Here is a 288,358-nt window from a genome sequence, read left to right on the forward strand (position 1 = left end):
CCATGGCCCACAGGTCTGGGGCTGGGTTCACTGCCAAGCGCGGCGGCGGAGCGGGTAAAGATGATCGATTGGCCCGCTAGTCGACTCCTCCACTACCGGCTCACGCCCCGGAGTCAGGCACAGCCCACCTCCAACCAGGCTACGGGTTAGGGACGGAGAAGCTCGCGTAAGGGGCGCAACCCTCGCGTCCTAGGCTCTGGGAAAGCTCGCCGAGGGCGTGGGGGTCCTGTGGCCCGGAAATCTCAAGGACGCCCTTGTTGGGAGCGTCATTTTTGTCGGTTTAGGATGGGCTTGGGAAGATCACTCGTACAAATCTAGTTGCGAATCATAAGTCACTCTTCCCTTGGAGCCGCGGTGTCGTCAGCATTTACCTTGATATAGCCAAATGACGGGCAAGGCCTGTCCGGTTAAGTCTCGATGCCTGCCCCTCACCTTGCCCCCGCGGGCTTATGGGAAATGTAGTCCCCCTGCGCTTCCGGACACCTTCCTCTGTGGGCGGGCGTCATTCCCTCCTGTTCCGGTTCGGTTTCCCAGAGTAGCCCACCCTCCCTGCGTCTGGCGGAAGTTCCTTTCTTCCGGGGTGCGTTTCGGGCATCCTAATCTTCGAACAAGAAGGACTCTCCAGAGCTTTTCTGACAGGCATATTCCCTGTTAATACGTTCACCTCGATGATGCGGACAGTGTCGCCTCAAAAAAAAAAAAAAAAAATTCAGGACTCACTGATTAATCAAAAAGACAAAACGCGCCTGAGAGTGCCCGCAGGCTTCAGGAGAGGAACGCTGGCAAGCGCCTCACCACCTACATATGTGTGATATTTGGCAAGCATATGATCTATTCCGAAAGCAGTGTAGGGTGTTTATAAATGAGGAAATGTTAGTTGATTTGCCCAAGGTCCTAAAATTTAGTGTGTTAGCAAACGAGGTGTCAGTCAAATCACAAAACTGCTATAAAGTAGACTTTCCCTAATCGTGGAAAAGGAAGACACAAGTCCTTTAATTTCCTCTACATGGGAAGGCTTTGTATGTTTAAGTCATATTGCCTTACCGGCTCTTTCCTTGAACTTAGGTGTTTCTCAGTTCTACTCAGTTATGTATATTCATAATACAAGTTTCGGGTGTTTACTTTTAATACTTCATTTTGACAACGTTTAAATAGACTTACGTAAAAAGCTACCCCGCTGGTTCTGTTGATCTTTCGGTGATAATGACAGCACGTTTTGCCAGCGATTGCACTGAATTTTATTGTATGATTGTATGACTTTTCAGTCGTGGGATAACATAAGTATAAAGGATATTGAGGTTACTCTGGTGAAGGTTTTTGTTGGTGGTGGTGGTGGTTGGTTGGTTGATTTAGGGAGGGGTTGGAGACAGGGTTTCTCTGTGTAGCCCTGGCCGTCCTGGATTTGCTTTGTAGACCAGGCTGGCCTCGAACTCACATCGATCCACCTGCCTCTGCCTCCCAAATACTGGGATTCCAAGTATGTACCACAATGCTTGGCCGGGTAAAATATTTTTAATGTAGCCTTTTTGCCATGAAGTGGGAGAAAACTAAGTGTACACCAATAAATTGGGGCTTTGGAAATGTGGTATGTATACATAGAAAAATAGTGAGCCTTAAGAAAAGTGAAATCCTGCCACTCCTTATTTTTATGACATTTGTTTGTATGTATGGAGGGTGTGGACGGTGTATGGCACAAGTGGGCAGGGCAGAGGACAACTTGCAGAGTCAGTTCTCTCTTCCCACCGTGGGAGGTACGGGGATTGAATCCAAGTAGCTGGTCAAGCTTGGCAGCAAATACTCACAGCCACTAAGCACTTCAGTGGTCACAGATCCTGTCACGATGGTAGGCCTGGAACTGGCCATTGTGCTAAACGAAATAAGTCAAGCACATGAAGACAAGTGTTGCATGATCCCATGTATAAAACAATATTTTTAAAAAGTTAAGCTCAGAGGTTGAAAGTAGTTTATCGGCATACCACCCCAAAGGGACCATATCAGGTCCGGTCTCAGAAGCTAAACGAGGTTGACGTAATTTTATTTCTGCTTGACACAGGCTAGAGTCACGTGAGAGGAGGGAACCCCAACTGGGAAAATATCTCCATGACATCAGATGCTTGGCAAACCTGTAGAGCGTCTTCTGAATAAGTGACTGATGTGGGAGGACCCAGCCCATTTTGAGTGGTGCCATCCCTGAGCTGGTGATCCTGTATTCTCTAAGAAAGCAGGTTGTGCAAGCTACCGGAACAAGGTAGTAAGCAGCACCCATCCACGGCCTTTGCATCAGCTCCTGCCTCCAAGTTCCTGCCCTGTTTCAGTGCCTGTCCTGACTTTCTTTGATGATGAATAGTGTTGTGGAAGTGTAAGCCGACCTCCCCAAGTTGCTTTGATCATGGTGTTTCATCATAGCAATAGGAGCCCAAACTACAGAGCTGCCTAACACTTACTTGAGAGAAGTTGCAAGAAGAATAATTATCAGGGTGTGGGGGCAGGAAACAGAAGAAAAACCTGAAAGTTTTGATTCATGGTACTAATTTATAGGTAAATAAGAGTAAGAAGCTCAGCTGGGCAGTGGTGGCACGTGCCTTTAATTTCAGCACTCGGGACCCAGAGGCAGGCAGATCACTGTGAGTTCAAAGCCAGCCTGGTCTACAAAGCGAGTCAAGAACTGACTCCTGAAAGTTGTACTCTGGCTTACACACACACACACAAGGAAAACTGAGGTAAGAGTCACACTCAACTGAAGAGTTCAAGCCAGCCTTGACAATATAGAGATTCTTAGCTAAAAAGAGAAACAGAGATAACCCAGGTATGGTGGTGCATGACTTTAATCCCTGCACTCAAAGAGGCTGTCAGGTCTCTGTGAGTTCAAGGACAGCCTGATCTATATAGTGAATTCCAATCCACCTATACAGACAGACCCTGTCTCAAAATAATAATAAAATAATAATAATAATAAGTCTCAAGATATGTCTCAGTAGTTAAAGAGTACTTTTTGCTCTTGCAAAGGACCCAGGTCTGGTTTCTAGCACCCACATGGTGGCTAACAACCTTTAGTGACACTCACATTCATAAAGAAGGATAAATAAATCTGATTTTTAAGAAAAGAGTTGGTTGGTTTGTAGGTGGTTAAAGAGCTCAGTCAGCTGTCAAGAACGTGTATTGCTCTTCTATAGGACAAAAGTTTGATTCCTGGAGCCCACATTGTGTGGCCCATCACCACCTGTAACCCCAGATCCAGGAGGTATGACTCTTTTGTCCTCTATGCGTGCCTGCACACATATGCATATACTCACATAACAGACACACACATACACACAAACACACATACATATTAAAAATAAACCTTTATAGAGTAATTTATGTTGCTATCTTGGTTTAAAGTGTTACATTCTCCTATAATATATTGGTGGATGTGACAGATTGAATCAGTTTCCAAACTGCCTTCTACTCCTATAAATCTGTAATTCTAACTGAAAATTTGATCTCAGCGTTTCCCAATTAAACAGTGTTTAATGTCTTTGAGTGTTTTCAGTCTATGACCTGTGGTGGTTTGAATAGGTACAGACCCCATAGTGTTGGGTCCAAGTGATCTGCTGAAGAAAGAGCCCAAGGCAGCATGCAAAAGCAAAGAGCGTTTTATTCGGCAGAAGTTCCAGTGTGTAGGGATCACCTCAAAATGAGCACGCTGGCTCAATTTAAAGACAGTGGGATTTGTGACAAAGGTTAATCGATTGATCAGAAGTGAGGCAGAGTATATGAGGGGATTCAGGATTGGCTGCTTGTTTGGTTAGTAGGGACTTTTTAAATTATTGAGGTTTTGACTCTTACTCAGGAGTTGGCCTTTAATTTGATTAGATAGGGCCAGCTGTGTTCTTTACCAAGGCATAATAAAACCAGAGTATCTGGGGGGCTGGAGAGATGGCTCAGAGGTTAAGAGTACTGGCTCCTCTCCCAAAGGTCCTAAGTTCAATTCCTAGCAACACATGGTGCCTCACAACCATTTATATTGAGATCCGGTGCCCTCTTCTGGCATGCAGGTATACATGCAGGTGAAACACTATATACATAAGAAGTAAATCTTTGTTTAAAAGAAAGAAAGAAAGAAAAAAAGAAAGAAAGAAAGAAGGAAATAGTAAGTGGTCATTTTGACCTGTAAGTTGATGGGTTGCCCATGAGCTATCCAGGAATTGGTTTTCTGGACCAGAAACTTGGCCTAGTCAAGCAAACTAGAGTCTTTGAGGCATCTGTGGTTCCTGGGGGAGCGTGCCCTCATTAGACTCATGTGTTTGAATGCTTGGCTCATATGAAGTGGCACTATTAGTGTGACCTTGGAGTACTCGTGGCCTTGTTGGAGGAAGAGTGTCACTGTGGAGGTGGGCGTTGGGGTCTCCTATGCTCAAGCTGCCCCCAATGTGACACACAGTCTTGTTTTGATGCCTACGCATCAAGAAGTAAAACCCTCAGCTTCTTCTCCAGGCCCCAGGCCTGCCTGGACTCTGCCGTGTCTCCCATGATAAGAGCTTCCGTGTTCATGTGCTCTTCACAGCAATGGTAACCCTAACTAAGACATTACCTAATGTGACATAGTCTTGCTCGTGTGTTGCTATAGATATTTTACTTTTAAAATAACTGCTTTTGCATATGGCCATAAGGAATATAAAATGACACATTTGTGTGCCGAGATGCATAAATAAATAAAAATCAAGTTGTAAAGGAGTTTTGATGTTCCTTCCTTTACAAACACTTCCCAAACTTTACTATGTTTGAATGTAGCTGGGAGGGGATCTCAGTGACAGACTACTTCCCCAACATGCCTGGGACCCTAGAAGTGGCTTCCTGTTCTGCCAAAAAAGAAACAAAATTATTTAATATCAAGGAACTCACAGTCTAGAGTGAAAAACAAGACATGTAAGAATATTAAAATAATGTAGTAGTCTTAAAAATAGGAAGATATATAAAAAATAATGAGGGATATAAAAACAGCTGTATTGGACTGGAGAGATGGCTCAGTGGTTAAGAGCACCGCCTGCTCTTCCAAAGGTCCTGAGTTCAATTCCCAGCAACCACATGGTGGCTCATAACTATCTGTAATGTGATGTGGCGCCCTCTTCTGGCTTGCAGGAGTACATGCAAACAGAGCACTGTATACATAATAATAAATAAATAAATCTTAAAAAAAAAAAAAAAAAGCTGTATTATAGTCACTAAAACCTGTGTGTAAAGATGTTCAGAATGCCCAGTGGTCGGTGCATACCAGTAATAACAGCACATGGGAAAGAAGCTGAGGCAGGAGGATTGCTACAGGTTCTAGACCAGCCTGTGCTAAGTAGTTCCAGGCCAACCTGAGCTATAGTATGAGACACTGTCTTAAAAAAACAAAAGGAAAACTGTTCATAATACCACTATTTGCTAATATCCTATGATGTTTAATGTTGATCATCAACCCGAGAGTATCTGAAATCACTTAAAGGAAAGCCTCTCGGCCTGTCTGTGAGCAGTTATCTAGATTAGGCATAGCCCAGATTTCATAAAAAGGAGAACTAGGACTGGAGAGATGCCTCAGCAGTTGAGAGTATCCACTGCTCTTCCAGAGGACCTGAGTTCAATTCCCAATACCCATATCAGGTGGCTCACAGCTGCCTATAATTCCAACTCCAGGAAATCCAACACCTCTGGTGTAGAAGAATGTTAATCTAGTGACATGGCTGCTCTGGCAAGGGATCGCATCCAAAGATCTTCTAGGTCTATGTGATCCTCCTGGAATGCAGATACACTCTGGATTACAGTATTATTAGGCTGGGATACCGACTGAAAGTGGCTTCTGGATTCAGCCAGCCTCTGAGCTCCAGGAGTTGCTGCCTCAGCGCAGTCTGAAACTGCAATGTGTCCGTCGCAGAAACAGAGAGGCTCATGAAGGACTTTGGGAGTGAAAAAAAAAACAAAAACAAAAACACAATACCCTGGAGGAATTGGTACAGGTGACTTGTTGTTTTTTTTTTTTTAATTATTTTAAATTTTATTAATTTATTCTGATTACAACTCAGTTGCCATCCCATCACTTGTATCCTCCCATTTCTCCCTCCTGCTTTCACCCTATTCCCCTCCCCTACATCTATGACTGAGGGGGACCTCCTCCCCCACTATATGGTCATAGGCTATCAAGTGGTACAGGTAACTCTTAATAAGTGAAGAATCCATGAACTGACCAAAAGGGGGGGGGGGGCGCAGCTAGAATCCAAATACTTCTTGAGATCCATGGATAGGAACTCAGAAATTAGATACAACCTGGAATCCTTCAGGAGCGCATCCTGAAGACTGACTATATTTGGATGGAGAAATTCTTTTAATAGAGAGTTTTCCCGAATTGCAGTACTGGGCACTCCTTCTTCCTCACTTTCAAGGCTGATTTTTCATGGCCACTATCTGGCTGGTAGCTCTGTGTCTGCCTCTCTGTTCCTGCGGCAACACATTGCAGTTTCGGGCTTCAAGGAGGCAGCAACTCTGGAAGTTCAGAGGCTGAGTCGGGAAGCCACTTTCGATCATGGCTGTACTTGCATAAACTAACCTTACCTTCATTGTTTGGATTTGAAGCTGTATTCCAGCCAGATCGTACTGTAATCCAGAGTGTGTCAGGTGAGATAAGAGATAAACTAAGAGAAACAAACACTGTTTTAGAAAAATGACTTAGAGCCGGGTGGTGGTGGTGCACACATTTAATTCCAGCACTTGGGAGGCAGAGGCAGGCAGATTGTTGTGAGTTCGAGGCCAGCCTGCTCTACAAAGCTAGTCCAGGACAGTCAAGGCTACATAGAGAAACGCTGTCTCAAAAAAACCAAAAAACCAAAAACAAAACAAAACTTGGACAGACAGGGAGTATATACGCCTTGGGAAGTGGGGAGGGATTTCAGGGTGGGCACAATCATTGGCTGGGGCTGGGACACTGGCGATGCTCTATTTGCATCCAGGTGACTATCCGAGAGTTGGGGTCATCAGGTTATGTGCCAGGGGCGTGCAGGCATGGAAGCAGGATGAGATTTTCAGCCTCGGGTTTGAGGTTTCCGGCCTTTGGACACGTCACTGACCTCACTCTAGCTGCATGCCTGTCTTCTCCAGTCACCCAGACTATGTGCCCCACAGGTGAGTGTGCCCAAGCTCACACAAATGTACAAACACACACAATTTAAAAATGTTTATGGCCTGGGCATGGTGGCGCACGCCTTTAATCCCAGCACTCGGGAGGCAGAGGCAGGCAGATCTCTGTGAGTTCCAGGCCAGCCTGGTCTACAAAGCAAGTCCAGGACCCCATCTTGAAAAACATAAATAAATAAACAAGTTTATGTTGAATGTGTTTTGGTAAAAGTGTTGTGGAAATAAGAAAGGCTGGTTAAAGCTATGAATTAGGAAAGTGCTCTGCTGAAGCCACATTTGAGTGGGCTTTTCAAAAATAAGAAGGTATTTACATGCAGGAAATATGGGAAGAAGAACCATTCTACGAAGAGGGGGCAACTACAAACATACCAGACTCTGAGAACAGAAAGGCTGCTCATGTGACAAGACCGTAGATATGAAAGGTAAGCAAAGCATGGGATAAAAAGCTCTGTGAGGCAAGTTAAAAAATTACATACATCATACATTTTCAAATGCTAATTTCAGGGCCTGGAGAGACAGCTCAGTGCTTAAGAGCACCTGCTGGCCTTGCAGCGGGATCTAGGATTTGTTCCCAGCATCCATTTTGGACAACACACAACTACATGTACCTTCCAGTTCCTTCTGCTTCCATAGGCACTGAGTGCACATGGTACATACACAGACAAGCAGACACCCCCCCACACACACACCCCACTCCACCCCCACCCCACACATACATCTATATGAAAGAGTGAATATTTTAAAAGCTAGGTAGGTGTAATAGTACAGCCAACTACAGTCCTAGTTAGCTTGCAGCTGGAAGGCTATGGCAAGAGAACCACTTGAAAGCAGGAGTTTGAGGTCACCAGGGCAATTTAACTATGTCACAGTTCAAAACAAACCAGCAATTTCCAAAAATTCAACAATGGAAAAACAAGTTTCCGAAATGGAAAAAAGACTTCAGTAGGCATTTTTTGCAAAGATTATATCCAAAGGGCCGACAACCCTGAAAAGTGCTCAGCAGTATTGATTATTGGGGAAGTGCAAGTCAGCATCAGTGTGTTAAGTCCAAAATCTTCTACACCATGACATCTGGTCTCCCAGTGCTGACACTAAAAGGCATGTGCCACCACACCTGGCCACCAGCAACTTTTAGGCACACCTTCTATTTTTACTTGGGGAAAAAAAAAAAACATTAATTGTGAATATTACCCATGTTTCTAGGCTTCAAAATAATTTGCTCTAGAACTTTCTTTTTGTGTTGTGTATCTGAAACTAGATTCACAGCAAAACCCTGTTTTTCTTCACTTTTCACCCTCATTTCACTTCAGCATCAGCATCAGCATCAGCATCATCATTATTGTAAGGTTTTGCTGTTTCATTTTGTTTCTGGTTTTTTAATCATTCTCTTGCTGTGTAACCCAGGCTGGCCTTGAACTTAAGATCCTCCTGCCTCAGACTCCTGGGTGCTGACATTGAGTTGCCTATACATTTCAGCTAAGGAAATACTACATGGATTGGCTTCCACCACCCCCCCCCCCTTAGGAAAATAATTTGTTAAATTCTTGGCATTGAGCCCAGGACCTTTTGTCTTCCATCTCTATACATCCAGTGAATAACCTTCCAACGTCTTAGTGTGATTTGTTCAATTTTATCAGAATTCACTCAAGAAAAGCAAAATTATACTAGGAACTTCACATGATAAGGGATTTATAAAAACACAAAACAAGCCATTGAAAAGGTTGGAGGGACAAAGTTCAGGACTTTTTTGGGACTAGCTCCCAGTTTGGTGAATGAGGCACTTGTTAGTGCTATCCAGGTCAGCTGCCGCTGCCACGGAAACGGCTTCGATTCTTAGGGATGGCAATGGTGTCTTGCGAAGATGAGAAAGAGAGGTGAGAGATGGTGCTGAGCATCTCCGAAAATTAACAAGATCAATTCATCCACACCACACTGCAAAAGTTTCAGCCTCTGGAGAAGATGTGAAACCAGCAGACAGCATCACCTTTCCCTCACAGACTATATTTTTCTGTGTAGACATAATGTACAATAAACTTTTTAGCCCATTGCTAATTTTTTTCTAACACAACAGTTTTATTGATTCTCTTGAAATTTCACATCATGCACCCCAATCGCATTCAATTCCCAGTCCTTTCGTGTCCACCTCCCAGCCTTGTGACCCTGCTCCTCCAAAAGTAGAAGTTTAAAAAAAAAAAAAAAGGAAAAGAAAAATAAGTCCAATTTGTATTATCTATATACTCGCTGGGGCATGGTCGAACTCTCAGTGGCCTGCCTCTTAAATAGAACTGAGCCCAAAGCCATCAATTGTGAAGAGCTACACTTCAGCATCTCTGTCACACTTTTTGTTTGTTTGTTCGTTTGGTTGGTTGGTTTTCGAGACAGAGTTTCTCTGTGTAGCCTTGGCTTTCCTAGACTCATTTTGTAGACCAGGCTGGCCTCAAACTCACAGCAATCCACCTGCCTCTGCCTCCGGAGTGTTGGGATTAAAGGCGTGCGCCACCATGCCTGGCCCTCTGTCACACTTTTTTAAGACTTCTCTTCTGCTGCTTCCTGCCTAGGCTGTTACTTTTGCGGGGGCGGGGGGGTGGGTGGGCGAGGGGCCGGGGGCGGGAGAGGCTAGCGGAGCTGGAGGAGTAGGGGTTGTCCATCTCTCTCTCAACTTTGTATCTGCCCACTGGTAATTTTTGTTTGTTTGTTTTTGTTTTTCAAGACAGGGTTTCTCTTGTAGTCCTGACTCTCCTGGACTTGCTTTGTAGCCCAGGCTTACCTCAAACTCAAAGTGACTGCCTGCCTGCCTCTACCTCCCAAGTGCTAGGATTACAGGCATGAGCCACCACGCCCGGCCTCCACTGCTAATTTTTAATTGCTTCACTAAACTATCTTTATCTGTAGCTTGGTATAACATATTCTGAGATTCCCAAGAAAGATACACTGGAGATTGATTTATGACAGCCATACTTTTGGTTTTAAATGGATGACTTTATTATGTATACAGCAAGCTAACATAAAAGAATGAATAACAAGAGGCAGGAGAACAACAACAACAAAAAAAAATCCAGTCACACACTAAAAAGGCTGAAGTTCACTGAGGAAGCCCTGTTAGGGTAGGCAGTTGGACTTCTTCTCCTCCTCCTCCTCCTCCTCCTCCTTTTTCTTTTTCCGAGACAGGGTTTCTCTGTGTAGCCTTGCTGTCCTGGACTCACTTTGTAGACCAGGCTGGCCTTGAACTCACAGAGATCTGCCTACCTCTGCCTCCTGGAATGCTGGGACTAAAGGCATGCTCCACCATCACCTGGCAGTTGGAGTTCTTGAGAGAGAGAGACAGAGAGAAGATCTGGGCACAGTCAGTGTCCTCTCAAAAATAACTAACAGAGAGATGACATCATCAGGGCAGGAGTTTACAAACACCCAGCAGGAGGACCTGAGTGGGAAAGATGAGGTAGTGGGAAGAGATCCCACTGAGCTTTCTCGGTGGATGAGCTTCTGAAAACTGAACACAGTAGCTGATATTCCAGCTTCCCTTTGGGGACCACAGGCACTTTTGTGTCATAGATAAAGGACAACCTGGAAAGTAGTATACATTCTTCTTCTTTCATTTTTTTTTAAAGATTTATTTATTTATCTACTTAGTGTACAGTGTTTGCCTGCATGTGTGCCCTAGAAGAAGGCACCAGATCTCATTATAGATGATTGTGAGCCACCATGTGGTCAATTGAACATTGAACTCAGGACTTTTGGAAAGAGCAGCCAATGCTCTTAACCTCGGAGCCATCTCTCCAGCCTCACAGTTCACCTTCTAACTGTCTTCAAGAACACAGGATTTTTGTTCTCGGGCTGTTCTATTGTTCTCCCCTCCCTGCCAGCCACAGCTCAAAGGGCCTCAGAGAACACTTGACAGAAACGTACTTGGAGCTGAGGGCTGTGGGAGAGGCAGCCCTGCTCTAGAGGCAGCTCCTCCATGAGGATTTGCCAACATAGTCACATTGCCTATCTTCTCTCCTAGGTCTGCCTGAAAGCTGACCTGTGGGTCTTTTATGTTACAAATATTATTACCCTATAAGGTGATTTTTTTCCCCCTATTAACTGTCATAAAAGCTGAAGGGAGGAGGTCATACCTCATCTGACTTCTGAACTCTACTTGTGAGCTTTGCTAAACTGGAAGAAATGTTCTATTAATCTTTCTTTCCTTTCTGGAGATTCCCTGAAGAGTTTTTTCCCCCTTCCAATGCTGGGGACAAAATCCAGGGTGTTGTGCCTCTCAGATGCACATTTCATCACGAAGCTCAATCTCAAAGCTAGGTGATAACCAATTTTACTAGAAGCAAGTGGAGGCAGCTGGATGTGGTGCCTCATACCCTTAATCCCAGCACTCAGGAGATGGAACCAGGCAGATGTCTGTGAGTTGAAGGCTAGCCTAGTCTACATAGTCAGTTCCAGGCAAGCCTGGGCTACATAGTGAGGCCCTGTCTCAAAAAACAAACAACAAAATAAAACAAAATAAATAAACAAACAAAAAAACAAGGAGGGAGAAAAAAAAAAAGGAAATGTAGCTCAGTAGCCTGCTTGAATGGTATATGTTGTTGATCCTACCAATGAGAGAAAAGACCATTACCCAAATTCTTTTAGTCAAACTAAGCAAGCTTTGTTTTTGGTCAGACAGGGCTATCTCCCTAAAGCAGCTTTGAGAAAATAGCATTGGCTCAAATAAATCTTTCTTTAAAAATACCATTGAACACAGGAGAAGCTGGGGTTCATATTTGTTCCAAAACTTCAAGGGTAAGCTGATGTGGTGGCACACGCCTTTAATCCCAGTACTCAGGAGGCAGAGGCAGGCAGATCGCTGCAGGCTTGAGGCCAGCCTGGTCTACAAAGCGAGTCCTCGACACTCAAGGCTACACAGGAAAACCCTGTCTTGAAAAACCAAAAACCTTCGAGGCTAGGGGATTCTCCAGGGTTATTGGTTATGTAGAAACTTGCAGAACATCTCAATATTATTTGGCAGAACATGTGTGAAATATGTCAAATTCCAGAAAAATGGGTCAAGACATGGCTGTACCCACGTCTTTACAGAAATCACGAATGAGCTTGTTTGACCTTGTAACAAGATGACTTTTAATCTTGAGATGGAGTCAGGCTGGTCCATCAGTGCCAGGCCCTGGGGTCAATCTCAGCACCACAGGGGTGGAGATAAATAGCAGTGTGAGGGGCAGCAGCAAAGAGACTATAACTGAAGGTTTTGAAATTTCAGGATGTTACTGAATTCCCCATTATGAACTAAATCTTGTCGTTTGTTCTTATGGTTTGGATGTGAAATGTCCTTAAAAAAAAAAAAAAAAGGCTTATTATTTGTTGAAAGCTTTGTCCCCAGATATTGATACTATGAAGAGAGGGTTGGATCTTCAAGCTTTTGATTTCGTCATTGATTTAGCCCACTGATGAGTGGGGTATTAGGAAGTAGGACCTGGCTGGGGGGAATAGGTGACTATGATCCACCCCCTCCTTTTTCCCTCCCCCTCCCTCTCTCTGGCTGCCTCTCTGCTGTCTCTGTCTCCCTGTCTCTGTCTCCTCATGAGATGAGTAGATGTTCACACAAAGTGCCCCCCGCCATGGACTCCCCCGTGCTGTTCTGCCTCAAACGCAAGATCACGTCAATGTGGCTTTTCAAGCCACAGATTAAAACCTCTGACTCGAAGAGCCAAAGTAAATCTCCCCTCCTTAAGTTGTTTTTCTCAGGTGTCTTGCCACAGTTATGAAAAATTGACTAGCGCCCTTCCTAAACTCATGTTTGGTCTCCTAGCCTCCTACTTTGCATTTGGCTGTACTTGGAGTTAGATTTTAAACTAAGTAATTAAGGTAAAAATGAAGTAATTAGACTAGGGTCCTAATTAAATACAGCTGAGGTTTTGTGGTCTCGTTTAATCCCAGTAGTCAGGAGGGAGAGGCAGGAGGATCTCTGTGAGTTCAAAGCCAGCCTGATCTACAAAGTAGGTCCAGGACAACCAGGGCTCTGTGTAACAGAGAAACCCTGTCTCAAAAAACCATTAAAAAAAAACACAACAAAAAAAAAAAAAAACCAAAGACACAAGGGTTGTACGTGTACAGAGAAAATGTCATGTGAGGACGCATAGATTATCATACAGAGAGAGAGTCCCGGAAGAAGCCGTGACCGAGACTTGTGTTATCCACAACTACCTCTCATCTGCACAGAACCAATGCGCTTTTCTCTGCTTTACATGCGTTAGAACAGAAATGTGACGGCGTGTTTTGTCAGCTTGTTGGGATTTGGGATCACTGAGGAAACAAACCTCTGGGCTTGCCTGTGTGTTTCCAGAGAGGGTGAACTTTCAGGAGTCGGGGTATGGCCCACCTTTCCAATGGATGGGTCAGATATAAAGACGTCTGAGAAAAGGGCCGCATCACCTGCCTCTCTCCTCTTCTTCCTGACTGGATGCAGGCATCACTCTGCCATCATCGGACTCCGGATTCTTTGGCCTTCCAACATGAACTGAATCCTTGTGATTCTCCAGGGAGCTTCCAGGCCTGCCTGTGGCTGAGGCCTCCAGCTGTGGACCGAGCAGCGCGATGGAAGTTTTGGTTTCTTTGTAAACTCAGTTGTGATATATAAATATGTTTTTGTTCTAATCCCAAGTGTGGGATTTTAGTTTGGGCTTTAGCTTGTCCACACCTGTTGTCTCCTGGGGGCGTGGCTTTTGACCGCTGGGAAGGCCTTCCTCCTGCGGCGTACAGAGGGGCGTGGTCTAGGGCTCTAGGGATATAATAAATAAGAGCACAGAGAGGGCATGGCGTGGCTTGAGCAGTGTTGGTGTGTGGCATGTAGTAGTTTCAAGAGTCTAGTGAGGGATGGTGTCGCGGTTTGGAGCAGATGCGGAACAGAAGTGCTTCGGGGAGCAGAGGCTCGGAGGAGACTGCTGGCTGTGTCTGCTCTTGGTAGAGACAGGTATAACCCAAAAGAACCCAATTGACCCTAAACAGCCGGGAGTAGTAAAGGGGACCCCTCTCCCCATTAACCTTTTCTCTCCTATGTAGGGTTGGGAGGTTGGAAGGGAGATTGAGGCCTAAACACCCCAAATAAAGTAGAGTTTAAAAGAAAGAGCGCTACAAAGCAGTTACTGAGTTTTCTGCCTCTCTTTTTGTGCAGACAGCCGATGCTAGACTGCCCCCCACTTCTACCCTTAGCCAGTCAAATAACTTTTGTTGTTATTGTTTTGGTTTTTGGTTTTTCGAGACAGGGTTTCTCTGTGTAGCCTTGGCTGTCCTGGACTCACTTGGTAGACCAGGCTGGCCTCGAACTCACTGAGATCCTCCTGCCTCTGAGTCCCTGAGTGCTGGGATTACAGGAGTGCGCCACCATGTCCAGCTTCAAATAACTTTCTTTCTCACTGTTCTATTGCAAGAGACACCATGATCATGGCAACTCTTAGAAAACCATTTAACGGAGAACTTGCTTGTAGCTTCAGACCTTTTGAAACGTCAATGTCCACCCCCCAGTGACACACTTCCTCCAACAAGGCCTCACCTCTTAGTAGTTCTAATCCTTTCAAACTGTTTACTCCTTGGTGAGTATGCATTCAAACATATGAGCCTTTGGGAGCATTCTTTTTGTTTTGTTTTTTCTTTTGTTTGTTTTGGTTTTTTTTCCCCCCTGGGCATTCTTATTCAAACCACCTCAACACCCATTATCTATCTACCTTTGAGTCTATGTCTCTACATAGCCCTACCTAACATGAGGAATTATGTCTGTGGGCAGGACAACAGCAGAAGTGGTGGGAGTGTTTTGTGAAGGTGGAGGACAGATGGGGGAGGAGTCCTGGCTTCCTGAGTGTTAGCTTCCTTCCAGCGTATCACATTCCCGTGCTGACTACCTACTTAGTGTCCTGGTACACAGTGTTGTGAATTATCTATACGAAAAAAAACCCCAAAAAACCAAGAGTACTGAAGTTCTTTCAGTATACATTGTGTGCCAGATAATACCAGCAATTATGTACCAAAATAATCCAGATAATAACTTTTGCCAACCACGTCTCACATCTCTTTTTGTATACACGATTCTTGATCAGGTCCCTTGTTTTGTAGCCCAGGATGACCTCCAACAGGCAGTCCCTACTTGTGCAACCTCCCAAGTGCTGGGTTTCCAAGCGTGTATTACCTGGCTCGGCTACATAGCATGTCTCTTAGTTTCTCTGAAGCAAAATCCATGATTTTCAGCAATCTAATATCTTAGAAATCAATTTGTAAAATAAAGTCTCCCATATGTCCAGAATGTGCTGTTCACAAACTTTTTCCATTACTAAATCAATTCCCTTATGTCCATTAAGTGACAGGTACAGGTGCTGGGGACTTCAGCTCGGTTGGTGTAGTGCTTGCCTCAAGTGCACAAAGCCCCAGGTTTAGCCCCTAGGGCTCCACAAAACAAGATGTGCTGGCACCAACCTGTGATCCCAGTACTGAGAAGATGGAGACAGGAGGATCAGTTCAAGGCTATCCTGGGGTACATAATACTAAGTTTGAGGCTAGCCTACAACAGAACTTGCCTCATTGAATAAGTAAGTAAATAAATTTCTGATTTATAGGTTGAACACCAGCAATAGTCATTAAAATTTAATACAAAGCCTGCTATCCTGTATTTTACTGTAATTTTTTCTCTTTTATCCTGGTGTGTCTGTGTCTGTGTGGTCACACTCAGTACATGTGTGGGTACATCTGCAGGTATGCTTCCCTGTAGAGGCCTGAAGTTGCTGTAGAGCATCTTCCTCAATCACTCACCACTTTACTTATTAAGAAACAGTCTCAGGCTGGAGAGATGGCTCAGTGGTTAAGGGCACGGTCTGTTCTCCCAAAGGTCCTGAGTTCGATTCCTAGCAACCACATGGTGGCTCACAACCATCTATAATGAGATCTGGTGCCCTCTTCTGGCATGTAGGCACACATGGCAGCAGAATCCTGTATAAATAATAAATGAATAAATCTTAAAAAAAAAAAAAAAAGAAAGAAACAATCTCTTTCTCTCTTTTTAAAAATTAGTTACTTGTTATTTATTTGTTTATTTACTGAGGACTGGCATCACACATGTGGATGTCAGAGACACTTTGGTTCTCTCTTTCTACAGTACAGTTATGGGAATCAAATGTACCTCATCAGGCTTGGCAGCGAACACTTCTACCTGCTGAGCTGTCTTGCTGGCCCCAGCTTGGCTGGTCTAGCTAGCCAGTTTGGCCCCAGGGAGCCTCTGTCTTTGTCTTGCAAGTGCTGTGATGACAAGAGGCCCAGCTTTCTGCAGGTTCTGATGACCCAGACTTCAGTCCACACCCCTTCATGGTCAACTCTATCCGCTGAGACACCCGACCCTACCTCCAGCCCCGCCACCTTCTTTTCATTTGCTGTATGTGTACGTGTATACACCTGTGTGAAGGCCAGAGGTCAGCTTCAGGCATCTTTCTTCAGGAGCCTTTTGCCATGAATTTTTGGTTGGTTGTTTTTGTTGTTTATTCGTTTGGCCACTAAGAATGAACCAGAGAACTTTCTGGTTCCAGTGCCCCACCCACACTGACATTACCATCAAGCACCTCTGCCTCAAGCACTGTTGTGGTTGTTAAATATTTCTTTATCTGGAGAGAAGGTCTTCATGCTTGTATGGATGTCTCTACCCACTGAGCTTTCTCTGCAGCTCTCTATCGCAATTCTGTTTTTCATTCTCCTCTCCTCGCTGCCTCCTTCTCATTTGCCTCTGTGTGGTGGTTGAACAGGAGTGTATTGGAGTTCATGTGCCTTTATGTACACATTCCAAGGCCAGAGCAGGACATCAGGCGATGTTCTCTGTGGTTCTTAGCCTTCTTTCATTTAGATAAGGTCTCTGATTAAAACTGACACAACCCATTCAGGCTAGGTTGGTTGGCCAGTGAACTCAAGGGATCTGCCTATCTCTGACTCTTTTTGCATTGTTTTGTTTTGTTTGTTTTTTTGAGACAGAGTTTCTCTGTGTAGCCTTGGCTGTCCTGGCCCTGCTTTATAGACCACGCTGGCCTCACAGCTCTCTCTGACTCTTCATGCTGGGGTTACAGGAACACACACCCACGCTGGCTTTTAGCATGGTCTCTAGGGACTTGGACTTGTTCCTTATGCTTGCACAGCAAGCGCTCTTCCCTACTGAGCCATCCTACCATCCCTTGTTTGTTTGTTTTTTGACACAGGTTTTTGCCATGTAGCCCAGATTAGCCCGGAATTCACAATCCTCCTGAATGTTGGGGTTACAATCATGTGCTACAATACTTAGATTCTGTTGGATTTTTTTTTTTTCAGATTTTACTTTATGTGACTGTATGTTTTGCCTGAATGTAGGCCTGTGCACCATGTATATGTCTGGTGCCCATAGAGGGCAGAGAACAGTGTCAGTTCCACCTGGAACTGGAGTTACAGATGGTTGTGAACTGTGATGTGAGCGCTGGGAACTGAGATTGGATCCTCTGCAAGAGCAGACTGTGCTCTTAACCACTGAGCCATCTCTTCAGTTCCTTGGAATTTCTTTGAAAGGCATTTCATAGGCTAGGGATGTAACTTAGTGGTAGAATACTTGACTATATGTACAAGGTCCTGGGTTCTATTACAGTCCTGAAAAAAAAAAAGATCCTGGTTTTTGTTTGTTTGTTTAAAAAAATTTTTTTGGTAATAAAATTCATAGAGAAATACTAAATTAATGAAGGGTATAAATGTACATATTTTAGAGGTTGCTGCACATTATGGGTTAGAAGCTTAACTTTGAAAAGCTAGCACAATGCTATTAATGACATTAAGTCTATAATGCTTAAATGAATCTTGAAGGACCCAACCTGTAATCCTAGCACCTGAGGGAGGTCCAATAGGGAGGCCACTATGTTAAGTGAAATAGGAATAAGTGAAATCAGGAACAGAGAGCCTTTAATCTCAGAGGCAGGTAGATCGATGTGAGAGTTCAAGGCCAGCCTGGTCTACAAAGCAAGTCCAGGACAGCCAAGACTACACAGTGAAACTCTGTCAGGAACAAAAGAAAAAAAAGTTCAGTGTTGTACTTGACTGTACAGGGAGTTCAAGTCCAGCCTGGGATATAAGAGATCCTCTCTCGAGAACAAGCTGAGTTATGGGATGTCGTTATTGTTGTTGTTGTTTTAAACATGTCCAGAAAAAAAAAAAAAAGAAAGCCATTGGTTACAGTGTGTGTGTATTGCCTTATATTTTGTATTCCTGCATAATTCTTTGAGACTGGCTGGCTGTGAACTCAAAATCTGCTTTGTCTCCACCTTTCAAGTGCTGGGATTATTTGTTTAGTTAGTAAGTTAGTTACTTAGGTAGGTAAGTTTTCTTTTGCTTTCCTTTTTTTTTTAAGATATATTTTTATGAGTGTTTTGCCTGCATGTATGTCTCTGTGTCTCAGTACTACACTCATGCCTTTGTGTCTGCAGAGGTCAGAAGAGGGCGTCGGATGCCCTGGAACTCGGAGTTAGGGATAGTTGTGAGCCACTGTGTGGATGCTGGCAACCAAGCCAAGTTACCTGCAACAAATGCTCTTAACCCCTAATCGTACTGGTCATGGAAATTAGGTTTCCTCTTTCTTTTGTTTTTGGTTTTATTTTGTTTTGTAAGAGTTCTGAAATGCTTACGAAAACAGACTATGAGTCTTATCAGTCGCACCTCATTCTCCTGCACGTTTTGTTTATTATTTATACACACTCAAGCAAAATAGCCATATGTGTAAAAAGTAAATAAAATACCTTAAAAAGAAAAAAAACTGCACAATATTTGTTTGTTTGTTTTTTGTTTTTCAAGACAAGGTTTGTCTGTGGTGCGCTGACTGTCTTGGAACTGGCTCTGTAGACCAGGCTGGCCTTCAACTCAGAGATCTGCCAACCTTTGCCTCCTGAGTGCTGAGGAGGGATGGGAGGAAACTGGACTAGCTTAGAGGTTTAGGATGGAGTAATTATTGTGCAGCATTGTGCTATAGGCTAATTAAGTAGATCCTGGTCTCCCTGTGTGGTTATTTGGGAATAAAACTGGTTAAGGAGTAACCGCTGATTTCACTAAGATATGATTCAATATTAAATTTGTTTTGTTTTGTTTTCGTTTTTTGAGTCAGAGTCTGTGTAGCCTTGGCTGTTGTGGACTTGCTTTGTAGACCAGGCTGGCCTCAACCTCACAGCTTTCCGCCTGCCTCTGTCTCCCGAGTGCTGGGATTAAAGGTGTGCGCCACCATGCCAGGCACAATATTAAATATTATTAATCCTTCAACATATAGTATAATATATGTGTGTATGTGTGTGTTATAGTTTTTATTACTGTGACAAAACAAGATGACCAAATAGCAAGTTGGGGAGGAAAGGGTTTATTTGGCTTACATTTCCACATTGCTGTTTCTCACTAAAGGAAGTCAGGACAGGAACTCAAGCGGGGCAGGAACCTGGGAGCAGGAGCTGATGCAGAGGCCGTGGAGGGTGGGTGCTTCTTGATGGTTTGCTTAACGCAGTTTGCTCAGCCTGCTTTCTTATGGAACCAAGGACCACTACTGCAATTGACACCACCCGCAATGGCTGGGCCCTCTCCTATCAATCACTAATGGACAAACTGCCTTACAGCTGGATCTCATGGAGGCATTTCATCAACTGAGGCTCCTCCCTCTCTGATGACTCTAGTTTGTGTCAAGTTGACATGCAAACTGGCCAGTACCGTGTATAAATACACGAAGGCAGATAGCAAAGATGGCTCAGTGGTTAAGAGCATGTGTTGCTTTTGCAGAGGACTGGAGTATGGGTCTGAGCACTCATGCTGGGCAACTCACAGGTGCCTGTAGTTCCAGGTTCAGGGACATGTGATGTGTCTAATCTTAGCTGGCTCCTTCACTCAGGTGCACACACCCACAAACAGACACACACTCATGCACATAATGTTCTTAAAATCTGGGGAAACAAAAGGAAACAAAGAAAAGTAATGAGTACAATCCTCGATGAACACTTGTGAGAGGTCCACCATATCTTGGCTACTGAGACTAGAAGAGCAGTAAACACAGATGTGCATAGATCTCTGTGGTATGCAAACATTCAGCACTTTGGGGCATATACCAGGAAGTGAAGCAGCTGAATCATATGTTAGTTGTATTTTTAGCATTTTCAGGGACTTCTACAGTGTTTTCCATTGTGGCCATACCAGTTTACATTTCTTGTTTTCTTTTTTTTTTTTTTTTCTTTTTTTTTTTTTTTTGGTTTTTTGGTTTTTCGAGACAGGGTTTCTCTGTGTAGCCTTGGCTGTCCTGGACTCACTTTGTAGACCAGGCTGGCCTCGAAGTCACAGCAACCCACCTGCCTCTGCCTCCTGAGTGTTGGGACTAAAGGCGTGCGCCACCACGCCCGGTCCCACTTTACATTTCTTATAACAGTGTATAACAGTTCATCATTCCCCATGTTTTTTGCAACCATTTGTTGTCATTGTCTTCTTGCTTTTTTTTTTTTTTTTTTTTTTTGGCTTGTTTATTTTGTGTTTTGAGACAGGGTTTCTCTGTGCAATAGCCCAGGCTATCCTGGAACGCACAGAGCTCTGCCTATCTCTGCCTCCAGAGTGCTGGGATTAAAGGTGTGCTGGCCACCACATCTGGTGATTGTTTTCTTGATATAGGCATTCTTAGTGAGATGAGACAGAATCTCATAGTAGTTTTAATTAATTTGAATTTCCAAGATTACTAAGGTCATTGGATGTTTTTCAAGTATCTACTGGCTAAATTGTGCTTCTATTGCGGACTGTCTGTTTTTTACAGTTTTTTTTTTGTGCATCCTAGGTATTCATCCCACAGGCATCCTTCAGTTAGGGCACAGGAGTTGGTGGCTGGGTTAGAATAGGCCATGCTCACATTCTGCCTGCCTCTGCTTCTTGCAAGTTCACCCAAGGAGTTCGGGTGCTTTATGAGGAGGCTAGGACCACAGGGAAGGGCCATATCTAGGTCTCCAAGCAACCAGCTACCTGACGCCAACCACCAGAGCCCTGAATGAAGAAGGCATCACTGGGAGGTGTAGGTGTATATGCTGCGGGCCGTTACGTTTGGAGGCTTTTACCACACAGCACTGCATAACCACAACACTTGTAAGGTTTGATAGCCGTATAAGGAAACCTGACTGGAGGAAAGGTAGCCGTGAACAGCTTTTCAATAAAGAAACTTTTCAAGAAGCGAATATTTTCAAGGCTGGGAGGAAGCTAGGAGTCTGTGAAATACAAGTAAGAACCATCGGAGGGATGGGTGAAGCCTCGGGAGCAAAGAGCCTTCTGAGATTAGAACAAGAGACAAGGATAAATAGCGAAATCTTCTCAAGCTGATTTATAGGATTGCCTCAGTGGAATTATGGATGTGGTAGGTAATCTTGGCTATCAACCTAACACCCCTGGGAGGGAGAGATCGGAAGTGAAGAACTGCCTTGTCAGATCCGCCTCTGGCCATGTCTATGGAATAACTTCTTCTTCTTCTTCTTCTTCTTCTTCTTCTTCTTCTTCTTCTTCTTCTTCTTCTTCTTCTTCTTCTTCTTCTTCTTCTTCTTTTTTTTTTTTGTAATTTGGCCATCTTGGTTTGGTATCTTTCCCATTTGTTTGTTTTTTAATTAATTAATTTATTTACAGAATCTCACCAGGTTGCCCTGGCTGTCCTAGAACTCTCCATATAGACCAGGCTGACCTTGAACTCTCAAAAAATCTTCTTGCCCCTACCACCTGAGTGCTTGGATTAAAAGCACACGCCACCACCATTCCCTGTCCTAATTTTTAAATATTTAAAAATATTTATTTTATGTTTATGAGTGTTTGCCTTCATGTGTGCATGTACTCTGGTGACTGAGGAGGCCAGAAGAGAATACAGGATGCTCTGAGGTGATAGTTATAGATGGCTGTGAACCACCATGTTGGTTCTGGGAACAGAACACAGGTCTTCTGTAAGAGCTGCAAGAACTTCTAACTGACAGACCTCCAGCCTCCTAGCTTCTAATTTCTGTATACATGTTTATGTGGGAGTGAGTGTGTATAGAAGCCAAGAAATTGGAAAGGACTCGTGAGAGAGGGAACAAAAGAGGTGCTAAGAATTGGGGGGTAGGTAGAGCACATGTGACGAGACACTGAGGGGAGCGACACTGGAGGTGGAAAGGGTAAGGGCTGAGGTCAGGAAGAAGGGGGCATGGGGATGGAGGGTTGGCCCAAACTAGGGATACAGGAAAAGCTAATATCCTATATCCTATATCCCTAGTTTGGGCCAACCCTCCATCCCCACGCCCCCTTCTTCCTGACCTCAGCCCTCACCTGTTTTACTTTGTAAAATAAAATGAGGGTTTGGGGGGGATGGTTAGTGGGAAAAGCACGTGCCATATGAGAATGAGGACCTGGATTTGGATTCCCATGTGTGATGTCATGTATCAGTAATCTCGGCAGTTGGCGTGTTTATATGTGTGAGAATCCCCAGAGCTCCTTGGCCAGACAGCTAGGTTCAGTGATAAACTCAGTCTCAAAAAGCAGCCAGAGATTGAATGATGAAGACACTTTTTGGCTTCCACCCACACGTGTATGTGTAACCATATTCACATAAGACATGTACTCACTCAAATGTGCGAAGGCTGTGGGCTTGCCTCACACGCATGGCTCCTCATCCTTCCGGTACCAGCCACCCATTTTGCTTAGGGTGTTGATAGCAGTTTCTAAAATTACCTGAGTACAGTTGTTTCTTCAATAACTGTGATTTTCAAGATTGTGGGGGAGCGCTGAAGATATGTGTTTGTAAATAATATTTAAATTAGGGCAAATCTTTTTTTTTTTTTTTTTAAGATTTGTTTTATTATGTATACAATGTTCTGCCTGCATGTATGCCTACCCGCCAGAAGAGGGCACCAGATCTCATTATCGATAGTTATGAGCCACTATGTGGTTGCTGGGAATTGAACTCAGGACTTTTGGAAGAATAGACAGTCCTCTTAACCTCTGAGCCATCTCTCCGGCTGCTCCCCCCCACCCCCTCTTTTTTGAGACAGGGTTTCTCTGTCACCCTGGGTGTCCTGGACTCACTTTGCACCCCATGCTGGCCTCAAACTCTCAGAGATCTGCCTGCCTCTGCTTCTTGAGTGCTGGGATTAAAAGCAGCCTCTGAAATATTTCAATTAAAAATTTTCCCCCAAAGATTTATGTATTTAGTTTTGAGTTCTCTATCTGCATGTATACCTGCAGGCCAGAGGAGGGCATCAGGTCCCAGTACAGACAGCTGTGAGCCATCATGTGGTTGCTGGGAATTGAATTCATGGCCTCTGGAAGTGCAGACAGCACTCTTATCCCCTGAGCTATCATCTCTCCAGTCCATGGAAAACTCTTTTCATAGCTTATTCTATCAGAATAACTTAATAGCTGTGGTAATGTGACAGCTTAACCAAATAAGAGAAGTAAAACACCTTTTGAGACACAAAACGTGACAAGAAATCGGGAAAGCAAAACAAACTTAGGCAAAAAATATGCCTATTACTTAAGAAAGAACAATATGTAAAATGAAGTCAGTGAGAAAAGAAATTAGAAGAGTGAAGTACTAAAATTATTTAAAAATTTACACGGGGTTGGAGGGGGGGGGGGGCGCTGGGCTCCTGCCACGGAATAGTGTGTCAGTCAGAGGACAAACTGTAGTGGTCTGCTCTGGCCTCCTACCAAATGCATTTTGGGCTTTGAAGCGAGAAAGGTCCTTTATCTGTTGAGTAACATTGCCAGCCTTAAATTGTTTATTTTAAAACGTAACCTCCCCTCATTTCTCCCTCTGCTAAGAGGCAGTTCTCTGGGTCCAGCCATCTCAGGAACAAGTTCCATCTTGCAGGGTTCAGATTCCCAGGCCCCAGAGCCCAACTCCTATGCTGCTTCTTCAGGTGTTTCGTGCTTGTATGTTTGGCCTCTGCTTCCCAAGCGCTGGGACTAAAGACTTTTGTCACCACGCCCAGCTTTCTTCAGATTCTTAAGTGTACAAACTATCCTTGCTCCATTTGTTTCTGCAATATGAAGCAAACTTCTGACGCACATCTGAGAATTGATGGTTTCCTACGTTTTAAATGATTTGGAGCGTAAGTTAAGTAGGCAAAGCCTTCCTCTGAAAATCGAAGTCACGAATCAGGGCTTCTGTTTTTAATCGTTATCTGATTGGATGCCTTTGTTTTCCTGACATTTCCTAATTAAGTTCTGTCAGTTTTTAAAGTCTTCTCACAATTGCGTTGTCTAGATCACCCTGTGGCGCCATCTTCTGGGGTCTTGGGTAGACTTTAAATTTAAAACAGTATGGTGGCGCAAGCCTTTACTCTCAGCACTCGGGAGGCAGGTGGATCGCTGTGTAGTCGAGGCCAGCCTGGTGTACTAAGTGAGTCTAGGACAGCCAAGGCTACACAGAGAAACCCTGTTTCGATAAAAACAAAAAAACTAAACAGCACTGTTGGTCTTGGTTCTCTAAAGTTCCTTCCAGTTTTTTGGAGGCTCCTTAGACGCATGCGCGCTTTAGCCTGGAAGAAACTACAATTCCCAGAAATCATTGCCACGGGGCGGGGTGAATTACCCTTGTCATGGGGGGGGGGGAGAGGATTCTCGCGAGAAAGTGAGGCTGAGGCGGCTGTGCGTCCTGGGTGGAGGGGGGGCGGGGAGAGTAAGGAGGAAGAGGAGGAGGTGCAGTCCCACAATACCCGGCGGAGGGCGGGTGGGTGGTTAGTGTCTGGTCTGTGCAGCGCCCCGGTTCCCGGCGGACCCAGCTGCCTCTGTCTCTTTAACGCGAGAGGAAGCGATGCGGAGGGGTGGAAAATGGCAGAGCTGCAGATGTTACTAGAGGAGGAGATCCCTTCAGGCAAGAGGGCGCTGATAGAGAGTTACCAGAACCTGACCCGGGTGGCGGACTACTGTGAAAACAACTACATACAGGTGAGGAGCTCGGGCGGCCGGCGGGGGGCGGCCGGGGCGACGGCGGGCAGGCTGGGCGCGGTGGGAGCTGCCCTTCTTCGCCACCCTCCGCCGCGGCCGGAGCAGCCGCCGCCGCGATACAGGAAGTGGCCGCTGCGAGAAAATGGGCGAGGAGCAGGGCCGCCGCGGGCGCCGCCAGCCGGGACGCCGCTCCCCGCGTGCCCAGCCGGGTGTGCTCTCGGCAGCCTGTCCTGGGCCGGCTGTGCTCCCCAAAGCCTGCCCGGGCCGCGGCTCCCGGACGCCTTACCCCGGCCGAGCTCTGCTGCTCGCAGTCTGCCCGGCCCAGCTCTGCTCCCCACCAGCTGCCCTGGCTGTGGTCTGCGCCTGGACCCCGCAGCTTCTCCTGCCCTTCTGGCCCGGGCAGCGTTCCTCTCCTGGGTTGTTTTCCCGCAGCGTCCCTTGCCTGGATCGTGCTCCCCGCAGCCTCTCCTAGCCGAGTCGTGGCTCCCCTCAGCCTTCCCAGGCCGGGTGGTCCTCTCCGCAGCGTCTCTTAGCGGGATCATGCTCCCCCGCAGTCTTCTCTTGTGGCCGGGCTGTACTCTGTGCTGCCTCTTTTGGCCGAGCGTGATCCCAAGACCCCCACAAGCCTTCCTAGCCGGGGTCGGCCCCGAGACCCCTCAGCTACTCGTCCCCTGGCTAAAGTCTCCCCAAAGATCGCGCAGCCTCCCTTGGTCGCCTTGGTCCCCCACACCTCGCTGTCGCCCCTCTGCCCAGTGTGATGAGTCTAGGACCTGGACAGCTGTGAGAGGAATGGGCAGGGAAGAGGCGCTGTTCCAAAGCGCGATGTGTGTCGTTAGAGGGTGTGGGGCAGGGGTGATTATGTCAGTTCGTCCTAAAGGGTGTGCCTTTTATTTATTTAAAAAAAAAATTGTTGTCGCGAGTCATTTGTACAGACCTCCCAATAGGGTGCGGGGAGGGAGGACTGAGAGTTTGAGAAAATTCATCTTAAAATTCTTTTAATTGAAGGTTTGTAAATCTGCGTGTTTGGTGGTTTTCAAGTCGGGTTTTTCCTCATCATATTTACTTCCGCTTTAGGATAGTGTATACTTGTTATTATAAAGCACGAATGATTCATAGGGAAATTCACTGGGAAAGTGCCTTAAATACTTTAATTCTTCCAAATGTTCTTGTGCCCTTGCCTTTGAACTAACTCAGTGTCACTGTGATTGATTATTTTCTGGGATTTCTTTCTTTCTGGAGTTAATGTGTAGAAGAACCTGAATAAAATAGAGTAACAAACATTATTTAGTCTTTAGGTCTTTACGTTACATTGCTTCTTGATTTATTAGGAAATTCTTGCTACTTTACATGCTTGCTTGTGTCTGTTAGTGATGGTAAGGGAATTGTATGCAGTATTTTGATTGTGTAAAAGCTAATAGTTTCTACTAGAAGCAAATAAAGTAGTAGAGTTCTTTGTATCAGATAATAAGACTAGAAATGCATTTTTTGTTGATAAGGTAAGACCAGAACCGTCTTTGAAAAGATAGAGTCATTGTACCTCAGACCTGCAGTGTTTCTAAAAGTACCTTCCTGTGGTTATCATTTCCCAGAGCCAATAGTTTGTGTGCTCGCAGAAGCTTGTAGATTTTGTTTTTAGAGGGAGATGCTGTTCTGAGACTTGTTTGAATGTTTGTCAGTTCCCATATTAGTAACATTCTCTCTGGAGTAGTACTTAAGGAATGTGTCTTCATTCTTTCTTTTCCAGCCTTTGACTTCGCTAATCATAGAACTTTTTAATTTTTCTGTCTGAAATTCTATCAACTTAATTTGGTTTGGCAGATAGGTTTTTTAAAAGTATTTTTATTTTTTAAATGTGTGCATATCCCCCCCCCCCCCCGTGTGTTCATGTGCGCACATTGCCAGAAGCTTGTGAAATTATGTTTTAATTATTAGTCTCACATGTTAATATGAACTAGTTTGCTTAACTTCAGCCTCCATTACATTTGCTTACTTATGCACATTAATCACGCTTGCTTATAAGCGCCATTAATTGTTAAAAGTGCTTCTCATGCCTTTAAACTTTTTATTTTGAAATGGGGTAGGTGGTATATCATACTTGTAACCCAACACTGAGGAGGCTGAGGCAGGAGGATCACAATTTTCACAGCAGAAGTTTGAGACTAGCCTGGCCTTCATTTCAAAAAGCTAAAGAACTTAAGAAAAAGAAAAAAAAAAAAGTAGTATTTTGAAAGACATAATCTCCTTATGTTGACTAGGAAGACTGGCCCCAAACTTCTGAACCCAAGCAACTTCCTGTAGCCATAGGCTTGTGCATATGCACTGTGTGCTATAGTGTGTGCTTAGCCCCCACCCTATTCTCTTTTCCTCTCTGCTTCCCCTTTTCCTCTTCTTCCTGGCCACAGACCAACCATCTGGGCTCAGAGACATTAAATATCTAATGTAAATAAGGCTCAGTAGCTACTAATGATGTCTGGGGCAAACACTAGTTCTTCAGATTGCAATACTAAATTTCTTTTAATTTTGAGTTGGTTACTTTCTTCAAAACGTTTCTATAAAAAAGAATGGGTAAAGAAGATAATTGGAGCCCAGTATAGTGGTGCACGCCTTTAATCCCAGCACTTGGGAGGCAGAGGCAGGCCAGCCTGGTCTACAAAGAGAGTCCAGACCAACCAAGGCTACACAGAGAAACCCTGTATCAAAAAACAAACAAAAAAGATAATTGGAGATATTAATAATAAAGGATAATAAATATGTGTTATTCTTTGACCTTGGATGTTCAGGTCTCTTACATCCTTTGACATAGAATTTGCATCAAACCCACATATATATTCCCGTATGTATTAAGTCCTCTAATCTCTAGATTACTTTCAATAGTGAGTACAATCTTAAATTCTATGAAAACATTTTTTAAAAAATTAAATTTATTATGTATGTGTCTGTACACATGTGCTGCTGTACAAGAGGACAGCTTGTAGTAGTTGACTCCCTTTCCACCATATAGACCCTGGGAACTGAGTTTACAGTTGTCAGGCTTGCAGGCCAGCACTTTTACCTCTTAGTTACCAAGCTGACCCCTAAATTTGTATGTTTCCAATTTAGGGCGTAGTGGCAAGAAAGTGTGTACAGCATATTGGATCAGCAGTAGGCTTAATGCATGAGGGTTGAACCCCCACAGATAAGGAGAACCAAACCAATACATCCTGTTTAATGAGCGCCTATTCTGTTATAATCTCTTCTAGTTTGTATTTAATCCTTATAAACTGTGCATCATAGGGAGTGACCTCATATAAATGAGGAAATTGAGACTCAGAAGTGTTAAATAAAATTTGTTTGGCCAGTTAGTGACTGGCAGATTCCTTAGTTGTGACAGACTACGTGGTAGGTGGAGTAGTTTGCATATCACCCAGTTTTCATAAGAATCTAGGCTTCAGGCAGCTAGTTCAGCATTGTTGTTGGAGTAAGTAGACCTGTTGGACGAGCATGGGAGCCTATCAGCTCCAGCACCATCATTTGGAGAATACTTTCTCAGTTCTAAGCTGCAATCAGAAGAACAGGTAGGTTTGTACTTTGGAGATTTGCCATTAAATCTCAGCTGGCTTTTCTCTGAGCTGAGCAGTTAGTCCAGACTGCTCATCCAAGTTTGATTCCCACCACCCATACCAGGAAGCTCACTATCACCTGTAACTCTAGCTCCAGGGAGACCTAATGCCTCTGGCTTGTGTAGACCCCTGTACTCAGGTGCATATGCTCAGCACACAGGCACACATGTATACACATGATTTAACAATAAAAATAAACCTTAGTTGGATATGGTGGTGCAGGCTTTCAATCCTAGCACTAGGGAGTCAGAGGCAGGTAGATCTTGATGAGTTTCAGGCCAGCCTGGTTAGCATAGCAAGTTCGTGCGCCCCCTCCCTCCCTCCCCCCTTTCCCCCCCACGTATGCATTAGGTATATAATATATGTATGTATATATGTATATTCTACTCAAGACTCCTTAGATGTTGTCAAATTTACATTGAACTGAAAGTTTTGTCTTTTTCATATGAACACTGTTCTTGTTGAATTTATGCAATCATTTGCATAATGTTAGATTCAACCTCTTATCCCAATTCCTTTTTAATTTACTTTCTGTTGACTCACAGATACTTAGGATTTAACTTCACTAACAGTACATACTGTCAACCATCCCTCACAGAGCTAAACGCCTTTGAGAATACGAAGGAGTATTAGTATTTTTGTCCATCAGAATAAAACAGAGACAGCAAGGCATGAAAGAGCAATTAAAAGCCTGCTGTGGTATTACTAGTATTTAGTCCTGGCATGAGGGAGGCAGACGACACAGATTTCCTGCCTGCTCAACATAGTCTCTCTGTAAGCCCTGTCTCAAAAGAGAAAGAAAGACAGATCACAGACCACAACTAATCAAAGTATCAAATAAAAATCTCTCAATGTAAGTTACAAACAGAAAAAGAGACAAGACAGTTTTAGTACAAGCTTGCAAATGCATGTAGTCCTAAAATATAGTCTGTAATTCTCTTTGGGACTATTACTAGCGAGAACTGGTGGCATTTTTTTTTTTTTTTTAATGTGGAGGGAATGCTTATTTTTGCTTGAAGTTTTGATTTACAGTTGCTTGGCACTCTTACTTTCTTGCCTATGCTGAGGCAGCACATTGCAGTGGAGTTTGTGTAGGAGAAGATAACCCTCAACTCAAGATGCCCAGGTGTATCAGCGTTTTCTAGAGAAAGAGAGCCAGGAGCATGAACACAAATACAAAGGGGATGTATGAGAATGGTGTCCACGGTATGAGTTGAGTGCTCAGCAGTGTCGCCTATGTTTTGGAGAGGCTTCACACTCAGCAGCTACTCAGTCCACAGGGCTGGCTGCCGCAGCAGGCTCAGAGCTGAAAGCCTGGGGGATTCCTGGAGAGCAGTGCTTTTCAGCTTGCCCTGGAAGGTTGAAGAAGCTGTGGTTTCCATGGTCCAGGATGCAGCAGCAGTGAGCAGTAGCAGCAGGGCAGATGGACTCAGCAGTGGAGCTGAGATGGGCTCCTGTCTCAGACTTGTGTGTATCTGGGTCAGTGTTGGAAGGTCAGTCAATAGGATTTTCTTTTCAGTGTACATCATTGAAAGGATAATAGGAAAAGTAACACTTGATGACTTTTGATATAAAAGAAATAGTTGACTTGATAATTTTAACTCTTCAGAAAGCAGTCTTTAAGATTGTGTTTTAGTGGTACCACTGTGTTGACTCAAATAAATACATTTACTCTTGACTCTACTAATTTTCTCCACTTACAAAATTTTCATAATTAAGATGCAAATAGAACATCTTAAGAAAGGTAATGCATTTTTGTTGCTAAGTGTACCTTGTCTATTTGGTGGAGTGTCCAGGTCAGCCCAGACTAGAGTGAGACCTTGACTCAAACAAATACCAGAAAAATTAAAGAACTGCCAAACAAGTAACATACCCCCCACCGTCCCTCCCTTCCTTTTTTTGCTTATTGTGTAGCCTAGGCTGGCCTCTAACTTGTTCTGTGGCTGAGGATGAGCTTCCTGCCTCTCTCTTCTGTACTCTGGAATTAAAACCCACTATGCCATGCAGCTGTGCATGATTCTTTATAACTGTGTTATTTCAACTTGTTCCTAAGCTACCACTAGTTCATCTGACAGATCCTATTACTTTTTTTTTTTTTTTTTTTTTTACTTTTTGTTTGTTTGTGTTTCTGAGACAGGGTTTCTCTGAGTAGCCCTGGCTGTCCTAGAACTTACTCTGTAGACCAGCCTGGCCTCAAACTCATGATTTTACTTTCCATAAGGTAGGTATTTTATTTTATTTTTGCTTTTTCATCGTGTGTGTGTGTGTGTGTGTGTGTGTGTGTGTGTGTGTGTGTAGGGAAGGAGGGAGAGAGAGATAGATGCAGGTGCCACAGTGCCCATTTGGAGGTTAGACAGCCTTTGAGGGTTGGTGTGCTCCTTGGACTGTAGGTCCTGAGGGCTGACCTGGGTTTCAGGTTACTAGGCTTTCACTGGTAGCAGTGTTTTTTGCTGAACTACATTTCAGCTCCCTTACCCCCCCCCCCATTGACTCTTCCTAAATGATTTACATAATTTTTTGTTTTATTTAGTATATTTTTAAAGACAGTCTCACCCTGTAGCCCAGGCTGGCCTGAAATTCATGGCAGCCTCTTCCTTTATGTCTTGAGGCTGGGACTATGCTGTGAACCACCACACCTGTTTGGATTTTTTGGTTTCAATGGAATTTAATGCTCCAACATAGGAAGAGGCGGCACTAAGAATGTCTCCCAGCTGACTCACTATGTGAGTCACTTAAAAAAAAAAAAAAAAGAAAGAAAGAAAAGAAAAAAGCAATCTGTTGGAATTCTGTCCTGCTCAACAAGAGGGAAAGCACTCCAAGTACTGGAAAGCAAGCCAATTGCCCAGAGCTAGTGATGTCTTGGATCTTGGAGGAGAACCTACAACCCACCATCACTTCTAATCCAGCATAAGCCCTACTACGTTCTACACATTTTCTTCATTCAATATATTTATCATATTATTTTCCCTCTCCCAACTCCTTCCATATCTTTCTTAACTCTTGACCAGTGTGTGCATGTGAGCACAAGCAAACCCCAACAGCACAAAACAAAAATTAAAAAAAGAGAGAAAATCAAAACAACAAATAAGACACACACACACACACACACACACACCAAAACAAAACAAGAAAACAAAAAGTGCACATAAAAAATGCAGTCTAGGGGCTGGAAAGATGGCTCAGAGGTTAAGAGCACTAGCTGCTTTTCCAAAGGTCTTTAATTCAATTCCCAGCAACCACATGGCGTCTCACAGCCATCTTTAATGATATCTAACGTTCTCTTCTGGCCTGCAGGTACACATGCAGGCAGAATACTGTATACATAATAAATAATTTTTTTTTTTTTTTTTTTTTTTAGTTTTTCGAGATAGAGTCTCTCTGTGTAGCCTTGACTGTCCTGGACTTGCTTTGTAGACTAGGTTGGCCTCGAATTTACAGTGATCCACCTGCCTCTGCCTCTGCCTCCCAAGTGCTGGGATTAAAGGCATGCACCACCATGCCTGGCTAAATAAATAAATAAATGGAGTCTGGGCCAGGCATGGTGGCATATGCCTTTAACACCAGAACTCAGGAGGCAGAGGCAGGTGGATCTGTGTGATTTTTGAGGCCAGCCTGCTCTATAAAGCAAGTCCAGGACTGCCAGGACTGTTACACAAGAAACCCTGCCTTGAAAAACAAAACAAAACAAAACAAAAAAGCAAAAACAAAACAAACAACAACAAAGACACACACACACACACACACACACACACACACACACACCCCGGAGTCCTTTTTGTTTTTTGTGCTGGTCAATTACTCCTAGGCATGGGGCTTACCCTGAGTGTGGTTAATATACCCACCAGTAACACTTCATCGTAGGAACTGAACCTTTCCCAACAGATACCAATTGTGAATGACTTTTTGGTTAGAGTGGGCCTTTGTGTTCATTTTACCTTCTTTGTGCTGGGATTTTTGTCTGGTTTGAATTTGTGCAGGTTTTGTGCATGCTGTCACAGTTGCTATGAATTTGTACACACATCTGCCTTGTTGTATTTGACTTGAAGTCATCCACCATCTCTGGCTTTTAGGATCTTCCTACCTCCTCTTTTGAATTGCTGCATTTTTGCATAGGTACATTCTAAATACTGATCCTTATGCCTGCCGATAATTGTCATCTCTCCTCTCTTCAAGGAAACTTCTCTTTGCAATAGAGGGGGGATATTACAGAAAATGACACCCCCAAAATGCAGAGTTATGGAGCCCAGACATAACCATTACATCTACAACACAACTCCTGCACCTAAGGCTCAAGAATCATTGTAGAAGAGGAAGTAGAAAGATTGTAGGAGCCAGAGGAACAGGAAGATTTGATATGGAATTGTCTCCTAGAAATGGCAGAAGCTATACTCATGAGGTCTCACCAACATGACTGCCTGAAAAAGGATGATACCGGTAAACATACCAATGTGGAAGGGGGAAAGCCCACAAGGTCTCAACCCTAGACAGACAACTAAGGACCAGTCACACAGCCTTGTCCCCTAGCATTAGTTACAGTCATTGAAGCTTGTGTCCTAGGCTTCCTTGGCTCTAGTCACAGTAGCACCTGCACTGGGGGCAGCACTCTCTCTCTCTGGCTAAGGTGGAAGTGGTTGCAAGGCCACTTAGAATTCATTCCTCAAGGCATGTCATAAAAGCCTAGTACCAGATATTTCAAACAGCCCTAGCTGGGCTGTTCCTTGAAGAGCTGCAGTCCTAGCATGATTATCTCAAGGTTTTGGTGGGATAAGGGTGGAGGGGGATCTAGACAGCTAGTGCCAGCATATGGGTGCATACCTGACTCTTAGTAATTGTTTTAGGTAATTTTTGTTTTGGCTTGTTTTTTGTCCTTTGCAGACAAAGGCTGATTTTGAGCTTGCTGGGTAGCTGAGGATGATCTTAAAAACCATTTCCTTCTGTTACCTTTCAAGTGCTGGGATTACAGGAGAGTGTTTATTAAATCCTGGCTTTTATTAAATATTTTATGTTTTATTTATGTCTATAAGTGTTTTGCCTGCATCTGTGTCTGCACACCACATCCCTGCCCGATGCCCACCTGTGCCAGAAAAGGTGCCAGATCTCCTGGAACTGGATTATGAATAATTGGGGGCTATCATGTGGGTGTTGTGTACTGAATCTGGGTCCTCTGCAAGAGTAGCAGTTGTACTTAATTGCTGGGCCGTCTCTCTCTAGGCTCCCACCCACACCTGGCTTTTAAGTCGTCAACTTGCCTATTCCATATCCATTGCGTTAGCTGATCAGACATTTGCTATAGCTACTCAGTTGTCCTCTTCTCATCTCTACCTGTCTTGTCTGACCAGCTATCCACACTGAGCTTCTGTTGCAACACTGTGGGACTCTTAAAGGAGAAATCTGGACTGATAAGATGGTTCCCTGAGTCAGAATGTTTGTGCTAAGCCTGACGACCTGCGGTGACCTTTGGGATCCCTGTGGTGTAAAGATAGAATTTATTCCCACCAACTGTCCTCTGACTCCCACATTTGCACTATGGAAATGCATGCAAACAATTATTTTTTTTTTTTTTAAATATGGAGTTGTACATGGTGGTGTGCACCTTTTATCCCAGTACTTAGGAGGTGGAGGCAGGTGGATCTCTTGAATTCAAGGCCAGCTTGGTCTACATAGTGCATTCCAGGACAGCCAGGGATATGTAGAGAACTCTTGTCTCAAAAACAAAAACAAAAACAAAAACAAACAAACAAAAAAAAACCCCAAATCACTGCCTGCTTAAAATCCTCTAGTGATTTACCAGGTGTGTGTTTTTCAGACACAGTGGAAATTGTATGTTGGATTGCATGTGGTGTATAAGAAAGGAACCTAAGGATGATGCCTGCCTTAAGCACCCCCATGTTCCTTAAGCATGTGGTTAGATGCTAGCAGATGTTTGGTCCCTGGGGGTGGCTTGCAGGGAGAAGAATATGAAGGTATCTGTTTTGGTTATATAAAGTATGGGATACCTATTAAACACATGGGCCGTTGACTGTGCTAGAGCTCACAGAAAAACTATATGGAATATGAAAAAAATATATTCACTAATATTACCAAGGTCTCATTGGAAAAGTTTTGAGTATTGAAAAGCTTTCAAGCTCAAGTAGATGAATATGTTTTCCCAAATTTTTTTCTTTTGCTTCAAAATTAAAATTTTATTTGGTAGCAGTGGCAGTGTGTGTGTGTGTGTGTGTGTGTGTGTGTGTGTGTTTGTTAGGTCTTGCTGGTTATTTTCCTTAGTCTTACCAGGAGACTTGCAGTACTCAAGCCTGAAAGCAATAATTTGTCAGTTTTTAAAAAAGTAATACTGATATATAAAAATGCTCTCCTTTTACAAATTAGTTGTATATTGCTTTTTCCTAAATGCAAGCATCATACTTAGTACATAATAAAAGCAACTTTTGATGTATTTAGCATCTTCTGTGGGGAGGAGCTGAGCTAGGGCTTTGCCATGCGTCTCCAGCTGGCCTGGAATTTGATATGTGCATATAGGAGCATCATATGCGTATACTCACACACATACAATTAAAAAAAAAAGAAGAAGCTGGAGAGATGGCTCAGTGGTTAAGAGTACTTGAAGCTCTTCCAAAGGACCTGAATTCAGATCCTAGCACCCATGTCACATGGCCTACTATTCTAGTTCCAAGAAGATTTGAAACTCTCTTCTGTCCTTGGTGGACGTACGTACCCCTCACTTGTGGCAGACATTCACACTAATACACATAAATAAAAATAATACGTCTTAAAAAAATCTTTGAATTGATATTTAGATCCAAAGTCTTTATGTTCAGTATATGTAATAATTGTTGATGAAGCCAATAACTTTAAAGACTTTACTGTATCTGCCTTCTAAGTCTGTTTACCAGAATTTCGTTCGTTATGTGATTTTAGGCTGTTAAAAATTATTTTTAGGAAAGAGTGAAATAGGTTTTTGCTCTAAAATGATGAAGTAGTCATTTCTAATTTGAAAATGATTCCAATTGGATGAAAAGAAGCCTGTTGTTGGGCTGAAGAGACGGCTCAGCAGTTATGAGCACTGTGTATTCTTGTAGAGGATCTGAATTAAATCCCTGTGATGCGCCCCTGTCGTGGCTCCTACCCACCTTCACTCCAGCTCTAGAGGATCTGATGACCTCTTCTGGCCTCCACTGGCACCAGGCACGCACATGGTGTGCACATGCAGGCAAAACACTTAGATACAGAATTTAAATCATCCCCCCAAAGAAATCTTGTTGGGGGCCAGTGAGGTAAAAGCACTTTCTTTGAAGCCCTAACTCTATCCCCAGAGCCCATATAGTAAAAAAGACAGGCAACTCTCACAGCTTACCTTCTGACTGCCATACATCCACACACCCACTAATAAATGTAACACAGGAACTCCATTGGTCATATCCATGATACTTAGGGTTAGGGTGATGGTGAGGTGGTGACATTCTTGATGATGTCACTAGGCTTGATCTCAGGACCTGCATCTTGTCTGTTGCTGGGCTACCCTGTTGAAGAGAACTGGGCTCACTTCTTGATCCTCTTGTCTTAACCTCCCATGTGCTAGGTCTTTACCACTATGCCTGGTTGTTTGTCTTATTATGTACATTTATTATTTTTGCAGTAGGCTTTGGGTGACTTCATTTTTCTGTCAGATCATGTCATTTTTAAAAGGTTTGATAAATCTATTTTGTTTTTCCAACTCCAAGTTCCATTAAAGTTTATAATATTCAAATTAACTGAGTTGTGGGATTTTTGTCTTCCTAGTTTGTCCTGTCATGTTTTAATTATTTTTTGAGTACTCATGAGTGCCATTAAGATCCCAGAGGAAACTGGCAAAATTTTGTATGATCTCAAGTTATGAAATATATCTGTAACAAAATGTAATGTACTTCATGACGGGACTATATTAGTCACTTGTTTAGTTATTTAGCAACTTATAAACTTCATTCATATCTCTCTCTCTGTCTCTCTGTGTGTGTGTGTGTGTGTGTACAAGAGAGAATGAATGAATGGATGAGTTTGTATGTGTGAGTCTGTGAGCACATATGTGCCACGGTGTGCATGTGAAGATCAAAGGACGGCTTTTGTGAGTCATTTCTTTCCTTCTTCCATGTGGGTCTGGGGATCAAACTCAGGTCATTAGGCTTGATAGCAAAGCAAAGCCCATTTACCTATGGAACCATTTTACTGACCTTTTAAGTTTTTTTGTTTTTCAAGACAGGATTTCTCTGTATAGCCTTGGCTGTCATGGACTCCCTTTGTAGACCAGACTGACCTCAAACTCACAAAGATCCTCCTGCGTCTGCCTCACAGAGTTCTGGGATTACAGGTGTGTGCCACCGCGCCCACTGATGACCTTTTTAGTTTTAAAAGCTTTTTGTGTTTTGTTTTTTAAATTTTTTATTCTGGTCTTATGTTGTCCAGTCTGGCCTTGAACTCCTGATCCTTCTGCTTCCACCTTGCAAGTGCTGGATCACAGGTGTGTGTTGGGTGCTAGCATGCCTGGTTGCTTAATTTTTTTTTTAATTTTAATTTCTAATTATTATTATTATTATTTTTTGAGACAAGGAAGGTCTCAGTTGTAAAGGCTAGCCTTGAAGTCCTAGTCTCAAATAATCCTTCTATTTTAGGCTTACCTGTGGGTGGAATTAAAGTTGTGGGCCACTGTGTTTAGCTTAGCCACTTTCTACTTCCTATTATGCATTCCAGTGGTTTTGTCATTAAGATGTAATCACTCTCCTCAAATGATTTTTATCTGACTTTCTCACTAATCAAATAAATCATGAAACGTAATAATAGTATAGGGAAAACACATTGACATGACAGAGTTCCTCTACCCAGCTTGCTGTGTCACGAAGAAACATTAGGATTGAGATCTGAGGATTGTTAATCAGGAAAGCTGGGGGCGAGGGAGTTAGTGGAATGTGTATAGACCAAAGATATGTGAAAGCAGAATGATTGCTAACAGTTTGTAAGCCTGGGTACTGAGAATAGACAAAGTAGGGGAGCAATTGGTAAAGAGTAGTACAGGCTGGGCATGGTGGCGCACTCTTTTAATCCCAGTACACAGGAGGCAGAGGCAGGCGGATCCCTGTGAGTTGGAGGCCAGCCTGGTCTACAAAGTGAGTCCGGGACAGCCAGGGCTGCCCAGAGAAACCCTTTCTTGAAAAAACAAAACAAACAAACAAAGAAAAAACAAAAAAGAGTAGTACAAACCAGATCAAGCCATATTAATGATAATAGATTTTGAGAAGGCTGATGAGAAGGCACTGAAAGTTTTAAACAGTGGGATGACATCAGTCCCAACACTTGGGAAGCTGAAGGATTAGGAGTTCAAGGCCATCCTTGACCACAAGAGACTCTCTCTCTCAAAATGGCAGGGGGCTGGAGAACTGGTTCAGGTGTTTAGAGTACTGCTCTGCTCTTATAGAGGCCCTAAGTTTGTTCCTAGCACCTCTGTTGCTTGCCTCACAACTACCTGTAACTCCAGCTAATTTAGTGGTTCCAGCAACCTCTCTGGCGACTGTGGGAACCAGCACTTGCAAACACATACACATACATAATTAAAAATAAGTTGAAATAACAATTGCAAATAAAAAATAAAGGATACTTTTGCTTTGTATGATGGCATGAAGGCTCATGCCAGTAATTTCAGTGCTTAGGAGCTTAGCCAGCAGTATTGCCCCACATTCAAGGTTAATAGTAGTGCAGTTCTGGTATCAGCACAGTGGGCTGAGATTGCCAGGTTTTCTGTTCTAGAAAGAAGAGTGCTTGACACTGTTGGGTTGTGTTGAACTGTGGTGGCTAGAAGAAGAGTCATTAAACAATAGCTACTAGTGTCCTACTTTATAGAATGATCTCTTTTCTAGTTGTCATGATGGGCCATTGTGGTGCCTGTGTTCTATAGATCATAGCTTGATGGAAATATCTAAGCAAATGGAAATTGGCCTATAGTGAGTGTGAGCATACATGCATGTGCCCAGCCACACCCATACCTTTCTGACTTCTGTTTTGAGACAGGGTCTCATGTAGTCTTGGTCTCATTTTGAACTCTTGGTCTTTCTGTTCTAGCCATTGACCAAAGACATGGGTCCTCTGAAGAGAAAGCTCAGATGCCTAGGCGTGGTGGTACATACCTGTATCCCGGTACTGAGGATTCTGAGGCAGGATTGAGAATTTCAGGCCAGGTAGGGCTATGTAGCAGAGCCTGTTCAAAAGCACCCTCTCCCTACAAACAAACAGCTAAACACACACAACAGAAAAAGCTCGAAGATGACTTATTTTACCTGTGTCCATTCCCTACCATCATAAAGCGATTTTGCTTGCAAAAGGCAATTTGCACTCAGAGTGAATCTGTAAGATGCCCTCTTTCTCAACCATTAGTACACAGTTGGTTTCTGACACTTTCCAGCTTTCACTCCTCCACAGTGGGATTGATTGGCAGAACAGTGGGTTGAAGAGTAGGAATAAGGCTTGAGTATTAGCTGGCTGTGTGGGCCGAAGTGGGGAGAGGGAGGGAAGAGAGAAAAAGACTCGGGCCTCTGGCTGTGTGCTATTGTGCATGAGGCTAAGCTGTGCAGACTTTTGTCTTTCAATGTTAATTTTCATGTTCTGCAGTAGGTTTCTCTATTATAGATCCCTGGCATTTTTATATCTTTAGTAGCTTTTTACAAATAATTTCAAAACATGCGTCTTCTACACAGATCGGAATCTATCCCCTTTGAAAGGAACTGCCGGAACTTCCAGGAACGATGGTTCTAGCACAGTGTCTGGAGAGGGAGGTGTCTCAGCAAGCTTGGCTAAATCTTGAATTTAAAAGTTGGGGGAAAAGGATGCTCGAGAGGCAGCAGGTGCAGGCTGTAGACCAGCAGGAGACAGGAATGTTGTGAAGCCAAGGAGTGGCAGGTGCAAGGGAGGCACTGGGGTCGATGAGGTCCGAAACAAAAGTAATCTGTAGCTGCTGAGATTAAGCTGGAGAAAACCAGTGCTGCGTTCCCCACATTTAGTAATAGAAGCTATATTTTATTTTTTAAAAAAAATTTGTTTTTTAAAAGTGTATGTTGTGTCTGTCTGTCTGACTATGCTCATGTGTACGGGTGGATGAGAAGGCCGGAGGATGGCGTTGCATCCCTTAGAGCTGGAGAGGGAGGTCGTTGTGAGCTACTCACTACCTGACGTGAGTGCTCTGGTCCAAACTGCTTCTTACACTTGAGCAGCAAACACTCTGTCGTGAGACAGGGAGCGTTTCTGGCTGTGCTGGAACTTGCTTTGTAGACCAGGCTGGTCTTGAACTGAGAGATTTTCCTGCCTCTGCCTCTTGAGTGTTGGACTTAAAGACATGTGCCACTACCACTTGGTGAGCAGCAAGCACTTTTAAACAGCCTCTTTTATTTTTGTTTTTTGGGGACAGAGTCTCATGGAGCTCACTTGCTATGGGCCTGAAGAGCTTGGGATTTTACTGCTGTCTCCCAAGTGAGAGAATTACAGGACATGCACCCACCCTACCTCCATGCTTTAAATGTAACAACTGCAAGAGCAAAGTTGCCTTTGTTATAACCTGATATATATTGGTCCTTCATACGGAATTACCTTTGTATAATAAACATCGAGTTAACGGGGTAAATATGAGAGTTTTAGATCCAAATAAACCACGTTTGATTGTTAACGTGGGGACTTTGATTAGTGGATTAGTAGTGATTACAATGTTTCATGGTATACCTGGGCACTTATCCCCTAATTCAGTTGTATATTTCTTCTATCCTTATTTTCCTGCTTCCTCATTCCCTCCTCTGCCCCTTTACCTTCCAAAGACAGGAAGGCAGCATGGTGCTCTCTCACAGGTTATTTTGAATGTAGAGGCATAGTGTGCTGTGGAACAAATGTGTAATATTTTACATCAGAAGTTTTAGGAAAAGGGGTATTCCCTCAAAATGTTTTCTTATTTTTATTTTTAAAAACATTTTCTTTTTCTTATTATTTTCAAGACAGTTTCATGTAGCCCAGGCTACCTTTGAACTTTAATGTAGTCAGGATCTTGAATTCTTTTATCATCCTGTCTTCACTTCTCAAATGCTAGGGGTACAGTATTTTACCCCATAGTGTTTTTTTCTTCTTCTTTTTTTTAATATTTTGACCTCATTGATAGTACAAATCAGTGTAATTATTACTTTTTAAATTTTTAAATTTTTAAAATTTTTTTAATGAAACAGTGTCTCGCTATGTAGTCCTGACTGGTTTGGAACTATGTAGGTCAGGTAGGCTTCAAATTCACAGAGATCTGCCTGCGTCTACCCCCCAAGCAAGCGTCGGTTTCAAATGCATGTGCTGACAAATGATAAATGATAAATCTTGCAATGGTCTTGTTACTTAGTCTCTGTTAAGTCATGGAAGAAAGAGTCCAGTGTAAGAATAATTTATTATGAGGAACTTTTTAGTCACTTTTCTACCCAACTAGAAAAAACATTGAAAACTTATCAGGTCCACCTAATTAAGTTTTTTTAAATTAAAAAAATTAGGGATGGGCATGGTGGTGCATGCCTTTAATTCCAGCACTTGAGAGGCAGAAGCAGGCGAATCGCAGTGAGTTCGAGGCCAGCCTGGTCTACAAAGGGAGCCCAGGACAGCCAAGACTACACAGAGAAACCCTGTCTCAAAAAAAAAAAACAAAAAATAAAAAAGTTTAAGTGTGTGTGTGTGTGTGTGTGTGTATGTGTGTGTATGTGTGTGTGTGCGCGCGCGCGTGCCCATGCATGGGTGTGCGTGTGTGTGCCTTCTTGCCTGCCTGTAGAGGTCAGAATTCAGAATTCTCTTTCACTGTTCAGTGGGTCCAGAGATGAGACTCAGGTTGTCAGACTTGCATAGCAATCAACTTTACTCTGTGAGCCATCTCACAGGCCCAGTGTTCGTTTTTACTTAAAAAATAAAAATAAAAAATCCACACCAAAATCCCAAGTCACAAAAACAGTGACTAAGGGAATTCATGTGAAGGTGGAGTGAAAACAGGTGACAGTAGGTGCAACAGACAGAATCATGGCTGCCAAAGTTTCTGAGTCCACCACAAGGTTTGGCCTAACTCCAGCAGCTGCAGGAGGTGGTGGTGAACATTTGGGAATCCATAGAATGTTTGCATGAGTTTTCTTTAAATGAGTTTCCTTTCAAGCTTGATAAAGAGGCTGAGCCAGTTCAGCATATCCAGGAATCCAAGTTCTGCAATATCTAGAATTCCCAGGAAGGGTTTCAAGGTCTGAGGGAGGGTGAAGTTTAAAATAGGTTGGATACGTTCAGATCTCCAGGCCCTGGCACTCTGTTAGAATTAGACCAAATAGGTGACCTTGCATTGGTAAAGTGGGCCTTATCTATTTTCTTTCAGCCAAGAAATGTAAGGGCCCAGTGGCCTGGGAGATGATTTTTTCAGGGCCTACCCGAAAGAAGGCCATATGCATACTTCAGCAGTGTAATGTGGTATCCGTCTGACATGTCAGGGCCTGGCGAGGGCGGCCCGAAAGATGTGGGGTGTTAAGTCCAGGTGACTTGTCCTGCTGTGTGAGTGCTTACTCAGATGCAAGCAGGGGCTGACTATCGTGCTGTGGTGGAATGGGGGAGGCATCCTCGAGGTCTTGTCACTGAAATAGAGTCTCCCTGAAGGAATCTTAAGTCATTAATGCATGGAGATTGGGGACCACAAGATGTAGAGGGACAACAGCCTCATAAATGAGAATGAAGTCGAGCCAAGCAGAGGGGGAAAAGGGAAAACAAAGGCACAGAAAACAGCATAGGGAGCTGCTGGCTGCTTCTAATCTCCATTATAGAGAGTACCACAGTAGCTGCTGAGCCAAATCATTTAGTGACTTGCTTGGTTCAACTTCTGAAGTCAACTTCTGAAGCCTGGTTTGAGTATCAGGGGCCGATTGAGTGAAAATTTTATCCCGTAAGAGGAACTCTTCCTGTGATTTCACCTTTATGTTAGTATCTTTTTTCATGTCTCAGCCTCTGCAGGAAGGTCACAGGGGTCTCCTTTTCCTCCTGGCAGATAGTAGTCATCTGTGAATAATTTAAAGGCTTACCTTTGGTCTCTTTGAGATTCTCTAAAACAGACTAGAGATAGTACTTCTATTCTAGACCCCCATCTGTCATTAGGGTTCCGTTTACGGCCCTGTATAGATAGGTACCACCTGCTGGCCGGTTGGGAGGCTAATATTTCTCTCTTTTCCCCTGGATATTTAGTAATTGTTTCCCCTCCAAATAGCACATTTTTTACCTTTTGTTTCTCAGATGGGATCAGAGTTTCTCTCAAGTAACATCACCTCTTTTCAGGCCAAATCATAGAGCTGGGTAATTTGTTTAGAAGTTTGTACAGATTGGTTTTAGTTCTCTGTGTACCCAAGTCCTGCCTCATCTTTGTTAGCCTTGACAAGACAAGACTCATACTTATTCAACAGTGGTTTGTTTACCTGGGTCATATGCTAGTTAGGATTTTAAAATCTATTACTTGTGTGTGTGTGCACATGTGGACCCCATAGCATGCCTGTGGAGGCCAGAGGACAACTCAGGGAGTCTATTCTCTCCTCCATAGTAGGTGCTAGGGAGCCAAACAGGTTGGCAGGTGTGCCAGCACATGCCCATCAGCAGTGAGTAAGGGTGCCTTTTTCTTCACGGCCTTGCTGGTATTTGTTGTTAGTTTTCTTGATTAGCCATTTTCATTGGGATATGATTCAATCTCAGAGCAGTTTAAATTGCATTTCATTGGTTACTGAGTATTTTGTACACTTAAAATATTTATTGGCCATTTCTCCTTGTTTCTGTCTTTTTAGGGGGGGAGAGTCAAGACAGGGTTTCTCTGTGTAGCCTTGGCTGTCCTGGACTCAGTTTGTAGATCAGGCTGGCCTGGAACTCACAGTGATCCACCTGCCTCTGCCTCTGCCTCTGCCTCTGCCTCCCGAGTGCTGGTATTATAGGTGTACACCACTGAACCTGGTTATGTCTGCCTTTAATTAACATATGTTAATTTTTATGATATAGTCTTCACTGGGACATTTTCATGCATGTACACATGTTTTCAACATTCACTCTCCGCATTATTCTTTGTTGTTCCCGACCCGCTCCTGTTGGTTCACTTCTTTCCGACTTGGCAGACGCATCTTGTACAAATGATCAGTGCTGCTGTGAGCCCAGTCTTACGGCCCTGCCGTGCTTGGAAGGCGGCTCTCCCCGACATCCCTGTCCTTCAGTTCTTACTGCGGCAGCAGTGCCAGTCAGGTCCACAGCTGAGGGCGAGTTGATGACAGTACTTTCCTGTTCTGGCTAACTTTTTTTCAACTTGACATACTTTAGAGTTATCTGAAACAGCAACCTCAGTCATAATACTGCCTGGTAGGGATGCTTGGATTTCATCCTTTCCTATTTGTAGCCTGATTTTCTGTACTAATGCTCTAGCTAAGGCTTTGAATACTGCATTGGAATAGTGGAAAGAATGGTCATATTTGGCTTGTCTGTGATTTTAGTTTTTCCCATTTAGTATGTTTGTTATAACCTCGTCATATAATCCTTATGTTGAGGCATATTCTTAATTATTTTAAAATTAAAAAAATTATAGTCATGAAGATGTTGAACCTTTTCACAGGCCTTTTCTGCATCTGTTGAGAGATGACCATGAGACAATTTAGGAAGTCGTGCTTTGTTTTCATTTGATTCTAGAATTTTAAAAAAGACTGTTTTATTTAGTTAATGTGTATGAGTGTTCACCAGACTGTTTTCACAGTGTGTGCCTTGTGCTCATGGATGCCAGAGGAGGGAGTTGAATTCTCTTTAACTGAGTTGTGGAGGCTACGGGCCACTTTATGGTTGCAGGAAAATGAACTTAGGTCTTCAAATGCTCTCCTGACTGTTGAATCATTTCTCCAGTCCCTGATTCTAGAAGTTTTAAAATTTTGTTCCTGATTTCTTCATTGGCCCACTGATCATTCATGAGTATATTTTTCAGTCTTAATGTATGTGTAGTTTCTGGATGTTCTTGGTATTGATTTTTAGTTTTATTGTACTGTGATCTGGTAAGATACAAGGAATTTTGATTATTTTGTACTCTTTGAGATTTGCTTTGTGAACTGCAGTGTTGTTTATTTAACTTTAGCTAGTTAATTAACTTATTTTACATTTATTTATTTGTGGCCATGTGTGTGCCGCACTGAGTGTATGGACCAGAGTACAACTTGCAGGAATCACTTCTCTCTTCCACAATGTGGCTACTGTGATGGGATTTGGGTCACCAGGTGGCAAGTGCCTTTACCCACTGAGTTGTTTTGCCGATTTAATGATGTCTCCGGATGTCTAACTGTACGGGCTTCTCTGGGCTGTGGAGAGGAATTTGTATTCTGATTCTGTTGGATGGAGTATTATGTGCGTACCTGTTAGATTCATTAGATCTATGGTGTAGCTTAATTCAGATTTTGTTGTGGTTGTTGATTTTAGATTGGGTGTCTTATATAATGATAAGAGTGGGTAGGATATCCAAGTTTACCAATTGCTGTTAAATCGGGGCTTATGTGACCTTTTATGTTCACTAATCTTTGTTTTGTGAAATTGTGAGCCCCAATGTTTGGTGCATATAGACTTACAGTTTGTATATGTTGTTAATGAATTGTTTCACTTATTCATATGTAATACAGTCTCTTAAAACCTTGTATAATTTTGGTTTATTAGCTCTTAGAGTTGAATGAAAAAATACCCAGAAATAAAAGAATAACTATGCTAGTTTTGGTTTCCCTTTGCTTGATAAGTATTCTGATGCCCTCTGTGGGTATTTTTCCTAGTCAGGTGCATTTCTTGGTCATAAATTGATAAAAGGTTTTATAGGAAGCCTTTTTCCTATGAAAGACTTGGGTCACTTTTGAAGTGTAGTCTGCTAGTTTGTATCTTTTTGTTGGTGAGTTCAGTCTATTTACATTTAAGGTTCTTGCTGAAAGAGGTTAATTCTTTTAATCATGTTGATTTTCTAGTTGGTCGAGTTACTTCTTATTTTCTTTCTACCCTATTAGTATTAGGGGTTTTCTCATACAATGATTTTTTTTTTTTTTTTAGTTATCCCACAGTGCTGGGTTGATGGATATAAACTGCATTAGTTTGTTCTTGCCCTGAGATACTCTTATTTCTCAAGTCTCTTTTATGAGACAGATTTAATTGATCCAGCAATTATGGTTGCCATGTATTTACTTTTAGGCCTTGAAATAATTTTCTCCTTCCTTCCTTGTATCACAAAAGTTTATTTTATAAAAAAGTTTCATAGGAAAATGACCAGACTAATTTCTAAATCATAGTCAAACAGGCCCTTTAGTGAGGGATGTGAACTCCTGCTTAAGAGCCGTTGCTTCCAGCTTTCCAAGAGAGGTTTGTAGTATGACTCTGTTTTCCTCTAGTTGCCATCTCCACATACTTAGCATGAGATTTATAAAGATATGTGTTGGTTTTGAATTATCTGTATGGCCTAATAATTGTTTATTATCAGGCCTATAATTATAATTCAGTAAAACCCGCTAGCAATCAATTATGATACCACCGACACCTGTTATATTTTAAAATAGTCTTAGTTAACCTGGGGCAGGGCAGACATTAATCCTCTAAACTGCTTTCCATAGTGGGACAGGTGTGGGATCCCTGCCTCAGTCCCATGCCATCTGTTTCTAATAACTTCTATCAAGCTACCTCCCATCCATTATCCCAAATACTTGCTAATGTTCTTCATCTGGGCCGAATCTTCCGTCCATGCCAGCCACGTGCTTTTCTTCCATCTAACCCATAGTGACCTTCCTCTTCTCTCCTTGGGTCTTTCTTCCTCCTCTTCCTCCTCCTCCTCCTTCTTCTCTTCTTCCTCCTCTTCCTCCTCCTCTTCCTCCTTCCTCCCAGGGTTCCTCTCTCTCTCCAAGCCAGGGAACCTTAGCCACACTTAGCCCATCTGCCCTGCCCAGGTGGGATGGCTTTTTATTAATTAGCATCAAAATACATCAGACCATCCCCCAACAGATCTGCCTGCAGTGTTTCTTGGGTATATCTGCCACTATTTAACCTTAGCAATAGCTTCTTGTCTATAACGCTTTATGCTTGGGAGGGTCTGGATAGGCCTTGCTCAGGGGCCTCCTCAGCAGCTTTGGTGTGACCTCACACTCAACTCAGCTGGGCTTCCATGCTGGAGCTGATAGCTCATTTCAAGCTTTTTCGTTAGGTTTGCTGATGAGAGTGCTGAATTTTTTCTGATGTGCTTGCCTTTGTAGGTGAATTAGTAGTTTTTCCTTATAGCTTTTTAATATTATTTGTCTTTTTCTTTCTTTTTTCTTTTCTTTTTTTGAAACAAAGTCTATGTAACCCTAGTTGGTTTGGAACTCACAGAGAGGCATCAGTCTCCCTCCCAAGCAATAAAAGGCAGGCACCCCCATGCCTGGCCCTTGCTTTGTACTTCTGATACCTTGGCTGAACCTGTCACCTACAGGTTCTTCTTGCTCATCCTTTTTGGAGTTTTAGACACAAGTGTTTCACTATCCTTTTCTTTAAAATTTGGACATATTCTGTCTCAGCTCCCTTTTTCTTCTTTCTCTCTCTCTCTCTCTTTCTCTCTTTCTTCCCTCCCTTCCTCCTCCTCCTCTTCCTCTTTTTCTTCTTTTGATTATAGCTTTGGTCTCTTCATTATATCTTGGATGTTTTGCTCATCTTTTTTGAGTGTTTGTTTTTCCTTTATTACTGCTTAAATATAGTATTTCCTGAATCTTTTCGTTGATCTCTGATTTTGTTCAATTTTTTTTCCTGATTGTTTGAGTCTCCTGCTGAGACTCCACCATGCTTTAATTTGATTTAATTAGTTTTTCATTTTCACAATTTTTCTTTACCCTAAAAAACAAACAGCCTCCCCCCAAGAAAACCCAAACACTATTTTCTTGCTGAAATAAAAAAGACAAAAATACGAAAACCAAGGGTACTGACTTTCTCATCCATATTGATGATGGTTTCATTCATTTGGGTGGCTTTCTTCTCTCTTTGTTGCTGTTTTCCTGTCTAGGTTCTGGGTTAATTTCTTCACTTCACTCGTCTGCTTATTTGTATAATGTGAGGTCTTCATCCAGCATTTAACCCATTTCAGTACTTTTGAATTTACTAGTTGTTATGTTTTAAAAGTGACATATAATGCCTTGCTTTTTTCCCCCGTTTTTTGTGGTTTTGTTTTTTCCGAGACAAGGTTTCTCGTTGTAGCCTTGCTTGTCCTGAACTCTCTTTGTAGACCAGGCTAGCCTCAAAGTCACAGCCATCCTCCTGCCTCTGCCTCCCTGAGTGCTAGGAATAAAGACATGTGATACTATTCCTGGCTTTTGCCTTGCTCTTATTTATTTATTTATTTATTTTTTATTAATTTATTCATATTATATCTCAATAGTTATCCCATCTCTTGTATCCTCCCATTCCTCCCTCCCTCCTGCTTTCACCCTACTCCCTTCCCCTATGGTTGTGACTGAGGGGGACCTCCTCCCCCTGTATATGCTCATAGGGTATCAAGTCTCTTCTTGGTAGCCTGCTATCCTTCCTCTGAGTGCCACCAGGCTTCTCCATCAAGGGGATGTGGTCAAATATCGGACACCAGAGTTCGTGTGAAAGTCAGTCCCCACTCTCCACTTAGCTGTGGAGAATGTCCTGTCCATTGGCTAGATCTGGGTAGGGGTTCGATGTTTACTGCATGTATAGTCCTTGGCTGGTGCCATAGTTTGAGCAGAACCCATGGGCCCAGATCCTCCTATCATAATGTTCTTCTTGTAGGTTTCTAGGACCCTCTGGATCCTTCGATTTCCCCATTCTCCTATACTTCTCTCACCTACAGTCCCAATAGGATGTCCTCCCATCCATCCCACTTTTCTGATAAGTAAAGATTTTCATGGGACATGCCCCTTGGGCTAGTGAGTATATACCATTAGAGTCTTTCTGCTTCTGGGTTAACTCACTCATTATAATCATTTCTAGTTCAATCCATTTATCCACAAATTTTGGGAATTCCTTGTTTTTAATAGCTGAGTAGTATTCCATAGTGTAAATGTGCCACAGTTTCTTTATCCATTCTTCTACTGAGGGACAGTTAGGCTGTTTCTATGTTCTGGCTATTGACTTGCTCTTTTATGTTCTTTGTTTTTTAAGTTATGATCTGTATTTCTTGCTTTGTAGATTCCTTTGGCTTTTATTTGGAAATCTTTTTATTGAGCATCCTGGCCTGGAAATTACTTTGTTGATTAGGCTGGCCTCTGACTCACAGAAATCTAGCCACAGAGCTTATCTCTAGAGTTCTGGAATTAAAGGGCCACCTAGTTTTTGAAGGCTCAATGTTGATTACCACTCAGAGAAGAGGAAAGGTTTATCAGCAGTCACAACAAATGCTACAAGATACTTAAATACATTTAAAATCAGTTAAAGTCCACCAGTGTATCACTAATGATCATCAAACAGAGAATGGCAAAACAGAGTGCATCAATGCGTTAAAAACAATTTAGTGTAAGACTATACTATCTGGTCTTCAACCCCATCAGAGACTTGAGAAGGGATAAAACTTAAATACCTGAGTGAACTGGAAGTGTAGGTTAGCACCTTCCAAAATGAAAAAATGACTGAGACAGTTTACTGCCTGAACAGTCACCCAACACTCTATAATGTTGGAGCATCATCTTTGGCCTTTTAGCCCAATATCTCTGACAGACATATTTGCAAGGCAGGAACTATTGAGGACTTGCTTACCCTATCTTGGCAGAGTTCAGTCGTCAACTGTGCCTGCATCCAAGCTTGCCCGTTTTTAGTCAGAATTCTGTCGGTGGTAGAAACAAGCATGTTTTGCCTAGTGGCTGCTTTGCCACATTTAAGACAACTTCATAAGGAAGTTCTTTGATGCTCATCATCATCTTTGAGGTAGGCTAGGTGTTGCCAGGAGTTAACCTGTCTTGTCAAAGAAACTTTAGAATAAAAACATCTTTAAATTGCATATTCTGTAGGTCTCTGAGGCTTTTCAAGCTTAGTTGGTTAGGTATTAAGATGTTTTTAGATCAAGATAGATGTTTTAAGTTAATAGAGATGAGATACAATAAATACTGATTTTCATTCAGAAATTTAGACCCGACAAATAGGAAAGGTACACTATTCAAGTTTGACAAATACAAATAGCCAAATCACTATGAATGTAACATTTATATAACTCCTGATAGTCTCATGGTTCTTCTTGTTTTATGTAGTTTATTTTATTCATGTGTAATAATATAAATATATATGTTAAAATTAATAAAAATAATAATACAGAAGAATAGCAGGCTACCAAGAAGAGACTTGATACCCTATGAGCATATACAGGGGGAGGAGGTCCCCCTCAGTCACAGTCATAGGGGAGGGGAGTAAGGGGAAAATGGGAGGGAGGGAGGAATGGGAGGGTACAAGGGATGGAATAACAATTGAGATGTAATATGAATAAATTAATAAAACATATTAAAAATAATAATACATTAAAAACAACAACAAACCATTTAGTGTAAATGTTGGTGTAGTAAATGGATGAGATAGAGGTGACAGGGAGAGGGGAGATCAGGAGCAGATGATACTTAATCAAAGAAAAAGGAGGGGTGGGGTGTTTGTTACAAAGAAGAGAAAATAGCAAACTAGAAAAACAAACACCAAAGCTAGAGTTAAAATCCTGTGGTCAGTATATGCTTGCTGAGCATACAAGGCCCTAGATGTAGTGCCCAGAAGAGCCTGGATGGATGGATGGATGGATGGATGGAGGGATGGATGGATGGATGAAAGCTAGTAATAAGTTTAAATATAAGAAGGGGAATAGAATATAACCACAGAATATGAGTAAGATTCCATCTTCATGCTGTAGAAAAATAGACAGCAAAAAGGGAAACAGGCTAGATCAGAAGGGAAACAAAGGAAAAGCAAAAGTGTCCCCTGCAGTGGAGTTCTATATTGAATAATAGGAGAAAGTGAGCTGAGCAGCCAGTTTATTCCCTGCTGCTCCTGACTGGCCGCTTGACCAGCTGCCCCCATCCGTGCCTTTGCAGTCACATGAGAGAGATAGTTGTGGCATGGTAGACCAAAGCAGGCGTCGGCTGTTGTTGCTCATGAGTTCTGTATGTCTAAAAGAAAAGGATGCACTGTATTAGCAGACTGTCTGTGCTGGTTTTTATTGTTCATGTTTACTCAAGCTCAGACTGTGTGCTGCACAGTCCTCTCCCATATATGGTCGCCAAACACACTGGGTTAGAATTAGTCAAAAGAGGGATTTGTGTAAGCAAAACTGTCTACCACCTGAAGGTTTTTCTGGTTAGATGCAGTAAGAGATACCCGTGGTCTCCAGCATGACCTTCCACTCTTGCTCTGTGTCCAGTTCCTTCTCCTGATTGCTGCCAGTAGCCCCACTTACCTGACAGATCTCTAGATTTAGTGACAAATCTGTAATGGCACAACTCTGACACTTGCATTAACTCCTGAATTGAATGTTAGCATTACAGGTATGCACCACCACTCCTAGCTGATGTACGGGTTTTATTTTGGGGGGAATTGTGCTAGAGATGGAATCCAGGGCTTTGTGTATGCGAGGAAGACAGTCTACTAACTGGGCTAAATCCCCACCCTGCAAGAAAATGAAATTTAAAATTTAGCTATTTTAATGGGCCTGAATACATGTCTCAGCAGTTAAGAGTACTTGTTGCTCTTGCAGAATAACTGAATTCAGTGTCCATCATCTTCAAGGTGGCTCACAATTGTCTGGGCACCAGACACACGTGCATACATACACATGCAGATAAAATATTTGTACACATAAAATAAAAATAAATCTCAAAATTAATCTCCTTTTTTTGAGATGCAACATTTTTTATTACCAGCGATCTACAAAGTTTATGTTTTATGTACATCATTGCTAGCACTTTTAATTTTTAAAAAATTTTGATATTATATTTTAATTGTACTTATCCTTTCCCTTTCTTCCCGCTGAACTTTTCTCCCATATGCCTCTCCCTGTTCTACTTCAAAATTGTGGCTTCTTGCTTTTAAAAAAAAAAATCAGTTGTTGCATACTTATATATATGCATATGTACATAAGTCTTCCTAAAAATAACCCATTGAGTTCATATAATGTTAATTGTATGTGTGTCTTCAGGGCTGACCATTTTAAACTGGTCAGCCAGTTGTCCTCTTCCTTTACTTGAAAATTAAAAATGGAAGCTCTGCAAAATAATGTCTCTGAATAAATAAGACATTATTGGCTTTGTTTTGTTTTGTTTTTGAGACAGGGTTTCTCTGTGTAGCGTTTGTTGTTCTGGACTCAGTTTGTAGACCAGGCTGGCCTTGAACTCATGGTGATCCACCTGCCTCTGCCTCCTGAGTGCTGGGATCACAGGCAAACGCCACCACACCTGGCAGTAAGACATTATTGTTTGGGTAAGATTCCAGTTTGTTGTACTGCATCAAGATGAAAAGGTTCTTCTGTGTAGGTTTATAAGTATAATTGTTTCTACTCACATTTCATTGACTATGCCGTTATATGATTCTATGATAAAGAAAACTGGAAAATAAAATACAAGTTTTTGATTGGGAGGGGGAAGGAGAAATACATGTTAGCTCAGTGCTGACATTTCCTCCCATTCCTGTGGTGCGAAAATATGTGTGGTCTGTAAATTGAAAATTAAAAAACAAAACAAAAAACCAGGTAGATGAAATTCTAGAATATAATAGATGACTGAAGATAATTATCTTATTCAAGTTTAACTCTATATGGCTTTTTAAACAAATTGTTTTTTGTTTGCCTTTTTTTTTTATTTGAACCTAGGTCTTTGCATGTTCTAGATAAGTGCTCCACCACCGAACAAGATTCCTAGCCTAGATTCTGTATTTTAATGCAAAAACCCTTTGCTTTAAAAAGTGTCGATGGCTGCTTCTATTCAACATTGTATTTGTATTTCTAGCCACTAAAAAAGAGAGACAGAAGACAATTTCAAAGGAAAAAGTAAAACTTGTTTTACACAGCATAATTGCTTAAACATCTTTTTTTTTTTTTTAATTAAAAAAATTTTTAAATGGTTTTCCAAGACAGGGTTTCTCTGTATAGCCTTGGCTGTGCTGGACTCACTTGGTAAACCAGGCTGGCCTCGAACTCAGCAATCTACCTGCCTCTGTCTCCCAAGTGCTGGGATTAAAGGTGTTAGTTGCCACACCTGGCTCCTTGTTTAAACATCTTAAGTAATCTACAAATGGTGACTAAAGTTAATAAATGAATTTAGAAACATTGCAGGATTACAAGACCAGTATTATAAAAGGTTGGTTTTTGGGGCTGGAGAGATGGGTCACCTTTTAGGAACACTGACTGCTTTATTAGAGTACCTGGGTTCAATTCCTAGCACCCACATGGCACCTCACAACTGTATGTAACTCCTGCTCCAGGGGATCCGGTACCATCATACGGACATACATTCAGGCAAAATACCAATGTACATACAAACAAAATTATATAAAAAGTCATTTATCTATAAACTTATCCAGAATCCCAAGACTCCATCAGGTTACTTTCAAACTTTTTTAAAAAATTGCTCCTCCATCCAGTTTATTATTATTACTGTATGTGTGTACTTTGTGCATGAGTGTGAAGGTGCCAGTGCCACAGTGCGTATGAGAGGTCAGAAGACAACTTTGTGGAGATGTGTTCTCCTTTTACCTTTAAGGCTGTTCTGGAACATGAACTCAGGTTACCAGGTTTGTGCAGCAAGCACTTTTAACCATTGAGGCATCTTGTCAGTTCGACTTGTGCTTGCTTGCTTTCCTTCTTTCTTTCTTTCCTCATGTATCCATCCATTCATTCAATCACTTTACAGTCTGATTCCAGCCCCCACCCTCCTCTTCTCCCAGTCCACCCTCACGCCCTCTTCTTCCACTTCCCTTTCTTAGAGAAGGGGAGGACCCAAGGGGTACTAACCCACCCTGATACCTCAAGTCTCAGCAGGACTAAACACACCCTCTCCCATTGAGGCCTGACAAGGCAGCCGGCTAAGGGAGAAAAATCTAGTGGCAGGCAACAGAGTCAAAGACAGCTCTTACTCCCATTGTTGTTGACCAAGCTGTACATCCGCTCCATATGTTTAGGGGGGGGGGATCTAGGTCCAGCTCATGCATGCGTTAGTTTGGTAGTTCAGTTTCTGTGAGCCGGCGGGCCCGGATTGGTTGACTCTGTAGGTCTTCTTAAGGTGTCCTTGACCCCTCCGACTTCCTCTATTCTTCCTCCCACTCTTCCACAGAACTCCCCAAGCTCAGCCTATTGTTTGGCTGTGGGCCTCAGCAGCTGTTTTGATCAGCTGCTGGATGAAGCCCCTCAGAAGACAGTTATGCCAGGCTGCTGTCTACAAGCATAGTAGAGTATCATTAATAGTGACAGGGATTGGCTCTCTCCCATGAGGTGGGTCTCAAGTTAGGCCAATCATTGGTTTGCTGCTCTCAATATCTGCTTCATCTTTATTGCTACACTTCTTGTAGGCAAGAAAAATTTTGTGTCGAAAGTTTTATGAGTGGGTTGGTGTTCTCCTCTCGCCACTGGAAGTCCCATCTGGCTACAGGAGGTGATGAATTTAGGCTCCATAGCCCTTACTGCTAGGAGTCTCAGCTAGGGTCACCTCCATACCCCTGGGAGTCTGCCCTGTCAAAGAGATGCGCGCCCCCCCCCCCGAAATTTCTGTTCTGTCACCTGGTCCTCCCCTTTCTACACTCCACTCCCATCCCCAGGCCTGATTCACCCCTCCTGTTACATTCCTCAGCCCATCTTCCACCTAGTTCCCTCCCTCCTCTAATTCAGATGTCTATATTCCTCTTCTGAGTGAGAGTCAAGCATCCTCTCTTGGGTCTTCCTTGGCTTCTTTGGGTCTGTGGATTGTAGCATGTGCTTTATGGCTAATATCTACTTATAAATGAGTACATGCCATTTGTGTCTTTGTGAGACTGGGTTACCTCACTCAGCATGGTCTTTTCTAGTTCTATCCATTTACCTCCAAATTGCATGATGTCTTTGTTTTTAATAGCTGAGTAGTATTCCACTGTATAAATGCACCACATTTTCTTTATTCATTCTTCAGTTGACGGACATCCAGGTTGTTTCCAGTTTCTGGCTATTATGAATAAAGTTGCTATGAACGTAGATGAGCAAGTGTCCTTGTGGTACGATGGAGCATCTTTTGGGTATATGTCCAGGAGTGTTATGGCTGCATCCCAGTTTTCTGAGAAAGCACCAGATTGATTTCCAAAGTGGTTGTATAAGTTTGCATTCCCACCAGCAATGGAGGGCTGTTCTCTTTGCTCCACATCCTTGCCAGCATGAGCGGTTACTTGAGGTTTTTTTTGGTTTTGTTTTGTTTTAAATCTTAGCCATTCTGATAGATGTAAGATCGAATCTCAGAGTCATTTTGATTTGCATTTCCTGATGACTAAGGATGTTGAACATTTCTTTAAGTGTTTCTCTGCCAGTAGAAATGCCTCTGTTGAGAATTCTCAGTTTAGCTCTGTAACCCTGTTGAAGTTTGTGTGTGTGTGTGTGTGTGTGTGTGTGTGTAACTGTTCTTTCAGTTTCTCTCTTAATCTGGCTATCACACAAATAATCTTTTTTATATTTGTTTATAAGGTTTTACAACACAATCTTGAGCAGTTTACATCTGTTCTGAACCCTCTATGTTATCCTGACTCTGCCTTTGCCAGAATCCCCAAGTTACTTGCTTTTTAGGTTTTTGTTGTTGTTGTTGTTGCTCCAATTGACTCTTCTTCATCTCTCCGGCACCTCTGCCTGTGGCTGAGTCCCCTACTTCCTCTTCTAACTTCTCCTCCTCCTCCTCTGGCTGGCAGGAAGTCCAGCCCTATTCTCTGACCTGCTTATAGATTGGCTATAAGCTGCTTCATTGACATAACTGGGGGACAGTTGGGGAGCAGAGTTTATACAACATTTAGATAGGAAATCCTCAGAACAAGGCTTGCAACCAGATACGGCGCGGGGGGTGGTGGTGGTGGCATGGGGGGGGGGTTCAGAAATCAGCATTTGAATCACACAATAACCTTATGCCTACAGTACCCCATTTTAAAATTAGGTTATTTGGTTTGTTGGAGTATAATTTCTTGAGTTCTTTATATATTTTGCATGTTATGCCAATACCACGTTTTGTTTTTGTTTTTTAAACTATTGTTCTGTAGTACCGCTTGAAATCAGGGATGGTGATACCCCAGAATTTCTTTTATTGTTCAGAATTGTTTTAGCTACCTTGGGTTTTTTTATTTTTCCATGAAGTTGAGAATTGCTCTTTAAAAGTCTATGAAGAATTATATTGGAATTGCATTGAATCTGTAGATTGATTTTGATAAGAAGGCCATTTTTACTATGTTAATCTTCCCGATCCATAAGCATGGGCTATCTTTCTTTCTGATGTCTTCTTCAGTTTGTTTCTTTCAAGAGTTCTGTCATACAGATCTTTCACTTACTTGGTTAGAGTAACACCAAGCTATTTTATATTATTTGTGGGTATTGTGAATGGTGTAGTTTCCCTAATTTCTTTCTTGGCCTGTTTATTGTTTGTATAAAGGAGGGCTACTGATTTTTTTTTTTTATAGTTAATTTTTGCACCCAGCCAATTGGCTGAAAGTGTTTATTGGCTGTCGGAGTCCTCTGGTAGACTACTTGGGGCTGCTTACATATACTATCACATCTCCAACTAGCAATACTTTGATCTCTTCCTTTCCAATTTGTGTTCCCTTGATCTCCTTTAGTTGTCTTATTGCTCTGGCTAAAATTTCAAGTGCTATATTGAAGAGATAAGGAGAGAGTGGTAGTCTTGCCTTGTCGCTAATTTTGGTGGGATTGCTTTAAGTTTCTCTCCATTTGATGTTGGCTATTAATTTGCTGTATATTGTCTTTATTGTGTTTAGGTACGTGCCCAAGACTTTAACATAAAGGGGTGTTGGGTTTTGCCTACGGCTTTTTCAGCATCTAATGAGATGATCATGTGTTCTCTTTTTTTCCTTTGCTTGTTTATATATGGTGGATTGCACCTATGGATTGAACTATCCCTACATCCCTTGTATGAAGCCTTGATCTTGGTGGATATTGTTTTGTTTTGTTTTGATGTGTTCTTGGATTCATTTGGGGAGTATTTTTGCATCATTGTTTATAAGGGAGATTGGTGTGAATTTCTCTTTGTTGAGTCTTTGTGATTTAGATATCAGGTGACTGTGGCCTCATAGAATGAGTTTGGCAATGTTTCTGTTTCTATTTTGTGAAATAGTTTTAGGAGTATTAAAAGCATCTGGCTCTGGACTTTATTTTTTTGTAGGGGGGCAGGTGAAGATTTTTACTGACTGATTTTATTTCCTAAGGAGTTATAGGTGTCTATGTAGATTGTTTACCTGATCTTGATTTAACTTTGGTTCTGGTGGTCCATATTGCCCTGGCTCTTGTTGTTTGTGTTTTTATGTTGGCCTTTCGCCATCTGGTTGTCTCTGGTGTTGGTAGTCCTCAGGTAATGCAGGCCAGTTTGTGGGCCAGAAAATGGAGCGGCCAAGGTGCCTGTGAGGTTTACTTCTGGTGGTCCCTGCTGGCTGTAGGCCGCTGGGAATGCAGGTAGGGTTTCAGGAGTTGGAATGTACTGGGGGGCAGGGTGTAGCTCACTGCTGCTGGGCTGGCCTAGGGGTACCCAGCAGGCAAAGGCCTGGGGTGTAGAGGTCTCACCTGTCATCCTGGATGACCACAGGCCTCTGGGGATTCAGGCTGAGCTGTTGAGCTGGGGGTGGGGGTGGGGGTGAGGGTGGGGTACACAGTGCTGGGCAGAGTTCACTGATGGCATCTTTGTTGTCAGGACAGGGCAGGCTGGGAATTGGCAGAGAGGTCTCACTTGGTGGTCCCTGACAGCCGCTGGCCTCTGGGAATGCAGTTAGGGTTATGGTTCATGCAGGGGTCAGGGTATCTGCTGCTGGGCTTGCCCAGGGACACCCAGCAGGCAGGGGCCTAGGGTGTAGGGGTATGGTGGCCGCAGGCCTCCAGGGATTATTTGAGCTTTTTAAATGGGGGGAAAAATGACTCTGACTTTGTCGTAGAATGTATGTTTAACGAATGATAACTAAATATTGTTTATTTTTGTTCTTATTTCAGGCTACAGACAAGAGAAAAGCTCTAGAAGAGACCAAAGCATATACAACTCAATCTCTAGCAAGTGTTGCTTATCAAATCAATGCATTGGCCAATAATGTACTTCAGTTGCTGGATATCCAAGCATCTCAGCTTCGGAGGATGGAGTCTTCCATCAATCATATCTCACAGGTACCAGCTTATAAAGCCTTTTAGGTTCACGTTTAGTCAAATGACAGCATTTGCCTTAAGTATAGTCATACATTGTTTGATGATGAGGGCACATACCTGTTATGAAGTGTGTTGCTAGGAGATTTTACTGTGGTGTCGACATCGTAGAGAGCCACTACATCAGTCTGCATGGTATATAAGCCTATCCACTATTCCCTGCGGATGGTTGATATTGTTAAGAGTGGGGCATATAAGATGCATAAGGCTGTTGTTGCTGTAGAAAATCACAAGTTTTAAAAATGTAAAAAAAAATGTATTATTGGGCTGGAGATATGGCACAGCGATTAAGAGTACTAGCTGCTCTTCCAGAGGACCCCAATTCAATTCCAAGTACCCACACGGCAGCTCTCCAATTCCAGGGGATCCAGTATCCTTAAACAGACATACTTGCAGGCAGTACACATAAGATTAAAAGTTTTATTCCAGAAAAAAGTAGTAGCAATATACTCTAATACAGTGGTGACAAATATCATCATTATTGGGCATGGTACACTATAAGAGTGTTTCCTAAAGGACTGGCAGGGCAGCAGATGTGTTCTTCACACAGTCACTCCCATGGAACTTGAGTAATGCATTGTGCTGGGACCCGGGTGTGTCATCCTAATAGGCCTCAGCTCTCTCAGCAAGTGTAGCGTAATGACGGTGGAGATAACCTGGGAATAATGGAATCCTTACCTAGTGTTTCGCATTGATTGATTGTAGTCACGATCACTTTTAGCTTTGTTTTGAGTTGAATACGTCTGCTTTTTTGTTTGGTTATGTTTAAAATGATCTTACTGTAGCCCTGGGGGTTCCTGACTGAGATCTAGCTTCCTTAGCCTCTTTTTAAAAAGTCATTTTATTTTTTATGTATGTGAGTGTTTGCCTACAAACATGGCTATGCACCACATGATTATCTGGTGCCCTTGGAAGCTAAAAAGGCATTGGATTCCGTAGAACTGGAGTTACAGATGATTATGACCTTTGAGTTTTTTGTTTGTTTGTTTTTTAATATTTGTTTCTGCTTTTTTAAAATTTTATTTTATTTTTTTTTTTGAGACAGGGTTTCTCTGTGTAGCTTTGGCTATCCTGCATCTCACTCTGTAGACCAGGCTGGCTTAGGACTCAGATCTCCTTGCTTCTGCCTCCCGAGTGCTGGGACTAAAGGCATGTGCCACACCACCCAGCTGGAGCCAGCGCTCTTAATGGCCAAGCCATCTCTCCAGTTCTCTGCCTTAGCCTATTGAGTGCTGAGTTCATAAGCATGCACTACCAAGCTTGCTTTTACTGTGTGTCTGTGTGTGTGTGTGTGTGTGTGTGTGTGTGTGTGTGTGTGTGTCTGTGTGTTTAAAGTCTTCCTTTTACATTTGTAGACAAACAACACAAACCTGAACATTTAAGGTGTTTTGTTTTTGTTTCGATTGGGGATGGAACCTAGGACATTGTATATTCTAGTCATACCTTCTACTGCTGACCACACACCTAGCTTCTGGCTAAGCTTTATTTTGAGGTAGCCTATGGTAAGAGGCTTCTCTATCATCTTGCGTTAGCCTCCTGAGTACCTGGGATGACATTATGTCCCACCATACCAGCCTGTTGTCTTTTTTGAGGTAAAATTAAATATAATTCTATAATTAAAGCTTACAAAAGTATCTTATAAATTTTAACCTATTCCCTAGAGATCATCAACATAAAGAAAGGAACATGTGCTTTTGTAAACTATCAGTTCTTCCCATTCCCTGCCCTCAGGCTTTCTGTCATTACAGAATAGTCTACAGTTTGTAGAACTTGGTGTGAATGGAGTCATGTGCTTATCCTCTACCCCTTTCCTTCTGGTTCAGCTTTCTTCACACAGCATACTTAATCTTTGAGATTTACCCATATTGTTCCATATAAAAGAGGCACTGCTTTTTATTGCTGAGTATAATATTGGAAATACAGGTTGTTTTAAAAAAAATGCCAATTATATTTTAAACTTCTATGAACATTTATATATAGATGCTTCCACAGGCAAGTGCTATTTTAATTTTTTAAAATTATATTTTTATTTATTTGTGTATGGGCACTTTTGTGCCTCAGCACATTTTGTTTGGAGATCAGAGACAAATTAGAAGGAGTGGTTCTCTCCTGTCCACTGGGTGGGTCCTGGGGTGTATTCAGGTTGTCAGGCTTGGGAGCAAGTGCCTTTATGTGCTTTGCTATTCTCACTGGTCCTGCTTTTGTTTCTTTAGGACAGATATATGTGTGCAAAGAATAGTTTACATGGTACATGTCTATTTATAAGAAATTGTCATTGTTTTCTAAAGTAGTTTTACTGTTCAGTCTCACAGATTTTGTTACTTTTTATGCATCTATGGAAGGGATGTTATTGTTGTGCTTTTGGGTTTTTTGTTTTAAATCTTCTAATAAGGTGAATTATATTGATTTGGTTTTGGTTTTCATTATTTTAAACTTCCCTGGGCTACAGAATGAGTTTAGGGCTAATCTAATATAAGTTACCTAGATCCTTTCTCAGAGTCTGAAAATATAACAGCTGGGAACATTAGCTAGGGCTGTAGTTCAGGGAGAAAAGGCTTGCTAACATGTGTATCGAAAACAGAACACACCAAACCCATGGGTGCATGTGCTCTGAATGCTTACTTCTGCTTGTGGTGAATTATTTCCTTGTGTGTTCTCTAATTTATTTAAAAACCTATTATCTCCTCTTCATCTGAGTGAGATGTCATCTTTAAGGAGTTTATGCAACTGGTCAGTTGTCCACCCATGGCCAGAGCTGAGAGTGCAGTCTCCTGTCCACCAGTTCAGAGTATCTTATAGCTTCATGAAAACACTATACTTTCTTGGTGTAATTGCTCCATGATCTCTAAGCATTAGTTTTCAGTTGTTGCTATAACAAATTAATGAACTTAGTGGTTGAACACAACTTACTATACTCACAGTTCTGGAGCTCAGAGATCTGCCATGCGTTTTCCTGGGCTGGGTTGTGTCTCTTTTTTGTATGCTCTAGGGAAAAATCTCTTGCCTTGACCCTTTCAAGCTTCTAGTGGGCTTCTTTTTTCGTGTCTTTAGCTGCCCTGATACTAGCTAGGAGGCCCATCCTGGTCTTGAACTCACAGTAGTCTTCCGGTCTCAGCCTTCCAAGTGCTGAGATTACCCTTACTGTTCTCATCAGCAGGGGCCAGTTGAGTCTTTTTCACGCTGTGGCTGTGATCAATGATGAGCCCTTCGCTATGATAGTCACTTAGAAAGGGCCTCTGTGGTTTCATTTGGCCTACCCTGATACCACTCTACTCATCTTTCTGCCTCACAGCCTCTTCATTGTAGCTGTAAAACCATTTGCCTGCCGATGGTTAAAATGGGAATTTTAGTAAGGATCCTGGCTGGGCATGGCGTGTCACACCTTTGAGCCCAGCCCTTGAGAGTCACAGGCAAGAGGATCTCTGAATTTGAGGCCAACTTAGTGAGTTTCAGGAAGGTCTCAAAATGAAACAAAAAGGATTCTGCTTGATGCTTGATGTTTTAAAAATGTTTTTAAAGGGTCTCACTATGCTGGCCTTGAAGCTGTTGTGAGTGCAGTTTGGTCCTATACCTTTCTCTGACTTTTTATGTCTGTGCTTTTCCTCTCCCCATTCCTGCTCCCTTCCTCCTTTCTCCTCTCCCCTCTCCTCTCTTTTTCTCTGCCCTCCCCTCTCCTCCCCTCCTCTCTTTTTTAACACACTTTAAAAAATTAATATTACAGCTGGGTGTAAGTGCACACACTTCTAATTTTATCATATCAGGCACAGAAACAGGAGATCTCTCTTGAGTTGAAGACCAGCCTGCTCTACACAGGGAGTTCCAGGGCAGCCAGGACTACACAGTGAGACCTGTATTTAACAAACAAACAAAAAGGAATGAATGCTATATAGTGAAAATTAAAATGTAAATCTCATTAAAATGTTTAACAGACATGGTATAAGTTAGTACTGTGATATTATATACAATTGTTAAGGTTGGTTAGAAATAGAACAAAAGTAACACCTTTGCTGATTTTGACTTTCATTGTTGGCTGTGTTAAATTTTGGCAGTTGGGAAATAAAGGATGTTAGATCCCCAGGAATACTTGCTTTGGTTGTGCCCTGAATACATGTGGACTATAGGCAGTATTGCTGTCATATTTGAAGGCTTCAGTTCTGTTCCTGAAGCTTTGGAAGTTTGGTTTATAAGTTGCCCTAAGTAGCCTTAAGGTGTAAAAACACCAAGGACAGAAATGTTAAACCTGGCAACAGATCTAAGGAAGTTATCCATGGACCTAGTTTTGCTACTGGAAAAGGCTTATCTGTTGGAGATGAGATATATAGTGCAGTTACTTCTCGACCACTTTCAAACTGCGTCATAAATACCAGGCATAAGCACTTGTCTTCTAAAACAACACATTTGGTACCAGTTTTACTAATTGACATCAACTATAATTTGTAAGAGTGCATCATTACATACAACCAAGGAAGAAGAGAAGGAAAGCCAGCCTACAATGTATTCTCATTAAAAAGAAAGCATTTTCTTTACCTTTCAAATCCAATTGCTAATTTTGAGTGAAGCAAGATTGTAAGGTTAGGTCATCAGTTCTAAGTAAGATAATGGTGCCATTTGTGCTCATATATTTTTAAATTTAAATTATTTAAATGTACATACAAGTATTAGATATGTATGGGAAATATCTTCCTATTCTTATTTACAAACATGATGAATGATAAAGATGGAAATTCAAAAATGGGCAGGTAAATATAGCCATAGTTCAACCAAGATGAGATGAAATATATTTACATAAAACCCCTCAAATTTTTAGAAATCCCAAGATACATATTTGTATATATACATACATATATACCTATTTGTTGTTGAACCTAAGAAGCAAATAAATGCAATTACCACAATTACAGTGACATATTAGTGTGATTTAAGTACTTACAGTAGTACCTGCAAATATATATCTTCTGGTGGTTTGATGAAAATGCTGTTCCTCACTTTAAAAAAAAACTCAAATGGCACAATTACACTTGGTAACACAAGTAAAAGACAAATGTTGAGAACATTTAGGTCACACTTGTGAAAGTCTGACTGAATTTTCTGTTCTGAAACTGAAGTGTAGAGGTTAGATTTGTTTCTATCACGCCATCCCTTTCAGCCATTTTATTTAGTCTGCACATATGAGCATTCACCACCAGAATCCCGTCCTCCCTTTTGAGCTCAGCCCTGCTCAGGGGGTTTAGGTAATGCCGTTTGGACTCAGGGTCATCATTGCCTTCCTCATCATTGTGCAGTCCTCAAGACTACTAAGGGCTTACAGCACAGAAACTGTATTTGGACCTGAAACAAGTGGCTCTTGTTGTTGCTGTTGTTTGGGCTGAAAGATTTTCCTGTACTGAAGTTCACGATTTCATAGCTCTGAGGAAATGTCAGTATTGTACCTTTTCTCTTTAAGCATTATTATTATTATTATTATTATTATTTTTTTTTTTTTTTTATTTTTTTTTTTTTAATAGTTTTTTATCACTCTAGAGGCAAAGTGGCCTGGGAAAATGGAGCCAGTATATGTGGTGAATTAAAATCCCATGCAATAACCAACTTTATACGGAGCATCAGACAGTTTATGTCTGAGGGTTAAGAGGAGTCACAGGAGTAAAGTGTACAACAACCACAAGGGAAGCTGCACACGGCAAAACATGTTTTTCCACAGTCATATAAACAAATAACAATAGCCAGCTGTAATGAATAATCTGAAGTGAACTCACTCCTATCTGCTGTACCTGGGAGGGACACGGAAGCACAATCCAAGAGCAGTTGTTTTTGAAGAAACTGAGGCCACAAGGCTCTTTGTCTTGGGTTCTGGGAAGTTTTTCACAAGCACTTAGAAAGCTCACAGGACTCCATTCTTGGATCATGCTCTGACATCCTATGTGTGTTTTTTAAAGGCATGATGAGGATGGAATTGAGCCCATTCTTTTAGGCTTGATCAGCTGAGTGCTTTATCACGGAGCTGCAACCCAGCCTCTGGTTTTTCATATGTGGTCTTCCTGCTTGGCTGAAGCTGCCCTTAGGTCCTGCTGCTGCTGCTTCATTCTGCCTGCGCGCTGGGAGGCCCTGCATAGCCTCAGCAGGTGTCCCTTCCAGCCTCTTCTTCCTTCTCCTCTTCCTAGTACTCTTCATTAACCATTCCCCTTGCCCTGCTTCTCCATCCTCTCCTCCTCCTCCCTCTTCCTCCTGTCTTCTCTTCCATTTCCCAGCTCCCCTCTCCTTTTTCCTTCCTCCTTTTATCCTTCCCTCTGCCTACCTGTTCCTTTCTTCCCTTCTCTTTTACTCCTGCCTTCTTCCTTGCTTCCTTCTGTGCTGCTATTTTCTTTTTTGGGGATGACTCTCACTCTGTATTCAGGCTGGCTTGGAACTGGTCTGTAGCCCAGGCTGATCTCAAGCTCTCTGCAGTCATCCTGCTTTTGCTGCTGCAGTGCTAGGATTACATGTGTGTGTCTTCACCTCCTCTTTTACATTTTTTCTTTTTCTAACTGCTTAATTTGAGCTGAAGTCGTGTGTGTGTGTGTGTGTGTGTGTGTGTGTGTGTGTGTGTGTGCGCAGAGATAGCTACTATCTTTAGACTTCATTTCACAAATTTCTCCCCCAAAGGGGGTGCTACATGAAGGTTGCCAAATGCCAGTCTTTATTACGTAAGTAATTATAATAAACATCCAAATTTTGTTACATATCTTTCTATCCTTAGTTTTGCTTTCTAAAGTGCTTATATATATTATAATGTATACTATATGCCATGGTATTTTACACATGTGAGTAAATATGTATTAGTTTATCCTTACAACAGACTTACTACAAAGCTTGGTGTAGTGGTGCACACCTTTAATCTCAGCACTCAGGAAGCAGAGAGGCAGACAGATCTCTGAGTTCCAGGTTAGCTAAGGCTGCATAGTAAAACCCTGTCTCAAAACACAAACAGACAAGAAAGCAAACAACTCTGGCCTCATTGGAAGTGCAGAGGCTAGGTAACTTAGGATTATATACTTAAAATGGTGTCATGTTAACCAAACAAATTTGCCTTAGAATCTGTTATTGCTTGTACTATCTTTCTTTTTCTAGACTTTTCTTTGTTTTGCGGGGAGTGGGAGGTAGGGGGGAACAGTGTTAGAATTTAAACTTAAGGCCTTACACAATGACAAACAAGCACCCATCAGCCGAGCTCACCCACAGACAATGCTTTGCCTCATCAATTCCTACTACAGCCATGGAGATACTCGAAGTCTGAGTACATGGCCAATGTTGGTCTAGAACCCAAGATTTCCCTTGCTCCTGATAGATTACAGACATGCTCTTTCAGTTCTGGATGGTTCTAACTGTTTTGTATGTAACTTTTCTTTTTCTTAAAGACAACTTTTTAAATATTTAGTGGCCGTCACATGCTTGTGTGTGTGTGTGGGGGGGGGGGGTTGTGGGAATATCTTATAGGGCTTGCTTAACTGTGTTGGCCTTCTAAGAGGATAGTGTTCTGCTACTTGAGGTCAGTTTCTGTTTGGAGATGAGGCTGCTATATTTCTGGATATATATTAATTTCTGCTGTATTTTCTTTTATAAATATGCCATTCTTATTCAGCTCTTTAGGAAACTTTCTTCAGTTTTACTTTCTGGTTGTATCTATTGTATTTTTTCTCCTTTAAATTTCAATAGTCACTTTTAAAAGAGTTATGTTATTTTATTGATTTAGTTTTTATTCTTCATGAAAAGTCTTACTTTTTTATTCCTTATAAAGTTTTTTCAGATTCTTTTTTCTGAGTTACTTTTAAGTTTCTTCCTTCCTTATGGAATCTGGTAATCAGTGTTCTTAAGAATTTAAAGAATCAGAGACTAAAATGCCTAAGTAGAGTTTTGTTGTTGTTACAGTGTTAATATTCTTGTTTTCATACTTCTTTTCTAAATAAAATATTTAAACATTTGTGTGCGTGTTTGTCTGCATTTGTATCTGTCTGTTTCTCTGTGTGTATGTACATGCCTTAGCACTTGTGATCAGAGGAACCTACTGGAATTGGCTCTGACCTTTCACCCTTAGGTTGCAGGACTGAACTGAGGTTTTGAGGCTTGATGTCAGTCACTGAGCCATCTGCCATCTAGCCTTTCTTTATTTTGTTTGTTTAACTTTTGCACATGTACTTATTCCCTGACTACCTTCCTTTCCTCTTTCTCTCTACTATCCTCTCCTATTGGTCAGTTTCCCTAGACAGATTTATTTCTTTTTACTTGCATTTATTTATTTTTTAATTATTGGGGTGGCATGTCATGGCATACTGTGCATGTGGAGGTTACAGAACAACTTTGGAGTTGGTTTTCTCCCTCCATCTTTACACTGTTTCTTAGTTAGGGTTACTATTGTTGTGATGAAACACCACAACCAAAAGCAAGCTGGGGAGGAAAGGGGTTATTTGGCTTACACTTCTACACCATAGTCCATAATTGAAGGAAGTCAGGACAGGAACTCAAACATGACAGGAACCTGTAGGTAGGAGCTGATGCAGACATCATGGGCAGGGGGTGGGGGTGGGGCAGCTGGCTGCTGCTGCTTACTGGCCCTCTCTGTCAATCACTGATTAAGAAAATAAACTATAACTTGCCTATAGGCATTTTCTCAACTGAGGTACCCTCCTCTCAGATGACTATGGCTTATGGCAAGTTGGCATAAAACTAGCCAGCACACATGGGCTCCTAGCAAGCAAGCACCCTTCCCTACGGAGCTCGCTCTCTCCCCCTTACTTCTGCTTTCAAGTCTTGTGGTAACTCAGCCTGGCCTGGGACTTGGGATCCTCCTGCCCATTGCTCCTAAGTGGTGCTGTTACAGTCATGGGCTACTATGCCTAGTGATTTTACAATAATTCTGACTCAAGTGTTTCATATTATGTGTTTCCATGGAGTCTGATTTTTGTAGTTCATATTTTTATAAGAAATCTATTTCATAGTGTGTGTATATAGGTCATTCTGAATCAAGTTAGTTTCAGAGTTGATTGGGACCTTGTTTCAGGCGTATTGAACAGAGCTCTGTAACAGAATTTTGGGCATAGGGCCATTTCCAGAGTCTGGTCCAAATAAGCAGGAACAGACAAAGGTTGTCTTTTTCTTTGCTGAAGGCTTTCTCTGTGTAGCTTGTCTCAGGATTCTTACACTTTTCTAGCCATCTCCGTTTGCTGTTCAGGGCAAAAGGATTTAGATTTTGATTTCTTAGTTGTTTTCAGCAAATATATATTGTGGCTCTATTTATATGTGAGAGTCTTTGCTTAAAACCCATAATGGCCTCTCTGTAATTGCAGTTGTGAGGTTTCTAGGCTTCCTGATAAATAAATATGTTGTAGAAAATAAGGACATGTCAAATAGTCAAATTGCTGTGGCGTGACTCTTTCCTGCCTGCTTTTCTGTGTTTTGATCATTGGGACAGGGTTTTTTTTTTTTTTTTTTTTTTGGTGTTGTTTTTTGTTTTTTCCTTTCTTTTCTGGAAGATTTTAAAAAAGAAGCATATGTGTTCCTCCCCTTCCCACCATAGTGACAAGGACAGGAAAGAGAACACATTTAAAACAACATATTTCTTTGTGGTAATTTATATAACCAAATGTAATTCCTTTTTTTTTTTTTTTTTTTTTTTTTTTTAGGTTTTTTTTTTTTTTTTTAATTATGTATATTGGTGTGTGGGTATGTGCAGATGAGCGTGGGTGGCCTCGGGGTCAGAAGAGGTTGTCTGTAATCACCTGAATCTGGAGGTTGCCTCCTATCTGGTATTTGGAACTGAACTTGGTCTTTGGGAAGACCACTCCATCTCTATAGCCCAGGATCATCAAATCTTAGAGGATATTGTGAACAGAAGTTCCCAGAAAAACAACAAAGTCCTGTCCATGTTAAAGATTTACAAAGCCAATCTCCTGGTTAGAACTTGCTAGGAGAGCTGCAGTGTTGCTTGTCTGGAGCCAGATTATCTTGTGCTACCTAGTAATTACTCTTGTGACTATTAGGTAGATTATTTTGCAGTATACTAATAGACCAGCAGCTCTCACCAACCCAAAGGCTAAGAAAGGAAGTTAACATAATTCTATAATAGAGATTTCCCACCTTGCTGTAACCATCCTACTTGATATTTCCACCAATGTATTTGTGAAGTGCTTTCAGGTTTTTGTATTTGTTTTTTAATGCACACCAGAAGAGGGCATCAGATGCTATTACAGATGGTTGCAAGCGACCATGTGGTTGGTTGCTGGGGATTGAACTCAGGACCTCTGGAAGAGTAGCCAGTGCTCTTAACCCCTGAGCCATCTCTCCAGCCCCATACTTTCATTTCTTACATTATTTTGTTCTGTAACAATAAAACCTTCATGAGGACCATATGGGAATTATGTGTTCTCTCTCTCTCTCTCTCTCTCTCTCTCTCTCTCTCTCTCTCTCTCTCTCTCTCTCTCTCTTTCTCTCTCTCTCTCTCTCTCTCTCTCTCTCTCTCTCTTTCTCTCTCTCTCTCTCTCTCTCTCTCTCTCTCTCTCTCTCACACACACACACACAGAGTCTCTTAGCCTAGGCTAGATTCACATTTATAATCTAGCTAAGGATGACCTTGAACTCCCAGCCATCTTGCTTCTATTAAGTGTGTGTACCACCACACCCACCCTTCCATATTTGTGCTGGAGAATATTCTTTTCCTCCAAATAGAAATAGTTTGGGAATATTTTAGTCATTCTTTGAAAACATTTGCTTACTATACAATTTATTTTACCTAATTTCTAACACATTCATATTCATTAAAAACTGAGTTTATAAATTAGTATGGCTCAGAGAGGAAAAGCACTTGCATATGCAGCACACTTGTGCTCAGATCCCAGCACCTACATAAAAAGCCTGTGTGGCCTGTCTGTAACCCTAGTCCTGGGGACAGGAGACAGAGGTGTTCCTGGGCAGGCTGGCCGGCCGGCCAGCTTACCTATAAAAACATCAGACTCCAGATTCAGCAAGCAGTCCTGTCTGAAGGGAATGAGGAAAGTAATAGATCAGGCTGACTGAGCTCTCCTCTGGCTTTAGCATACTGGTGCACGTGTCTGCACACAGACATACATCGCACACACAAATAATAAGATAGAAATCAGCTAGGCATGGTGGCACATGGGGGACAAGTTTAGGGCCTGGGGTGCATAATGAGATGGTGTGTGTGTGTGTGTGTGTGTGTGTGTCTGTCTGTCTAGGTAGGTAGAGAGATGGAGAATATGAATTCTTTGAATAGTAAAGTGACTGTTTACTGTCTTATTTTGTAAGTATGTAAGAGAGAAAAAAAAGGTAGAAATGATTTTAATGTTTGTCACCATAGAGAAATAATAAATGTTTAAAGAAATAAACGTTTAGCTTGATTTAAATATTCAGTTGACAGATGTATCAAAAAATTAACACAGTACTGTTTATGGGTAGCCTTTGTGTATCAGTTAAATTAGAACCGTGAAATTGTGAAGTGTGCCCTCCTAACTTCCTAGTGTTGTTGTTAGCTTTTAGTAATAGAGCTCAGCTTACCCTGTCTGCTCTGCCACTCACCTCTGAGTAGGCTTTGGTTGTGGCCTGTGCTTTCTTCTCTTCAGTCTCCTAAGTGTGGCCACTGAAATGAGACTTTTGATGCTGCTCCAGAAAGTTTTTTGGCATGGTGCTGGGATCAACCTCCTGACTCTCACGCTAGGCTAATATTCTGCTGTCCCCACAGTGTTGCTTTAGAATGGTAACCATTCTAGTCCTTGTTCTGTGTGTACTGTGCCTGCAATTTAAGTACTTTAAAACATTTTTCCAAGCCTGGCGTGGTGGCGCACACCTTTAATCTCAGCGCTCAGGAGACAGAGGCAGGTGGATGTCTGTGAGTTCAAGGCCAGCCTGGTCTACAAAGCAAGTCCAGTACAGCCAGCCCTACACATAGAGAAACCCTGTTTTCAAAAACAAAAACAGAAATTTCCATGATTATCTTTAAAAAAACTAATGCTAGCTATAATTATAATAAAAATCTATGAACACATCAGCTAAACCACAGACAGAACATGCCCGTTTCTGTTTCTTCTACCTGATGCGCCTTCCCATACCTACACTTGATCTTAGCCACAAGGCCGAGAAGCGGTTCCTTTCCATACCTAAAGGGCTTGTTCACCATTCTGTAGGCTAGGGGCTCTTCACCTCCTAATGCTGCGGCCTTTATTACAGTTCCTAATGCTGTGGTTACCCGAACCATAACATTATTTTGTTGCTACTTATGACTGTAATTTGTCTTTTCTTTCTGAGATAAAGTTTCTCTCTGTAGCACTGGCTGTCCTGGACTCACTTTGTAGACCAGGCTGGCCTCAAACTAACAGTAATCCATCTGCCTCTGCCTCCCTGAGTGCTAGGATTAAAGGTGTGTGTCAGCACACCTGGCTCCTAACTGTAATTTTTCTGCTGTTATGAATCATAATGTAAATATCTGGTATTCAGGATTCTGATATGCAACCCCCATGAGGGTCATGACCCACAGGTTCAGAACCCATACCCTAGGCCTTAAGGTTTTGTCATCATATATGTCTATGTATCTGCATGGAAATCATAGTTGTAAACTGGTTACGCCCATTTTCCTAAGTCATTGTTACTTAATATTTTATTGTTTTGGGATGCTATATGTTCTGGCATGGCTTGCATTTTAAAACTCAACATTGGGCCCAGTGTGACGGATCAGCAGATAAAACTAGTAGGCTTTTGCCTAATGGCCTGAGTTTGATCCTGGAGACCCACATAGTGGAAGCATAGAACTATCCCTTTGTTTTTGTTTTGTTTTGGGTGGCAGGGTTTCACTATGTCCTGGAACTTACTATGTTAGCCAGGCTGTCGTGGAGATTCGTGTGCTTCTGCCTCCCCTATGCTGGGACTAATGGAATTTACCACCATGCCTGGGGAGAAGCAACTTTTGAAAGTCGTCCTCTGACCTCCACCCACATACTATGTGGGTTTGTGCATGCGTGTGTGCACACACAACATACATTTTAAAAATCTGTCCTTTTTAAGATTTATCTTTTGCATTTAGTTTTTTCTGAGCAGTTTGTTATTGTTAATGAATAATTATAGAAGTATAAACATGCTTTCTTTGTCTTTACGTTTATGGAGTTGGAATTTTCCTGGACTATAAGATACACACTTTTAGTTTCTCTTCTTTGTGGTAAACTAGTTGTTTCACTTGTGTAATACATTTCCCTGACTATACCATAATTCTAAGATAACAAGTTTACTTCTAAGCCTGAATTTGTTTCTGAGTTTCATGTTGGTCTACTTTACTTAATTTTACATAGCAACAGTACTGTCTTATTAAGACTTCATAGTGAATCTCAGTAAGTGAGTTTTTTCTTTTAAAGATTTATTTTTATAACTTTTATCATGTGTAGGTGTGTGTGTGTGTGTTTACATGTATGTCTGTGTACATGAGTGCAAGTGCCCATGAAAACGAGAGGCTTTGGATCCCTGGAACAGGAGCTATTTATATTTTTCTCTTGAACTCTATTTAGCTTCTTTTAAATTTCCCTCCTGATCAACATAAATAAGACATAGGGGAGATAAGTTTACGTTTGCTATGGCATTCTAACAAATTTAAAAAAATATTTTATGTATATGTACACCGGAAGAGGGAATCAGATCCATTTATAGATGGTTGTGAGCCATCATGTAATTACATGGGAATTACATTCTAACAATTTTCATGAATAGAAAAAAATATTTATTAATTTTTTTGTTTATTTAAAATTTTATGTGTATGAGTGTTTTGCCTGCATCTATGTCTGTGTGTCACATTTGTGCCTGTGGCTTTGAAGGCCAGAAAAGGGGGTCAAAGAGTTAAAGATAATTGTAAATCAGTAAGTGGGTGCTGGGAATCATACCTGGCTCCTAGAGTGCTCTTCTGCATAGCATCTGTCCAAATCCCACTCGATTGTCTTTTAAAAGTGAATTGTATCTTTTAGTACTAATTTACTTACTGCAATTTCAACCTGACAGCACTTAATGCTTACTAAACTAACTCTGAGAAGCTGTCCAAAGTCCTGGTGCTGATGGCAAAACTGTGGTCTGAGTATGATTGCCGTGACTTTAATGGTGTATAAATGTGATGTGTTTAATTCTTCTATCTTAGATATGCTCTACTTACTTACTTACTTTATGGGACAGGTTTTCACCATGTAGATCATGGCCAGCACAAAATGCCTTATCTTAGTTTGGGAATGTAGAAGTGCTTAGTTTGATAAATGAGATTTATATTTGATACATGTTTTTTTGGGAAGGTGGTGGAAACAGTCTCACTATGTAGTCCTAGTTGGTCTGGAACTCTCTTTGTAGACTGGCCTCAAACTCACAGAGGTCCATCTGCCTCTGTCTCCTGAGTACTGGAATTAAAGGTGTGCTTCACCATATCTGGCCAGATTTGGTAAAGTTTTTTAGTGTACTTTTTCATAAAGCAATGTTATAGATTCTCATAGACTAATCAGAATGGACAGGTGTGCACACATATAGGTCCCAGATACCAAATCAAAGGCCTCACACATGCTGCCACTCTACTGCTTGACTCCATTCCCTGCCCTATCAAAACTGTAATCTTAAATGGGCTAAAAACTGTATTAAATTTTGTAACAATGAAGTGAGGGAGCCAGTATACACACATAGATTTTCTGATTTCATGCTTTATGTATATATATGGATTTCATCATTCCAGGCCCTTTTCTATTAGGTAACTCTTCTTGGTGAGGTGGGCATTGTTGGTCACAATATGATTTAGATTCTTGTGATTCAGAATCAGGATGGTGGATAGGAGTAGAACCAGAGGAGAATTTTTCAAGTAATTTAAAATAATATCTTGAATACTTACACAGTGTATAAGAGGCAGAGAAATGAGCAAATGGTGACTTTCAGGAACAAACTGAAAACATAGGAAAAGCAGTTGAGCCCTTTTGAACTTAATTTTTCTCTTGAAGACTAGAACTATGTGAGATGTTCTATTAATAGGGGCCAAATTACTGAGACATTCAATGTCCAGCTTGTTTTCTTTCTTGTGCCTTCTTTTGGGGGAGGTAGATAAAATGATACTGCTTATGTCATAATAGGTTGGGGAAAGGCCAGATTGCATGCTCGGGCACCAGTTAGAAGACTAATGTAACAGCTGGTGTGAGAGACATGTAGTAACTTAGAATTGAAGTGTTGGAAATAGAAGGAAGCGACTTTCTGGTATTTAAAGGTAAATGTGACAAGATTTAGCAATAGAAAATATGAAGTTCAGGGTATATATAACTTAAGAGAACTGAAGTCGATTCATTAAAAAATATGTGTTTGGCTTGTGCCGTGTTTGTTTTGAGGCATCACAAGGGGACAGGAGAAGTATCTGTGAAATGCATGGCGGTTTACGTGTGAATGTGGATGAGTTTGCTAGGGGCAGTTTACAAAGTACACATCTAAGATTAGTGCTGTGTGTAAACTGACCTTGTAAAGGAGATGGAGTAAACATTCAGGAGAGGTGAGAGTAAGTGAAGGTAAGTAGTGTCCACTCTTTCATCTTTGAACAAAACAGCAATGTTTCCACAGATTCCTGAACTAATTCCATGCCAAGTAGAGTTTAACAAAAATTAGTTCTTAGCCAAGTAGCACGGGTGTCTTGAAAATGAAGGAGATGAGCTGTGGGTGTAACTCAGAGCACTTAAATCTAGCATGTGTGAGGGTATGGCTTCTACCTCTAGCACCACACATACACAAACACACACAAACACAAAAACAAACACAAAACAAAATAACAACAGTCAAAACAAAACCAAGTTTAGAGCCAGGCCAGAGTGGTTCACACTTTTAATCCCAGCACTTGGGATTAAAAAGTCTCTGACTTTGATGCTAGCCAGGGCTGTACAGAAAACCCTGTCTCTAAAAGAGGGGGAAAAAAGAGAAAACGTTTAGAGTAGGGTATTAGATTCTCTGGAGCTGGAGTTATATGCAATAATGAGCTATTTAATGTGTATTTTAGGAGCCAAACTTGGCCTTCCATAAGAGCAACGGGTATTCTTAACCACTGAAGCCATCTCTACAGCCCTCACCTTCCCCTGGAATAAAATAAAATAAAATAAAAACAAAAACCAACCTATTAAAACAAACTAAAAACCACACGCAACCGTGAAGCGTCCTAGGATTCTGCCCTCCATTCAGATTAACAAGGTAGTTCCCTACAGTTTCCTAGATGTTGGAAGAGGAAACAGGGCTTAAGAGTCAAACACAGGAGTTCACTCATGAGAACAGCACTATGTTAGCATTTGTGCCCTCAGCTCCATGGAAGTCTGTGAATAGGACTAGGCCATCCTGTAGTGACTCATCTTATTTTTCAATTACAAATCGTGTGACTGTGCACATGTGAGTAGTTCTTTCTTTTCACCAAATGTAGTTCTTTCCTTCCACCATGTGGGTTTCAGGAATTAAACTCAAGTCGTCTGGGGGCTTGGCGGCAGAATGCAGTTACCAGCCGAGCCGCATCACTGGTCTTGACATCTCATTCTCAGTGATTTAGTTCAAGGCGTTACAGGAGCGTCATCTCTGTGTTAGGAAACTCAGACTGTTAGAGTGTGAAGTTAGAGCTGCCTTTGCTGTGACTTTTGCCCTGGAGAGGGAGGACATCTTCATTATACTGGACAGTAAACAAACCTTCCCAGATCTCCAGAGGGACACATTATTTCTAGACCTCAAGACTATTTTTGATACAACTGTGATTAAACAATAATATGGGGCAGAGTCAGTGCCTGTCTTCACAAGATGGATAGAAGCACAGATGCAAGCAGATAGAAGGTTGCCTTTCATCAGGGTTCACCCCTGCTTGCTTTACCTTCCTGACTTCTAGTAAATGTTCCCATGTTTGCACAACTAGCCGGTCACAGGTAGCAGCTCTGACTGAGGCAGCACCAGATCTCTTCTTTTTAACATAGAAGAAAGACATTTAATTGGGTTTATTACCTACAAATTCTGAGCTACTTACACTGCCCAGGAGTTAGGAACCAGATAGCTAAACGAAATGCAGAGAGCTGTCTTAGAGAGGTAGCTGGTTTTCTCAGTTCATTATTGCCTTTCCGCTTGGTCTAAGGCGTGAATGTAGGCATTGCAGGATACAATTGTGCACATACGCCCTTGTCTTGCAGAGGAATTGCTGTTCTGTCATCCATAACAATCCAAGCCACTGAGTTGAACTGACACATGCCCCTAGGGCCAAGGTGGTTGTCATTGATTGCTTTAGCTAGTCAGGGACAAATTGCAAATTTAGTTAGATGATTTCCAGTGTAGGAATAATTGCCTCAGAACATATCTAATTAACTTTTTAGTTTTCCTGTGGGGTCCCTCCACTCCCTTAAGAATAGCCTTCCTTAAACACTTGAATGTCTCTTATGACCACCTCCAATTACAAGTCACAGCATTCCTTGTTCATACTTGACTTTTACACAAAATTCCTGAGGCTGCGCGTTGGTGGCACATGCCTTTAATCCCAGCACTTGGGAGGCAGAGGCAGGGGATCTCTGTGAGTTTGAGGCCAGGCTGGACTACAGAGCAAGTGCAGTACAGCCAAGGCTACACAGAGAAACTCTCTCTCTCGGAAAATCAAAACCAAAACCAAAACCAAACCAACCAAACAAAAAACTCTATGGTTGCACATTCCTTTAGGATTGGTGTTTCCTTAAACAACATGGCTGTCTAGATTTGTTCCCTTCCCAACTACTAAAGCTGTGGAGCACAGGATGGCAGTTTCTCTAGTATGCCATCCTGGTTAGCCTTAGGCTTCTCGCTAAGCTCATGTAATTAGTGCCTTTTCTGGAGTGTACCTGAAGGCAAGCAGTACAATCTGTTCTGTTTTATCTGTGTCACCAGCCGGGTGGCATTCATTTGTCCTTTGGAACAGCTGAATGATCGATGTAGGAATGGGGCTGGCATAGACACTTGTAAGTGATGACAGCTGTTTTTCATAGAGAATCAAGGTCTTTGAGCGCCCTGTTGTTCCCAAGAGGCTGCTGCATGAGGTTAAGGACAGTGGTACCCAGAATTGCCTAGCAGGGCTTATATAGGTCCTGCCAGGTCTGTTAGGGTTAGAATGTTTGCATGGATTGTGGTAATTGTACCAGAGGATTTTCTTTTGAGAAAGCTCTAGGTGTGATCTCAAAGACAGGTCAGTATCTCCTTTTTCTTTACTTTCTGAGGTGCATTTCTCTCCTGCGTGCTGGAGATCTTGACTTCCTTTCATTATCAGGAAATCAGTGCACCACATTTCAGCATGTAAGATCTGTTGTTGCAAGAGGAAAAAGGACATTTTAATTTAACTTACAGAGATCTTTTAATGCCTCCCACTTTGATGCACATGGTGCCATCACAGGAAGACTTGGTGCACAGTGTACTTAACCAAGTGTTCGTTATCTTCTCTATCTTCTTTGGAGAAATTGTCTATTCACATTTATTCTTACCCCTCTTCTCTCTTTTGGTGCTGGGCATCAGATTCAGAGCCCTGTGCATACTACACACATACTCTACTATTGAGTTATACCTCTAAGCCCTTTTTTTGCTTAATTATGGGTTAAGGGTTTAAGTTTTGTTTGTGTTTGTTTGTTGAGACTGGGTGTCATGTAGCCCAGGCTATTCTCATTCCTTATATAACCAAGGAGGATGGCCTTGAACTTTCCTCATGTTCCTGTCTCTACCACCTGTGTGTACATGGTGGGCAAGTACTCTGCCAACCGAACTATATCCCCAGCCCTTCAGTGTTTTAAGTTGCCTATGTGGATAGTAAGCTTGAAGAAAATTTTATTAGAGTTTAAAGGAAAAATCCTAGAACACGCACATTGTGAATCTTGGAAGGTGCCAAGAGGAGGTAAAGAGGAAAATGCAAGCAGCTTGGGTTGGCTTAGATTTCAGCCATATGGCAGCAGGCAGCCACACAGCATAGTGGGGTCTTAGAGAAACCAAAGTAGGGAAGCCCATGATCTTAGAGACAGTTCACTTAGAACAGAGTCAGAAAGAAGAAAAGGAAAAGTTACCTTTCACAGGAAGTCAGAAGAGCAGGCAGACTCATGAAGCAAAGTGGCTGAGCTCTGTGAGAGGCCATCGGTCCTCAGCTGCTTTTTGAGCAAACTGTTCCAGCATTGAGCAATGTAAGATGCTGTGAGTGGAGAATGTAAAAGTCTGTCAGTACCTCAATTAACACCTGTGGTTGGTTAGGTGGGTCTATTGGAATAGCCAGTACCAACCCTGCAAAAGAGTGAGACATTGAAGGTCCCATAGAGCTAGCCTGCTACTAGCATGTAAAGAAACCCTCTCTAAGACTCAAAGTTCTGAGAAGAGAACTGTGCTAGGAGTGTTAGGAATTTAACTAATTTTTATGAATATGGTGTCTTGCCTGAATGGATGCTTCTGTACTTGTGCCCTTGGAAGCCAGAAGATAGCATCCAGTCTGCTGGGACTAGAGTTACAGACAGCTGTAAGCTGCTTTGTGGGTGCTGTGAATTGAACCTGAGTCCTCTACAACAGTGCTCTTAACTGCTGAGCCATCTCTCCAGCCTCCCTCTCCCTTAAAATTATGTGTATGATTGTTTTGTCTTCATGGGTATATGCCTAGTATCCATGAAGGCCAGAAGGCGGCATCAGATCCCTTGGAACTGGAGTTATAGGTAGTTGTCAGCAGCCATGTGACTGCTGGGATGGAACCCAGGCCCTCTCAAGAGCTGTAGGTGGTGCTGACTGCCGAGCCAGCTCTCCCCGTCATTACCCTCAAAGCAAAGTAGCCAAAAATTTGCTTGGTTCTAACCATTGTAGGAGCAAAACTTGCTCCTTTTACATTAAGTGTACTTATGTCTCTAACTATTATCTGTAAGTACCTAGAACCTTACCTGCTCCCCTTCTACCTTCTTAATTCCAACTGTTCACAGAGCTGTGCTATTGAGGCTCTGAGCATGATGAGTAGTTTCTCCCATCTGGTAGGGAAAAGACAATAACTAGGGAATTATTGAGGCTTTTGTCTTTGAATCTACTCCCAGGTCTCATCCTAACACCACCTCTTAATTTTAATAAACAATAAAATAAAAGATTATTAGTAATTCTCATGGGTTCTTTTCAGTTCATGTTATTCAGCTTTTTCCATCCCCAGAACTTTTGCCTTTTCTCCTCCCATCATTCTTACTCAGACAACACATTTGAAGGGTCCATGACTTTTTCCCCTTGTAAGGCGGTAGTTTAGTTTAACAGTTTCATGGAAGAGAAGAGACCAGGTCAAAGGACATACCCTTCAGCAACTACAAGAAACCAGTACACTGGGCAGGGCGTGGTGGCGCATGCCTGTTATCTCAGCACTGCAAGGCAGAGGCAAGCGGATCTCTGTGAGCTCCAGGTCAGATTTGTTACAGAGAGTTTAAGAACAGCAGATCTCAAGGGGGAAAAAAAGAAGAAAAAAGAAAAACAAAACCCCAGTGTTAAGGTGCTGCAAACGAGATGTTTCCATCCGAACACATTATAGGAAGACTCATTGCTTTAGGGGAGCTAGATCTTTCAGGATGGGCGATGAAGCTTCCTTACCTTTGTTCCTTGATGTTTACCTTATCTTATACTCCTGATCATGCCATGTAGTCTAAATTTGCCACTGCTTCCTCATTCTAAGGAGAAAGTTTTAAACCTTATCTTTGTTTTGTGTGCATTGATGTTTTGCCTGCATGTATGTCTATGTGAGAGTGTCAGATCTTAGAGAGCTGCCATGTGGGTGCTGGAATCTGAACCCCGGTCCTTTCAAAGAGCAATCAGTACCTCTAACTGGTCAGCCATTTCTCCAACCGCCAAAAATTTTAAACTTTTGAGCAGTTGTATACTATATGAACATAATGAGTTACATGCTGGCATGTGCCTTTAAACCCGTGCTCACGAGACAGGGTAGAGGCAGGTTAATCTTTCTGAATTTGAGGCCAGCCTTGGCTGCATAACAAGCTCCAGGCTCAGCAGGGACACATAGTGAAACATTGTCTCAAATTAAAAAAAAACAAAACAAAGATTGAATGAAAAGAGAAAAGACATTGCCCATCAACTCATCGGTCCATCTTCAACCCTAGCAATCAAACATAGGATCTTGTGTATGCTAGTATCCACTGAGCCCTTCCCAGCCTCCTGTGTGATTTGTAAGTTTTGATGACTCAATTAAAGTTTAAATGTATTATTCTTTGCTGAGGTGTAACCCAGCACCTTGTACATCATAGCAAGTGAGTCCTATCCCCAGCTCCTCCTCAAATTTTAGAAACAATTTCATAGGCTCTTACTCGGCACACTGAACCAGACAGGCACATAAGAGGCTTGCTGGTAACTATAGCCTTTGACTTACAGTCCTCTTGTTCATGGTGTCTACCATGTACAGTTCTTTCTGCCTCCAGTAATTTCCATATTTGCCTCTTACACTCTTTTTTAAAAAATTTAAAAGCCTGCCAGTCTGTAAACCCTAAAATGTTTTCAACCTATTTGAACTGCACACATGTATAGTAATTCAAATAATCTGTGTGTGTCACCACAGTGCTTATCTCCTTGGGTTGTGATCATTGATCTTGTGTTGTAATCACTGATGTTGCTGCCATTGTTCAGTTTTGCACCTTTTTAAAAAAAGATTTATTTATTACTTATACAGTATTCTGCCCGCATATAGGCCTGTAGGCCAGATGTGGGAACCAGATCTCATTGAAAATGGTTGTAAGCTACCGTGTGGTTGCTAGGAATTGAACTCAGGACCTTTGGAAGAGCAGCCAGTGCTCTTAAGCACTGAGCTATCTCTCCAGCCCAGTTTTGTATCTTTTAATAAAGTAAGAGTGACCAAGCAGACCTCCTCCTCTCATACATTCCAGTTTTCTAGGAAACCTTTTCTTTCCTCTAACAGTTGCTTTAGAAAATCTATTAAGTAGTTTCTGATTTGAGCCTTAAGGAAATTAATTCACCTAATACATACTCATTAGAAAATAGGTACAAGCTGGGCATAGTGGCGCACGCCTGTAATCCTAGCACTCAGGGAAGCAGAGGCAGGTGGATCTCTGAGTTCAAGGCCAGCCTGGTCTACACAGTGAGTTCAGGACAGCCAAGGCTACACAGAGAAACCCTATCTTGAAAAACAAAACAAAAAAAGAAAAGAAAAAGAAAATAGGTATAAGATACAGCCCCATGGTCCCATTCTCTACTGTACCAAATAATATTTTCTTGCTCTATTTAAATTTAAAATATAGACTGTGGATATTCATAAAGAAAAAGTGGCTCGAAGAGAGATTGGTATTTTGACAACAAATAAGAATACATCAAGAACTCACAAAATAATAGCACCTGCAAATATGGAGCGCCCAGTCAGGTATATTCGGAAGCCTATTGACTACACAGTTCTGGATGACGTGGGCCACGGAGTTAAGGTAAGCAGTTTGCATTACTTACATGTCAATTACTTTGAATTTTGGATAGAAATTGTGATAGGATTTTCTTATTTGATAGATTCCCTTTGGCTAGCAACAAATATGCTTTTCATAGAGTATTTATTTTAAAGATGTGAGTGTGTGAATGTTTGCCTGTGTGTATATATGTACCACATACATCTCTGGTGCCCTCGGGTCAGAAGACGGCGTTGCATCCTCTGGGAATGAGTTATGGATAGTTGTGAGCTATCATGTAGGAGCTCGGGTGTGAACTGGGTTCTCTGTAAGAGCAACACGTTCTCTTAACTGCCGAGCCATCTCTTCAGCTCTTTAGAATATTAGTTGGGGGGGGGGGAGGAATGGGAGGATACAAGGGATGGGATAAACATTGAGATGTAACAAGAATAAATTAATAAAAAAAAAAAAAAAGAATGAGAAGACAAAAAAAAAAAAAAAAGAATATTAGTTTAATGAGTTACACGTTTGACTAAGCTTGAAGAAGAATTTTATTCACGGAATAGACACTATTCAGAAAAATCTAAAGACCTGAAAAGGCTGGCCTACTAAGATGGCTTAGCACGTATAGCACTAACCTTTTGACCACTTCTGCACAAGATAGAATTATGCTTTGAAATATGGTAATAATAATCCCTTTCCCAGAAGACTGATTTTCAATCCTTCAAAATATTTAATAATATTTGTTCTATTCTTAGAACCTACATGGGGGAAGGAGAAGATAGACTCCTGCAAGTTTTCCTTTGATCTCCTCCTCCACACAGAATGCTGTGTTACTTGTCCCATAAACAACAACAACAAAAGTACAAACAGACAAAAACACAACTTGAAAAAGCCATTCATTAAGTAAGCCATTTAGATCATAGATTATGATTGACTTAAAAAATAAGTTGTACATAATTCAGCCTTTTATTCCTAAAAAATTTGTGGACCTATGTAGTATAGGGATGAAATTAAGTGACTTAGATGGGGTGGGGAAGGAAAATTGTATAAAATTTTCTTTTGCATACTTCTGCTATAACCTCTAGGTTTGTAGAAGAATATTTGATGCGTGTTCCCAAGCTTGGCAGAGTTAGGCAATCTTGAACTTTTTTTTTGGTTTTTCGAGACAGGGTTTCTCTGTGTAGCCTTGGCCATCCTGGACTCACTTTGTAGACCAGGCTGGCCTCGAACTCACAGCGATCCGCCTGCCTCTGCCTCCCGAGTGCTGGGATTAAAGGTGTGCGCCACCACGCCCGGCTCAGAAGACTGATTTTCAATCCTTCAAACTATTTAATAATATTTTTAGGGCTTAATAATAATAATAACAATAATAACAATAACAACAACAACAACAATAATAATAATAATAATAATAATTATTAATTTTTTTGTTTTCCATGACAGGGTTTCTCTGTGTGGCCTTGATTATCTTGGACTCACTTTGTAGACCAGGTTGGCCTTGAACTCACAGAGATCCACATGCCTCTGTCTCCCAAGTCCTGGGATTAAAGGCCCGTGCCACCACCACCCAGCTTAGGAATTATTTTTAATTTTATGTAAATGAGTGTTTTGCCTGCATGCATGTCCCTGTACCACTAGAGTGCCTGGTGCCTGTGGGAGCCGGAAGAGGGTACTGAACCCCTGGAGTTGGAATTACAGATAGTTGTCAGCCTCCAAGTGGATGCTAGGAATTCAATCTGAATCCTCTGGAGAGCAGCCACTTCTCAGGCCCCTCAGCCTGTTTTAAAAAAGAGGTCAGCTAGGGTCTGGAACCGTTTTCCAGCTGGTGGATAGGAGTGACTGGTGCTATTGCTAGATGTATTGCATTATACGTACTCTGGGATTTTTTTGTCAATAGAAGAACATTAGCTTTTATTGTACTCTTCCCCATGGTTTCTGAGTGTATTTGCTTTCATGCTTGAGAGTTATATGTGAGGTTGAAACCCTTGCCAACTGTAGTGGAGACTACATGTTTCGTGTACTTTTATTGGAGGCATATCTAACATGTGTAGGAGCTTAAACTTAATTGTATCTTAAAATATTTTAGAATAGTAACATACAAGGTTATATTATTATGTATTTTGGGATTTAAACAGTACACATAATATGTACAGATATGTTAATCTGGTCTGTTATTTGGGGAAACTCACTAACTTCTCCCCTTTTGCTGCATCTTAATTTTTTTTCCTACCAAAACAATACATTAACACTTTAGTAAAGACAAATTTCTGAGCCAAATGTGGAGAAAAATGATAACACCATAGAGTTTGAGGCCAGTTTGGACTGCTTAGTGGAGCGCTGTCTTGTTTGTTTGTTTGTTTTTGTTTTTTGTTTTTTTGAGACAGGGTCTCTCTATAGCTTTGGCTGTCCCAGACTCATTCTGTAGACCATGCTGGCCTCAAACTCAAAGTGACCCGCCTGCCTCTGCCTCCCAAGTGCTCAGATTGAAGGTGTGCGCCACCACGCCAGCTTGTGGAGCTCTGTCTTAGCACAACTTCCTCAAAAACCTAACCATTATCTCAGAAACAAGAACCCAAATTATCTCATCCCTTTACTCATTTGGAAATGTATGAGATTGATTTTTTTTTTTTTTTTTTTTTTTTTAATATAGCTCTGCTCAGTTCTGGAATTAAAAGATTGGACCCAAATTTTAAAAGGAAGTTTATAAGAAAATGCAGCTCTGTATTAGGAAACATGAACAAAGCTTACTAGATGTTGAACCTACATGCATGAGGTCTAAGGTAGTTTTCCTTCTAGCTATTAAAAAGTGCAAACATTTAAAAAAGCCTCTTTTAGAAAGAGTGTGTATCATGGTAATTTTTGCTAATCAGTTTTACGTGTATACTTATGAAATGTAGTCACATTGCTTTGGTTGCTGTTTTTAAATATTTTGACAAAGATTTAGAAGAGTGGGTGGCCACCGAGAATAGTATACTTTAAAACTTGTATGCGTTGGTAGAGTGCTTGCCTAGAATGGATGCAACCCTGGATTTGATCCCACAGATCACAGTGCGGGGCAGCTTTGCGACCCAGCGCTTGCACCGTGAGGCAGCAGCGTTGGAAGCTCAAGGCCATCCTTGTCACAAAGTGAGTTTGAGGCTGGCCTGATATTACAGGAGGCCAGGATGAGGCTAATACATGTAATATTTACCTGTGTATGTACAAAATAGACACAGTTACTTTTTCCCTGGTTTTATTACTGTTTTATGACTTCCATAAGAATTTTCATACTCTAATCTTACGTTTTTCTATAGGATTGTAAAGATGTGTGAAATTAAGAACTAAAACCAGAGCTGGGTGTGGCAGGTACATCCCTGAGGCTCTAGTGGGTGAGTGAGTTTCAGGCCAGCCAGGGTTACGTAGTGCGACCCTGTCTCAGAAGAAATGCTCCTAGTACAAGGAGGCAGAAGGACTAGGAAGACCGCACTGAAAGGCTGGCACGTTCTGCACAGTGTGCTCCAGGCCACCTGGGCCACACAGTGAGACTGTCTCAGACAAACAAAACAGCTGACCATCCAGTCAGTCCCTTTGTCCCTTAGAAAACAAAACAAAAAATCTGGGCATTTATTAATGGTAAATTATGCAAGGTTGAAATTACAAGGCAGAAAGAATTAAATTTACCTTAAAATGAGTACTTTCAGTATTATTTATTTATATTATTTAAATATATAAACAAATAATTATTTACATTATTTATATAGTATTTCTAATCAGATTTTCGTCTTTGGTTCACATTCCTATTTAGAAATTTGATTTCTTTTTTAATGAAAAATTTTCTCCATAAAACATATTTTGATGACATTTTTTCCATAACTATAACTCTTCCCAGGTGAAGCTTGATTCCTTAACAGCTTCTTAAATTTGTGCTTTCTGTTTTGAATCGTGACAACTGATGTTTTCTCATGGTGTTTTTTTTTTTTTTTTTTTTGGTTTTTTCGAGACAGGGTTTCTCTGTGTAGCCTTGGCCATCCTGGACTCACTTTGTAGACCAGGCTGGGCTCGAACTCACAGCGATCCGCCTGCCTCTGCCTCCCGAGTGCTGGGATTAAAGGCGTGCGCCACCACGCTCATGGTGTTTTTTATCATTTATCTTCTGGATATTTTTCATAATACATACAAAACCTTGAATACCATATCTAAATAGGTTAATATGCTTCCTGTAGTTATGACATTTTATATCCAGTGTTAATATTCCATCTTATTTGTGATATAAATTTTAGTGTTTTGGTATTTATGTGTGATATACTTGGCCTTCCTTTAAATAGATTATGCATTTAATACATTTCATGCTGAAAAGTATATGTTATCTATAAATTTATTAGGAATTTAAAATAAATAATAACTTACAGTAAGTCTCGCTAGTTTTGGGGGCAGAGTAAAATACTGGTAGGAGAAACCCTATGCAGAATCTTTGAGAATTGCACACGAAGAACAAGAAGAAGTGATGATTTTCACGGCCAGGTACCATGCTTCAAAGTGAGCATAGGGAGGGAAGGCTTGAATACTTGGTGGAGAAACTTAGAATTAATTTTAGTGAGCATACCAATGCACAGATTCCTAAATTAGTTTATAGTTACAGAGGAATCTGTTGTATATATGCAGTATTTATGTAGAGGTCATGGGGATGATACAAAAAGCAAGGGAAAGACATTCTGTTGGTTAGAGCTAGTTGGGGTTTTCTAAGGTGAAGCTGCTAAGGTTGATTGATGGTTTCTGGTCATTTTAGTTTGCTTTGTAGGAACCCAGAACAACAGGACTGTCTTAGCTTCAATGGTCTTCCAGTTGTTGTTGTTCTTAATTTTCTTTCTTTCTTTCTTTTTTTTCTTAATTTTCTTTAGATGTGTTTATCTTTGTATCTGAGTGTTTGCCTGTATATGTGTATGTGTACCGTGTGTGCGCCAAGTGTATGTACCATGTATGCATGCTTGTGTGTACCAGTTGTGTGTATACCATTTGTACTTGTGTGTGTGTGTGCATACAGTTTACCACGTATGTTTTTCTCCTGTGGAGATCAAAAGAGGACAGAGATACAGTCGGTTGTGACATTTGTGCATGGGTGATGGGACCTGAACTGTGGGGCCTCCATAAGGACATCAAGAGCTCTTAACCACTGAACTCTCTATAGCAGTATAGATGCTAACTTTTCATAATATTTACATAGGGCTACACCTTTTAAGCATTTAAATTTTACTAAAATGAGAGCTAACTAGTTACTTCAAAGAAAGAATTGGCCTCATTGACGTTGGAAGCTTACTGCTAGAAAAATAAGAGAGGACTCAAAAGGACTTGTTTTTAAACATATTCCAGGTAAATGGTGAAATTATTCCTAAGTGTAAATATTTAGAGGAAGAAAGACTTTAAGGAAATACTAAAGCCTTGTTTATGTTTGGGAACATTTAAATAGATCCTTCTTCATACAAGTATTGTCAGTTGCTAGCTTTAAGAGGCAGGGATTAATTTTATAACACTCATCATTTGGAACACAGTCACATACAAATGATGAGATTTTTGTTTGTTTGTTTTTGTCTTTGTTCTTTAAGTGGAAAGAAGTGAAGATATGAGAGTGTACTTTGAATACTTTTTTGCACAATTAATGTGTTATATTATGAAACATACTATATGCACATATACAGGAATATATGTATCATATGCATAGATTATACAGTACATTAGTATATCTGATCAGGGGTATTAGTTAGATGGAGGATTTCACATGTAGGTGTGCGGCATGGTTGATTAGGTAGAGTTCCAGACCACAGTACCAAATGACAGCGAGGAATACCAGTGTCTTAGCACAGTTTATATAAACAAGATGTCTGAAATTCTTGCATAAGATTTTATTTAATGCTATTGGGGTCATGGGAAAAAGGTAGATAACTTGTGAGAACAGCAGATGTCATTGATAGAAATTGAAATCTGTGGACTTTATTATAGACAAACTGTAGAAATGGGGATGTTTTCTTAATCGCATGGTACAAGGATTGGCACTGTAGGGTCACACACATTGTTTCAGGTGTGTTAGCTGGTCCTCTTTAACAGAAGTAGCCTTTAAGAGCAAAGTCGTTTTTCTTTAATTTAGAATTTTTACTGAACTGGTCTTTAAAATCATAGGAACATATACTTTCCTAGTAGTGCAAAGGCTTGCTCAAGACTTCCATAGTTTAGAAATGAGAGTTTCCAGACTTTATTTATTCATTCTTCAGTTAGAATTTGGCCAAGCTGCTAGTAGATGCCTTCATTTTTATATTTTGTTTAAAAGCTATTTTTTTTTGTCAGTTTTATACACACACATACATATTACCTTATTCTTAACACACCAACCATATCTTGTTTTTGAGATAGGGTCCTACGGATCCCAAATTGGCCTTAAACTTGGTGTGTAGCTGATCATCCTGCCCCCCGCCTCCCAAATTCTGAGTTTTCAGTATATCCCTATACCCTGGTACCTGTTACGTGATGCCAAAAATGATACCCAGTGTTGCTTCATGCTCTACAGAACTCTGCCAACTGAGCTACATTCCCAGGGTTTAGTCAGGGCTTTATGATCTCATTTGTAAATACTGAGGTGCTAGGACAAATCTTTTTCTGAATTTGAAAGCAACTTGTGAGTTTTTATTTTTATTTTTTGAGACAGTCTAACTACATAGCTCTGACTGGCTTGAACTCCCTACATAGACCAGGCTGGCCTTGAACACAGAGGTCTACTTGTCTTTGCCTCCCAAGAGCAGGAATTAAAGATACCATACTCTACCCTACCTCCAGCTCTGTTCAAGAGTAGTGTGCGCTCTTAATCGCTGGCCATCTCTCCAGCTCATCTCGTGATGTTTAAATAGATGCTTATTATCTATCTACTTTATTCTTTGTGGTATTAAGGATTTAATTTAGGAACTTCCGTGTATTGTTACTTTTGAGCCAGGTACATCTAGTCTTAAACTGTGATTTCAAATTTTAGTTTTTAAGGTTTATCTTTTTATCATATTATACTACCACTCAAGTAATGAATGTTCCAGACTTGGGCATTCATTATCTAATAGAGTCTTAGATCTTGTTTACTGCTATATTAAAAATTTATTTACATCTTCTATATTATTGTAGTTTATTTAAATCAAATTAAAATTTTTATTTTTAAATATGTCTATATTTGTATGGAACGGGATGTGCATGTGAGTGCAGTGTCTATTGAGTCCAGAAGGGGGCATTTGACCCCTTGTATCTGGAATTACAGCTGGTTATGAGATCGATGCCTGATGTGCGTGCTAGATACTATCATCTTCCAAAGCCATTGTGTTCTTCTAACTCCTGAGGCCCCTGTCTAGCCCGTGTCATTGGTAATTCCGCTGGATTAGGTTCATGGGTTAAATGCTGACCTAAGAAATTTTGAGGTCTGCTTGAGATTAGCTTAATTTCTTGGTATGTTCCTTAGGAAGTTATTTCCTATTAAAAGTCCATGTAAGTTAGACCTTCAGACAAAAGCCATCAATCCCCACTACCTGGGAGGCTGAAGCCAGAGAATCATAAATTCAAGTCTTATCTGGGTCACAAAGTCAATTCTAGGCCAATTTGGGAAACATAGTGGCTGGATTTAGCTCATTGGTGGAGTGCTTGACTAGCATGTGTGCAGCTCTGAGTCTAATTCCTAGTATTGAGGAAAAAATAAGTCTAATACACAAATGTTTCCCTAGTTCCTCTAGATACTTTTAAGATGTATTTGAATATGGCTGGATAAAAGCTTGCTGAACATAAAATCAGTAATATAAATGTCAACCTGTCCTGTCAGATACAACTTACCTAGAATTAATTTCTACTTTTTCCCCCTCTTTTTTGTTTTTGCCAACATAAAGTGGCTAAAAGCCAAGGTAAGAGATATTACTTATCACTTGATCCACAGTACTTCCTGTATATTGACAGAGGCTGCAGAGCCACTAAAATGTGAAAACTCTTATGTCTGTCTGCTTTTTCCTGTAGGATTTACTTAGATTAAATATGCTCAAACTTAGATCAAATCAGCAGCATTTAGCTTGGCTGTGTTAATGTATCCAAAATATATTGATGTTTGCACTTTAGGAACATTAATCTTGCTAACAGTTACTGCTTTGCTCATGTTTTTACAGTTGCTTTGCTTCCATTGACTTGCAGTTAGGTTTCCCAGACGTCACATGAGATTTTGTTGCTGAATTATTAGGATAAAGATTATATTTGAGATGAGTATCTTAGCAGGTAGACAGATTTGTGGTTTACATTTATGCACACATAATTCACATATAGATGTTTATTCAAACATTTTAGTAACCCTGATTCTTGAGTAACTTTGATATGAGCAATAACATATAAATTTAGTAGTCTCACCTGTATTTTGCATAAATTGATATGAATAGCACAAAGTATGACAGGAAGAACTGAGCACAGGTGGCTTTTGAACTTTTAAAATGTAATAACAAACTATTAAAACTGTCTGGGAATCCTTACTTCACATTCTGATATTAAGAAAAAATGATCATGTTAAAACATCAAGAGAACAAGTTGATACAAAAATAAAATCTTTTTCTCCACAATTTAGCACGGAAATAACCAGCCTGCAAGAACTGGCACATTGTCGAGAACAAATCCTCCCACGCAGAAGCCGCCAAGCCCTCCTGTGTCAGGCCGAGGAACTTTGGGGTACGAATTAAACTGCGGTCTCCATGGAATGTCTGAGACTTAAGTGCATGCTTCCTTGTTTTGTGTTATCTCTTGTGGTACTACCCTTTAAAATCATTTATTTTGTGAGGGTGCATGTACATGCATGTGGGGAGGTCAGAACGGCTTGTGAGAGCTGATGGGTCCCTGTGATGAAGCTCAGAATGTCACTTTCTGAACTATTTTGCTGCCTCAGACTGATTTTGACTCTTAGTTCCCTAAACGGAATCCAGAATGGATCTGCCTGCTTTATAACCTGTGTGTTTAGTACATGTGTGCTGACATGTACATGTGCGCGCATGCATATACACACACAGAGACACACAGAGGCATGCGTGCCAGAGGACAGCCTTAGGTTTTACTCTTTGGAAAGCCGTCCACCTCCTTTAAGACAGGTTGTCTTCTTGGCTTGCAGCTCACCAATGAGGCTAGATTGGCTGGGTAGTAAACTCCGGAGAGTTTCCTGTCTCCCCAGCCCTACCTTTGGGATTATGGGTGCTGCCATGCCAAAAATTAATAATCTTTTGTATATGTGCAAATGAATATTGTTTTTTGTTTGTACATTTTAAAAATACAAATCTGCTTTACATTTTATTTTCAATGGCTTGACCAATGGCACCTCTTCTTGTATTTACGCTGTGTTGTGGCTCTTTGAATACAGGGTTGCTCTGTGTAGCTTGCTTAGTAGTTGCCATCTCCTGTGTCTTCTGTTCGTGACACCTTACACTTAGAACTCTGCTGAGTGGCTGCAACTGCACCAGCTACTCACAGGCCCCTTTATCCCAGAGTAGCGTTATGGAAAGCCCTGGAAAGCTGGAAAAGATAGTAGTGACTTCTTGTCCCTGGTTGTGGTACTGATTGTATCAATGTTTTTCAAGGTGTTTCTGAAGGATTAATTACTTGGAAATACCATATTAGATTTCTTGCTCTTAGGGAAGGGATCAGTCAGAAGCTAACTCCCCTGCCTCCAATAGAAAGGCTTATGAGTGGCTGAGCTGGGACTAATGTATATTTTAATATTATATATTATTGAGCCTTAAAAGGATTATAGCCATTATTTTTAGTATAATGTTAGAATTTTAAACGACCTTTCCCAATAACTTTCCTAAAAGAGAGCAACAAATTTGAATTTTTTAATGTTAAACAACAAAATTTATGTCACAATTGAAATTTTTGTTTATATACTATTAGAAATTAGCTTGTGCTGTTATATACTTTCTGGAGGTCAGAGGACAACTTTGTGGAGTCATTTAAGTGTGTAAGCATGCCTGTATGTGTGTGTGTTGTATTCCCATGTGCTTGCAGTTGCTATCCCTCCCTCTAGGATTGAACTAAGGTCCTTAGGCTTTGGTGGCAAGCATCTTGACCCACCTAGCCATCTTAACTCTTAACCATCTTAAATTAAAATTGGGAAAAAGTTCTGTTATACTTAATTTGGATGGAGATTGTTCCAAATTTGGGAGGGGATGCTGTTTTGTGTTTCTCATTGATTATCCTTCTTTCCACTTCTCCTTGTTAGACGGAATACTCCTTACAAAACCCTAGAGCCAGTTAAGCCTCCAACAGTTCCTAATGACTACATGACTAGTCCGGCGAGGCTTGGAAGCCAGCACAGTCCAGGCAGGACGGCTTCTTTAAATCAGAGACCAAGGACGCATAGGTAAGCCTTCTGTCTGAACACTGGAACTCTGAGAGCATATGTTTCTGATTGGTGAGTGATCATTTCTACAGGTGCAGAGTATAAGTGAGGTGGTACTTTAATGCTGATAGTGAGCGTGAGAGGGAGGGCATTACTCTTCATGTTTCTGATCTCATCACATTTCAGGTTTTTTTTTTTCCATTTGTGTATCCCATTAGCAGATTATATTTCCTGGTTTTGACAGAGATATAAGTACATATTGGAATTACAACTAAAGAGTGCTTTGTAGAGATGGAAGGTGTAGACATTGGCATGATGCTTGCCTACCATATAAGATGCTCTGGGGTTGCTCCCCAGCACCACAAAACCAGGCATGATGGTGCAAATGTGTAATCACAGCACTTAGGTGGTGGGGGCAGGAACATAAGTTGAAGGTCATCCTCAGCTACATAGTGAATTTGAGGCCAGCTTGGGATATATGAGGCCCTGTCTCAAAAACCAAAACAAAACCAAGACCACCGCTGTCACTACCACCACCACCAAAATCAACAAAAACAACAACAACAAAAAACCCAAACCAAAAGAAAGATTAAAATTGTTTTGCTCTCCTAGGTTTCCATATAAAGTGTTCTTAATTTTGGAACAAAGTGTGTTTCAGAAGTAACCTTGTTCCATCATTATCCCCTCCGTCCTGATCTAGAATGCTTTGGAACATATCTTTAAATGTTGTAAGGCAGGGCTAGGGTTTTATAGCTCAGTGGTAGGATATATCTTTAGTATGAATGAGGCTCCTGGGTTCATTTACCCATTAAAAGGGGCCCAGGGAAAATGTTCTTCAAGTGCTCTTAGACAAAGGGTTAAGTGCTATAGAAGTCACTGGTTATTAGACTGACTGAGTTAAAGCCCCACCCAGAAACAGTAAGATGTAGTATTATTGTTTTCCAGAAGCTCACTGTGCTGAAATACTAATACCTATTTTAAAACACATTTCTAGGATATCATTATGCCAGGATTTTTGCATTATTTAATCCTTGTTACAAATGTTGCTCCCTGATAGCCATAGACAATATGTAAATGAATGAGCATAGCTGTACTCTAGTAAAATTTTATTTATGGTATTAAATTTTGAATTTCATATAATTTGAATGTTTTGCAAAATATTCCTCTTTTGAGTTTTCTCCAGCTATTTTTTAAAAGAGATAGCTTATTGGCAAAAGACTGGACTGTTGTCTAGTTTTGACCCAGAGGGTGTAAGCTGCCACCGCTTATCCTTATGTTAGATAAAGCACTGAAGAAGAGCTTAAGTATCCAAACATCCCTATGTCTGACACAAGCTCAGAAGATTTCCTGGCTTGAATAATTTCATATTTAAGTCAATTTGTCCTACCAGTGGCTCTTTTTATTACAATGTTAAAATCATAAATTATACACATGGAGTACAAATCTTGCCCAGGTACTATAAACCTTTACCTTGTTGGGTTTGTGGGCATATTGAGCAAACTATATTGCTTTTAAAATATAGTGTAAGCCAGGCACTGTGGTATACACTTGAAAGGCTATAGCCGGAGAATCCTCTGAGATCAGAAGCTTGATACTAGCCTGGGCAACGTACTGACTAGCAGGTGTGCTAGTCAGCAGTTACACTCAGCCAGAAGGACAGAGCCTTGCCTCAGAGGGAATTGAATAGTTTCTCCCTAGCAGCTATACTAGGCAGCGAAACCTAACTACTTTTAAACTGTTTTCTGTTGTTATACTCATTGTCTCAGTCACTGTTCTGTTGCTGTGACGAGACACCATGGCCAAGCGTTTAATTGGTGAGCACTTAGTTTCAGAGGTTGGGTTCATATCAGGGCAGGAAGCATGGTGGCACACAGGTAGGCATGGTGCTTGAGAAGTAGCTGAGAATTCTACATCCAGTTCCACAGGCAGCAGGAAGAGGTTTCTGAAACCTCAGAGCCCACTCCCAGTGACACAGTTCCTCCAATAAGGCCACACCTACTAATCCCTCTCAAGTAGTGCCACTTCCTTATGACTAAGCATTCAAATATGTGTGCCTGTGGGGACCATTCTTTTTCAAACCCCCACGCACCTTTCTTCAATTTGATTTTATATATTATATTTTATATTTATTCATTTGTTTGTTTGCTTTTGAGGCAAGGTTTCACTATGTAGGCCTGGCTGGCCCGGAACTTGGTTATATAGACCATGGCTCAAATTCATAGCGATTTACCTGCCTCTGCCTTCCTAGTGCTGGGTTTAAAGGTGTGTGCCCTTGTACCCAGTTTATGTTCTGGAAACATGGCTTTGCTATATAGTCCAGACTGACCTAGAAGTTGTGATACACCTTCAGCTTTGTAAATGCAGGGATTACAGGAGTGTGTCACCACACCTGTTTTACTTTTCTTTGAGATGGGTAGAAATTTTAATGCTGGTTTTCAGACAAGGATTCCATATACACACACGCTTCATTTCCTATGTCTTATACATTGTGTATGTATTATATGTCGCACTAATATTCGAATCTGTCCCTTTGTGTTCATGTGATGGTATGGTTCACTGTTCTTTTCTGAGGAAGGAGGAGAGGGAAAGAAGAGCCTCATTATGTACCCCAGATGGTTTCAGACTCAAGAACCTTGGCCTTAGCCAATGCTGATAGTAGTGTGTGCAGCCACAACAGCTCTTCACTGTTAATCACAGCAGGCTTTAAATAGACACTTGTAACTCACTGTACCACGAGGTTTCACTGCTCATACATGTTTATAAATTATTATTTCCATTTTAAGACAAGATCTCATTATGCAGCCCTTATTCACCTATGTCTGCCTTCAAAGAGCTGGGTAGGGTTTTGAGTGCTGTGCTCGTTATTGGTGTCAGAGTTCTAGAAGAACAGTGAAACACAGGAGCCACTTAAGTATTAGGGTAAAAGCTTATAGCCATGTTAAGATAAGTGTTTGGTAGTCTCAGTTTGTGATTAAAATTTTGGAATCAGTCTTTAAAAATGATTTTTCAAATGCTTTTCTTCTTTGCAGTGGAAGTAGTGGAGGAAGTGGAAGCCGAGAAAACAGTGGGAGCAGTAGTATTGGCATTCCCATTGCTGTGCCTACGCCTTCACCTCCCACTGCCGGCCCAGGTGTGTGAGTCAGAGCTCTGAGATTTAGTATGTGATGTTTGTTAACTTTATCATGGAATCTAAAGTAATTTATTCATATTGGGTGAAATTATTTATTAGCTATAATAAAGTCTAATAAATATGATATTTTAAGATTAATTTTCACAGAGTTGGGGTTTTTACTAGCCGTATTTGTGGCACAGCGAAACAGCTTTGTTAAGTCAGTTTTTGGCCAATTTGCTTTACTTGCCTTTCTAATAGTTAAGAATGATGTTTATTATTTCAAAAGCAAATCATATTATGTGTTACTTCATTCCAGAGGTCAGTATTCCTAAATAAATGTATTTGTGACTTTCCTATTTATATATGAGATTCAGCACCTACTTTAGTGAAATGCAGTAAGTGTAAGATGGGATTTAAAAATAGGAAAACTTATTTTACCTTTTTAGAAAGTGTATAAATTTAAGATATTCTTGGTGAACATTCAGGTTCTCCTTTGGAATTTAGTCAGTGAAATGTAGACTTTTTGAGATAGGTTATTTTTATGTAGCCCAGGCTCCCCAGAAAGGAATATTCTTAGTGTATGAAAAAACACACACATTGAAAGGTAAGCATAATAAAAAGAAATAATAGAGGAAAATAGTGTTAGCTTCTCACATATATCATTGAAGGGAAATGATCTAGATATAAACACAGGCTCATTTTGTGGTTACTGCATTTATGAACTCAAGGGCCTTTTTACCTAGTAAAATTGTTATTCATTTGAAATGTTTTACATATTGATGGTTCCTTTTCTGTTTGTCCTTTTTCCAATATGTGGTATTTCCCTGCCATTTTGGAACTTTTAGTTCTGATTTCTTATACTCTCTCTGACCTGAATCATAAACTATTTTTTAAAAATAATTACTTTATTTTTAATACATTGGTGTTTTGCCTGTGTGTATGTCTGTGTAAGGGTGTCATATCTTGGAAGTTACAGACAGTTGTGAGCTGCCATGTGGATGCTGGGAATTGAACCCAGGTCCTCTGGAAGAGCAGTCAGTGCTTTTAGCTGCTGAGCCATCTCTCCAGCCCTCATAAACTATTTTGTTGGAAGTCATTTGTATCTCACCTCCTGGAGCCCTGCTTCTCCCAGGGAGCCTTGCTGATGGACTGTGTGGGCATTGGGGAGCCATTAGATACATTTTACATATCTGCAGTAAGCTCCTGGAGCTGGTAGATTGTAAATTGTTAGTTATTGGATTGTAGATGGTAATGCTAAAGTAAAAGGATTAAATCTAATTATTACTAAGTTCTTCTGGTGAAAGCCCTTTGAACTTAATAGTGTAAGAAAACACAGAATATTCTTTACTACAGTACAGCATGGTCCTAGCTATGGTTTATAAATTAGCAGTGTCACTGATGTTCTTTCAGTGCATGAGACATGCTTTGGAACTGCCTTGTATACAGCCAGTCAGAGGTCGGTGGTAAAGGTGGAGACAGGAAGTGGAACATGGAGTGGAAAATGGAGTGTGATGGAATGTTCTGGTGCTGTCCTTTGGATTATTCTTTGAAAAGTTTTGATGCATCCTAGGTTTTAAGATAGCTGAGATTGCTATGAAATAACTTTCTTTTGTTTTTAAAGATGTATTTATTTATTATTTATACTCTGCCTGCATGTGTGCCTGCACAACACAAGAGGGCACCAAATCTCATTATAGATGATTGTGAGCTACTATGTGGTTGCTGGGAATTGAACTCAGGACCACTGGAAGAGCAGCCAGTGCTCTTAACCTCTGAGCCATCTCTCCAGCCCTGAAATAACTTTCTTAATAGGATGCATTCAAATGGTTTTTAAGTTGAGAAGTACTAGACTGAATGCTTACATAAAGAATTCTACATTCAGGCCATTCAGTTTAGAAGCACACAGTAACTTGGATAAGAATATTGAGATGTCTGTTATGAGAACTGAATTCAATTTAGGTGAAATAAACTGACAACATTTTTACATTTTCCTTAAAACATTTACATATGCTGAGGAAAAGGTGGAGAGGTAGGACAGGGAAGGAGATAAATATAAAAAACTGTGGATGTAGAAATTATTGAAAGAAAGTCTGTGAAAATTGTGTTCAGCCTACTTAATAACCGGAAAATGATCATTGAAGCCACAGTGTGAGGCTACTTTTATGTTTACTGGATAAGCAAAAATTGAGACGTGTCTGTGTGCCAGTCTTGATGGGGGATGCATATGCAGCTGCTCCATTGCTGGTGGGGTTTGTTGATGTGCTCTCCTGACAAGAAACTCTGTGGTTGCCTAGTCCAGTTAAGCTAGTATCTCCTATCAGTTTTAGATATTAACCTCAGAGTACCAGTTCTCAAAAAAGATTTCTTCATAGATTTTTGAGGTCAAAACTATATTCATTGCTTATCTTTTTCATTCTCATTCTGTTAGAGGTTTTCTCTAGAGGTTCCATGAAGTTGTTGTGAACTTGTATATTAATGCATTTTAAAGCTGTGTCAGTTGGGATGCAAATGCGGTCATTATGTATAGTTAAAACCAGTCCAGGGACAACTTTTGGATCCTCTACTTTTTAAGAGTGGACTCAAAGACAAAAATATTTGTTAACCATTTATTTAGAGCACTGACTTTCAGAGCAAGCAGCCCAAATCAGTCATCAACATGGAGGAGGAACTAGGTAGAAAGTTCAGTTCTTAGACCCTATCCTAGACTTGCTTAGTTAAAAATCCCAATGGGACCCAGAAATCTGCATTTACAACTAGCTCTCACAGGGAGATTTTCATCAGTGCTGAAGCTTAAGAACAGTCAGTCCCAGGGAAATTCAGGAGCTATATTTAGCAGTGTTCATTCATAAGTAATAATATTTTTAGTAGTGTTAAGAATAGCAGCTAAGTATTTAGTAACACTAATTATTTTAACAATTGTTATTAAAAACAGAAAAATAGACTTAGCAGTTTAAATTTTTATTGTTTGTTTTATTACTTAACCAGATAGAATTTTGAATTGAATTCTGAAACTTGGCTGTGGAGAGGAAGTTGTTTATGAAGCAGTTATGAATAACTCACAGCTAACAGCTAGTGCTGGACCTCAAACTGTCTGTGGTACTGATTTTGTTGTAAACAGCTCAATACAGTTGTCCATCGTTTCCTCAGGTGATTGACTCTTAGCTATGTCCACCTCAGTAGATACAAAATTCTTAGATACTCAAGTTCCTTACAGAAAATGGTCTAGTTTGCAGACAACTTACACATATATTCATTTTATATATTTCAGATTATCTCTAGGTTTCTTGTCAAACCAGTACAATGTAAATGGTGTGAGTGGTTATTATTGTACATTGTCTAGGGAACATTCTCAGTTGTACATGTAGATTACATGTAGTGTTAATGAAATAGCATTTGGGAATGTGCTTATCGCAAAAGTTTAACAGTGCCCCATGTTCGAAGTGCTTCATACTCACTGTTCCTCTTGTTTATAAACATTGGAAGTAGAGCTAATTTGATTTTCATCCCTCTTTTTCTTTATTTTGTGCTCTGGACTTTACAAAGTAATGAGACCCCCCCTTCCCCCATCCTGCTACTTTTCGGGTGTATGTAATGCTATTGGTTGCCTTTGACTAATGCTTTTCAGCAGCCCCCGGCGCAGTTCCTGGTTCCCAGTATGGCACAATGACCAGGCAGATTTCCCGACACAACTCTACTACTTCTTCGACATCTTCTGGTGGATATAGACGAACTCCCTCTGTGACTGCCCAATTCTCTGCTCAGCCTCATGTTAATGGAGGGCCACTTTATTCTCAAAATTCAAGTAAGCTTGTGTTCTGCAGGCATACAGCAATGGTGGAGCTCCTTTTGAAGGACATTACTTGAAACTATTATTTTTCACTGTGATAGACAACAATTTAAGCCATGCTATTTTATGCTTATTAATATTCATCCTTGAATAACTGCCTTAAAGGTAACTGCTTATTACTTACTCTCCAAGGTTCACTTGAGTATATTTAATCTACCAAAGTTCAACAAATGCTTTATGTGCTATTAGTATACTACAGTATAATTTGAACTGGAGAACAGAACAATCTTAAATTTTACTGGCATGATTTTCATGCACACAAACTTAGTCAAAAGAATTTTTTAAAAAACTAATAAAAAGAAATTGCTGGCTATCGCTTCTAAGGTATTGACATCTTTTGAGATGCTCTCAATTGAAAACGCTTACAATGCCTGCTTACTTTCTCTGTCTGAATAATTCCAACAGGTGGGAAGGATTTTCTTTTGATTTCTTTCTGTGCACTTGAAATTGCACATCTCAATACTAATTACAGCCAATGTTTAAAAGCTTTTACAGGGTTAGAAAATAGATTTAGAATTAGAAGGAAAAGGTTTAAATATCCAAGGATAGTCATTGAGTTCACTTTGCACATTAAGATTCTAAATCCAAAAAGGAAACAATTTGAAACAAGCCTGTTGTCCAGCAGTTGTTTTTCTCATGAAGTTACTGGGTGCAGATTGATAGGTTTTTCTATAGCAGCTTTTTTTTTTTTCTTTTTTAAGTGTTAAAGAACTGAATGTTCTATAAAAATAATGATGACTACTCTGTATTTACATGGGGCTTTGCTTGGTTCTTTTATTTATATTCATATTACATGCGTGCTTTTTTTTTTTTTTTTTTTAAGACAAGGCCTTACTTTGTAGTTCTAACTGGCCTGGTGCTGCAACTCACTGCCCTTGATTTTGCAGCTTCCCTTCTTGTTGGGACAACAAGCAAGCAACAATGTGCCTAACTTGAGTAGGAGCTGTTGGTCTTTTGTGTACGTTTTTGAGTTACAGAATGATTGGGTTACAGCAAATTGAAAATCACATTGGCATAAATGTCTATATTCATGGAGAACCCCAGATTTACAGCTTTTTTCAGACCAGAATTTTCATCCAGGTTACTATGGAATATTAAACTACTGTCTGATATTTCACTTCATACTCCCTTTGATGTTGGAATTGAATGGTAGCGTAGTGTCTGACTATCCCACAACTCAATCCTTTATCCCACCAGTTTTTGTTTTGTTGTTGTTATTTTTTTGTCGTTGTTGTTTCTGTTTTGTTTTTGTTTTTTTGAGACAGGCTATTCTGGAACTCACTCTTGAGGTCTTGAATTCAGAGCTCTCTCTGCCTCTGCCTCCTGAGGCCTGGGCTTAAAGACATATGCCATCATAATGAATTAGTTGTTTATTCCACTAGTTCATGAACTTTTGTTCCCTTTTCTGCCCTTTTAGATCCCAAATTTATGTTCATTATCTCTCTTCCCTCACTTTGTCTTATAGTTTATTATGCAAATTGGGCTTTTATCTCAGCCCTCCACACTGGTCTAGCTTCACAAATGTTTGTGGGGCACGTTCTTAGTCAATATCTGCATTCTCTTGAAGCAGGAAAGCAAAACAGTCTCAGGTGTTAAGCATATTTTGTTTCATCCAGTTTCCCTTCAGTCTGAGCTGCTGGTATAGTTTTACTGGTTTGTGGCTGGTTAGTGTTGTGATGTGCATGATTTCCTCTCAGTACATGTGCTGATGATGAGCATCTTCATAGCTCATCTTCTCTCTTCTCCCACAACTAACAAGCATGACTAGTCACTAAGGGTAGTTTCTGGAAATTATTTTAGCTAGTGGGGGGCTCTTTTGGTTTTATTTGCTGATTTGTTTTAAAATCAATACTATCTAACACTTTAACTAGTCATCTCTATAACAAGGAAAGACAAGTTTCTGGTGAACTGAATGCTATTTTTAGTTCTGTAGGAAATATCAGCACATACATATTTCACTAATTTTGAACTTGGAACCTCTTTCATATTTTGATGCTTACCAACAAAATTTATACCTTGGATTACAGTGATAAGTTCTGATAAAATGATCTTGGGAACCCGTAAAGTTGATTTTCTTGGTTAATGTAACATCACTTACTGGTGACCACTGGGAAGCCAAGTCTTTCCATGTAAACCGGTTGACTTGTTCTGAGTCATCTGCAGAAATCACTGTCTAATTGAAGAAAGACAAAGTAAAAACTTTGCTTCTAGTTTGTGTCAGTCTTGCATACATTTGGTAGTCATAGTGAACATTTGTTACCAATTTTCTATAAAGTATCTCCTGAAAAAGTTTACATGTTTTAAGCTAGCTAGTATCTCATTAGAAATTAATATAATGCAAATAATTGTACATTTTTACTGATTAGAGATTGAGTTTCCTTTTTCAGTATCCATAAAAAGACCGTCTTTGATAACTTCTCATGAGAAACTGAATAAATTAATTGCATGGTACATAGAACAGTCTTGTCCCTTACTAAGTGTAGGGCTAATTTCTTACAAATAAAGCTGCCAACTTAAAAAGTAAAAAAAGTATTATTTTGTGAGCAAGTTTCCTAGAGAAGTGTGTAAATTTGGATATATCAGAACTTTTAAAAAAGGAAACTGATGATTTTATCAATGTGTTTATGCCTGTAATCAACAACTGTTAAGCATTTGTAACATAACCTTACAGCTAGATAAATCTTGTTAAGTTTACAGAGTTACAGGATAACAGTACTTTGGAAGGCTCTGTAGGTATTTAATTGTGACATTTTTACAAGCCTTTCTTTATAATTTGAAAACACTGTGCTAAAATAAATGCTAGAGTAAATTAAAAAGTTCCCCCAAATAATATAAATCCTAGGTTAAAAGTAAGTGTATTTGTTCTTTTATGCATGTACTCACATGGCTGAACATAGCTTTGCCTTAAGTTCTGTGGGGACAAGAACTTGAAGAAGGCAGCAGGGTTTGTTTGTTTGTTTGTTTTTGTTTTGTTTGTTTTCATTTGCAGACTGTTCTTGGCATACTTATTTATGTTTGTGGTCCTTGTAACTGACTTCTGCTTTTTGTTTGTTTCCTTTTCTTTCTTTATCTGTTTTACTCCCCACACTGTGTCTTGCTGCCAGTTTCTATTGCCCCACCTCCTCCCCCTATGCCTCAGTTGACTCCACAGATTCCTCTCACAGGCTTCGTGGCCAGGGTGCAGGAAAACAGTAAGTCTGGAAACCCAGCTGTCAGAGGTTAGAGGCTGTCTCCTCTAGCATGCATGGCTGCCAGTCACCTTTTCCTTCTTCTTACTGAGAAGCTAATCTTGCCCTGAAGACTAGGTGCAGATGTGCTACTGAAACTGAAGAGCACGGGCTTCAGTTCTTCTCCTGTGTGCATGATTACTGACCCATACCAATCTCAAAACTGCAGAGTTCTTAAATACTTAGATGAGATCTGTTTTTATTTGAATATTTTTAAGCAAAAAGCATTAAAACACAGAATGCAAGTTTTAAGGCAATCCCTAACAGTTGGGAAAATTAGAAAACATTTTGCAGCTGGGTATGGTGGTGCATGCCTATAATCCTGAACCCTTGGGAGGCTGAGGTAGGAGGTTATGAAAATGTGTACTCTAACATACTGTACATTTATCAGGAAATTGAGACAGTGCCCCTACCCCTCCTTTAATAGCACAATATTTTTAGGAAGGACCAGTGAAGTGGCTCAGTGGGTAAAGACCCTTGTCATCAACCATGATGTTCTGAATTCTAACTCCAGAAACATACATGGTATAGGAGAGAACTTACTCCTATAAATTGTTCTCTAATTTCCACACATACACAAGATTAATAAACGTAAAAAAAAAGTAATTAGACAATGAGTGTAGATTCAAACCTGTATGAAACTTCATTACTAAGAATGGGTCTTGGGGGCTGGAGATAGGGCTCAGTGGTTAAGAGCCCTTCTTCTCACAGAGGACCCGGGTTCAGTTCCCAGCACCCATATTACAGCACACAACAGTCTTCCAGTTTCAGAGATTCCACTACTTTGGGCTCTGCACTCATGTGATACATGTTGATGAAGCACTAATATACATAAAAATAAATATAACAACCCCCAGATCTCCAAAAGAAACGGATCACAGGCACGTTGTTGGTCTCAGGGGCTGGCAGGTCAAGTGGGATCTGGGTCATGCCCTGGCCAGTGACTGAAGGATTGATAGGCCTGGGGATTACATTCCAGGTGTCAACCTGTCAATTTTCGTAAGCTTTATCTTAGTGAACTAGGTCTAATAACTTATATTCAATATTTTAATATGGTAGATGCTGTCATTGCTGATAACCTTTGAGTTTACAGAAGATTCTATATGACCAGAGTGAACATTGTGTGGCAAATGAAAAATACAATTGCTTAATTATTCAAAGTCAAGCATAGAGATTAAGATAATTCTAATTTACTTCATTTGGGGTCTAACTATAAATTTCAGAATTGTTTGAGTAACGAGCAACTACTTGAGCAGCCCATCCTTCAGGAAAGTATATTTGTCGCAAATTCTGTGTCTGCTTTGGCTGACTCTCACATTGCTTCTCTCATTCCCTTCTTTCCACCAATTGAACATCTTTATTCAGTGTTACATACTGGGCTTTGGTAAGGGATTCGAACAGTTTAGGACAGTCTCCTCCTTCATGAGATATATGAGGGGCTTATTGTAAATGTAGATTTAAAATTGTGAAATTTCTAAGTGCAAGCTTTCTTCAGTTTAAACATCCTGTGTTCAGGTATTTAAAAATGAATGAATCTTAGATGTTTAAAAGTAAGCAATAAGGATAAATTACTAGTTACTGCAACCTCCTTCCCACTTTCGATGTTCTTGGTAATTGTACCCAGGGCCTGTACATGCTAGGTAAGTTGCTTTAAGACTGAATTACATTCTCAGGAAATTTTAGTAGCTATTGGGACATCAACTTCGGGGATCTAGAGATTATTAACAAACTGGTAACTTGAAAAACCAAAACCTGGCACTCTTACAAAGTACTGCCAAAGAGGCATCTTGACAGAATGATTTCTGCTCTGTTTACTAAGCTTACATGATGTTGGTCTTATTCTTAACTCCACTGATATTCCAAGTTTCTAAATCAAGTTACAATTGAGAAATTGTATGTCTGCACTTTAAATATTTTATGAAGTGCACATACTTTATGTGATTTTTAAATGCCAGTGTTCTGGTACTCTGAGAAAGTGGCAATAAATGTATATAGCTGTAACCTAATCTGGTTTACGATATGAGCCCCTAATGTCTTAGGCCTTTCATTATTAACACCAGAAAGGCTTTTGGACTAAATATGCATAGTGTTAGGTAAGGTATTAGGGCAGAAGATTGGATAGATCAGACTTTTGTCATAAAATTTGAGATAAGCCAACATATACGTCATGGCAGTTGAGTGGAAATCTTTAACTAGCTCGTTGTAGAAATGAAGCTGTTTAGGAAATCCAACAAACATGTAAAGTGTATATTCTAAGCCAGTTAAGGGTATGTGCTGTGCTTGCTTGATGCCAGGATGGGTCCTGTCCACATCAGAAAGCTTTATGGAGGTAGTAATAGGCAGACGTACAGTGTTATCAGTGATGCGCTGGACAACCCAACTGTTGATCTGTTGGATCACTGTGAGTGAGCATCACCACATATAATTTACTTTGTTTATCCTTTTCATCTCAAGCATAAAAGTAGAAATCACAGAATTGAAGCAATGAACATTTTCCTTCTTTTTCTCTCCCTCTCTTTTTAAAAAACAAGGGCCTCTTTGTTTAGCTATGGATAGCCTAGAATTAGCTGTGTGGACCAGGCTGGCCTTGAACCCACAGAGACCCACCAGCTTCTGCCTCACAAGTGGTGGGATTAAAGGCGTGCATCACCTTCCATGATTTTTTTCCCCCTCTCCTCTAGACTTTAAAGGAATTTGTGGAGTAGAAGTTTGAGCATTAGTTATGTTAGTTTTGAGTTTCTTAATTCTAGGAGCACTGGTGGCCCAGAAAGTATGGTTCTGGTCCCACATTCCCATTTCACTGTTAACACTTTAAATTCCTTACAGCATGCGTGCACACACCTAGCCATCTAGAATCTGAAATGTGATTCATTTTTATTGTTTGTTTATTTTTGTTTCTTTTAAAATTACTATATTTTTAATATTTTATGTTTAAATCTTAATTGTGTTTAATTTAGAAATTGGATCTTTAGGATCTGTTCTCATCTCATGCATTGTTTTATTAGCCATAATGCACAATCTTAGTTTCCTTCCTACATTAAATTTTGATTGTGAATATAGCTAATACTTTTAAAGATACTTAATGCAATTTTCTAGTTGGTAATTATTTTTTGTTTTTGTTAAAATTTAAATAAGGATAGAAAACAAGCAAACAAAACCCTACGTGAAGGTGCAAACCTTATACTACCAACTTGACTTTTCACTCCACTAAAGCAATAAATAAAGAATATGTCCACTAGAGATGTAGTTTCTAGGGCATTAAAGCTATGAAAAGCCAAACTGAGGACATGAATATACCTAGTGAAAACTACCAAACCTCTCATGTAAGATATGTAATGCTATTCCAAATGACAGTCTCCTTAGGCAGCCAGGCCTAGCGGAATATTTGTTTTTACCTGACACAGGATAAGGAAACTTCTTTACTCCTGTAATTCTTATGAAAGTAGATAGTATATTCTAACCTCTTGCATTCATTAATTTTTAGTACTTATTATACTTATTTTAGCTCATTTTATTATTGTAAAATTATACTAAAAAGCAGTATAAACTTTAACACACCCAGCTTTTATTTCTAATCACTGCATGTTTTACATAGTGCATGTTACATTGTTAAATTCTGTTAATTTCAAAATTTTACTTTAGGCTAATTACTTGTCTGAATCCTTTTAGTTGCTGATAGCCCAACTCCTCCACCACCTCCTCCACCAGATGACATTCCCATGTTTGATGACTCTCCACCTCCTCCGCCACCTCCTCCAGTGGACTATGAAGATGAGGAAGCCGCAGTAGTTCAGTATAGTGACCCATATGCAGACGGGGATCCTGCATGGGCTCCTAAGAACTATATTGAGAAAGGTGAGGTACTGTTATCATGGATTGGTGTGAAGTGCAGTAATCTAATTACAGAGTTCTATTACTGTTTTTTAAAAAAAAAATCCATCCAGTGTTTCTTACCTGGAACTGTCTTATCAGTCAAAATGGTAACCCTTTACTTAACACCGACTTAATATACTTTGTGTTCTTCATGATTATGGAAAGGAGTCTTTATTTCTTTATATTTTGAATTAAAATTGTTAGATGTACCTTTTCAAACCATGTGTGCTTCTGCTTTGTTTGTCCTTGTTTTCTAGAGCAGTTATAGCACAAAACTGAGTTAAGCTACTTACTGAGGCCATAAGTAATTAGTGATAGTTTTTAACTCCCCTCCGACCCACAGCTTCTCTTGCTCCTCCCCTTTCCTTTTCTACTCCTTTTTTTTTTTTTTTAAATTCAAAGGCCAGTTATAATTTAGATTTTGCAGGCTATATTGACTCAACTGGTTTGTAGCTCAAAGTCAGATGTTTATATATATGTGTGTGTGAGTAGATGTAGCTGTGTTGAGTGAAACTTTATTTACAAAAACTGGCAGTAGGGGGCTGGAAAGATGCCATAGACTTAAGGGCATTTCTTGTTCTTGCAGGTTTAGTTTCCAGCATGCACATGGTGGCTCACACCCATCTCTAACTATAATTCTAGAGGATCTGATGGGTGGGGCCTTCTGACTCCCACCACCAGGCACACAAGTGGTGCACATACAGATAGGCAGACAAAACACTCATACATAGAAAATAAAACTTAAAAGAATTAAATGTAAATACATGGATGGTGATGGGTTAGATTGGCCCTTGGACTATTATTTGTTGATTTTTAGTGTAAATTTAATTTGCCATTGGGCTATTGTTTGTTGGTTTTTAGTGTAAATCAAATTAGTAGCAGGATTAAGCCAGGCATGGTGGTGTACACTGAAAGTCACAGCATCCAGGAAGATCGCTGTGAAGTTTACAATACCCTGCTCTATATACTGAATAGCCCTGCCTTCCTTCTGCCATGGGCAGAGAAAAGTTAGGATTAGTGTCATACTTGGGATTCTGTTGCTGAGATAGAGCAAGAGCAACATGACTGAAGTAACTTGGGGAAGAAAGGGTTTATTTCTTTTTTGTTGTTGTTGGGTTTTTTTGTTTTTTTTTTTTTTCAAGATAGCGTTTCTCTGTGTAGCCTTGACTGTCCTGGACTTGCTTTGTTGACCAGGCTGGCCTGGAACTCACAGCCACCTGCCTGCCTCTGCCTCCCAAGTGCCGGGATTAAAGGCGTGCGCCACTACGCCCAGCTGGGCTTTATTTCTTATAGTTTAGAGAAGTTGGGCAAGAAACTAGAAGTTATGGAGGAGTGCTGTTTACTTACTGGCTTGCTTCTCTTAGCTTACTCAGCTTTCTTTCTTTTTTTAAAGAGGCACATTATTCAATTTTTGTGAAATATTTATTTAGTTTTATGTGTATGAGTGCCTATCTGCATGTATACCAGAAGAGGGCATCAGGTCAAATTACAGATGGTTGTAAGCCATCATATAATTGCTGGGAATTGAACTCAAGACCTCTGGAAGAGCATTCAGTTCTCTTAACCTCTGAGCCATCTTTGCAGTTCCCTCAGCCTGCTTTCTTATTGCATCCTGAACAACACACAATGGACTGCTGCCACCCACATCAATCACCAGCCAAGAAAGTGCACTACAGACTTACAGGCAATCTTACGGAGACATTTTTGCAATTAAGATTCCCAGATATGTTTCTAGCTTGTGTCAACTAATTTTGTAGACTTATATTTAAAGTCTTAATTACCATTTTTGTAATGACAAGATGATAAAACCTGTTTAACTTGGATCAGTAGTTTGACGTAACTATTCCAAAGCCTCATTCTTATTATGACTCAACTTTAACCTATTATATGCTGATGTGATCCTATTCTCTGTATTAAACTAATAGATTTAAATTCCAGAGAGCCTTCACAGTATATATAGAAGGGAAAGTTTGATCCTTTATCTTGGTTAGATCCTGGAGAATAGAATTGACATCAAATTATTATTAATGGTTAAGTAATGGTAAGAGAAATTTAATGAGGGAGAATGAGATGAGACCCTTACACTAACAAAGGAAACCTAGAAAACAAACATAATGTGTCTCAGTAGTTCTTTGACCCATTTGATTAAGAGGAACTAAGAACATGAAATATTTTTTGTTTTGCTCAAAGATTTGACTGCTTTGATCTTTGTCAGTCAGTATAAAGTCAATATATACCACTGAATCTCACCTCCTGTGATTCGACAAGAGTATTATCAAAGTTAAGTTATCTAAAGAGCTTTTCTTTTTTTATTGGTGTGTGTGTGTATGTGTGTGTGTGTATGTGTGTTTGTGTGTTTGTGTGTTGAGACAAGGTTTCTTTGTGTAGCCTTGGCTGTCCTGGACTCGCTTTGTAGACCAGGCTGACCTCGAACTCACAGAGATCCGCCTGCCTCTGCCTCCCAAGTGCTGGGATTATAGGACTGTGCCACCATGCCCAGCTAAAGTTGTTGAACTTTTGTACTCACTTGATTGTTTTGCTAGTTATTTATCCAAAGATTTTTTTAAATTAAAAAACTAGTTTAGAATGGCAACAAAACAGCTGCACTTTTTTTTTTTTCAATTACAGAGTGGTAGTCAGTTAACAGAGCAACAGTTATCTTCATATAAGCTGCATCACAGATAAGTGAAGATGGGTAAAAAACAAAAAAAGAAAGAAAGAACATACAAAAACAACAACAACAAAAAAACAAAAACAAAAAAAAAAGGAAAAGAAAACAAAACCCCCCTATTATTCCCATATATAACTAATTTGTGCTGTGCACCAACAAGAACCTGCTTTAAATTTTCATGCCAATTTACAGCCCCCCAGACTGTACCAGTCAAGGTCAGTGACCATTGAAAATACCGTCAGGACAGGACTAGCTAAAGACACATTTAGTTAACTATACAAAAAAAGACACTTTACAATTTAAAAACAAATCTTACAGAGCCTTACGTTTCAATTTTTTTTCTTTAAAAGAAGTAAGTTGTGTTCAGGGAGCTTAAATGCTTTATAGACAAAAACAAACAAAAAACTGTGCTAGAACCAACTTATTAATCGTCATCTACTTCCTCTTCCTCCTCATCTTCCTCTTCCTTCTTTTTCTTGCTCCTTTGAGCCTTGACCACCACCTTTTTCGCTGCATCAGGCTTTCCTTTAGCTTTGTAGGCAGCAGTACCCTTTTCACACTTCTCCTTCCGCTTGCCAGCCTCCTTCTCACAGGGCTGCTTGTCGTCTGCAGCGGTCTTGTTCCACGTCTCTCCTAGTGTCTTTGCAGCATCGCCAGTGGATAAGCCAGAGGGTTCTCCCTTAATTTGGGGGCAGTACTCAGAACAGAACAAGAAGGCCAAAGGAGGCCTCTTGGTGCCTTGGGTCCGTGAACTTTTTGGTCTCCCCTTTTGGGGGGATGTAGGTTTTCATTTCTCTTTCATAATGAGCCTTGTCAGCCTTTGCCATGTCTTCAAATTTCCCCTTTTTGTTAGCAGACATGGTCTTTCACCTCTCTGAGCACTTCTTGGAGAACTCTGAGAAGTTGACAGAATATCCAGGTGCTGCTGCTTGTGCTCCTGCCGGCAGGTTTGCACAAAGAGTGCATATGAAGACATTCTGCCTCTCGGCTTCTTAGGATCTCCTTTGCCCATGTTTAGTTGATTTTCGCTGCACAGTCACCCGGTGCCTGTCTGGCTTGCACTTGCCTCGGCTCTGTCTCTGTGGAGCTCAATGTATAGCAATGGCTGCGAGAGTGGGAGCCAGACGCCACCAAAGTTATTTTTGATAGGACTTAAGTATATTTCTTTCATGTATTTTTAAGCTTTGATACACTATTGTGATAATAATCACCAAAGTCTGATTTTTGTTGCAGAACTAAAATGGAAGGAAATGGGCTTGTAGAATCCACTTAGTACAGTGTTTTGTAAGGAGAAAAGACTGCCTATTGAACTTAATAAATGGTGGCAGCCCATCAATACTTCACGTCTTTCCCTAGTTCACTAATTTACAGTTATTAAGGAGACAGGCCATCTTTCCTAGGGGAAAAATCCTGGTCCTAATCCTGGACCATCATAATTGCTTTTAAAAATCAATATTTCAAGAAGAAAAAAAGAGATACTGCTAAGACTAAATGAAGTAAATTAAAAATTACCACTTAAGTTATGTATCATTCACATTTAGTAGAAAATTACATATACTTTTAAAATTATTTTATAAAAATAGATTTAAGGGGATATTTAAATCCACAAACTAGTAATATAGAGAGTAGTGCATGTAAGCTGCATTCTCATTCTAAACAGTAGACAGACAGCGTATGGTAACTGCAAAGGAGTATCTTGGACTTTGGGTCACACTTGCTGGGCTTTCCCTTATTTTGCCATCTTTAAAAACAAAACTTTTAAAGTAGGTAGACTTGTTTTTTCCATTTTAGAAATCTGAGTTTATCTCCATCAATTATCACTGGATTTTGGAATAAGTAGATTTATTTCCCAGTAAATGCATGTTGTGGACAAATTAGCTTGAGTTGTTAATCTGGTTTACTGAATGGGTATGTTGCCTTGTAATATAATTTGTTTGTAAAATGGTACTTTACTTAGCTACTTCATGGATATTTGTCTGAATGAATAGAAATACTAAACAAACTCCAAATTCAGTGCTTGGTTCTGTGGGAATGTAGGCCAATAAATCCTAGCACTTGGGATGCTGAGATAAAGCCAAAAATCTGAGACCACTCTAAGCTAAATAGTAAGATCTTGCCTCAGAAAACCAAAAACATAACTAAAACCACCTGATCTCAGAGATTTTTAACATCGTTCTTTCATTTATTTTGTGGGGGAGGGCCACATGCCACCATGTGTATGAGGATCAGGTGACAAATTACAGTCAGTTCTAACATCATGGGACCCTGGGGCTCAAATTCAGATCATTATGCTTGGCAGCAAGTGCCCTTACAAGCTGACGTTTCTTAATGAGATTTAGTAGAACCCAGTGTCTTCTTTAGTGTGATTGTATTGTCAATGTGGCCATAACATCAGGTTAGTGATTTATGGACTTGGTTGGTCACTTAATTACACTGATAGAAAAATTAAGTCCAGCTGGCTGGGTGTGGTGATGTACACCTGTAATCCCAGCACTCAGGAGGCAGAGGCAGGTGGGTCTCTGTGAGTTCGAGGCCAGTCTGGACTACAAAGTGAGTCCAAGACAGCCAGATCTCCATAGACAAACCCTGTCTTGAATAACCAAAAAAAAAAAAAGAAAAGAAAAATAAATTTGTTCCTCATAAAAATACTTTGTTCTTCTATACTATAGATGTAATTGGCATTGCGTTTTTAAAATTTCAGTAGAGGTTGGAGATAATCCTCTCATGTCCTACTTTGTTTTCTCTCCAGTTGTTGCAATATATGACTATACAAAAGACAAGGATGATGAGCTGTCCTTTAAAGAAGGTGCAATCATCTATGTCATCAAGAAGAATGACGATGGCTGGTTTGAAGGAGTTTGCAATCGAGTGACTGGACTCTTCCCTGGGAACTATGTTGAATCAATCATGCACTATACTGATTAATTCCCCCCCCCCTTATTTCTTTTGTTTTCTTTTCATATAGGTTAATATTCCGTCATACTGTGGGACTATATGGCTAACAGAATTGTTTTAATGTTTAAAATGTGCCCATATTTTCAGGACATGTTTTATTGGTATATTTGGATGTCTACCTGTAAGCATAAATTTTGGAGGCAGTTCAAATATTGTTGAATAGCAATTTATACCAGAGGCTGCCTATAATTGATTATGCATATGTGCTCACACCTTGATAAGTTTATGACCAGCCTAAATACTCTGGGGATGTGGGTTATTATGTTTAACTAATCATGGTTCAGAATGCACCATTACATGTTTCAGTGCAGCATGGTCACTAACATTATGTCAGACTAGTAGGAAAACCAGAAAACTTCAATGCTGGTGCTGGTCATACTTTTGGTTTCAATTCTCATTTTTAAAAAATACTGTGTTTAAAGCATGCATAAAATTTTATGTATTGAAATATACTTAACAATTCAAAATGCTTCCAATTTGTGTAACACTTATCTGGAGTACTCAAGGTTGAGTCTCTAAGTTCTCCATGTGAAATGAAAGATGATCTGTAATGTTGTAATTTGTATCTAAGTTTTTTAATGAGTGAAATTTGCATTATAAAATTTTCCATTCATAAATATATAAGTGAACCAAAGGATTTTGTCCTCTCCTTTACTGGTTTGCTTTAAACATGTGTGCTCGTGCATATGCAGGCACACTCAAACCCCCAAAAGATTTATTGCAAAATTATGGTTCTATTTTCTCAATGCATTAGTTTGAAAATATTTTTAACTTTACCTTAGTGTGTCCAAACAGCAATGTGACAGCATTTTGGAGATTTTGGAGCTAAACAGTGTGTCAGAGTAAGCACATGGTATTCTGTGGGTAAAAATCTGAAGGAGTGCCACACCAATCCTTTAGTTTTAATGAAACTGAATTTACACTGGTTCAGTGAAAGGAGAATCTTTTACATATTGTAAATGTGGATGCAGTTAATTTGTGGGTAGGTATATTAATCCATTACCTGGCACTAGCAACATAAAATTTTACAATTGGGAAAGAAAATAGGCATGTAAAAAGGTAATAAGCAGGTTTGTATTGTAACTGAAATGCAACACATGCACTTTGTGTGTCTCCTTGATTTAAGGGAGGGCTTGAGGGATATTTCTCTTGTATATAACTGTACTGTTAGGATATTAAAGTAGAGCACACAAGTGTGGGTTTCTATGTATTGAGGATTACAGATTTATGACAGCATAGTAAATGGTGAGAGCAGTGCAAATTAAAGACCATTGTTCCTACCAAATCAATAACTATTCCATATATATTTTACCTTGTTATTTTTGAAGTATGTCATTAGTGATCAGATAGCTATATTATGCTTTTTCTTTTTAAAAGCAGAATGTTTTCTTAATTTGTAAATAACCTGTTGTCTAAATTTTATCTACAGTCTTTTATAATAAACTATGCTCCTATATGAAAAAATTTGGATATTGTTAAAATATAACTAATGTGGATTTAAATTTAAATACAGACTTCAAAATTCTCTGACCTTTAAATCTTATGGTAAAACAAAGACAAACCACTTGAATTTTAACATTGATTATTTATTTGTGTAATGGCTTTACATGTGGGCATTAACAGTGTAAACAATACCACATATAACCATCAGGGTACCTCGATTAGAATTTATAGGACTATAATGACACTGGTTTAATTACATTTAAAAAGTTTTCTGAAAAACCTTGCCAATAAAAAAATTGCCCATCCATAAGGTTGAAATTATTTTTTAAAATGATTTTTGGTTATCTGCACATGAAGCAAATGGTGTTTCACAAAATTCATTAGGCACAGTCTGGTAAAAATAGCTGCCAGAAAGAACAGAAAGAATAGTCATTTGTCTCTTGTGAGCACTGTTTCTGAAAGCTGGATGAGGGCATCCCTTTCTGTGGATGGTCTAAGTTTCCTGATCTCTCTCACGGCTTCATGGCAGTACCGCTGAGCGAGGTAGGTTGTTTGTTGCACGCCGTCACTCTAGGAGACAACAGAGCAGAGATCACTGATCAGCTCCTGGCTGGCTGCTACAGTATATTAACGCGTTTTGAGATCAGATGAGCTAGTTACTAGTCAGACTATCAGTGATGTTCTCTTCATAGCACGTGCCTGCTGCTTTACCGCTTCATATAGAAACACTTTTTAGCTCTATCAGCACATGCAAAAATCAGCTGTCAGGTAGCCAGCTATTTACTATTATTTTTACAAAAACATTAAGATGTTTAAAAAGTTCTACCTAATCTGGGCAGTGGTGGCACAAGCTTTTAATCCCAGCACTTGGAATATCTGAGTTCAAGGACGACCTGGTCTACAGAGTGAGTTCCAGGACAGCCAAAGCTATATATAGAAAACCCTATCTCGAAACAAACAAAAAAGTCATATCTATACAAAATGTCTTCTGATTTTAAAGTGAAAATCTAAATGGGCTTATGATGAAAATGCTGGTTTCTGCTATCGGTTGCCTTTCTTCTGGAAAAGGCATAGTCTACTCACAGAGTTTCCTAAGCTAAGTTAGTACGTTCAGTTCTTCTGTGGATCACCTTTATCATCATGCAGATCTTCTCCTGGCTTCCTCTTGTTTGAGGACACTGCTTCTGCCCTCTGTGCCATTAAACACTCCCTTCTCCAAAATACTATATTCTTAGCATATGGTTAAAAAGCTTTGCTCAGAACATGACAGAGTTTAGTTTTCTATGCCATCCTGTAAAGAAGCATAGCTTCTCTCCTTGGTGTTTCAACACATGTTGCTTAAGCACCTGTGCAAACAACCTACCACAAAGGATATGTGCAAAACCAACATTTTACAATTTTCTTTCTGAGAACCCTGGCTGGCCTAGAACTCCGATCGATCTGCCTTTGTCTTCCCAGTGCTGGGATTAAAGGATTGCATGATCATAATCAATGAGAAACCAACTTTTTAATTTCCTTAAGTGTGACTACACTTGCCTGAAGACTTTAACTCAGTAGAGAATTCCAAGTGTTTGTTCACTTGGATGTCCATTTCGGAGGCCTTCCTTCCTCCACTATCTTCTGGTATCCAGTATTTCCATTGCAAAGAGCCAGTTTTGGTATCTTTGCTTTTTGTAGTGACCACTTTGTCGATTCTCTTCCTGAAATATCTCTTACAGTATGGCCTTTACACACATGTATACATATGTATGTACATTAATTACACTTTATTCTTATTGATCCCTTCTACTGTTGTACCCAGTCTCCACTTGTTACTGGTCCTCGTTCTCAAGGTTATCCCTTTCTTTTTTTTTATGTAAATATATTCCATTAACTCTTCCTCCTCTGCTTAAGATCTTTTTTCTCCTTTTATGGTCTACACATGTACAAATTTAAGTCTGTTGATGAGAAACGATTTTTTTAACTAGTTTATTTTGTCTGACATGATCTCTAGTTCCATCCATTTTTTAGTAAGTGTCATAACTTTATTTTTAATTATGTGTGTGACGGAATGTGGGTATGTGCATGGTGACTGTAGGTGCCACGTAGACTAGAAGAGGGTATCTGAACTCCTGAAACTGGAGTCACAGGCAATTGTGAATTATACGCAGGTCCTCTTGAAATGTAAGCCGTTTCTCCAGCTCTGATTTCATTTTCTTTATGGCTGGATAAAATTCCATTGTGCGTATGTATCACATTTTTTTTAAATTTACCAGAACATGTACACCTATTTCTTAGCTACAGAAAAGGTCTAACAGTAAACACACAGACTTCAAATATCTCTGGTTATACACTGTCTTAAGGGTCCATCAGACGTATGTCTGGGAGTGGTACAGCTAGGTCATATGGCAGTTCTCTGCATGGACTTCATAGTAGCCTCATGACTTTACCTTTCCATTAGCAGTAAACAAGGGTTCCTTTTACCCTGCACCCTCACCAGCAGTCATTGTTTTCTTGATAATCCACTCTTGTGGTAGCTAAAATGGAATCTCAGTTTCAATGTGCATTTCCTTAATAGTTTAGACTGTTGAGCACGTTTTCAAATAGGTACTGATCATTTGTTTTTCTTTTGAAAACCACTGGCTCGTCAGCCTACTTAGTAGATGATTAAGTTTTTTCAGTTCTTGTATATATTTTGGGTCTTAAACATATAGTCTATAGTTGGCAGGGTTTTTCCCCCCTCGTGCATGCTGTCAATCAAGCAAATACATCCCATTTGTCAGTTCTTGGGATTTACTGTTCTACATGAGTCAAGTAATGGGCTGGAGATGAGATAGATGGCTTCCTGGTGGACCACTTAATGTGTGCAGAGCTGTTTAGTACTTGGCACCAGAGAGCTTTAAAAAGGTCTTGTTTTAAGAATTCAGTATCTTTGTAAATTCTCCTACTTCTAGTTTTTTGTCTTTATATCCACATCGTCTTCTGCTTAGTTAAGTATTATCCAACTCTTTAGTAACCCTGAGATGTCTACACATACTTAAGGAATAGAATTTAGAAGCCCCAGTTGAGTGTAAAGGATCTAGAATTCCGAGGCCTTTTTGTTGGTGGATTTGTTGGTGGGTTTTTCTAAGTGCATGTCTCACCACGGCAAACTGGATGGCTTCTGAAAGGAACAATGTGTAGTATTTATAAGAACTACAGTGAACTTCCCTCTTCAGTCTCACTCCTCACCTGAGACTTTGGTTAGCTTTCTAGAAACATGTGTTTGGACATAACCCGAGCATGTACATCTTTGCTGTCATTATGTATCGGTTGCTCTAAAGACTCATATTATAATAAGGTATTATAAACAACTCAAAGATGGCTTAAAGTATAGATTGTACAGGAATAGTCTATTTAAATACCCATGCATCTTTGACAGCTGAGGAGAGTTCTTGCAGCCCTCTGGGATACTGAAGGACGGCTGTATTAGAGCCCCTCTGATGAACATTGGATTTGAGTTTTAATAGCACTGCCAAGCACTCACTGTAACACTGGGGCAGTAATTACTCAGAATTCTTTCATGTGTTATACAGTGTTCTACACTAAATATCTCATACCACACTTGTATACTTGTTTGCTTACTCCATTCCATGCCTTTAACCTGTGGCTTCCAGAAAACTATACATTTGGAAACCCATCATTTTTTTTTTTTCCTTCCCCCATTTATGTATGTGTTTAGTGGGTGGATATGGGCATGCACATGCAGGGCCCATGTGAATATAACTTAAAGGAGTTGATTTTCTCTTTCCACCATATTAGTCTCTGGAATCAAACAAGTTAAAAGGTGCAGCAAGTTCTTTTACCCACTGGCACTGGAAATAACTCTTAAAAAAAAAAAGGCCTTGGTCTGGAGAGAAGGCTCAGAGGTTAAGAGCAATGGTTGCTCTTCCAAAGGTCCTGAGTTTAGTTCCCAACAGCCACATGCTGGCTCACAACCATCTCTGCTGAGATCTGGTGCCTCCTCCTGGTGTGCAGGCATACATACAGGTGAAGCACTGTATATATAATAAATTAAAATCAACAAATAAAGCCTTTGGCATCTGAGAAAAAGTTAAGATATACAGCAACATGTTTAAAACACCACTCAAGCCCAAGTGGACCAAAGAACTCAACATAAAGCCAGATACACTAAATCTGTTAGAAGAAAAAGTGGGGGAGAGCCTTGAACTCAATAGCACAGGAGACAATTTCCTGAACAAGACACCAACAGCTCAGGCTCTAAGGTCAACAACTAATAAATGGGACCTCATGAAATTGAAAAGCGTCTGTAAAGCAAAGGACACTGTCAATAGGACAAAACAACAGCCTACAGACTGGGTAAAGATCTTCACCAACCCTATATCTGACAGAAGACTAATATCCAATATATATAGAACTCAAGAAATTAAACACCACCAAACCAAATAGCCCAGTTAAAAAATGAGGCATCGAGGTCAACAGAAAATTCTCAACAGGAATCTCTAATGGCCAAGAAGCACTAGTTATCAGGGAAATGCAAATCAAAATGAGTCTTGAGATTCTATCATACCTATTAGAATGGCTAAAATAAAAAACTCACGTGACAGCACATGCTTGCTGGTGAGGATGTGGAGAAAGGGAAACATAAACGTTCATTGCTGGTGAGAGTGCAGATTTACACAACTACTTTGGAAATCAATCTGGCACTTTTCTCAGAAAATTGGGAATAGCTCTGCCTCAAGACCCAGCTATACGACTCCAAAAGATACTCCACCATACAACAGGGACATTTGCTCAACTATGTTCATAGCTTTATTCATAATAGCCAGAATCCAGAAACAACCTAGATGTCCCTCAATGGAAGAATGGATTTAAAAAAAAAAAAAAAAAACTGGTACATTTACACAATGGAATACTACTCAAGCTATTAAAAACAAGGAAATCTTGAAATTTGCAGGCAAATGGATAGAACTAGAAATGATCATCCTGAGTGAGGTAACCCAGACCCAGAAAAATATGCATGGTATATACTCACTTATAAGTGGATGTTAGCCCAGCATAGATCTCTGAGAGACTACCCAGTGGGGGATTGGGACAGATACTAGGACTGGAAGCTGGACTCTGGGTGGAGTGCTAAGACTTGTAGGGAAGAGTCGGGGGATGAAAGGCCCGAGAGGGTTGTCAGGAGCTCCACAAGGATATTATCAAGGCTTGTAGACCTGGACCCGGGGTCTGCACAAACTGATGCACCAAGGACAACACATGCAGAGAACCAAGACCCCCTGTTCAGATGTAGCTGATGGACAGCTGATTCTCCACAGGGTGAGGGGGAGAGAGGACTGCTGCTCTGACATGCACTCTGGTGTCCACAATTTGGTCACTGCCCCATGGCAAGATGGCCTTGCAGGCACACATAGGAAGAGGATACAAGCTATCCTGATGAGAACTAATAGGCTGTTGCCAGACAGTGAGATAGGAGGGCCCCTATCAGAGGTCTTGGGAAGGGGAATAGGACAGAAGAGGGAGAGAGGGTGGGAATGGGAAGAAAAGATCTAAGGGATAACAATCAGGATGCAATGTGAATAAATTATAAACAAAATAAATTAAAAAATAAGATTCTAGGTCTTGAACAGGTTAAATTGTTTCTCTGAAAGAAACAACTCTCATGAATGTATAATTCAGTATGTTGTTCCAAGTTGTTTTTAACCACCCACTTTTAGTAGAAGAGGCCATTCATGAATAGGCTATAGTACTCTTTAGCTATAGGAAGTGAGTTTGGACAGGACTGGGTGGGCCCCCGACAGAGTACAGTGATGGTATTCATGGGCATGGGACAGCTTATTTCTGCCTAAAGGTCTCACTTGGCTTGGCTTGCATAGGAGGATCGCAGAATAACTTCAAGAGAAATTTATATTAATTGGGCCTTCTTGGGCTCATGAGATGGCTGAGCAGGTAAAGGAGCTTGCTGTCAAGTCTGAACAAGTCCAATCTCTAGAGAGCCAACTCCTGAGAGTACAGTACATAGGCACCACAAATATAAAAGTAAATATGTTTTTTATGAGTTTTCCTACTTTTTGTGAAATCAAGGAAGGGGTCATGAACTTGCTCTGTATCTAAATCTTTGGTTATTGTACCTGCTGTTGCCTTTAAAAGTCCTTTAAACATAGTCTTACCTGTAATACATATTGTCGTGCTCTGTCCACATCTCCTGGCAAGCTGAACCGTCTCATTATCATAGCATTCATTTCTGGGAACTAACCATAAAGAAGGGAGATCTGTTTATTGTTCCTGGAGGAATGAAGCATTGTAATACTTGCTTGTAACTATAGAAAATAAGAAAACCAAAATTATGGGTGCTGAAGAGGTGGCTCACTAGGTAAGAACACTTGGTGCTCTTACAGAGTCTGTGTTGGGTTCACAGCACCCACACCAGGCAGATCAGTCTCCTCTAATGCCACTTAACACAAGATCTGATACTCTTCTGGCCTCCAAGGGCACTGCACACCTACGATGCACACACAGACAAGCAGACACATACATATTAAACAAAAAGGAATTAACTGTTCTATCTGTAGTCCAGTATGGAGTAAGGTTCAGGAGGACAAAGTACTGTACTTGAGCTTCTTGGTTTCTGATTCAGTAGGATGTGGCTTGAGAATACGTTTTTTTAATGAATTTCCAGGTGATGGTGATATTGCTGGCCTTGAGAGCTACATTTTTAAAAACCACTGGTTTAGGAAGACGTCAGGAATTAGACATTGTTGAGTGCACACTGAAATCATCTGCATGGGGTGGGGGGTGCAGTAAGTGTCTAGATTTCACTCCCAACAAATTGGTGTCATGATTATCAAAAGTTGCCCAATATTTTAATGCACACCTTTGGATGAGAGGAGATAGGAATATCAGTCAACCAGGTCAGTGTACTGAGTTATAAAAGCTCAGAGGGTTAGGGTACAGCTCAGCAGTGTGTTAGAGCTTTGGTTCGATCCCTAACACCACAAGAAACAAAAACTTAAGGACTTGGAGACTTCATAGGGAACAAAATTTCCCAGTTCAACAGCTGGCCCAATAACTAATTCACTGCAGCACAAACTAATAGAAAAAAAGGTCTGGTAGCAAAAAGGTGGGGGTGGGGAGCCAGCCAGGCTGGAGCAATGGCTCATCAGGTCAAAGGGCTGCATGTGTAGAGACTGGAGTTGGATCTTAGAACCCTCAACAGGAGAAAACGGACAGACTCCTGAAAACTCCACTCAGCCACCTGTCTCCCTGCCTGTGGTGCACGTACACACAACATAAATGTCTTAATGTCATTAATGAACATGTCTTTTATCCTCTCCATTTCTTAGCAGTTATTTAGGAGGACTGCCACCGTCACTAGGACAAAGTCAGGATAACACACACATCACTTCCAGACCCAAGCTCCATGTCCAGCAACCACCCCAGCTGAATGAGTTCCTTAGTCTTAGTCCTCTTTCTTTTCAGCTTGAACGTTACAATTCCTAGCAGTCTGGGGTCCCATGGAGTAAGAGTTGAAGTGCATCTGATCACAGACACCCATGCTGATGGCAGTAGCCAGTTTTCCTGGCACTATGCCAAAAGGATGAAATAAGTTGTCCTGTAATAGTAACCATGGACTCTGCAGAAGAAATAGGGCACACAGAGAAGCCCTAACCCAATGAGGAGTAGTGTTCTAGAAAAGTATGTTTAGGAACAAAGTTATCAGTATGTAGAGGCAGCTAACATGTACAGAATTTAACGAACCAGCAATTGGTTAGTTCTTAAGTACTAAGTTGCGTTAGTTACTGGTCTTTTAAGGATAAAATCATATTAGGTTTTAACAGAAACAAAAAAAAAAAAATCAGATAATTTTGGTGGTTAAAAAGTCAAGCCTTTAGGCATTTCTTTTAGTTTTTAAATATCTCTCTCCCACCTGTTTATTTCTAGGCAATATCTTAAAGCTGATGTTTATGATAGATATCCTTTTTTTCAGTATGTGATAAATAAAATATGCCAGCTGTGTAGTTTCTCTGATGCTTTTACTGTTAAAAAAATCAAGAAAGCAAAATTCTAAAGAAAAATAAATTGCAGTGAGCATGACTACACTCCTTTAAAATAACAGCATGTCAATTTTAATATGTAAATATCCAACTTCCAAAAGCCTGTCCCTACTCGCCTCTGTATGTGAGAAAGAGCTGAGGAACAGGAAGATGGTTCTTGCCTCGGATTCAATGAGAAGACTTTTTTTCTTCTTTTTTTGCTTGCTCATGCTGTTTTACAAGTAGGAAAACAGCCTATGGGTGACTCAGACTCTAACCCTTAAGTCTCATGACATGACAATGAGGAAGACAGGGTGGTCAGTGCTTTGGGATGAGCTGTCCCCAAACCTGGATAGTGCTAAGGCATCAAACAGTCACCACCGTAGTATAAGCTGGGGCATCTGGTGCAGGGGAAGCTGACGACAATTGGAAATATGGCTATGGCCTGACATTTAGGTCTAGTGATCTATCAATAACAAGCAGATGAAGGAAAGTTCTTAAAAAGCTTTTAAACTAATCTCACCAAAAAAGGAAAATACTTTTTCTGAGTATTTTCATATGTCCTTGAAAGATTTAATATGAAGATTTAAAAAAAAAAAACCCATAATAAACAGAAAGCCAAATATTTTCTCACATTGTTTTTCAAACCGAAGGATATCACTGTCTTACTCACTTTCCCACATTTACACATTTAAATAGTATCTTGAGGGAAGGGAACCAGCAAGTCTAAGCAAGAAATAAGAGGACAAATATTTCTAATCAACTCATTACCTTTTGGGGCACCACAAACAGCAAAAATGACTACTAGACATTACTATAACCACACTGTAGAAAAATGTGCATTCAGGCTTTTACAAAAATTTGTATTTTGAGAAAAGTGATAAAGCCTAAGACATCACAAGTTCAGGTAAATGTTACCAAGTTAACATACAAGGAAGTCTAAAGAAAAGGGGCAGAGACTTGTTTGCTTAGGATAAATGTATTTCCCATGTCTTGTCCAGGAGCTTCTATGTGTAATATCATTACTGCAACTGTCTCTGGCTCTGACTCTGGTTTGTGCTTCTGAATAAGGTCTTTGTTGTTTTGCTTGTTTGTTTGTTTTGTTATTTTTTTGGGCAGAATCTCATGTAGCCCAGGATGACCTTGAACTATGTAGGTGTAATAACTCTGAATTCCTGGTCTTTCTGCCTCTACCCGCCAAGTACAGGAGGCCAGGGATTTGTGCATGCTAGGCAAGTGCTCTACCAACTGAACTCAAGTTTTTGCTCTTGAAGAAAATATATACAGTTATTCAATAATATACTAATACTCTATCACCACCGAGACTTCTCCAGAAATCATGAAGCATTTATTTGTGTGCATGGTGTACATGTGCATTAAGAACCAAACCTTTGGGCCATCAACACGCTAGGCAAGTCTCCACCACTGAGCAACAGCTTCCTGATGAACTTCAAACCCCTGAACAGTGGCCATCAGGGAATCCTTTCCAAAGACACCAAACATAGGATACTTAGCTGGGTGTGGTGGTGCACGCCTGTAATCCCAGCACTCAGGAGGCAGAGGCAGAGGCAGGTGGATCACTGTGAGTTGGAGGCCAGCCTGGTTTACAGTGAGTCAGGACAGCGAAGGCTACACAGAGAAACCCTGCCTTGAAAAACGAAAACTTTTTGAAAACAACAACAAAAAGAATGAGTGAAACAATTCTCAGTCCAGCAAACTCTAATGTCCAGATCATTCCATATGCAGCATTAAAGAGGGAAAGGCACGCCAGGGTTTGGTGGACATGGCTGCTCTCTTAGTACTTAGGAAACAGAGGCAGGAAGACTTCTACCAGTTTGGGGAAGGCCTAGGATCTCATAGCAAGACCTTAAGTGTTACACAGATGGATTAGCTCAAAGGCAAATCTGTGGACAAGACACCTGCTCCTGGGAAAGGTTTACAAACACTGCACAAGTACTCTACTAAATGGTACATTAATCACTAATAGTAGTGGATACAGTGTGGGGAGTAGCTCCAGTGCTGGGGCACACCAGTTACCTGGTCTGTGGGCAGACCTACTGGGTACTGTTATCCACACTGTTAGTCGCAGGAGAATTCAAGTATAGTAAAATGAATGCCGGTCTTAGAAGACGGGGGAAAGATGTTCAATCGCCTTCTGTTCCATCTACCAGATGTTCCATTTTGGCCAGACATGAGCATCAGTTTCATTCATAGAGCAGGCAGTTATCTACCACAGAGTGGAATTGTGAGATCAGGGGCAATATAAAAAAGAACCCTTTATAAACTAAAATCAACAGTTTTATTAAAACAAGGTACTATATAATCCTGCATGACTTTTTGAAGTGCTGTCTGGTCAGAGGAACTGGGTGCCTCGTGACTCTGGGATTTCCTAGTAACGCACACATAAAGCCATAGTTAGGGTAACCTGTTCCTTTTCTTTGCCCCTACTTCAAGAACACTTAGCCAACCAACCTGACAAATACAGTACCTCTGCAGTTTCCCATCTTACTGCAGGCTAATCATAAGAGCTGGGTATTCAGTTGTTTCCCATCTTACTGCAGGCTAATCATAAGAGCTATGTATTCAGTTTCTGTTCTCACTTTGTCCCATTTTATCTGAATAGTCCATGAGCTATCAGTCCTTTGTGTAGAGGACAGTAAATCGGTTTCCTTAGAAATAATGTGATGAGGGCTGGAGAGATGGCTCAGCCGTTAAAGGCTAGGCTCACAGCCATAAATACAGGAAATAATGTAATGAAACACCCAAAAGAAGCCAGTTCATTTCATTTGTAACATGGAGCTCATGATAAGTATTTATAATTGTTGCGACATCTAAAAGCAGAGGAACCCACAACTTGTTATAGACTGACCAGGGAAAGGCTCAGGGCCTTGCTAACTGATAACTAGTCTTTACAGAGCTAGCTGGCTTGGGGCATGGCCCACACTGTCCTTTATACACGCATACTGACTTGTCACTGAGATGATGAGGTCTGTAATTGTATGACAACGCTGGCCAAGATTCACTTTCTATTATCAGATACACCTTCATTTATACACCCATGGCTCAGGAATACTGTGTGTGTGTGTCTACACGTGCACATGTATACGCACATGTTTGTAGGTGGTTACAGCGTAACAAAACATTCCTTACTAAAGCTTTGATGTAAAAAAGGCTTTCTTAAAATATTTTTTCTGAACTTAGCATATATAGTAATAATCTTCCTGAACTTCCTGAATATTGGTAGTGAGTTAATCAGTCCCAGTGTCTTGGAAGAAGGGACCAACCATTCATAGAATACATTTTACTTGTTTTTGATTCATTTTGTTTTGTTTTTTTATGTAGCCCAGATGGCCCTTAAAGTCATGATCCTCCTACATCAGCCTCTGGGTGTTGGGGTTGCAGGCCTGTGGCACCGTGTCTGAACTGCACACCTTTCACTTCATACGTTGACCTCAAATGTTTAAGACAATGGAGCCTGGTAATGAGAACAGTGTCTGCTAACATGCTCTATCACCTCTGTTCACAGTGTCCACCTTGCCGCCCACGCTTCAGCCTCCCTTAGGCTGAACCACCCACAGTGGCTCGGCTAGGCAAGGCGGGGTGGGGTGGGGGTGGGGAATCATCTCTTCCCTTTCTTGAATCAGAAAGAAAGGTCACTGGTCTCAATACTGAAATGGAGCTACTATGTGCTAGAGAAGTTTTATGGTTTTTTGTTTGGTTTGGTTTTGGTTTTTCGAGACAGGGTTTTTCTATGTACAAGCCCTGCCTGTCCTGGACTCAGAGCAGACAGGCTGGCCTCAAACTCCCAGCAATCCGCCTGCCTCTGCCTCCCGAGTGCTGGGATTAAAGGCGTGCCCACCACGCCCGGCTTGAAGTTGTATGTTTAAAGAAGAAGAGAGGCAACGTTTATGAAAAGACTGATGTCTTAAAAGTTTTAGATTCAGAAGATAGTTGGTGATAACTATCTTAATACACTGTTAAATAACTACTTAAATGCCACTCAGATGAGTATTTGTTTTAAGATACATATGCACAGCTAATGGCCCACTTATTCTAAGCAGCATTTGGCATAGCCAAAAGCATATGGCCGGAGTCCAGAGGATGCTGTGAAGTGGCTGCTCTGACAGTCACTGCAGAATCTTTGTTACTTCAGAAGCATCTCACCTATGTTACGGACATGAAAGCATCTTTTCTTACTTCCTTGACAATCTCTCAATCTGGACAAGGAAGGAACTATGTGGTTCTAGTGCATTCGATTGACTTCTTTACATTCTGACGCAATGGCTGAGGATCCAAAGCTTTTCTCATGGTGCAAACAATTCCATTAAACTAAGTTCTAGAACTTAATGACTTTCTCAGAGTTGGACACCCTTGGACCTTCCTGAACCTTTAAGAGGCTTTGGGGCATACCCAATCCCAAAAGCAGTAATTGTGAACCTTGCAACACCCAAAGCACATGAAATGCACACAGCACTTAATGCCTTACAAGATATTATATCAACTAGCCCTCACAACTATTGAGGAGGTTACAATCTGTATTTCAGAGATAAGGCTTATAGAAGTGAAATTACCATCCTAACATCTGAGTTATGAAACCAGGATCAAATCTGTGATCCCTTATCTAAGTGCCTCCAGCTGCTTTTTATTTCACACTTTGCCAGCTGTGCCTGAAGATACTGGTTCCAGAGGGTTCCCCAGCAGTCTTTCAAAGACAATAAGACTTACCTGTTGGCAAGCAAACAAGACAGGGCCGGTGGCTATGCCTAGCTTCAGGTCTGCAGATGTCGGCTTGCCCATCTGGTCAGAACATGAAGTGAAGTCCAATACATCATCTATGAGCTGGCGAAGGGAGAGATGAGTATACTCACTGAGCTGTCCTCCTCACTGCTTCGAACACTACCCTGAGGAGAATTCAGGCTGCACCTATGTCACCATCCCCACAAACAAGCACACCAACCTGAAAAGCTATTCCAATGTTTTTCCCATATTGATAGGCAATCTCATGCACCACTGGGTCAGGACAACCCAGGACAGAGACCTGAAACAAAAAGAAGATTCTGGTAAGCTGTGGCATCTAGACATAAGGCAGCAAAAGGCGATGGAGGAGCCATTCAAACATTCCCAAAAAGCACTGAGCCTACATTACAAACAACTAGAGGATGCAGGCTCTGAGAGGAGACCCAACAAGAAAAAGTGGTGTCTTCTTTCTGTGCAGTTCTGCGACTACAGTCTAGGGCCACATGGAAGCTAGGTAAGCACTCTACCATCCAGTTACAACTGCAGCCCACTTTCTTACATTTATTTTGATACCTTCGAGTGTGCATGATGTGTGTGTGTGGGTGTGTGGGAACCACATGATGTGTGTGTAGGTGTGTGGGAACCACATGATGTGTGTGTAGGTGTGTGGGAACCACACTTTGAGTGTGAATGATGTGTGTGTGTGTGTGGGGTGTGTGTGTGTGTGTGTGTGTGTGTGTGTGTGTGTGTGTGTGTGAGAACCACTCTGGCGCCACTTTTCTCCATCTTTACACTAACTTCAGGGATTGGGTTCAGGTTGGCAGGGTGACACAGGAAGTGCTACCTTACTGTCACCATTTTCCTAAATTCTAGGGACTCTAGCCTTCCTCCTCCTGTTCTTTCAAACAAGAGAAACAGTCTTCGGACAAAAATCCGAAGACAAAAAGTCACAAGACTAAATTCAATAAGCTAAACAAACCTTTCTGGTATGCAAAACAGATCCCATTCTGTAAAACGCTGGCTTCTAGCACTAGGGCAGCTGCTGGCTTTAGTGGCCTCAGAGGAGTCACCCTCATTTCAGGGGTGGAATCGCATCCAGCACCTCCTCATCTGCGGGTCAGTTATAGTGATCACACTTTTTCTGAATGCAGTTGTTTCTTGCTGTTTGTTAATGGCCTCAGGTCTCAGTCTGCTCTTGGCTACTGTGCTTGCATTATGAGAAAGGTCTCCCTTGGGCCCACTGTCTCCATCCCTCCCATCAGAAGTAACTTTAACTGGACTGTTTGTTTGCACCCCCACCTCTGGAAAAGGAGACAAGCAGGATTTACAAAGTCTGGTGGAACTCAAAACCTCAAACACAAGCCGGTTAGTGCAGCGCATGCTAATCCACACTAACCCACCGGAGCCACTTCCTGCTGCACTGCTGAGCATGCTAAGCAGGCCCAGCCACATTTTCAGAAATCAAAGACTAGGAAAGAACAAGAGGGGAGCTGGGGAGACATTCTGCTCAAAAGGAAAGAAAAGTCTCTGTAGTGAGGAAGCCAGATGAAATAGGTCACTGCTGATAAATAAGCACCTGCCTACTCCTTTGGTTCCCTAGTGGAGACCCCGTTCCTCCTGGACATCAGCATGGGAAGGCGGGACAGGCTCTCCAGAAGCCTGTGGGGCTGGAGGCATGTTTTTAGGAACTCTCAATGACCTGACCCTTCTGTGCTTCAGTTTCCTCACCTGTAAAGTGTAGGAATTAAACTCTTACCTCATTAGAATGTAGACATTTGCCATTAATGACTCTCCTTTAGTGCTGTGGCTACAGCTCCACAGCACAGCATTTACTTAGCATATTGGTTTAACAGGCAGAATAAAAAGGAAAGGAGGAGGGCGTGGAAATTGACCCTCCTGTGTAAGTGGATATGGATGTGCATAGCTGTAATCCAGGTACTCAAGAGGCAAGGCAGGAGGACTAGGCTAAGCAGCTGAGTTGGAACTGTGTTCACTACATGGAGGAACAGGATGCAGGCAGGATCTGCTAGCTGTCACATTGCTCAGCTGTAGTGTTTATTGTTGTTTTCCTTTAGTGGTGGCTTTGTGCATGCTAAGAAGTGCTCTAGCACTCTGCCCCACTCCAGCCTGGGACTGCTTTCTAATGTAATTAAACAAGTCCACAGCTGTAAGGCTGACAAAGCAGGATTAAACTGCATACACCAAAAAGGCCTCTTATTTGAGTGTGTAGTAAAGCTCTTAACTACTTCCAAAAGGGAAGACCTGTGATCTGTGGCCTCTGGCAAAGGCTCTTCTGTTCAAGTACTCTGTGAGGTCACATGGAGGTCACTGTAGAAAAGAAGCAAGATCTTCACCAGGTTGGGTCAGCGTGAGAGAAAGGCAAGGTTTAGGCAGCTGGATACGCGAAGCTCAGAACAAAATCATTTTCCCCCAAGCAGAAATAACTAATAATGAAGCAATCTCCAGTCATGAGATTAACACTATTATCAACATAAAGACAGATACTCTGAAACAGAAACTTTCTTCCAAAAATAAAAGACAAATATAAATAGAACATATCTTATATTTTTAAAGGCAATGAATTCATATTCATATTTGTGGTACATATAATTAGTGCCAACGAATCCTGGGCATTCTCCATGTACTAACCCAAGATTTCCTTCATGTATTTCGCTTCTGAGCTCTGAGGAACAGGTGCTTGAATATTCTATGTGTCATATAGCTAAGACATGCATAAGTCAGAATCTGAAACCGAGTGTCTGACTCTATAACTATTCTCTTAATCAGTCAGCAGTGCTGCTTCTAATGACACACAACTGAAGCCAGAAGGGGTCAAAAAAGATGCCCAACCAGCAGCTAGCTGAGCCGCGCCTGCACTACCCTTCATGCTGAAGAGGCAAACGTTCTGCTCAGCTTTAAGACAACTCTAAAGAATCCTGACTCAGTTAACTAAGCTCAGGGTCAGAAAACAACAGTCATAAGTATAAAATCAGATCCAACGAGGCACAAAATGGCAAGAAGGCAAGTTGTATGAAACTGCTTGTACTCAGCACCAGAGATGCCTCACATCTTCCTGGAAGTGAGTGGAGTATGGAAAATGACCAAGCCAAAGAAAGAGGAGCTTGACTAACTGTTTTGCCTGAAGCAAATGCCATAGTGAGGCTGGGCTGGGCTCTAGTGTTTCTTTGAGGGCCTAAGAGCGCACTGCCATGGATCTCACAAAGACTGACTGCCCTGCAGGGGCAAAGTTTGGCCAGCATCTCTTTTATCTTTGGAATGTATACTCATATCACCATAAGATTAGAGACACTTTCTGATGGGCAAATCATGTGTATTGTGGTCTTTGTTTAAAATAGTATACAGAAGGCATGATGGCATACATCCTTCATCCAGCACTTGCGAGACAGAGACAGGAATACTTTTGTGGATTCGTGGTTAGCCTTGTCTAACAGAGATTTCCAAATTAGCCAGGACCATATAGTGAAACCCTGTCTCAAACCAAAACCAACCAACGAACGAAAGAAAGAATGAAAGAAAGAAAAAGGGTTGAGGGGTCAGGAGAAGATGGTCGAGCAGTTAAGATTACTGACTCTCACACACCCACTCACAACCACTGATAACTCAAGTCCCAGGGTATCTGACACTTTGTTCTGACCTCAGTGGGCCCTGCATGCACATGGTGCACAGACACACATGTCATAGACAAAACATCCATACATATTAAAAATTTTTAAAAATTATAGAATCTGTAGAGAATTTGAGTCTGTGCTATTATAGATAGATACTAAACAGGTAGCGAGAAAATACAAGCAACATAGTATCACAGAGCTCTGGATGTGATTTTGTACAGCAGTAACCTCAGTACTCCAGAGGCTGAAGCAGGAAGAGCATGGGTTGCAAGTCAGCTGGTAATGTAGGGCAAGATTTTGTCTCACAAAATACAGCAAGCCTCCTGCAAATATGCAGTATAAATGAGTCAGAGACACAGAGAATTCAAGAGGGGGGGTCAGCTCTTAATCATACATACTCTTGCCCCCACAGCCTGGCAACCTGGGTCCAATCCCCAGAAGCCACATAAAGGTGAGAGGAGAGAACAAACACCACAAAGCTGTTGAGCTCCACACAAGTGCTGTGGAAGGAACCCCCCAAATAATAATAATAATAATTATTATTAATTATTAATACTTAAAACAAAACTCCATCAGTGATCTGAATGATATTCAGCTTGACTCAATAAGCGAGAGATGTAATTAAAGCAAACTGGATTGTCAAAAACTGAAAACTCCAGTGTAAATTTCAGTTAGTAAAACCCCAGGGAAAGAGGAAGAAAGTCATAAACTGCTGACAGTAATGCAAGGAGATCTGCTGGTGCTTAACAAAACTGTACATACAGCTGCCTTTAACTTTAAAGTAAGTAGGCTTCACAACACACACAATCATGACGGTGGCTTATAACTGTTACATACTGTTACATACTGAAAACCTCAATGCCTGTATACAGGAGATTGAGTAACTAATGATATAACCACACAATAGATACTGTATAGCTGTGTTGTTTAACTTATTTGGTTGTTTTTCTTTTGGGACAGTGTTTCACTATGTAGTCCTTGCTGGCCTGAAACTTGTTATGTTGACCAAGTGTGTCTCAGACTTAGAGCTCTACCTTCCTGTTTCCTGAGTGCTGGGATAAAAAAGAAAAGGTGTGTACCATCACAGCTCACTCTGTACAGCTGCTTCTAAAATGATGATGACTCTACAATCAGCATGAAGTCATGTAGAATAAAGTGTAGGTAGGCAAGCCGAACAAACGCTATGTAGTCTACTAGTTCATTACCAGTTACAGAGAGTAGGAAATAATACGCACATATCTTACTTATGCAAAATGAAGCAGGAAGGAAGAACCAAAAGCACCAAGACCGATATGTTGGGCGAAGAAGGTAGGAGAATAACAGCAACATACAAGAAAGAAAAGCCGTGTCTTGTTGAGTTGATGCCTCATTCCAACCAGATTTCGTGGGGGACACATCTGGTCCTAACTGGTAAGGTATACAGAGTGCATTTGGCATGACTATGTATACAAATAAACTGTAAGGCACATTTTGAAAAGAACATTGATTCTATTTTGGCATCATTCAAAGCCTCAAGGCAGCTTCTCTGGCCAGCCCTCTTTCTGGATTTCAATATTCTTTTGGCTAAAAGCATATAAGTGGATAAAAAGAGGTGGAGAGGCATGATGAGGGAAAATGGTGTTTTAGTGGACTGAATAAAATTCTGATAGCTTCACGCCACTTTGGAATCTCAGTTCTGTAATAATCATCACCTCCAAATTCTTACCTTTCTTTTGGCATGTCTTATTTCCTTTGCACGAATGTCACTGCTCATATGTCTGCATCTTAAATACCAAGGGCATACAAAGGCAGCCATTTTCAATACCTAACACCTCTGGAATATTTCTAAACACGGGCCCTTAAATATAGAGCTTGTGCTCAGAGTGCTCGGGCTATGCATTTGCTGTTTAGAACAGGCAGCTCTGGGACACTGCACGCACACCTCCTGGTGGTCAGCAAAGAACACTTCTTTCTCTCATTTTCTTTTTCTCGTTTTCTTTCATTTTTCTCTACCTTTTTTCCTTTAAAATGTTTTGGGAGGGTAATGCTAAGGACTGAACCTGCGAGTTGATGCATGGGAGGCATGTGCTGCCACCAAGCTTTGTTCGCAATCCTAGACTATTTCATTTTTAACAGAGTTGAGCCACACTAAAATACACATCTACTATTACTTGCTTACTTTATTTTCTATTACTTATCATTCATTTACTTATGCGAGTATGTGTACAGCATGTGGGGCCTAGGGATTGAGCTCAGATCATCAGGTGGCGGCAAGCCCCTCACCTGCTACGGCGTCTCAGGGGCCCTAGTTACTTGATAAGCTCCTCATTCACACACACAGTGTCTTTGGCTTTTAAGGCAGAGGGCAGTGAGGCCTTTCCCTGGTGACACAGGCCCTAGGATGACACCACTGTGCAATTAGTTCCTGGTTCCACGCAGAGCTGCTCCTGAGTACCCAGAGAATACTGTTGTAGAACTAAGCCTCTCCGCCTGCTGCCAGTGCTTCTAAACTGCAGCAACAACCTATGAAGCTATCAATGAACGCCTCTTAGCATACTGGTAGTTTCTAAAGATAGATTGCTCCCTTTTTATAAATATAATTGTTTGCTATGAGTTTTGATATGAACTAAAGCTGGACTACAAAAGGATTTCTGGTGGTTAGATAAAAGTCTAGCATCCCTCAGAAACTTGTAAAACAGGTTGTCCTTCCTCAGAAGGAGTCATTTCCCTTGATCTGGCAGAAGGGACATATGGCTCCGTTGACATGTACCCAAGGCTGTATATCAAAGTCCATGCTGGTCTCCTGGCAACTATAGTGCCTAATCACAAGTACCTGTTATATATTTCAAAGTCCATACTACTACTTTTTCTCTCTATTCTGGACTCTTACAAATACCTCTGATCCTCCCCCTCCTCCCCTGCAGACAGGGTTTCTCTGTGTAGCCTTGGCTGTCCTGGACTTGCTTTGTAGACCAGGCTGGCGTCACAGAAATCCACCTGCCTCTGTCTCCCTGAGCGCTGCCTATGATTATTTTCTCTCTCTCTTATTCAAAATATAACCTTCCCTCTAGTAATAGAGCAGCAGCTTTGGAAGCTTCTTTCCTGCACCTCCTACCACATACTATGTAGCCTTAGGTAGCCTTGGACTCATGGCAATCAGACAACAGGAGCATGTTTCTACATCTGTCTAGGAAGAGAGATCTTCCAGAAGAGGATGTCAGATTTCCTAGCTACAGGTGGCTGTGGGCTGCCTGATGTGAGGGCTGGGAACTAAACTGGGGTCCTCTTAAAGAGCAGCAAACAGTTTAACTGCTGAACCCTCTCTCCAGAGCCCAGGAGGTTAGACCTTGCTGCACAAAGGTTAATAATAAAGCATCAATGTAAGAGCTTTATGATATCCATTTACAAGAGGTCTATCATAGCATTTCATGTCTTCTTAAAAAACACTACACTTGTAATTTCTTGGACATGTAAATGCAACAGCTCTCTCAGGAAGACAAACGACAGCGGCCAGCCTATCCTATATAACATCTCTTGCTTTCAATTCAGTCTTGCTATGAAGAAAGTATTGTCCTCACTCCCCCAGCCTCACTCCCACCCCTGGCTCCAGGGATCTATTTCTGGAAACGTAGCAATGGAGGCACCGTCATCAAGGGCTAGGAAAAGGCTCCCTTTTACTATAATTCCCTAAGGCTGTTCTAAGGCAAGAATCTGCATCTGACCTCACGTGTCTTCCTCTCCTGTTGCCCTGATTGGACAGGACTGTTACACGGGGCCATTGCTTGCCCAGGTCTCTTCTCTAAGCCTGCTCGTCTGAGACATGATCAGATAAACAAAGCTCTGTCGTTTTTGAGACAAGAGGTCATCTATAGCCCAGGGTGGCCTAAAACTTACTATGTACCTCTGGTTGTCCTTGAGCATACAATCTTTCTGTTTCTGCCTCCAAGGGCTAGGAGTACAGGCATGTGGCACCAAACATGGCTTCTCACAGGAATAGTTTTATGGATAGACTGTTTCTTATGTGTGAACTAACAATGACTATTATCACACATTTTAATACACAGATTAAATACAGAGATTTAACTATTTGGATAAAGCTGAGAGGCAGAAAGAACAGCAGAGAGGAAGTGAAGAGGACCAGGGAGACTGAGAGGACTGTTATTAGTCAATTTATACTCTGAAAACTATGGCTGTTGTATAGAAGACATAATAAAATTGGTTAGATCTACTATTTATGAATATTTATTTATTTATGTAGAATACTAGTACAATCTAATAGTGAAAACATTTTCCTCCTAGGCAAATATTTATGTGATAATGCAGTATTTCATAATTTTTTGAAGGTAAATTGTCAAAAATAATGTGTGACAACAACTGTGACGAAGAGTTGCCAGGAATGTTACTTAGTTTTGGTTGGGAAATGTATTGATTTGACTTTTTAGTGTGAATGTGTTGACATGGCTGAATAGGGACACTCATGGGCCGTAGCATGGGTATGAAGGTCAGAGCTCAGTCCCTGCGATTGCTTCTCTCCTCGCTGAGTTCCAGGGATCTAACATGAAGCTTGTGTGGCGAGTGCTTCCCTGCTGAGCTGTCTTGACAGCCTGGAGTGGGAAACAGTTTGATTCTTAGGGGAGAAAAGATGAAAGAAAAGTGAAAACACAGCAGAAACTGTCTGGGATACAATATTTTCTCTTTGACTTCTGGGATTTTAGGATGCTATTTTAAGATTCTCTAATTAAATGTTTCTAGGAGAATTAGCCAACAAGAAATAAGTGTGGGCTTTTGTCAACTTGAAGAAAGACAGAACGTACATACTGCTTTACAACTGTTGGCTATCAGACTGGCCGTCTTCTTGAAGGTCTTTTCAAGGTAGTGGGCAAACCTTTCATTCTCATTTTCTTTCGACCCTAGCTGAAGAAATTCACCTATTAAAAAGGAGAAGGGTTATATGAGATATGGTTTTATTGCCTGGCTAAATACCAAGATTGGTGGTATTCTAAATAAAAAAGAAAAGTCAGAATCAGCTTACCACGCACCAAATCTTCAATAACTTGAGTTAAAATAGAAATAACAGCTGTGTTTCCAATCCGTGCCAGTGCTATAGATGCTGCAGAAAGAATTAAATCTCCAGCAAGAACAGCCTGGGAAAAGGAGAAAAAAACACTGCAGATAAAAAGTTCACAGCTATCTCAGTAGATAAGCACCCGCCTAGCATGCACAAAGCGTAGGTTTGATCCTCAGGATATTAATGTGCCCAGAACAAATGATCAGTTATAAACTTCAGAGTCAAATTGTGTGGTACACTATCTACACATGCACATTAAAGCTCTGCACCAGACCTACTCTGTTAAACACAAGTACTAGAGTTCACATACATCTTCACTCATAGAATTTTATTTATTCACGTTTTTTAAAGCTAAGCTGTTGCAGGGTGGTGGTGGTGCATGCTTTGAATCCCAGCACTCAGGAAGTGGAGGCAGGCAGATCTCTGTGAGTTCAAGGTTAGTGTTGTCTGTAGAGCAAGTTCTAGGACAGCCAGGGCTACACAGAGAAACCCTGTCTTGAAAAACAAAAATCAAAAACAAAAACAAAAAAAGAAAAGAAAGAAAGAAAAGAGAGAGAAAAAACAAGCAAGCAAGCTAGGCTGTCTTCCAACTTGCTATGTAACCAAAGCAGACTTTGAGCTCCTGATCTTTCTGCCTCCACCTCCTGAGTGCTGGGACTATAGAATAATCACCACCACACCCACGTATGAGATGCCAGTGGCTGAACCCAGGGCTTTTTATATGCTAAGCCTCTGTTCTAACAACAGAGCCACATCTTTACCCAAGGTAACAGAATTTTCAAAAAATCATTTTAGCATTTATCTGTTCTCTAATATCTAGAATAGTGTTATTTAGTAGACATTTATTAATTACTCATCGTTTTATAAAATTCATTCCAATTAAAGCAAAGCTAGCACACGAGAATATTGACAATCAAACAGAAGGGAACCAGATCATGTAAGCTATGTGAAGAGCCATGTAAGAGAGGGTAAGTTCTCTGCATGTACTCTGCTTTGTTCTCAACTATGTAAGACTGCCAATGGAGGCACCTGTGTGGGTGACTCTCACAGAATGCCTACACATCCTTTTTCATTTGTTCAGCTTCATTCTTCAAGCCATCATTTATAAGTCCTCAATCTAAAGTCTCTTTTTGCATATACTCTTCAAGCAATGCTAATAAAATAGGAAATATATTTAAAAATAAATATATAGAGGCTAGAGAAATGGCTCAGTAGTTAAGAGCACTGGATTATCTTCCAAAGAACCTAGGTTTGATTCTCAGCACCCACATGGTAGTTTCTAATTACCCATAAAACTACTTCGAGAGGATCCAATGCCCTCTTCTGGCCTTCTTGTACAGCACCCATGAAAGTGGTATGCACGTATCCATACGGGTAAAGTGCCCATACCCATAAAATAATAAAAACCTACATACACACACACACACACACACACATATATATACACATATATATCAAATATAAAAATTTCGTATGCCTGTATACCAAATCTTATTAGGATCCCTTTCTAAAGTTAAGTTTTGATAGTAGAACACTATTTCTGAGATTATTCTTGTTTTGTGGTTTTATTTGCTTTGACACTCTTGGACATGCAGCAAATTAACAAATACTTATGGATTTAACTGAATGTAGGTAATCTTAGTCCAACAGGAAAATGTAGATTCATCAGGAAATACCAATGAAAATGTCTTCTTTCCCTATAACTACAAGAAACTCTACTTGAAACAGTGACTAGGAGAAACACCAAGTTTGTTTTTGCTGTCAAGATCTTTCTTTAGCGAGGACACAAACAACTTTTTGAAATTTCAGAGACCACATTCAAAAAGTGTATTTTGTAAATCTGAAAGCAAATGCAATCCCATGTGATTTGGTAAGAAAGAGTTGCCAAACCAACAACAACAAAAAGCATACCTTTTTTTCACCCCAGATTTTATTAACTGTATTTTTTCCTCTTCGAGAACTTGCATCGTCAATGACATCATCGTGGACCAGACTAGCAGTGTGGATCATTTCTGCAATTAAGGCTATGGAGCGCTGGCTGGCTTGCATATCTCTAATTAACAGAAAGCAATGCTTTTTAACAGATGCCGCCTAGAACCTTCTCAGCAATCATCTTGTGAAAACTGGATATCGGATCTAGGATAAAGAATTTTATTTCTCTAAGAGAAACTGTATAAAAATATTACCTGTCCTATAGAGCCGTTTCTATTGTTTGGAGAATGCCTAGAGACCCAGCTATGACACTAGAAAGTAAAATTTCCACTTAAAAGTGGTAAACATCTTGGAAGTCTGGCCACTGGGTGGAAGAAATCATCTTTCTGGTCTTGGTGAGATGTCCAAGTTTATAATTAGTTTACAGTTTCAGGCTGGGACCAGAGAATGGCCCAGGAGCTACACAAAGCACTGCCACTAATCATGACAAGCAGAGCTCATCCGTGGACCTGCCAGACGGGAGAGGAGAGCTGACACGCAATGGGCAACCACCTGCACACCTTAGGATGCACGTGCCCACACGTAACACACAAGTAAAAGTATTTTACAAAAAGTGATTTGTACATGATGAAGATGCTTTTTAAAAAAAATTTATTTACAGCGTTTTGCTTTATGTATGCCTGGTACTACATGTATGCCTGTCCAAGGCCAGAAGAGGGTGTCAGATCCCCTGAAACTAATGTTATTTATAGTTTTAAGCTTCCATGTTACTGCTGGGAATTGAATTCAGGTCTTCTACAAGAAAAACAAATTCTCTTAACAGCCAAGCTATATCTTCTGCTCTATTATGAAATGTCTTAAAGAATCAAATGTTAAGGACTGCATGTGCGTGCGCGCACACACACACACACCAAAATATATCTTAAAAGAACCAAATGCCACTACATGTAAAGCTTTTAAAACTAACTAAAATGAATATGGCATGACCAATAACTTCCTTTTAAGTTGTTAGGACTCTAAGTTCACTTTTCTTCACAAATTACAGGCTAAGAATTCTCAAGATAATACAACAATATTAATTGAAAAAGGAAATGCCCCAACTTCATTTTTTCAGACCGGAGACTACTCCCAGGTTAAGCAATCATTTCCCCTCAGTCGCAAGCATCTAGGACTACAGGGGCACACCACTGGCTTTGACTTATTTTGAATTATAGTCATTACTATGTCACTATGTACAGGAATTGTAAAACATGTTTCAAAAACTCAAACTGGAGAAATAATCCACAGGTCCCTCCCTGTGCCACCCTGAGCATAGCTCACATGGCTCTGGCAGCCCTTGTCCTTCTCGCCCATTCCCTGTGTCTTGGTAAAATCCGTTAGATTACATTCCCGATGCTACTCCTAAGTCTATTCTGTTATTTGGCCTCTTCTTCCTCCTGAGGTTGACTACCAAGGTCCAGTTATCAAAATATTGAAGTCCAGCAATCAAAAGCCCCCTTTGGATCATCTAATTAGCATGCCCAGTTAAAATTAACCTCCTTAACATGGGGTTTCCCCTTTTGCCTTTATAAACTGCTATGTGCCTACAGGCCACATCAGTCCCCTCTCTATCCAGAGGCAGTCCTTTGTCCCACTCCTCTTCCCGCTCCCTTGTTCCCTTCCCTTCTCCCTTGTCCTCTATCTCTGTCTTTGTCTCTTATTCCCTGTCCTCTGTCCCTCTGGGGAAAATAACCCTCTTTTGTGCTGAGAACTTGGTCTTGGACATCAAGTATAACATCTGACTCATGCACTAAGCAAGTGTTTATCATAGGGCTGTATCTCATGATGGGAGAGCAAGGAGAGGTCTAACAAATGACCCTCTCTTTAAGGAGCTAGTCTCAACACCTGTATCACAGTGCTCGTCCTAATTCCTTAGGTCCAGCAGAAGTCGGGACAAATACCATCATGAAAATGTCACAAAGCACTTACTATACACAGTAGCTATGTGAGCGTCTTCTGATCTTGCTTTGAGTAGGATTTTAAAGTGTGACGCTATGGTAGTTCATCTCACCTAAAGCTTTAGAACTCAGGCTCAGCCTCCTAACTGCTTCTAGCCCCAACATCAATTTTAAGGTGCTGCTTATTATATATTAAATATAATTATATAACTCATACAGAGATATATATACATACATACACACACATATATAATTAAATTTCACATTTCAAAACGTAGCAGTTTCCAGTATTTCCAGGTCACAGGAGACTGCTTCAAGGAGGAAAAAGTAAAGAGCAAGCACTAGTAGGTATAGACAAATCCTCAGGAAGCCCAGTGCAGGGGGCAGCATAGCTCACAGGGAAAAGACGGTTCTTGGCATGTGAGAGGCTTTGGGTTTGGTCTCCAATACCAATACGAGAACTGCATCAGCGAAAGAGGAAAATCAGTGTAGTTTTAAAGAGCGTGTGCTGAAGTTAGACCTTCTACATTATCTAGGGAAACTTACAAGGCTCTATTTTCTTTGAGTTGATGCATAGGAAAATGTATGGACTTTTATAGTTTTAAAAAATAAACACTTTTTTAAGACTATTATCCCAACTGAATTTCAGTCTAACAAAATACACAGTTTCTACTAATTAGTGGTAGAACTTACCTTTAAGAAACTGGTAAGGCCTTTGACCTTTGCCATGTATTCCCAAGTTGGGCACCATTTCCATTATTACAAGCTATGTCAACAAATAGGGCTCCTACTGGAAGGATGAAATGGTGAGCACTCAACAAGAAGCCAGCATTAAATATTTGTAATTTGAGGATATGAAAACAAAAAATTTTAAAAATGCTTTGAACTGGATGATGTATGCAGCCCCAAACTTGGGAAATGGAAAGGAGTACAATGAGTTTGAGGCCAGCCTGTCTCAAAAAACAAGCATCCTTAGTTTTGGGTTTTTAAACTAGAACCTTATGTATGCTAGGTAAGTGCTCTCCCGCTAAGCCATGTCCCCAGCTCACAAAAATAGTTTGAAACTGTAAAGACTATATATACACACACATACATATAAGCGCCGCTCTAAAGTTACATTGCCAATCTAATAAAAACTCTTAGGGTGTTACTTGGCACTGTGACAACCTCTACATGAGAACACATATCATAATTTTTTCTGACTTTTCCTCCCATTCAATTACATTTTTATGTTTGTTAGGTAATATCTGGAAAATACAGCCACTGCTGACCCTGAATGCAGCACAATGGCGGGATAGATGACCAAAATTTACAGACTACCAAAAAAGTTAACACTATCTTTTAAGTGCCAAACGCAGCCGTGCCTTGGGAGAGCTGGGTACCATTCCTACTTCCTGCTGTGAAACAGCTGCCACACCTTCCCAGTTTCTGGAAGAGGTGACACATAAGGTAGCATGTGAAAGGTTTTTTTTTTGTCTTGAAACCTGGCTACACCCTCCATATGCAATGACTCAGTAATCCCTAGAGAACTCGTTCTCCTCGTCATTAGATTAAAAAAATATATAATGAATTTTAAACATAGAAGCAGGTAGACTATAATAATTCACATATAAACCCAATGCCTAGCTTACATGTGACTTTCTTTTTATATTTTTAAATATAGGGTCTCATGATGTTTCCCAAGTTGACTTTGAGCTCATGGGTTTAAGCAAGCCTTCTGCCTCAGTCATTTCAACAGCTAGGACTAAAGGCATTGCCACCCAGACTTACTTACAAGTTATTTAAAAACTATCTCTTCATATCCATATATTGTCATATGCTGTTGACGTCTTAAGTAGATTACAAGTAAACCTCCAATGTGTGTATGTGGAGAAATGCTTGTGGCATCAACAAGGTGTTTCAAGTGGGGCATGATGTACCCTTGTGATCCTAGTATTCAGAAAGCTGAGGAAGACAAGCATAGCAAGACCTTCTTTAAAAAGAAAATTCTCTTCAATATAAAGGTGTAGGAAGAACGCCTTCAAACTTTTGGCCCATTATCCTTGGTCAAGCAACATGTGTTCATTGGTACAAGCGGCAAATTTTGTTTGTTTGTTTGTTTGTTTGTTTGTTTTGTTTTGTTTTTGAGACAGAGTTTTTCTGTGTAGCCTTTGCTGTCCAGGACTCACTTTGCAGAGCAGGCTGGCCTCAAACTCACAGTGATCCGCCTCCCTGAGTGATGGGATTAAAGATGTGTGCCATTGCGCCCAGCTTGTGGGAAATATATTATGCAGTATAGCCAACTGGTTTCTGAGTGCATTTAAAGCACACTTCACAGGAGAGAATTCACACCTGGCACTATAAATCCAATAAAACCACTATGGTTGATAGGTCATAGATACTAGTGGAGAAAACTACTGCTGGTGTTTTGCTAAATGGACAAAATAGGTCTGTTAAATTACCTTCTAAATAGCTGTTTGTGCCCATTGGATAGAAAGCACTAATGTCAGCTTCAGGCAGAAAAGCCTCTTTTTGCTGTAAGCACTGCAAAGATCCATAACTGGTTAAGCTTTGAGAACAAATGGCTGCTGAAAGCTCTGCCGTAAATGGGACATCAACATCACACGCTCTAAGCCTCGGGGACTACTGCTGAGGAAGGGGCTGAAAGAACTGAGTCAAAAAGGAGGAGAAGAGTATAGGAATGCTGATTCCTTGGCACATCAATATTGCAGCTGTGATTACCTGCTCAAGAATGTGTCTCTCAACAGTCTATCATAGAGGTAAACTGAGATGAGGCCCCACCCCCTCCCTCTCTGAAGATTTATGGTCAGTTAATGGTTTCTTGGGGAGGGAGAGACATCTTTAGTGGTGTAGCTGTTGATAAAATACTCAGGCTCCTATAAGCAACCCTAATGACATTCACTGAGTCATCAAAAGCAAAAATAAAAGATCATGAAAGGAGAAGGAGGATTAGTGGGGAGACAAGAAACAGGAATGGGGAGTGATGAATTTGATCAAAACATATTAAACCTATGAACATGTGATAATGAACCCTGTTGTTATGCATAGACAGACAGACAGAAAGACAGATAATCAACATATGCCAATATAACATTGAAAAAAAGAAGTTGGGGATTAAAATCATGTCAGTGGGTGCAGAATCACCCCAATGCACGCCACAATCATGAGTCAGGCCCACATGTCCAATACTACCTTTGAAATCTGTCTACTTTCCTTAACAGGTACCAAGCAATGAAGGTTTAGCTCAAATAACCCTCAAACTGTTGTTATATTTCCCAGTGCTTTCTGCAACCAACAACTTATAAAGTTTCAAGAGAATCAAAATTTCAACTACAGAGAATAATAGACTTTTTAAAATGTATTTTCCAACACATTTATTTTATTTATTTAATGTGGGAGAGGGAGTCCATATGCTACAGTACTTATGTAGAGGTCAAGGGCAGCCCAAGGGAGTCAGCTTCGTTCATTTCCTATGTGTGTCCTAGGGGTTGAACCTAAGCCACTAGGCTTGTTGGCAAGCACCTCCACCTGCCAAGCCATCTCGATGGCCAGAGAATGATGATTTTTAGATAGTGGAGAAAATGTTCCTTCCCATACTATATCTAAAATGAATAAACTGTCTTGTATTTTTACTTAAAGAATTTCATCAATGATTTCTCTAGAATAGTCTTCACCTCAGAAGTAATTTTTAATTAAAAATTATATTTATATTTTGTTTGTTTAAGCATTTTTCCTGCACATATATATTTGTTCCATGTGCATGCAATACTTGCAGAAGAAGGTGTCAGATCCTCTGGAACTGGTATTAACAGACAGTTGTGAGCCAATGCAGGTGCTAGGAGCCAAACTAGGCTCCTCTGCAAGAACAAGTGCTCTTAATTGCTCAGGCATCTCTCCTCCTGAAGGAATTTGGCAAAGATATTGGGAGTTTTTTGTTTTTCGAGATAAGGTTTCCTCTATGTAGCCTTGGCTATCCTAGACTTGCTTTGTAGACCAGGCTGACCTCACACTCACAGAGATCCACCTGCCTCTGCCTCTGAGTACTGGGATTACAGGCCTGCGCCACGCCTAGCTTGGCAAAGACATTGTTGATTCCTATCTCCTGGGTAAGCATCTATCGGGTAGAAGCCACAGTGCATGGGAAGCATCAGAGCTGTGGACAACAGCGACTGGGCAGCAGTAGTGCTGAGACTGAGAGAAATGTGTCCAGAAGAAGCACTCCTGCTGCTCTGCTTCCCACATCAGGTGAAAGTGGCTTAGGTGTTGGTTAAAGTGGCTTAGGTGTTGGTTAAAGTGGCTTAGGTGTGGTTAAAGTGGCTTAGGTGTTGGTTAAAGTGGCTTAGGTGTGGTTAAATAAGTGACTTAGGTGTGGTTAAAGAAGTGGCTTAGGTGTGGTTAAAGAAGTGGCTTAGGTGTGGTTAAAGAAGTGGCTTAGGTGTTGGTTAAAGAAGTGGCTTAGGTGTGGTTAAAGTGACTTAGGTGTTGGTTAAAGTGGCTTAGGTGTTGGTTAAAGAAGTGGCTTAGGTGTTGGTTAAAGTGACTTAGGTGTTGGTTAAAGTGGCTTAGGTGTTGGTTAAAGAAGTGGCTTAGGTGTTGGTTAAAGTGGCTTAGGTATTGGTTAAAGTGGCTTAGGTGTTGGTTAAAGAAGTGACTTAGGTGTTGGTTAAAGTGGCTTAGGTGTTGGTTAAAGTGGCTTAGGTGTTGGTTAAAGTGACTTAGGTGTGGTTAAAGAAGTGGCTTAGGTGTGGTTAAAGAAGTGGCTTAGGTGTTGGTTAAAGTGGCTTAGGTGTTGGTTAAAGAAGTGACTTAGGTGTTGGTTAAAGTGGCTTAGGTGTTGGTTAAAGTGGCTTAGGTGTTGGTTAAAGAAGTGGCTTAGGTGTTGGTTAAAGAAGTGACTTAGGTGTTGGTTAAAGTGGCTTAGGTGTTGGTTAAAGAAGTGGCTTAGGTGTTGGTTAAAGGTTTCACTACATGCGCAAAACATACTGTGGCCTCCTAAAAGTCCCGAGCTATGTGGAAGCCAACTTTGAGCATGACATGCTGAACTGTGACGGGCACAGAGCTGGCAGTGAAGTGTCTGTTAAGAAGCAACATCTGAAGCTCATTTTTACAGCATTATCATTACACTTGGCGTGACAACTTTGAGGCGGGCTTTAAAAGTAGTGTCTATTAAGAAAAAGATACAGAGGTTGAACATTAGGAAAGTCCATCAGAATATCATGGCCTGCTACAATTTCTATCAGTAAATCAATTGACATCATTATAAAACTATGGTAGCAATATGGTAGCACTTCTAAAATGGCGGGGGCTGTTAACTAGTGGCAGAGTGCTTGCTTCACAAGCCTGATGTCCTGCCCTATGCTCAATGCCCAGCATCACTGTCTCTACTCCCCACAAAAAAGGTGGTAAGCAAAAAGCAGAGTATGGATATGCACCAGATGATCAAACAAAGGAACAGAAAAAGAAAAAGGTCTGGCTATGCAAAGCAACAGGAAACTTTAAAAACAGCTTCTTTAATGTTAAAATATGTTTAAATGTTTTAAAATTTATCTGCGCTCAAGATTTGAGGACCATGGGTCATGTTTTCTTTAAACATTTCTCTTCATTTATGTCAATTAAAACCCATTGCATATTCTCAAAAAAAAAAAAAAAAAAAAACCTATTCTGCACAATGAAGGTCACAAGAAAGCAGTCCATCCAAGATGTGTGCAAGCACTGTCCATGTGTATAACGGCTAAATGAAAATTCTTTACCTTCTAATGGGAAAATAACTGGCTTTCAAATGTTTCCAGTCTATTTATCTGCAATCCAAGTTCTCTACTGTGGACATCTACGAGTATGTAAAGGGATGCTTATTTAATGAGCTGGAGTCCGAGCCTACACACAGGAAAGGGCTTTGTAAATGAACAATTCATTAATAACTCTATGAACGACAACTTCCAAGTAAAAAAGATCAACAGAGGCATGAACTGAAGTACTGACCGGGAGTTATTATGATGAATATTACACGCTCGGGCCATGAGCACCACAATAATTGGTCTGAAGGCTTTTCCTTTGCCATCGAAGTAGTACTGGGACATGTCCTTCAGTTCTCTGGTAGAGATGTGCAGCTCCTGAAAGACAGGTTCTCCTCTTGGCGTCACAGTCGTCACAGACAGGGATTTTATATTCTTCAAAACTTCAGCTCTAGCTTAGCAAACTCATTTCAATTGAGAAAGTCATTACAAATATAATGTAATCCCAGCACTCGGGAGGCAGAGGCAGGTGATCTCTGTGAGTTCAAGGCCAGCCTGGTCTACAAAGCGAGTCCAGGACAGCCAAGTCTACACAAAGAAACCCTGTCTTGAAAAAACAAATTAATTAACTAATTAATTAAAATTTTAAAAAAGGTATGACTTTGCCACAAGTGTTGTGGTATCCATACTAGGGCAGGTATTGCCACCTGTCACATGGACACCTAGTGATAACAGGACAGAAAAGGAACAGAGGGCTAGGAAGCACCTTGGAAGGCAGAGGACAGACAATATGAAGTGTGGGCGCCTACAAAGCAGACCAGGAGTATGCTGGATGGGGAGTCAACAGACAAGAGGACAAAAGCTAGGATGAAGCACAGACCAGTAAGTCTGTCTGGGCATTATTTAGCAGAAGACATTTCAAAGGCTCACAGAAGAAATGTAGGGAAGACATAGTTTGCATAACTGTGGGAAACCCCTATTGAGGTGGGGAAAGAATTTGTTATTATTATCTGAGTTATGCTCTTGCTGTGAAGCCCTCTAATGACACTTTAAACAGAAATAGAAAAACAGCCCTAAAATTCCTACAGAAGCACAAAAGACCCCAGATAGTCAAAACAACCCTGAGTCAAAAACAATAACTTCAAATTATACTACAGAACCACAGTAACAAATCATGGTACTTGGCATAAAACTATACAGTTAGTTAAGTGGAAGAGAATAAAGAATCCAGAATTAAAGCCATAATGCCAGAGACACCTGATTTTTAACGAAAATGTCCCAAACATATATTGAAAAATAAAAATCCTCTTCAACAAATAGTGCTAGGACATTGTGCATATATACATGTAGAAGGATACAACTAGATCCCTGGTTTTTATTATAAAAAAAAAAAAATCAACCAATGACTTGGGAGGCAGATCTCTATGAGTTTGAGGCCAGCCTGGTCTACAGAGTGACTTCCAGGATATCCAGGGCTACACAGAGAAACCCTGTTTCAAAAAAGCCAAAACCAAACCAAACCAAACTAAAATAAAACCAATGGCTCAAATACCTTAATGTAAGACTTCAAAATATATAGAATATACTTCAAGATACAGACATAGTCAGTGACTCTCAATATGATGCCAGTTGCTTGGGAAATAATATCAAGAACTGACATAAGGAATTGCATCAAGTTAAAAAGCTGTATACCATGGGAAACAAGTGAGTAAAAGGACAGCTTCTAGAACGGAAGAAAATCTCACTGGCTATATATCTGGCAGAGGATTAGTATTCAGTATATTTAAAGAACTCAAAATATATAATAGCCAAACAACCCAAATAAATAACTCATGGGCTACATAAAAGTAACCAAATATATATGAAAAATTGTTCAACATCCTTGGCCTCAGGGAAATGCAAACTAAGACTGCTCTGAGGTTCCACCTCAGCCTAGTCAGAATTGCTAACAAATAATAACAAATGCTTGTGAGGATGTGTTTGTGTGTGTGACCCACTTACTGTGGGGAGGAACATAAAGTGGCCTAACTACCATGGAAATTAGTATAAAAGGATCCCCCACTCCCACAGACAGAAATGGAAATTAGTATAAAAGGACCCCCTACTCTCACACACAGAAATGGCAAAATAAACCAGACTCAGACAGACAAAGGTCATGTTTGTCTCTCATTTGTAGATCCTAATTTAAAAAAAAAAAAAAAAAAAAAAACCCACAGGAAAGTACTTAGACCAGCAGGAAGAAGGAAGAGAAAGCAGGATGGAGTAAAATGAGCATGACCAAAATATATGATGTGTCTGGGGGAAAAAACTATGGGAAAGACAGAGCAGAGATAAGTGGGAAGAACAGATATAAGCAATGCAGATTATATACATGTATTAAACTGTGATAATGCCATTATTTTATAAATCATATTCAATAAGACACAAAAATGAAAAATAGGGGGAAAATTGTACATGGTGGTGTATGCTTATAAGTGTAATTCTAGCCCTTGGGAGGCTGCAGGAGGATGGTATGAGTTCAAGGATGTGCTGGGCTACACAGCAAGACCCTGCTTCAAAAACAAAACAAAATAAAGACAGATTCAGTGGGCAATACATTGGTAATTTCTCAGAAGTCCAGAAAAAGGAAGAGATTAGTGTGGGGCAGGGAATGTGACTGCTGTACAGAGATGACCTTCGGGAAACACTGGCTGGGTTTGATCAGAGAACAGAGAGGGTTCTCCATGGGTGTGTACGTGTTATATCTGCCACTCAAGGAACACATAGCTTGAATCAGAGCCACAAAGCTAAGGAGCACACTGCTAGTGCCAAGATAAAAGACATTTGTCACAAAGATAAGCATGACAACCCTTGCCCACAAGGAGCCCAGGGTCTAGATGGGGACAAACAGATCAATAACTTCAGTTAATACAATACAGTATAATAGATTAATATCATCCAAGGTAAAGATAACCGCTCTGGGAGGACAAAGAAAGGCTGGTTCAGGCTAAGGGGAGACTAAAATGAAACGGAAGGGAGGCTATCGTGTGGCCTGCAGCCTGAAGGGGCTCTGAAGGCCAAAGACAGACTAGCAGGTCATAGAGGGAAGCACAAGCAGGACCCAGGGTCTCTTCCTAGCATCCTAAGTGAACTGTTCCACAATCAGGGGAACCAGCAGGGAAAACAAAACACAACAAACAAACAAACAAACAAACCAAAACTACATGTGGAGTGAGAAGAGCATTCCAAATACTAAGTTGGACATAGTCACGTCACGGCTATTTCCTTGAGTAGTCTGCTAAGTATTAGCTATGTAGGCTTAGAAGAGACAAATCAATCAGAAGTAGAGATATTTGGGGACTCAGAATGGAAATGAATAGATATAGAGAACACAAGGTCGGGGCAGAGGTTTGTCAGAACCCCAAACGACAGTACAGTTAGATGGGTTATGGGAGATGAGACGAGAGGAGCACGGGCCCAAGCTGAGGATGCATAAACACTGGTGACTCGGGAAAATATGGAAACTAAATGAACAGTTTCAAGGGTGGAAAACGGTAGTGTCCAATGTTGAAAAAACTTAAGGCAGCGGAAAGCAGAAAGCACCCACTGCAATCAGTAAGATCTGGAAGGGAAGACATAGCAGCGATGTGGCACACATGCCAATAATTTCAGCATTCGGGGGCAGGAGCATGGTGAGTCTAAAGCCATCCTGATAGGAAGTTCAAGGCCTGTCTAGTGGTGTCATAGTGAGAGCTTACCTTAAAATAATTTAATAAAATAGTGGTATGGCAGGATACTTCTCTGATCCTAACATTCAGAAGATAGAGGCAAGAAGACTATGAGTTCAAGGCCAGCTTGGGCTACACAGTGAGTCCCTATCTCAAAACAAAGCACCACACAAAGGCTTGAGGTACTGCTCAGGGGCATCATACTAGAACCTTCAGGAGAAAGAGGGTAAATTCTGAGTGAGGGACTAAGTTGACATATGAACATTTTGAAGCAGGATTTTATTCCTTTTTATTTTATAGTTTGTGCATGCATGGAAGACAACAACTTTAGGTGTCATTCACTTTTCGATTTTTGAAACAGTCTCTTACTGATCTGGAGCTCACTATGCAGAACAGGCTGGCTGGCCAGTGAACCCCAAGGATACACCTCTCTCTATCCCTCATTGCTATGATAATAAACAAACAAACAAACAAATAAATAAGGCCCCCCTTTTTATATGGTTTTGGGGATCAAACCCAGTTCTCCGCGCTTGCACAGCAAATACTTTACCAACTCAGCCATGTCTGTAGCCCTATTTTATTTTATTTTTTTTACTGTATAGTTCACATCAGTATTAGCAACACAGAGGCTAGCTAGGCTAAGGACATGGTTTGCTTTGGCATACACTATGAGAGGTCCAGGGGCATAGTCTTGCCATAATGCAATCCATAATGCAAAAAAAAAAAAAAGACATTTTACACGAGTTGAAAGAAAAGTGTCATATCTGCAGCAGTTTAGCAGTGGCACTCAGAGTTAAATACTGACAACAATCAGGAGTCACTGGGTGATGACATATACAGAGAAGGTTAGATGCTTGCTGAAGAAGCATGTGCTGCCAGTACCCATTTTCTTCAGTTCTCCAACTCTGCAGTAACATATTTCTGCACAGTAACATGTACTGTATCCTCCACACTCCCTAGAACCAGGTTGCATACAGATGTTGCTGAGGTAACATATGAAATCTGATATATGCAAAAATGAGTGGGCAGTGGCATAGCTGTTTTTTCATTTGTTTGTTATTTGAGACAGGGTGTCATATGGTGGCCTAACCTAGCTGAGAGCTTACTATGTCACGCCGACTGGCCTTGAACTTGCAGTGGTCCTCCTGCCTTAGCTTCCCACGTGCTGGGATGATAAGAGTGAGCCACCATGAAATATCTGCATTGTGGGCTTGTAATTCTAAAATGTTATTAGGCGTGAGTAAAATAAAACCCTTACCTTCCTGATGTCTTCATACAGACCTTTCAAGTCTCTCCAACCAAGTTTAAAAGGATCAGTGTATTTCTCGCCACTCTGTGTTTGACTACAACAGCACGTTGCTGGTGTCCTTTGATGAAACCTGACGTGAGCGAAAATGTACATGACTCCATTTTTAGGAATTTTATACACACGCATATTCATATGGTGGAAAAATGAAGTCGACTTGCTAGAAATCAAACATAAATCTGCAAAGGTCATCATAATTTAGAAACATATACAGAATTTTCATCTTGCTAAATAAGACATGAATAGGTCATTTTAATGAACAGGACCCCAAGAGCCGACACTGGAGAAAGACTACCTTATATTCTTTGTATTCTGAGTAGAACTCAAATTTTACTAGATTCATTTTTTTAAAAGTGTCAGAGATCATATAAAGCAACTATCATAACTTTTACTTAAACGTATTAATTTGTTAGTCTAGCCTACAGAAAATTAGTTTACTAGCAGCGATTGTCTTCGTAGCTCTAGTACGAAGTATAAACTTACTGTGATGTACTGTGCACATTTGGAAAGGAAGATGGTAAAGTCTTCACAGGACTAAAACGGGGCATCTGTAAAACAAAAGGATAAAGAAACCTGTAAGAATATCCCTGGAAAACTTGTTCATAACAACAAGCATCCCCATAACTCATAACAAATGTTATCATTCAGTCAGCCACCTGAGAAAAAGGAAAATTAGAAGTTTCTTTCCCAACTGTGGATTGTAATATGCATCACATCAGAACACCGGAAGCAGAAGGCAGTTCCAGTGTGGCAGGCTTACAATCCCAGCTACTCAGGAAGCTGACACAGGAAGATCATAGGTTCAAGGCTGGCCTGGACAACAGTGAGTCCAAGGTTATCTTGAGCAACTTTTAGAGAGACCCTATCTCAAAATAAAAAGGGAGCTGAGAAACACTCAGTACAAGAGCCGTTGCCCGGTCCTCAAAAGGCTGTAGGTCTAATCCCCAGCACTGACACACACACACACACAAAGCAGAAAATAAAAATATCTGTAACAATACATCCATTCCTTCTAAAAGCTGGATCCATCTTTGTTTCTTCTCTTCTACACCAGAAAAGCAGCAGCAAAGCAATTTCCTCCCATTTAACAGCGACTCAGCACAGAACAAGGGAGACTTTAAGTTCTCAAAACACACAAGATGCCAAGAGCATCATCTGGGATGGTTAGGAAGAGATTTTACTATTAAGGAAGGAACTGGCATTTACATAAATGCTGCCTAGGCTGTTTTAAACATATTTGAAAATGGTGCTTCTGGGTAAGTAATGTTTAATAAACAAATGGACTAGGAGTAGAGCCCAGGAGTAGGATATGGTGTTCTTATACTTTAGGTGTCTTTCTGAAGATACATAATGTGCTTTATATAACCTTGAACCTAGTGGGCTATGAAGTAGGCTTCATTGCTGAACCGTACACTCCTAACTGTTATCCAAGGAGCTGTGAAAACAAGAATGGGCCTTACAGCACACATGACATTCAAATGCTTGGCTGCCTTGAGTCCCCTGGTTTCCTGGTTCACTTCTCCTGGCATTAACAGGAGGCAACTTGGCCAATTTCTTGCAGTATGTCTATGCACCACATGTGCAGTGCCAAGGAGGCCAGAAGAGGGTGTTAGAACTACTTGGAACTGTAATTACAGGCCAAGTAGATGCTGGGAATTGAACCCAGGTCCTTTGGAATAGTGGTCAGTGCTCTTAACCACTGAGCCATCTCTCTAGCCTCATGTACTAGTAGTCCTAATGACAGGATGAAGGCTTTCTCTTATGAATTATTGCTTCTATTTAGATCAGCTTGCATTTTCTCTCCAAATTATATTTTGGATAATTTTTATATGCATTCTTCCACTGTACAAAGCAGACATTTAAAGTACTACACATTTCGTATGGTATAGTGTTTAATAAGTACAGTGACATACAAAGTTTACCAAATCTTACTAAAATACGAACCCGAATTTAAGGGGGTGGGCTTTTTTTTTTTTCTTAAGACAAGGTTTCTCTGTGTAGCCTTGGCTGTCCTGGACTCACTTTGTAGACCACGCTGGCCTCGAACTCACAGCAATCCACCAGCCTCAGACTCCCAGTGCTGTGATTAAAGGTGCGCCACCACGCCTGGAGGTGGGCTCTTTTATTTATTTATTTTTTTTTAGATGAAAGCTGAACTGCCATACAATTACTGTGCAGCTGCAACGATCTCCAAAACCTAAAGTGTTAAACCCTCTAACTTCAAGTCTGTCTGTACATGCTGCCAGGTAACACCAGCGGTCTGGGCTGACCCCACTCACACAGAAGCAGAGAGGGAAGTACAGGGCTAATCTGACCGAGAGTATGAAAGGAGCCAAACGAAGTAGGAGAGTTTCAAGGAATCACGCTTAGTACTGAGATGACTTTACTTCAACGAATTCATAGGTCTTTCATGACACCCTCTGGCTCATCTCTTTCTAGTGTCCTTCCAGCGCCTTTCGGGTGTGCGTTCCCTCGTAAGCACCTGCAGCACTGAAGTCGGGTCCACCCCTTGCTAGAGCCACACACTCTTTCCGAATTCTGAGGCTAACTGGATCGGAAATCCGAAATTGCTAGGAAAGTGAGATCAGAGGTCCCTTTGGCTCTGGTTGAATCTGACGACACACTCGGGTCTCTCTGGGGGGGAAGAAGGCGGGGGGGGGGGGCTCCCCTACCTCAGCCCCAATGTCCCCCGGTTGCCCCGGCAGCGGCTCTGCACTTCGGGCCCCTCGACTATTCCCTCTCCCCCGGCGTCCCGCCCAGGGGACACACCAGGCCAGGCCCCGCAGCATGTGCGCTTCCTCCCATTCATTCGGTCGCCGGCTGTCATTGGCGCGGTGACCTTTACGCCGCCTGCAGCGCGCGCGTCCCGGCCTCACCTGCGCGCGGGTGTTCCAGGCGGCACGTGTCCCGAGCGGCCCCGCACAGCCAGGGCGTCCCGGTCGCGGGCTCCTGACCGCAGGCCTCCAGGAGCAGCCGCGCCGCCAGCACCACCATCGCAGAGCCATGGTGCGAGTATGAAAGTCGCGGCGGGCGAAGGCTCCGCCTTTGCCCCCAGGCCCGGACCCGGAGCCGGAAGCTGGGCACCGGAAACGCGCGGCAGCACCTAGAGCTATCGGTCGCCTTACGGGACCTTTCCCCGGAGCCGCTAGCTCCGGCCGGTAGGAGCGTCCGCTTTTAACCCAGAAATGTGCGTCCGAACTGTTGTCCTACGCGGGACAAAGCGTGCAGAAGTCGGGTTCCGGTGCCTGCCAAACCCTGAGGCTATGGTTTCCGTAGTGCTGCTCGCGAGTGGGACTTGGCAAGGTCGGGGTGGCTGGCCTTTGCGCTCTGTCTTGGAAGTGCCAACTTTCTGTAAATCAGTCTACGCCCAGGGTTATTGCGAAACAGGCTAAGTCGGGCCTCGTCTCTCCGCTTTTGAAGTCTGTTCTGAAAGACTTAGAGATATATTTACAGTTTGATAGCTTTATTCACATCTGGGTATTTCAGTCCCACTCTTGGGTGTAATGAATTACACGATTCCCCCACCCCCACCCCGCCCCTGCAGCCGGTCTCGCCCTGTATACCAAATTGGCTTCGTGTAGACCAGGTTGGGTTCAAATTCACCATCGTTCTTCCTCAGCCTTTTGGTGCTGAGCCCTGTCCAACTCGGTTTGCTAATAAGTACAGCGGAGCCCAGGAATACAAGAGCAAGAAAATGATTTTGTTGTTGTTTGTTTTGCCTGACTGACGTTGGATTTATTCCAGTGCTGAAACGACATTCTTATTACACGTTCATGGAATGATTATACGATACTCGTAATAATCTGCCATAATCTTAGATGGAGGCAATAAGAGGCAATACGAGCGCCAGAGAGACTGAAGAAACTTACTGTGTTTCCATGTTGACTCTTAGGAAGAAGTAAGCTAGTTGCAATTTTTTGAATCATATTATTTTTTCTTGTTTTGTACCACACTTACAAAAGGCTGGCCCTAAAGTTGAGCACATTATTTTCATATTTGGTTTTATGTTAAAAGTGGAGGTTCGACATGTATGAAACTGTCAAAAGAAAAAAGGAAGTTGGCTGTCTAGAGGGTTGATTCTTTGTTAAGGGGGTTTTCCAAGCATGCACAACAACCTGGTTTCCATCCCAACACCACAAAATAGTGAACGAATGAGTGAGTGAGTGAAGTAATCCAGTAGGGAGGTTTTGCGTAGATAAATAAATGTAGGAGTAAACACTTCCATTTCTCTTTTGACAGTGCTATGCTATCGGCCAACTTTTTTTTTTTTTTTTTTTTTTTTTTTTCCAGGTAGGGAAACAGGAATAAGGCGACAGGCACAAGGATAGCAATCCAGAATGCTGCCGGGCGTTTTTCACGTGGAAGTTATTTAGCCAGATTAAAACAAAATCCCTGGCTCTTAAAAAGAAGTTGCAGTGGGTGAGCACTCTCCTAGTGTGGGCAAGGCCCTGGGTTAGCGCCTCAGCACCAGTACAAACAAACACAAAATCTCACAAAGCTGTAGTATGTCAGATGCATGATCAGGGCATCTAGGTGGGGCCATTTAAGGCTTCCAACACTATTGTGTAGACTGCTAGTAATCTACCAATAAGATACACACAATTCATAGATGATTCTGTTGACCCAAATAGGCCAGTCAGATGAGGGCATCAGATCCTAGAATAGATGTTCGGGAGCTGTTGGACATGGGTGCTGTGAACTGCATTGGGGTCTACAACATATGAACCTAAGATGGAAAATGAAAGTGTGTTCAGCTTTAGGGCTAACTTTTTAATGCAAGCATAGGCCTAATATGGATGCTTTCTTTCAGATATTTACATGTAATAGAAAGAGGAAAAAAGAATTGTCCTCTTTTATTTATTTATTTATTTTTTATTTTAAGTTTCATTCTTTTGACACTTCTACTTACAATTTTGTTAAAATTTTTGTTCGGTCTATTTTTATCATATTACCCCCCAACCCCTCCCTGATCTTCCCCACATCCCTACTCACCCAAATTCATGTTCTCTTTCTCACAAAAAAACAAACAAACAAACAAAAAACAAAGCAAACCAAATCAAAACAAAACCCCAAACCCTAAAAATTAAAATAAGCAAAGGGAAAATATAAAAATAAATAATAAGAAAAATGCCAACAGGCATCCGTTACAAATAGCCTTTTGGTCAGGGGAGGGACTTTGAATGTACTCTCCTTTCTCAGTGCTGAGGTGCTGTCTGGTTTGAGCCTGGCCAGGTCTTGAACACGCTGACACAGTCTCTGTGGGTTCATACACACATCAGTCCTGTTGAGTCCGGAAGACTCTGTTTCCTTGGAGTCATCGACCACCTCTGGTTCTTACCATCCGTGTACCTCCTGCTCTGCACAGATTGCCTAGTCTTGCGGAAAGGGATTTACTAGTCATCCCACTTAGCAGGGAGACATCCAAAGTCCCCCGCTCTTTACACATTGTCTAGCTTTGGATCTTTGCCTTCTACTGCAGGAAGAAGAAGCTTGTCTGGCGAGGGCTGAGCAAGGCACTGGTCTGTGGGTAGAGCACTGTGTCATTGGGGGCCATTTTGTCCTTCCTTTAGCAGAATGACAGTAGTACGTTTCCCCCTAGGCCCATGGCTTATCTGTTCTAGTTGAGCAGTGTCAAATATGAGTTCCATCTCATGGCGTGGACTTTAAAAAAAAAAAAAAAAGCTGGTTACTCACACAACATTTTGCTAGTGTTGCACCAGTCTACCTTGCAGGCAAGTCACTGTTGTAGGTCATAGCAGTTTATAGCTAAGCGATACTGTTGCTTACTCTTTATTAGCATGCAAAGTCTCTTCTAGCACCACAGACACTAGGCAGTACAGGCGAAGCTTCTAATTGGGCACCAGCCCGGTTTCTCTGTCTTCTACAACACAAGTGTGTTGTTTCTTCAGCAACTGGGTGTTGCTATAAAGGAAGAAAACCCCACCTGTTGAATTTTATCAATAAAGGCTCATGAGCCACATATTAGGGTGAAAAGCTACTAGCTCAGAGAGGCAGCTGACCTTCCTACTCAGCTGACATCTCAGGAGGAAAAAGGAAAAAGCCAAAAGCCCTTTCTTCCTCTCCACGCTGTCTTAAATACCCTCCCTTCAAAGTCCCTCCTTTTGACTTAGTCCCTGACAGCTGGCTTCTTGTTTCACCTCTTGACCTAGAGTTAACTTTATTTAGCTCTTGTTACAGAAAGCTCTTGGATTAAAGGTGTGTCCTAGGGCTGAGCCACACCATAACCACCTGTTAAAAGCTCTTGGATTAGAAGCACCTGCTAGGGCGGAGCCACTGTTTCTACAGCCAGAAACACAGAAACAGGTTGGAACAGCTCATAATCTCAGGGTTCACATTGGGATCAAATATCCTGCAACAATAGGCCCCTTCCATCAGGTGATATGAAATAACTAATGGCCTTGGAAATAGGCTGTGATGCTTTTTGGAGTGTGTATATGGTACCCCTTTGTCCGAAGAATCATCAAATGTAGCCCATTCCTGGCACTGGAGACTTACTTGGTGACACAAGATGTCTGGTTGAGGCATTCTTTCCCGGTTATATGTTAACTGCATTTAAATTTCTTTCAAATATGTATATGTTTTAGGAAGCTTCTACAGTAGTAGGTTCCTGTGTGGCTCTTTAAAAGGCCTTTAGTGTTGGTTGTCCCCTCCCCTTATTCCCTTCTTCACCCTGCCCTCTTATCCCTCTCACCATTTATTTCTCCTATTCTACTTTCCCCATTATCTCTCCATAACCCTATACTCTATTTCCCCTTCAAAAATACCCTATGAAGATACGTACCATGAAAAACTTTACTTACCAAGAAAGTGGGTCAGAGGAGAGGACATCTTATTGAGACTTTAGGTGAGAGTAGCATGGAAGAATGGGGAAATAGTAGGACCCACAGGGTCCTGGAAACCTACAAGAAGAACTTTATGACAGGCAGATCTGGATCCTGGGGTCCTCCTCAAACTAAGGCACCAGCCAAGGAGAATGTGTGTGTGTGTGTGTGTGTGTGTGTGTGTGTGTGTGTGTGTGTGTGTGTGTGTCCCTTCTTATGATAGGACTGTGCACTCCTAGCCCCAGTGAATCAAACACATTCACATGCGAAACCCCTCCCACTGCCCAAAGTTTGTAAGTCCTTGTTTTACATGAAATGAAGGAGCCACCACCATCTATATCACAAAAGACAGTCTGAGACTTGTCGTTTATTCTGGGGAAGGAAGGGCTCCCCTCTTCCTTGCAATATTTGACACTGGACCCCAACCCAGGCTTGACTGCTGGTCAGGCTGCTGGCTGCCTTGAGCTTCTGCCATTCACCAGCATGTCAGCACGGGTCGCTGCTGCCATCTTTCTCATGCCGGTCCACTCAACACGGTGCCCATCTCTGAACCAAACCAGGCTCCCAGCACTGCTTCTTGGTTTCAGAGCTCTGAGGCTCCGGGCTGTTGCAGAAGCACCCACCAACGGGCCAGACCATAGTTGCTGCTTGGTTCAGGTTCCAGAGCCCTGAGCTCCTTGACACCAAATGGCCTAGTGCTAGCAGCCCAGCTACAAAAACAGTAAAACTTATTGTAGAGAAATCCTTTCTCCTGCGTCTCCGGATGAACTATAGATCTTCTGGCCTGGATCTTGGTTCTGTTGTGTTTTACCCTTCTAGACCCAGACACCAGCGTTCCTGAGAGAGGTGGAGCCTTTGACCCTGTGCTTCACCCTTTTCCACCTGGGAGCTGGAGGCAGTTGAGCCTTCCCACAGGAGACGCACTCACTTCTGGGAGGGTGGCGTCTGGGAAATACAGAACAAATGACTGGAAAGGAAGATGCCAAAGTATTGCTACTGCAGATGATATAATAGTATACATAAACAATCCCCAAAATTCCACCAGGGAACTCCGACAGCTGATAAACCCCTTCAGCAAAGTATCTAGACACAAAAAATAACTCACAGACAATAAAACAGCAGTCCTCCTGTACCCAAATGACAAACCGGCTAAGAAAGAAATAAGGGGTGTAACATCCTTCACAATAGCCACAAATAATATAAAATATTTTTGAGTAACTAGCCAAGCAAGTGAAAGATGTGTATGATAAAACTTCAAGTCTTTGAAGAAAGAAATTGAAGAAGATATCAAAAGATGGAAAGATCTCCCATGCTCATGGATGGATCAGTAGGATAAACATAGTAAAAATGGCCATCCTACCAAAAGCAATCTACAGATTCAATGCAATGCCCACTCAAATAGCAACACAATTCTTTACAGACCTTGAAAGAACAATCCTCAACTTCATATGGAAAAACAAAAAACCCAGGATAGCTAAAACAATCCTATACAATAAAAGATCTTCCAGAGGTATCACCATCACTGATATCAAGCTGTACTATAGAGCTGTAGTAATAAAAACTGCAGTGTTTTGCCATAAAAACGTACAGGTTGATGCATGGAATTGAATTTAAGACACAGACATGAATCCACACACTTATAGACACCTGATTTTTGATAAAGCCAGGAATATACAATGGAGAAAAGAAAGCATCTTCAACAAATGATGTTGGTATAACTCAAAGTAGGTATGTAGAAGAATGCAAATAGACCCATAACTATCACCATGCACAAAACTCAAGTCCAAGTGGATCAAAGACCTCTACATAAAACCAGATACACTGAACCTGATAGAAGAAAAAGTGGGGAATGGTATTGAATGCACTAGCACAGGAGACAACTTCCTGAACAGAACACCAATAGCACTGGGACTAAGATCAACAATCAATAAAAGGGAACTCATGAAACTACAAAGATTCTGTAAGGCTTTTTAGTACAGAAATGGGGTACATATCTAAACAGAGAATTCTCAGTGGAGGAATCTCAAAATGGCCAAGAAACACTTACAGAAATCTTCAACATCCTTAGCCATCAGAGAAATGCAAATCAAAATATTTTGCGATTTCATCTCACATCTGACAGAATGGTTAAGATAAAAAACCACAAGACACAACTCATGCTGGTGAGAATGTGGAGCAAGGGGAACACTCTTCTGCTGGTGGGAGTGCAAATTTGTACAGTTGCTTTGGAAATCACTATGGTGGTTTCTCAGAAAATTGGAAATTGATCTACCTCAAGACCCAGATATACCACTCCTGGGCATATTCCCAAAGGATATTCCATTCTATCACAAGGACACTCATTCAACTATGTTCATAGCATATTTATTCATAATAGCAAGAAATTGGACATAACCTAGATGTTCCTCAAGAGAGGAATGGATAAAGAAAATGTGGTGGAGTACTACTCAGTTATTAAAAACAATGACATCATGAAATTTGCACGCAAATGAATGAAACTAGGAAAAAATCATCCTGAGTGAGGTAACCCAGATCCAGAAAGACAAACATGGTTTGTATTCACTCATGAGTGGATATTAGCTGTAAAGCTGGGTCCAGAGACCCAGAGAGGTTAAGTAACAAGGAGGGCTTAAGGGGGACACTGGATCTCTAGGGATTTCTCAGGTGAACCAGGGATGGGTAGGGTTGGGAATGGGGTGGGGGGGCGATCAGATGTGGGGGAAAGGAGGGAGAAACTGAAATTGGGGAACATCTTAGGGGTGAGGGAGAAACCTAGTTCATGTTAACTCCATAGAATCTATGAGAGTAACCCTAACAAAGACCCCTAGTTATGGGGGCCACAGGGCCTAAGCTGGCCATCTTCTGTAACCAGGCAAGGCCTCAAGTGGGGGTGTTGGGACACCAAACCAGCCACAAACCCTTCAACTGACAGATTGTCCTGCCTGCAGAGTGTGCTGGCACTGGCCCAGCAGAATCATCAAAGAGACCAGAGAGACTTCATGCAGTAACTGATGGGAACAGATGCGGAGTCCCACAGCCAAACACTAAGCAAGCTCAGGGGGTGGGGGGTGGGGGTTGGGGGGGTTGGGGGGGTTGGGAGTGGGTCTTTTAGAGGAAGGGGAGGAAGGACTGGAGGAGCCAGGAAGGTCAGGGACACAGCAGGAGACAAAACCCACAGAATCAACTGACTGGGATTCATGGGGACTTGTAGAGATCCGAGAGCCTGTAGGGTTCTGTCTGACCTAGGTTCTCTTCATATGTGTTACGGCTGAGGAGTTTGGTGTTCTTGTGGGAAATCCTATCAGTGGGAGCAGAGGCTATCCCTGCCTCTTCTGTCTACTTGTGGGGCCCTTTTTCTCCTACTGGGTTTCCTTGTCCAGCCTTGATGTGATGTAACATATCTGGTCTTATTGTGTGTGTTATGCAATGTTTGGCTGATGTCCCCGAGAGAGAGGCCTGTTCTTCTCTGAGGGAAGGAAAAGTGTGTCACTGAGGGGAGGGGAGGGAGGGAAAACTCTGATCAGGGTGTAATATATGAAAGAAGAATACAAAAACTAATAAAAAATGTGTTTGAGATAAAAACAGGACTTTGATTTTTCTACTTCTTTATAGAATACCTACTAGAAAAATCTTATTTCACTGTGCATCATAACCAAATTCATCAAGAATTTAGAACCATCTATTAAACTTATTTCCCCTAAATGTCATAACTAATCATAGGAAGTATAATATATGCCCATATTAATTTTATGACAGTGTAACCAAAACAATTGGCAGACACAGCTCATGGAAGGAAGAGCTTGTCTCGGCTCATGGTTTCAGTAGGTTCAAGTCCACAGTAGTTGGGGGGACATTTGCCTTGGTCTCCTCACACCACCGTGGACCAGGAAGCCAGGAGTAGAAAGCACTAGGGGCTGAGCTATCAGCATCCAAGGTCCACCCCTAGCAACTTACCTCAGCCAGGCCTGCCACCTAAAGGATCCCAAAACAGGTACTCAGCATGTGAGCCTGCGGGGGACATTCAAGCCCTACTATTCCTTATGAGGAACTAGCAATGTCTCTTTGGAAGAGGTTTATCCTTGCAATTTTCGTTCACCAGGACTCTCTTTTAAAACATTCTTAGAATTTTTTTTTCTGTCCTTAGGAAAGTTGTGGGAGAGATTTTGGGCTTGAATCTGTCTCAGAAACCGATGACTTGATCCAGCTCGTAAGTGAGAAAACCAGGGCTTGGCTCACTGATCTGGCAGTTGCAGGTGAGATCAGTGACGTTACTTCCTGTGTGCAGGTAAAAACATCCATAGATATGCTATCCTGTTCAATTTTTTTTGCATTAATTTCTCTGCTATTAGCATAGTAAGATGTGTCTGGAAGAATATCACCGTATCGTGCTTATAATGGGCTGCTGTCACTGTTTTGCTGTAAGAAAGTCAGAGCTGAGCCTTATTAAATGTGAGATAGGGTGTAGCTCGGTAACAGAGCACTTGCTGAGGGTGTGGGAGGCCTGGAGTTTCATCCCCAGCACTGAGAAAACAACAAACAGTTAGTGCTCCCACCACCCCAACCTCCCCCCCACCCCCGACCCGAGCACGTGCGTGCGTGCGTGCGTGCGTGTGTGTTAGACCTTGAAGTCAGCATAGAAAGGATGACCTGAAACTTCCAATTCTTCTATCTAAGGCTCCCAGGGGTTTGAATTCCAGGCATGTGCTACCCACCTACCCCCTACAACTAAGCTTTTGTTGTTAAAAAACGGAACTAGGAAGTTGGGTTAGCACAAAGTAAGGTTTCTGTACATTATTTCTAGAGAACGTAACAAAAGATTTAGCCCAAAGCCACGTAGCATAATGTGAAAACCCCAGACAGACAAATAGATGATGATTTTACCAGAATAGTTCTACAACAAAGTTGTAAAACTGATGGAAATACAGTAAACCAAGATTCCCTGGGGTAGTGGGTAGTGGGAGAAGGCGCAATCAGTAAGCAATTAAGGTGCACTGTAGACATGAAGCAAGGGCTTTACAAGATCAAGACGAGGTATCTGAACTAGGAGAGAGAGAGAGAGAGAGAGAGAGAGAGAGAGAGAGAGAGAGAGAGAGAGAGAGATGAGAGGGAGGAGAGGAGAGAGAGAGAGAGAGAGAGAGAGAGAATAAAAGCAAAAGCAAGCAAACAAACAAACAAAAACCAGGCTGATTATTGGGTCTTCTGTGACTCCTCTGTGAGGCCATGTTTGTTTGGGGTTGTAATGCTGACCCTAGGACCAGCAGTAAAGTTTAACAGGGTTGCTGTACATCCTTATGCCAGGAAGTGTGTGGAAAGCCCTCTTGTCAGCTATTGCAGGCTCTGGTGTGTTGGCTTGGTTAACTCCTTGCTTCTTCAAACTCCTGTAGGCTAAGAAGCAAAGCAGTTCAAGCCAGGGGAATTGGAAAGAAAGAGTCAGGCATGGTGTCACGTATGCCTGCTTTTTAAAAACTGAATTTCACTTATGTTTTATTGATTGGATTTATTTATTTTCATCATCATTCCGTTATTGGTACAGTCCTAAATAATAATAAATGTATAGTAAATGCTATAATATATTCTCAATTTTGACAATATAGCTTCATCTTTAAACTACTCTCAAGGCTCTGAAAATAGGAGTGATTGACTATGTGTCAACTAGTACTACTCTCCTTTTTCTGCTTTTGTTTTGTTTTGGGTTTTTGTTTTGTTTGTTTGTTTGTTTGTTTGTTTTTTCAAGACAGGATCTCTCTGTGTAGCCTTGGCTGTCCTGGACTCACTTTGTAGACCAGGCTGGCCTTGAACTCACAGCGATCTGACTGCCTCTGCTGGGATTAAAGGTGTGCAGTAGGAGCAGATCAACTTGGGGTGGAAGAGCTAGCTACCTTCTTAGATATGTGAATAGGTGCCAAATGCTTTCTCATACAATACCTTTTCTTTTATATCATCCTGAAGCCTATAATAGGTAAATTTTTCTTGAGGACAGCGTGAAAGCAAGAGCTTGCTCAAAAGACTCATGCTCAGGGCACAATCTAGTAACATCTTTGTGTTCTAAATGACAACTGATGGAGCTTTCGTTACAAATGAAATCTTAAACTCTTCTGTATTACGCTTATGTGTTCCGTCATGTACACATGTGCGGACAGTGTGCGGGTGGCAGCCAGAGGACAACTAGGGGCAGTTGGTTCTCTTTTTCTGCCGTGTGAGACCTGGGGCGTGACCTCATGCTGTTGGTGTGGGAGCAAGAGTCTTCACTTGCATCCGACCCGTGTCCTTGCCCACAGATGAAAATCCTTACAATTGCATTTCCTGAAGAAATGGTGATGAGGATCTTACTGTTGAAAACCTGACAATTTTTTAATATTTTAAAAAATTAGAATTTTTTTTAAAGCTGTGGTCTCTAATATGGTGCAGCCTACTGCCTTAAAACCTCATTGTTTTTTCTATGTTAAGTTATCTGCTGATATTTCACTCTTCTGATGAGAAGGAAAGGTTAATTTATTTAAATAAAATACTTTTTTTTTCTCTTTTTAAAAAATTTTTATTTTATTAATTTATTCATATTACATCTCAGTGGTTATCCCCTCCCCATTCCACCCTCCCTCCCATTTTCCCCTTACTCCCCTCCCCTATGACTGTGACTGAGAGGGACCTCCTCCCTCTGTATATGCTCATAGGGTATCAAGTCTCTTCTTGGTAGCCTGCTATCCTTCCTCTGAGTGCCACCAGGCCTCCCCATCCAGGGGACGTGGTCAAATATGGGGCACCAGAGTCCGTGTGGATTAAATAAAATACTTAGCTTTTGTGTGTCTGAAGATAAGCTTCCTGAGTATGCCTATATTATCAGCGCCCAGGAGGCCAAGGCATGAAGGTTATGAGGTCAAGGCTAGCCTGGGTTCCACAGTTAGACTCCGTCGCAAAAAGTTATCTGTACTGTTACATGGAGGAGCACATCTTATGTGTAGAACTTTATGGAACTACTAGGGACTTTTAAGTTATAAAACCACGAGGAGAGAAGTAAGTTCATGTCCTACTCGGCAAGGTTGTCACTCCTAACTCTGTTATAGCAATTCTTTCAGACAGTTTTCTATGATATACAGATAGGCCAGGCACTATCCACAAGAGCCCAAAAAACATAACCAAAAGAAGGGCTAGGCCCCCCATGGTGTTGATTTTCCACAGCTAGTAGCTGTCATGGGGCTACATGTGTGTACTTTACCTTTGGTTCTCATAACAGCCTTTGAAAATTAATTTATCAGTTTTTTTTTTTTTTTTTTACTAATCTTGTTCTAAGAAACATATGCTTTACTTTTATATTTCTATTCTTTGAATAGAATTCTTTGAAATTTTTATATGTTTATACAGTATGTCATAGACAGATCCCCTTCAAACAGCCCTGCCACACCCCAACATTCATCTCTCTCTCTCAACATTGTGTCTTCTGTTTTGTTTTGGTTTAAAAATAACCCGCTGAATCCCACTAGTACTAGCTGTATATACACAGGTGTTAGCCATGCATATGGGCGGCCTAGCAGTGGTCACCCATCCTCAAGGAAAAATGACTCTGTCTCCCTCAGTAGCTGCTAACTGCCATTAACTCTTTGGCTAGGGGCAGGTAATCAAGAGCTTCTCTTCCTTCTTTGTTGGGAATTTAAAAATAGAATATCTTCTATTTATTCTTTGATATATTTTTTATCATGTATACAGTGTTCTGCCTGCCTGGAGAGGGCATTAGATTACATTATAGATGGCTGTGTGCCACCATGTGGTTGCTGGGAATTGAACTCAGGACCTCTGGAAAAGTAGTCAGTGCTCTATCTGTCCAGCCTCTACTCTTTGATACTTTTGTACATGCAAATAGCACATCTTAACCATATGCACTCCTAACTCTCCCCTCCTCCCAGACACGCCAGATGCCCCCCTCCTGACCCTTTCTCTCCTCCTCCTCCTCCTCCTTCTTCTTATTTTCCTGTTAAGAGTGCACTGAATCCAATTACTTGGATTGCTGCCTGCCTGCTGGAGTGTTCAGGATCTTGACTTGATCTCATGCTGGTAACCAGAGCTACAATGAGTTCATGGGTACATTGGCCCCAAGACAGTATTTCACAGCACTCCTTCACATACTCCAGCTCCTAAATTCTTTCCAAAATACTTGACAAAATCAATCAACCTATGAGCGGAATGAATTTTAGCTCATAGTTTCCAAGGTGTCAGCTATCGTGGCAGACTGGCATGGCAGAGCAGAGCAGCCCAGGCAGCCAGGAAGCAGGAGGAGGGATTCAGAGAGATGCCAAGGAAAAGACACTCCCAAGGGCCTGCCTGCAGTAACCTGCTTCCTACAACCAGCTAGATCCTAGCTCCTCAAATTTTAAGCTGGCTTTCTGGGATTATGTAGGTTTAAGAGTTGAAAATATAGCTGGGCACAGTGGCACACACCTGTAAGCCCAGCACTCGGGAAGGCAGAGGTAGGTGGATCTTTGTGAGTTTGAGGCCCTAGCCTGATCTACAAAGTGAGTTCAGGACAGCCAAGGCTACACAGAGAAACCCTGTCTCCAAAAACAAACAAACAAACAAACAACCCCCAAACAAACAAACAAATCTGATTTGGGGGCTGGAAAGATGGCTCAGTGGTTAAGAGCAATTGCTGTTCTTGCAGAAGAATGTGTTCCCCAGCATTCACACTGAGTGGCTCATAATTGCATGATTGCCTGTAACTCTGGCTCCTGGGGGATCCAACATCCTCTTCTGATTTCTATAGGTACCACAGGTACTCTCATTCTCTCTCTCTCTCTCTCTCTCTCTCTCTCTCTCTCTCTCTCTCTCTCTCTCTCTCTCTCTCTCTCTCTCTCTCTCCCTCTCTCTCTCTCACACACACACACACACACACACACACACACACGTGCGCGTGCGTGTGCAGACAGAATAAAAGAATGAAGAAACTTGTTTTAGATTTTTATCATGTGTCCGATAAAATCATGTCTTATAAACTTTCAAATGCTCATTTTGTTGTTGTTTGTTTGTTTCTTTGTTTTTTTGTTTTTTTGGTTTTTTTTTTGAGACAAGGTCTTTCTATATAGCCTTGACTGTCCTAGTACTCGCTTTGTAGACCAGGCTGGCCTAGAACCCACAGAGATCCACCTGCCTCTGCCACTTGAATGCCGAGAGTAAAGACATTCACCACCAAGCCTGGCTCAAACGCTGTATTTTAAATTTCAGCTGGTCCAGATGACATCATTTTTGCAAGATTATAGATTGTATAAATCAAGATTAGTACCATTGACTTAATCCCTGCCTTTAGAGCCTTTCCACATCCAAGCAGAAACATCTTCAGCTCTACCCGGTGGGGGTGAGGTGGTAGCCCCACCCAGGTCAAAGGAATGCCTGTGACACAGCTTCTCAGCCAGATAAGAAGATTCTGCGTCGCTGAGCAGAAACTGCAGCATTCACTGCCTGCTTGTGCTTATGCGTGTGAAAGGTAAATGACTCCTTGACATCCCCTGAAAGCATCCCAGGACGTTGGGGCTTTTGATCATAAGACTTTAGTATTTGACTTGCACTCACACAAGATAGCCAAGAGCAGAGCGAGGTGAAGGGGCCTAGCTCTGTTCCGTCTGCTATAACGTGTCAATATTCTTTTCAACAGCTTTCCTAAAATCCATATCGGGTTTAAAATTTGAGAGCATCTGAGTCATTTTGAGTTTTTATAGCCCTTTCTCTTTTTAAAGAAAAAGGTGCAAGTAGAATTTAGGAGATAGGCTATGAACCAACTCTGTGGGCCTGCAGGCTTGATCTCTTAGTAATACATTTGACGTGATGTTTTTGGGGTCTCTATTGAAACCCACCAAAACTGCATCCCTCCTTTTACCCTCAAGGATTCAGGTCCTGGTCCTTTCACTCCCTTGATTCACAGCAATGCCTTTTTAGGAACTGTTTTCGGGGTATACACAGCTTAGTAAGGAGCAACTCTTCACTTCCTCTGGCCACAAATGACTTCCCTCAGACAGCTTTTCCAGTTAGTGAAAACCTCTAGACAGATGGTAGAAAGTTGGAGTTTATAGAGAGACAGTGAAATAAATCTAACAACAGTGAAGGAGAGAAAAGAGGGGAAAGCCAAGAATTTTCTAGAACCAGTACGGGGACCTGGGTGCTTAGACACATGCTTAAAGCAGGCTTTCTGAGACTGCTTAGACTCATGGGTAACAAGCTTCCTGAGACTGTGCTGTGAGTCACGGAGATGAACTTTCAGTTTGCATTTAGTTGCACTAGGTGGTTTTGTTATATAAAGTCAGAACCTTAAATGGCAGAGTGGGCTGGGTCAGTTTCAGGCTGCCTTTATCCTCAAGACTGAGTGGCTGTCAGGCAGGAACCTGTGTCTCATCCTGTAGCTATGACTATGAATCACTACCTAAGTTTGTATACTCTGAAATAAAGCAAGTGACATGCTACTCTTTTGATTCCAAACAGGTGACCAGAATTCTAAGTTATACAAGTGCCCCTGATCTGCAATCATGGTAGTGATTTTATTTGTTTCTCTGGCTTTATTTTGAGACAGGGTCTTGCTACAGAGCCGGAACTGGCTTCCAGCCCGATCGCAAGCCTACAGCCTACACCTGGTTCCATATCTGATTACCCTCAAGATCTTTTGTCTTGAGCTCTTTGTAGTGGCTTCATTGATCTATACTGGATTTAAGCAATCTGGACCTCTGTGTGACCACAGATGTTTACCGCTCCCTACCAAACTCTAACTCTCTGCGCCAGTCTCTGATAAAACTATGCTGCCATGTCTGTCCTCACTGTCCCAGGGATCTGCCCAACAGTCAGGTTTTGACTGTGGGTCAGGAAATTATGGTTTTACTACACTGATATAAAACCACCAAACTTAAGCAGGAATGAGTTAATGTAGGTGGAGTGAAATTAAGTAAAGGGTTTGTTAACCTCCAGTTTCAGATACTTGCTCAAGAACCGTTTGAAATCACCTGCGAGGCATCCCCTCACTCTGCATTCTTGCTTTACTAATTTTAATTTCTAAATATGTTAATTTTAAAACGGAATTTGTTTAAAATATTCATTTAGAGCTTACTCCTTTCTAAATATTGAAAACTAAGATTAATTATCTTTAATTTAGAAAACAACATGTATATATTTAATCTCTTACCTACTTTGTAGGAACTAAGTATTTTGAAGAGTTTATTTTTAAAAAAATACAATTAAAAACAAGTGCAGAGGCATAAAAGAAAAATTTAAAAATTCTACAAGGCCAACAAGGAACTAATTAGAGAAGACAGAGTTGGGTCACCAAGGCCAGAATATGCTGGTTCTTAAACTTCTGCAGTTCATTCTGCAGTCAGGTTACGGGATACACAGGAGTCTGTCTTTTCCAGATGCTTCATTTGTAGCACATTTGTACCACAGCATCTAGGAACGAAATGTACAGTTTGTATTGCTTTGTTTATCCATTTTAAAAGGCAAAGACTGGGCCAGTGAGATGGTCCCATGGGTAAGAACACTCACTATGCCTGAATGAGGCCTGGAGAGAAAGGCGCGTACTTACTCCATAAAAGTGTGCACACATGCACACTCACACAGATACACCACACACACACACACACACACACACACACACACACACACACTAATGGTGGGTGAGGATTCACTTAGACCTACTGTGATTTGAGGGGCCTGGGTGGGTTGATATTCCTTGGGGGCCTCCCCTTCTCTGAGAAAAGGAAAGGGGGGAATAGCAGGAGGAGGGTGTGAGGGCAAGACTAGGAGAAGAGGAGGGAGGAAGCTGGCATCAGGCTGTAAAGAGGTTAAGTTAATAAATAAATGAAAAAGTAATACCATTTTTAAAAAGTAAAAAACCAAAAGCCAAAAGAGTGAAGAACAGGCTGGGTGTTCGTAGCTCAGAGAGGCACACTTGCCAGGGTGCAGGTGCTATGAGCTCTTCCCTAGCAATTCAGAACCAGCCAACCAACCAGCCCCCACACAAAACCAGTGTTAGGGCCAGAGATGGAATCAACCAAGATGTGTAGAGGAAATGGCATATTTGCCTTCTTTCTTTTTCTTCTTCTTCTTCTTCTTCTTCTTCTTCTTCTTCTTCTTCTTCTTCTTCTTCTTCTTCTTTCTTCTTCTTCTTCTTCTTCTTCTTCTTCTTTTTCTTCTGCATTTTCTGAAAGTTACAGACACCAAGGAGGAAAAATGGAACAAGACATAAGAAGGCATAGGACTTTGAAACTTTGAGAAAGCCAAATATAAAGTAGTGTTGGCACCATACAAAACGTACACACTATTTCTAGAAATACTGCTTTAAGTCAAACTTTTATTTTTAAAACTTGAGCCTCTTTGACACAATAAAACGAAACTAGACTATCATTTCAGTGAACCTGGAATGCAAGATAAATGCACTCAGGGGAAAACACACAGGATGTGCATGTGTGTATGCATAGACGTATGTAGTTAGAAACCTTGAATTCTGCTAGCTTATAGGTATGAACACAGTGTGCACAGCAGTGAAGAGTTTTACGTCATTTCTGGTCAGAAAACATTTTACTAAAATGAACAAGATGCCACAACAATAGAGTACTCAAACATGGATCTAATTAGAAATCATCTGTTAGAGATGTCCCTAAGAGACATTGCCTCTTTTCTTTTGCAACGCTTTCATGAGGTCTGACATGAAATCTTGCTCGCTGCTCTTTGGTGCACCGGGGAGTCCTTGGTTCTCTTGCCTCTTGGGGGGCACTGGGGGCCTTTTGGGGGGCATTGGACATGACTTGGTCTTCTCCTGGGAGAGACCGGGTGGGGGTGGGGGCGGGGGTGGTAATGCGGAGCCTTCAACAGCTGCAGGGGGTGGGGGTGGGGGCGGTGGCAGGAAGTCAGGTGGCTCCTCCAGCAAACCCGGCGGTGGGTGGGGGTAGCTCGCTGTCACAGTCCTCCTCGGGCGGGTGGGGGGGGGGGTGGCGGCAGGAGGGTCCTCTGGGTGGGCGGGAAAAGTGCAGCTGCCTGGGCCCTTGGCCTTGGGTGGCAAGGCGGGGCTGCCACAGGTGTCAGAAGATCGTCTTAGTGGAGGCTGGGGCGGTGGCAGGCTGGATTTAGGGTGATGGTTCTCCCTGGCAGCTCCTGGGTAGTGGTTACCCAATCTTCGCGTGTCATCCTACAACATATTGACAACAGTTCTTGACAACACATCTGTTACGTGGCACTGACATTGGTTGGGATTGCCCCATTCCCTCCCACACTGGGACTAAGTGTGCTTATGAGCCCGCCTTCCTCCAGGTAAGGAATAATTAATTCTAGATGCCTTTGGCGTCATTATATGCAAGTACACAGCCCCAACTCTCTGTAACTGGGCATCTCAGCCACATTTACTCTAGGAAGTGTTTACTGTCTTTCGGTCATGAACAGACCTTTCCGAGCAAGTCTTATGCAGATGTTGACTGTTTCTCTAAAATATGAATAAATCCCAACTTCTTGTGGGGGATACCTTCAGTTTTATTTCCAAGCAGATCTCATTCTTGAGGCAGCTCAAACTAGAAGGCAGATGTTTCTCTAAGACTTCCTACCTAAGACAAGCCATCAATATCCTGGGCATATGAAGAAACACAATTTTAGGGGTGGTGGTGGTGGTGTGTGTGCACTGTGCTTCTGTGCCACACCTTTGATGCTATAGAAATAATTAAGGGGCATCTCAGAGTGTTCACAAAAATCTCTTGGCTTAAAATCTGGTCAAGAACGTGTGGCTGGGGAGTTCAAAGCGTCTAGGGATGAATCGACCAGGGTTATTTGTGCATAGTATCAAACTGCCTCCTAAATATTTATTTCTATATCCTTAGGTGAGTGCAGCTCAGTTCCCATCAGAGAAATCTCTTTGTGCAGAGACGCACACTGGTCAAGGTGCAGAGAACAATTATCAGTGCAGCGCTCAGTGGGAAATGGATCACCTCGTAATACCACCTTGCCCCAGTGCTCAGGTCGCTTGAGGAAGGAGGAGCAGAAAGACTGTAAGAGCCAGAGGTTGGGGAAGATGAGGGTGCAAATGTGTTCTGGACATGACAGGACCATGACCTACATGGTCAAGCTACTTGACACTCCATCACAGTTGGGAGAAGCCCAGGAGCTCTCACCCTGAGTGGGGATCTGTTGACAATGGATGGCCCTATACCCATGAGTATATAGGCAACATTGGACTCAAGAGGGTTGTGAGAATAAAGAGAAGATGAAGGTGAGAGGGCAGAGTGTGTGGGAGTGAGGGGTACCTGAGAGGAGCTGGAGTAGGGGATTGGGATAAATGTGCTTGAAATACACTGTGTGCATTTTCAAAGAATAAATAAAGAATATTATATTTTTAAAAAACTCTCTTTGCTTAGATATTCTACTTGGTTAGGATGAAGAATGTAGAAATGAAGAAGCCAAGAGAAATAAAATCCTGTCTGGGTTTTACAAAACCAGCCATGAAGGATCGCTTCCTGGTGGAGGGGATGCTCCATTGTTCCCTTGGTTGTGGATGGTGTTTCTATGCACTATTATTTCCACAACAAAGGTTCCGGCTCCTGGACTGTGAACTTCAAAGGAGGAGCCAATCACAAGCTTTGCCACGGAAGCTTTCAGAAGGGCACCTGGTCTAGGCTCTCAGTTTACCTCTCTCTCTCTTTCTGTCTCTCTCTCCCTCTCCCTCACCTCCTCCCCCGCACCCCCCGCCCCCCCACCCCCACGTGCACGCGCGCGTGTGTGTGCGTGTGTGTGTGCTATTAAAGTCAGGTATAGATTGACTACTATCTGCTTTGTGTTATAATGAGACCAAGTGGAATAAGCCCTTGATGTGTTCCTGACGTCCAACCATGATGCACGCGCTGTTGGTGGAGGCAGAACAGCTGACCCGGCTTAAGTCTCTAAGACTCTAGAGCATCCACCTCTGTCAACAGCGGGCTTGACAGTGACAACCACCACAGTGTGCTTATACAAAGGCAACGTCCCCAGCAATCCCGGGCAGCTGAATTGAATGACTACGTTCTAAACCATCATCACTTTAATTTACATTTCATCAGCTTCTGTTTTAATTTTTTCCTTTGCTCGACAGCCTGAACTACTGAATATTAAACTTAGATTTTTTTTCCTAACAAAGTACTTTTTGATGAGTTTCATTTTTTTTATTTATTTACTGAGCACGCTAAGCTAATTAACTTGTGATATATTTCTTTAAATTTTTGGATCAGACAGTTTGAGTGTTGGTATTAACATAGAAATCATTTCTATTCTGGGCTTCTTTTATTTCTTTGACTTATAAAAATACTTCTTTTTGACTAATTTTACAAAAGTAATGAAAATATGACAGGAAGAAAATTGTGTAGTGGGACTGTCAGGCTTGGATAGATCAGAGAAACAGCTTTTAAAAGTCTAAAATGGCTTTAAAAAACTATAAGGCTTTCAATAAACACCAACATATTCACTTTTTACCACTGAAGGGGTGAGTACAGTAAATTGTTGAAGAGTGCACACAGACTCTAGTATCTGGGTTGTAGGAGAGGGCCACAACCAATTAAAGCTGTTCTAAACCACGAGAACGACTCAGTGAAAATTAGAGTCATCTGGGACATCTGAATTGGATTAATAACTAAATTACAATCAACTATGGGTCTTTATATAGATTTCAATTAATCTTCCTTAGTCTCTTTTATAGAAAAAAGTTATGGAGGATGTTATACTACACAGCTGGTCTGTCTGTCTATCTATCTGTCTATCTATCTATCCATCCATCTACCTATCCGTCTGTCTGTCTGTCTGTCTATCTATCTATCCTTGTGGTACAGGCAGTGGAACGCAGGCCCTCACACCCTCACACATGCTGTGCCACTGATCTTCACCTCTTCTCTTGGTTATCATCTAAATGAGTTTTCTTCTCCATCACCCTGAGCGTGCATTCATGTCATTAACCAGAAAATGTAAAATGCACATTTTATAAGTGGACCCCTCTTAGGAGTCTTCTGATTTGGTTTTGGGGTTCACTTCATATAGGGCTTCTGACTAACATTGAATTGCTCTGATATATATTTCTTAACAGTAACTGAAAATCTCAAGGTGAGAGAACATGAAAGTCAATACATGAAGGAAATCCCTGTGTCATAATAAACACAACTAACAAACACTTAGGACATCACAAAGCAGTGTGATTAACAGCTGAGCTGATTCTAACTTTCACCTCTAGCCTAGGGCGCTTTAAGATAAAACATGACCCCATTTCCTAAATGAAATTATAGTGCAGTGGCTTCCCAGTTGTATTTGGAACTATATTCACGTTTTTAAAAAGAAAAGGTAGCAGGACCTGCTCACAGGCAGAAGGCAGGTTTTTAGGTACCACTCGACAGGCTTTGTGTGGGTCTGTGATTTTACCTTAGTTGTTTCAACTTGTATCTGGGCCTCTTGGAGAATCACACCCACTGAAGGTGCAGCCGTGGGCATCTGGCCATTGGGCTGGCTGCTGCCTGTTTTAAGTCCTGAGGGAGGAGAAGAAAGAACAGAGTGAGAAGGCATTTTTGCTGTTCTCAAAGGAGAATCTGCAAATACAAAGCCCTTTACCTCATAAAGCAAAAGGGAACATTCGCAAACATTTCACAAAGCCCTGTATGTGAGGACCTGTGTCTAGTCAAAAGCCATAAGGCTTTCAGTAAACACTAAGATTTTGCAGCGGGCGGCAGTAGGTGGATGGACACATAACTGATTGAAGGCACAGAATTAGAGTACTCAGCCCTAAAGTGGGGCATCTTTGTCACCCCTCTCTCCACCCAGGTTCAGGGAATACCACTGAAGAGGAGGGGTGGAGGATGTCAGAGCTAGGTGATGGGAGGACTGAGGTGATCTGTTGTCTTTTGGATATCACAGGGCTCTGGCACTCATGAACTCACACCCATTGTGTTGACCTGCACAAGAGCAAGCCAGGCACACTTCAGGTGCTTTCAATTGCTGTGGCTCACTGAGGAGCTACTGGCTACTGCCAGCTGCTGTGGGAGAGAGGGATTCCAGCTTGTTAAAAATGTGCAGCCAGTTTCCTGGTAAGTGAAGGCTTTTGTGGGACATGCTCCTTGGGCTAGTATGCAGATATAAGTGAGTATATACCATTTGAGTCTTTTTGCTTCTGGGAGGGGAGGACATCCTATTGGGACTCTAAATGAGAGACGCATGGGAGAATAGCAAAATGAAAGGATCCAGAGGGTCCTAGAAACCTACAAGTAGAACATTATGATAGGCAGACTTGGGCCCAGGGGTCCCTGCTCAAACTAAGGGCACCAGCCAAGGACAATACAGGCAGTAAACTTGAAACCCCTTCCCAGATCTAGCCAATGGTCAGAACATTCTCCACAGTTGAGTGGAGAGTGTGATATGACTTTTCTCACGTACTCTGATGCCTCACATTTGACCATGTCCCCTGGAGGGGGAGACCTGGTGGCACTCAGAGGAAGGACAGCAGGCTGCCAAGAAGAGACTTGATACCCTATGAGCATATACAGGGGGAGGTAATCCCCCTCAGAAACAGTCATAGGGGAGGGGAATAATGGGAAAATGGGGGGGGGGGGAATAGGAGGATACAAGGGATGGGATAAACATTGAGATGTAACAGGAAAAAATTAATAAAAAATAATGTGCAGCCACTGGTAGATTTCCCAAGATGCAGTGGATAGTCCTATATCTGTGCGCATAAAGGCGGCACTAATGGGATTTAGTGTCTTATTTAGAAAAAGAAAGAGTATGTGAATTGAAAGGAACCTTCCCTGCGGGGGTCTGGAGGGGGTTATGGGACATAGCTATGTCCAGGCTTCGTTGTGTACATGTCTGAAATTTTCAGGAATAAAGAAAAAAATTAACATTACAAAATTGCTGCTCGAGTTGCTGATTTGTTTCATGGAATGATTCTTAAAAGAATTTTAACTTGAGAGTAGAACAGAATTTCCAGTGATCTCTGAAATAGCCCTACACACTCCTGCCATTTTTGCACTATGTATTTGTACAAAGTGTCATTCTCAGCACTTGATGGCTATAAAAATCAGAATACAGATCAACTCTAAGAAACCCTGACAATGTTCTATGCCTTATAGTCAAATATCCAACCAAGATTTAGTTCTCCATGTAAAAATTAAATAGGTACATCCTATATTTCATTAGTATATAAATTTTATTTCATTGCAGTAAATAGTAAAATTACATGCATACAACATTTGTTTTAAGATAACACTCTATGATTCATTCTCAGTAAGTGTTTGATTTGTGTACTTGCTTTCTATTGGATACTAGCTTCTGTTTATACTAGATAGTTCTCTCAACTGTGAAAGGGGACTGTAATCTACATGCTGAGGAGCAGTTATAGCCTGTGAATTCTGTATCCATTATAACCAACCAAAAAAGTTTGGAAATCAGTGGCTTTTACTGAGCATGTGCAGGTTTTTCTTTGTCACTGTTCCTAAGCAATACAATATAACAACCATGCACTTGTAGAGTGCTCAAGGGGTTCCTAGAATCTGTCAGGAAACCAAAGGACAGCTCTTTATGTAAAGCACCGAGCTCATTAGGTACCCAATCTGAGTAAACCAGTCTTAAAAAACACAAGTCAAGGTTGTGTTACCTTGAAATTCAGTGTCTAGCACTGGGCATGAGGTGCTAGCCATCTGTCAGGGAGGAAAAACAGCCGGGCACGGCTCCATATCTGCTCTGAGTATTCCACACGATATTTGTATTTTACTAAGACACATCTTCTTGCAGCCCATTCTAAAAATCATGACCAACACTTTATTTATGGGTTGACTGTGAAAAAGTAGCCAAAGCTTTGTGAAAAGTCACCTGGAAATAGATGCAGGTGTAAACATGTGGGTTGCAGGTGTGTGCATGTGGGGTGCAGGTGTGTGCATGTGGGGTGCAGGTGTGTGAGTGTGGGGTGCATATATTCCAAACAGTGTCTACAAAGCTTGCTTTTTAAAAATTTCATTTTATTCTATTTTTATCCTCCCATCTCTCTCTCTGTTCTTTGCACGTGTGCATGTGTGTGGGAGCAGATGTGCTCATGCATGAAGTCATATGTGGTGACTAGAGGTTAACAGCAGGGTGCCTTCCTTAATTAATTCTTCACATTATGATTATGATTATTGTTATTGTTGTTGTTAGTTTTGAGACAGAGTCTCTCATTGAACCTGGAGCTCCTTAGCTAGACTGGATGTTCAGCAAGGCCCCAAGATCCATTCTACCCCTGCCCTCTAGTGCCTGGGGCACCACATCTGGCCTTTACATTGGTACTGAGGCTCTGAGCTCAGGCTCTCACAGTTGCACAACAAGCACTTTACCCAGAGAGCCAGCTCCCTAGTCCCCGAGAGAGTTCACTTTTACACAGTGTACTGGAGGACAGGCGTGGGCCTCGAGCTTGGGGACTGAGTGGGAATCTCTTGTCAGCTTTTACCTGTGGAAGGCTGCTGAGCTGGTGTTGCTGTACTGACAGTCCCCAGGTTCGTCCACCGAGAGGCGAGGCCAGCTCTTGCCACAGCCCGCTGATAGTTGTCATAGAGGGTCTTTCCATACTAGGGAGGGAATAGAAGAAGGAAAAGGAATCCATTTATTTCAAGTTTTGCACTCCACTGCAAGATATATATATATATATATATATATATATATATATATATATATATAGAGAGAGAGAGAGAGAGAGAGAGAAAGAATGTTCTCCTGGTCCAATTTGGATTTTGGGGGTATATTTCACTGATTTCTCTTTCAAATGTCAAACAGTTTTTTTTTTTCTAGATTAGCACAATCATCAAGTTCGCCCATGTACACATCAGAGGATGGGGCTAGCTAGCCACACAGTTCTGATAACAAGTCTTCATGTAACTGTTTAGTAGACTTAACTGCCCCCTTTTTTTTTTCTTTCTCTCCCTTTCAATGATGGGACCAAAATCAGGGCCACACACTTGCTAGGTGAGTGTTCCACCACTAAGGTACTCACCTTTGGCCCAATCTCGTTTCTTAATTGCACACTATGTTTGCAGTTCTCTCTGTGAATCTGAAAAGTTTGTTTGAAGGTCAACTCTGATTGTCAGGCCACTGGGCAGGTGCGTGTTTGTGTAGTTAATACTATGCAATACAATACGAGGTGAGTGACTACACTTACTGAGGGGGCAAAAATCCCAACAAATAGACAAGACAGCATGTACCCAGGAGTGGTGAAATGCTGGCACTAGTAAGCTGAGTGTGCACTCACCTTGGCAATCCTTATTCCCATAATCCACTGTGCGAGCGTTCTTGCATCATCACAGCAGAGATACTTGATGTACTGAGATTCCTTCTGAATTTGAGGGTGCTACACAGAAGCAATTTTGAAGATAATTAACAGACCCAGTTTATTAAAAGCCCAAAGCACCCTTTCAAAAAGAACATAAAGAAAAACTATGACAATACATATGATGTACTGAGATGGTGGAAAATATCTGGCAGTAGTATTAGGATCAGGAAGAGTCAAAGATGTCATCATGAGGCCCAGGCTGGCTTTGAACTCATGATCTTCCCATCTCAGTCTTCCTGGCCGTTGAGATTACAGCTTAGCCCACCTAGCTGTAGGTGCGTTTAAAACTGCTGAACTGGTAGCCTGGTGGCACAGGCCTGCAACTTCAGATACTAGGGAGGTGGAAAAGAAGGATCACCAGGTTGAAATCTGCTTGAGAAACTTGAGATTTTGTCCCCAAAGTAAAAGGCTGGGGTATAGTTCAGTGGCAGCACACTTGCCTAGGCTGTGTGAGGCCCTGGGTTCATTTCCAAGCACCATTAAGAAAAAGGCCAAATTTAATGACTAATTGAATGAAAATTGAATGAACAGATTTAAGAAGCCTCTTGTGTGATTTAATCATAAGCACTTCTTGTAATATGTCAGTAATATTTTTATATCTCCATTTTAAATGCAGGAATCCTTCCAATCTGTTATGTGTTTGTCCCTCATTGGAAACCAAGTTGAGTCTCTATTTATCAGATAAAGGGACTTAGGTAGTTTTATGTCACAACACTAATACTTATATAAATCATAGTCTTATTAACCCCCACCCTCACATTTAGTCCATAGGTCATTTCTTTTGCCAAGAATTGAGAGTTTGCAAAGACCTCCCTTTCCTGATGATGATCTCACATCCACATGGCGCATCCTCTGCAGGGAGGATGGCATTCTGTCATCCAGAGTGTTTCTGTCTGTCCTTAAGTGGCCATGAACATGTGTTGGTGAGTGTGTGTGTGTGTGTGTGTGTGTGTGTGAGTGTATGTGTGTGTGTGTGTGTATGTGTGTGTGTTAGTGTGTGTGTATGTGTGTGTGTGAGTGTGTGTGTATGTGTGAGTGTGTGTGTGTGTGAGTGTGTGTGTGTGTGTGTGTGTGTGTGTGTGTGTGTGTGTGTGATGTGGCAAACACAATGACAAGATTTCCTGCGTCTCTTCTCTTGATTCTCCTATCAGTGTAGCTTCTGTTTCTATTTGGCTCTGACACATTGAGCTCTTTATTGGACAGGAACTTTGCCTGTCTTATTTGTTCTGGAAGATCCATGGTGCATAGCACATGTTTTGCATGTGGGAGAACTGCAACCTGGATGTCAAAATAATTGTTTAAAGAAACAAATAAGCATAGCATTGACTGTTGCATGAGAAATAGCGAAGCCATAGGTAAGAGGCTGGCAACCAAACCTAGGATGTGAAATATGTATCATGTCAATTTTCATGGGTCATTACAACTTCTATTACACTTTATTGTATAAAAAAGTACCAACTAAGACGTGTGTGTGTGTGCGCGCGTGGGCATGTGTGTTTCCTTAGAGCGGCTTGCTAGTTTTGCCAGGATAAGCATAAACTAGTGCTACTAAAGATCAAAGAGTTGCCAGGAGATCTGGGAGCATGGCAGATTTGGCTTCCATGGGCAGCAAAAGGGCGAAGCAGCAAGTCCTCTCTGAGATGCCGCTGCATAGACCTTTCCACTGTTGCTTCCAGCACACTCACTGACCTTTGGAAAAGCAGCTAATCTCCAAAGCTGATTTGAGCACAGGGCACTGTGCCTCTGAACTTCATCTGGGATATGAGGGAAAGCGTGTGGACTGGCTGCCCTGCTAGCATTGTGTGTGACGTGCTCCCTCTCCCTCCCCCTGCAAGACACGCAGACTGCAAGAGCTTTAGTTATTTCTAAGTTTAATTCCTTCTGGTTTTAAAAATGATAAAAGCTGATGTTTGGAGAGCTCACTGTATGTCTCTTGAACCCTAGAGTTTCTGAATTTATTCTGAACCACTGAATACAAACAACAGACTTTAAAGAACTTCTAAAGAACAGGGGGGAAAAACCCAGAAGATGTAAAAATTTCCTGTCTGTGGTCTTTCCTGGCAGCTGAGAAAAGTTTATCCTTTTAGTTGGACAGCTTCCTTTACAGAGACCTATTCAGCCCTCAGAATTTGCTCCAGCCTGGCCCAGAAGCCAGTTCCCATGCCTATCCCTATTAGAGTTCTTCTCATCTCTGAGGAGTCCACCTGGTACTCAGACTATTTATTGCTGTAGTTCTTCAGTCGGCCAGTAGATGGCGGCAAACACTTTTGGATGGCTGCCGCACAGTGTGCAGTTGTGTTCAAAGCTCGTCGAGAAATTCTCAACGTTCACTTTTAGTGCTGTAAACCTTACTCCAATAATCACGTTCTCTGGAGAACCTTGAAATTGGAAACATCAGTCAAATCAAGCAGTGAGGTCCAATAGCAATAATAATTTGTTGTATTAATTAACCTAGAGGTCAGATTGTTAAAAATGTGAGTCAGGTGCTTGGTGGCTGGAATGTGACGGTCCGTAAATGCCTGCAGCATTCTCAACAAAGAAATCTGCAAGGCCAAATCAAAGCTCTCATCGTTCACTGTCAGAACACAGCTGCCTGTCCTACAACAGAATTTGTGTTCTGACTAACACGTGAGAGGGGCACTGGTCTCAACAGCAAGCAATATTTAAATTCTTCTTAAGAAAGCTCCAGAGGTCAGAGTGAAGGTTCAACAATTAATAATAGAGCTCGCTCCACAGTCAAGAGGACCATCTTTTGGATCCCAGCACCCCATAACAAGCTGGGCATCCCCGCTCTGAGTATGGAGGAGACCGAAGGACAGCTGGGGTTCGCTGGCTTCTAGCCTAACTGAGAAATAAGGCCCAGTGGAATAAGACCTTTGTTTCAGTGGAATAGGCATAGGGTCTTGGAAGGAGATGCCAGATGTCTTCTTCTGCTCTCTGTTTGTGTGTACTCAAACACATGCACATACATTTACATAGATACGACAAACATGTAAAGAAATACATAGATGAAAAAGAAATATGTGTAATTTTTTTCCTTCTGAGACACTTAGAAATCTGATAGTGTTACCTTGGGCTTACTATTACTACTAAATACTTTGTCTGATTTTGGTTTATTGCATATCATAGGAATCACATTCTCAGAAGCAGTCAGCAACCTGTGCTGTAATGGAGTGCACCAACTGTTTGTGCAGAGGTGCTTGTCCACTTGAGAAGTGTAGTAGACTAAGTGCGCTATTCACCCAAATACAGTAAAATATGGCCATACCCTGAAATCAGATGGCTATCAATATAAAGCAGAGGCCTCTATGCTTCTGCCAAGCCTCTGACTTTGTGGTTCTGAGGCAAGCTGGCTGGTGGACGCCAACTTCACAATTTGGAGGTTCTTCAGGCTCCGTGACAAAGCCTCAGAGCTTGTCACAATGCTGGCTTTGGTCACTTCACTTCACCTACGGGCTCACGTCCTTATTGTTCAGTTGGCCGATAAATCACTTGCAAAAGGGCTCGAAGGAAAGACTGGATCAACGCCACTAGCTGGATTGTCCCTCGTGACCCTGTTGTCTCTGGCTTGAACAAGAGAAACTCTTAGACTAGTACGGCCAAAGCCATTACAGAACGTTCTTGCTAAAAGAAGGGATCCTAGTGTCCTCTAAACTTACAAAATGAGCAAAGACGGCACCAGACACCGTTAAGCAACTTGTCTTGGGGGTAAAGGTAGCATAAGAATCAAAACTAGAATAAAAGGCCCTTTTGCTCAACTCCTGGTAGCTGAGCAATATCTCTGGGTATGTAAACAGATTGCTCACACCGCAGATGGCAAATGACAGCAGAGGAAGACAAATGTCATCAAAGGTGGGACTATTCTCAGATATCATAATAAAGTTTTTAAAAGGCTGAAAAAAACCTTTTGAATGAGTGTCAGAATGTTTGGGGAATGTCAAGAAATTCTATGGAAGGTTTGGAAAGAGACCAACTCTAAGGTGGAAAGGAGTTATCAAGGGCCTTTTGCTGAGGCATGACTTTATAAGCTCTGGGGCCACTGGGCATTTTAAAACATCAATGATGCTGAGGTGGACATGGAAGATGAGCTTGAAGGATGACCAGAGAGTGGAAGGAGTGAATGGGAGACACTTATTCAAAATCAGGACTTCTGCCTCAAGCATTGGATGAAAAGTGTGAAGATAAAGGGATTTGGGGGTGATTTCTCTGTTGTTTATAGCTTGGCAAAGCAGGTGGCTGTTAGAGATCTATGTCTGCTGTAAAAGAAATGTCACCCAGATATTATCAGGCTAAGATGAAGTTTTACTGAATTTTAATGTGTGCTCTAAATCCTACGACTCTTCCTCCTGGTAAGAAGAGGGGAAGAAATATACGCAGACACGCACGGAGACGATGACCATGTGCTCGTGTACAAGGGGACTGGCATTGTGTAGCTACAAGATGAGGAATGCAAACACTGCTGGAAACTTCCAAAATCCAGATGAAAGGAACAGAATAGATCTCTCTAGACTTCAGAAGTAACTCAGATTTTTTTTCCTTCATTCCTTTTTAAGACAAGATCTCATGCTGTTCAGGGTAGCCTTGAACTTGTAATTCTTCTATCTCAGACTCTATAATGTTGGAACTCACCATGCCAGGCTCTAGCTTTGATTGTGTGCGTGTGTGTGTGTGTGTGTGTGTGTGTGTGTGTGTGTGTGTGTGTGTGTAGGTCAGAGGACAAGTTTTGGGAGTCAGCTCCCTCCACCACCATGGATCCAGATACTGAACTCAGGTTGTTACACTTGCGTGACAAGTGCTCTTCCCACAACTCCAATTTTAAAACACAAAAGTACTACATTTTTGTTGTCTTTAAGCCAACTGATTAGTAGTGTGTTAGGAAAGCAGTGAGTGGAAAGCTACCACAGGGGTGATGGGATCATTGATTTTGGGAAGGATTACTGAGAGAAGGGATTGATAAGGAAGGGAGGAGGTTGAGCTACTGTGTGGAAGGTGATGGTTGAGGTACCCCTTAGATTTGTGATCACTACAAGTGAAAAAAGGTGTATCGCCACCACAATTTGGAATATTTTGCATAGAGGTAGTGTCTGGAGATGTGGCTAAGAACGTGAATTCTGAGAGAGCAGCTGTAAGCAACACTTAGATACATTCAAGACCAGGTGTCTATATGACTTTTTCTGTGTTCCTGGCTGTAAATCTGCAATTTTCTACGAGTCGTCTCAGAAACCTCATTTGCAGTAAAAGTCGTATTTTATCTGCCTTGTGCAATCCTTGGGGCTGATGTTTTTGCCTTATCAGATTGTAATCTCATCTCAAGGTATGTTTGGAGCTAAACTATACATTTACTGAAAGAGACAGAGAGAGAGAGAGAGACAGACAGAGAGAGAGAGAGAGAGAGAGAGAGAGAGAGAGAGAGAGAGAGAGAGAGAGAGAGATGGGGGGTGGGGAGAACGTTTCTTAGTAACCCTTAACATGTAGCATGAAGGCTACGAAAATGGACATGGCTCTTCTTTGAGAAGCCTACAGCCATGCAGGAGTGTGTTTTTTCATTTTGTTGACTTCTTTTTCTATCAACCCATATGCTTAAATATATACTAATCTCTCTTCTTTTCTCTCTCTCTCTCTTTTTTTTTTTTTTTTTTTTTTTTTGGTTTTTTGAGACAGGGTTTCTCTGTGTAGCCTTGGCTGTCCTGGACTCACTGTGTAGACCAGGCTGGCCTCGAACTCACAGCAATCTGCCTGCCTCTGCCTCCCAAGTGCTGGGATTAAAGGCGTGCGCCACCCCGCCCAGCCTACTTATCTCTCTTCTAAATAAACTCCAACTCTACTTCAAATAGGCTCATCCTAAAATCCTTTCTGCAGCCACATCATGGATTCACCTTTACCTGAGTGGAAATCTATGAGAATAAGGGAAGCCCTCCTGCCCCCCGCCGGCTGTTGGCAGCCAGTCTGACCTGCACCATCACTGATAGTCACGACACAGGGAAAAGAGTTTGGAAGAACAACAGCACCTGAGCCACACTGCGGAGCTCTCTTCCCGACTTGGCCACTTAGAGCTCAAGTTCCATATCCACGAATGGACGTGGAAGAACAGTCTGCCATTACTCCCACCATCCTTCCAACATAAGCAGGAGGCACAAATGTGCTAAACCCAGGAGGAGGCAGGGCGCTCTCCTCAGCTATCCTCTTTCTGACCTACACAGAGTGGGACCTCATGACCTTTGCACTTACAGATCTTGTTCCTGGAGTGTTTTTCCTCCTGTTACTATTCCCTTCTCATTTCATTGGTGTCTTTTGCCAGATGTCACTATCTTTCCCATCCAAAGGAACCTTGGCCTTGGCTCTGGTAGGCTCTGTCCCTTACCCTGCTCTGTTTGGATTCAGAGCTGCACTATTTGTTGTCACATTGCCTGCCCGTCCCTTCACTGCCAGTCCCTCACACTGACCATAAACTCAAAATAGGGATCATTGGACATTTGTTTTCTCTGCACCTGGAATGTGCTCAGAAGAGAGCGGTCATTCAGTAAGGACTGGATGAGTGAGTGAGTGAATCCAGCTCTCTGCCTTGCTCCAGTCCCTTTACAGCCATGGCTCTGGGCTTCCCCTGATGAGCACAGGATTGTTCAATAGCAGCAATGTCAGGATTTGGGGCCAGGTCATCTGGGTGTGGGCTTTTTTTTTTTTTTTTTTTTGAGTATTAGTAATATCTAATGGGTCTGCCTTCTACTGGATGCCAGTAAGTAGTACCTAGTCCCTGTCTCAAGTTATGAATATCGGAATGTTTCTAGATATAACCAAACACCTCCCGGAAATAAGAAGGCCCTGGATGACAAGACTGGGAAGCGACGTGCCGCCTAGGCTTGTATAGTGTTCGTTATTGTTAAAATTATTGATAAATAACTAACAGTGGGTACACAGTCATGGAAAGACACAGTGTGTCTAAATGAAAGCCACATAATATTGAGTCCTTAATGAAGCCCTGAATTCCAGGACATTCTTTGATTACAATAAAGCAGTGGTAATTGTGGAGGGACAGTTATTGAATATGATTGGCTGGGCTGGGTTATTATATTAAGACCCAGAACAAATGCAAACAAACTTACCTTAGTCTAGAGTCCAGAACTCTGTGGGGGCAAGGGACACTCAATACATCAAGTGTAGTTATAAAATTAACCCATCTGCAGGTCTGAGTGCTCTGAGAGTCTAACTTTAAAACATGTCAGTCACATCAAATCTCTGATAATAAACATTCCCTTCTGACACTAAGCACCTTTAAAAGTCCCACCGCCTAAGCCTGGCATGGTGGCACCTGCAGGTAGCCCCGGCCTGGGAAGATAAAAGCAAGAGGACTAGGGGGCCCAGGACAGCCTCAGCTACGCAGGGAGCTGGGGGCCAGCCTGGGTGGCATGGGACTTAAAAAGAGGGTTTACAACCTGGGTAATTATTTTTAAGGTTTGAAAGTCATCTCTGTGCTGTTTTTATTTTTAATAGAAAATGTTGACAAGATATGAATTTCAAAAACCATCAAACAGTGGAACAAAAATACAATTAGTAAAGAACTGAAAACTGGCCTGTTTTACTAGTGGAATTTTAAACTAATCTGCTCACAATATAAAACTTGTATTTCCAGAATTGATAAGGGCTCAGACAGATTTAAAATTTTATCATCAGATGAAGGCTTTGGGCGGGGTGTGCTTGATAGATATCACCATGCTTTGCTATTTTGGTTCAAAACTACACATTTTATAATATCATACTTACATTTTATGAAATCACAATAACATTTTTCCTTAAAATCCAATCATAATTGATATGGCTTAGAAGTCTAAACCATGACATACCTTTAAAACAAAGCAGTGGTCTGTGGGTGCTTTGTATTTCATTTTACACTGAACCCCATAGTAGATGTTAACATTTGCAAACTGTATAAAACACGCCAAATCTCGGGATGTCTAAAAGACAGGAAAGAAAAAAATCTCTCTGAGATGGCAGTTACTAATTTCCTCTGGTTCTTCTTGATGCTGCAACATTCTTTTAGTAGATAAAAACATCGAATTTTAGATAATTTATATGAACATCTGTGCACAGTTTTCTCTAGGTCAAGCCTACATAAAAGACGAGACAACCAGCGCTGGTCCTGCAAAGGAGCAAAAGGTGCCGTGGTTGCCTTGGCATCTGTTTTGTGGTCTCTGAGAGTCAGAACTGACTGATCATGAACTATTGCTACTGATACCATCACAACAAGGTGACCCCTGTTGGGGGCGTCACTGTGACTTTTGCTAGTTGAAGTCAGTCGCAGGGTTTGTGACTGGGCATTAGCAAAATAAAAAGCAAGCCCCCTCAGGATGCAGAGTGAGCAGTAAATCTGATACTCAGGGAATTAGCACACTCCCCATGCTCTTTCATGGTTTCTCCTTGGGCTCTCAGGGTTGCCATGGAAACAGAGACCTCTCTTCTGTGTATAAAATGTGCTGTGACAATGGCAGACTCTATAATCTTCATGTTTGGCTTCGCTTCGATTACACATCTGTTCCCCGATTGGTGCTGTCTTTTCTCGTACTTTCTAGGAGCCCCACCTCCTTACTGAATAAAGAATTCAGGTCAGGAACATTACACCATATGAGACAACTTACTCCTTTATAAAAGGCAGGGCATTTTTCTTTTGTATATATATTTTTTATTTTTAATGTTTAATTACAAAACAACATACACTCATCATAGTTAAATTTATACCGTACACATTTTCTTTTATCAGCTCTCCCTTTCCTGTCTTTTATTCCTCCTTAGAGGTTATCACATATAAAATAGACTGATAGAGTCCTAAATATTCTAGATTATAGTTTTTCTTTCATTTTATCTATGAATCATCTGTCTATCTTTCTATCAGTCTCTCTCTCTCTTTCTATCTATCCATCTAATTCTATTTATCTAAAATTTAGGCATAGATAAAGCCTCTCATATATATTATATATAATATATATACATATATATACACACATAATTATGTATATAACTGTTTTCTCAGTGGGGATGGAATCCAAGGCCCTGTGATACTAGGGAAGGTCTCTACTCTAAGCTCACTATAAGGGTTGTAAGAGCCAGAGGCAATAGTGACTAAACTGGACTCAGCAGGGCAGTCACACATACGAATTCACAGATGTTATGACACCATGCACAAGACCTATGTAAGTTCAGGCCTGACAAAAATTCCAGCATGTGGTGTGGAAATGGGCAGGGAGCTGCTGAGTGAGGGAGAGTCAGAGTCTTGGATGCTGTGACTCCTGGTAGGCCAATCATACTGCAAGGATGGCCAAACACCCAAGAGGATTTGGACAACAGAAGTTGAACTCAGTGAGGTAAAACAAGTGGGAAGGGCAGGGAGGTAAATATGAGATAAGATGAGGGAATGGAGGTGAATATAATCAAAATACATTGTATGACATTCTCAAATAATTAATGGAACATTTACATCACAAGTGAGACTTCATTACAGACACTGTATCCTGACCTGCTCCTATTCCTTGGCCGGACACAGTTCTAATTTCCTCAGGACACACGAGTGGATATTTGAAACTTGATGTCTGCACAGTATCCCACGATGCAAATAAAACTATTTAACTACTGTACTGCAGTTTATCAGAGATTAATCCAGCTTTTGCCATTATAAAAATGTTGCATATGTGAGTAAATATTTCTGTGGATACGTCACCGAAGGTACGATTTCTGTCCAAAAGGCATGTATATGCGTTCCCTCACATTGCACAGGACTTTTAGTTATTCTTAACTTGGCTGTACCATTTTATAGCCCAGCTGTTTGTTTCCAAGCACACCCTTTTGTTCTTACCCTTGCTCACCAATGTTGTCAATATTATCTATTTTATCAATCTGCTAGCATATTTACTGGTAAGGTGGAACAGCTTTCACTAAGCTAATTTTTATATTTTTCCTGGGACATCTTACTCAATAATCTTTGTCTGTGTTCATGTTATCTTTTTTCTTGTTGATTTGTTGAAGACTTTACATATGATGGATAGTTATGCTTGGTAATATATGTTGCAAATGTCTGACTATGTAGCTAGTCCTTAAAGTCTTGTTTGGTATCATCATCTATAATGAATTTAAAACAACTTTATGCATTTTTTCCTTTGTAATTTTGAGTTTTATTCTTGATTAATCAACGTGTTTATTCTCCAGAATTATGAAAATATCAACTCATTTTCTTTAATGGTTTTAAAGTAGTTTTCTAAATACATTTTAATTAAACTACAATTTGATTTGATTTGGTTCACGTGCTGAGGTAGAAAACTTTTAAAAATGGGTATATAATTATTTCGATACTATTTTTTGTTTTTATTAAACATTTAAAAATTTTTTTAACATATACATTTATATTATAACACATATATATAATAAACTACCTATAGCAAGAAGAACCATGACACAATCAGGAATTATATAAATGTTACATTCTTAGTGTTCTGGCTATTTGTATATTTCAATACTATTTATTCTCTTGAATTCTATATTGTTTTCTCACTGATGTAGAATTCTGGATTTAAATTCCCTACATTGGTTGGCTCTTTGTTGATCTGTTCTTTTATAACTGCTTTCTTTTCATTCTAATCTAATGTTTAACCTCTGAGAGATGGAATTTTAGACCAATGTTCTTCACATGCAGGTCTATTTGGGACAGCATTTCTTTCTGATTAATGCGCAATCAATCTTTGACTTTCAAGTAAAAGGAATATAACTGGGATTTTCATAGATTCACAGAACCACTTTCTTTGTGAAATTTTCTATTTTATGTAATAGGTACCTTGAACATTTTAAATTTTTTTTAGTATTTATTCTACACTCATCACTCCTGCTCTGCACAGAATGTTGAATTATGTTTAATCTGCATATTACTTGTATAAAGCAAAATGATTTCTTATTTGGCCAGTTTGTCTGGTCACAATTATTTTCTAGGCAAGTGTCTTCTATTGTGGAATCAAGCACGTCAGTTGAGAACAATGCATTTTTGTGTCTTTTCCCGACGACCTTACTCCTGACTTTCCCCTTGGCCTCCACTCCAATGTTCACAACAACAAGGAGAGAAATTGCCCAACTTTAAGGTGAAACAGGTTGTTTCACTCACTGAACTGTAACTGTTTGTTCTAGGCTTACTTATATGTCTTATATTTAACTGCTTAGGCACATTGGTTATAAAATAAATCATTTGTGTGGCAATGTTGCATATTGGAGAAAAGGTGGCGGAGGTAGGAAGTATCAGGTGTCTGATTCACAGCAGAGTAAATAGGCTAAGTGAGGCAACATCAGCTTCATATCAGGAGTTACCCATCATGGCCACGGGGGTAGCAGGGTTGCCTCACTAGTGACTTCTCCTGCTTGGGATGTGGGATAAGCCTTATTAGAGGAAGTCTGCAATCCACATGCAGGTCACTTGTTGAAGCCCTACTTGCTGCTTATCCTAAACAGAGGTATATTCTAAAGTTTTTTATAGGCGAACAAAAAATACATGGTCCCAACTCTGCCAAAAGGTCTTGTTTGCAAAGGTTAAAGATCAGAGCCAACGCTAAAATTAGTTTTAGAACAACAGTTGACTGCATGCCTGTAGACTTGCAGTAATCCCAGACTGCCAAGCAAAACTTACTTAAATGACACCTAAAACACTCTGACAAATTAGGAGCGTAACGCATTAAGTATACCTCTGAGAACAATTTGACTGCTCAGAACATGAGCTGTAAACCTAATGAAGATCTTAAGACTTCCAAGATTTTAGATAAAATACATTTGATTATAATGACTATAGGACAAGAGGCTTAATACAAGGAAAAAAGATGTCAGGTTTGGTAGGAGGCACTTTTACCTGATGAACCATCTTGATAGCTTATGACTTTAAACATGCCATTTTATTATCATATTCAAAAGAAAGCTATAGAAAACTCAAATGTACTTTAAGAATTTTGTATTCTAGAACATATATTTGTATAAATTTTGTAGTACCACAGAGTACCAAGATAGCTAACCATTGTGGCTAAGATTATCACTTCCTGCACTATTTCTGTGTGTTACCCTCATGAAATGTTTCCTCATATAAGTGCCATTTTGATTTTTTACCTTATCGTTTTTCTTTGTGATTATGGTAGTGTGAATCTAGAATGACCCACAAAGGCCCATATATTAAGTCCTGAGGCACTACTGGGTGCTGGTAGAGACAGCAGGAGACAGCGGGCCTGGTGGGGTGTTCCTAGAAGGGGTTTTGGGAGCCTGGCTTTTCCTCTCTTTTGCTTCTGACCCTGAGATATAGTGAGAATTTTGGAATTTTGGCATCTTTAAAAAACACAGAAATAATTTAAGAATACATTTTTGTTTTAATCCCAGGTGTGAGGATATGGAGCTGCTTTGCAGTAGCTGACTATGATTTGCCTATGGCAGGGGCATGATTCTGCCCACTTCAAATAATTTCTGTGATCATGTGATGTTTGGAATCCTGGGGACTTTTCAGAGGGTATATAAATGCTAGGGGTCATGAGAGGCAAAGTGGGTTATTAGTTGCTGTTGGTTGTGGTTTCTTAAGTAGTTGTGCATGAAGAAGAAGCAAGAAGAAATTAGACATCCTGACCGGTGAACATCAAACTAGCCCCAAGGAGTTAGAAGCCCCTGATCAGCAGGAAGTAGTCTAAGGATAACATCGCCCCTTTCCAACCCTTGTTATTCAGGGATCTCTTTCCTTTCCTCTCTATCCTCTTTTTCCTCTCTTGTCTAGTGTTTGGGGTTGAAAAGGAAGAAGAAAAGGGGCAAAGAAGGGTAGAAAAAAAATAACCCACAAAGTAGCAAATGCCGCTATACTGAAGTAATGCCTTCCCCTGCCGTGTTTCCTCCCTATGGGGAGACGCCATGACACAGGCTCAGAACAATAGGCCGATCTCCAAAAGTGAGCCAAATCAATTTTTGAGATTTATAATTATATAATTTCTCCCTTTCCTTTCCCTGCTCCAAGCCCTCCTATACACTTAACCCTTGCTCTCTTTCAAATTCACGGCCTCGCTTTCATCAATTAGGTGTGGATATATATGTTTACAACATTGCACATATGTTTTCAGACCTGACTGGTATTGGATAACCAATTGGTGTCTTCTTCCCTGGAGAAGGCTCTTTCTCTCACTGTCAGCCTTCGTGGTTGCTTGGAATCTTGGCTCAGGGTTGAAGCCTCATGGCTTTCCCCTGCCCACATTAGCATGACAATTGTTGTTGTCCTTGGTCAGCTCAAGTTCAGGCAGTCATGTTTGTGAAACTTTATGGGCGTGACCTTTGATATTCCTAGGAGACAATCTTGCAACAAACTCCCTCTTCTTTTGGCTCTTACAATCTTTCTACCCCATCTTCTGCGATGACCCCTTAGCCTTAGGTGTGGGATAAACCTGTGATTAAAAAATTGATTGCCTCAGGTATTTTGTTATAGTAACTGAAAAACTGACTGACCTTTGTCTTTCCTTTGGGAACGTAATAAATTCCAGAAGCTCTCAGAAGAAAGTAGCGCCGTTTCCAGGATTTCTTTCCATCTTCTTTCAAATAAAGAGCTCCTTCAAGTTCTGGTACGATGATGGATGTGCCACAGAAACTTTCCTGAAATTGGAACCCAGATGCATAAGACACATTCTGTTCACATTTAAAGAACAGCTCCAGTTTAAGTCAATGCTGTCGCAAGTAGATTGAATACACACAGTTGTCTCCCAATGGGGAAGAAAGAAGGACGAAGTGTCAAAGGTTCCGGATCCTGGGTTTTATGTCAGTACGTCTCGCACCTGAGCTGTGCACCTGTGCATCACTAAATCTCAGTTCTTGTTTTTGTAAAAACGGAATGAAAGTTTGATTTTGGCTGTGACTATAATCTTGTTATATTGTAAAAGTAAGTATCCAAATGAAGAATTTTAATGTTGTTATAAGTTGGAACGTAAAAATTTCTTTCTACATGAGTAAGGCACAGCCAGGCAATGTGGCTCCTGCTCATAATTTCCGCACGTGATGGGGCTGAAGCAGAATTGCCACAAATATGAGGCCAGCCTGGGTTTGTAAGTTCAAGGCGAGTGTGGCATAGAGAATGAAACCCTATCTCAAAGCAAAACCAAAAGTAAACTAAACCAACAACAACAAAAAATGAAAATTAATATTTTATCATCATTAAGTAGTAAAATTATTATATAATTCTACACATAAAATAAATTAGTATTTTATTATTTTAAGTTTTCACACACAAGAAAGGTCATTATTAATACTATAATAAACAAGAAAAAGCACATTTTCTAGGTACAGATTTTCAAATCTTAAAACTTGCATATAAATTTATGATTCTCAATTAAAAAAAAAGCCACAGGATAAATTTCATATTATTCTATCTTTTTTGCTTTGATATTTAAAGTTATTATTTTCTTTTAATATAATTCTCAGTATAGTTTCATAAATGCAAAATAATGTATTTTTACATCGTCCAAAGTAGACCTCCTGAGCTCAGGAGAGCTGGAGAGGGGCTCTGTTCACTGTTTCCTAGTGACCTTCCAGTTCAGGGAGTACTTGGCTTGTCAATCATCTATTAAGTTTGTTTGGATTTTTGCCCAAAGCTGACAGCAGAACAACACACATTTCTGATAACATTACAGGTTTTGTATTTTCATTCACATTCAGTTGCTCACACTTTTGAAATCAAATCCTAAGGGCTATCCATGCAACGGCACCGATCCACACACAAGCAAGGGTCCCCTTCTAGACAACTAATTTCCAATCCGTGGTTAAAACAAATGGCTATGGCAGGAAAAATATTTCTTTTCCATGGCAGCCAGTTTTCACCATCGCTAGATATGTGATGATCACCAGATATCCTCCTTATCCTTGCTTTTGGGGACGTCTGGTGTTTGATCAATTCATGCTAGAGCAGTGGTTCTCAACCTTCCTAATGCTGCGACCCTTTAATACAGCTCCTCATGCTCTGGTGACCCTCAGCCATAAATTTATTTTGTTGCTACTATGTAACTGTAATTTTGCTACTGTTGTGAATCACAAAGTAAACATCTGACATGTAGGATGTATTTTCATTGTTACAAATTGGACATACTTAATGTATGGTGATTAATCACAAAGTCAACACGTAATTACATATTGTAAAATATCTAACAATAGCTTTAATAATACAGAAGATGATATATTGAATAGTTGTCAATATAGTTCATTAAAGTTTCCTATGATTTTTTTTTTACATCTGTTACTATAACAAGGGGGCACTATTCACATATATATGCCACACGTGTCATGAAGTGGAACATACATGTCACAGTGAGTTTCATGAGAATTCTTGTCTTTTTAGTGAAAGAATTATTAATGCAGTTTCTTAAAAGTAAACTACTTTATCTAAAGACAAAGTTTCTTACAACTTACTGAAAAAGCCATTGAATTACCTAATTTGGCATCATTTGATAACAATTAGCATTTAAACCCCAAGTTAAAAGTTTATGGTGCATTTCAAAATTTTCCATTTTTGTGTAAGCAAATAATTTAATAGATCTGGCCAGCGTCTTTTGTCCTCACTGCATCTGCGCCGTGAGGCTTACCTCAAGTAAGGACTCTTTGTTCTGAGCGTTCATTCTCTCAGTGGTTTCCTTGTTTTCTTTTTTCCCCTTATTATCCAAGTAGAAATTCTAGATAAAACATTAAAAGATCAGATCAGCAAGTATTCATTACTACACTGGATACTGCAAAGAATTTCCAGCCTTGCTGGAGAGAGAAGACGTTCCCACGTGAGAACACAAAACAGACTGGAACTGTAGCATCCCTATTAGCAAAGCATTAGGACTTACAGCTGCATCACCCAGGCTCACGCAAGAGCTTCACTCCTGCCCAGAGAGCAGGACAGGAAATATTAGTGAAGAGTGTGACACCATTTAATTGCTGAATTCCATAAGTCAAGAACTTCAATGTCAAACACTGAAAGCTGAGAGGCGTATGTGGGAGCAAGGTCATGAGTGTCCCTATAAGGTCCCTATAAGGAATACCATTTCCTGTTGACCACAGTATTCCACTGTCTAGCCTCATGGAATGAGAAAGGTCTGGCTGTGGTTGCACGGTGTTTTATTGGTACATTTGTTTGTATGTAACACTTAATCAGTTGTTATCTTTATGGTATTTGGGATAGTGACTTCTTTTGAGTTGTGTATGCTCTATTAAGCTAGTGTTTTCCCAATTAAAGGGAAGTGGACAATTGTTTTTTAAGAGAGAAAGATGGGGTAGGAGAGATGGCTTAGCAATTAAGAGTGCTTACTGCTCTTCCAGAAGCCCCAGGTTCAGTTCCTAACACCCAGAACAGACAGTTTACAACACCTGTAACTACAGTTCTAGAGGATCTGATGCCCTCAGGTCTCAGAGGGTATTGGATGCACATGACTCACACAAACTCCTGAGGCAGGTATACACGCACGCACACAGGCATGCACACACACATGCATGCATCGCATGCATGCATGCATTGCATGCATACACACAGAGAAATAAAAATATTTTATAAATTCATATTAAAAACAAGAAAGAAAAAAGGATAGACTTGACAGCTTAACCTAAGGAGCATCAAGCCAATAGTTGACTAGTGGGACTGCATACAACAGAAGCATATCTGGATAGCAAGTGCTCAAGGAAAGAGGCAGCCTACAGAATGGAAAAACACCTTTACCAGTTATACAGCTGGCAGAGGGCTAGTATCTAGAATATATCAACAACTCAAAAACTAAACAGAGAAAACAAACAACCCAATTATAAAACAGGGCTTGGAACAAAACAGTTCTCAGAAGATAAAACACAAACAGCTGAGAAAAAAAATGTTCAGCATTTTTAGCCATTAGGGAAATGCGAATCAAAACTGATTTGAGGGTTCTTCTTAGTCAGTATGGCTAAGGTTAAAAAAAAAAAGCCAAAAGCCAAAACAAACAAACAAAAAACCACAACAGCAGCAGCAGCAGCAGCAACAACAACAAAAACAAAAAACCATCAAACAACAACAAAAACAAAAGGACAGCAGATGCTGGTGGGGACTCAGGGCAAGGGGAAGGCCTATTCACCGCTTGTGGGAATGCAGCCATTATAGAAATCAGTTCCTCAAAAAGCTGAAAATAGATCTAACCACAAGCTCCAGCTTTAGCACTGCTGGGAAAATATCTAAAGGACTCTGTACCTCACCACAGAGACACCTGCTCATTCATGTCCATGGCAGCTCTATTCATAATAACCAACAACTGGAGACAGTCTAGATGTGCATCAACTGATGGAGGGATAGTAAAGTGGGCTACACTTGCACAATGGACTATTATTCAGCTGTTAAAGATTTGTTAAAGGTTGAGAAGATTTGCTCAACCATGTTCATAGCAGCCTTATTCATAATAGCCAGAACATGGAAACAGCCTAAGTGTTCCTCAGTAGAAGAATGGATCAAGAAACTGTGGTACATTTACGCTATGGAATACTACTCAGCTATTAAAAACAAGGAATCCCCAAAATTTGTGGACAAATGGATTGAACTAGAAATGATCATAAGGAGTGAGTTAACCCAGAAACAGAAAGAGTCAAATGGTATATAATCACTTGTATCTGGACACTAGCCCAAGGGGCATGTCCCAAGAAAGTCTTCGCTTACCAGGAAAGTGGGACAGAGGGGAAGACTTCCAACTGGGACTCTAGGTGAGAGAATCAAGGGAGAATGGGGAAATAGAAGGACCCAGAGGGTCCTAGAAACCTACAAGTAGATCGTTATGATGGGCAGATCTGGGCCCAGGGATCCTGCTCAAACTATGGCACCAGCCAAGGACTATACATGCAGTAAACTTCGAACCCCTACCCAGATCTACCCAATGGACAGGACATTCTTCACAGTTGAGTGGAGAGTGGGGTCTGACTTTCACATGAACTCTGGTGCCCCATATTTGACCACGTCCCCTGGATGGGGAGACCTGGTGGCACTCAGAGGAAGGATAGCAGGCTACCAAGAAGAGACCTGATACCCTATGAGCATATACAGGGGGAGGAGCTCCCCCTCAGTCACAGTCATAGGGGAAGGGAGTAAGGGGAAAATGGGAGGGAGGGAGGAATGGGAGGATACAAGGGATGGGAAAACAATTGAGATATAATATGAATGAATTAATAAACTATATAAATGTTAATTAGCCTTAGGTTTTGAATATGTGTGGCTTGTTCAAAATATCAACAGAGGATAGGTAATTGGTAAGAGACCACGGGATGGAGGGTCTCTTTTGAGGAAGACAAAATAGGATACATGTTATAGAAAAATAGAAGAGAGATAATTAAATGGAGTGGATCATGTGATGACAGGCTGCAGGAGGGAATGAAGGGGTGCAGATAACTAACATTAAAGTCTTTCTGAAAAACCATATGGAAACCTACTATCATAAAAGCTTACTAAAATATATACATATATAAAAGGAGCTTAAATGGAGTCACTCTACACCTAGGTGGGCAATACCCCAACCAGACCAAATAAAACACCAGTACCAAGGATGGGTTGGGTTGCATCATTTTGAATCATTGGCCAAAGGCATCTCATAGACTCTCCAAATATTATTGTCGATTGCCAATGCTATTTTTTACCCTCTAGAACTTGACAGAAAAACTCTACTGGTGAAGACATCACACAGTTGAGTCATAGAACATGGAGAAATTTATCTCAACCAGAAGCTTCATCCCTACTGAATGTCACAGTTCTGGAAGGAGCTAGACACACTACTGCAAGAGAAAAGTGACCATCAAGCCCACTCAGAAGTGAACCCTGTGAGCTTCAGTAACGATCTGACTGGCAAGATATGCTCACTGCTCCAATAGTGGCATGGATGCTATGGGAGCAACCAAACCACATTTGATTGGATTGACGCCATGCTTCACAAGATGGAACACATACCTGACACTGCCAATAAACCAAGAACTTGAGCTTAGACAGGTTTCATACCATATGGGAAAAGCTACTACGATGCTAAGTGGGCACAACAATAAAATGACTTCTACTGACATATTTCTATACCCATAGATCAATGCAGCCCTCAAACCTACCAGGAAAGCTGCTTCTCGCAGTAAGTGGTAATTAACAGAAAAGAATAAGCGACTTTGGAATGTTCAGCTCTAAAAATGGTGCTTATATAACATCCCTCCTCTTAAATGCTCAGGGATCTATGTGAAAGAGAGAGCAGAAAGACTGTAAGCCAGAGGGGATGAATAACTTCAAGGGAATAGTGTGTCTCAGACACAACAGGGCAGATGCACACATGAGCTCAGAGACTGTCTCATCAGCATGCACAAGACCCATACAAGCTCAAGACAGACAAAAGACGGGGGTGGTTAGCATGAAGTCCCCCTCCTACCTAAGGAGCTATTGGCATTTGATTGCTGTTGAGAGAGTGTCTGAGTTTGCTTTCTGTGATAACAGGGAAAGACTTTTTTTTTTTTTCAGGAGAGTGACACCTGGTATATCAACGATACTTTAAGAGTAGTTAGCCAACACAATTGGACTCCATTTTCTTGTAAGAGAGAGAAGGTAGTGGGTGGCAGTGAGGAGAGAAAACATAAAGTTGGGTGGGTAAGGAGTCGAGGTAAGATTCTGGAAGGATTTGGGGACATTGTGAATATTATTAAAGTATGTTATATGGAATTATCAAAATAAAAACATTTTTAAGATATTAGTAAAGAGAAATAGATACTGCCTTGTTTATTACAAGCAAAATCATCCCTTGGCTTTTAATGTGTACTGTTGGGAGTCAGGCCAATCCAAGGCTTTCTCAGAGGCCTGACGAAAGGACAAAGGGAACCCAGCTCTGTGCCTTTCCCAGAGGCAGACTTGGCAAGGTCCAGTCAAGGATTTAAGGTTTTGGTTCCTGGCAAACTGGCATTTTCCCCCCTGAAGAGACTGAAATGATCAGCTTCAAGGCCACTGTGTGCTTGATCTGTGATGTACTTGGGATGCCCTGTGTTCCTTTTGGGCAACATTCGTTGCCTCATGAGCCTCCTGTTGACTTTGTGCCATTGTATAACTTCCCACTGACTCTGTCCCGTTTCCCCTTACAAAGTGTAGATAAGTTGCTGTGCTTCTTAATAAACTTTCCTGGCACAAAACATAGCTTGTGCAAGACCCCCTGACACCAAACTTTCCTATCCTCTTTATCTTCTGACACCCTGGTTCCTCCTTGCAATAATCTGTCACTGAAGAGCGACCTGCTTGCTGGCTGGGGGCAGTGTACAACAATCTAATTCATACAGCAGGACTCCCGCCATGGACGGCTAATGGAATGTTTTTGTTGGACAACTTTGATTTAAGGGAAACTGGCTTGTAGTGATGTCAATATATATATATATATTTTAAAAAAATAGTAATTCCAGTTCACTGAATAATATCATTCTTTTCCATTTTAAAAGATATCATTGGGCTTAATTAGTAAACTCCAAGTTTTCACAAAGTTAAGGAATGCTGCCTTGAGACCTATTGGAGACTGTAAGAGATTATTTAGATTAAACACTGGTAAAATTATGGTCACTGCCAGAACAGAGTAAGCTTTATCTCAGATACCTGTAAGTGGCCAACTAATTTACCCATGTTCCAACAGTGCACCAATAAAGCTGCGTTTATACTCTTGTTTCTTATACACCATTTTCTTGACTCCAACTCCAATATAACCTGCCATGGAAGGAATAATAGTAGTGGGGAATTACAAATAATTTTTGGCCTGGAATCTGGAATGGTCTGAATGTAAAATCGTAAGTAAGATCCATGAAACTGGGTTTGTTACGTTTTTGTCCTTAACACTTGGCTATTACTGGCTAAATCCTGTCATTGCCGGCAGGGATTTTAATAGCGCCCACTTTCATGGGATTGCCTCAGTGTTGAAGATGAAAACGACAAACGCTATTATTTCATAACAGATGCAATAAAGCTAAGGCCAATTAACAACAGGGAAGTGTGAGAGGCACTCATCGCAAGTCACATCTAAGGCTTCTGGTGTAGCTGGGAAGCCTCTTCAAGGATACACCCGCATCACCTTTTACATCTTTAACCCCCATTTCTAAATCTGATCTACCAGATGATGGCTAGCGTATTTCACAATTGATTTCCCACTTCTTAGAAAGAGAAGGCACCCTGCACACCCACAAGAACCTTGCTGCTCTGGGCTGTGAAGCTCAAAAGCTCAAACAAAGGAATCACTCAGAAAACCTGGCATGAAAAAGTGGAAGACTCATAACAAATCCTTTTGAAAGTCAAGTGATTTCTAATGCTTTGCTTCCCTCACAATGGAAAGCACCTAATTATCTTGTCAGTCAGTGCATGAAAAGAACCATCAACGAGCCTTCAGTGACTTTCAGCTGACAACTTGGAAAGAGTTCAAAGACCTGAGTGGAGTTTTTTTTTTCCTCTATTCCCATTCATTTATTAATTGGAGCACGTTTCCTCAATGCTTTTTATCTGTAAAAAGTAGCTAACACCTATCCTGGTTAGCTTTTTGTCAGCTTGGAGCAAGCTAGGGAAGAGGACCCTCAATTGAGAAAAAACGTCTCCGTCAGATTGCCTGTATGCAAGACTGCAGAGTTTTTTTCTTCATTGATGACTGATGCCCTTGGCTGGTGGTCCCAGGTGGTATGAGAAAGTATGTAGAACAAAGCATGAAGAACAATCCAGCAAGCCCCAGTTCTCCATGTCTCTGCTCCAGCTTCTGCCTCCAGGTTCCCAGCTTGAGTTCCTGCCCACCCCCCTCGGCTTCCTTCAGTGATAGTGATGGACTGTGATCGGACACATGAGCCCAATCAACCCTTTCCTCCCCAAGTTGTTTTTGGTCATGGTGTTAATCACAGCAATAGAAAACGGACTAAGACAATCTCTTTTTTAAAAAAAGTGAGAACACTCATTTATTTATTTATTTTGGAATTAATTAGGAGTAACCTACCGGCAAGATATGCTGGTGCAACAGTGGCATAAAACTTGTGGGAGTAACCAACCCATATCTGATTGGAGTTAAGGCCCACTGAGTGAGATGGAACCCATACCCAGCGCTGCTTGGGTGGCCAAGAACCTGAGACTAGCTCGGCCAAGAACCTAGGGGAAAAGCAAATACTACCGTTCACCTAAAGGAATATAGCAACAACATGGCCCCTAAAGACACTCTGCTATACTTGTAGATTGTTGTCTTGCTCAGCCATCATTAGAGAAGCTTCCTCCGGCATCAGGTGGGAACAAATGCAGAGAAATATGCAGAGTGAGAGACCTTGGAACATTCAGTCCTAACAGATGTTTCCACCAAAACTATCCCCTCATGGTTCTGGGAGCTATGTGGAAGAGGAGGTGAAAAGAGTGTAAGAGTCGTAGTGGGTGGAGGACACCAAGTAATCATCTTCTAGACACGAGAGAGATGCACACATATATCTCACAGAGACAGTGGCAGCATGTACAGGGGCTGCAATGGTCTGCACCAGCTGGGCTCTTAGAGCTGAAAGGAGAAGTGGACACATGCCCCATCCCTAGCCCAGAAGCTATCTCCAACTGATAACCACTTGCTAATGAAAAAAATTAGTTCTCTTCAAGGGAGTCTCACTGGGAAAAGAAACTTCTCTTAAGGGCAGGCCTGTGCCCAGCTGTAGATGGCCAATACAAAAGGAACTCAATAGCATCTTTGGAAGTTCTCTGTCTCATGATGTTAAGTCAAGGCTCCCCTCCCCCTTTCCTCCTTACAGGCTCTCTGTGTATATATTATGGCTTCCAGTTTTGCATCTTTAAATGGGATTCCTGTGTGTGAATGATTGAGTCTCTGCATCTAAATAGGTTTCTTGTGTTTTTCCTTTGGCTCTTTTTCTTGTTTGGTTGTTTTGCCATATTTTGATTTGTTTTTAAAATTTATCTTCTTTTATTTTATTTTTGATATTTATTTAGATGTCTGTTTGTTTTCTAATGAGAGACAAAAAGGATGTGGATCCAGATGAGAGGGAAAGTGGAGAGGAACTCTGAAGAGTCAAGGGAGGGAAAACAATAACTACAAAATATTGTATGGAAAAAACCCCCCTGTGTTCAACAAAAGAAAAAAATGTTCCCTTACAAAATACCAAATCTTAAATCTTTTGATATCTTAGCCAGTTATGTGATATTAAAAAATATGTCTCATGTTGTGTCTGACAGTGAAAAAATTGGAAACTTTTAAATTCGTGAACATAATTTGTTGAACTGGTATGTAAGTGGGAAACCAAGAGCAGGTTGTTAAGCATATAAATAGTTTACAGGAGGTTGAATGTGTGGAGACAAATTCAGTGAAAACAGTTCAAGAGGAGAAAAAAAAAAACCCCACAATATGAAATCTCCAAACATTTGAAAATGATAATTGTACAAATCCAAGTGTGCACCGTGCTGCTAACTGGCTCATAGAGAGGCAAATGTTTGGGGATGTGACAGTGGCAAGGCTGTGCAGGGTGGGGACAACGTGGATACATCTGTTTCTGTTCACTTTCACTGTGAAGCAGATTTTTCTAAAAACATAAAAAAACATACTCAGATGCTTCTTAAATACATATGGATGGGAGTCAGACCGCCATGGAGCAGCATTTAGAATCTACAGGACTATGTTAACTGTAAAGATTTATAACATATGGAACTTTGCCTCCTTTATAGATACTTAATATACTTATTTAAAAAATGGAACTAGGTATGGTGGTATATGTCTGTAATCCCAGAAGTAGGGCTGCTAAGGCATGAGGAAGTACCTGAGTTCAAAGCCAGCCTATGCTACATAGCAAGATCTTGACTCATAAGGGCATGGGATCTTGAAAGGGTGTCAATAGACAAGTGTGTGTGGTGGCATAAGGTTTTTCAAATTTCCAGGAGTTATACAGGCATACAAGTTTAAATTCTATTTATAGATGCAGCTGCCACCTGAAATTGGCCATAAGTGGCCATATGGGATTAGACGAAGGAGCAGAGAGAGGAAGGAGATCTACCAAACAAAAGGGAACATCATAGCTACAGATACGGACAGAGAATGACAGAGACACTCTGTGGCAGTTTGAAAGAAAATGTCCCCCATGGGCTCATAGGGAGTGGCACTATTAGGAGGTGTGGCCTTGCTCCAGTAGGTGTGGCTTTGTTGGAGGAAGTGTGTCATTAGAGGGTGGGCTTTGAGGTCTCAGGTGCTCACGCTATTCCTAGTGTGGCATTCGCTTCTGTTGCCTGCGGATCAAGATGTAGAGCTCTCAGCTCCTCTAGCACCGTGTCTGCCAGCACACTGCCATGCTTCCTGCCATGAGGACAATGGGCTAAACATCTGAACTGTAAGCCAGCCACAGTTAAATGTTTTCCTTCATAAGAGTTGCTGTGGTCATAGTGTCTCTTCACAGCCATAGAAACCCTAACTAAGACACATCCAGCAGGAGCTGGAGAGATGGCTCGGTGCTTAAGAGCACTGTCTGCTCTTCCAGAGGTCCTGAGTTCAATACCCAGCAACCACATGGTGTCTCACAACTGGGATCTGATGCCCTCTTTTGGCATGCAAGTGTATATACAGATAGAGCACTCATATTCATAAAATAAATAACTGAAATCTTAAAAGAAAAGACACACCCAGTAACCCTGCACCCAAACACAGTAGTTGGCTAGCTCACACACTGCTTATGCCTCCTAGGAATGGGGCTAGAGCAATAGCTTCTGGAGAGATCTGAAATGCTCCTAAATGGAACAGGGTACAATGACATCCCCAGGGCCCTTAGCATGCACCTTGGTTTCCATTTTCAAATGGGGATTTCCCAGCCAAGGCAAGACAGCCTCTCAGAATTCCCCCCATTCCCAATTCAGTGTCTTTTGTCCTACAAGTTTGCAGATCCTGGCTTCTCTCCACAAATTGATAATCATGGCTAACATTATCGGAAACGAGTACTGTATTTTGGTTGAGATCAAACCACTTGCCTTTCATACACCACTTTAACAGTGCAGCTAATGGATTTCACGCTGTGGTGGGTTCTGCTGTGGACAGGAAGGGCAGCAGTGGTGGCACCATTACAAACCGAGAAGTGGATTGTAAATGCGGTCAGAGGACACACTGAGGTGACAACGCAATCAGCACCAGACGACAGAGCCAGCCATGTGAAGTCACTTTTCAGGCCACCGGTGGGTGCCCTGGAGTTACACCTGCCTAAGCACACCACAGGTGCTGGTGAGTCCTTCCTCGCTGTTGTGTCTCATAGCTGATATCAAAGCTTCCTCTTACATCTATTTTGATGCCTCCTCCCCAGGCCTACTCCCAGATAAACAATCGAGAAAACCACTCCATCAAATATTGAAGATTTCAGTTATGAAATTCTAATGATCTACTTTCATAGTTTTGTATAGTTTAATATTTTTTTTTTCAGAACTGATATTTTGGGACATGTGCGCTTTTGTTTGTCTGTTTGGTTTTTTGAAACAGGGTTTCTCTGTGAAGCCTTGGCTGTCCTGGACTCACTTTGTAAACCAGGCTGGCCTTGAACTCACAGAGATCCACCTACTTCTGCCTCCCAGGTGCTGGGATCAAAGGAATGCGCTGCCACCACCAGGGTTGCACTGCTCTTTTGTTTTCAAGTTATTTAATTTGGGGTGTGTGTGTGTGTGCGCGCGAGCACGCGAGCGCGCGCACGCACGTACATGCTTGCGCAGATCACATTACACAGGTGTGTGGTATTCAGAGGACAACAGCCAGGAGTCAGTTCTCTCCTGCCACCTTGTGGGAACCATAGGTCAAATCACATTTCCAGGCCTGAGTCCAGGTGCCTCTAACCATTCCTCTCCTCTCCTCCCCACTCCTCTCCCCTCCCCTTCCTCCTCTCCCCTCTCCTGACCTCTCCTCTCCTTCCCCCTTCTCTTCCCCTCCCTCCCTTTTTCTTCCTTCTCTTCCTCTCTTCTCCTCGCCTTCCTTATTCCCCTTTTTAATGAAAGTTTTAAGTGCACATGAAGTAATGGCGTCATCATGGCATTTTTGTTCATGTAAGCCATTATACTTTGTTATTACCCATCCCGCTGCTCTGCTCTCCTGATCTTCCTCTTGCGTGTCGCTCTCCTCTGCATAAGAAGTCCTCCCTTCTGTTTCCATGTCACCTGTATTATCTGATGATTAATCTTTATTGTTAGAACTAGACTCAGAAAGTGAGTGGGGTGCCAGTATTGATCTTTCTCTGCTTTCTGGCTGTGGACAGTTTTTATGACCTAAGATAATGCACAGCCACAATCTTGAGTTATGTCCCGTATTCCTTGCCTTGGACCTTGGAGTTATCTGCTGAAAACAATAGAGCTTGACAGCAATCTTATAAAATGGATATTCGCCATAAATGTCAAACACAACATTTGATATTGACTGGCAAACCGTGATGTTTGTGATACTGTTTGTTATCTGGGTTAGTTGGAGTAACTATCGTAAAGTGTGAGTAACCCTTGTAAAACTCTGTTAAAAATGTCTCTAAAGTATCCTTCATCCCTTCCCCATGTGAAGCTTTCTGTGCTGTTCAAAAGGACAGAGCACACTGTCCCTGTGATAGGGACAGACACAGATCCAGAGCCAGGACAGGTTCTCTAGACAGCCTGAAGGCGCGCACAGGTTCAGACCCATGCGGCAGACAGAACACCAAAGACTCAGGCAGCAGGGAGTAGAGAATTCAGGGCTGGGTTCGCCCTTGATTAAATGATGCCAAAGGGAAATTCTTTGATTTCTTAATATGACACCAATGTCTTAATGGTGACTGAGAGTTGATTACTAATTTATTTAAACTAAGCAGAGAAAAAGCAGCCCCAATGCCTTCTGAGATTCTAGAGCAATAGGGGTTTTCATACAATGATAAAGGAAGAGCAAACCTAAAGACCATTCAGAAAATTCCTCATCGGCATTTGCCATAGCTAAATAGAAACATAATCCACACCCCAGTACTTTCATTCATAAATATATGGGCAAGAGAAATGTCTGCACGTGTTAAGCTAAAGACACACACGAGATATTCCCACTAGCGTTACTACTTAAACGCCAAGCTAGAAACAAACCACATGTCTGTCAGCAGTGAGTACATATATTTTGGTTTAGTCACTGGATGGAATACTAATTGGAAACGAGAAGAGTAAACTGACGCTATAGGTATCCATGTGAGTGAGAGTTAGGTGGGAATAAAGTCTAAACACGAATGGGAAGTATAACATGCTTCCATTTCACTAAAGTCCAACATAAGGGACAACGAAGGAGGTGGGTCTCTGAATACTGATTGCCGCGATAGCAGGGAGTAAATACTGAGAAGAGACACAAAGAGCCTCCCTCATGGCCGGCGCGCGTTGAGGGGAAGCGGTGTACTCTTAGGACATGACAGTGCTTCACCAGACACTAAGCTGTTTGTCCCCTTCCTCCTCTTAACAATGGCCACGCTGCACAGTTCCTGGACAGGGCTTTCATGGACTCAATAGAAAAGGTGTTTTGGGAAGGAGCTTTGCAAAATGGTGGCCTTGAATACGGTGTATATGGTTGTTATATAGACATCACGGCCTTAGACTCTTGTAGTGCAGCGTCACCAAGCAGCTCCTTTATGGCTAGTGGTGTCTAAGAGAAAGAAGCGTGGTTATACACTCCCCTGGCTCCTTCCTCTTCCCCTGCAGATTAGAGGAGCTGTTACGCAGAGCTACCGTGGATACGGAGACAGAAGTCAAATGTTGAGGGTGGCAGAGACAGTCTAGTAAATCTATTCTCTTTTGTCTGGGTCAGTATAAGAGAAAGAAATAAGATTCTAGTTTGTTTGGGGCATGGAACTCGAGGCGTTATTTGTTACATCCCGTACTGTTACTAATACAGGCATTATAATGGAATGATTAGACAATAGTTTGAAAATTGACATTTTTAGGGCTGGATATTTCTTAATTGCTTTGTTGTCACTTGCCACCACATATTCCAGGGAGGACCTCAGAAAACAGCACAGGGCGGTTATTTGATTGTTGACCTTGTCAATTAGACTGGATTGAGGGACACTTAAGATATTATTAAAACACTCTCTGACTGTGTCCATGAGGGCATTTCTAGAACCAATTAGACTATGGGGGCTATGACCTAATTAATGGATTAGTGCTCTGATGGGCTCATAGTCTGAATAGACTATTGGGAAGGGGTGGAGGGGTATGTGGGGTGGGGTGGGGGAGGGCTGGAACCCTATCAGTGGATGCTGGTTGGAGGAAGAAGGTCTGTAGGACTATGCCTTTGGGGGATCTTTCTTGCATTAGCCCCTTTCTGTTACTACCCTATTCTGCTTCCTGCCCAACATGCCATGAAGGCTCTGTCATACCCTCCTTACCACAATGGGCACAATGGGCACAGTGGGCCCTTCCTCCCTTAAACTGGTTCCGCCAGGTATGGCCACAGCAATGATAACACTAACACCAGGGGAAATACCCGCAAGTAGCCTGTCGTGGACTCTCCTCATTCTGTCCTCAGTGATTCGAGATTCAGTCCCCTCTCCTGTAAAATGGAAAGCTGTTTGGATGACCTCAGAGATCACTTCCATCCACAACATTCTTAGAATTAAAAGAAAAAATGTGAGTGGGCAGGAGGAGAGTTGGGGATCCCTTATATAAGGACTGTCACCTGATGCTGTAAACAAGGAGCTCAGCACCCACACACTGCCGAGTTAGCCTGGAAGGTACTGAGACCAAGTAGCCCTGTGTAGCCGTGAGCTCGGCTCCACAGGGGAACATGGGAGCAAAGGAGGGGTGTAGACCAGACCAGGGGAGAAGCTCAGTATGGAGAATGAGGGACAAGGGTGGCCCCTGACTAAGGGACAAGGTCCCTGACTAAGGGACAAGGCTACACTTTGGAATGTTTAATTGCTACAAAGTATGGGACGGACGGGGTGGGAAGGCAGAGTTTTTCTGGTATTGACCTTTCCAGATTGCTGCCTCTCTGAGTAATTGAGTTTAAATGAAAGAGTCAATTCCTGTCTTTGTTCACTGGTGTCTGTGGTGACTGGCAGCACAGACTGCTCTTCTGGTTATGTGGTGTCTGTCATGTGATTCTAGTTGATCCAGGTTCTTCCTGGAAAGGCTTAGGTTTTTCGGTGGCATCCTGCTATGTGACTTGAGGGATGTATTTTCAAATGCAAGAACAATGTTTTTGTGTTCCTGTCTATTGCTTAAGGAAACCACATACGTTTTATATTCTCCAGGTACTCCTGAAACCGTGTGGCAGGGACCCTGTGAGTGACAGGACGCTTGGGGTGGTATATGGAAGCTCCCAGGGTGTCTATGCTGAGCGAAGGAACAGGCTGTAGCTGCGGCATCAATACAGTGGGTAAGTGTCTCCAAGACAGAGCTCTATTCTGACTAGATCTACGCATGTACGCTCCTGGCCTTTACTTTTCTATAAATAAACATAGAAAAGGTATAGAGAAACTAGGTATATTTCTTTCATAAACTCTGGCCCAAGTTATAAATACATCCTTCTCTCTTTATAATTAAAAAAATATGGTGGCTAGCTATAGATATGAGTCCCCCCAGTACCACTCCCTTTAGTTACCACAATATTGATAAGCAGCAAATATGGACTACCAAAATGTGGTACTTTGCAATAGAGAAAAAATAATCTATAGTATATCAAGGCACATTGGATTAGACAACAACAAGTAGATATGCTTTCAATTTTTAATGAAAAATAAAAAAATTATTTTCTTTCTAGGTCTTTCAAAGGACCCTGAATTTCTAAGTTTGCATTTATTTGAAAGAAATGCATTTGTGAGATATCCTGAGATTATGGTTTGGTCAGTACACAGGTGACAAAACCTTCTGCTACATAGTTTAATGAAACACAGGCCATCTTACCTGAGGATTTTTAAACACAGCATACTTTTCCTCTTTCTCTAAAAACAGTACTTTGTTTTCTGTGTCTCTTGTCCAGTCTGATAAGACTTCAACAACATTTTCATGGTCTTCAAAAATTCTCTCTGAGGAAATAAAAGACATTTCAGATGAGAGTCTATTATTGAGGTGAGTACAATGGTTCACAAGGTTTCTAAAGACTGGCAGCCCTCACTTAGCCGGGGGGGATTTGGATTTATTCAGCCAAGGGCGCATGCTCTGCGGAAAGGGTGGGTATCTGAGGCTGGGGAGGTGGGTACTATGTTAATGATACGTATATGGTGCATGAGTCCCTGCTCAGCATCTTCTCTCTGTTCTTGCATGGCACACTTCCAAACCCTAATAAACCATTTCCATTCCTGAACTGACCACGTGTCTCTCTCTGTACAGTGCACTGTGAAGAGTCAGGAGGCCTGGGGAATGTCAGGGCCTTCTCTGTGAACTAACATCTCTGCCTGTAAGTATAGTGCCACATTCCTATGTAGGTTCAGTTTTCTTAACCAATATACTTTATTACGAACTTATTAACTGAGCATACGTCCCTTATAACCTGACTAACTGAAACAATAGGAAAAGAGGATTAAAGAATAACAAAACCGTAAGGATATCAGTTCCGAGGAACGATTCTCCTGGTGTAATCAGCAGGATCTCTTCTTCTGTTGGAACCTGGAGCAACCAGAACCCAGAACCTCAGCAGGAGCCGGAGCCCCGAAGCCTTCCCTTGAGTGGTTCTCTCTAGGAGCGTCTCGAAGTGGAGCGATGAACAGCCAAAACTATCCCAAGTCTCCAAAATCCCTGCCTCTAGTTTTTGGCTCGTTTATATATCTTCTTCCAGAGTCTGTCTGTTCATGGGGTCTTTTCAGCTGGCAACAATCAACCTCCCACCTGGTTTGCCTTCTAGTGGATTAACCTCACCTGTTATCACAAGACTGTTCCGATTCCAAACTTGGGATCCTAAAAAACAGGTTTATCTCTCCTTCATTCCTACCATTTTTATATGTCAGTGTTGCTTTAAATTTATCTTAACATAAAAACATGATATATGGAAATTATAGTATTCTGGGCCAATATTAAGTATCATGCTTTTTAAATGATGGCATTTTGTTTTTTACTTTAAATGATTCTTAGCAGAAGTAAATTCTATGGGGGTGACAAAAGAGCGACAGATGCTTAAGCTTTGAGTGAAACTGTGAAACTCATAAACTCTGCTTTAAAACTCTGAAAATAATAGGTGAAAACCTGAGCCAGGCTTGAAAGTAAAGGGCGCTTTTCCTTCCCTTGTTTCCCTGACTCACAGAGTTGAAGGAAATGTCAAGGCTTTTGTTTTGTTTTGTTTCTTTGTCTTGTGTTAGTTTTGAGATAGGGTCTCCCTATGTAGCTCAGACTAGCCTGGGACTCATCACCCTCCTGCCTCAGCATCTCCAGGGCTGGGGTCACAAGCATGTGCCACCATGCCTCATTAAGGTACTATTTGGTGGTGCATGCCTTTAATCTCAGTACTTGGGAGGCAGAGGCAGGCAGATTGCTGTGAGTTTGAGGCTAACCTGGTCTACAAAGTGAATCCAGGACAGTCAAGGCTACACAGAGAAACCCTGTCTCGAAAAAACAAAAAAAAAAAAAAAAAAAAAAAAAAAAAGTAGACCATTTTCTACAGTAAAAAACTTCCCTAAAGCCTCAATAACAGTTACTTCTGGGAGACTGCCTTGCCCTGAGGGTGAACGGGAAGAAACAGAAATTATTAAATTGCTGAAAGGAAAAAGAAAAAAAAGAAAGAAAGAAAGAAAGAAAGAAAAAACAAAATCCATCAATTTATTTCAGTGTCCTTTCCTCCCTGGGGCTGAGCCTCTTCCATTAGCAATTTCTTGGCCATCAGTCAAGTTTTGATGGGGAAAGAGGAAGCGAGCATAGGTATAAGATCTGGCAGTCACACTATTTCAAGGAGGCGATCTTTAAAGGAATGTTAGCTGGCAGATGCCCAGGATGTTCTGCAATGTGATGCGCTTCCAAAGCATGTAGCAGGGCAGACTACATTTCCCTCTTCCTTCCCCATTTAGAGCCACCAGCAAGGTGATAGTAACGAAGTGCATATCCCCCAAAGCCTGGCCGCCCTCCAGCAACTGAGTGTCTGTCACAACGAAACAAACAAGCAGGCACTAATCTCAGATGAGGGCAGTGACACTGTCGTGTCTTGAGACATTAAAACAAATGGTTAAAACAGACCAAAGCCCAAAATAAAACAAAAGCCATGTGGGGGAGGAGACTTACCAATTTGCAATTCAGGATATATTTCATAAAGACACCAGTCCACATTGCAGTCACAGTGGGTTTTTTCAAAGAGGTTGTCCAGGACATCCCGAGCCAACTGTCGCTCATCCACCATCAGTGACTTGGTGCTGTTGTCATTCATGTGCACCTTAACCACAAGCTGAAGATGAAGCCACAAGAGCAGTTAGTCAGCTTCAGCATCTGGGGTGGGCTGCTAAGCTCAAGGTGTCAGCATCGCTGTTGCTCTTGCCACTGTACATTAGGACTGCACCCTGTAGGTGTTACTGTAGTTCACAGGGGTCACAGCTGGGCAAGGCCGTTGGTGACTTTTCTCAACCAGCAGTAGTGGCATGCTTGTTATGGGTGGTAACCAACCACTTTCTGGTTTGATTTAAACCCTGCTCCATAGGACAGAGCCCATGCCAGGTACTATAAATTGGGCCAAGAACCCAAGGCTAAGGGGGAATCATGGGCCCCAGAGGAGAACCTACATTTATTATTTTACTAAATGGATGTAGCATCACACTGCCTTATAATCTAAATATCTATCTTTTTATCCATAGATTAATGCAGCTCTTGACTCTCATCAGAGGTTATGACTCAGTTGGCTGAAGTACATTGAGTAAGTAAGTGACTGTGGAGTGCTGAGCAGTAAATGGGACATCTGTATCACACCACTCACTCCCTGTAAGGCTCAAGGGAGAGGAGGCAGGGAGATTGTGAGAGCTAGATGTTGATGATGACTGTTGTGAAAGTGTCTTCTGGACATGACAGGATTGCTGTGATCGGGCACTCCCAGAAGCTGAAGTTGCATGCAAAAAAATTTGTTCAGGATCAGAAGAGTCAAAATTCCAGCCTGGGAGAGGTATTCATGAAGCCCTACCCTTGCCTAAGGAGCTTTTATCAGTTGATGGCACTTATTTGATCTGTGGTAGGTTACCCATTCTCCAGTGACTAGGCCTGTGCACATGTTCATACTGGCTGCAGTGACTGGATTCAGTGAGTTGAAAAAAGAGGATTTGAAGTTGGGATGGGATATGGCAGAGGGTCTTAGAAGAGTTGGAGATGGGATTGTGTGTGTGTGCGCACGTGCGTGTGTGTGTGTGTCTGTGAATATGATAAAAATATATTGTATAGATGTCTGAAATTCTCAGAGAGAAAATAAAAATATATCTTAAAAGTGGAATAGATCGTCTGACCTCATTGTGACTTCCTTTATATATTAGAGACACAGAAGTGGAGAAATAAATTCACAAGACACAAAACAGAGAATAAACAAAGCCCTTGGCCCAATTTCAAGCCACTGCATTCTGGCAGGGAGACAGAAAGTAAACAGAACTGAAGAAGAACCCACTTCTCACTTTCCCAACATCCTTCCGTTTTTTTGCTCCCATTTTGCTTTTAGGGCTAGCAGTGTTTCCTGATTAAAAGAGCTCCCTGTATCTTTGTGGCTGAAGTCCCATTGTTAAAGGAACTTTTAGGGTAAAAGTCTAAGCATGGCAGCTTCAGTAAGCTAGGCTTTGCTGCTGTCCCCTGTGTGCCAACTAAAGAGACAAAGTGGGAGGGAGGGAGGAATGGGAGGATACAAGTGATGGGATAACAACTGAGTTGTAATCTGAATAAGTTAATTAAATAAAAAAATTAAAAAAATCCTTTTCATAAAAAAAAAAAAAAAAAAAAAAAAAAAAAAACCAAAAACCAAAAACAACAACAACAGCAAAAAACCAGACAAAGTGAAGAGCAGAAAAAAGATGTACTAAATACACTGGGAGAGGCAGAAATAAAGGGGTGCAGTGGACCTCGAGTCATTGTTTAGGGTGTTGGCAAGTGGTTTAAGGTTCAAATAGAGGGCAAGAGATTTGCATAGTTAAACAGTCCTGGTTGAGGTGCAGCTTTGCCCATGATCGACTTGGTATTGTTTGACTCCTGTCCAACCTACAAGCTGGTCTCATGAAGTGTCATGTATGAAATCTCTTCCTGAGGAAAGCTCCTCCTCTGGTTGTATCCACTTACTGTCCAGCTTGAGACAGCCTAGAATCACCTGAGAAAAATAATCTTAATTGAGTACTTGTCTTTATCAGGCTGGTCTGTGCACATACTGTTGGCCCAGGCCATGGTGGGTGACATCCTTCCTTAGGGAGGTGGTCCTGGACTGTATAAAAAAATGCTTGCTAAACACGAATACACCTGTGAGTTAGCCAATGATCAGTATTCCTTGCAGAGAGCCTGCCTCCAGGTTCCTGCCTTGAATTCTAACCTGGCTTCCTTCAGTGATGTTCCCTGATCTGCAAGTGCAAGTCAAATAAACCCTTTCCATCCCAGGATGCTTTTGGTCAGAGCTTTTTAGTCAGATCAACAGAAGGAAGCTAGAACAGTCTGGTAACACAGGGTTTAAGCCTTTCTTCTGCGTGGGCTTCTGGTGAAATGTTAATTCCTTGAGGTTATTTCAACAGCACAGGGAGGGGACAAGTGTCCCTTTTGAGTTGCCTTCTTGCCTGTCATGATGATTACAACCTCGTTAGCTTAACTAGAGCTGGACCATTTTTGTATTTTTTCCGTGCGAGGCAACCATGCTGTTGTTCTTTGCAGAGAATTACTGCAACAGGCTAGTTACATGTCCTAGGAAACACCATTGATGTTAGGGCTTTGAAAGCAATGTTTGTGACAAAGAAATATAATGACATTTGACCACATTTCATTTCTGCTTAGAGCTGCTTTAGAGAGAAAAAAAAAAAATCCATGCTGCTTTTTCCTTTTGTTTCACAGGGAGGGAGACTTTGCTAAACCACGTAGTTTCGTAATGACAGAAGAGGCTTCTTTTTGGCAGAAATGGCAAACTAAGTTTAATCCGTATGTATTTATGCATATCCGTAACCGTAGAGTTTAGAAACATTAAGTAAGCAGATCCGAAGCAATTACACTCATAGCTCTTTACAGTCTGCAATCTGTACGGGCTCTGTATGAACATGGAGCAGTACCACGCCCCGGGATGTTATGCAATTCCTCACACGGTCCTTATGGCGCAAAATGACTTAGCAATGAAATCTCATTTTCATTTGCAAGTTGTTAAAATGAAAAGTATCTTAGCCCTAAATCATGCAAATTACTCTTTTTGGGCTTCTCTACTAAAATTTACAAATGAAATTGTTCTGCCACGGAGTTTTAGAATAAATTAAATTAACAAATTAGTCAGATTGTGTTTCCAATTTCAAAAGCTTGGTGGCATACGCTGTGTACATCATTTGTAATTTAAAACAGTGTCAATATTCCCACCAAATTCTTAAGAGCAAATACTCCTGAAGGGGGAAAAACCTTGTGTTTTTGTGAGAAGGGGTCTCTCGGTGTAACTCAGGCTGCCCTTGAACTTGTGATCTTCCACCTCTTTCACTAACTCTCTTTCACCTTTAAGACACATGTGAAACCTTCTCAGTTATTTTCTTTAAACATGGAGCATTTCTATTATTTTCCTAAGGTGCTGTGTCATACACACTGGTCTTAAAAAAATACAGTTGGAGAGTCAGGGTCCTTGCTTCCTTTTGCACCGATGAATGCTTTGCTTTGCATCTTCCTTGGATCCAAACAGACTGTGCCTTGTGTTTACTGTCATTGTAACTAAAGGAGCCAAGCTATCTGTTTCTGGAAGATGGCAGGGAAGAGCTGCAAGGTGACCTGCTCTCCACAGGCCAGCTGGAGCAAACACACTGCATCTGCTCCTTGGCCCCCCCCCCCCTTCTCCTGTAAGAGACACCTCTCTTTTCATTTCTCTGCTAAACATACACAATGTGGCCCTCATTCATAAATAGCCAAGCAGTTTGAAAGTGTTCAGTTATGATTTTTGTTTGTTTTTGTTTTTCCAGATAGGATTTCTCTGTGTAGTCTTGGCTGTTCTGGACTTGCTTTGTAGACCAGGCTGGCCTCGAACTCACAGCGATATGCCTGCCTCTGCCTCCCGAGTGCTGGGATTAAAGGCGTGTACCACCACGCCGGGCTCAATTATGATTTTTAAAAACTTATTCATCCTCCCTCCATCCCTTTATCCTTCTCTTGAGGTGATGAGGATCAAGCCTAGGGCTTTGCACATGCTAAGCAAACATTTACCACTGAGCTACATCCCAAGTGTTGATGGATAAGCAGAGCCAACCTGGCCCCCATCTGTCCCCCTGGGGTGTCCCTCCCTCTTCCCTCTCTCCCTTTCTATAATAATTCTCCCCATATTAGTTCTATTGTGTCTCACTGTTTATTTTTAAACCCTAACACCAAGTCCTTGGAGTTTTATGGGACAGGGTCACAGGCTATGCTCAGGCTGCTCTTGAACCTGTGACCTCCCTGCTCTTATTTTCTTTTATCTGCATCCATGGGCAAAGCCAGTCACTCCATAGGGCATATCCACACCCGCCACTTACTTGTAGCTGAAGTCAATCTGTGCTAGATGAATCTAGAACAAGTCACCCTGCTGCTGTTCTCCACTGCTTTCCTTCATTTCCCTTGAGATCTTGTTTGGTGTTCTATCACGACACCCATTTGTATACTCTTGACAGAAGCACTGTTCTTATTTATAAGGGACATAGTCCTCTCTGGCCCTGTGTGCAGCCCCATGTGTGGGAGGGACACACATAGGATATGAAAGGAGAAAGAGGACGCCCACCTACTTGTCCAGATCAGCCAAATTAACAACGGCAGTCAATGGGTGACACCGTGACATCATTTCACCTGCTCATCCCTACAACTCATTTCCCATGCATCATCCAGTATGTTCTTCAAAAGCCAGTGTTTAGTCTCCTATCTCCCTAGTTAGAACTCTCACAAGGCTTCCTATTGTACTTAAGACATGGTCCAGACTTCCCTGCTACCTATGCGCTCTTGTGGCTCCCACTTGCCATGGTCACGTCAATCTTTCCTTTGCTTTTACTCAGTGGCTCACTGACCTGTGATCACCAGTCTTTTATTTTGTTCCATCTCATCAAGCTGAGTTTTATCTGAGCTTAAGATGCTCATTGCCCCATTAATGCTCCCCTTCACCACAGCCCCATGTCCCCAGCTGTTTCCTGCTGCTAAGGCCTTTGCTCAGAAGCTGCCTTCTAATGGGGACTTTGTAGTCACCAACACATCCAAGGAGTTAGGGTTAGGGTTAGGGGTCTATCACTTCTTCTGGTTTCCATTTTTTTTTTCTTTTGTAGCTCATGCTTCTTTCTGGTTTTTTTTAAAAAAATGTGCATCATAATCTTTGTCATCATCATCGACGGTCTCATTGTGCAGTCCTATCTGGGCCTGGACTTATTGTCAGGCTAGCCTTGAATTTGCAATCCTCCTGCCTCTGGATCCTGAGCTCTGGGATCAGAGGCATTGGACACCATGCTGAGCCTGGTTAATTTTTTTTTTTTCACCACACTTGCCTCCCTTGATGGAATTTAGCTCAAAACAAATAATGATCTCACTGGACTTGGTCACCATTCTACACACCTGGTAATGCCTTAAAGCATGGGGGTAAATTGATAAGGAGGATAAAGTCTCCAGAGAGTTTTTTTTGGAGCTCCAGAGGGAATACAGGCAATAAATTAGTGAGTGGGCAGTACATTGGGTGGTGGTAAAAACACCGAGGAAAATTTTAGGGAGTGGTGTGTACCGTGGTGGGGACAACTTCACTTGGAAGGCGACTGAACATGTAGAGGAGGGACAGAAAAAGTCCAGTGAGAATCTGGGTAAGAGTGGGAAGGGCAGAAAGAGTCAAAGGTGCCACAGCAAGGGCTTGAGGAGTGTTGGAAGACCAGTTACAAGGAGAGGTAGTTACGGTAGAGGAAGTGCAGAGAGAGGGGGAGAGGGAGAGAGGGAGAGGGAATAGACAAAACAGACTAGGAAGATAATGGCAGCCAGATCACACAGAGGCCGGAAGGAGGGCACTGTGCAGGGCCTGGCTTCCCTGTACAAGATGGGCAGCCACTGGAGGTACAGACGGCAAACTGGGGTCCAAGTGGAAATGCTGATTCTAGACAACAGCATGGTGGGATATATATATATATATATATATATATATATATATATATATTGTTCTGGCTGTGGAATGTCCCCAACAGGCTCACATCTCCGAGCATTCATCTCTCCCCACTTCCTGACAGCAGACACAATGTGACCTCTGACCTTACATTACTGCTACCACAGACCCTGCTTGGATTGCTCGCATTTCCTTCCCTGCTACGATGAACTGCAACCTCATACTGAGAGTGGAAATCAATCCTTCCTCTCTAAGATTGCTATGTTGGTCATTCCTCACAGCAATGAGAAAAGTCACCAACCCAGCTTACTATCTTGGGTGCTTGCAACAGTAAAGAAAAAACAGCTCATACATGCAGAAAATACGAGAATAACAAAACAAGAAGTTGATTGACATTTGCAGTGAATGGAACCAGATCTATCTGGAAAACATTGTCGTATATGAGCCTTGAAAGTCTGGATATGGGAATATTCAAGGGCTACCTATTGAATTATTCTCTATGTGTGTAACTCCTTCATTCTAGAATTGATGTGACAAGGACAATTCACCTTAGTGAGAGATGGCAGATGTTTCAACTGAAATAAGATGCAGACTGAACTCTCTTCCCATTAACTAAACAAATTAACTAGCATTTTAATAGTAGGTGCAGTCTTCTAATCAGGGTAGACACAGGTTTCTCTACTACCATACAATACGTATATGTTCTTTAAAAAATCCTATGCTCTACAAAAATATTCAAGAAAATTATAGGCTAACTAGTAAAGTAGAGTTTGGAGCAGATCACTCAAAGTTTACACAAATTAGAGACTAGATGATCAACAAAACCAGTGGTTTGATCATGGAGAGACAACCAGGCAGGCATAAGGTCCAGGGCAGCCCAAGGGGGCATAAAATTCACAAAAGAAATTGTATAAATGTGAGGCCAGGGATGCTGAGGTCTGACCCAGTTAAAGCATGCCCAGAGGGTGTGCCACCTGCTCTAGGCAGACAGCCATGGACGGCCCTAGAAAGCATCCCTTGGTGAAGGCGGTCCAGGATGGACACATTGTAAATCCTCAAAATGGAACTGAGAAGGCCCCTGCCTAGGTGCCAGCAAAACCAAAGACCTTTTTCTTTCTTGTTAAAGGGAATTCCTACTCCTGCTGTCCTGGTTTATAAGAAGACACATGCGTAAACCAACAAAAGTCATGTGTGAGCTAAGAATGCCCACCCGCCAGGCGTTCTCCTTCCATCTCAGCATCATACTGTGCAGCAGAAAGCCCTTACGGAAATCAGATGGAGGTAGGATCTTTACCTAGAAACCATAAACTAGCTAAATGGAAATGGTGTCATTTTGCTTTGTTCAGAGAACTCTTTAAAAATGATCGTTATTTGCAAAATGCCACCTGAGGTTTTTTTTGCAATGCTACTGGTAAAGTTTGGTCTTGTGCACGCTAAGCAGGTGGCCCACTACTGACCTGTATTCCCAGAGACACTTAAAGTATTATTTTTTTTTTTATTTTACTGTTTACCAGTAACTATACTGTGACATCATTAACTTAACTTCCCCTATGAAAATGTGACTGATGGTTTACCTTCTTAACCTTGGCTTCCTTCAGCTTTGCCAGTGCTAATTTAATTTTATCAGCCTTTGCTTGAGCTTCTTCTTCTTCCTGTAAAGGGGCAAGACATTCAACAGAGTCTAATGAATCATACCAGTGAGTAATTGCTTACTGGTGCTAGGGTCTAGTTCATTTATAGTAACAAAACTACCAAATTCCTCATCCTCCATTTTCAGAAGGTAAACAAATGCCTGTGATTAACAGATTCCATTCAAAGATACAGAGAACAACTGTTGTTTATAGCCTTGAAGATTTCATCCTAAAAGATGAAATTACGAGCTCAACAGCTCTGCCATAGACTTGGAGCATGCTATTCTGTGCTCAGCTCACCAAACGGAGACTGTGGTACTCTGAGTGAGCAATATCCCTCATCCACCCTTGCACCTGAGCTTTGGGACCTCAGGGGTGGTGCAGTTTGGGGAGAAATGGAGCTTTTGGGATGTGGGACCTTGCTGGAGGAAATGCATCAGTGGGTGTGGGCTTTGAGAATCTGTGGCCTCAAACCACTTCTGGCTTGCTTCTGGTTTGCTTCCGGCTTCTGTCCTGTGACCAGAAGTATGATCAGTGAGCTTCCTGCTCTGGCAGCCTGCTGCTATGTGTCCATCGACATGATGGACTTTCTCTATGGAGCTGTAAGCAAAAATAAACTCTTACGTTGCTTTGGTTGTAGCATTTTATCACAGCAACAGAAAAGTAAGTGACACCAACCCCAACCTACAGAATCTATCGATGCATTCGTCCTAGGGAGTTGAGCACACCCTACAATCATACACATCCTCTTGGATTATGGTACTTATTTAGAGGAGCATTTTTAGCTTTTATTACAAGCTTTAAAAGGCCCTTAACAGCCTATTTTTTTTTTAATGCTACTTAAAGCCAAAACTTAACCTTATAAATCACAAAATCTCCAAAGCAAAACAAAATAAATTAACAAAACAAATGAAACACTTCCCTAATGAAAACACATGAACAACAGAAAGGACGTGGAATATTCTTATGAGCCAAACTCCTTTGGTTTTACAAGTTAAAATCCAGAGGATAGGACTATTAAGGATGTTGTATTCATTTAATTGTTTATGTTTATTTATTTATTTGTAATGATAAGGAACTGAAGTGTTCCTTATGAGCTGGGTACATTCCCACTGTTTGAAAGTAGACTTGTCTCTTCTCATACTACTGGTTTGTGAAATACTTGTGAGTGCCAATACGCTTTAAGAACATGCAAAAGTGGGGACCTCTGTAAGTTTCCACTTGTGCATTCAACTTTGTGTTTACTTTCAAGACATTCACGATCCCCCTGAAAGCACGGGGAACCCTATGCTTGGGGCTTCTGCTCTATCTTCATCACCACCTTCAAAATGACCTTTCTAGAGTAAATATGGTGAGGCAGTGGCGTGGCAGGGCGCGCTTGAGCGTTTGGCCGACATGTAGAATTGTAGGCGTTCCCAGCATCACTAGGGTCACAGGGATGATACTGACCAGCGTTATCCAGCCTTAGAACACTGAGCTGGGATCTCACTGGGAAATGTTTTTAAGGGGCTCACTTAAGAAAAAGTCTTCAGAGCAGTCTTTTTACACCCACCCTTTTTTTTTGAGAGACATGTGATTAACATACCAAATAAGCACAAGTGAGCTTTGCAGTTGTTTCACAAAATTCAGAAATTTATAAATATCAAGTATTCATTACCTGTCTTTACCCTCCTCAGTGAAGGCTTCGCCCTATTGAACAGGGTTGCCAGAGGCAACAATTCAATTTAGCTCAACTTAAAACCTGTTATTTTCTATATTCTGGGCTAGGGACAGGGACATGTCCTCCAACGTTTGAGTATTATTAAGGAATATGCACATAAAAACATTACATTTAGCCAAACTAGGACAAATACTACGTTTGGTCTTAAAGTGTTCTTCATACATGTACCTGCTACACTTAAATGTCCTCACCAAAGCAGATGCTCAAGTTTAATCTCCCCTGTGAAGGATTAAAAGCTGGGACCAAGTAGAATCTTTAAAAAATAAGTGGGTTGTGAGCAGAAAGCCTTCACTTAAAACTGCAAAGGTGCTGGAACCAAACCATAATACTCCTCAGCCTTCAGAACTGTGGGCTAGATAACCCTGTCTTCTTTTTCCCATTTCCCATCTGTGGTGTTCAGCTACAGCAATAGAGAACAGCTTAAGAGAACAGTGTTCTACTTGTAGATTTCTAGGACCCTCTGGATCCTTTTATTTTGCTGTTCTCCCATGCGTCTCTCATTTAGAGTCCCAATAGGATGCCTTCCCCTCTGTCCCAGTTTCCTGGTAAGTGAAGGCTTTCGTGGGACATGCCCCTTGGGCTAGTATGCAGATATAAGTGAGTATATACCATTTGATTCTTTCTGCTTCTGGGTTAACTCACTCATTATGATCATTTCTAGCTCAATCCATTTATCCACAAATTTCGGGAATTCCTTGTTTTTAATAGCTGAGTAGTATTCCATAGTGTATATGTACCACAGTTTCTTTATCCACTCTTCTACTGAGGGACACTTAGGCTGTTTCCATGTTCTGGCTATTATGAATAAGGCTGCTATAAACATGGTTGAGCAAATTTTCTTGCAGATTTGGGCCCAGGGGTCCCGCTCAAACTAAGGCACCAGCCAAGGACAATACAGGAGGTAAACTTTAAACCCCTTCCCAGATCTAGCCAATGGTCAGAATATTCTCCACAGTTGAGTGGAGAGTGTGATACGACTTTCTCACATACTCTGGTGCCTCACATTTGACCATGTCCCCTGGAGGGGGAGACCTGGTGGCACTCAGAGGAAGGACAGCAAGTAGCCAAGAAGAGACTTGATACCCTATGAGAATATATAGGGGGACGTAATCCCCCTCAGGAACAGTCATAGTGGAGGGGAATAATGGGAAAATGGGGGGGGGGAGGAATGGGAGGATACAAGGGATGGGATAAACATTGAGATGTAACAAGAATAAATTAATAAAAAAAAAAAAAAAAAAAAAAAAATCACAATATTGGATGGTTACAGAAAATGCTAATTTACCACAACTTTTGTTTGCTGGTAAAATCTTGTTTATGCTATTTGAATATTTGTAATATTGTCTTGCAAAATTTAAACATCTAAAAATATTTTTAAAGCAAAAAAAAAAAAAAAAAAAAAAAAAAAAAAAAAAAAAAAAAAAAAAAAAAAAGAGAACAGTGTTCATGGACCCTCTCCAGATTTGCAATAAATGCACACTATCCTTTTCTGGTTTCGTTTTTGTTTTTTGTTTTTTGTTTTGCAGTGTATCAGAGGTCCAGGCATACAAACTTATGGATGCAACTGTCACTTCAAAGAAAGCCCAAAGTATGTGGCAATGGTTCTGCCATCTTGAGTCCTACATACTTACTTTAGAGAGAGGTTCAGGAGGGGGTGGAGGAGGCGGAAGGTCTAACATGGGATCTGGTGGCGGAGGTGGCAAAGCCTCCTCATAGTGGCTAACACCAACTGCAGCAGCACTTGCTCCATAACCAAGTGAGACCGCACCCCGGCCCTCTGATGCCTCCGGAAGTGCTGAGGGATGTTGATTCTGAGAGGATTCTTTCTGAGCCTGGATGGTTCTCTGCTCAGCTTCACTGATATCTGCTACCAGATCTGCCATGAGGGCATCTAAATCTTGGTTATCCAGTGCATTTAAGGACTCTAGGAGGAAAAATCACATTAATGGAGGGAAAAAAAAAACAAACCCTCAACTATTTGTACCTGGAAAGAACTGGAAGCACTTCTTAAAAAAGAAAAAAGAAAAGAGCAATATGTACACAGATGGGAACTATTATTTAAATTTTTATTGTACAATAAGAAAGACTGAAAATATTTTTTTAAAGATTGATTTATTATGTATACAGTGCTCTGCCTGCATGTATATCTGCAATACAGAAGAGGGCACCAGATCTCATTACAGATGCTTGTGAGCCACCATGTGGTTGCTAGGAACTGAGCCCAGGACCTTCAGAAGAGCAGCCAGTGCTCTTAGCCTCTAAGCCATCTCGCCAGCCCCAGACTAAAAGTATTTTTTTTTTATCCAGTGGCACACACCCACATATTGGGACTTCTGAAATATTACATTCAGTGCTTAATGTGAGTAAGTTCCTAAAAGAAGAAAAGGGGAAAATGTGTTCTGCATGGGGGTGTCTCACACTCCAGCTGCAGTCAGGTTAGAGCACAAGAGCAGATGCCTATGTGGAAAACTCTCGAATATTTTGGTGCAAGAGCCTCAGGCTTTGAAAATGTAGAGGAAGAGTAAAGTGGACACGGGTGGAAGGGAAATTCTTCTTAAGGGCTTGGAAGGGATAGCACAGATGATCAGCTAGGTTGCACCTATCTTTTAGGAAATGCAGGTCAAACAAGCCTCTACAAGCTCTCCACCTAACCACAGGGACCTTACAGTCTTAAGCGCAGGATTAGCGCAGCAAAAGGTATTAAAGAATAAATAAAAATGAGTCTATGTAGCACAGATTTTATGAAGACAGTGGGCTGGGTGGGCTTCTATAAGAAAGAATGAACAAGGTGTTTTAGGGAGGTGGAGGAGGAGCATTCTCTTAGGGCCCTCTTTGGATGGCTCACATTCTTTGGAGTGTGAAATGGTGTAGAGGCCCCAAGCATGCTCAGCAAGTTGACTAGATTGCCTGGAACAGAGGGAACAGAGGGAGTGGTGCTAGCACAGCATCAGCCGGGTGCACTGGAGATCATGCACTCACTGCGTGCTGATGCAGTGAAGAAGGGATGGACCCTATGCCAATGACCCCGAATGAGGAAGTGTGGGTGTCAGAAACTGACTGTGAGCAGGAAGAAAGCACTGTGAGGTATCTACTGTCCAGACACTGTCAGTGCCATAGAGCACAGCGCAGCAGAATAGCACTTTTGGGACAGCACTCATTCCAAGGTTTGATCATCAAATGTGTGAAGCAAGGTTTTTTTGTGTGTGTGTGTGTGTGTATCATTTTTCCATAAAAATATTATCTTAAAGTGTTTTCATAGAAATAACTGAACAATCCAAGCCTGTTTATAATTTCCTCACATGGCCAGTCACAACCCTTAATGTAAAACATTTTAATAAATATTGTTACAAATTATTATAGCTATATTATACATAATTATAAACACTTTGGTGGTAAAATCCCTCTAATGATACTTATATTACTGTCTAAAGAAAAGTTCATTTTATATTAAAATGATTTTTAACATCTTATTAATATGTCAAAGAACCAAAAATGTATTGGTATAGCTTAAATGTGCTAGTTTAGATGAATTATATTAGTCAGTATAGAATTAGGTGGTAAAGAATCAGGAAAAAGAAATGCATTCTATTCTGAAGTCTGTCATTCTCTGAAGGAGTTTGGGCAAAATATTTTTAACTCATTTTAGCAACACTTTAACTGTATTCTCAACAAATTTAATTTTCTATACACGTTATGAATTTGGTGGCTTTGTCCTCTCCCAAAGTCATCCATAACCAAGCATTTTGTCTCCTTGTTGCCTCATCCAAAATGGGTTTCTTTTACTCTATTGTCTTTGCTACTTTTTTGATACTAAGCACTAAGTGTTTAGAAAACACAGAGTTAACTATAGCAACAGAAGCATGAACTAAACTTTAATTCTGGCGGAACTGACGATAAAGTGCTCATTTGTAGCACTTCCAGAGGCAGATGCAGGCAGACCTTGAGAGTTCAAGGCCACCATAGTCTATATAGAAAGTTCCAGGCCAGCCAGGGCTACACAGCGAGACCCAGTCAACAAAACAAATAATACTATAGAAACCCTCAACAAAACACCTGCTGGAGCCCATGTGTATAAGTATCTGTTAAGCACGACTGTCATAATTCCAGAAAAGTGGACTACTTTTTGGAAACTTCATGAATGCTGTTATCTTGGTGGCTGTGGCTGGGCATGAGGTTTGTATATATATGAGAGTATAGAAAAAATAGAATGCTAGAAAGGGGTGCATTGTAGTTGACCAAGAGAGAGTCACGTGTGCCTACAGGCTTATCAAGAAAATGCTGGGAAGGCAGAAGCAATGAAGCTAAGTGAGAAACAGAAACAGAAACAGGGACTTTGAGTTCTGTCCTAAGCTTCCTTGTAGCTTCAGCTGTTACATTTTGGGGGTAGTCAAAGTCTTTGGCTATTCTTTTTCAAGAGTTCCAGTGAGGCCGCCCTTGTGGCTCAATAGTAGCATGCCTGACTCCAAGGGTCCCAGTGAACTCTTACTTGGAAGTGATTATTTCAAGATTTACTGTCATTTCAATGACACCAGACCTCAGAGTTCTTGGCAAAATATGGAAAAGAGGATCTTGTTACAAAGCAAAGCTTTGATCTGGTAGACTGAGAGTTTCCAACAGTAAAGTATATACATATATGTGCCAATTAAAATGCTATATTTGGATAAAATGTAATTTGAATCAGTTCCCATTCATGTATTATCAATTGTTACTAAACACAATTTTTATCCTTGAAGAGACATTTCCTTACTAACATTTTCTTGGCTTTTCAGTAATAAGAAGAAACTGACTTTTTTTTTTCAAAAGGTGAGGCTATCCTGACAGTTTTCATAAATGGAAGATAGTCTTCTTTTTCATTATAGGTGAAAATATCTAATTGACTTTTCTTGATTCAGTTCCAGTTCCAGACTTGCACACTATTTACCATGGTGTCCACATTTCCCTACTATAGTTCCATGGAGGCGTCCGGCATCATTATGGCCTCCAACTGCAGAAGAAACACATTTCTGTGCTTACCATTCAAATCCTTAAAGCCCACACTGTAGTTAAACTCTTCTCGGGGTGGCTTGGGCTCTGGAGGAGGAAGTGTGTCCACTCCTAGACTCTGTGAAAACAGATCCCACAGTTTCCGTGAGGGACTCACAAAACCAACATTTCTGAAGCCCAAACCACTTGTGATTTATATGTTTTTCTCTTCAAATACGCTCTTCCTTGAACAATGTTTTACAAGGTTTTTTTTCCCCACTATAGAAAAATTCAGCTTAAAAACAACTATTCTATAAAAAAAAATTAGAAACAGACTGCGTTAACTGAGAATAACAAGAAGGAAGTAGTTCACTTTTCTAAGCAGCTAAGAAACAATGACGAAGGCACCTACTACCCCGGATTTTACTTATTGACATCAAAGAAGAAAATATCCAGTCATATGGAAAAGAAATTCTTTGAAAAATATCTTTCAATTATTTGTTTGCCCTAAGGGAGTTACTGTCCTGACAGTTCCAATAGTGACTGATAACAAGTTTCCCCAGAAAGGCCAGTCCACTGCTTTCCCACTGAGCTGCATTCCCAGCGCATGGGTTTTGATTTGATGATTTTCCATATTATAATTTCATTATTTGTCTTCTTGCCGTGCAAAAATTAAAATGCTTCCATAATTAAAATATTTTGTTTTATGTTTTGCAACTTCGGATGTGTTCATCTTACTTAGATGTGACCTGTATATTAAGGTTACAAGCACGTTTTTCTTTGTGTTTTCTCTCCTTTCATATATTTAGAACTTTTATTCATGGGACTCATTAAGTTATAAGGCATGACCTAGACCTAGAGCTGTTAACAGATATGTTATCCCAACACCATTTACTAAATTATGATTTTTTCATATTTACTTAGAAGGCCACCTTTATCAGGATATGCGGGAGAGCTTGGGGAATGCAAATAAAACATGCTAATCATTCAGAAATTTGGGAGAGAAGTAAGCTGGAATTCTTTGTACTATTGTTTCAACTTCTCTGTAAGCTTGAAATTGTTTTTCTCCCAAGTATTACAATCTCATTATTGCATTCCCACCAACTTGAATTGTTGTTTATTTTAGGAAACTGCGGATACCAAGGTTTATCCATCACCCCTAATCATACTGCCAATCTCAAGGAAAAGGCCAGGCCCAAAATCCAGACCTACAGATCACAACAGCAGCTCTTCAAATGACTGGGAAATACCCAACCATCTCAGAAGGATGTGGGAAATGTTCTCAGTATAGAACAGATCTCAGACAAGCACAAGATAGGCCCTCCTTCTCCAGATTAAACCTTCAGACCCAACTGGGAGACTCCCATGAGTCAAGCAAACTCAGGACTACGCCAGCGTGGGCACAACAAAGACCCAGACCCTGAGGACTTGAGTGTGGCAGATCCAAGAGATGAGAGGAGCCCCTTCCCTACAGTGAAAGTCCTAGACTCTGACCAGTCAGGACATTTTTTCTTCCATTAACCAAAGATGTCAGTAAATGCCCAGAGAAAGTCCATGGATGCTCACTGAAACACTCCCTTTCATGAAGGGAAAAACAAAAACCTGCATTCACAGAAATGTAATTATGTCATAAATCCCATCCTCAAACAACATGATTTTCCCAAAGCCTCATATTTTGTTTGTTCTTTTAAAAATTAAAAACATTTGTCACATGGTTCTCTCTGCTGTCTGTAGTTTGTTTTATGCATGAGTAATAAAATAAATGTATATGGAAAAATAAATAAATAAAATAAAAATTAAAAGCATAATCTAGTTGTGTATCTGTGTGTATGTGTGTGCATGTGCCATGTGCTCATGTGAAGGTCAGAAGTCAACTTGCAGAAATCAGCTCTGTCCTTCTACTTTGTGGGTCCTGGGAATTGAACTCAGGTCTTTGGGTTTGATAGCAAGTGCCTTTACACACCAAGCCACCTCTCCACCCCTTTGTCTCTTCTTTCATAGAATACAAATTTCTATGAATTTTATTGGGAATAGAAAATAGATGCTAACTAAAAATGGTTAGTTTTTCCTAGACCAAATTGTCTGCAAAACAGACTGTACATCTGTTTTGTAGAGACCTTAACAGGCTCATCTTTTTAGATTATTGTGTTATCTGTATTTTTATATTGTGTGCAGATGTGATGGGTTTAGTGACCTCAGAAACTAAGAAACATTTGTAAGAACATTAAAGACAAAGAGAAGCTCACAGGACTTTGTGACCTGAGTCAGTGGTTTTTGAGCCTCTGACGACTGGGCTCTAGATGACCTGACACAGTGAGGTTAATCTAGTCTTGGTTAGATGCTTTTCTGGGATGTGTAACCTGTGGCTGAGTGGCTTTCATACTTCTTAGAGGGGACTGAGTTCTTACAGCCCATTCAGACTGTCATCATAGCCCTTTGAAGTATAGTGTTTCCTTAAAGGATGACACAAAAACATCTTACTTGGTGCCATTTTCTCAGATAGTCTCTATGAGCTAAGTACTAGGGATATGGCTCAGAGGTGTTTGTTGAAGAAAACATGGGAATTCTCCCAATGGACGTAGCACCAACACTGACATAACCATGTGTGTGACTCTTAGAGTAAACCATGTGGACCGAGGAGCAGACCAAATAAAAAGCTGGATTGTTTTCTCCCAACACTGTCATACTGTCATGGCTACATCAGGGCATACGGAGTTGTCAATTTCTGACATCTTTTTAAAGGCAGCACTCATATTAAATTCTGCAATCCCTGCTCCCTCATAGTTTGCATGTTAAGGAGAGGGTTTTTACCTGGGTCAAGAGATCCATCTCCCCCAGCAAAGTGCTGAACATCTGGTCTATGTCTTCATTTGATTCCCCCATCTGAAAGAGAAGAGACACAGACATCAGTAGTCTCTATAAGCTCATCAGGAGATACATGCTGTGTTTTCATTCTTTCCTCCACAATCAGGAGATCCACGAAAAGAACCACATGGAGAAGAAAGTTCCACATACCCTGGAACTCTAGGTCTGGCTGTCATCTAATTTGATGGCCAAAGTTGAACTAAAACCTGACTTGTTTTTCTAGCCTAAACTACTGTCCTTGTGGCGGGGTGGGGGTGGGGTAGGGAGGAGAGCAAGTGAGCCACGTGGACATTGTTCTAGGATTCACCTTGCCATAGGATTGTTTTATAAGAAAGGGAGAAAGCCTCCTACCACTCTTTTTCAAAAACAATATTTATTTATTTATTTTGGAGATGTAATTTTAAAATTGTTTTTCTCTTTTTACATATATAATTATATTATTACACATACATATACAATGAACTGCCTACAGCAAAAAGAACCACAAAACAATCAGGAATTATATAAATGTTACATTTATAGTATTTTGGTTATTTGTATTTGGCAGCCTTGAAAAAACATCTTTCCTATCTTGGTGCATGTAAAATTCTGAATGTAAATCAATATCTATCATATCTCATCTTTATCAACTGAAAACATCTATCTAGACTAAAAACATCTTAACCCCTAAACAACTAAGCTTAACTGTAAAACTAAACGATCTGGTCTTCAATCCCATCAGAGATTTGGGAAGGAATAAAATTAATTATCTGAGTGGACAGGAAGTGCAGGTTAGCAGCTTCCAAAATGAGAAAATGACAGAAACAGTTTGCTGCCTGAAAAGTCACCCAAAACTCTCTATAATGTTGGAGAATCATCTTCAGCCTTCTGGCCTAATATATCTGACAGACATATTTGTGAGGCAGAACTGTTGAGGAGTTGCTTAGCCTGTCTTGACAAAGTTTGGCTGTCAACTCTGCCTGCATCCATGCTTGCCCATTTTTAGACAGAATTCTGTCTGTGGCAGAAATGAAGACATTTTGCCCAGTGGCTGGTTTGCCATGTTTGAAGTCATCTCCATAAGGAGGTTCAATATATGTGTGTGTGTGTATGTGTGCGTGGGTGTGTGTGTGCGCGCGCTCTATCTGCATGTACATCTCCATGCCAGAAGAGGGCACCAGATCTGTGAGCCACCATGTGGTTGCTGGGAATTGAACTCAGGACCTCTGGAAGAGCAGACAGTGCTCTTAACCTCTGAGCCATCTCTCCAGCCCCTCATACCACTCTTGATGGTTACCTTTGATTGTAGAACTTGTTTGCGTTGAGAAATACCGTGGAGATTAGTGAAGCATATTTGCAAGTGTGTCTGTGATATTTTCAGAGATGAATGGATTAATTCTTTTATTTATTTATAGTATGGTGACACTTTTGGGAAGTGATGAAAAGTAGGAAGTGGGCCTGGTTGAAAGAAGTCAGGCATCATGGGTGTGTCCAGGCTGGGTGCAGCTCTAGCTTGCCCTGGCCTCTCCCTGCATCTCCTTTCTCCACTTCCTGTCTATCAAGGAGTGAAAAGCTTCTTCCATGTTTCTGCCACCATGACAATCTGCCTGAATGGACATGGTGAGGAAACTGCGTTAACATTTCTGAAATCATGAATCAAAACAATATTTTCCCTCCTTTTGAATTTGATTTTGTCACATATTTGGTCACAGCAATGAGACAGCTACCATCATATCAGAGGAATGTAGAGTTTTACCTCCATTTGAAGACACATGAAAATGTGACTGTGATTAAGTGTATTTACCAAATGGCGCCCTGCTTCATAAAGATATTTGTGCAAAAGTGACAGCTTTGGTACATTTATTTATGAGTATTCAGAAGCTCCTGAGTAAAGTAGAAAGAGTGGAAATTATGAGGCATATTTTTCAGTATAGCTTTCCCCGACCCCCTGGAGCAAATGAAATAATTGTCTAAGAAAGGAAAAGCATAAGGTTATGACAAAACATAGCAGAGCACTTTGGTGGGAGTGGGCAGCTGCTATCCTTCATAAAGTTTTTTTGGCAAGGCTAGCTTGGGAAATGAAGAGCTAAGAATACTTACCCTTGAAGGGCTGCGTGGCAGTGCGTAGCACGCAAAGGGAACAAATTGTGTTACACGGGAAATGTGGGATTCATCCAAGATTGTTCCCGAGGGTTCTAAACACTAAGACACTACAAGACGAATGTCAGTTGCAGCAGCGGCATCTGGGGAGGGTGGAGGACCCATATGTATTACAATCAGACCTGTGAATTCATTCTTGATCCCATTAGGCAAAAATATTTGAAAAAACAACCCTGCACTGAACATGTCAACACCTTTTCTGGGTAATATTCCCTTACAGCAACTATAGTCATATACTGTTCAGCAACCCATGACTATTTTGTCAAGGACAGACTGCACTAACCACTATGGTCCTTGTGTCATATTGCTTGATGGTGGTGCAGCCATCTTAGTTTGTATGAGCTCATAACAAAGAAAAAGCCTAAACATGCTTTGCTTAGAACTTATTTCCATTGCTGGCTATAATTAAATGGTATTATAAATGACCTAGAGATAACTAAGAATACAGGAGGATGTGAATATGTTATATGAAAATATAAAGGAATTGAATATTCTTGGGTTTGGGAATCCATAGAGGTTCCTGTAACCATCTCCTACAGGGGTCGAAGGATGGCTGTGCTTCAGCCAACAATGTTTATTTGAGCATGGGTACATGTGTGCTCCTGTTTTCATATGGACACACACATATATGCAGTGAAATAGTGTTATATAAGCACATGATGATTGCTGTGTATTTACTACTTGGCTTTTACAATGATCAGCATGACTTGCCTTTTTAAATCTAAATATATCTTTATTTTCTTTCAAAAGATTATTTTAAATAAACATTATCTTTCCACAATACTTTAATAGGCAGATCAAGTCTAAAGAAGTAAGATTTTTTTGATGTTTTCATTAGCATATATGAATTACACATAATAGTAGGTCTCCTTATGTTTGCATATATGTCCTCTTCACTGTAATTTGATGATATCCACCCCCATTGTCCTCTCAAGTCCTCCTCCCTCTCCCGCTAAGCCCTTGCCTTTTCATAAATATACCCCCTTTTTTGGGGGGCATGTGTGCGTGCGTGTGTGTGTGTGTGTGTGTGTGTGTGTGTGTGTGTGACCCAATAAGTTTCATTAGGTGTTGTTTATAGGAATATGGGGACTTTTCCAGTAGCTACACCATGAATGAATATTTCTCTCCTCATAAACTACTAACTAAGTCCTCATGGAAGAGAAAGTCCCATGAACCCCTCCCATCTCTCGTACAACGTATCGCTAGTGACAGGTTTGATTTTGTGCAGCTCTTATGCAGTTTATCACAGCTGCTATGAGTTCAAGAGTGTATCGGCCGTGAAATGCCTGGATGTCCGTGTTTTTACTGGTCCCCACACTCTCTTCTGGCTCTTACGTTCTTTCTGATTCTTACTCCACTAGCTCCCCGAGTCTTGGAGAGGGTGATACAGATGTCTCGTTTATGGTTGTACATTCAACAGTCATTTATTCTCAGTATCTTGACATGTTGCGAGTCCTCAGAGTAACTACTGACCACTGCATAAAGAAACACACTTGACCAAAGCGGACAGCCACATTAATTTATGGGCACAAACACAGCTATTCTGAAGGCAATTTGGTGGATAAATCCTGTCCATTTGTCAAAACAACCATAGAAGGGCCTATGACCTTTCCAGCCATAAGTTTTTGCTCAGGTTTGTAGAAACAGATGTGAATTCCCTCCTATGGAATGGGCATCAAATCCAACCAGAAAGCAGTTGTGTGGTGGTTTTAATGAGATTGGCTCCCATAGTCTTATATGTTAATAACTGGTCCACAGTTGTTGGTGAAACTGCTTGAGAAGGATTGGGAGAAAAAGCTCCTGCTATTCTACCACTCTAGTTAATATTCTCTCTCTCTCTCTCTCCTCACTGCCTGCCATGTAAGTTCTCAACTGCTGCTCCAGTGCTATGCCTGCCTACTGCCATGCCACTATAGGCAAAGACTCACTCTCTGAAGCTGTAAGCCAGGCCCCAATTAGACGCATTCCTTTATAGGTTGCCTTGGTTATGGTTGCCTCTTCACAGCAATAGAAAGGTAACAGTTGGTTATCCCATAGCAGACTTTTCATTATTGCACAAATGCACTCATCTTGCCTCACCAAGCAGTATTGTTGCACACATGTTCTACAGATGAGCACAGCCTTCGATGCCCAGCCACTCTCAGAAGCCTGTATGGCACTTCCGGCACTGTAACAGTTAGTCAGCTGGTAACCGGAAACATATAGTCAAGTTCTGGCTTGATTTCTCTATATCCTGTGAATATGTGGCATCTTATCACCAAAGTTTGCCAGACAATCAAGAGCAGTGGCAATTGCTTGTATTATTTTGGCCTCAGCAGGCTTCCTGACCACTAACTCCTAGGAAGGTAGTCCACCTGACCCTGGCATTTCGTGTTTAGTAATCGATGGCTTCAGGAGTTAGGAGCACACACTGCTTTTGCAAGGGGCCTGAGTTGTCTTCTAAGCACTCATGTCAGGAAGGCCAGAACTGCCTACTGGAAGGCCTGATGCCTCTTAATGTCCCTGGGAACCTGTGCTCAGGTGACATATTTCATACACACATACTTAAAAATAAGACAACCCTTTTCAAAACCCTGTGGCTTTTGGGAACAGTTTTATCGATCCACACAGGATACCACCATTCAAATCCTCCTAAAGATTATTATTATTATTTTTTGACCAGCCTATAGCATAGCAAACTTCCTAATGGCTTTCCTGCACACAGTTAATTTCTAGCATGTATGTCTGAAATATTAAGACTAAAATTTTTTTGTTGAGACAAAGTCTCACTATGTAGCCCTGGCTGGCTTGAAACTCATTATATAGACCAGGCTAGTCCAAACTCAGAGATCTGCCTGCTGCTCTTGAAAGCTGGAGCTAAAGACATATAGCACCACACCAAACAATGGTAAGAGTCGTAAAACTACAATCACAATCCTACTATCTATGATTTGTTGAATAATAAATCATTTGCTGAACTAGGCTAAGCCAAGGCACATAATTTATTCTGAAAACTTACAGTTTACCTTTTAAGTGGCTTCAATGTAATATTTTAGTAACATGTTTGTTTTTCTTGGCTTTAATCAATTTCTGCCTCATTGTAATAAGAATGTGTAACGAGTACTTCTGTTCTACAGATTGTTTTCTAAAAATAGCTCAAATGATACTTAAAAGCATCCCAGTCTATGAAAGAAAAACGATGTGCAGATAACTGTAACTGTAATAAGTACCTGGCACTAAGCACATTGCAAAAACTCTTCTGTAAGCCAAAGTTTGCCTCTCAGGACAGGATTAGAAAATATAACACTACAAAAGTTTTTTTTTGGCTGAATCTGTGAATATTTTCCAAATATCCACCCTCCAGAGATAGTGTCTAATCTAGTCTAACTATTCGCAGCAGTAATCCTGGGCTTCAGTATTTTTTGTTTGTTTGTTTTTCGAGACAGGGTTTCTCTGTGTAGCCTTGGCTGTCCTGGACTCACTAGGTAGACCAGGCTGGCCTCGAACTCACAGCGATCTGACTGCCTCTGCCTCCCAAGTGCTGGGATTACAGGCGTGCACCACCACGCCCCACTTGGGCTTCAGTATTCTTACTTACTTTCTTTACCGGAGCCTTTCCTCTCTCAGTTTTAATACAATGGTTCATTAATTCTTTGAGAATTTTATACATTCATGTCATGTGCTTTTATCATAACATGTCTCCTTCCCTCCTCCAATTTCTTTCAGATCCATATGTCACCTCCCAGCTCTCCAAAGTCTGTGCTTTCTCTCCTTTTAAAAAGATAACTTACCAAGCTTATTTTGCACTGGTCATGTATGTACTCACCAGTCTGGAGCCACCCACTAGAGAGTGATCAACCTGTCAGGTGCCACTCCTTAAAAGCAACCAAATCTCTCTATCTCCCAGAAATCATCATCTGTCAATAGTTCCTCATCTAGAGGTGGGAGCTCATAAGCTCCTCCCATGCTGGAACGATGACTGGTTTGATCTTGACTGCAGCAGCAAGATACGACATAGGTACAATAGTGGTGTGAATGTTATGGAGTAACCAACCACTTTCCCCTTGAACTTAAGGCCCATGCCACAAGAGGAAGCGTATACCTAGAACTGCAAATCTGGTCAAGAACCGATGGTTTGGGTGCTCCTTGGCCTCAGAGGTAACCCTACTTCTATGATTCTGCTAACCAGACATAGCATCAAACTGTCCTCTAAGTTCATAGCTTTAGGCCCATGCAATAGTACAGTTCTCAGACCACACCAGTGAAGTTTCTTTGCTCAGCAGACAGCAGTCCATATAGAAATTCAACTGGTCAGAGTGCAGCCCCTTTCTCAATTTTAAGAGGGAAAACTAATGTTTCCCTTCTCTCGTGACACATAAAACTCCTTGAATACAGTTACTGACTATGTTCAAATATCATTTCAATCTTTAAGCATTGTATGCTGTCTCTTAGGGGACAGACAAGTGACTTGTGGCCTGCCGTAAGATATGTTAAGTGCCTAGATTGCCCTTTTTGGTATCCAGCGGAGGACATGTCATGAAGCTTCATGAGAGTCATGAAGCTACTTGGCCAACATAGGCCAGAAAAAGGGCTTTTGTTGAAGCAAGAACAGTATAGACACTATGAGACAAGCACAATAGAAGCAAACATACACCCGAAGAATCTGGCATTCCCACATCAGGGACACACAGGTGTACATTCAATCTAGAGAAGTGTTCCTTGGAAGCTTAGGAGCAGACCCTGCTTGGTAGACAAGCGTTCACATACAGAGTTGACAGAGAAGGCAGACGCCATGACCTTGTCTGCATGTGTAGGTCTGAGAGTTGAGGAGGGCTCAACTATCCTAGCGAAGGATGACTGGAAATGGCTCTGCCTCTTTGTGCAGATTGCTAAAGTAGGAGAGAGGTCTATGCGTGAGAGTTCATTTACACAGGGCTTTGTCTCGCCCTAAGAGTATGTCCAAATCACCTTTTCCTGCTCTGCTTTGGATGTGGCTTGTTCTCTACTGTAGAGATGCTAGAGCTTTTAAGAGGCAGGCTTTGCGGGAGATGCTTAGGTGCTGAGGCACTGTCTTAATACTCGTTTCTCAGAGTAGATTAATACTTGTCTCTCATAGCACACATGTAGGCGAGGCCCATGGAGTCTGCCTTACCTGTCAGTTTTGTATTTGAGTGCTTGTCTACCTGCTTCCAAGGGTCTGGTCCTAAGTCTCCAGTGAATGCTTCTTTAAATTTAGTTTTCCCAAGAGTGAGTTATTGGGGCTGGAGAGATGGCTCACCGGTTAAGAGCACTGTCTGTTCTTCCAGAGGTCCCGAGTTCAATTCCCAGCAACCACATGGTGGCTCACAACCATCAATACTGGAATCTAGTGCCTTTTTCTGGCATGCAGGCATGCATGCAGACAGAGTACTCACACACACACACACACACACACACACACACACACACAAAATAAATAAAATTAAAAAAAGAACAAGTTGTTATTCTGCCTGTGTTCCTACCATCATGATAGCACACACTGGGAGGCCCTTACCAGGGCGAAGCAAATGTCAGTGGCATGCTCTTGAATGCCCACAACTGTCAGCTAACACATATCATTTCTTTGTGAAGTACCCAGACTCAGGTATTTTGCTATAGCAACAAAACAATATAATAATACATTCCACCTTTCAAATTTCATACAAAATGGAGGACAATATGGAAGTGAATAAAATATTTATGCTTTTATATACTGTCTGTTAAAATAACTAAAATGCTATTCAAAATCTTAGAATGGATCTCTTTTGCATTATTTAATGAGGAGAAACTAGCAGGACAAAAGTTATACAATTGCTCACATAAATTCATTTGATAAGAACTTATGTGGTATAGCAATATGAAAAATAAAGAAACCTTCAGAAAAATTATAATTAACATGAAAATATTGCTTTAATAAGACAAAGAGATCTATGTAGCGTGTTAAAATATATTTATCGGCTGTCATTATAAGCTACCAATCTGCATTACAATGAACTCATATGAAGCCAAGGCGGTATGTATGAGTAGTAAGGACCTGCCCCCCATGTGTTCTCTTAAACCAGTGACTGGAAAAAGCACGAACATGAAGAAATGTGACGTCTGTGAGTCAGCAAACCCCATGGAGCCCTGAGGCTTGCTTCCCAGTGAGCGTGCACTACTGATATACAGTGGGTAAAGGCTGAGACAGAGTGTGTTACTCGCCCAAGACGGAAATAGCTCAGACCAGCAGCACAGTCCTGTGGACCCCTCCCTGCAACTCTCACTAGGCTCATCTGGCCGAAGCCTCCCCTTTCCCGCCCTTTTCTTTCTCATATCACTGTCTTTATGTGACTTCTCAGAAGATGTTGCCATCAAAATTCTACTGGAAATATACAATCGTAAATATAATGTTTAAGGGGCGACATTTAAAACCTTCTTGGTACATCAACCGTTTGATGCAAGAGTATTACTTCCTTGTCTGTGTAACCTTGAACTTGGGCTCCTTCTACCCCAGTGAACTAAGTGCTAAGATTTTAGGCAAGGGAGACAGACCACTCATAGGGCTAAGAGACTGCTTGTTGTTAATAACCATGAATTTCTGTTAATCTGTAAATTCAATTATATTACATGATTATGCTTCCCTTCCAGAAAGCCTTATTGATAGTTTATGTATCACACACACACACACACACACACACACATACACACACATACACACACACACACACACACACATAGAGGAATAAGGACACAAGGCTTATGCATGTGTGGTACTTTCCAAAGGTCAAGAGAGAGAACGCCCATGTGTTCAGAAGCTGAACGTGTTGCTGGGGTGGAGAAGCTGTTGCAATGAGGCACAGCATTGCAAAATAAGCCATGTTCACACCATGACTGGGTGGAGTCAAAATCTTTTCATGAGTATGTAATTTCTGGGTTCTTTTTGTGCCTTGGAAAGAATATCACATTGTTGGTCTGAAGAAAACTGGAGTAGTACTTTATCAGAGTTCTTATCCTATTTTTCTTTCCTGGAGAAGGAAAGATGTCCTGGAGGAGAAGGACACTAGCCTAAAATTGTACATTTCTTGGTGACAGTGGCATTTCCCTAATGCTCAAACATTTCCTAGGGTTCTAATTCAAGCTTTAGGTTTTACCCCAAATACCTTTTCTTTTTCACATTAATAAACTTCCATCATGTATATTTGAAAAATCTAAGTACTATGTTGTATATGCCTAGCAGCCATATACTTAGATTAATCGCACATATTCAATTCAGTTTGAACGCAGTCTCCACTGGCTTTTACTTGGTAAACACATGAAAAATCATGCCATGATTTTGAACCAAGTCAGGGCATCCACTCTCCTACCTGTCGATAAATACCACTTTAAAGACCCTCAGGCATTTCCACGCAAACATCTTCCACTCACTATTTCTTCTGCAATCCCCAACCCTCTGGATTTGGTGAGTGACCATTCGTCACTCACTAGTCTGAGTTAGAAGGCGGTATGGTCTTTTCCTTTTCCGTTTTCCCACCCAGTGAGTCAGAAAATCCTGCTGGACTGTCCCATGGACGGTTTCTCCTTTCCTTTATTCTTACTGCTTGGCCATAGCTGAGCGTTTCACCCTCCACCGTGCAGTCACTCTGACTTCCTGTTTTCACTGACAGCATAGGCACTGAAGTCAAATGCAGTCATGAACTTGCCACTTTCTTGCTTAAACACCTTCCATGGCTGACCATGGGAGCAATGGAGGAGAAAAAACAAAAAAGTGAGAAAAAAAAAAAAGACATCTAGAGTCCCAATAGGAGCATATACAGGGGGAGGTAATCCCGCTCAGGAACAGTCATAGGGGAGGGGAATAAGGGGAAAAGAGGAGGAAGGGAAGAATGGGAGGACACAAGGAATGGGATAACCATTGAGATGTAACAAGAATAAATTAATAAAAAAAAAAAAAAGACATATCTTACTAAAAAATAAAAAAAGCAAAAATGAAATTGCTTTGGGTTAAATGCATTCTTCAGTGTTGAAGAGCACCTGTTGTTCTTATAGAGGACCCAGGCTTGATTCCCAGCACCACACGGTTACCCACGAACACCTGTAATGTGAGTTCCAGGGCATCTGGTGACCACTTTGACTTCCTTGGGCACCAAGCACACATGTGGTTCAAAAGCATACATGTAAGCCAAACACCCATAAGATAAGGTAAAATAAATAAATCTTCACTTTACAAAAGAGAAAACTGAGGTACCCAGTGTTTAAGCAAGATTGCACAGTTTGCCAGTCAGCGAATATGTATTACATGGTTAGAGGGTTAATCCTGTAAGACTTCCTGTGTGGGTTCTCCTCCCCAGAGATAGTGTTTCTTTGTATAGCCCTTGGCTGTCCTGGACTCACTTTGTAGATCAGGCTGCCCTGGAACTCACAGAGATCTTCCTGCCTCTGCCTCCCGAGTGCTAGGATTACAGGTGTGCGCCACCATGCCTGGCTCTATGTGAGTTTCTGTAACTGCAAATATCCCGGCCCTATGACAAAGATGAAGCATTTTAAAGAACCTCTAAACGTAATCCAAGGAAGGTTACCAGGAAGAAAACATCTTTTGAAACTACTTCCATGAAGTTCAGTATGGTGTCACATGCCCGTAAACCTGGCACTTGGGAAATCGGGGCAGATGACTTACGTGTTTGAGGGCAGTCTGAGCTACATTGCAAGTTCCAGTCAGCTACACAGTGAGACTCATCTCAAAAAAAAAAAAAAAAAAAAAAAAAAAGTTCACATTCTGTGTCACACTTGGCTGGTGTCACACTTGGTTGGTGTCACACTTGGTTGGTTTCACAGTTGGTGTGGATTACAAAGTGCAGAATCCAGCCAAGCACATATGCTGGCAGAAGCTATGAAGTTGTTGCTTTGTAACGTGCTTGGAAAACAACGTACACTGTTGAATTTGACCTACTTTCTTCAGTAGAGTTTCTTTTTCTTTCCAAAACGTAATGAGAACTTCTCCTCAAGAGGAAGTGGTTCACAGAATAGCACAGCACACGGTTTAAGGTTGCTGCAATGTTTAGATGATGAGGGAGGAAGCTAAGGTAGGGTGAAACAGGAAACAGAGGCACCTCCAATGCAACTGAGAAGACGAACTAACTCAACTTGACGAAGAACTAACACAAAGGAATTTAGGCAGGGTTATTTGACTCGCTTTGCACAGCATGTTTGAGATTAGTGAAAACCAGCTACTGGGATTGCTGGACAGACACTGTGGTCATGAAACAATATAGACTAACCACAGTCGTCACAGGGGAAGCTCATATGGACACTTCATTTGTTCCTCTGTGTTTGGTCCTGTACCAAGAATATCCAACACAACAGCCTATTTCACAATTATGTCATGGGACAGTGAGATGACAAAACATTTGTAAAAAGAAAGTAATCCTAGAATGGGATGACTTCTTTCAGTAACTTAAACTATGTGTGCCTGTGTGTGCGTGCACACGTCCGCGCGCACACACACACACACACACACACACACACACACACACACACTGAGCAATGAGATGGGTTACCACAGTTTTAAAAGGATGTGTGTGTGTACACATGCATATTATATCTATCTATCTATCTATCTATCTATCTATCTATCTATCTATCTATCTATCATCTACCTATTTTTGAGCCAGTCTGGTTATATAACTCAAGCTGACCTCAAACTTAAAATCCTCCTGCCTCTAGCACGCCAGTACTGGGACTACAGATGTGAACCATCAGGCCCAAGAGGATGATTTTCAAATGTGCTTACGTCTAATCTGTTTTTGTGTGAATGCGAGAGGAGGGAATGAACAGAGCAGGCACTCAGCCAGGTCACGCTTCCCTGTGCTAAGACAAATGACTCAGTCAGAGCCCGGTATGTGAGCACAAGTCAGAAGTGAAGCAGCACGGAGCACACGAAACCTGGCCAGGTCATTAGAGTAGCACACTCTCCCATCCTGCCATCCTGCCATCCTGCCATCCTCCCATCCTGCCATCCTCAAGGCTTTTCCAGATCTCTGAGAGATATGTGGTAGACTCATTTCAGTTGGACACCCAGGGAGTGAAAAGAGCTTTCTAAATCTTGGGATGTTTTGTAAGCCCCCTGCTCCCCCCCCCCACCCCCCGTTATTTCTCTTTGAATGTCTCTATAAGGAGTGGGGAACTGTTTTGGTTTAGAATCTATTGTTGACATAAAACAAAATTGTAATGTAAGTTAGAATTTTTTGAGGAACAAAAATAGTAAATATTTATCAGCTGACTTTGTAGGTAAACTAAGCATATTGATGCATGTTCACCAATCCATGTTCTGTCTCTGTTTTCTTTCGTGTGTACTCCGCTTCGACTTTTGTTCCTGATACGTCACCATACTATTTGGGTCAAGATTACTGATGGCCCTCATGTGGTTACACCCGATGGTTAATTCTAAACATCATACACAGCATTTCCCATTGTGGGGCACCCCTCCATATCTGAGGATTCCATATCCACAGACTAAGCCCATCGGGAAGCATTGAAGTATTTTTCAAATGAACAAGAGCCTTCATCTGAAGCTTTGAAGAACCATGCAGGCCATTGTTCTCCCTGGGAGATCAGCCTGGCAGCAGCTCCTGTGCTTGGAATAGGGCTGAGGGATGCTTTTCCTAACTCCACCTTACAGACTTCAGCAGGAGCCTCTCTGTGATCAATCCCACGGGCCTTAGGCCCCATCTTCTACGCTAAGGAGGACAGCAGGGCAGTAAATACTATGTGCAGCCATCTCCATCCAGGCTTTCTGACTATCTCATCTTGTTCCCCCTCCCCCCCAGGTTGGGAGGGCTGTGTGGTTCCAGGCCAGCTGTTCAGTTGCCCTGGGCCCTGGGAGTGGTGAGTACCAGGATATGTGTAGTGAGAGGAAAGGCTGTAGTTCTCTCAAGTCTTGCTCCTCCGCAAGAAGGCTTGGCAGAATAAGAAACCATACAGGAAGTTACGAATGGGGCCTCCCTGTGGAGCGCTGTAGGGCTAAAGCAATTTCCTACTGAACTATCTTCAAATCATCAAAACGAATTTGTACAGGCATGTGACATACATTATTAGTCTTAAGACTTATAGGGCTGAGACAGGTGGATTACTGTGAGTTTGAAGCCAGTCTGAGGAAAATAGGAAGTTTAAGACCAGGCTTACCTATATATAACACATGATCTTATCTCAAAAACAAAACAAAACAAAACAAAACAAAAAAGCCCCACACCAAACCAAGCAACAAAGCACCCCAAACAAAAGAACTTTGGACAGCTATATTAGAGATTAATTAACCATGTATCTCCTCTATTCTAGACTGTATTCAATCTCACCCTCCTAGGAAGAAGTCACGCAGCTCAGACAGTAGGAAACATGTCAAAGAGCTGATTAGTCATCAAAAATTAAAAACTGATGGTTATAGTATTTTTTATGTAAAATATTATGTGTTATGATTTCCTTCTTGCTCAAAATATTTATGTGTGTGGAGTATGTCTTTGTGTGTGTTTGTGTGTGTGTGTGTGTGTGTGTGTGTGTGTGTGTGTGTGTCCGAGGTTGTTTTTGTGTGTGTGCATGCATGTATGTGTGTGTTTGTGTGTGCTTGTCTTTGTGTCTGTGTGTGTGCTTTTGTGTCTGTGTGTATTTGTGTGTGTGCCTTTGTGTATGTGTGTGTTTGTGTGAGCGTATGTGTGTTGGGGATGGGACTCGGGACCCTGTGTATGCTAAATATCACTGAAACAAAACCACAGGCTCTATTTACTTTGGGTTTTCATTTCTCATCCGTAATTTTTGCTTTATGCTTTTCAGAAGACAACCTCTAACAACGTATAGGACTCACGTTCCAGAGATCCATTCCTGCTAACCCCAGCAGCCTCTCCTTCCAACTTCCTCAGGCCTCTCATCCTCCCAGGCCTCACCAACACCTCCCCTCCCCCATCTCCATAACCCCAGGGTCTCCTGCTGACTCCTGGTGTGGTAACTTCTGTCAGCTCTTAAGCCTGGTGTCTCTTCCCCACATCTTCAGTGACTTAGTCAGCACTACCCTGCCCCTTCACCTCACAGATTTTATCTCTTAACACTCAGCTTATTGGGGCCACCCAGCTGTTCTGGAAGACTGTAAACATGTGCTGTATGTGTGCTTTGCTCTATGTGTGTGTGTGTGTGTGTGTGTGTGTGTGTATCTGTGTGTAAAACATCTGTTCCCTGCTCACTTAAATTATCTTCTCGCTGCCTTTAGGCTTTTGCTTAAACTATCAAGCAACCCTTCACTACAGACACCTTCCCAGACCAAGTTCAAATCAGCTCTTTCCTCCCACCCTCCCAGCCCTGTTTACAGTCTGTGTAGTCCCCTCCCTCCAATGTAAGCCCAATGGGGAGTTTTGTTATAGTTTTTGTTATTGTCCCTGTCCATAGAACATGGATTATGATAGATATCACATGAATAGTTGTTAGATGAATGAGCTTTGTGAGGGCAGAGGTCAGGCTGCCTTCCTCATCAGTGTGTTCCTATGGTGACACACATGGACCACCTTGGTCATGGATGGACTTACACACACATGTTAGAGAAATTAACAAGTTAAGGGAGAGGGCAGAGGAGGACAAAGAGAAGAAGACATGTCTTATTGGGTTGTTGTTATTTAAGAACGGTCTCTATGCAGCATCCCAGGCTCACTTTGAACTCAAGATCCTTTGCTTTCACCTTCCGGCTACTGGGATCATGGACCTGTGCTACCATTCCTGTCTGTTGGGGAGTTGGGTCTTAAGACAGAGAATGACTCCACAGCCACCATGTGGGTGGCCGTAGGGTGGATGGTGGCTGTTTACATCTTTGGGAAGGTGATACAATGTGACATTTGCTCAAATTACTGTCTCCTTACTAGGTCACAGTCCAGGAGAGGTGAGAATTGAAATGGCTGGATAAGAGTCTTCAAAGCTCAGCAGAGTCAGAAGTAAAACCATGTAACACATTTTGCTCAACACCCATGAGGGGGTATTGTAAAATGAAAACATCTGAGAGAGGCCTCTCTAACCAGATATTCATTGTGGGTCACCAGTGATGGGACAATGTGATGTTTGTTTCCTGCCAACTGATATATTGAGTATTTTGAGGATGGAAGCGGCAATCCTGCTCTATGTCCAATCAGAATGATCAGCCGAATGGATCCGATTCGAGAGACATTCAGCCAAACAAACAGCTGGTCTGGACTTTTAATTTTCTTATTAGAGGTGGTTTCATTATGTAGCCTGAGTTGGTTTTGAACTTGCAATCCTCTTGCTTCATTCATCCTCCTGAGTGTTGGGGAAAACATGTCTCAACTTCAAAGGGAAAAAAAAAGACATTAAGATATTAAGATAATAGGTGGAATGAATTGAGGTCATGTATCAGAAAAAGGATCAATTTAAAATTTCCTGAGTGTGATTATTGTACTGTGGTGTGTGGCCACCACAGCGTGGTAGCTGCATCCTGCTTTTGTTCTTCAGAGACAGATGGTGAGCAAAATACAGAAGTGTAAACAATGACAGATGCTAGGTGGAGGATTTGTTTACTCCTATTTCTTGAAAGTTTAAAAAAAAAAAAATCTTTCAAAAGAAAATTTTTAGAGAAAAAAGAACCAAGTTAAGCAAAAGCGAGCAGAGAAAGAGAGGCAGAAGGATAAGTAGAGGCAAGGCAGATGTAAAGAGAAAATCTCTCTTGGGCTCTTATATTATTTTATCTAGTTTATTTTTATCTAGATTCAATAATTTAATTCCCATCTTCACAGATGAAGGGTGTGTGGTCAGACGTCCGAGTGACATGCCTAAGCGCAAACGGTTGGCTGGATTGTCCTTCCACTGCTCCTACGGTCTCCAGCATATCAACTGTGCAGACAATGGCTCATGGTAAAAGTGTATGAGAGAGAAACACAGATGAATCATACTGGTAGATTAACATCTGAGGACATGGGACCACACCTTCACACACCAGGACAAAGGCATGTGCCAGTGTGTGGGAGTAGTCTGGTGGAGCCATGTTTCCACCCCAAAGGGGCTTGTTCATTGTCTGGAGAAACTGACTCGCCGCTCTTTACCCGATGGAGGGCAACTGTGTCCCCTAGAACAGAGAACACTGAGCTGAGGTTAGGATCTGCTGTGGCCTTAAGAGCATCAAAGGCTTAGGAGGAAGCAGATAAAATCAATGGAAATATTGATTAGGTCTGGATGCTTTGCTTTCTGGGTAGCACAAGCTTCTGAGTGACAACTTCAAAAGCAATCTTCTCTCTCCTCCTGACTACAGACCGAAGCAGAAAAGGAGGAAGAACATGCTGAACATTTAAAGGAATGCTCTAAGGGCTCGTGTGTGGGAAATTTTTTTTTTTATTGTTGCCATACCGGGGCATAACGGAACCTCTAAGGGGCCCAGGCTTTGGAGGGATGGCTGGCTCACTGGGGCATCACTCTCAGAAGGGGCTCAGGTAGCGCTTTAGCAACCTAGTTAGCTCCTACATGAATGAGTTGTAAGGAGATGCAGGCTAACCCTTCCCTGTTCTCTGAATTCCTGTCTCACTAAGTGACATTTCACATACTCGCCTGCCAGGCTCTCATCAAAGTGCTTATCTCAGAGGGCCCCATCTCCAAAACTGGGACTTAAACAAACGTATTTTCTGTATAATTACTCAGACCCAGCCATTCTGTTATAGCCTCTGAAAATGGAGAAATACAAAAAGGAGGAAGGGTTGAAAAACTCTGGCCTTGTGTTTTATATTTTTCTAGTGCAATTTTTTTTCTCGGTATAAAAATTTCCCTAGTAAAATTCCCACTAGCTGACTCCCCCTACTTCCTCTCTACTCCTTATTTGACTCTCTTTCTCTCTCTTCCTCCTCCTCTTCTTCTTCTCTCTTCTTCTTCTTCTTTTTTTTCTTCTTCTTCTCTCTCTCTCTCTCTCTCTCTCTCTCTCTCTCTCTCTCTCTCTCTCTCTCTCTCGTACCTCTTTCCCTTTTCCTTCTCCCCCCATGCTCATTTAATAAGCCTCATATAACATAATTTTAAAAATTCACAATAGCTAAGCCAGGAAATATTAGTTTCAATTTTTTTTTTTAATCTTCCAGGTTGCAGAGGAGGTATTTTCTAAAAGTTCATAACAATTAGGAGTCACAATCTCCTCTACTGTTGGAATAGTAGAAGCCAGCCATGGCCCCTAGGCTTTGGCAATCTGCACCAGGTAGAAAATACTTTATAAGCTCTGTAAGAAAGCATCAGACGGTCCCCATGAAGGTGAGACTACCACTTAATCAGTCATTAATGGCCAAACTCTGCCACACACTACCGTAAGATAGTGGCCATTCTTTTCAAAGTGTGTGTTTGTGTCTTTGTGCCAGTGTGCACACTTTCACATCCTCAGAGGCCAGAAGGACCACATTGGCTGTCCTCCTCCTTGCTCCTTTGAGGCAGTGTCTCTCTCACTGAACTTGCAGCTAATATTTTTCAGCTAGGTTGAAAGCTGGCAAGTACGAGTGATCCTCTTGTCTTTGTCCCCTTCAGGGCTAAGCTTACAGACATGCATGAGACCACGACTGGCACTTACGTGGGTGCTGGGATCAGAATTCCCAGGCTTTGTGCTCATGCAGCATGTGTTCCCACCCACTGAGTCACTTCCAGTCCCCACATGGCCAGTTTTATGAATTCGTTTTGTTTGGAGAATAAACCTACAGATTGCCATAGAAACCACTGAGCCCACAAGGAAAAAGTTAGACAGCATATATTGTTAGCTAGAGATGTAGGTGTGTGTGTGTGTGTGTGTGTGTGTGTGTGTGTGTGTGTGTGTGTGTTGTTAGCCACCAGTAGGAGTTACCTATGATGATGTTTTCCTCAGTTACTTACACGGGAACTGAGTGGAGCAGAATGGGTGTCCATCATCTAACATCTTTATTTGATTTGCGCTGGTGCTGTGTGACTCAGCTCTGTGGCTGTGAAAAGGCATACTGGAGACAGTCAGCTTAATGAGGAAAAAGGCTCATTTGGCGCACTGTTTCAGGTATTTCCACCCATGGCTTCTTGGTCCTGTGCTTCTGTTATGTATACCACAACAGAAGCGCATGACTGAGGAAGCTGTTTGTGCCTGATATCCCGGAAGAAAAGACGAGCAAAGTGCGGAGTTCCAGCATCCCCTCCCAGTGCTCTTACTTATTCCCACAAGGCTGTACCTCCTAAAGGTTTGATGCCTTCACAGTAGCGCTGTGGGCTGTGGGACCTAGCCTTTAAGATGTGAGCCACTGAGAAACTCTGACAAAACTCCAGCTGTAGCATAACACATAGTTTATTTGGATTAAAAACCATCCCTTCAAAAGCTCTTAATTGAGATTCACGAGGGTGTGCCATCAAAATGCCAAGGTGTCATTCAGGAAAGACTACTGTTTACAGGCCAGGCCATGAGAGCAGCAGAAATTCCCAAAGCACTCAGAAAGCAATCTTCACTTTCAAGAGAGGTTGGCGGTCTGGTTTGCCTGTGATGAAAGATCGTCTGTTACTAACCCTGCATAGCCAATGCTTCTGACTGACAGTCAGGAAAAGCAAACTTCTAGCAATACATAATTCAACAGTGAAGCAAACCTTTCTGTTTAATTAAAAAAAAAAAAAAAAAAAGTACATGGCCTTCTTCAGTGGGCCCACAAGTCACGTGACAGACCCTAAAGAACAAGACCGGCTCAGCTTGGGTTATGAACAGCGGGCTGGTGTTTCTTGGCATGCTCTGGCCCATGGCGCTATAATGTATATCATATGAGAGTATATGGCTGAGGAGGCAGAGGAGACAGGAGCGAACAGAAGCAAGCAGAAGCTGAGGCTTCCCCATACTGAGAATCTTTACATTCTCAACGTCAAGAAGCGCGCACGTGCTTCATGTGGACTACGCTGTTGTTGCTTTAAGTTGGCCCTAACATTTAATCCAGTCTCCCTGTCTCCAAAAGAGCGTAGTCTACATTAAAGGATTAGATGTGGTAACAATGTTGACTGTTTTCAAGATGACAGCCGAGGAACGACCTTTCTCCTTTCTGTCACTCTCTGTGTTCAGATAAGCTTCCTTGTGGAGGAGAGGTGAGGGTGGTAACCAAACATCTGCCAAGGTGAGTCATGTGGCAGATGTCCCCATCAGGTTTCCATTGCTGTGATTAAACGTCACGCCGAAAAGCAATTCGGAGAGGAAAGGGCTTATTTGGCTTGCATACTACAGGCCACAGTCTATTGAGAAAAGGGGAAGCAGGAACTTAAGGCAGGAACGGAAGCGGAAGCTATTCCTCCCCCCCCCCCCCCCCCCCCCCCCCCCCCCCGCCTTCTCCCCTCCCGCCCAAGCCATTCCATCACCTTTCTCACACCTTGTAAACCCAAGTGCCCAGGGCTAGCACCGCCTACAGTGGGCTGGATCCTGCTACGCCAATCACTAATCAAGGAAACGCCCAACAAACTGGTCCACAGGCAATCTGATGGAGGCATTTTCTCAGTTCCAACTCTCCCTACATCACCCCAGTTTGTGTCAAGTTGGCAAAACAGACAGACAAAGCAAAGCAAAGCAAAGCAAACCCTTAACCAGGATGGGGCTATAGCCCAACAGCAGGGTAGAGTGCGTGCTCACCAGGTCATCCTCAGGCCAGAGTTTTAAAAGTGAGCGAGGAAACGTGATAACTCAGGCGACTTTCTGAGAAAGCAGCAAGGGTAAAAATGCTATCCTTTGTGTGATTTAGGTTTTTCTTCCAGTTAATTTATGCCCCCCCCCCCCAAGCATCTTTCACACAACTGCATCGGTACTGAAATTTAATACGTTCTGTTGCTGAAAATATGTGACTTTGTCCTTCCTTTCAAAATGCTGTGATCACAGCCAGATGTTTTCATCTTCAGAAAAATGACGTGCGGCACGGTTTAAGGATAAAACAGAAAATACCAGCCACTTCTTGTGTTTGTGTGGGAAACGGGAGTTTGCTGCTTGTCTCAGTTAATGTTTTGCACCTGGCACTGGAGTCCCCCAAAGAGTGGGGCTGTTGGTAAAGACCACAGCCAGGTGCAGTGACTGCGCATTCACCAACGGTCCCAGTTTTCTCTCGCTCTCTTGCACTCGCTCTCATTCTCTCTCTCTCTCTCTTTGTTTTTGTTTGTTTGTTTGTTTGTTTGAGACAGGGCCTCCTCTGTGTAGCCTTGGCTGTCTTGGACTTGCTTTGTAGATCAGGCTGGCCTGGAACTCACAGAGATTCACCTGCCTCTATCTCCCAGGGTGTTGGGATTACAGGCATGTGCCACTGGGCCTGGCTTATATTTCTCTTATTTATAAAGGCCACTTATATTTTAGGCTGTGTCTTAGTCACTGCTCTATTGCTGTGAAGAGACACCATGCCCAAGGCCATTGGTTTTTTTGTTTTTTTTTTTAAAGCATTTAATTGGGAGCTTGCTTATAATTTGAGAGGCGTAGTCCATTATCATCATGGTAGGGAATGTGGCACTGGGGCAGTAACTGAGATACATCCTAAGGCACAGTCTGAGAAAGGGGTTGCACAGAGGCACAGCCTTCAAATCCTCAAAGCCCAGCCCCTAGTGACACACTTCTCTCCATAAGGTTACACTTCCTGATCTTTCTAATCCTTTCAAAGAGCCCTTCTCCCTGATGACTAAGCATTTAAACATTTGAGCCTATGGAGGCCATTTTTATTCAAACTACCACAGCCAGTTTATCTAAGCTATGTTCCTGCGACACATGGAAAATGCCAACCCAGCTGGCGCTCTTTTGTCCTTGTTCTACCACTGGCTTTGGCATTGTCCCTCTAGGGTATTAGGAAACACTGTTTTTCTCTCTGTGAAGATACTACCGATGACACTGTTACTTGGAAGGGACAGAGGAATTGAAGCTCTGTGCACCACCCTCTATTCTAGGTGATTCATTCATTAAAATAAAAAAAATGCATAATATATTTTTTCCCAAAAGGTCTTGTTAGTTTTGTCAGGGCACAGTGTGATAGCTCCTATTTTATGTACATTTTTATTGTGGTGTACGGACCCATCAGAGGACCACAGCTTAGGGGAACACTGAGTGGCAGGGGACAGACCAGATCCTCCACCAGAGGTGAGAAGGGAGTTCTTAGCACTGAAGCATGGTTTCAAAGCCTTCAACAAATTACTTAACCTCTTGGGTCTTGGTTTTTCCCCTTTAGAAGAAGTGTGATAAGAAGTTGATTTACAGGGTCGAAGTGAGCCTCCTGTAAATGACCACATGAGCGGTGCTCAGAACAGCCTGGCTTGGGTCTGAGAGTTCGGGAAACAAAGAAGTTGGAGATGCAGCTTTTAGTTAACCTTCCTGGTGTGTGGAAGGCTGATGTGCAAAGGCAGACTGGGGCTGGTGAGGCTGCAGAGGAAGAGGCTGTTAACCACAACTTGCCGTGTTACTAACTCTGAGTCTCTGGGCAGCACTCCTTATTACCCTACCTGGGGGAGCACCCAGCCCCTAGGCTGGAGCTAGTTGCCTTGGGTGGGAAGTCATGAGTTGAAAGTAAGGGGAATGGATTTCTCTTAAAAGACACTTTACTGTTTGAGACTAAAGGAAGCCCAGAGCACACATTTCTGTCCGCTCTGTAGTTTATATTGGAGCTGCTTAGATTGACAGCCAGGATCCCGCCAGCTGCCCAGAAATCAGAAGAGCGAGGCAGCGACCTCTGTTTCAGAAAGGTACGACTTATGATGCTTCAGGGGGACAACGTGTATCCTGTAGGGCTTGCCACAGCTGCAACTGGGCGTCATAAAAAGTGCAGTCAATATGCAAAGGACAGCCGCATGTCAGAGTTCCTGGAGACACACCTAGGACTCTGTGAAAGAGCAGAGAAAGCCTACTTACTAGCTGGCTTGTAGAAATGTTGTGGAAGATGCTGGAGCAGGGGCGCCATACTGCCCTGACTATGTATTAGGTCACATGAGCCACAGAAATGAGGGATGCACAAACATAGAATAGCTATTTATTTATTGCCGTATCAGCTCGTTTGCCTACACAGCTATTGGCCAGCATTTTATGCTATGATATACTTTAAAATTATGTCTTTTATTTTTATTTATTTATTTATTTATTTATTTTTTTGAGACAGGGTTTCTCTGTGTAGCCTGGGCTGTCCTGGACTCGTTTTGTAGACCAGGCTGGCCTCGAACTCACAGCGATCCTCCTGCCTCTGCCTCCTGAGTGCTGGGATTAAAGGCATGCGCCACCACGCCCAGCTATCTTTTATTTTTAATATTGAAATATAATCACATTGTTTCCCCCTTCCCTTTCCTCCTGTCAAACCTCCTATATACCCATCCTTAGTTTCTTTCTATACCATTCTATTTTACTTCTTGATTCACTTATTTATTAGCTAAAGAAGTGTTTGTGGAGTGCAAACTCTACCAGGAAATTGCTTGTGTTTATAACTTGAATATTTGTTATGTGACAGGATATGGCTGTGTGAAGGTCACCGGGCTGGGTTTTGTCTAGGAGCCTAGATGCTTTGCTGCTAGAAGCTCAAGTCACCTGGAGGGAGTGCAGGAAGGACTGCTGCAGCTGTTCAGGTTTTTCCAAAGAGGACTTTACAGACATCAGGGAGCTGAGAGAAGCCAGCCCAGCTGTGTATAGCGTTCAGCCACCCACAGAATCAGTGGTTTGTTAAAGTTGTCCATTAAACATCTAGTTTATATGTCAAAATTCAATACATAAAAATGTCAGCTTTAGAAACCTGAAGATAAACCCTAACAAGTGGTAAATATTAAAAACTTAATCATAACATACTGTCTTTTTTCCCTTTGAATTCTTCTTGTTGTTGTTTCATAAAAAATGTTCTTACAATATCTTATGATGTAATCATAAATTCATATCTATACTCCAGGAGCTTATATATGTAATCATATCAGAGAACCACAAAAATGAATAAAACTTCTAATAACATAAAATATTCACTTTAAAAATGTCATATGGAGAAGCCATCAAAAGGTAAAGTTTTTATTTATTAGAGTCAATAATCATATCATCACAGAATAGAATACATGCCAGAATTTGCAATTTTGAGATATTTGTCATGGAAAATGTAGACGCCCGAATCCTTGAATAAGCCAGCTATCTAAGAAAGAACTTGTGTGTGAACATCACAGCAACCTTTTATTGCAGAGTGGTTTAATTAACTTGTGTATGACGTCTAACAGCCAATCAGTCAAGACATGAGCAAATCTATGAAGCAAAGTGTATGTATCAGTTTGTCTCTACAATGAGTTACTTTAATTACTCTGTGAAGGATACTCACATACAGTTTCTTAAAGGGGTATTTTGATAAGTGGAAAATGAGATCATTTTTATTTAGTTACATTTGTTTTTCTCTACAGTCTACAATGCAGCATTTTCATTTTTCATTTTTCAGCTGCAAGGAAAGCCAGGCTTAAATGGAAATCAGCTATTTAAAAAGCCAAGGTTTCAGAGGTCTCTGGTTTAGTTAGCCCATGAAGCTAACTACATATTTAATTTATGTGTCAACAAAAGAAGAACAAGGAATTGAGAACCTGGAATTGGTCTTGATAATCATCCAAATGGTACTTTGGGTTCTGCTCTGTTATCAGAAGCATATCAGGTAAGAATATGACAACTGAACGAGTCATATTTGGGTTCAGTGCCAACTACTCCATGATCTCGATCAACTTACTTACTGTTATTATTTTTTTAACCACATTAGTTTTCACTTGTAGAATATTAACAGGAAGGCTTGATCCATGAGTTGTGAAAATTGAATGAGCCCAGTAATTATTTATTGCATAGTAGTGACTGCATAGAGTCACTGGCAATAGTGGTGCCTGCATAGAGGGATGTGTGTCTGAATTGCACCACAACCTTCTAGATTCAGATAGTTGGGCGAGCAAGTGCTTGCTCCTAACCCTCCACCGGAATGATGAAATCACACCCTCAAACTCAAAGGATGGCAACACCAGTTCATCTGCAGAATCCTCATCCTAAGTAGTACAGAGACGTACCTGTTGGTTCCTGACACTGGTGTCGAGACCCTAAAAACAAGTAACCAGTACCCAGGAAGCTTGGGATCTCATAGCATATGCTGACCTACTCAGCATCCAATCAATCAATCACAGTCAAAGAAAAGTAGGAGAAGAAACTTCTATACCCCAAGGAAACAATTTCAGCATCTCAATGCTCCTTTTCTGGCAGATGGCTTGTTGGTTTCAGCAAATAGCACTCACCGGGCATCGAGGCTTAGGTCTGCCCACCATCTCACCCGAAGGGAAGAGCTGTCTGCACATCTGCGTGATCATCTGGAGAGCCCTGCAGCTGGACCCCTTGTCAAGAAGACTAGCTAAAGCCACTGAGGAAACCCAGGCAGCTTGCTATATCACCCTGACCCTTCATTTAAATGATGAAGTAATAACAAAAGATCATCAAATATTTGAGGAAAAAAAAAAAAAAAAAAAAAGAAGACGAGAAGGAAAACCAGAGTACTGATCTTTGCATAAACTGTGCTGAAGAAATGGAAGATAGACTGTTAAAAACAATTCTAACTCCTAGCTGAATTTGAGCTATGGGTAACTAGTGATGCTGGGAGTCAGTTTTCTTGAGGGGTGTGGCCTCTGCCCATGGTTCAGTGGTTGGTTCCACATCCCTGCATATAAGGGCAATGCACAGTGAGTTAGAAGAAGGAAGAGGAGGAAGAGGAAGAGCAAGAGGAGGAAGAGGAGAAGGAGGAGGAGGCAAAGTTGGGAGGGGCATGGGACAGAGGAATTAGGAAGGGTGAATATGGTCAAAATACATCATGTGAAATTCTCAAAGGATAAATCTTTAAAATCTAACTCTAAAAAATTCCAGTGTACCTTTAAGAGAGATTGAACATGACATGACAATAGTCATCTGTTATTTTAAAAAGCAATCTGAAAATAAGAAGCAGCACGTCGATATTACTTATGAGCATCATGAATAAAATAAGGGACTTTGAAGATGCTTGCTACATAGCCATCACGACCTAAGTTCAGATTTCCAGAAAAGCTGCTGTGGGGCCACTGCCTGCACCTCCAATGCTGGGGAGAGAGGAGGCCCAACAGTCCAGCTGGTTCAGATACCCTGTGTCAACACATAAGGTGGGGAGCAGTTAAGAAAGACACCAGATCTTGGCTTCTACACACCCCCCACACACAGGTGAGTATGAGCACACATGCATGTACATACCACACACATACATGTGCATACCATACACATGCATACAATGTACAGAAGCCAAAAAGGCAGTTAATCATATCATAACAAGCAGGTGTTCATGGCTGTACATTTATAGGGGGCACGGCGTGGGGAATTGAGTCAGGGTTATTGGAAATTATCTTCCAGGGACTGGAGTCAGAGACAAACAGCTAGTGGGCACCAAGATGGATGTTGAGAATAAAATGGAGTTTCTTTAGCCATTACACTAACACAAACTACTGATGAAGGTAGGAATAACTGATCAGTATGGAATGTATTAGAATAATCCACTAAATTAGAATATTAAATGACTCTGGGAGCAGTGGTGCAACCTTTAATTTGAGTATGTAGGAGGGGAAGGTAGGAGGATCAGGAGTTCAAGGTCCATCCTGACTACATATGGAGCTTGAAGGAAGTTTGTGCTACATGAGACCCTGTCTCAAAAACCAAAACCAAATCAAAACAATATAAAATGACTCAACATATGATCATCTTAATGTTTAAGTGGACTGGCTGATGGAATAATCAAGAGTAATTGCTGATTTAAAAAAAAATCCTCTTAGTAAGGTTGAAATGGTTGGTATTTTTTGTAACTCAAGAAAGAGTCTTTACCAAAAGCCAGTGGGAACCACCTTTCCTGTGTGTTAGTGTTAGTGAGCGGATCTGTGTGTGCATTTGTGTACACATAGATTGCATATGTGAGCATGTGTGCTTGCATGTGTGTGTTTGCATGCGCACATGCATATGTATGTGTGTTGTGTGTGTTCGTTGATGGGCATAGACCCAGGGCGTTGAGAATGCTATACACTCATACCTCTTTCACTAAGCTGTATCCTTTGTCCTTTTTATTTTGAAACAGGGCACCACCAAATTACCCAGGGTGGCCTTGAACTGTTCTGTTAGTTCAGGCTGGCTTTGGATTTATTCTGCAGCTCAGGTAGACATTAAACTGATGATCCCCCCCCCCCGGGCCCCCCCCCCCCGGGCTCCCTGCAGCCTCAACCTCCTGAGTAGCTGGATTATAGGCCTGCACCACTAGGTCAGACTCAGTTAACTGCCATGTTGATAGCAAAACATCACATGTTCTATGCCAAGAGTCCCAATATTATTACTTTTCTCTGCTTCTAATCTGGTGGTCACAGTACTAATCCAGGAAAAGGTCTTAGATTTATAAGCTATGCATGTCTGGATTGACAAGCCTTTCCTGCTTAATCAGAGACTAAATATTTTAGATTTTGCAGGCCAGATGGTCCCTGTGGAGACTGCTTGAGCTTTTGATTGAGGGAGTGCAGGGAGCTGCCCGTGACAATATGTACAGAAGTAAGAATGACAAGTGTCAAACTTGACAAAAGTGGCTATAGTGACCTGATCCATGAGCCCTAGGAAAGACTAATGTAGAAACATACGCATGTAAAATGGAAATGATAAAAAGATGAAATATAGATAGAAGCAACCAGGCCGTGAAAACCGGAAATAAAGAATAAGAAACTCACTAATTCTAGATAAAGAAATGTATAAAAGTATACAATACAAAAGACTTGAGGTAACAGGATGAACTATGACTAATGTCTCTTTAAATTTTTAATTAACATTTGAGGTCAGCCTACAAAACAACTGCTTCCATCGTGACGTCATCACACACGTGTCATTATACTTTGTTCTCATTTACTCGCCTGCCGATGGACATGTTCGTTTGTCCCATTTCCTGCCTGTAGAGAATAATTCACTCATGAAGTAGATGTGCAATTATCTCTGACGTGTGCTCACAGTCCTTTAAGCCCAGAGCGCTAGTGCTGGGTCACGTGGTAGTTTTACTTTTACTTTTTGTCGTGGGGAGCCTTCATACCTATTTCCATACTGATTGCAGAAGTTTGTGTTCATAGTAGGATGAATAAGAGTCCTTTCCCCCTATATTCTTGCCAACATTTGTGTTTTGTGTGTGTTTGTGTACTTTTTAAAGTATAATATTAGGAGAATTTCTATCTAAAAAAAAAAAATAGCAACAGCAGCAGCAACAACAACACACACACACAGACACTCACATGGGTGGGAATACTGAAATTTAATCAGAGTGCAATTCAAAGAAGTTTTTGGAGAAAAAAGATAATAAAAGTGGAATAGTAACAATATACAAACAAAATAGATAACGGAATACAAGAAAACACAGAATCATATTCAAGGATATCACAGACACCGGTGCTTTATAAATTTACTAGGATCTAAAACATAAGGTGAAAGACAGCTTGAACTCTTAGGAGGAAGCATATTATAGTCTTTTGTTTCTTCTTTTATCCCTAACTCTTTGTTTCAGTGTAACAATGCTGTCACGAGACAGTTAATGACGTATGATACAATGTAGGTTTGATTTGTTAGGGACACTGAGAGAATGGGAAATACATTGGCTGCTTTTTTAAAAATTTTATTTATTTTATTTATTTATTTTTTATCAGATCTTCATGGTCTATTCCAGATAAAATCTCAGTAAAAGTGTCAAATGACAATCCTCCAAATCCTTGAACCTTGGTTCTGTTTGTCTGCCTTGTTGCCCATTGGGGCTGAGATGACAAGGACTTAGTAAAAAATATTCATATTTCACAAATATTAACAATGATGCACCTTTAATCACATTCTGAAGTAAATGTGCCAACAAGCACACCGTTTCAAAATATAGTTATTTTAGCTGTGATCTGGAGGATCTTTGGGGTAAGCCCTCACGGACTTTTCTTTTACAGCACAGTTATTTCCCTTCTCTGGTGAGGTGCAGTGTGAGGTTGCAAAATCTTCCTCTAAATTTCCTTCTCTTTTAAAGCCCTGCAATTACCCTTCCTACCTACTGGGCATTTCCAGGCTGGCATCCCAGCAGGGGCTCAGACCTATGGTGGCTACCAACCAGCTTGGTCTCCAGCCCACACTGAATTCCCCTGGTTTGTGGTCTACCCCAAGGCTATCTCACCAGCTGAAGAGAAAGTCAGAAAGAGGATCTGAGACAGAGGGAAGCAGATGAGACAAAGGGAAGAAAAGGTTCTAAGAAGGCACACTGCCAGGCTGACTCCACGGCTGTGTGTATCCACCCAGCAGGTGGAGGCTCAGGCACTTCTTACATTTGAGCACCCTTCTCCCCAGACACTCTCTTCAGCCCATAAAATAAAATGCGTAGGTCACACTATTTATCTTGACTCATAGGCCCAAGCACTGTTTATAAAGATTTTCACCCATTCTTGAGGTAGCTAATTTGTCTTGTCAATCTAGCCTCCCTCACAGCCTTCATCTTGTCCCACTCCTCCCCTTCAGGTCCTCTTCATGCCTCTTCCTGACTCCTGCATCAGCACATATTTGTCTCCCTATCTCTGGACTCTCCCTCTTACGTCAGCTTGTAGCTGGCCACTACAGTGTTCTTCCTAAACTCGGTTTAGCGTAGCAAAGCTTTGTGGTAACCCTCTCATCTGTGGGATTTACTCTGAAACTTTTCAATGTGGTTTTAACATTCTTCTGTTGCCTGAACTTTATTTAAGCTCTTCAATGCCATCTTTCGAACATCCGTCCTGCTCTCTTTATGAATTTTACCATTAATAACCAGCATAATAAAGTCATCCCTCAGCTCTTTTCATGTACTGGATCCAGAGCACAGATGGCTTCAGATGCTCTTCATCTTCTCGGTGGACCCTTGGATGCAGATGAAGACAGAAAATCCATCTACGAAGCATGTGCAATCCAATGGTTGCAGGTAGTGCAACTGCCACCACAATCTAATTTTGGAACACCCTCTTCCCCTTTAAAAGAGACTCTGCCCCCACTCATCCCACTTCACTCCGATCCCCAGCAGCCACCAGCTACTTTTTATTTTTTAATCAGCTTGTGTGCTCTGGATGTTTTCACAGAATCATACAGGGTTTGCACTTTTGTGTCTGGCTTCTCACACTCAGAGTAATGCATTCTAAGTTCACCCAAACTATAACATGTACTGGAACCACATTTATTTTACATCAACTAGTGTATATTTAGGCTGGTCCCCATTTCCCCACACCCTCCTCAGCATCTGTTATTGTCCTCTGTCTTTTGAGCGCAGCAGCTGCTCTCATGGGGGTGATGCCCTTCCTTGCTTTTGATCTCCATTTCTCTCATGGTGTTGAACATATTTCCAACACTTACATTGGCATCTCTATATTTTATTTGATAAAATATCAATTAACATGCTTTGCCCAGTTTTAAAGTAGATTACCTTTTATTTTATACCATAAGAAATGTATTCTTCAACTATTCTGGACAGCTGTCCCTTAAAGATAGGACTAGTGTTTTCTTCCATTCTCTGTATGTCTTTCTGCTTTCTTGAGGACATAGTAGCACAAAATATTTTAATTTGGTTCAAGACCAAATTATGTATTTCTTTTTTGTTGTTCATGGGTTTTGGTATTTTAAGAAATTATTATTCCATTTAAGATCATGAAAATCTAATCCCATGTTTTCGCTAAGTATTTTATGGCTTTTCTTTTGTAAGTTTAGCTCCAAATGACCCATTTTAAGTTGGTTTTTATATAAAATGTCAATATTTTTAATGGGTTCTACTGAAAGCAGAGGTGATTTTTTTTTTTTTTAAAGACACGGTCTCTGTGTAGCTCAGGCTGACTCAGGAGTCACTATGCAATCCAGGCTGAGCCTGTTGCTCTGCCTCCGTCCCCTTCCTCTATGTAATAACTTACTGTTCCTTATAGACATGCAATAAAAATACTTATTGGATGATGTGTATTGGTGCACCAGTAGCTGTGATCAATAGAAATGACAGCAATAGGTTATGACAGAACTACAATCCATACGTGCACAAGCATGCACACACACACACACACACACACACACACACACACACACGAATCCCCAAGGTGAACAAAGCTCCGAGTTTAATACCTAGCACTGAAAACAGAAGCAGCAGCAGCAACGACAAAACCCCTAAGTTTCCAAACAGCTGAATTGAGAATCAGCAGATACAGAACAACAACAGCAACATAAAGAAAACCCAACAACAACAACAAACCACAAATACATTCTAGAAGTTATGCATTTCACATGTTTTACAAAACATAACGTGCAATTTTCACACTTTAAATAGAAAATACCAACACGGGCATTTTTTTTTTTATTATAACATGCCCATAGTACATAAGTAATATGGCCTACATTTTTACTTCAATTGGTTAAGCAATAGACTGGTTTTCTCTGCATCTCCCTCATTTGACTATTAGTAATAGCTTAAGAAACATTCTACATTGCTCAGCTCATTGCCTCATCTTATCTTTAAGCAGCAGGAATCAGAGATAGCCAAAGATGTAATTCATCTCTTGTGGCTTCATCATGTGGTATCGAATTGTAGAGACTTTGCTTAGTTCTCCAAGGTCAGCATTCGCCAGGGACAACTGTCCCTTGGGGCCTTTTCTAGGATGATCAGAGTCTGTGAACAGTCACAAAGGCCAGGCCAGTAGGAAGTCTGAATACTGCAGGTCCAAAGGAGGAGGAGGAGGCAAACACCAGATCCTTCAAATGCATGGCATCCTCAGAAAGGCAAACTATGCTGAAGGACCAAGGACTGAAGAGACTAGGGCTTCCGGTCCCCTCATACAAATCTGATAGGGCAGCCCTGTTCTGGTCCCCATAGGCCAACTTCACATACCCCAGCTGGCTAGAAAAGATGCTCAGGAGAAACCCTAGGATGAACTCATCCACAATCCATCCCCAAAACATGGCTCAAAATTCACCCCATTTTCTCACTAAGATTAATGACAGCATTTTCATTAATTATTTACTTCATAGGTTTGGAAAAAAGATTTAAAGATACATAGCAAGAAAATAGAAAACAGAATATGATTTAAGCATAGCTGAACTTAGCCACAGATGTGGTTGTGGCTAAAGTGGAAGAAAATGTATACAACAATTAAGAAACCTCTAAGATATACCAGATCAATTATTTTCAGAAAACCACTGAGTTCCTATTGTTGGTAGTGACCAACACTTCAATTCACCAAATTCTCAAAAAGTAAGCAACAGGCTCCAGCCTGATTTCTTTCCTTTGTGCCTTCCAAATGCATTTGACATTGCACATGGGAAAGGTCATTTAAAATAAACCCCATTCTCTTTTCTCAACAGATACCTTTAGAAATGGCTGCTCTTATCAGCTGCACCGTATGTCATTCCTGTTCAGCTTTTTACCACTCGTCAGACACCCCAGTCTCATCACAGATTGGGCGACATCACCAGACTTTGCTCCCAGACAGCAGGAAATAACTTTGCATCCATAGGTGACCATCCCTATTATGTGAAGATTTTACCAGACTTGGGAAAAATCTTTGTTAAAAAATTGTGTTTGCGGTGAAATCAACTGGAGTTGCACTAACTGGAGGCCTCCTGCGGTTAATGAGCATGCCGAGCATTGGAGGGTGCCAGGCAAGGTGTCAGGAGAGGAGAGCCAGTGGTGGGCCCTGAGTGCTACAATACTGACCGTCCAGACAAGATCTGCCCAGTGTGTAACAGTGGCATGGCTGCTCTGGGGATAACCAACTGCTTCTTGAATGGCTCTAAGGCCCACTTCCACAAGGGGTAACATGTGCCGGGTACTGCAAACCCAGTCAAAAGCTGATGGCCAGAGGGGGCCATATGGGGAGACTACAATGGATATTTGCTAAATAGACATGCTGTCAGACTACTTTCTAAATATTCATGCTTATATCTGTAGACTAGCATAAATGTTAGGCTTAATCAGAGAAGCTTCATTTGGTAGTGGGCAATGACCAGAAAGGACTTATAATCCATCAAAATGCTGAGAATAAGGGGTTCTGGGTGCTCAGCCTTAAAGTGGAACATCCATGTCACCTACTCTTGGGCCCAGGGGATATCATGGAAGAGGGAGTGGTGGACACACTATGAGACCTGGAGGATGGGGAAGAGCGCTATAATGTGTTGTGTTCTGGATATAACATGATCTTTGCATCATGAACACACAGAAGCTCTGACTGCTTGCACAGACATGAAAGCAGGAGCAGCTCTCTGAGAAGGAGGAGGCTAGCAGGAATGGGGGTGAGTAACAGAGTGATGGGGGTAATTATAATACACAGTAGATAAGCCAGAAACTGCCCAAAATGGAAAACCTATAAAAAATTGTCTGTACAGACTCTTTCTCCTGCCTCCCCACATTTACCTCTCTGTTGTTTGAGATAGGATCTTGCTATTATATAGTTTAGGCTTGTCTCTAAGACTATCCTCCTGCCTCAGCTTCTGAGAGCAGAGATTACACTCCTGCACCACTATACCCAGCTAATACAGACTTCCCTTTTGCTGTTACTCCCTAAATAATTACTGTAACAGCAGTTCTGTAACATTTATGTTTTAGAAAAGATGTTAAGTATCCACAAGATGATTAGGAATACAGGAGAAAAATCATGCAGCTTCTGCGCAAATGCTACACCATTTTATATAGGGGACTTGAAGAGCCATGGATTTTGATGTTCAGTGGGATCCTAAAACCTACTGGGCATTGAAAGATGACTATCCTAGTTTTCACCACCATTGGGCAGCAGCACTGCTATACAAAGAGTGTCAAGTAAAAGAAGTGCTGTAAACGCCTATCTTTTACCTTGTGCCCTTGGCCTGAAAGATTGGCAAGAATCCAAACAATACGGGTTTGTTTCAAATATGAACACATATGGGGGAAATACTTGATATATTCTAAGGGGGCTTCTAGGGAAATGTATTTTCATTTTGTTTTGTTCCACAGATTTCAAACAAGTCAGGTGCTATTCAAGTATTTGTGAATATTCGTAAGGCTTCTTTCAATGCCCTAGTCCCATCTACACTTAAAGGTATAAATAAACCCCACTGTTACCTAAAGCTGGTCACTCTTCTCCTTATTTCTGCCTGCCTGCACCATTCTGACAGGATGTTGCCAGTTTTTAGGCACACGAGTGAATTCAGATGAGGTTATTTGACAACCAGTGTCAGACCAGGGTGACAGGGTGGGGTTCAGCACTTTATTTCCTCCAACTAGGCTCTACTTCCTAAAGGTACCACAGGTCTCAAGAGAGCACCACAGGCTAGGGGCTAAGCATTCCAAACCCAAGCCTGGAGGAATACTTCAGATTCAAATGCCACGAACTCTCCTGGAGGAGGCTGTTAGTGTGGTATCCCATTCAAGTAAAGGCTGTGTTTCTGTTCTGTTAGAATTTATGCATGAGGACACCAACCCACCCACAAAATCTTCAACCCAAAATTTGTCCTGCCGACAAGATGTGCAGGGACAACGATGGAGCAGAGATTAAGGGACTGGCCAACCAATTACTGGCCCTACTTGAGACCCATCCCATGGGAGAGAACCAATTCCTGACACTATTAATCTTATTCTGCTATATGCTTGTAGACAGGAGCCTAGCATAACTGCCCTGAGAGGCTTCACCCAGCAGCTGATGGAAACGGATGCAGAGACCCACAGACAAACATGAGACAGAGCTTGGGGAGTCCTATGGAAGAGTTGGGGGAACAACGGAGGGAGCCAGAGGGGTCAAGGGCTCCACAAGAAGACGTACAGAGTCAACCATGAGGCCCAGAGACTGAATGAAGACCAACCAAAGAGCATGCATGGACTGGTCCTAGGCCCCCTGCACAGATGTAGGAGACACGCAGCTTAATCTTCATGTGGATCCCCCAACAACTGGAGCAGGGGACCTCTCTGACTCTGTTGCCTCCCTTTGGATCCCATTCCCCTAACTGGGCTGCCTTGTCTGGCCTTAGCAGGAGAGGATGGGCCTAATTCTGCAGAGAGTTAATGTGCCAGGGCAGGTTGGTACCCACTGGAAACCTCCCCTTTCTCTGAGGAAAAGGAGAGGGGAGAATAAGAGGGAGAGGTGTGTGTGTGGAGGGGGGCGGGGAGAACTGGGAGAAGAGGATGTAAAGTGAATAAATAAATACATTTTAAAAATAAAAAATGAATTTAGAAAGAAATAAAAAATTTAGTCTCTCTCTCTCTCTCTCTCTCTCTCTCTCTCTCTCTCTCTCTCTCTCTCCCTCCCTCCCTCCCTCCCTCCCTCCCTCCCCCCCTCTCTATCTCTCTCTCCTCCCATTAAGGGCACAAAACTATAACTTCATTCCATATATCCACACTTTCTGATAGGACCAAACATTTGTAAATACAGCCTGTAGGACAGAGACTTTATTATCTGAATAGCAGAGAAACATGCTGTCTACTCTCTAAGGCTTTTAAAGCGATACCCTAGGTGTCTCCAACCCTGTACCCCAAATCTTCTGACTATGCCCTCTCCTGAGAGGGGAGGACGTTGTCAGGGTGGAGGGCCACTGCAAGTGAATTGCTGCTTCCAATAATGTGTTATGCTTACGAACTAGTAGGTTAACCAAAATGAAAACAAAATAAAAGTTGACAACTTGTGTTGCCTAGGGCAACAGATCACATTTGGCCCGATGTGGGTTTTAGGATAACATGTTATTTTTTTTTTTTGTCCCTGTCACTTTTAGGCAGAATACATAAACTATAAGGTGTAGGGGAGAGAGATGGAGAGGAATAAATTTCAGGCTGTCTTTGTTACTGCAGTCCTAAAAAAGCACTTGGGATTTAAAGCCAGGTGTGGTGGTGCACACACTTAATCCCAGCCCTCGGAAGGCAGAAGCTTGAGTTTAACACCAGCCTGCTCTACAGAATGAGTTCCAGGACATCCAGGGCTACACAGAGAAAGCCTGTCTTAAACTACATAAACCAAAGAAAACAGTGAACAACATCACTACTTGGAACTTATATAGGAATTCAAGTCAGGTGCTAAGAATAAAAATCATAGCAAGAACTCTTCTTCCCTTGCCGTTAGCTGACTTCAGAATTCACCTAACACCCCCCACATCTGCATTTATCTCAAGCTGCCTTGTCCAGTTCCACAAACACCAGCCCCATGCAGCCATTTGGAGCTTGAGCTGTGCTAAACCGACATGTGCTGTCCACAAAACCCAATGGATCTGGGTTTGCAAAAAGAAATCACTCATTAATATTTTTACTCTCATTTTAAATTTACTATATTTTAAAATAATTAACATCCATTAGATGTTATTTTTGATTTTTTTTTACACCAAATACGTGGTTAGGATTAATGCCAAATTATGTTAATTTTTAAAATGTGGCTTCTTGGAAATTAAAAGTGCCGTGTGTGGTCGGTATTGGATTTTATGTCTTGTTCTGGTCTGGAGTGTTTAAGGATTACCTCAGCCTTTGACTCAAACATGGTTGGGCATAGGGACCACATCACATGAGTACAGTCTGAATATTACTCACGGCTGCTCTGTTTCCTTCCCACTGCATTTTATGCCCCAGTGCTGCCATGTGTTCCATGTGTCTGGTGTCTGAGGCAGCCTTCTTCCACTGAGCCACCGGGACATTTGAAGCACACCCAGGCCACCCACCACCCACACTGCCTCTTATATCTTTGTTGTTTTCACTGCATGAGTTTTGCACCTATCCCTCACTGTACATCACACGTTATCAAGTGTTTATTTGTAGGCCACATTTTCCCACTGGTCTGGGATCTTTTGGGCAAGAGGGACCATATCTTATTTTATATATCTTGTTGCACTGATAATTGATTGGTCCTCAATAGATTAAAATAAATACTTGAAACAAGAGAAAAACAATATCCCTGCCATATTCCACTGAGAAAAATTTCATTGAACTAAAACACGTTAGGTACCAGCCCCAGCTCCATAAACAAACTTTGAGAACATGGTCTCTTGGGATTTCCACCCTTCTGTCTATGCATGGCACTTCCTTTACTAACACAGCCCACACGACTTCACTTCTGCTGGTTGCTTACAAAAAGGGAAATATAAGTCACAACATTCGAAACATACTGAAAGTGCGTCTTGACTTGCTGACCGACCCCGATCATTTATGCAACTGAGTCAGAGGGAGAGCAATAAAAGAAGGGGTTGGGGAGGGCTGGAGAGATGGCTCAGAGGTTAAGAGCACTGGCTGTTCTTTCAAAGGTCCTGAGTTCAAGTCCCAGCAACCATATGGTGGCTCACAACCGTCTATAATGGAATCTGGTGCCCTCTTCTGGCCTGCAGGTGTCCGTGCAGGCAGAACACTACATATAACAAGTAAATAAAATCTTAGAAGAAGAAGAAGAAGAAGAAGAAGAAGAAGAAGAAGAAGAAGAAGAAGAAGAAGAAGAAGAAGAAGAAGAAGAAGAAGAAGGAGAAGAAGAAGAAGAAGAAGAAGAAGAAGAAGAAGAAGAAGAAGAAGAAGAAGGAGAAGAAGAAGAAGAAGTTGGGTGATAGATCAGTGGTACAGTCTTTCCCCCAGAGGAAGCCACTATCCCCAAATGAAAACAATACTGCACTCCAAGCTTAGCTGGTTCCTTGACTTAACTGCCAGTTGTGAATGTTAACGGCAGAGATAAGGCACCTGTTAACTAGCACAAATACAGTAGCCCTAGATAAACTCGGTCAGAAAAGCAATTGTGAAATGTGACATGAAATAACTAGAAAAATATTTTGTGGGATCTCTTTTGTCCTGACACATCTGCACAACCTGTTCTTTTGAGGCGAATGTGTAAGGGTTAAAGATTCTTGCTGTGGAGGACTGTCTGTGTCAGTGGCTCTCCTCCTCCCTGATATTGTGACCTTTTAGTTTCTCTATTTTTGTTGCTACTTTGTAACTGTAGGTTTGCCACTGTTAGGAATAGAAACGTAAATGTGTTTAAAGATAGACAGCTGCCAAAGGGGTTGAGACCCACAGGTTGAGACCCAGTGGTCTGCGTCATTGTGGTCAAGGTTTTTGGCGGCATTCTGTCAGTTCTATCAGCTCACAATTACACACCTTGACACCTGTCATCAGCAAAGAGAAATATTAGTTTTAGCAGGCTCCACTAGCAACTATGTCCTAATTTTCAGCTTTTTCGGCATCTTACCATTGTCCCAGACACCTTCATTAGCTTCAAGGGGACCCTCCATTGGAAATCTAGCTGCATTGTGAGAAAGTATCTTTTTACTCCAAATCCGGCCTTAGATTTTGAAAACAGAAACTCTTTTGCCTCTGAGCACAAAAAGCTTTGTGTTAGAGAAAAGCCTTATCCTGCCTCCCTGGGGGTGGGGTGGGGTGGGGTGGGGTGGGGTGGGGGGGTTATATTTCTATGCTGTGGTTGTAGAAGCACTGCACTGTACTGTGCAGTGCCCTTATGTGTGAATACAGGGCTCCTCGGTGTTCATTTCTTCCTTTCACACTTGTTAAAGACAATTTGAGCTGTCTTGATTTTCCCAGGAGGGAACAGCACTGATTAGCTGACTGTGCTCTTAAATTAGCTAGATTAGGATAGCTTAAGTCTTTGGCATCCCCAAAGGTCTTGTCTTATATCCCATCTCTTAAATGGTGTAATCTTTGTTGCAAGCTGAAGCTCTTTATCATCTTTAATTTGTACAATGTGAATAATAACTCTATTTTCAGGCTTTCTTAGCCTTATATAGGACAAACAGGTCCATGACTGTTACCGCTGGATATTTCGCACTCATATACCAAATTGAACTTTGGTCATCTCTTCTCTAAGCCCCCCCCCCCCCCCCCCCCCCAGCTGATGGCAATCTCATGTACCAGTCATTTGGGCCAAAAACATCTTTGGCTCTTAGTTCTCTTACACCTCATATCTGCTGTCAGGAATGATAGGTAGGATCAGAGGTACTGACCATATCTCTCATCTCTGTATCAGGAGGAAGAGGTAAAGCATTGTGAGTATGCTTCCAAAGTTCTGTCCTCAGAAATGGCAGGTCACCCTTTGTCAGGAAGGAAAGGAACAAAGGGCATTAGGGGAGAGTCTGGGGCAAGTGAGTCACAGGTCTCCCCTATAGGAGTTCAAAGGGACTGGCTATTCATGAAAGTTGTTTGTTTTGTTTCTGTAAGGCTCTTGATTTGAGCAATACCAGGGGCAGGAGTTTGGACCAACCCCATTTTAATTCTAGATGGAGTTTTATGAAGTTTCTTTTATAGTGTGGTTTGTCTTTCAACCTTGACAGAAGTCTGGAGTAATAGAGGATGTAAAATTCCCAAGGACTTTTAGGTAATTTGAAACATTTTTGGGAAAGAGAGGATGTGAATTCTGGATTATTATCTGATTGTAGTGAAGATGACAAGCCTAATCAGGAAATAAATGCTGCAATTAATATATAGGTACTCTTTTATTGGTAGTAGGAAATGCCTTGATAGAATCAGAAAGGGCATCAATGATAAATAATATATATAGAAAACACTGTGACCTTTTATTGTAATTCCTCATGTTATGGTGACACCCAACCATAAGATTATTTTCATTGCTATTTCCTAGCTGTTATTTTGCTGCTGTTATATATATGTACACACACACACACACACACACACACACACACACATATCTATATGGCAAATTATACAAAATACCAACAATATTTTGCTACTGTTATATATTATATGTAAACATATATATGTACACACACACACACACACAGATGACAAGAGGCCTTGGATTTGGCAAAAGGAAAACTAAGAAAATTTGATATTGGGGTGTATTTTTTGGCAAATATCACAAGTGTCTGTTGAGTGTTTGAATGAGGTTTGAGGAGGGAGCAAGGGGAGGCTCTTCCAAAGAGCCCTTAGTAGCCTCATATAGGAGATGGGCAGTGAGGGAGAAGGTGGGGATCCAGATGTCAAACAAGCTGAAAAGACCTAACAAGGATCAGAGCAACCTCTCAGTGTCTGGTGTGAGAGAGCTCAAAGTGGGTGCTAGATATTTCTATGTCAGCCTCATTCTGCTATAGTCAGTCATGTGAGAGGAGGGCACTTTGGTTGAGAAAATGCATTCATAAGATTGGGCTGCAGCCAACCCAGGACACTATTAAGGATACTCTGCTATGCTTCTGACAGGAGCCTATCAGAGGTGTCCTCTGAGAGGCTCCACCCAGCAGTGGTTCAGATGCTGGGTTGTAAAGTGAATAAATAATTAGTTAAAAAAAAAAAAAAGATTAGGCTGCAGGAAAGCCTGTGGGGCATTTTCTCAATTAAAGATTGATGGGGGAAGGCCCAGTGCATTGTGGGTGGGGCCACTCTGGGCTGGCGGTCTGGGTTCTATTATAATAAAGCAGACTGAACAAACCAGGAGGAACAAGCCAGTAGGTTTGCTCTATGGCAGCAGTTTTCAACTTGTCACACACACACATGCATATGTATATACATATGCATATACATGCATATATAAATATATATAGATATAGTCATCTTTTGTATGCATGAATATTTCATAATAAAAAATGAAGGGAAAAATACCCAATCACAGCTAGTGTCACTTTTTATTTCTCTCCAGTCTAACAGGATGTAGTTACCTGGACATAAATCTTCCAGCCACTGTGTGGGAGCATAATTTCTCTGTGATTAAGCACTCATCTCCCTCCTAGTACACAGGCACATCTCTGATGAGTCTGTGATGTAAGACCGAATCAGAAAGACTTCCAGTAGAGTTAGAGAAAGGATTAGATTTACTACGTGGTTGATTTAATGAAGCTGGAAGGCCACCTGGAAGAATTTGGATATAATAAAGATAAGAATAGAAACAGGATTGGGCCAAAGAAGATTACTTTTCAAAAGACAAAGGAAATAACTTGAGAGTTGAGGACAGACAATCTCTCTCTTGTCTTCCATCTATAACACGGCAAGTTTGTTGTTTGTTTTGCGTGGCTCTCTTCCGTTTATCCTCTTTTCCTCACTCTGGTCTACTTTAGGGAGCTGCTATGTGGTTACACAGAACATGATTTTAGTCACAGGTAGAGAGTTATCACATCTGGTTTTCTCTCCTCTTCTGGGCTACAAGGCCACTGAGGATTGGCCCCATCTTTCTCCTCATCTTTCTGTTTGATGCAGGGTGCCAGTAGCAACCTTCCCCGGGTCAGTACCATCTCTGCATGTTACTCTCTCCATACAGTTCTTAACATCGCTGTGCTTTCAGTGACAAAGAGGAGTTACAGCAGTACAAGCCTGGATGTGACATGTGACGATTAACAAGTCACGTGGTAATTAAGCCATGTTAGTGTCGGGCTAAGCATCCTAACTCTGAAAACCCCCAAAGCCAGACCTTCCAAAATCTGAAACATTTTGGAGCACCAGCATGAAGTCACAAACAGAAAATTCCATACCTGACCACACATGTGAGTCAAAATATATAGGCATAGGACATAGAGCTTATTTAGCCTTCCCAAGAGGGAAAAATATTCCTTATCCCACTTAGGTGAAATCCATAAGCTTTTTTTTTTAATGTACGAAATTATTTACAACATTGCATAAAGTATCACCCTACTATGCGTATGAATTTCATGCTCATAACTGAGTTTCATGATAGCTCTTGCATATGCAAACATTCTATTTCCCCCCCCCCTCCCCACACGCCCTGCCAAGAATCCAAAATATGAAACTTCTGACCTCAAGAACTTGGATAAGGGGTTTAGGCTGCTACTTGCTAAAGAAACAATAAATGTTATGTACTGCTGTGTCGTTGGGATCCCAAGGGAACCCAAGTTGGAAGAGAAGAAAGGAAATAGGTTTTATAGTGTGGCTCCTAGTGACCAGGTTTATAGTCAATGCAGGAAATGTCGCCCTGAACTGAAGCTACAGAGTCTGTCCTTAGAAGTGTGATGACCTGGGGTGGTATTTTACCTCCCCTCCTGACTCAGAAATGGAACCAATGAGCAAACTGGGCCTTGGGGCTTGAGACATTTTGCTCGTACTCGTAAGAAGTGGAACTGATTTAGCCACCAAGCTTTGAACCTCAACTGTGGTGACACAATTTGGCTGGGCAGTAGGGACTCAGTTTTGATGGTGCTGGCTTCTAATCCCTAGCTGTCCCCAGGCCCTGTCCTGCCCTGCCACCATGAAGGGAAACACAGGTCCTGAACTGGCACAGGTGACAACATGTCTTAGTGCTGCTCTTCTCTCTTCCTTGGAGAAATGTACTATTTTTCCAGATATATGAAGTTGCCTCTGAAGACTATTTCTCCAAACTATAAGCATAGACATATCACTGTTCAGCCAGTGTCCCACCCAAATACCCTTAAATCTTAGAATGTATATTTACTTTATATCTGAATTCATTTGGGATGAGAGAATTGATACAAAACAGATAATTTTTCATCTGAAAGTACCAATCATGTTTATAAAAAAAATGTTTAGTCTTGAGGCTCCTGTGACACCTCATGTGACATATCACAGTACAAACAGACCTACTACACAAAATTTATTCAACATCTCCAAGGAGGAGAAAAGGCACACAAGCATTGAGCTGCAATATAATATTTTTCTCACATATATAATTATCTAGAACATTGCATAAAATTACCTTCCAATTATATGTATAATGTCCATATTCATGCTATTCATTTTAGATTATTCTATTTTGAAAATTCCTAAGATCACTTATGAGGTTCAACAATATTGTAAATGCTATAGTTTGGCAGACATTAGAGCACAAACTAAATTTGTTCTAAAAAACTGTATGTTTACTAAGAGGCTTACTTATATAAAAATAGATAAAATGAAGTTAAAAAGGACTAGAAATAAATAGAAATAAATGAAAACAATGCTCTTAGAGAAATCAAAGTAATGTAACACAAACATTCATGGCAACGAACTTTGCACATTGCTCACTATGTAATATAGAAATATCTAGAACTTTTTATCCATCTGTGACATAAAGCAAAGCTATAGTGGAGACCTGTTGTACATTCTCATAATATAAAACTCCGAAGCAACGGTAGTGGGTGCTACAGAGACTAGTGAGTATCCTGTGAAATGAACTACACATTTCAAACTTACATTTCTCAAAAAGTAGTAACTCAGGACTTTTGAAATGCAATAGAATGGAATGTTGGCAACTCACATAGAGACCAGAAATTGCTTTGCTTTTTAGAGGAATTTCTCAGAAACAAAAGCCATCAGAAGTGTTTATGTTTCAGCTCTTACCACAGCCTGTTAACATACCCTCCTGCTCCCTCTGGTACTGAGTAGAGTCTGAAGCACGTGCTCTAGCTGAGCTCCACCCTGGCCCCTTCCCAGCACCCTTACGGGCTCCCTTCTCAGGTAGTGTAGAGCCTTTACTGCTTGAGTTCCAGTGCGGTTGAAACAATGTAATGAAGTCCCTTTCTGTCCAGCTAGTACCGGATAGATGTATAGCAACAACCAGAGTCTACCAAGTCCCAGAAAAGTCACAAATATTTGGAAGAAGGTAAAATTTTAGTACTAATAGTTTGAAGATGGGATTACATTTGTCCGACCTTGAGCTCATTGAGCGCACAAGAAACATCACCTGGAGGAGCATCCAGTACAGGACACTCTTTTCCTATCTCTCACTATCTAGCTAGTGCTAGTGCTAGTGCTAGTCAGCATTCCTCTCAAGGTTCTTCCGCTTGTGTTTTAGGGAGGCCCAGGAGGCAAATCTCCTGGTTTAGTCTGAAAGCCAGTGTCCCTTCAGAAGTTTTGGGTTGGAGTCCCAGATTTAAAAACAAAACCAGAACCAGAAACTAGCCGCAAACTGCACTCTCTTGCTTTGCTCTTAGATGGAGGATAAACCCACCGTACCGTTATCTGCTTTACTTTCCCCCTTTACTAGGCGTTTCTAATTACAAAAATACTCTTTGAACAGAGATGCTGAGAGGCCGTAGGAAAGCACATTTCACTTTTCAGCAGGGTAAGAAAGGCAAGAAACACATTCCATGAGGGGAAGAAGAGGGTTACACGTGGTAAGGTTTTAGCGGGGCGCCTGTACCAGGGGCCCTAGGGGATGCAAGAACATCCTTGTTCTTCACGATTTAAAATATTTTCTGCATCTTCACTCCAAACTAAATTAGGAATCCCGTATTTGGTATCCAAACTCATCATCACCTCATTTTACAAAGAAAAGAAGACTATTTGAGGGGGGAAAGACTATCTTCAAAAAGCAGAATCGCAGTTTCTTAAAGTTTTAATGAAGGGAACACTTGCAGCAATGTGTCCTCCCACTCTCTAAAGTCTCCTCAGACCAACACTTTAAAGACGATGTGCCCTAAAATGCACCCCCGGGGGATGGGGTGGGCGTCTTATCTCAGACCAGCTCAGCTCAGGGTGAGGTACCAGGCCTGAGACAGGTAGCGTTTTTTCTAAGCCTGAAAGCTGTTAATTCGGAAGAAACAGAAAGTGGGGAGGAGGGCGCGGGCCCCGGACTTCGCACAGGCCAAGTGTGCAAAAGGGTGCACAGGGGACCCAGAGCATCCAGGCTGTGTAAGGAGCCCGGGTTCCCGTAGCGGGAGTGGGAACCTGTGCCGCGCGGGTCGCCTCTCACAGGACACGAAGCGTGGCCACCCAAGTGTCCCTAGCTTCTGCGCGCGCGCAGGGCCGGGTGCTGCTTACCTCGACAGCTGACGGGTGCTGAGCCGAGATGCGGGGCTGCTGTGCGGAGAAGCGCGGGACTGCGGAGAGCGTAGAATTGTACCGGGCTGTGGCGAAGTGCACCGGAACGAGCAGCGATGCGCGGTTGGCGCCTCCGGGCTGGGCCGCCCTCGGGGCGAGGTCATGGGCTCCGAGAGGAAGTGCTGTGAGCCCTGCCCTCCCCGCGCAGACGCTCGGGTGTACACTGAGGTGCTAGCAGAGCGCTGGTGAAGAGTTGGCCAGGAAGCCCCGCCTAATTGGCTCCCCAAGTTTGGCAACTTTGGACTGCTTTTTCCAATCCCTGTCCCCCACCTTGAAGAAAACGCTTCCTGCCCTGAGGCTAGGGAAAGCCGCTTCTTCCCTCACCTGTGTGGGTCTTTGTGTTTTCTATAAGGACAGAGACTAAGGCCCAGGTGCTAGGTGGAAGGGTTAATGGCCTAAAAGTCTCACATTAGCTCAGACACTCCCTCCAGAAGAGTTCAAGGGCTGCAGGCAGTTAGGGGCTGGGATGCTTCCCACAAATTTGAGGGGAACGGACGTGCAAACGGAATCATCTACCCCCAGAGTTCCCTTTTCTGCCCTATGAAACACTCAAGCCCCGTTAGCTTCTGCGCAGCCTTCACTTCCTCCAAGACTTCATTGGTCTAATAAAAGGACACTCTGCTTCTGTCGAGGTCCGGCTCCCATTTCTTTTAATTCCACATCCCATGGATTAATCCTGATATAGTAACTTCCACAAAAGATAAAGAGGCCAGTTTATTTTGCAACAGCCCTCTATGTCTTTACTTCAGCCCTTGCTGCACTTCCTCTATCCTGCGATTGGGCAAGATTTCTTGGGCCAGCCCGGCAGGGGACGCTTCAGTGAGGGTGGATACAGAAGTGTCCTAGTAGGATGGCCAGGAGCTCTTTCTCCTCTCTCTCTCCCCCCTCTTCCCTTCCCTCCCTCCCTCCCCCTTCTCTGTCTCTGTGTGTCCCTCTCTGTGTCTCTCTTTTCTCTCCTCTCTTCTCTCTCTCTCCCCCTTCCTTCCCTCCTTCCCCCTTCGTCTCTGTCTCTGTCTCTCTCTTCTCTCTTTTCTCTCTCTCTTCTCTCTGTTCTCTTCTCTCTCTCTCTTTCTCTGTCTCTGTCTGTCTGTCTGTCTGTCTGTCTGTCTGTCTGTCTGTCTCTCTCTCTCTCATTTGGGTTGTATTGTAATCGCAATGGACAGCTAATAGAAGGGATATAGCCCTTAAGGTGCATAGTTTGCTTTATGCTAGACACCATTGTACAGGCTAGTGACCACTTGGAAAAATAGATGAACGGGAGGAAGAGGAGAGAGAACAGAGGGAGGGAAGGAGGAGGGAGAAAGAAGAATATGAATGAATTTAAATTAATTTTCCCCCTTACTGGTTTGTGGCAACAGTTCAGATGAAATGGTTGAAAATGGTGGTAGCTGAACCAATGTGCAGTTCAAGGCCTTAGTCTCAGCACTTGGGAGATTACTAGAGGAGGCTTCTAAGGTCAGAGTAGCCTGGAGTACTTAAGGAGTTTTATTTATTTATTTTTTGTTTTGTTTTTCTCAAAGAGAAAAATAAATATTAATATTAAAATAGTGGTAGCTTTGAACAGTATCTTAACAGTAGGAATTGTGGTTTGCTGATGGGCTCAGGTGGCAATGGGGAGGGGGGAAGCCAGAGGGATTAGAAAGAGTGTGACCTGAGTCATAAGCTGCTCAGGTACTAAGCCAGAGGCCAGTCTCCATAGGAAGATCAGCAGGAACCACTCAAGTCAAGTTAGTCAAGTTAAAGATTTGTCTTGAAATCCTAAGGATAATGAAAAGATGTTAAAGAAGACTTGGAGCTGCAGACTGGAGAAATTTTGATTGATAAAGAAAGCACCTTGGCGTTACCACGGGAACCACTAAGATGAAGAAAAAAAATGGGCAAGGGAAAAGTCCCAGGAAAGTTGCGAAAGAAATAATAGTTTTGTTTGTTTGGTAGCCTTGGAAATGCTAAGAAAGGACACATCAGGAAGATATTTGCAGGCTCCCGCTGGCAGGAGTCCTTGATAACTGGACATGAGCAGAGGGGGTAAGGCTGGATCCTGGGAAGATGCTCTGTTAGGAAGGCTGACAGGCACCAGGAGAGACAAATTTGGTAAGCCTTTGACACATCTGTGTGGAGATATGCCTATTCTGAAGAGAAAAAGCTAAGGACCCGCCGAATATGTATGAATCTCAATGATGCTGAAAGGTGTCTTACTATAAAGTAGAACTCACTGTGTGGTGTTCTTAAAGCTCAGCCTCATCCTGTGGGGAAATAGGAAGGGCTGTGGTGGGGGCTAAGGAGAAAAGAAGTGGGGAACTTGTGCTGTTGATGTGTGTATCAGAACTGAGCAAATCACACATTTGGAATATGTTCAGGTTCCTAGATGTCATCTTTACCTCAATACAGTTATGAAAATGCTCTTTCTTTTTGTTTCTGCCTCTTCTTCCTCCTCCTCCACTCTTCCTCTTCCTCTCCCTATTCCTCCTCATCTTTCCTTTTCTAACCTGGTGGTGCTATGGACTAAGCTCAGAGCCTCACACTGTGCACACACTACCTTTGAGCTACATACACTCTGGCTTCAAGAATTAGAATGTACCTAGAAACTCCTCCCTAGATTACTTTAGTCTAAGTTCCCACTGCCCTTTATTCATCCTCCTAGTCTCTCTCTCCTTTTGTTTTTCATTCTCTCTTTCTCACACTACTCTATCTTCTTTCCTTCCCATCTTAACTTAGATTGAAAAGGGAATCTGTTTAGAATGGAAAGTTCTGTATGAATGATTTCTGACCCAGGAAAACTTGTGATGGTATTTTCAAATTTGTCATCAATGATATAAGTGGGTCCTAGTGTAGTCACTAGACCAAGCAGTGCTAAGACTTCCAAAGCATTGCTGTCAACTAACTTGTAATCCCAGTATTTGGGGGACTGAGACAGAGGGTTCACGAGTTCAAGGCTATCTTGGATTACCTAGTGAAACCCTGCTACAAAACTAAACAAAACAATGAAAAAAGAAGACTCCATAAGAGCCAAATGAATAATTTCTAGTTTGATTGGCTTCATTCAGTTTTATAACCTATGGCTTCTGGTAAAAGGATAAAATAATTCATTACTGAACTTTTAATTTTTAATTAGAGCCAGATCAAAATATTTCTCTCCTTTCAAATTATAATTTGTTTTCCCCTATTACAAAAACAAGTGTCATTCTTTCTTGGCACTAAACTTATGTTAGTCAATGAAATGGTATTTGACAAAATCATTTTTACTAACAGTTTTCCATTATTTCAGCTTTCTTCTTATCTCAATTCTAAGGTACTTTTTGTTGTTTTAAAGGGAATCTTATTGATTCTTTCCCAGGCCCCATTTTCATGGTGATGTGATAGTCTCTTATTTGAATCTCTTAAGGTGACAACCCATCAATCTCTGTGGTCAGGGTTCCTAAGTCCCCTGCCCCTTCCCTAGTCTAGAGGCATCCCTAGTTTAAGGCTTTCAGCACTGTGCTTTTTTTGGGCACACAGGGGAAACATTTGGCTCCCTCCTCTAACATGCTTGGAGACTATGAGCAGCGTTTTCTACCCATTTGCTCAGCTTGCCAGGGAGGTGACATGGAGGACATTGCTCCCTCCAGAGAAGCCACATGGGAGTGGGCTTCTATCAGAAACAATCTCATCCCCATTGTCTTAGGCAACAAGAGAGAAAAAGTCAACACTTCTGTTTTCTGGGTTTTCTTTACTGTATGTGCTTACAGATAATTTCTATCTGATATTTCAGTCCTGACTTCTGAGGCTTACAAGAACAACACAAGCTTCTGACACTTGGGCCCCCAGATTTCCTGTGACAGCCTTACCCTGTAACCCCCAAAGCTCACACCAAGCTGTCTGCACTGAGCAGTGGTATAAATCAGGAAAGAGTCTCTAGACATGAGGAAGCAAATGTGGAGGGAGAAAGATTTCGGTTAATTCTGCCTGAGGAAGTGCATGTGGAGGGAGAAAGATTTCGGTTAATTCTGCTAACTACTAATTCAATGTCTCCCTCAGTGCCAGGTTCCCCAAAAGAAGTGCCTGTCAGCACCTCCATACTGTTGTCAACAGCTTAGTCTAACCATATGCATATATATTTTATTTTAGGCATATTTTTATTGTTTTTTGTTAATCAGTGTTTGCTGGGACAACATAGTTGAGGAAATCCATTTAAAGGAAGAAAGGTTTATTTTGACTCATGGTTTCAGAGATCCAAGGTCATGTTCACTTATATTTGTCAACTCTGGCTTGCAGTGAAGTAGTTAGTCACAGCAGAGTACAAGGGAAAGGTGCCCCCTGGTGTCTAAGAAAGAGGAGGGGCAAAGAAAAAGGGAAGAGAGGGCAGTGGGGGAGTAAAAACTGGAGATAAGTATTGAGAAGGGATGGGAGAAGGAGAAGAGGACAAGGTGTGTGTGTGTGTGTGTGTGTGTAGCAGGTGACAGTGGTGGTGGGGAGTCCAGTTCTTAAGTTCCTCTAGACCCACCTCTTAAATGCTCACAGTACCACAGACTGGGAAGCCAAACCTGTAACACATGGGCTGAGAGGAGGCATTTATCCAAATTGTAGTATATGGTAAAGGTAGATAGAGTCTCACTCATCTGGGCTATTTATAGATTTTATGTGCTATATAAAATATGATTTATCTATCATCCATCTATCTATCCATTTATCTATCTATCCATCTATCTATCATCTGTTTATCTATCATCTATCTATCAATCTATTTATCTATCATCTATTACCTATCTATCTACCTATTTATCCATCCATCTATCTATCCAGGGTGTCTGTGTGCATGTGTATGTGTGTATGTGTGTGTGTGTATCAGAGGACGACTTGTGGGAGTTGCTTTTCCCTTTCCACCATGTACATTCCAGTGATCAGACTCAAGTCAACAAACTTGGCCACAGGAACTTTTACCTGCTGAACCAGCTCACCAGCTCACAATGATATGTTTATATATGTATTGAATCATTTTGACTCCTATCTCCAAATTAAGTGCTTTTTCTTCTTATAGTAGTCGATATTAATGTTGGTGTGTAACAAAAATAAAGACACATCATCTTTAATACGTTCTCTTTGTCAAAGTTGTCTTCTCCAGTGCGTAAATGACAAGATAAATGTATGGGCTCTTGGATGGAAGCCATTTTTATTTGTTTTGTACTGCATGCATACATACATACATACATATGTATATATGTTTATGTATATATCTTAAATCTTTATTTTCTTAACTTTTAAAAACTTGTATTATAATTTATTCAGGTTACATCCTGATTATTATCCCCTTGCTTGTGTCTTCCCATTCCCACCCTCCCTCCCTCTTCCACCCTATTTCCCTCCTTCTAGAACTCTGACGGAAGAGGACCTCTTTCTCCACTATATAACCACAGCCTATCAGGTTGGAAGCCATTTTTAAATGTTCCATTGGAATAATTTATTTTGAAAACAAAAAAAAAGAAAGTCAGGAAAATCCATATTAGAACATTGCATTTCTACTTACATATGTGGCTACACAGTTTCTCTGAAGATTCACTAAAAAAATCTGTAAAAAAAAAAAAAAAAGAACTTAGTAATTGTCCACATTGTTGCTAATAGTGTCTCTCAAAACACTCAGTTAAGTCTTCTAGAAATATGTGTGACACTATTCCTGGGCAGAAGTAAACAAATATCCCTTCATCCCAGAGAGGAAACTGATGACCGACCAAAGTAAGAATACTTCCAAATTCTAAGTTGGTGAACCAGAAGGTTTGTTGGGATTATGTGGTGGAAATTAATATTAGATTCTAGACAGCTTCACATCCCCAGCTAGTTCCCAAATAATCGAAGCAGAGACCTTTTGACTTTATAAAAGCTTTAAGGCACCATAACTGGGCAGGTGTCAACCCTGTAAGCTATTCTGCTGTTTCCCAGCTACACCGCCCAAGTTGCTTGCCGTAATTGTTCCTTCCAGGGCTGCTTCTGTTCCATCAGGCCAGCCCTCAGTGCAATGTGCTCCAGCTTGATACTTCCCCATGCAGACTTCCTTCTTTTCCCGCTTCTTCTGCTTCTCTCTCCCCTCTTGGTCCTCATCTGCCCCCAAGCCTGGGAACCTAAGCTCCGCCTACTTCTCTTCTGCCCAGCTATAGGCTGTTGGCTACTTTATTAACCAACCAACTTTAAATTGAGGGATAAAGCTTATACAGCATCACACGGTGTCCTTAAGAATGTGCTCATCACATATACAGGGGGAAGAGGTCCCCCTCAGTCACAGTTATAGGGGAAGGGAGTAAGGGGAAAATGGGAGGGAGGGAGGTGTGGGAGGATACAAGGAATAGGATAACAATTTAGATGTAATATGAATAATTTAATAAAATATATTTAAAAAAAAGAATGTGTTCATCTAGCTAGCAACCAGATCTTGGGGGTCAGTATTTAGCATTAACACACATCTCACCAGACAAACCTACAACAGGGTTATTTATAGGAGTATAGCTGAGTGGCTACTTACAGCAGCATAAATGACTCAAAGACAGCTGCATCACCAAACACCATCCAGCACCGGTAACAGATAGTGAAGACTGCAAACCTGGAGCTCACTGCACAGCTTGCTGGCCATCCCAACAGGTTGGGGAAACATCTTTTCCAGGCAGCTCAGCTGGTCTCAGCTTCTTCCAGTACACGTGACTGGTCTGAGGCTCTTCTAGGCAGATGGGCTTGTTTTGAGAGTCTCGCTGCAGTCCTTACTACAACACGTTTCGAGAGGGAGGGGTTTAGTGACTCTTGTCAGTTTCCGGGATTTTTGAAGTCTTTGAGTGGTTTGCTCCCTGAGCTTGAGGTGCGGTCCTGTAGGATGGGATGCTCCACCCCCTTTTGCCATCGTGTGTATTAGAGAGCTTCCCTTCAGGGTGGGTGGTCTTGCCTTGGTGGGTATCGGTATATAACAAAGGAAGATGTGTTTATTCAGTAAGCAAAACCTTCTGTACTTTCTTTAGAATCCTGAGGCTTCCAGCCTTTCCCTCTAACCTGACAATCTCCTGATATTCTTTCTTAGTGGCAGGGTAGAGACTAGAAACAGAAGGTGACAGGAGTGTACAGAGTGGTTTCAGCTGTTCTTTCTGTGGTGGCACATCTGGGTCACTGTGGACACGCACTAAAGTCTACTAATGGCATAGGTTAGAGCAGCTCAGTTCACTTTGACCAACTCTAACAAAGAATCTTACAATTTAAAAACTGCTTGCAGGATTTTTTTTTTTTTTTATCCACTCTTTTAATGAAATGGAAAAAAAAAAAAAAAAGATTTCCTACCCATGGACACCTATTTCCCTATTTTTAAAAAACTTTTAGTAGATGAAAATATGTTTATGATATACATGGTACCAATTGCTAGTTGCAACATTACAAACTTGCCAAGTAAAGCTAGCAAGTTAAACATGTGCATGGACTCAAATATTTTGTGTGTGTGTGTGTGTTTGTGTGTGTGTGTGTGTATGGTGTTAGAAGACTTAAAATATCTCCTAGGAGATATTTCAAGTCTACAGTATATTATTACCAGTTACAGTCACCATGCTATGTAATAGATACCTTTAATTATTTTCCTTGTCCAGCTGACATTTTATATCCCTAGATGATCTCCTTTCATGTTCCTTACCCACTTTATAACTTCCACTCTTGTCTTTCCAGTGACACCTGGGCCAAATGAACATTGTTCTCTTTTTGCCAAGGGGCCACCATGGCTGTCACCCATTTTGTGCATGCGCTATTGTTTAGCGCATTTGTGTGCACTCTGAAATAATCTTCCTCATCGTGCCAGGAGGTGTTTGTGGTAGGCGTCTGTTTAATGGTTGTGTAGCCCATCTCTTAGTAGGCCCGTCTCAGCTGAGGCAGACTAAATTCTTTCCTAGTTTATAGCCAGTTAGAGCCATTAAATTTGTAGTCGATTTCTGTCTCGGGAAAAGTAAATAAAACTCAGTGTAGAGAAACGCAAAGCTCATGTAGACCAACATGAGGATGTTCCTGGATTTTGATGTGACAGGATTGACAGAGGCTTTCTGATAGTTGTGCCGTTCAGACACACACTAATTAAAATCTTAAAAAAAAAAAAAAAAAAACGGCCGGTCTAGACTAAGGATCAACATGTCAGGCTGACCTTGTTTTTGATAGCAAATGAATCATTGTCGATGTCTTTAGTCCACAGTTCAGAGCTAATAAACGACCCACTTCTCCTTCCTTCTTGGATTCTATGTTGGATAAAAGGTGGGAATAGGGAGCCAACGGTTGATGATAAACAACAGGATAGCTAGCAGCCGTGTGATTGGTGAGTCTCAAGTGTAGAATTCGGCTTCATCTGGGGGCAATACTAGCTTCCTGGTTCTTTTCACCTGGTGCCAAAGTGAGCCACCGGGTGTGGTTCTCAAAGCCGCACACTGCGGTCATCAGAGGAGCTTTTCAAGAACAGCAGATGCTCAGCTCCCCTTGCCCAGGTCAGCTCACCCACACTTGTAGGGGTGAAGGAGGACTCTGATATATATTTTTAAAGCTTTCCATATAGTTCTCAGGGATTACAGACCCTCTGAGGGTGGGAACTACTGGGCCTGATAATAACCAAAGCAGGAGAAGAGAGAGCAGATCACAGAGGACTTCAGGCTTAGTGTGGCTGAAAGTGAGAGAGGCAACAGGGTGAACTGTTCTGCTCACTGTTTTTTTTTTTTTTTTTTGTCAACTTCAGAAAAATACTCAGCTTTTATCTCATTAAAAAAAAAAAAAAAAGACATTTGCCTCATTTGTGTATACACAATGTATTTTGCTGTGCTACCTTTGTCTCTTGGGCTCTTTTTAAAAAAAAATAGATTTTAATGTTTTCTCCCTGTGGTTTGATATTTTATTGTATTTCATTATTTTGTTCTGTGTAATCTTGTGCTAAGCATAACTGATTTATTCTATAATTTCTATTCTAGAATTCCTATTTGATTACTAAAACTGTTTGGTTCTATGTAGTCTCTGTTTTCCATCAGATTTTCCGAACATATTAATCATAATTCTTTTTAATATCTGAGTCTTATATTCTCAATATTTATAATTTCCTCAGAGTCTGTTTATTATTGTTTATCATACCATATGAGGTTACTTATATATGTTTGGATGCCTGGTTTTGGGTTTCTGTTTGCTTGTTTGTCATTGCACCTGTTTGTGAGTCCAAGGTTGGCCTCTAACTCACAGGATTCTTCTGCCTCAGTCTCCCTAATTTTGGGATTTCAGAGTAGGCCATTTTTTTTTGTGATTTTAAAATAAACAAAGCCTGTGTCTTATCAGACTTACCATTCTCTGCAGAAAAGCCTAGAGGAAACACACACACACACACACACACACACACACACACACACACAAATTTTTATATCATGCTTATGACTTCTGACTTAGAGAATAAGCTCTTAAATTTGAATTGCTAAAGCTTTAAAAAATTCAATGGTTTTATATCCTCAAATGAGTAAAAGCTTTATATTGGTAGAATATTTGGGATGGTTAGCATATCTTTAAGGCTATAGTTTCTGAAATAGGAAGCTGTGCTATTGAAAATGGCCCTTTACTTTTCTAAAATTAAAAAAAAAAACCTACAAATGTCCAGTAAATATATATATTCAACATCCTAGGCCATCAGATAAATGTCAATAAAAATTACATTGCCTTTTTATCTTGGCCCAATCAGAATGACTGCCATCAAAAAGACAAATGACATGAAATGTTGGTGAAGATGTGGAGAAAGGGGTGCCCCTGTTCACTGTTGGTAGGAACAGAAACTGGTGAAGGCGATGTAGGCTGGCTGAAGGTTCCTCAAAAGCTAAGACTGCCATGTGGTCCAACTGCATCAGTACTTATAATATATGCAAAAGAAACTGAAGGAGAGAAACCTGTTCTTTAGGATCCCAAGTGTGGGATCGGAACGGTCTAGTGAGAGAACAGGTGATGTTAATTCACTAGAAGAGCAGCCACCTCGTGCTGGAGATTAATGCTACCAGATGAAAAAGATCCCGTGAACAGACTCTGAGAGGAGATATATAAATGAGCCCAGAACTGGCAGTGGTGCGGATTGAAGACTTGGGATAGATTTGGCTGTTCATCGCTGCCCTTCAAGACGCTCCTAGAGAAAACTGCTTGAGGGAAGGCTTCAGAGCTCCGGCTCCTGCTGAGGCTCTGGTGTCTGATTACCCCAGGTTCCAGTGGAAGAAATCCTGCGGGTCCGACCTGCGGCCCTGGAGAATCGTTCCTCTGGACTGATATCCTTAAGGTTTTGTTGTTGTGTCAATTAATCCTCATTTCCTACTGTTTTGGTTAATCGGGTTATAATTGACGTAGGCTCGGTCAATAAGTTGTTAATAAAATATTTTGGTTAAGAAAATTGTGTCTACAAGAAACCCTGGCAACCATTTCTTGTTCCTTACTGCCTTCCATTTACTTTTAGTATTTTGGGGGAAGTTATGCCATCTACCTGACAATTCTGAGGGAAATCAAAGGCATGTTAGTATCATTCCAAAGGTAAGCTGTGTACATAAGGAGGACCTTCGCCTTGTACAGTTAAAAATAAGTAACTGATGCTAGGAAAAGGTGAATAACAGTTAACTTGAAAGCAATGAAAACTAAGCTGTGTTGTCTAGCTGTCTGGAGGATTTCGTTAATTAATGCAGGTGACTGACCCACCTCTAAGGAAGTCGGTGAAGATGAACTGATTTCTCGGAATAAGCAGGAACTCCACCTTGGTAGATGGTAGAAACATGTCAGCATAGTACGGGGCTCCACTGGCTTCTCTGTGGGCCAGAGTCCATTTCTCAGTGGCAGACAGGTGGCATGACAAGGGACAGTCCCCAAGTGCTTCCTGCTGTAGGATGAGCTCATTGACCTGATGGCTGAGCCTCTGCTGCCTCTGTTACTTCAAGGCCAAGAGCCAGACCTCTGCCTTTCATCATTTTTCTCTTGCAGTACCAGCTGGGAGGCAAGGAGACGATTCAAGGTAGAACACTGCAAACATGCGAGACATGTGTGTTTGCATGAGGAGTGAGAAAGCCGATAAAGTTTTTGACCAGTGTCTTCAGGTCTGAATTGATGCATGTGTGTGTGTGTGTGTCTGAAGAAGAAGAAGAGGAGGAGGAGGAGGAGGAAGAGGAGGAGGAGGAGGAAGAGGAGGAGGAGGAGGAGGAGGAGGAGGAATAGGAGGAGGAGGAGGAAGAAGAAAGAGAGAGAGAGAATAGTATATTCACTTCCCTCCTTCGCTGCTAACTTCCCCAGTGCCCCCTCTTCCTGGTCTCCTTCCTCCCCTGAGATGGTCTCTTGCTGCTTTCATGTCATATGGACCCTACCACCTTCCCCTTTATGCCTTCCTCTCTGAAGAGATCTTCCTCCCCTTCCATTTTCTCTACTTTTATCTCTCTCTCAATTTTTATCTCTCTCTCATACACATGTACACACACACACCTTTGCCTTTTAAAGTCTGGCTTATTTTGCTTAACATAGTGGTTTTCAATTACGTTTGTTTAAAATTTTGTTTTTCTTTACAGCTGAATAAAATTTCATTTTGTATTTATAACACATACTTCATCCATTGATCAGCAAATGGACATCTAGGCTTGTTCTGTTCCTTAGTTACTGTGAATAGGTGTGGCCATAGACACACGTGTTCAAGTGTCTCTGTGGTATACTGATTTGTAGCTCTTTGGGAATATACTCAAGAGTGGGACAGCTGGGTTCTATGATAATTATGGCTTCAGGTTCTTGTCTTTAAACTCCATCCTCATCTCCATAGGATCTGTGTTTCCTAACAGTGTAAAAGATTCCTTTCCCCACATTTGCTGTCTGTTTTTTCTTGGTGATTATTATGACTGGAGTGAGCTAGAATCTCAAAGTAGTTCTATTTTACATGTAGACATCTCTTTCTTTCTTCCTTCCTTCCTGCCTTCCTGCCTTTCACCAGACAGAAGCTTTTAATTTTTTCATTGCTTATAAAGACTATTCTTGATTTAAATGAGAACCTTTCCTTTCTGGGCCAAACTTTATAACACATAAACAGCTACTGAGCGTTTAAGGCTTGGAACTATTTTTTTTTAATGAAAAACATTTTTATGTACTTGAGAATTTATATATTAGTACAGTAGTCACCCTCTCCCTCCCCCTCCAACTCATCCCATGTCCCCTACTCTTAAGTTCATGACCTCGTCTTCTTCAGTTATTATGTATGTAATATATAACTTGTTGAGTTTGTTTAGTGTTGCTTGTATGTACAAATGTTTAGTGATGGCCACTGGAGTTGGGCAACCTATCAGAGCACTCATCCCCAGAGAAGACTCTTACTCCCTCAGCTGTCATTAATTGCCCAAAGCTTTTCATATAGGTGTGGGGCCATGTGAGATTTCCTCCATCTGTGTTGGTGTGTCCTGTGGTGTTGGTGTGTCCTGTGGTGTTGGCATTGTGATGATCTTGTTCAGGTAAATGTACCTTCTTCATGAGTGCAGCTGCCCTTCATATATGTAAGACTATCCCTCAGCAGGTACCTTGGCCCTCTGCTTTTACAATCTTTCCACACCTTATGTGATGTAACCCAAGCCTTAGCTATAGGGGTGATATTGATGAATTATTTGGGATTGAACACTTCTCAGTCTACTGTTCTTTGCATTTTGACCACTTTAGGATTTCTGTAGTAGTCTCCGTCTATTGCAGGAAAAATAAAAGCAAAACATTTTTGTTTTATTGTTTTGATGAGGGGTGAAAACTACATTTTTGTTTGTTTAGTTTTGTCAAGACAGGGTCTCTCTATGTGTCCTTGGCTGTTCTGAAATGTACTTTGTAGACCAGAAAGTCCTTGAACTCAGAGATCCACCCATCTCTGCCTCCCAAGTTCTGGGATTAAAGGTGTGTCCCACCATTGCCCAACATTGGAGTGCTACATTTATCTATGGATATAAGGGTATGTTTTTAGAATGGAGTTAGAAATTATATTGGTTTAGGAAAGTGGGAGCAGTAGGTTTTAATGGAAAACCTCTCTTCTAGTTGTTGGTCAAGGGACTGCAAATCACTCCCCTAACAGTAAAAGCTGTTGTTGATCTCCTTGTTTCCTTGCAGGACCAGAGGGAAGACCCTTTTGTTGAAGACACCACACTCTTCAGACATAGGATGTAGAACAATTGATGTGGCACTGATTGTTGAAAGCATTTTCAAATATTTATTGGCTATTTGCATTTTTAAAAATTCCGTCTAGTCAGTTCATCTTGCCATGGACTGATCGGATGATTTGCCTCTTGGTGTTTAATTTTTACAATCCTATATGTAGTCTAGATTTTATTCCCATATTTGATATGCAAGTAGGGTATTTAGCAAATATACCCCCTACTGACCTCCATTCAGGCTGTCTTCACTCTAGTGGAGAAGCTTTGTAAATGCACACGTTTCCATTTGTCAATTCGTGGACTATCATTTCCTGTGCTATTGGAGCCCTTTCATAAGTCCTCGCCTGTGCTGATAATTTTGATGCGTTTCTTCTATAAGTTTTACAGTCTTACATGTAAGGTTGTAAAGAAGAGGCTGTTTTTCTTTTTCCTGGTGTACATTTTTCATGCTGTTGTCAAAGACGAGGAGGAGGTGGCTGCTCTCCCAGTTGATCACCAGAGTTGTGTTCCCTTTAGTGGCTTTTTCTTCTTTGCAAACCAGGGACCCCTGCTGGCCACATTTAGTTTTGCAGTCTGTGGTTGGCTAGGCTAGGTTCTTCCCCGTCTCCAGTTCTTTTTCTTTCTTTCTCTTTCTTTCTTTCTTTCTTTCTTTCTTTCTTTCTTTCTTTCTTTCTTCTCTCTCTCTCTCTCTCTCTCTCTCTCTCTCTCTCTCTCTCTCTTTCTTTCTTTATTTCTTTCTTTCTTTCTTAAAACAGAATTAATTCACTTTATTTTTCTTGTAAAAACTTATGTGGTAGCCACAGCTGGAGCCTGGGTCCTCTGAACAGACACTCTGGTGTGGGTTTTCACAAGATGATCAGTGAATTCCTGATAAGGAGACTTGGTGAACACAGTTTCTTTCCAGAGATTTGGTGTCAGGTAGCTGTAGGTCTTGGAAATGGCATCAAAAGTGGCCTTGGCAAAGTTGCCCAGGGTGGCAGTACAGCCCCTGGCTGATGTGTAGTAGTCATCAATGCTGGCCATGATCAGTAGCTTCTTGGGCACAGGAGCTGAGACAATGCCAGTGCCTCTGGGGGCAGGGATGAGACCACCAAAACAGAGCCACAGCAGCTTGTCACCTTGCAGGGAACAGTATGTGGCTTGCCAATCTGTTCCCCCAGTAGCCTCTCCGCACAGGGATGATGGAAAGCTTGGCCAAGATGATGGCCCCTCGGATAGCAGTGGCTACCTCCTTGGAGCACTTAACACCAAGACCAATGTGACCATTGTAGTCCCCAGCAGTGACAAAAGCCTTGAACCTGGTCCACTGGTCAGCCCGTGTCTGCTTCTGCACTGCTGCCTTTCTGCAAGACGTTCTAACAGATGGTATATAATGGTGATTGGAGCTGCCACACTTTTTCTTCCTGCTCTGAAATCAGGCAATTATAATGAGTGGAAATGTGGAGAGACTGCAGTCTTCAGCTTAGTTGGGGAAGAAGATGGTGGTCATGTACAACTGGTGTCTCTTGCTCAGGAGCATCCTGTTAACTGTTACACCGAGGGTATCAGGAAAAGCACCCAGTCCTCTGCTCCCTGAGTCACCCAATGAACAAAGGAAGAAAGAAGAGACTTTATGCCCAGAGGAGTATCAACTATGGCTTTATGTATCAAATTGAAATATTCAGTCCCACAGCCAAGTGAAAACTTCTTGGTTTCAGTCATAAATAAGCAAAATCCCAACACTCCTCAGTGACTGTGAATAAGCAGGACATAACAGAGAGAGCTTGTGTGTAGCTGTGAAGGGCAGCTTTGAGGTGGAGGTGAAGGGTTGCTAAGAATCGAGGCTGGTTCTTAAGCTCGCTGCAGCTCATGCCTTTGGCCCAGCGTGGGACTACACAAAGTGGCAGTGTGCCTGCCAGCCCCGTTTCACACGGGCAAGAAAACAAGCAAAACTCATTCTGTGAACATTAAATTCAACCAAACTGTAAAGTTTTAAAATAGAAATACAAGATGTGTTTGCAGTAGTGTTTCTTCCCAGAGTTTTTATTCAGAAGTCATGATTATTAATTACTAATTCATAATTACTGCTTCTTTTGAGAAGGGTTTCCCATGAAACCCTGGCTGGCCTGGAACTTGCTATGTGCCCAGGGGAGCTTTGAACTCTGAGCTTTTAACAGAGAGATTCACTTACTTATGCCTCTTTTTTTTTTTTTTTTTTTTGACATTAAGTCTATCACAGAGCATGATCATATTTTCTTTCTTTTTTTAATTAAACATTTTTATTTTTGCATATACATTTATATTATTACACTTATATACAATAAACTACCTATAGCAATAAGAATCATGACACAATCAGGAATTATATAAATGTTATATTCTTAGTGTTTTGGCTATTTGTATTTGACAGCCTTGAAGAAAACATCTTTCCTATCTTGGTGTGTATAAAATTCTGAATGAAAATCAATATCTATCATATCTCGTCATTATAAACGTAAAACATCTATCTAGACCTAAAAACATCTTAACTTGTAAACAACTAAGTTTAATTGTAAAAATAAGCTATCTGGTCTTCAACTCCATCAGAGACTTGAGAAAGAATAAAATTGATTATCTGAGTGTACAGGGAGTACAGGTTAGCAGCTTCCCAAATGAGAAGATGTCAGAGACAATTTGCTGTCTGAACAGCCACCCAAAACTCTCTATAACAACTGAGCATCATCTTCAGGCATCTTCAGGCACCGCAGGCATCTCAGGCACTTGTGAGGCAGGCACTATTGAGGACTTGCTTACCCTGTCTTGGCAGAGTTTGACCATCAACTCTGCCTGCATCTAAGCTTGCCCTTTTTAGGCAGAATTATATCTGTAGTAGAAATGAGGACATTTTGCTCAGTGGCTTGTTTGCCACATTTGAAGCCATCTTGATAAGGAGGTCCTTTGATGCTCATCATCCTCTTTGATGTAGACTGAGTGTTGCCAGTATTTAACCTGTCTCATGGTCAGTGAATCTTTAATAACATTTTTAAATGCTATATTCTGTATGTCTCTGAGGCTTTTGAAGATCTTGTCTATTTTACCTTATCTATCTATACAACCATATCTATCTGTTGTGCCTAAGATGTATATTCTTGTGATAAAAATAGACTAGTAATTGATATGACCATTATTTGATCAACTAACAATTAACTTGTATAACTTATTTATCCTGAACAGCCTGCAATAGCACTTTCAAAAGTACTGGAAGTAAACATTATATCACAATTGAGTCATATGGGTACAATACCTCATATTAGAGTAGAAATAACTCTAGTGTGTGTGAAGAATAATCTTACATTTGAATTCTATACCACTGTATCTAAAATTAAACTTATTTTGCTTCTATATACAAAATTCTATACAGTGAATTAAAAATAACCTTGTGAGTGACAATTGAGGCATTAAGTTGAGGAGTAGACCCACTAATCTACTTTTTGTTCTATCTTCCCTATATATTTCTATATTCTCCCTTTTTTCTTTTCAACCCCTATCTCCAAACCTAAGAATGGGAAATAAAGGAGAAGAGAGACATCCCTGCATCCAACCTTGCTTTCTCTCTAAATAAGACCAATAATAACTTATAACCAATTCCCATAGAAAATAACCCTCTATAGCCCAATAAGGCAACTAAAAACCTACCTGACCCCCCTTAAAGAAAATGGGGTATCATTCTCTTAAGGTTTCTTCTGGCTGATTTAGGATGAAAGATACCTTTGTGGGGGCCCATATAAAATTGGGGAAATGGTTAAACAAGCTAGGGATAGCATTTGTGGTTCAGTTTCTAAAATTTGAGAAATTCCAGGCTGAATTAGAGTCCTGTGTGGGACGTTGTGAAATGCTGGACCAATTGGGATTGGAAGCTTTCTTCGAAGGTGTCATGGGACCTGTTTTGTTCTGGTGAGGAACAGCAGCTGAAGCACTTGGTGCTGGGAGTCAGCATCACTGGTATTTTGTAGCTCTCAGTTTGGTCTTTAAGTCGCTGTGCAGTCCTGGTTGTCCTGCTAATCAGATACAGTGTACGATCGACCCCACCATCTTGGATCCCCTGCTTATGCCTCTTGAGTTCTGGGATAAACGTGTTCCCCACTACACCCGGCTTCTTAGAGGCTTTAATACAATGTCTCAGTTCAGTGTGTTTAATCCCGTAGGAGCTAGCTAGTTATGAAGTGGCTTTCAACTGTGTGTATTTCAATATTCCCAGATCTTAGTACCGAGAGATTTCTACTGGGGATGCAAACTATAATCGATTTTATAGCAAATTACTTGTTGAAACATTGGGTACGCCAAGTCATGCATGGCATGTATTGACAGGCGCTCAACTCCAGTGAGACGATTAATTCCACTGCCCCCCCCCCCCCATCCCCAGGTTTCTAGCTAGTTCTTTCAAGAGCATTTCAGTGGTTGACTAATGTCCCAGTTTGCTCAGGCTGCCAATGAAAACATCACATGCAGGGTAGCTTTTTCTCTCATAGTTCTTGAGCCCAGGAGCCCATGGTTAGGGTCCCGGATGACCTGGGCTATGGTGACAGCACTCTTCCTGGTTTGCCAATGGCTTCTTTCCCACTGTGTCCTCACGTGGCCTTCCCTGCTGTCATGTCTTGCTTGTGTGCCGAGTGCCTTGCAGGCAGGGAAGACGACCAGGGTGAGGTAAGAATATTGACTCAGCTCGGCCTGCTTTCATCGTGACTGATGCTGAACCACAGTTTGCAGAGTCTGGCCCAGCTCAGTTTTACTTTGGCTGCATTTAAACACAGCACAATTTTGGGGAAAAAAAAAAAAGTTTTCTGATAGCAATGAACTCAGGCCCAAGTATACAACAATTTACAATGTGTTTCTGTTGAGATTCTTTACAAAATATATCTGGCTTCTTATACAGTTGACTCAAGATTTGGGGTCTAGGGAGAGTGACTGAGACCTGTGGGTGTCAGAATTGTCCTGGCTCTAAGATAACATAGAAGTCAGTTAGGCTGTTGTAAAATACAAGTGACATCATTCATAAGAATGGGTTTAATGTTCTAAAAGCAATGCTCAAGAAGATTTAGGGAGAAAGGGTCTGGAATAAGGAAAAACAAACAGTGGGAGATACGGGCAGAGCCTGTCTCAGACACCAAAGGATCACCAGGTTCTGAAACTACTTCATTCTTGGCATTTCAGGAAGGAGCAGCTGCAACCTCATTCCACTGAGGAGGTAAGCAGTGTGTTTAAGTTTCCTGGCTCCCCAGGGCTTATCTGTGCGCACACGTCTGCACAAGGCCTTTTTGCCCTCTGTATGTACAGGCACAGATCCAGACTGTTTAGAGCCCCACCCACAGCCCCCACTCCCACCCCACTCTCCCTCCCCACTCCCACCCCCACTCCCCACCCCACCCCAATCTCCCAGTATTATTAAACCTTGTTTTTTTCAAGGCTCCATCAGCAATTGTAGATAGACTAAGGGCAAGGAAGGGCCTGGACATTTTCTGTTTCTTTTTCTTTTCTTTTCTTTTTTGCAGGGTTGGAGTGGGTTCACAGATGCTCTATTTGTAGGACCTGGTGGTTAGCACTCACATATGGATGCTGGTTGCCTTTATCAGCTCCGTAGAATTTTACCTACCATTGTGAAAACTGACTTACCAATCATATTGTAACTGATGCTTTATTTTTGGGCAAAGGCACTCCCCAACTTAATATGACGTTGCTCCCGACCCCCTTTTTACTGAGGCAGGGACATCAGGGCCGTTCTTTTTGTGTGTGAGCCTGTTGACTTTACTGCTGTGCCGTTTCTTCCCCTCACGTGCCTCATGTTCATTTATTGAAGAGTTTGTCTGTACCGGGACCGGGCTTAAGTTTTATTGATGGGTAGTTTTTTTTTTTTTTTTTTTCCATCTTTATGTGGTTTAGAGAGTAAACAAACTTAACAAACTTCGAAAAGGTGGCTCTGGTAAAGGCCTGACTCAAACATTGGCTACTGCTGTGGTGTGACTAGACGATGGCCCCATGCCCTGGCTCACGTATTTGAACACTTGGTTCCCAGCATGTGGTGCTGTTCTGGGAAGCAACGGGACTTTTTGGGGATGGGGCCTACCTAGAAGACTTAGGCCATAGGGGACAGGCCTTGAGGGTTATAGCCTAGCCGTACTTCTGCTCCCTTTCCTTGATGCCTCCTGCTGCACAGGGAGGGGTTCTCCACCCACCATGGCTTCCCTGAAGGATAACCGAGCCCTTTGCAATGGGGAGCCAAAGCGATCCACTCTTCCCTTACGTTGCTTTTTGTCAGGTATTTGCCTTAGTGATGAGAATAACTAATAATATCAATTCTTGTCACTTTTCTTACACTGCACAAAAGTGTGTCATATGCCTGGAACATCATGGCACAAGAAGAGGTACTGCATTGGGAGTGCCCTCTGGGGGATTCTGGGTACTTATTCTTCTGCCTATTAGTTGGTCATGATAAATATGTGACTATTCAGCATAAACTCAGTAAGGAAGCCCTTACGTCTTGAAGTTCAAAATAAAGTTTTAAAAAGAAACATTTTCAAGGAGCTACCTTGAAATCTTAGTCTTGTAAAACTTAAATGTAAACATCAAAGTACTCAGGTCAACTTACTCAGGGGTGTTGGAAGCTTAGACTGAATACCGTGGCAGCCATGTTCAATCTCAAGTAGAGCTGAACAGTATGTATGATTTTGGTATTCTTGCCTCTGTTATTCAAGTGGCTCACATCTTAAAATTTAAGTTATTTCTTTCTGACATCTCTTGGTACTTCAGGTTTGCAGCCATGTCATGGCAAATAGGGGTTTGCCAACAGCTCCCTGCCAAGCAGAAGTGCCCCTTGACTCCCATAAAATAATGAAGTAGCAGACACCAGAGCAAATGCTGGCCTCTGAGCATAGATGTGGACTTTGAATATGATTTAGAGCAGCTTTAGGGAAGTGCAAGATAAAAATAGCTTGAGGAAGCAG

General features: G+C 41.5%; 3 protein-coding genes and 1 pseudogene across 17 annotated transcripts; 1 reads left to right on the forward strand and 3 right to left on the reverse strand.

The window, feature by feature from the left end:
* The first annotated feature begins 24,825 nt into the window (after positions 1-24,825).
* Abi1 (abl interactor 1) lies at positions 24,826-111,777 on the forward strand. Of its 13 annotated transcripts, none has more exons than XM_051151230.1 (11): positions 24,826-25,083; positions 57,865-58,032; positions 80,328-80,504; positions 88,343-88,357; positions 89,059-89,159; positions 90,697-90,837; positions 93,846-93,946; positions 97,554-97,730; positions 100,880-100,966; positions 104,672-104,857; positions 110,296-111,777. In XM_051151230.1, exons 1-11 carry the CDS (start codon positions 24,967-24,969, stop codon positions 110,469-110,471), a joined length of 1,446 nt encoding a protein of 481 aa, XP_051007187.1. In that variant the 5' UTR covers positions 24,826-24,966; the 3' UTR covers positions 110,472-111,777. The 13 variants fall into 13 exon arrangements, with proteins under 13 accessions (XP_051007187.1, XP_051007189.1, XP_051007176.1 ...); XM_051151219.1 differs by having other exon boundaries at positions 24,833-25,083; positions 97,557-97,730; XM_051151232.1 differs by lacking the exon at positions 100,880-100,966 and having other exon boundaries at positions 97,557-97,730.
* Positions 111,778-112,066: 289 nt separating this feature from the next.
* On the reverse strand, positions 112,067-151,241 carry Pdss1 (decaprenyl diphosphate synthase subunit 1). Of its 3 annotated transcripts, XM_051151233.1 has the most exons (11): positions 150,863-151,236; positions 148,470-148,534; positions 147,939-148,059; positions 143,221-143,351; positions 135,284-135,425; positions 133,337-133,448; positions 133,123-133,232; positions 124,917-124,997; positions 124,685-124,798; positions 118,097-118,177; positions 112,067-112,514 (listed from the first exon to the last, which is right to left on the reverse strand). In XM_051151233.1, exons 1-11 carry the CDS (start codon positions 150,989-150,991, stop codon positions 112,374-112,376), a joined length of 1,227 nt encoding a protein of 408 aa, XP_051007190.1. In that variant the 5' UTR covers positions 150,992-151,236; the 3' UTR covers positions 112,067-112,373. The 3 variants fall into 3 exon arrangements, with proteins under 3 accessions (XP_051007190.1, XP_051007192.1, XP_051007191.1); XM_051151234.1 differs by lacking the exons at positions 112,067-112,514; positions 118,097-118,177 and adding an exon at positions 121,945-122,186 and having other exon boundaries at positions 150,863-151,241; XM_051151235.1 differs by lacking the exons at positions 147,939-148,059; positions 148,470-148,534; positions 150,863-151,236 and having other exon boundaries at positions 135,284-135,508; positions 143,221-143,353.
* A 15,992-nt stretch (positions 151,242-167,233) lies between these two features.
* On the reverse strand, positions 167,234-268,285 carry Apbb1ip (amyloid beta precursor protein binding family B member 1 interacting protein). The gene is made up of 14 exons (XM_051151236.1): positions 268,216-268,285; positions 224,417-224,488; positions 221,657-221,744; positions 218,275-218,567; positions 214,867-214,944; positions 207,304-207,463; positions 205,003-205,124; positions 190,736-190,822; positions 188,616-188,759; positions 182,972-183,082; positions 175,053-175,151; positions 174,258-174,375; positions 171,209-171,312; positions 167,234-167,975 (listed from the first exon to the last, which is right to left on the reverse strand). Exons 2-14 carry the CDS (start codon positions 224,486-224,488, stop codon positions 167,448-167,450), a joined length of 2,004 nt encoding a protein of 667 aa, XP_051007193.1. The 5' UTR covers positions 268,216-268,285; the 3' UTR covers positions 167,234-167,447.
* Positions 268,286-282,188: 13,903 nt separating this feature from the next.
* On the reverse strand, positions 282,189-288,045 carry LOC127193632 (40S ribosomal protein S2-like; annotated as a pseudogene).
* Positions 288,046-288,358: the final 313 nt, after the last annotated feature.

This window comes from Acomys russatus, chromosome 9 (assembly GCF_903995435.1).
Source record: "Acomys russatus chromosome 9, mAcoRus1.1, whole genome shotgun sequence".
Taxonomy (NCBI): Eukaryota; Metazoa; Chordata; class Mammalia; order Rodentia; family Muridae; genus Acomys; species Acomys russatus.

Coding starts and splice junctions, on each gene's coding strand:
- Apbb1ip (XM_051151236.1), bottom strand. CDS start 224,488: ATGGGGGAATCAAATGAAGACATAGACCAGATGTTCAGCACTTTGCTG. Junction 221,745..224,416: donor AGATGGATCTCTTGACCCAG/GTAAAAACCCTC, acceptor CTGTTTTCACAG/AGTCTAGGAGTGGACACACT. Junction 190,823..205,002: donor CTGTGTTTAAAAATCCTCAG/GTAAGATGGCCT, acceptor TGTTTTATCTAG/AATTTCTACTTGGATAATAA.
- Pdss1 (XM_051151233.1), bottom strand. CDS start 150,991: ATGGCTCTGCGATGGTGGTGCTGGCGGCGCGGCTGCTCCTGGAGGCCT. Junction 133,233..133,336: donor TATTGAAGATTTGGTGCGTG/GTAAGCTGATTC, acceptor CCTTTTTAATAG/GTGAATTTCTTCAGCTAGGG. Junction 112,515..118,096: donor CACGACAATATGTATTACAG/GTAAGACTATGT, acceptor GTTGTCTCCTAG/AGTGACGGCGTGCAACAAAC.
- Abi1 (XM_051151230.1), top strand. CDS start 24,967: ATGGCAGAGCTGCAGATGTTACTAGAGGAGGAGATCCCTTCAGGCAAG. Junction 89,160..90,696: donor TCAGGCCGAGGAACTTTGGG/GTACGAATTAAA, acceptor TCTCCTTGTTAG/ACGGAATACTCCTTACAAAA. Junction 104,858..110,295: donor TAAGAACTATATTGAGAAAG/GTGAGGTACTGT, acceptor TTTTCTCTCCAG/TTGTTGCAATATATGACTAT.